The following is a 287615-nucleotide window of genomic DNA, read 5'->3' on the forward strand; positions in this document are numbered from 1 at the left end:
AGGATCCTCAAGCACCTGGTAGCGCCACGTGAGTCTCCATGAGGTCTCCCTCTTTTGGCTCCTGTCCTCGTCCTCAACACAAACACTTTTTCTTTTTCTTTTTCTTTTTTTAAATTAATGTGGAAGGATACAGATTAAATGTAGAAAAGGTTTTCTTTGGTTCAAGGACAGTGATACCAAATAATAACAACGCTAAGCTTGAGAGCAAGGGTTCTGAGATAAACAACACAGTACAGTTTGATTCATTTTCAAAATGCGTTCTGATTAATACACATTTTCTGCAAAGAAACAAATGCTTCCCAACCAGTTTTCATTTTTGTACTGCAAGGTTACTCTTCTCATGAGAGTAGACTTGCTAACCATGCATGTGCTCAGAAAGCCAAAGGTCCTTGGCTTTTACCCAAAGGCACAGGCTGATGTTACCCTCAGCCTATTTGTTTTGTGCAGTGGTCATTTCTGTAATAAAGTGGATTTTTATTGGTTTTCAGGTTGCATTGAGCTGTATTATCAACTAGGAGATGTCAGCAGTACCAATACTCATACCAGAATAATGCAGATCTTTCTCCCAATGCATGGTTATTCAAAGAATAAATGCAGATATTCCACAAATACTTATATTTTCACAAATTATATTTTGTCTGTATAACACTATAGTTATTTACATGCTTTTGCTACAATTCCATTCAAAGAGAATGCATTTCAAAGCTCCTCCTTCAACCAGACAAGACAGAAAGAGTGGAGGCGGCCAGAATCTGAAAGAGCTATGTATACAATTACATATGGCAGAAGATGAATTAGTCCCAGAACTTGTTCTGACAGACTGACTGGAAATATGACCAGCAATGCAAAATCTGTCACAATTTAATGAGATCCTAAATGCTAAACAAACAAAACAATATATTTTTTTTCCTGAGATCAAGTTTAAAATTTCTTATTTTCATTGCACTGATTAACACTGAAAGTACTTCTGTGCAACAGCTTCTTTACTCAAAGATCACCTGCAAAGGTTCATGCAGAAAATTAACATGCAAAACACTGAATACTGAAACACTGAAGTTCAGAATGCTTTGAGTGGGCAAAAAGACAAGTCCAATGGAAAAAGTTTGCCTTTGTATAAAAATAAAATTGCTTAAGCATTTCTTTTATGAAATACCGAATTTCACAAAAAACACTCCAGGTAGAAAGTGTACTTTTTAGATTGAGAAGGCATATGTAAGGTCCTTCTGCAGGACCTGATCCATTGGATGGGTTGCTCAGCTAAAATGTGTTTCTTCTGGTCATTATCAACTTTATCCATAATGGAACAACAGGGTGAACACCATCAGCCATCCTTTACTGTGATCCACATTATTTAGCTGTCAAATTCAGTCCCAAGTAGATCAGAGACATTAAGCACTGAAGCAGCAGCTTTTAAAAATCAGTCATTTTATCCACATTTTTCAGCTTAAGATTTTTGCTTTCTGTCAAAGCTCCCCTTGATTTTATTACAGAACATAAATTGAAAAGTACTATGATCTTGAGATAATCAGCTGTATTTTTTTTAAAATGCAGTAGATATTGCATTAACCAGTATGACTATTAACCAGTTCCTCTGAACTACTTCATCACCAGCAGTCACTCAAGGGTCCTCAGGAGGTCCTGCCACCACCCACCGCAAAGCATTATGCCAAAATTAAATTCCAGTCCTTCACCTCGCCATGGATAGTTGGACATTTCTGGCTGGTAGGAGTTCTGTTGATTTTCTTGAAATCAAAACGATACATTCTTGTTCTTTTAGATTCTCATCATACTTGCTGCCTCTGAATTTAAGGTAGTCATTTGCATCCATTATTTTGCTGAGCTGTCAAATACTACATTGTATTGTAAAGGTTGCAATTTTATTTAATAACAAGAGAAATAAACAAAAACAATAATAACTTATAGCTTAAATTGAGAGAACTGGTGGTGACTTTTCCCTGTGGCAGGAAGCATGAAATGCAACTCAGGTTAAGAATTTTCAGAAGTCCATCCTAAACATGTGTCACATTTCTAATTTTCTTTGGGTTGATTGGATAATCGGTATCTCTTTGAGGTCGTCCCTAGAGCAGAATAAAAAGCAGTTAGAGAACTAAAAGTCTTAGAAAAGCAGTCACTCAAGGGTCCTCAGGAGGTTACCTGCCACCACCCACCGCAAAGCATTATGCCAAAATTAAATCCATCATCAGCAACCCACTCAAAATCTAATTACAAAGAACAGAAGGAACAGCCTAATATGCAATGCACTATTGGCATTACTGGGAATTTGTTAATTGGTCTTATGCTATCTGAGAAGTTCTTGTGTATTCTGCATTCTGTATTCTTTTAAGCAGAAGATGGTGTTTTCTTAAAGAAAATACCCCATAAGTTGTAATAAATGCTTAACTTCTGATATTGTTTTCCTAGTACACTGGAAATTGCACCAAGAAGCATGCTAGTCGTTCACGTGTCAGAAATGCCATTCTCAACATCTTCATGTTTATTCCAGGTTGGCCTTTTTTTTAAGTTCCCATGACTGGCACAATTCCACTCCCACTGACACCAGCGTGTTTCCAAACTGACCCCAGTGGGATCAGAGCAAGGCAAGCGCTTGGCAGATTTGAAAACCTTGTCATCATTTGAAACTGGTGCTGTGGATTTGCAGTCCTAATTACTTATGTACTTTTATGAATATCCTTGCAGAGGAAAATAATAAAATTTATTCTTAAATGCATTCAAGAAATGTGTGCTATGAATATTTAAATGTGGTAGTGCGATCTCACACAGGCAATTATAAAGTACTTCTAAGGAGTGAAAATGACTTACAAAGTTGTTAATCTTTATCTTTAGATACCTTCCCAAAAGAAGCAATACAATTAAATGATTTGCTGGGCCTAGCTCCGGTGTTGGTTTCGTTTTCCTCCAAGAAGATGCAATCTAATGGCTACTGTTCCTTGCAATGTCCCCAGCTGGTGCAGGCATTAATGGAAATTCCACTGTTCTTCTCAATGAAAATTTTTATGAACCCTAAGCTTTTTCCAGCTATTGACTGAATTTCGTATACTTTTTTCTCAAACACTAATCAGGCACAGCTTGTATTGCTTTGGTTTTCTTCCAGTACTAAGTATCTTGAATAATGAATTTGGTACCTATATATTATTAAACAAGCCACAGAAGAAAATGTTAGATAACAAATGTGGACAGTGTTTTTCTGATATTTAATGAGACCAAGTACCTCAAGGAAAACCATGGGATAAATATAACTACCCTAGAAACATTTCATAGGACAGCTGCCTTCTGTTTGAAACACAACACTATTCACCCCCTTTCTCTCCTCTTTATCTGTTGCTAGAGCATACTGCTATTTCCCAAATTTACCCTTTTTTGCTTTGTTTATTTCAGAAGTGAGTAGTGGTGCTCTGGGAACTATCTGCCAGGATTCTCATATTCTTCACATCCCTTAAGCTGTTGGTGAGAACTGGGGTGCAAACTGCTCACCACTGTAAGGGTGGAGCAAGTCCAAGACTGACTCATGAGACTGGTAAGTTTATGGCACCAGATGACATGCATCCCATGGTCCTGAAGGAACTGGCTGATGTGGTTGCCTAGCTGCTCTCCATCACATTTGAAAAGTCTTGACTGCTGGGAGAAGTCCTCAGTGATGGAAAAAAGGGAAACCACTGCCATTTGTATGAAAGGGAGGAAGGAGAAGCCGAGGCACTACTGGCCGGTGAGCCTCATCTCTGCTGCCTGGAAAGATCATGGAACAGATCCTTCTGGAAGACACGCTAAAGCAGTGAGGGATGAGCAGGTGATCCAAGACAGCCAGCATTACTTCACTGAGGGAAGATGGTGCCTGACCAATTTGGAGGCCTACTAAGATGCAGTGATGGCATCGGTGGACAAGGGGAAAGCAACTAATATCATCTACCTGGACTTCTGCAAGGCCCTTGACATGATCATTCACTACATCCTTGTCTCTAAATTGGAGAGAGACAGATTTGAAGGGTGGACTATTCGCTGGATAAGGAACTGTTGAAAGGTCATAGCCAGAGGGTTGAGGTCAGTGGCTCTATGTCCATAAGGAGGCAGGTGAGGAGTGGTGTTCCCCAGAGGTCTGTCTTGGAGCCAGTACTCTTTAACATCTTTATCAACGATATAGATGATGAGATTGAGTACATCCTTAGCAAGTTTGTGATGACACCAAGCTAAGTGATGCAGTGGAAGAAAGGGATGTCATCCAGAGGGACCTTTATAAACTCAATAGGTGTAGCCATGTGAACATAATGGAGTTCAAAAAAGCAAAGTGCAAGGTTTTGTACTTCAGTTGAGGTAATCCAAGATATGTATACAGACTGGGAGAAGAACTCCTTGAGAACAGTCCTGCTGAGGAGGACTTAGGGGTCATGGTAGATGAAAAACTTAACATGAGCCAGTAGTGTGTGTTTGCAGCCTGCAAGGTCAACGGTATCCTGGGCTGCATCACAAGAGAAGTAGCCAACAGGATGAGGGAGGTGATTGTCTCCTTCTACATGCCCTTGTTAGGCCTCATATGGAGTACTGCATCCAGGCCTGTGGCTCCCTTCATAGAAAAGATGTGTAGTTTTTTGGAGAGGGTCTAGAGGTGGGAACAAAAATGATCCAAGAGCTGAAGCATCTCTCCTAGGAAGATAGGCTGAAGGAACTGGGCTTGTTTAGCCTGGAAAAGAGAAGGCAGCAGGGAGACCTCATTGCAGCCTCCAAATATTTATAGGGAGATTATAAACAGGAAGGAAATGAACTTTATACTTGGGTAGATCATGATAGGACAAAAGGGAGTGGTTTTAAACTAAGAGAGGGAAGATTTAGATTAGATGTCAGGGGAAGTTTTTCACTAAGAGTCATGCCCCATTCCTGGAGTTGTGTAAGGCCAGGTTGGATGGGGCCCTGAACACCATGATCTAGTATTTGATCTAGCAATTGGCAACTTTGCCTGCAACAGGGGGATTGGAACTTGATGATCCTTGAGGTCTCTTCCAACCCAAGTCATTCTCCGATCCATGCGTCTATGAAGTAAAAGCACTGCCTGTCTCTACCGCTATTAATTTCTTGCAGATCTGCAATAGCCCAAAGACCTTGGTGGAGTTCAACACAGACATTGTTCATTCATTTCCAGAGCACATAAGAAGTTTCTTCTGGACTGTGCTGCCCAGGAGATTAATATGTGATGAAATTTGCTCCATTTGTGGCTGAACACTTATTTAGTAAAAATAAAATAAAACATGGTGGTAATGGGCTGATGGTTGGACTAGATGATCTTAGTGTTTTTTCTAACTGTTATGTTTCTATGATTAATCAGAAAGCTCACTAGGTAATGCTACCAAAAGAAGCAATATTCATGGCCATACTATGGAAGATCTTGGTTTGCATCTGCTTTTGAACAGGAAGGAGCCAGAGGACTCACGCCAGCTGGATCTAAACTGCACTATTCTTCCCTAACACCACTGGGGAAAATGTAGCCCCTGCATGCCTCTTTTGCCCTAAAAATTTTACCTGCAAGAATGTGTCACACAACCCCTGCCTCATAATGCTATTTCTCCTCTCTAGCAAAGTAGAAACCAAGGACTAAGTTTACTTCTGGAGTGGGTACTGTGGCCATGATTGACCAGGTCCCCCTCTGCCCTTCTGCATCTTTCATAGCTTTTTGCTTTACAGCAAATTCCCTGAGTATCCTACATTTTATTCTCACTATGCTCTGATATCAATTAAGAATAATTTTCTGAATTTCAATAAATTCATGCTGTGTACTGGCCCATTTTCTATGAAGCCTTCTCTGAAGCAGCATTGCCTCATGGAGGTTGCAGTAAGCTGTATATAACTTCAGTGACACTGAGGCTGCTGGTTCACTGACCTGAACTTCATTTTCTGATGATGCAGAAGGTCTCAAATGCAACACATTACAAATACAAAATGCAGAGACTAGTATCACAATAGCCATTTCATATTTAAACTCTGATATGCTACAGTTGCTAGAGCATCTACTTGATTTTGATTTCAAAGTTGTTTCTTCTTCAGACTAATCCAGTGCTCTACTAGTCCCATCAGCACTAATCCAAAAAAAAAAAAAAAAAAGCTTTATTATTAATTACATCCTACTTGTTCAAGAAAAAAACATCGTTTTAGTGGTATGCTGCACAGCCCCATGTTACAGGAGCAAGTTTCTAACACTGATTCTCAGTCAGAACAGAACATCATCAGCATTTCCTTTATATAGTTTGGAGACTATACTCTCAGCTGGGTGTCTAGCTAATGATGGACATTTGACAGTCACACATTTCAAAACCTGTATGCTGACTGCCTATCTGCCTTGGATACATTTTTACAGGGATTACTGTAAAGGCAGTATTATACTGGGAAAAGGGTTGCATAGCTTGTTGGTTTGACTGAGGAAACAGATTCCCAGATCTTTTCACCTCTTTCAGCTCCTCAACCAAACAAAAAGAGCCAGCAATAGGCAGATGAATCAGAAGGCAACATGAGTGTGTGTACCAGCTGATTTCAGGATTGAATCTTTGAGTGGTGTTTTGGATAACAATGCTCAGTTAATGAAAGAAGGACTTCTGCTATTGCAAGCATGTTGTAGTCAGTTCTGCAGCCCATATGACATCAGTGATATGAATGATGAACTCACATCTGGCATTATGAAACAGAGGCTCCGATCTCTAAATTGATTTGACAGAAGGCAGCTCCTCCGATACTGACACTGTAGAACTGCGTGACAAGCTGAAGGCTTTGCCTGCTATTAGCTAGCCAAAAAAATCCAAGTCAAACTGCATTAGAACAAATTGCTGAAATTAGTGTAGTAGGAGTACTTCCAAATGTATCTGCATGCATCACACGTTCTGCTGCTAGAACAAAAAACCATGGAGGCATAGTTCTCTGTTTCTCGAGGTTATTTCTCCCCCTTCCCTCAGTTTTTAATTCTCTTTCCAAACTCACTTCATTTACAGGAAAACACCCACCCAAAAACTATGGATACCCTCACAACATTTCAGATAAAGCATTGCTTCAAATAGCAAAGCAGTTCCATCTTGTCAACTTTTAGTACACTCAGCACAGTTCCCTGTCCATCAACAGACACACAAACTGGCAATTCCTTCTTATTTCTTTTTGTATTAATCCCACCCACGTAACTTCACTCCTTTCCTTCTTTCACAGACACTTGGAAAAAATATACTTTAATCTATAAGCTGCACCTGCCTTTCTGCATCTGTATCATCAATATTTATCAGTCTCTTAATCAAGACATGCTGCCCAATGAATATTATAACATGGCATACTCTATAGTATGTTTCATCAGTAAGGGAAAAATTATTTGCTGTCATTCATTTATATTTCTACTTTATTGGCCTTTTAATTTGATTTTGATAGTTTAATTTTTCTTCTGAAACAATCCACAGAGTCAGAGTGGTTATATACAGAGCAATAAATGTAGCTACAATCCATCACTCATTTCCTCTCTGGTATAAAACCACAACCACAACCAAATAATATTTCCAGTTTATAAAGTATCATTTGGAGTAGCTACGGAGAAAAATAGATCTGTCTCCATTAACAGTGGTGACTCACTCTGGACTGGAGAGGAAGAGTGTGGCTGTGGTGGTAAATCCAAGCCTTGCATGGCTCTGCTGAAGTTAGCTGAATTATACCAGGGATGAATCTGTCTCACTATAAATGAGCGCTCCTTTTTACAAGATGGTCTTCTGATTTATCATAGAGACATTTATGCCATATTAAATGGACTAATTATGAAGCTTGTATAGGAGGTTCTCTGGTCCTGCAAGATGGTCCTTAGATTTCTTTTTCTAGCAGTAGGATTCGCAAAAATGTAGTTCCTCAGAAATGGCCCTATGCCCTTGCTAAAGCACAAGTGTCCATGGTATCACTGCAAAATATGCTAGAGCCAGGTTAAGGGATCTCCCTCACTGAACCTGGGTTTCAGAAGGAGCTCTGCATAATGAGTCGGGGCACGTGAAACAGCTCTCTGGGCACTTGGTCTGCAGATCAGCCCTCTTGGGACTAGGAGCAAGGATTGCTCTCCTGCCATTGCTGACGGTGACAAAATAGGCAATTAAACAGAAGCCTGTAACTCTACTCTCCATTTGACCTTTTCCTGGCTAATGTAATCAGAATGGAGACCTTCCAGCACCTCTTGACTTATACTCCTGGCCTTCTCTTCCAGTAGCTGGTAATTTTTTCTTCAGCTCAATAATTTAGTTCAATATTCATCATTTTTTAAATGTCTTGCACATCTTTTTTTCCTTCCCTTCTTCTTCGCTATTATTTTTCCGTAGGGTGACTTGCCAGAACTTTTGTTCATGTTGCAAATTTATCAGTGCAATTACTGGACAACATTTATCTTCCATGAACATTTTGCTTTAGTATCTGATTCAGTGAGTTTGAACAGAGAATAGCTGATCTAAGTGAATTTTTCTTGCCACCTTTTACTGTGACACCCAGCATATTTCAAGCTCTGTACGAGGTTGGGCCAATGGGCAAGGACTTCTGAGGCATTTCTGATAGAAGTGCTCCCTTAATATCTCAATCATTTAAAATAGTACCTTTTTACATATGGAACAGAAGGTACCAAATTCGAAGCTGATGCCCTCAGAGACCCAGGAAGACTTCCTAATGCCTCCAGCCCACGGAGGCATTAGGTGAAGCTTATATAATCAAAGTTTCCATCTTGTTTTCTCCTGGCAGTGAGGGAAATGCGCCATGCAGCAGGTATGTTCACCTTTGCCCATTCAAAATACTAGGTTGAATAACCTTCATTCACTATGATTGCTCTGCTTTCTATTTTGTCAACACATCCATGAGCTTCTTTCTAATTTTAAAACTCTCCATTCATAATTTTCCCGTTTGGTCTTATTTTCTGACCTTATTACTGGGGTTAATCTTGATCACATAAGGTGTCAAGGAAGACAGCCACAAAAATCTTAAATTTTTTTTTATTTCATAAAGAGGGAGAGATGAGGCCTTAGGTTCTCAGTCTCCACGACTCCTTTCATCAACAGCTGGTTCCTGTGTTTTCTCCCCACCTTGCTCTGGAAAAGAACCTGGTTTCTTTACCACCACATACATGTTTGCTCCTTTTTCCTATTACCTAGAGAGTGAGGCGACTTGCAGAGTCCATCTCTTTATGATCTCCTTGACTGTGGAAAAAATTTTCTGGATAACTACTTTTCCTTCTATTGCTCCCTGGCTCTATTTCTCATTCAAAAATAAAGAAAAACATAAAGATGAAAAGAAGAAAAACCTTTGGGAATGTTCCAGAATCCATATAGGGAACTGAAAAACGCAGCTAATCAGCAGTTAAATGGCTTGCCATCTGGTTTCTTCCACTTGACAAGGATTGTATTATAAGGAAAGAGCACCACAGCATTTATTATGCAACACATTGGCTACAGTGGTGATTGAACTTTGTTAATGCATCCAGTAACTCAACTCTGTCAGAAAATGTCTACTTTGCAGTTAACAGGGAAGGTTATGTATGTAAAAGAAGAAAAAAAGAAAACTTTATTTTGTCTAGGAAATGTTTCACTATGTTTGTATATAGTCACATAAACCTAAATCATGGACTGCAAATCCACAATTTAAGGTAAACTTTCATCAAGCGATATTTGCTTTATCAACTCCTGTATACACAAGATGGTGCCACCACTATATACTGAGAAGCTCTGTTCAAGCTGAGAAGCAATTTGTCTTCACAAGCCAGTTTCAGACTGCTAAACATTCCTCCAACATATTAAAAAATATATTTTCATAATATAATTTTCATCTGTAGATTCTCTCGATATTTTTCAAAGTATACATGCAATTACTGATGCAAGTAGAAGCCACCTTAGCAGACTTATACCATGTACTGTCCAGGTACAAGTGGTTAAACAAAAACTGTATGCTAAGTCCCTCTGATGGATTTTGATGTTTTCCTAACCACTGAGCTGCAAAGGATCTCCAAGACTATCTAATCTAGCATCTGACATGGAGGCCTGTATCTATGTTTGTATTTCAGTTTTGTGTTTCAATTCTCAGCTGTTTTGTACGTGCTTTTCAGCTTTGCATTAATAGTATTTTGTTTAACAAGTAATTAATGTCAAACATGATAGCTACCAGCCACAGACACATCATTATCATTCCTATTTTTACCGTTATTATTTTGATCATTGTTTTAATCATGGCTTGAGTACTTCCTAAATTTCATTGTGTGTTGCAAGAACTAAACATATTCTGCTATGATTTATATACAGTGTCATCTCAAGACAGATTTCTGCATTGCACATGTTGAAACATATCTTCAAAAATAAATAAGTTATCACTGTGTTGAATCGTGAACTTGGTATCACATCACTGCTACATTCACAAGAGAACACTGGCAAAAAAATATCACAAAGATGTAAAATCTTTTACAAATCTAGAGCACAAATTGTGATTCGTGTTGCTGAGAGCCCAACACTATGCTTCACAATAGTGGCAGCTGAGAACTGAAGTGAAGGAAACACTAAACTCTCTTTTATTTATGCTTTTAGCAATGTGGAAAGGGGACTACACATGAGAGTGGACCAAATGTTAGTTCTTTGCTTCCCCTTCCAGCATTCACTGCTGAGATACCAAAGGCATCTAAAATGGTTGCAAAGCTCTTGACTGAAGAAACTTCTGCAGTATGGAAATGCAATTGGAAAATCAACCATGAAATTATCTAGAGAAAAAGCACCAGTGTTATCACAGAATTGTTTGGGTTCGAAGGGACCTCAAAGATCATCTAGTTCCAACATCCCTGCCACAGACAGGGAGGATTGCCAGCCACTAAATCAGGCTGCTCAGGGCCCATCCTTGAACCTCTCTAAGGAATGGGCATCCACAACTTCTCTGGGCAGTCGGTTCCAGTGCCTCACTGCCCTCTCAGTGAAAAATCTGCACTGGATTTTGTTTACAAAGGAACATCAAGCCTCACATTCATCTGTGCCTCCATCTCATATCCACACTTCCTCAGGTCTGGCACCTGGGAAAAAAAAAACTGCAGGCGTCTACTTTTGTGACAGCACATGTCTAGCAACTGTGCAGCATCTTCATACATCCAGAAATAGAAAACATCTTTGCATTATAATGGGTTAACATACTGTATATGTAGAGGTTAATTCTGAAGAGCTGAGCCAGAGCTTTTCTGCCTGGCACATCTGAAAGATTTAATTAGTGGTATAAACGGGATGTTGAGAGAGGAAACGACCATTTGATCTTGGGAGTGATGAGAAGACAATTATCTTTTCCTGTGGCAAGTTCACCCTACTCAGGGTTACCCACTGTGCTGGGAGAAAGGCCTTGCTGGTGTTTGGAGGAAGAAAAATATGAGAAGCAAAGCAAAGCAAAAAGCAGACATCTGAGGAGGAGCAGACTGCAACTCTAACTCTAGCATGGGAGGTGGGAAGAAAACCATGGCAGGGATCTGAACTGAAAAGATGGCAACTAAAGCTTTTAATTTTTTATTAGAAATTTCTTTCAAATATCAGGGGTGTCTGTTTCTTCCCGACCTCCCAATCCCCAGTAAATCTATCTAAATGCAAGACTAACACCAGAGGCATGTGTGGTTATAAGCAAGAGTCATGAATGTTTACGGGATCATTCTACTTATCTAATTAAAATTTTAATTGACTTTTAAACATCTACTTCCACCCCAAATCCATGTTTGCATACAGTACAATACCCACTGTATGAAAAAAATAAAATATAAAAAAAAATCAAGATACCAGCACAACAATTACCTTTGGTGCAGAGCTGGTACTTAAATCTGGACGAGGGACAGTGAACTTTGTAGACATTGGAGGAAGAGAAACAACTGCTGTAATAAAAATATACAAGATTACTGTTATCAACATCCATCATGGTACAAACCACAAACAGCAGAATCAATTTGACTAGTTTTGATTTAATTTTCCTTGTATTTACTTATCTTGTAACTTCTGCATTTAACAATACCATGTGCTCTTGAAATCTTTCCACTGTACTTATTTCTTCATAATGTATTTGTTAGAGAGACAAAGGTGTATGCCTGGATTATAGATTCTACATGGTAATTTTGTCATTAAATGTCTGATTAAATGTTTTGATAATTATGTGGTTCTAAATGCAAATGCTGGGTAAAGATTTGGTGGAGTTTTATTTTTGATTTTGAAAAGACTTTGTGCTTAAGGACCAGAATTTACAATGCCTCAGTCATCTACCAGTAGAATCATAATTCACTAGCATATTTTTACTAACGAAGTCAGCAATGTGAGGAAAAGGACGGTAAAGGATGGTTGCTCAACCATGCTTTCTTATGGAAAATACGGAGTTTAAAAACTGGACTTTTTCCAACCTCTGTTCCTGTAGCTGTTGTTGTTCTACCCTGTCGCTGCTCTGCAATCACTGTGCAGTAACCATTTCAAAGAGGCCACACACTAATAAAATTTGTAAGAGCCATCGCTGTGAAACGTAACTCTAAGTCTGCTTTCTTAGGGACATGAATAAGATTATAAGAATAAGTTCATGTTCACGGTGACTGTGCATCTGCACCCATGTCAGTAACTCAGTAGCATTTGAACTTATTGGGTGGTCTCAAGACGTTTGTCATGTTCAAGGGCTTTCATGTCAACAGGTGAGACTGGAAGTCAGGCTTCATTGTCTCTCTTTTTCATGGAATTACTTGGGATGAAGACTCCTTAGGAAAAGACTGGGAGGAAAGATGAACGTAAAGACCTCCATTCTCTATCACATGGAAAACCTGCAGGAGACAGCCTGTAAGGATACTCAAAAACTAATGGATACATTTTCTCTCATCCATGGCTGTATAATCCCCCAAATGTGAACACTGAGAGCATATTGAGGATATTGGTATGCTATCCTGAAATATCATTACCAAAGGGAATATTTTTAACTACAATGTTACATAAATTGGTATTGCAATAATTTATTGAATGAATAAAAATATGGCCATTGTTCAGCTACATAGATAACAAAAAAGATATGGACAAAAAACCTTAAAAAACAAAAACAAAAACCCCAAACCTATAGATGAATTAAAACCTTCAAAGGATCAGATTTACTTAGAAATGCAGCACAAGTCCTAGAAGTAACTGAAGAAAAAGAACATCAAAACTATGTCATGTCTGCTGTGTTCCCTGTGAATTTTTTTTTTATTTCTCTCGTCTTTATTTTGTTTTTATTCTGTGTTTTGTTTTTCTTTCAAATGTGCAAAGTGTTGTTTACATTGATTATTACATAATCACACAATTACAGAATCACAGGGGTTAGAAGGGACCTCTGGAGATCACCTAGTCCAACCCCACTGCTCAAGTAGGTTCCCTAGGTTAGTGTCCATGCAGGTACAGGATATCTCCAGAGCAGGAGACTCCACAACCTTTCTGGGCAGCCTTTTCCTGTGCTCTGTCACTCTCAAAGTAAACAAGTTTTTCCTCATGTTTGTGTGGAACTTTCTATGTTGCAGTTTGTGCCTGTTGCCCCTTGTGTGGTTGGATGCCACTGAAAAGTGCCTGCCCCCATCAACTTGATTCCTGCACTTCAGATATTTATAAGCAACGATAAGATCCTCTCTCAGCCTTCTCTTCTCCAAACTGAACAGCCCAGCATCTCCTCATGCAGGAGACACTCCAGATCTCTCATCATCTCTGTCACTCTCCGCTAGACTCTCTAGGAAATCTCTCACTCACTTGAACTGTGGAACCAGGAACTGGACACAGTACTCCAGATGTGGCCTCCCTAGGGCAGAGTAGAGAGGGAGGACCACCACCCTCAACCTGCTGGCCATTTTTTTAATGCACCCCAGAATTCAATTATCCTTCTTGGCCGTTGCACACTGCTGGCTCATGGCCAACCTGTTGCCCACTAGGACACTCAGGTTCTTCTCCTCATAGCTCATTCCCCCTGATCTGTTCCTGATGCATGTGGTGTATGACTTCCCAGGCGCAGGCCCCTATACTTGCTCATGTTGAAGTTCATCAGGTTCCTCTCTGTCCAACTCTCCAGTCTGTCTTGGTCTTGCTGAATGGCAGTACAGCCTTCCAGCATACCAACCACTCCTTCCTGCTCTGTATCATCAGCAAACTCGCTGAGGGTGACCTCAACCCCTTTGTCCACATCACTGATGATGATATCAAACAAGACCAGACTTAGTACCAACCCCTGGGAAGCACTGCTAGTTACAGGCCTCCATTAGACTCTGTGCCTGTAATCACAACACTCTAGCTCTGCCACTCAGCTAGTTCTCAGTCCCCCTCAATAACCACTCATGTGTCTCACAAATCCTTAATGAGGTGCTGTGAAATCTTATAATTTAATTGCATGACTTGTTGCCCAAAATGCCTTTGTTGAGAGGCATAAGCAATTCACTCACTTGGGATTTGTCTTGTGTAACGTGGTTCCTCTGGAATGTATCCCTGATTTTCACTACCGCTCCTTTGTCTGTTTCCCAAATGGTCATCTGTTTTCTTCTTAATTGAAATTTTCCTAGGGAAAAAACAAACAAACAAACAAGAACATCACTGGAACTTCATTATAAGAACTCTTGGATAGAAGGCAGAGAAAATATTTTATGCTCTACTTCTGAAAACTATATTTGCAAAATATAGCTGGGGCTTCCAGTTATTCAACTATTGCAAATCTCATCCTATGTAAATATTACCTGTGAAGTTCTGTTTAAAGCAAGAACAAAAATAAGCTGAGTGATCTTCATAGGCAGTGAAGACTCTTACACCACAGGAAATTAATTTTGATCTCTAATCTGGAATTACAGAGTAGTCAGTGGCACAATAAGGGAATACCAGCTGGATCACCTATAGCAACTGACCATTTTTTGATTGAACTATTGAACTATTGCAAAAAGAAAGCATGTTAGTTCACATCAATGCAGTTAGTTCCCAAGTGATTCATCTGTACACTACAAAGCTAATTTACTGTGTGCATGCACAGAGTCACAGTGAAGATGATAGAACTTCCTTTGTTAAAGTTACACAGCTGTGAACTTGCAGAATGATGATCTGCATGGCAACGTGGCGAGGAAGAAGAGAATTTCTACTCAAAGCTTACAGGTCTATCTTTGTTTTTGGCATGACAGGCATAAATTGGTAATGGGACTATAATAATCCAGGGATTTGTATAGAAAAGGGGAAATACTCTCAACAGTATTTGTGGAAACTGCTCCCTCTAGTTTTTTTTATGTTCAATTAGGATAAATAACTTCACAGATCCGTAGAGCTTCAGATGAATGTTACTGAGGTACACCTGATGAGCCAGCTATGACTACATGGTTTTTTCACGGGATAAACCTGTTAAGTGCGTCTAAGAAGCTTGCCACGGTTGCTAGGGAGGAGCAATTGTTTAGTAATACCACTTTCATATGTTACATGATAGTCTTCATCTGATCTCTTATCTGATCTCTTTGTCTCAACAGATTGTGCTGTAGCCAAGTGAAAGAAATTACAGATGTGTGGGAGATACTGAAAGGTAAACAGCCAAGTTAAAAATAAACACTGGGGGAAGTGAAACAGCACATCTCTGCTCTGACTCCTTCTTTGTTAATACCCCAACATAGCTGCCAACATCTGGACAACTGTCGTTCTTTTTACTGCACATAGGCTCCCCTCTAAGAAAAAAAAAATCTGAAAGAGATTCTAAGAGGTTTGTATGAATTCAGTGGCACTGCTCGCACATACCAAAATTTTGCAGAACTGTCAGCACTGACTTTTCCTAACTAAGCTGATGAGCCTGGATTCATCCCAGTGCTTAAGCATTTAACTAAGCTTTTGCTTAACTTTCAGACTGTCGGCAACTTTTAGGGACCTGGAATGACAACCCATGCTTAAAGTTAATTGCAAAACTGGAGTTTTACTATACTAAGATTATTTCATGAAGACATAACCCCACTTGCACCAGATCAGATGCAAAGAAATAGGGAAAATTGAACACTAAACCTCATTCTGCATCTGCTCAGGAAGGCAGCATGCAGACCCTTCGAGGGCACTGCCAGCAAGGTGGGGTTCTGGGAAGGACATTCACATGGCTGTACCATCCCCACACTAAGCAGAAACCTCTCTGAATATATAATCAATTTTGTTGCAGCAGTGCTGATCCCTGCAAAGGGCTTTTGGCAGAATCAAGTCAGAATCCAAGCAAAAATGTTTTCTAGTGTTTTATTCATACCAGGACTGTTATGCAGGTTGTGCTTCCTTTAGACCTCCTGTTCCCTACTGATGTAGTCCTGCACTATTTATATAGGTAGACTTGGTAAAAATGATTAATTCAGTATCATAAACAAAGAAATCTCAAGGAAGTTTACCAGTACGGCATAATTAGCATCATTTCCTCAAGAGAGAAAACAGTGCTGTTTTTTGCTTTTAATTTCTCCATTTCTTCCCCCTAAAAAAATTTAAAAATGCCGACAGACCTTCACAAAAGATCAAGTGTTGATACTCAGCTATTTGTGTTTTTTTAGTTTTTTCTTTATTTTACTTTATATATAGTTTGGCACTAAGGAACCTCGACAGAGCCACGATTCGCTCCCCGCGGAGCCACGGGCTCGCAGTGACCTCCTGTGGAAGCGCTTGCAAACACCCAGCACCCGAAGGTTTCTCCTGTAAGTGAGCGTTTGATTTGCACCCTCCCCCTGCAGTGGGGCACCGAAACTGGCACATCCCTATGACCACACTGCAGAAGCCTGAAAGAGCCCTGTAAAAAGGAAAAAAATTATCCCGACGTGTTCATCTTACCTCACTTCATTTTCATATGTGGATCCTGAGGGGGGTAAAAAAAAAACCATTAAAATGCTGGGAAATAAAGTATGACCTGTAGAGAGCTGCCCTTAGGAGAATCTCTTCTCCTTATGTGCAGAACTGCAATATCCCTGCAGAGTGGCTCACACCATAAGAAAACTAGGAACTGCCAATATGCTTCAGCAAATAACCTCATTGTAGGAACTACGCACCACTGAAGGTTAATATACTCCTGAAATGCCCTTCTGGGTAATGTGAAGGTTAATGTGTGTCACTGATGATACAGGTCACTCCAAAAGTAATGCCTCCTAGTTATTTCCGTGGAAACTACAATAGATACAGAGTGTCAAGAGCATGCAAACACTCTTTGGTAGAGCAAATTCTCAGCTACAAAACACTATTTGTCAACACAGCCACCACCATTAGCTCTGCTTTTGCCAGCAATGAACAAGAATCTGCATGCATGCTTGTAAACATCTGCATCAGCAGTGGGGAGGTACTGCCACTGAAATGCACCCCCTACTGCCTCACTGTGCTCACAGCCACTGTTTGGTCTCCATTAACGTTCAACAAGCATTGAGGAATGTCAGTAGGTGTCATTTTTTCCACACAGATAAACTCAGTGACGCACCTTTGCTTCACACACACTTCTGTGCCAGATGCCATTGTGTCAGACTGCCCCTCTGCTGCTGTCTCCAGCAACAAAATCGAATGGAATACTGATAGGAACACTCAACCACTACTGCCATCCCACCAACATCAACCTCTGATGTTGTGGGCCAACATAATGAAACAGGAGGCATTGCTTTTGGAGCAGCCCTCATAGTTTGGAACAAGTTATAGGAGAAACAAGGGGAAGGTAAGGATCATCTTAACCAGGTCATGGTTAAGAGCGTGATCACTCTGCTCACCCATCTGCTTACACATCTCTGCACTCCATAAGTAGTTTATATCTAGTTTGTTTTGTTTTTTGTTTTTCTGTTTTTTAATGTATAGGCCAATTATGAAGTTCCACTTACCTTTCTTTAGGCAGCAACAGCGCACGACAACCCAAATAAGAATTATCAGAAGAATAAAACCAACAATTGAAAACACAACTGCTAGTGCAATAACCCACGTGCTTGTGCTGTCTTCACTGTAATTGCCGTCTGTTAAATTAAATGGATAAATTGTATTATCAGAGACTCAAAACATTGTTTTCATAATATTGACTTTTTCTGCGAGAAACTATTAACTGCTTATCGATTAGAATCATAAGCTCATAGAATCATTATGGTTGGAAAGACCACTAAGATCATCCAGTCCAACCATCAGCCCACCCCACCTTGCCCACTGCCCACGTCCCTCAGTGCCACATCCACATGGCTCTTGAACACTTCCAGGGAGGTGGTGACTCCACCACCTCCCTGGGCAGCCTGTGCCTCACCAAGGTACTATCTAGCAAGGAAGCTGTGTTATCCAAGCCATGATCTCTGTATTTATGGGTTGTCTCCAAGAATTTAGAATGGTTCCAAAAGAAAATTCTTTATCACATTTGTAATTTTTCCAACAGCTATTCCTCTTTCTGAAATATACACATCTCTAATATTCCAAACAAAACTTTATTCTGTAGTTACGTTGAGTCCCCCATCATCCTTTGAAGATATTTGGGGTTAGGAGAAGGTATAAATATTCAATTCTGACAGGTATTAAACACCTTACCTAGCTGCACTTGTCAGTGTAGAGAAACGAGCTATTTTAGGCTACAACACATCTGGCCAAATGTGTATGTATCCCTCCGGATAAAATGATCTGTTCTGAAGAAGCTTCCATTTCTCACCACTGACCACAGTGACAGTTTTAGGTTTCTAGCACTGATGGAGATCTCCAGCCTGTAGATGAGATTTTACAATAAATCCCATCTTGGGATTTCTCCCACTAATTTCAGCAGGTGTTTAAATTTTCAACATACTTTGTAGCTCATCATTTATCCACTTAAAGTGCACTGAACACTTAAAAAGGTAAAGAGAAGGACAATTCAGAACACTGAAGCTACCAAACCATCTTTACTACTGGCATTTTCATAACAATAAATTATTCCTTTTTTTCATTTTTTTCTTTCCTTTTTTCTCTCTCTCTCTTTTTTTTTATTCACTGTAATGCACAGTGATAGATGGGGTGATATCAGGATAATTCAATGTCTTAGGAAATGCATTCACAGCAACCAGTTCTACCAACAAAACTCCTACATCACAATATGTTAAGAATACCTCACATTCCTCACACAGCTGGATGCACAAGGAAGCTGTCAGGTCTGACTGTCACATCACTGTACCATTTGGTTTTGACCAAACATGCTAGAAGCACCCCTAATTTGTGTACCCTTTGAAAAGCAGCCACCAAATTGCTTTGACAGTTGTTTAGAAACAAGCTTTTGATCCAAATGACACATGAGAAATATATCCAAACTTGACAGTGCCCCAGCAGATGGGGTTTACAATTGTCACTCCTCATTAGAAGTCCCAGTTAATAATCATATGGCCGTATGTAGCTGATGGCATCTGGGAAAGATACCACAGCAATGCAGACTGCAGGCAACCATACAGTGTAATAGAGTTTCCCCAGATGCGTGACCCAAAGTACGTGCTGCTTTACTTATGGCAAGAATAAAGAAGCAAATGAATTCTATCTACAAATTTGCCTGGAGCACCTGGGTTGTTTTTTTTTTTTTTTTTTTTGGCTTCAGATTGCAGAGACACAGGACCAGAGTCTCCTACAAAGCTTGGGCCTTTGTTAGTCTGAATTCTCAAAATTTTGGGCCATTTTGATTAGGATCGTAGAAGTCTGGAACAAATAGCTTGATGCACAATCAGCATGTTTTGAAATTCATCTGACAATTAGAGAAAACAAACATTGAGCAACCTGCAGACTAGTAGTTAAATCTGCAGACTGTAATCAATTGTGAATACAATTGGTGAGGAACTTGTTCACAATATTTCTGTCCAGAAATACTGCAAAAAATGTATGCATTGTGCTCTGTTTTGTTTCATAAAGCAAGCCACAGGGATTTCACTATGACTAAAATATGAAAGACATAACTACTTAGCTATAGAGGCAAGAAACTGGAACTGAGACCAGCAGATATGAACACAAGGGCTGCCAGTACAGTATGAAAGTAGGACTAAATCCACATCAAATTACATTAGGTGTACAGTGTGAAGAAAGCCACTTCCTCATTCTACAGGGCCCCATCCAAACTGGCCGCAAGCATCTCCAAGGATGGGACACCACAGCTTCTTTGGGCAGCTGTGCCAACACCTCGCCACCCTCTGAGGAAAGAATTTCTTCCTAACATCTAAGCTTAAATCTCCCCCCCCTTGTCATTTAAAGCCATTCTGCCATGTCCTATTGCTGTTAGTCAGTCCCCCTTCTTACTTATAAGCTCCCTTCAAGTACTCTTCTTAAAGCAGCCTTGTGTAAAGTACTTTAAGAAAAGGAATTTTCTCTGGCACATGCTGATGCCAAGGGAGAAACTAGAGACTGAACAAAGCTGGACATCACTTCTTGAACACGTCGGAATTTTCTGGCTAAGAAAAAACAAAGGAAGATCAGGCACCTGGCATATCCCCACTCTCCATTTCTGCAGTCCAAAGACCACGTGGAGTCAACACTGAGGCCACAAAGAACTTGGGACCAGCTAAGGGACTTTGCCAAGAGCCTCATTTTCAAGAACAGCTTTGTGAATACACCTGTTGCAATAACTTCCTAGAAATTCCCAAATCTGGAACTCAGCCAAATTTTGCTGGGAGTGAGGTACCTATCAGGATGAGTAACTGATGGCGTCAATTTGTTAGCCATATGAAGAGTTTTGAGATGAGGAGTGATCTAGACGTGTAGGAAGAATACTGGTGAGGTGATGGCTGGCTGAAGGGGGCTCAGAGGGCTTTGGGATGCCGTTTCATGAATGAACAAGTACTGCTCATCAAGAACTTGGAGGAATTAGATTCCTCAAGCTTTTAAGTGAAGGCTGAACTGTATAATCCAAGAGCTTCATACACCTTAAGTCTTCTTATTCCTGACAATGTCTTATTCCTGACAAATAGCCAAGGTTGAGTCTGTTTATGAAAAACCAAACAAGGTTTGAAATTTCATGTGTGATGTACGTTACATATCGTCCTCTGTCATAAATGTCAGGTCTATTTCATTCTAATAATCTGTAGACCTCATATGCTCAAATGCTGACAGATGTTGAGTGCCTGATGCTGCAAAATAATTTTTCCAAAAAGCAATGAAAGATGGCCCTATACAATCACTAATTATACACTAATTGTGCTTCATGACATCTGTTTTTCTCGTCTTCTGATTTACAATGAGTAGCTATGGAAACCGAGGGTGTATACCTCAGTACTTCACAAACAAGTAGGCAAAGGAATTTATTGATTTCCTCAGGGTAGTTCTATTTTGCTTAGTCATTAGGAACAATCTGACTACAAAATAATCACATTAATAATGTTGAAATGAACTTTTTCAATTGCATTACAGAGCAAGTAATGATTCATACATTAAAGGCAAAATTACTCAACCTTTTCAGTTGTTTATATGTAAAAACTTCTATATTATACCCTTCATCAAAACTCTATGAGAATGTTTTGGGTATGGTATATTCACCTAGAATAATCAGTTCATCAAGAGAAGCTGTCAATGTGATCATAGAAGTTCATAGTGCTCACCACATCATGAAGAGAAACGCAGATTTGAGGCCCTACTCTACACACAGAAGGCAGATGGGGTTACATAGATTCACTGTGAAGAAGAAAATACTCCAAATAACCCATGCATTTCCCATGGACTAAGACTAATAAAAGGGATGTCATTGTGTGGTGGATTGTGTCACTATCTCAGCAGTGTAGCTATACTGAATAACCCTGACTACCTGCCATGCTATTAGCTCCTCAGACTCAGCTTGTCTTGAGAGTCCTCTGCTTTATAGTTGAGATGCTTGCCCAGTCCCTATACAGAAATGCTCCCAAGGACGATCTGCGATTGTCTCCCCATCTGCATTAAACTATTGCTAAATTGTAAAGAGATGCTGTGTCTTAGTTGTTCTTGCTGTGTTATGGAAAAGCATTTTACATAGGATTCCTCAAAACCATGAATTTAGATCTTCAATGGGAATGTAACACTAACTTTGTTTCACATTGTCAGGGCAAATCAGACAAAACTTTTTTTTACGAACGTCCTAATATTATGAGCATGTAAAATTCTGGAATACATTTTCAAGGGTCATCAATGAGGTCAAAGATGAACAGCATTACCAAAAAAATGCTGACAACATTAGCAACAATATTTAGGGTTATCAAATGTTCGCTAGTAGTTCTTGAAAGATTTGCTCAACACTCTTGCTTAGTTTAATATGCAACCTTGAATTTCCCTAAAGAAAAGTCAACTAAAAGCAACTGATGCACTGTTCCAAGAGTTTTACATATGTTGTTGTAGTGGAATTTTCATGTTCCTCTAAAACATGAAAGAGACCATAATAGGAGAAGGGTTACAGGCCCAATGACTCTTTGATCTAAGTGTACATTGTGGTTCATTAGACTTGTACCAGTTCTTTCACAAAAGTGATGTTTCCTGTACTTACGTATCAGATGTAACTATCAAGTCCTTAATTCTATCACCTTTGCATATCTAACAGTATTTTAGTTACAAATGAAAGCCTTTTCAAAGCAATACAAAATGTAAAGCACAGTTCTGAGAAAATAGAACAAAGTACAAAAAAGCATTCACTTACCTAGAGTAGAGTTGCCAACAATAACAGCTATGGTTGCATTCTGAGGGCTTGGGAGTGCTTCTATATCAGCTAAACATGTCAAAATCTCAGTATTCACTGGAGTCAAAGTCAGGACGCTCAGGGCGTTGTGGAGGCTGTTAGATCCTTGACTTTGGTGGGTAACATACCTCGACTTATCAACGAGAGAGTCATTTGTCATCCAGGTAATTTCTGGAGCTGGAGCCCATCCTATGGCTTCACAAACAACTTCAACTGTTGTGTTCTCTTTAACTATTAAGGTGCTGTTTTTCATGAGTAAAGATCCATTAACTGTAGGAGGGAAAAGAAGTTTTGTTCTTTCACAATATTTAGCCACATTGCCTTCTACCCAGTAGTTTTTAATCTTATTTTGTCAACCCAAATTAGCTATACGTTGAGACATGAATTTTAAAACAGATGATTAACACTGACATAAGATGTTCATTATATAAAGAACCAGATGTTGCATCTAAATTGGCACATTGTTCAGTATGCTTAAAGCACTACTCTTAACTTTCAATATCTTTTGATTAAAAAACAGGAAATTACACTTTTTAGGCATTATTTTTCTAGCTGAAGGACAACACAATCAAATAAGAGAGTTTCTCCATAATCTTTAAGTATGGCTTTGGAAACCTTACCAAGAAACGTTTACAGGTGAGATATTCCCATCACATGAAGCAACTCTGAAATGGACAGTGTCTGATCATTAGATACTGCTTTATTGGCCGCATTCTGTAACTACTGATGCTTTGAAGAGAACAAAAAAATCTCATACTCAGGGACTTGATAATGCAGGAGCATTTTCTTCTTTGGAAATGGTAGTTTGTGACAGCCATCACTTTAAAAGTATCACCTTGTGTCTCAAAGACTTTACTTCTGCACATCATTAAATCAAACTCAAAAAGTGGGCTACAGATTGATTCCTAAATCAGACAGCAGGAGAGAAATCTGTCCTAAAGATAGCAGAAGGCCCAGGTACAAAGAAAGAGAGGAGTAAAGGTAATCCATAATGTTTCTAGGCAAAAGATCCATTTTGACTGACAGACTTCTGGCACTTAATGTAGTCCAATGAAGAATAAGAGATATAACAGGAAAAACAAGGGCAGTTCAAGTCTTTTTGATGGCACTTTGTGACTGAAACCTACTTTGACTAAAATTAACACAAGGTCCTCCGTGGAGACAAATTATAGTAAATGAGAGCACATATTCCTTCACAGGGTAATTTGCACAATCAATCAGAGGATTTCTTTAAACGTGAGATAATAAAATAGCTTTCTACTGGTGGCTATACACACCTTGCACAGAAAGAAAGGCAAAGCTGCTATCACCAGGCTTCTGGATGCTGCACTCAATTTTTCCAGAGTCATTTAGCTGGGTGTTGTGGACGATCAGCTCTGAGGTGAAACTTTGACTGTTGTTATAGCTACGAGAGGTGAAGCGATCTGATGTTTCAATAGGTCCGTGAGAATTTATGACAGTGAGGACAGGATTTGCATTCAACAACCAAATGAGAATTGCCCATCCACTTGCCACTGTGCAATTAAACCGGGCTTCTGAACCAGCAAGGACTGTAGCATTAGTAGGGCCATCCAGAATAGAATAACAAAAGCTAAGACCTGGAAGGAAAAAGAAAACAACCTGTAAATATGAAAGTATTTCACAGTGAGAGTGGTAAGGCACTGGAACAGGTTGTCCAGAGTTGTGGTGGAAGTCTCATTCCTGAAATATTCAAGATCAGGCTAGTCTATGCTCTGAGCAACCTGATCTAGCTATGGATATCCTGTTCATTACAGGGGAGTTGGACTAGATGGTCTTTAAAGGCCCCTTCCAACTCTAAGGATTCTATGATTTTATAATTATCACCAACAAAGACATCTGACTTGAAGTCAGCATTTGAAAGCTGAAAAACCACAGTCCTGGCTTACAAGGAGCACTAGGGTATTAAGCATTTTTGGGAAAAGCTGGTGACAATTCTGAGCTGGCATTTCCCTCCTCTCTGACAGCCAATAGTACCTGATGCTTTCAGAAGTATTCTTACCTTGTTTTCTATAGTGTCTAGCAGTAGTAGACAACTTTTCCTTTGCAGAAGGAAAAGTTTCCTTTTAGATAGGAAAATACACGAGATATCTCAATTTTAAATGAATAAAGGACTGTGTATAGTTTTCTTTCCATAACTGAGATTGCCACTGATTTTTTGTATCTTTCCATATACCTTCCCCTATTCACCTACCTCTTCTCTTATTCCTCTTGCAAGCACCCCATACATTACCCACCATTTCAGGTTTTCTACTAACCAGAACTTGACTTCATGAGTTTTTCTCCTTAGAAGTACCATAAGGCTTAGCTACTATTCTACAGAACCAAAAGCTCACTTCTAATTGTGGCATTTTGTTTTCTTGTCTTTGTCTACAGGCTGAGAATCTCATATTGCCCTCAGAGGAATCTGCCTGCAGCTGTTGCCTAGGCAGGTGGTAGATCTTCTGTGCAAGAGAAGGCAGAAGCACTTGCTTCTCCTAAGTAGAAAGTGAAGGACAAAGATAGAGAGCCTCTTTTCAATGCAGCAGCTGTGACTTTCATCCCAGAAATATTCAGTGGAAACAGACAAATCTTAAAATATTAATCAGGGGGAGAATATTGTATTTCCTGAGGGACAAATCTTCAAACATTAAGATACTCAGGAAATAATCTGGGTTGTTCTTAGGGAACAGGACTCAGTAGAATACTTCTGTGTAAAACTGGGAACCTGCTTCTCTGGGTCTTTGTTCTTGTGTGAATCCCTATGGGTTTTGGCGAGGTTCTGTTGTGATAGGTGGACAGTTGGACTGGATGATCTGCAGGTCTTTTCCAACTGTGATGATTCTATGATTCTCCAGAACATGCTATGTTCATGTGCAGTAGAAAAAAGGCTACTACCCATGGCTTTCAAGGAGTAGATGACAAAATAGTCATCCAGTAATTCAGGTTGAAAGGGACCTCTGACTTCAGTCCAACCTCTGTCTCAAAGCAGGGTCATCTCCAAGGTTAGAATATGTTGCTCACAGATTTATCCAGTCAGGTCTGGAGAAAAACCTCTAAAGATGACAGAGACCACACAGTTTTTCCAAGCAAACTGCTCCACTGCATGCAGGCTACTCTAAGTTCCCCCACAGCTCTCTCTTCCCCAAGCTAAACAGGCCTTGCTCTGTCAGCTGCTTCTCAAAGGGCAAGTGCTCCATCCAGCCCATGACCACTTTAATGACCTCCTACTGAACTCACTCAGGTTTAATTAATATCTTTCTTGTAGAGCAGAACCCAAAATGTATACTGTCATTAGTTTTACTAAGGCACTGTCACTGCTTCAATAAGTTATTGACACCCACAGCCATGCTGTTTGCAGGTAAAGGGAAGAGGGGAAGGAAGACTCACATTGCAGGCTCCTCTATCACTAGGCATCACTTTTAAGGACTGAGATTCTACAAGCTTTCTGCAGTCCAGCCAGTGAGACATTCCTCAGTGCCAAGTTTTATCACTTTCTGCCAAACATTCATCCTGAGAAAGCAGCAGTATTGCCAGTGTTATCCTAATGATTCAAGCTGTAGCTCTGCATAATTACAGCATTTAGATGCTATGGTCCATAGCAGTGTAATTAAAACTCCATGTCTGCAAATTCAGCCTGAGTATAAGTGTACAATTATTTTCCAGGAGACAGAAAATATGAAATGACTGCTACTCCAGTGCTAACTGTATTCAGGACAATGATGTAATTTTTACAGGTTTTGTTCAACTCAGGTTTGGTTCATTTTATGTAGTTTAATTATTAATGGATTCATTTACAAATTACTGAAAAATTCATTTTTCATTTGGTCATTAGCTGGCATGAGAAGGGAAGTATATGCTGTATTGTTTCACATGAAAGGGAGGTTTAGTACTTGCATGAACCTTACAGGAGCCCTATCTCAGTTACAACTTCACAAGCAGAACCTCTGAGCAGGCTCTCCTGGCACATGGCCTGTAATCCCATTGTCCCTACATCAACACCATTTTTTAATTCCCAGCTCCCACTTAATCCCAGGTAGTTTATATCTACGCAGTTTTGTGCCAAGAATTGTTCTTTAATATAAATAGCTCCTCTCTTTCTTCAAACACACGCAGTGGGTGGACAGAGTACTTTCAGCCTTTGTTCTGCAGGTTTTTAACAACCTAGCTGGATCTTTGTGTGCTTGACACTGAGTTCTCTCATGTTTATAAAAAAACTTTACAGATATTTTCCACCTTCCTTATGTTACCTCTACCATTTTTCAGAGCATATCTGTGTATGAGCAAGAAAACATTAAATAAAAAGGGTCACTTCTACTGATAGCTAATAAAGCCAGATAAGATACGATAAAGCATATTTTTGTTCAACTTAGTAGAACAATTTTTCCAGTAACATTTCCTCAAAGTTTCAGTCTTGTAAAGGTGAACTGAAATGTTTTAAAACAAGAAACACCTTGAAGACCAACTCAGCAATCCAATCTAAAGGCATGCCTTAATACATTACTTTATAAATCATAGACTGGCCTGGGTTGAAAAAGACCTCAAAGATCATCTAGTTTCAACCCCCCTACTGTGTGTAGGGTCGCCAACCATCAGATCAGGCTGCCCAGAGCCACATCCAGCCTGGCCTTGAATGCCTCTCAGGGATGGGGCATCCACAACTTGTTCCAGTGCGTCACCACCCTCAGAGGGAAAAACTTCCTCCTAATATCTAACCTAAACCTCCCATCTCAGTTTAATACCATTCCCCCTTGTCTTATCACTATCCACCCATATAACATTTAACACAATAAAGTGACTAAAAGCTCTCGTCTCTCCTCTCTTTGTCACTTTCTGAATGTAAGAGATTGTCCATGTGTCTGTGGATGGTATTATTTACAGAGCTACAAGATTTCTAATGAACACGTACTGATGAAGTGCATTCCAGTGAGACCATTTGCCATATAGTATGTTCCTTTTCCCTGGTACTCAGCATCCAAGTGCTGTGACTCCTGTTCAAACAGATATTGCTGACCTTGAAGACGCTGTCCTGAGCCCAAACACGTTTGAATTATTTTTTTCCCCTCATACTGTAACCAGCCTTGACAATACTAGTCCTTTTACAGCTATAGTCTATAACACATGGATGTGTTGAGATTTCTGATTTTCACTGTGTGTGCATTTTTCCTAGTTGGCTTAGGCAGACAAAAACTTCTACCATGATGATGGACTCAGCTGACTGCAAACTTCCTCAGAGTTAACACTAAAATTCATTAAGTTGCTCATGAAGGAGTGCAGTACTTATTCATACTGTTCCTCTTAATGCTAACTCTCATCTGTGCATTTGTGTTTTATTTCTTAGCCTGTGCAAACACTTCTCTCTCTTAAGGAGCATAGTGGTTTGCCGCAGCTCTGAATAAATGATGTGACTTCCAGTACACTGATATGAGATCACGTCTGTGAGTATCACAACAGGCTTGAAATCTATTGCCAAACATGAAAAATTGGTGATCATTTGCTCTAACAGTACAGGGTTAATATTGTTTTCATCTCATCGGGAGAATATAGTAGGTGTATATGGTAGGTATGTGTTATCCTTTGATTTATCTAACATAATCGTGTTTTATTTGTCCACAGATATGGTGGAATCTACATCTTCTTCCACCAGCCAGGATCTGCTGTGTAATAGATGCTCTTTTACTGATTTTTGAGATCTAGAAAAGAGGCCCAGAAGACTTGGATGGGGATTTTATGGTTGGCAGGAGAATCAAGGAATGGGAAATTGCTCGACCTTGCCTCCATTTGGACCTAAGGAGTTTTATAAGCCTTCTATCAGTTGCCAAAATATTTTTGGTGATTATAAACTCACCTCTTTATCTTTTTGCCTATTCCTTTTTTAATCTTGCAGTAGCACACAGGGTCCCAAATCAACAATTGGTTCCACTGTTCGACCCATACACAAACACTGATAAAGTCACTTCTGTAAGGTCAAAGAGGACGTTCACAACAGAAACGGGAACAAAACTGAATTACCAGTGCTTTAAGCTGGTGTTCTTCATTCTTTTACTGGGCTTTGTTTCTTACACTAGTAAGAAAAAACCTGCTGGTTTCATTTACATAGTGCTTAAAAAATAACTTGCAGATGGTTGCTTTCAGCCAAATTAAAGCTTCAGGCGGGACTGCCATCACACTTTACAGGAAATATGTGTTCAGTGCTTAACAGCTGGTTTAACTTCTGCTTCCTCATATACAACCAGTAAGAAATCCAGACAGACAAACGGCCTCACCGATAACTTCCCTCACCGAGGGAAGTGTCAGACTGCCTTCATGATGCTGCATTACCACTTGAGCTTTGAAGAGCAGAGCTGAGCTGGGACACCTCCTCTGGGTCACATTATTATATGTTTATAAAGAAGTCACCAGTGGTGAAAGTCTCCTTTATATGATAACTGTTCACAATATTTCAGTTGCTGTCCTTCCCAGCAGCACACAAATGCACATCAACACCCTCAGGAACTCCTTATTCACTCCCCTGTCACACAGTTTCGTTGTCACATCACCATGAGTTTTGAAGACACAGAATTGCCTCTTCAGTTCTCAGGGCCATAGCTGAAACCTAGCAACTTCATTTTCCAAGGAACCACCTTTGCTTTTGTCCCTGGTATTTTTCCTTTCCCACCTGAAGTAACTCTATAGAATTGCTTTGTCATTCTGAAGGTTTCAGCAGCATTTCAGGGCATTAAGACATGGTTACCTTTCTTCTTTCCCTCCCCTCCTCTACTGACTTGCTTTTTCCTCCTCGTGTAAATGATCTATTTAGACACAACACAACTAAAGACAGGATGGATTCATCCTTTTGCCGTAACTCTTTTTTTCCCCCCATCATCACTATGATATTTCAAAAATATTCTCCTCCTCAGTGCTGTTACCAACCTCCCAAAACTCTGTATTTTATCCTTCAGTTTTTGTGCCATCTGTGTCCTTTCCTACTTTGCTATTTATTTTTCTACTCTTCTCCTTCCAGTTTGTTTAAAATTCCTTTTTCTTTCCTTCTTTAGTCCTGTGCTCATTGCACCTTGTTTTCTGCCTCCCTTACCTCACAGCTTTGCCTAGCTCTGCAATAAATGGTTTTGGATTTAGTAGGTTTTTCTTCAGAGCATCTCAACTTTATTTCACAAACCAGCAGCCATGAATCTGAGCTTTTTGAAAACCAAATTAAGTTAGAGCTTCTTAAAGCCTGCAGAGAAGGACAAGCTTATTTTCTGATTTAATAATACTCTAAAATGCTTATATATGACATTTCAGTCAAGCAACGCCAGTCTACAGGTACTCAGTGACATTTTTGCCACAAAGTCCTGCACATCCCCCAGTTGCATTTTCTCATATTTTGTCTGCCAAAAGGTGCACAGTGCCCACCCAGGGCAATACTCAAATTGCCATGCAGCTGTCTTGGTAGCCCATGTGCAGTGACACTTCTTCCAAGAATAGTACTTTTTTCTCTCCACAATACACTTTTTCTGCCCACTGTGGGCTGTGGCCCTTTGGCTGCATAACACAGTGTGAGCAATGCCTGCTGCCCCAGCACAGCTTGAAGCTGGGGCAGTAAAACATCGCAATTGTGCTTGAATAAAAGCATCAGTGAAATAGACACCCACTAAAACTCACAAAACTCCTGTTCTGAATGTGAGAAGACAATACAAGAAAGAAAACAAGTAAAATTGAGGCTTCCTTACTATAACATCTCAGTGTGTCAAAATATGACACTTGAGGAGTGCCTGAACCAACAGTTGCACGTGCACCTGTATTATGTCTGCATATAGCTTTTTTTCCAGTCTATTTATAATTTGGTATCCCCCATGTGCAGTGGCCATGAGTTTTACTACTTGATGACATCCTGTCAAGAAAAGCACACACTTCGGTTTGATTTACATCCACTTTCTAATAGAACTAGTGGCCACAAGTAAAACTTACTAAAACTCCAAATAGCCATTCCACTCTTCACCTCCATATAAATACTCTAAAATGTCTTTACTATTTTTTTTCCTACAGGCAGAAAAAAAAATGCCAGAATCTTCTTCTCATTCCTCATATCACCTCTGCCACAATTAATAACTCAGACATTGTTTGTCCTCTTTGAAATGGAAGGGATAGCTCAACATTCAGTATTTGAGACATAAGCCTTGTGTGGATTTATATAATGCCATCACATTTCCCCAGTTGAAGACACTAAGTGCTGAAATTCCCTCTCTTTCTCAGCAACTTATTCTCTTCCCAAAGATATCTACTCTTCATCTTCAGTTAAATGATGCTTAGCACTGAATATTTTCTGCTTTTTATTACTGATTCACTTGGCATCGTGACATTTTCTGGCAAACCTTCATAGTCTTTTCATGCCTTTGGCTATCCTAAGTAATTCCACACCACCTGCACAGTCTGCCACCTGACAGCTCACACTGCTCTTCATGAGTTGTTTAGCAGTTTGTTGAACACCACATATCCCTGTATAACTCTACTGGGAACAGCACTCTGCTCAATAAACTCACTGTGTTTTGCTGTACTGTGTTTCCTTTTATTGGTTATTAAGCCAATATACCTTCCTTCTCATCCCACTGCAGATCATCCTTTCAGTGCCTCTTAGAACCCCAACTAAATGACAATAAACAAATCAGCATCATTTCTGATACCCAACTAGTCACCTCATTGTCATTTTCGTTAAGGTTCTGCATTCTATTTGTATTCACTTTGAGAATCAGGCATGCAAAATGTAAATTGAAGGCAAACTAAAAAAGTCATAATTTATACATATTTCTGGAAGCAAAATAAGCTGTTACTGAGCTCTTTGTGGCTACACCCTCAAGAGCACACCTGAATAGATGGGGGTAAGGATTAGGGTAAGGAGTAGATGCAGTGAAATGGGGAAATCCCTGCTCAGTGGCAGTGAGAGGGCAGCCTCCTCCCCACCCCTCAACTGCTCATCCTCCACACTGAAGATCACTCTAAGCTATTAGATCATTCAGATTTGAAATGAAAACTTATCCATTTTAAACACTTTGAATAATTCCCTTGCTGGATTTACTCTTCAGCCTGATATTGCTGGTAACTGCCATTTACATAACTTTAAAATTAACTCACACATTTTGTCCACAGTGGCTCATCGCCTAGTTTATGAACATGTCCTACCTGGGAGCGAGGCAGCTAAGATGAAAGGAAGTAAAACAAACTTCTGGAACCTCTCCATTGGAGCATGCTCTCCTGGTCCCTAAGGCAGGAAGCCACAGCAGCCACTGAATGCTTGAGAAGAAGCTGAAGGACAGAACTTACGGAGAAACTTGGTAATGAGTTGCTGCTTTGCGTCCTGTGATTAAGCGTAACCTTATGTAACCTGTAACGCAAACAAAGAGTGATGATTAAATCAGGCAAGGGTTGAAGGAAAAGCAGTACCCAGTCTTAGAACCACTGTCTGAAAAGAAGTAGCTGAGCTTTCAGTACACAGACTTTTCTTCACCAGAGAAAACTTCCCCTCCAGACCTTGCAGCCCTCAGTCCGTCTTGTCTATTGTAACACTACTGCTTTAGGATCTATTGGGTCAGGGAAGCCCTATCTGCACTATTAATCATGAGTGGCTGGGAAAAACAATTCTTTTAGCTGCCTGTAATCACATGCATATGGAGGGTGCCCTGCCTGTGCCACTAGCAGTGTCCTGGCCGAGTAATGAGTACTGTGCTCCACCACTTGCTTGTCAGACAAAGCCTCACGTGAGGCCCTAACTGGTCTTTGGGGCTGCAGAGGTGATTGGTATGTCAGGAACTGTTTTCCTCCAAGAAACAGATAAGGACAGCCTTCAGGAGGGAAAATGGGAACACACCCCAGTGCATTGTTACATCCCCAAAAATGTTTCATTGTTTTTCCATGTATGTTAGCCCCAAATTGGGATTCCTATTCATAAATTCATGGGTGCAGCCTAGCACCAGCATCACCACTGCAATCCTGCCCACCCCTAGCCACCTCATCCAGAGCCAGTCCGGGGAAATACCAAACCTCCTCCCAGGTACCAGCTGAGCACTATTTCTCTAAATCTAAGAGATCCTCTTATGCTCTAAAATAAACCATAGAATCACAGAATTATTGATGTTGGAAAAGACATCTGAGATGACCCAGTCCAACCACCAGCCCATCTTCACCATGCCCACTGCAAACGTCCCTCAGTGCCACATCCACATGGCTCTTGAACACCTGCAGAGATGGTGACTCCACCACCTCCCTGGGCAGCCTCTGCCATTGCCACTGCCTCACCGCTTTTGCTGAGAAGAAATGTTTCTAAATATCCTAGCCCCTCCTTTCAGATCGTTGTAGATAGTGGTAAGGCTTTCGCTGAGCCTCCTGTTCTCCAGACTAAACAATCACATTCCCCATCAGCATGATCACCTTTCCACAGAGGTGGAAAGAGATAGGGTACAGAACTTGGGGTCAAAGCCATCACCTTAATTCTACATTTTCTGTTTTTCCAGCTTTTGTGATTCACTTGTGTGAGATGATCTAGCAATTGGCAACCTTGCCTGCTGCAGAGCGGTTGGAACTTGATGATCTTTGACATCTCTTCCAACCCCAGCCATTCTATGATTGCTCTCGTCCCTCTCAAAACACATGGGAGCTGCACTGCTCGGTTTACAAACTTCTCATCTGGGAAATTTGAGTTTTTCTTCACGAGAGGGATGCAGCCCAGACGCTGTGGTCTTGTGGCGAGCCCTTATTTCTCGTCAGGAAATTACTTTTGGTTTCAGAAGTGTTCTTTGTGGCCCTGCATAAATATTAGTATCACCATACAAATACCCTGAGTTTCCTGTGAGAAGCGTACTTTTTAGTCACACTCTTGCTTAAACCAAAACTGCACCAAGGGCCAAACCTCAGGAGTCCTGGCCCAGCTGTTTTGCTAGACTCGAGCAAGCATCTGATTTCACCATTCTACACGACAACCCTGCCTTAATTTTCAGCAGTACTTTTGTAAAAGCAGACACGGAAGGACAGCAAAGGGAGATCTGCAGCAGCACTTGGAGCAGGGAGGATTCTCACAGGAGATGCTGGCATGCAGCCATGGCCTCCACATCTCCAACAAAACCCTTCTTGTTCTCTAGCCAGGTGTGCTTGATTGTGGTGCCAAGCTATTATCCTGCAGCTCCACTCACCAATCAGTGCCTTGAACAGGAGGGATCTTGTGGAGCTGAGCGCAGCAGCTGTGATGAGATCAGCTGGCAGTTTGCTCTGCTTTTCCCCATTTTGCAAGCTTTCAATTTGCTTGACAAACTGAAAAGGGCAGCCCTGTCAATTAATCAACGTTTTAAGCTGAGTCTATGTGACGATTTCTCCAACCGTGTGTTGGGAGGGGGGTAGTTTGTAGGTTGATTTGGGCACGCCTGAGGTATTCTGAAAGATTTGTGTTTCCTTGACTACGTGCTCACTCGAAGGCTGGCGCAGGTAGCTGAGGGGAGGGCTGAAGAGCCTTCTCCCTTCCCTCTCTGCTTCAGCCTGTAGCACGCACATACACACCTGGTAGCTGTCAGCATTAGCTTTATATGTGGCCTTAACTGAAACTGAACATAGCACCAGGAAGCAAACACAGATGTCAGTAATGTGTCCTTTTCCAGGAAGTTAACATCCCGGGAGGGATCTGCAGGTACAGAGAGCACCCCAGGACCCAGCACGTCCCTAAAGCAAGCAGACGTGGTTGTAATCTCACTCATAAACAAACAGTTGGCATTGCTGGCTGTGTGGGGCAGCTGCAGGCTCTGCTCCCAGCCCCTGCTCTTGACCCAAGTCCAATTCTGTCTGCACCCACACCTGATGAAGAGGACAATATCGCCATAAATGCACGACAGCCAATGGCCTCCCAGCTGAAGCAGGAGCCAGGGAGAGGAGGAAACACAGGGAGCTGTGTTTCTCCCAGCACTTCCTCTGCCAGGCAACGTAGCTCTGCAGGATAGCAAGGATCGCCTCCCCTGGGTGCCTAAATGCGTTTTTCCACCCACTCTCTGTCACACACAAGCAGCACTCGGTGAGCCTCACCTTCCCTCCTGGAAGAAGCTTTCCCCAGGCCCAGCTGCCGCCTCTCCCTGCTCCGTGCAGTGGGGTGAGTGCCCGTGTGATCCCGTGATTGCGTTGCTGGGCTTTGGTGTGACATTGTCCCCACGGTAGATAAGGTGAGGGCTGCGTCTTCCCTCATGCCCGCCCCGATATGCATATTGTGGTGTTAATATTTAACCAGTCCTGCAGGAGGAAGCACGTAATGCTGATGACGGGCCGGCGGCAGTGAGTTACGTGCTGTCCTGACCTGAAAAGCTGGATTGGCAACGACACCTGATGTCCCAGCAGAGGGCTGCTGCCGTGCCATCTGTGCAGGTTGTAACAACATTTATTTATCATATTCTGTAGCCATGAGATTGTGTGTTAGCATCGGAGCACACTCGTCTGTCGCAGCACTGCAGGCAACACAGTGGGGAGCAGAAGCGACCCAATAGAACTCCCATGGGCCTGGGAGAGCTGAGGTGCCCCACAGCAGCTGTGCTCTTGTTCATGTTCCCCAGAGCCAGGGGCAGAAAGGCCATCACAGCTCCTGAAGAACCAGTGTGAATCCAGGGGTTCTGGTCTGGGAGATGGGGCTGGTGGTATGGCAGATGACAGTGCCACGACATGGTGCCAAGAGGACTGGTGCAGAGGTTAGGCAAGGGACACTTATGAGACAGCCTGCAGCATTGCTAGGGTAGGGAATGATGGTCCCAGAAGCTGAGATGGGCATTTGGGCCATGAGGGGAATCCAGGCAGTTGCTGAAGGAGGGTCAGGCCTGGTGCTACCCTCAGCACTGACAAAATGGGCCCCGTGCAAGTTTCATAGAACCACAGAATATCCTGAGTTGGAAGGCACCCATAAGGATCTCTGATTCTGAATTTTGTTTTTCTTTGCAGGATTAAATCACACTTTTTTCTGGCATATCCATTCTGAAATATTTTGTTTTCTTTGTGGGGTTATGTCAAACCTTTTTCTGAAACATCTATAGTCACTTATGGTCACCAAAGCTGCAGTGCAGTCTTATGAGAGATGCTCTTGCTATTACTACAGCTTTCTTTCCTCTGAGACCTTGACTGCATCCTCCAGGCCAGTAAGTTGAGCTGCTGTGACACATCAGGAAGTATTGCTAATGAGTCAATCTGCCAGGAAGCCTAAATCATAAAGAAGAGACATATGATTTTCATGAACTATATATCCCACTAATCACAGTAACATTTCTAGTCAGTAAAAAATAATGCCAAACTGACAGAAGATTCAAATCAGCAAAGGGAAAGGAAACATTCTGTTTGGTGAGTTTTGATTGATTTCCGAAACTGCATTTCAGAAACTTTACTAAAAGTAATATCACCCTGACTAGTTAAAACAACAGCAAAACAATCAGACTTCCTATAATTTCCTAAGCAATTATATTTTTTCATTTTATTTCTTTGCTTTTCCATGTATCTCTTTTTTAAAAATCTGAAATGTCACACTTGTGTTCAGATGAGTGTCTGAACACTTTCATCCCCACTTTCAAAACTGTACTTTTAGATAACTTCTATGAATACTTTGATTTCCATCCAAATAAAAATAGAGGAAGAAAAGAGAAAGCATCTAACAAGTGGATTCCATCCCAGGTCACCCAAGTGGAAAAAGTGGTTAAAATGGATTGACTGGTTTTTGGTTTGGATTAATAAAGACAATTCTTGATAAAAAGCTTCAGAAAGAATAATAGCTGCATTTAGAACTTGTACAAAACCACCATTTGGCACTACAGAGAAGAGATAGGCTTTGTCATCTTTGTAATTGCTCTTTGGGTAGATTTAAGCTGCTAATAGATCACCCATTAGCCTCTTCTGTACCAGACTAAAGCCTGCTCTCTTAGCATATCCTCACAAGTGCTGTACTCTAGAGCCTTGGCCACTTGATCTCCTGCCCCTGGACCCTGTGTAGGTTCTCCCAACCTACCTGAACTGAGGGGCACAAAACCACACAGAGGTTTTCAGATGTGCATAGTAGAGGAGCATAACAGTTTCTTTGAACGTGCTGGAAACTCATCTCTGAACGTGATCTAGTACATGGTTTGCCATATTTGCAATGAGAGGGTATTGTTGGCTTGTATTCACCCTGGTATTCAGTTCCCTCAGGTCTCCAGCAAGTTTCCTACCCACTGTCACTTAGGTGATATAACTGCAGCCTATACTTCAGGGTTGTTGCAGATTTTGGTGCTTCATCCCTTTAGATTTCAAGATGTTTTTGTCTTGGCTCAATCCTCAAGCTTATTAAGGTCCCTCAGATGGCATGTTGCTACATCTGTGCTGCAACTTTTGCTGCAACATTTAATCACAGGCTGATCAGCTGTCTCATTACCACACTGCAATCTGTGATATTCTGTAGATTGGCCATATCCTTAAGCATGTACATATATAAAGATGCATACAACACCCATTATGATTTTCACAAACTAGTAAAAACATTGAAAGAGGTAGAAATTTGGCAAATAAGTGATTTCAAAAACCCAAGTGGTCCTGAGGTCTATAAATGGCAATACATACTCGTCACTACATTAGCTATATCCAACATAGGGTCCTTAGAGTTTTCTTAATTGGAGAGTTTCTAACTGATTTGGCCTCGGAAAACAGATCAAAAGGAGCAAATTGTGTTTTGCTGCACTCTGGCTCATTTTTGACAGGAGATGAACATTGACTCCCAGTTTATGAATGCTTTAAATGTTCGTATCTACCAGACGATGTGTCTGAGCACCTAAAGTTGCGCAGTTACACTGGCACCAAGCAGATGCTTGAGCATACATCTCCATTGAGGTCTATCATTCTCAAACCAGGCAGACTGTTGGAGGCAACACATATAAATCTGTATTCTTACACAGAATCTGAGTTGATCTGAACTTATATGAGCATCAGTGCTACTAGGACCCACACAGAGGAGGTGGCAGTCATTTTGGAAGAGATGGAGTACAGGGAGTGAGAGAAACAGCCTTTGAAGGTCTTGGAGCACTGCAAGGTTTCTCAAAACGGTCAGCTGCCACATGCTGGGTACACTGCTGGTTTGGGAGGAGGTTTTTGCATCCAAAGGCCCAGCTGATGCTCCTCCTTGGTGAGGAGCTCACCTGGAAGGTTGGGATTCTGAGTCTGAAGTTTCTCAGGTTAAAGTGGTCTTAAAATTCACATTTCCCACCTTATGAGAAACTAACCTGACTACAACTGCCCAGAATAGACTAGCAGAACACTCGAGGCAAGCAGCATCCCAGGTTCACAGTTTCACTGGGTCACCTCTACCTATACAAGAGATAAGGCTCCTTATAACTCACTGCAAGAAAGATATTGAGGCCCTGGAACGTGTTCAAAGGAGGGCAACAAAGCTGGTGAGGGGTCTGGAACACAGGCCGTATGAGGAGAGGCTGAAGGAGCTGGGAATGTTCACCCTGGAGAAGAGGAGGCTCAGGGGAGACCTCATTGCTCTCTATAACTTCCTGAAGGGAGGTTGTAGTGAGCTGGGGGTCCGCCTCTTCTCTCATGTCATTAGTGATAGGAGCAGAGGGAATGGTTTCAAGCTACGGCAGGGGAGATTCAGGCTGGACATTAGGAAGTATTGCTTTTCAGAAAGGGTGGTCAGGCACTGGAATGGATGCCCAGGGAGGTGGTGGAGTCACCGACCCTGGGGGTGTTCAAGGAAAGGCTGGATGTTGTGTTGAGGGACATGGTTTAGTGGGAGCTATTTGGAATAGGTGAATGGTTGGACTGGGTGATCTTTTAGGTCTTTTCCAACCTTGGTGATTCTATGATTCTATGATTCTATAAAGTATTCCGCTCAGTACATTACTGCTTTTACCGTTTCCTCATGTAGCATGCTGGCCCCAATTGCAGGCATTTCTTCCCTGCCTCCTCAGTGCAAACAATACTTGTTGAAGCCCACAGTAGTGGCCTGAAGCATCCACAATGTGCATGTCTCATTCTGGATCGGACACAAGTGGGAGTTGTCAGGGAAGCACCTGTCACCTCTACCCACACACTGCTGGCTTGGACTTATCAACTGCAATCCTCTTGGGTGCATCTGCTGCACAGTGACTGGATTCAAATGTCCTTTGTTTTCCCCAGGGCTGCTTAGGCAACCAACACATGTATTAATATTTTATTATTTATTTCTCACTGACCTTGTTAGTTCTTTTTTCACTTTGATTTTTCTAATGAACCACAGAATCGTGATGCAGTCACTGGCATTGGTTAGGATGTGTGTGGGATAAGACATAACACAGCATGGTAAAAGGTACAAAACCCCAGCCACCGAGAACAGTGTGCATGTACAAGACTACCCATGCTCATGAATATTTGAAGGATCACGTCCTAAGTTTGCTAGCCTGTTGCAAATGGAAAATCATTTTGTGAATCATCAGCCTGTGTACCATGCAGATTCCTACCTCCCACTCTAGTTTCTCTAGACACTTCTTTCCAATTCTCCCTTTGAGTGGGAGGATTTTTGCCCATTTTCTTCCAACTCTTCCAAAGTCATTTTGTACACCATGTCATTTCTTCTGCAGCTACTCAAACATGTAAGCTGCTGGAGCAATCCTCCAAAATTTTTTGTTCTCAGTTGCATTAGTCTGAAACATATGTCTACACAACCTGCTGTGCCAACCCACACTTTGAGCAAAATGGACTTTTAAAGTGTTGCTTACTGAAGGCTTCTGTCATTGTCACCGTGGCCATAAACACTTTTTTTATTCCTCACAGGAGAATTGAACAAATTGCAATGATGGAAACTGAAAAGCATTTAGCCACCTTCATTTGTGAGAACTTTTAACAAACAAGAATGCTGCAGAAGAAATCACCAGTCCATGCACTTCCAGGCTGTACTTTAGCTTACTTAGTTGAGTCAAAGAAAGTATGATCAGAAGCATTGAAATAAGGAAGAAGCACTTAGAGATACAACACCAAAGCTAATTTGAGATCAGTGCTAGAAACTAAAATTTTTCATTTTCCCACGAAAATTGGCTTGAAAAGTGTTTTGAACATTAGAAAGATTCTTAGAAATAGCTGCACATTAAAAAACAAATGTTCTTTCCTCAAACGGAGAATAGTTTAAGAGCTGAAACCTTTAGAAAAGGCTGAGGTAGGAGACAAGCTGACCTACAGACTGAATTAGCTGCCTCTTACCTACATGAGTATGTGACCCTTCTCTTTAGTAGCATATCAGGCCAAGGAGATGCTAAGCTTGGCTGTTTTAAATCTGCCTCATTTTTGTTTCTTTCTCTACACTCTTATTCCTTTTCTCTACTGTTTTTCAAAATACTTTTTGAAAAAATACAAGTATTTTTTTCAAAATACTTGACCATCTGCCATTGAAAGGCATGCTTCTCATTCACAACAGTTTTACATCAGCGTTAGCTATAGTGACCAAATTAGGCTTTGATTCACTATTTTCCTTAATTGGAACCCAAATGCACTAGAGGAAAAGCTCCAGAAGCAACAGGACCACATCGTTTCCTCTACGTATTACTTATATGACTGTTGTTCTCCAGCACTTTCCTGCCAGGTCTCCTGAACTACTCCTTGCTTCCACTTCAGCAGGTGCATTCCTTCTCTCCAGTATTGAAATCTGTGGTGAGTTGCAGTTGGTAAAATGAAAATGTCTTAATTCAGGAAATGTTGAAACAGTTGAAAACATTCAGCATGGAATCCAGGCAACAATAAGTAAGTAAGTTATTCACAGAATGAAAGAAGATGCAGCTTTAGTTCTGATAGGAGGAGTGTAAATCTGAGAAGGACATTTTTAGTGCACTCTAATAGATCAGTTCTCCTAGCAACATTTACTTCAGCTTTAGAAATGCCTTGTCTCTGATCCAAATTGTTAGCTTAATTGCCCTGATTATCATTCAGCCTGTTCTAAGGAACTTTGTAACGCATGATAGCATGCCAAGAAAATGTAAGCATCATTTTGTACACTTACAATACTCACTGTTACATTTTTCATTATTGCTTTTCATTATTGCTTAGGGTCATGATTTCAGAATGCCTCCCTATGGAAAATCAGAGTCTTCAAGGAGATTAGGTAAAGTGCAGCTCTATCCAGAGCTGCCTTCAATCAGTGACATGAAGCTTGAATGGTGCACAAACTTCTTCTGCAATACACATGAACAAGTGCTTAGCCCAAGGCTACAAATCCCACGAGACATCCAGGAAAACTGCCAGGGGAGTATGAAGTTATACCCTTTCTCTTTCTTTTCTGATAATTTTACAAGGTTGCCAGTTATAAGAAGCGTTAACACTTACACTTCTGAAAATAGAATATTAATGAATATTCCCTAAGTGACCTACAGGCGTGATCCAAACTGACACTGTAATGATGAGAGAGTAGATTATCACCATAAAAGTCAGCACTACGCTGGAAGAGCTGTGTCTTGTTTGCATTTTCATGAAATACAGCCTTATGACTGACATCAAACTGCTCCCTTTAGGCAATCAGTTAAGATCACAAAGCAAAAAGGATGGACATTTTATTTTCTTTGAAATCATGTCTCTTATGTGCTGTATTTGTGATACAACATCTGACTGAAAGCTGTTCTTTTGCAGTAAGAGAACATAAATCCCTGGCAGAGATAGTTCCATACATTCAGCTTCTCTTTATGTTTGTGTTCACTGCTATCTTTTGGATTTCTCTTACCTACAGTAAAATTTATTATGACATCAAACACTAATTCATATGCAAAATAAGACCTCCCAGAAGGTCAAGAAACCTGTGAGTGCTGAAAAACTTTAAGAATATTGAGAAGATTTACATATTTTTAGGCTGAAATTTCCAATCTCTCTTCTCCCATACCCCATATACAATTTTCTTCAGCAAAGCTGAAGAAGGCAATACCACTCTGTTACAGTGGTCCCTGGCAGCAAACATCCTCCCCCTCAAGCTGTAGCTTGTCGTGGTTTCATGGTTTTTCATTTGTATTCCAAATCAGTGTTCCATTCCATGACATACCTGCAAAGCATGCAGGCCTTAGCCTAAGAATAAGAGGACAAGACCTTCAAAATCACAGAGTCATTTGAGTTGGAAGGGACCCTTAAATGCCATCTGGTCCAACTCCCCTGCAGTGAACAGGGACACCTACAGGTACATCAGGCTCAGAGCCCATCCAGCCTTGAGTGTCTCCAGGGATGGGGCTTCCATCACCTCTCCAGGCAGCCTGTGCCAGTGTTTAACTATTGAGAGACCAGGAGAGCACAGCCTTTGGTGCCTTCACACATCCTCACCCCAGCACTAAGCTCTCCCCACCAGCACCAAGTACTACTGGCTGTCTCCTCGCCCCAGCAGGAGCGAGCTCACTGCTCACACACACAGCAGCTCACTCCTACTCTTGCCTCCAGGCTCTGTTCTCTCTTTAATTCCCTCATTGCACCTTCGTTAACAGAAGCACATGTAAAGCCTTCAGGTCCCTTTATGCACCAGAGTCAAACATTTACTTACAATCACTGTTGCAGCAATAACGATTTAATTAAACATGAAGGGAATGTAGCTGCCTGGAAGATCTACAAGCTGGAGGTGTAAATCACACCACATAACTAATTTATGACATTCTGCGCCTACAGCTGTACACCAACATTTTGTAAGTGTAATGGTGGCTCTGATTCCTAAGTGCTTTTGGCAACAGAAGAATAGGAAGCTGATTACACGTGCCTCTCACCCTGCACCCAGAGCCATATGTTAAACAAGGTCAGGATGGATCAGTGGCCAGATGCAAGGGATATCAGAAAATGGTTCAGTTGCAGAGATCCAGAGATGGGACTTGGATTTTTTTCTACATAAATAATGGACTTTTGAGTTTGTGAAACGTGAGGCAAAAAGATCTCTCAACCAAAGAAACTGTCTAATTATATTTTCCAGAGAAAATATACTTGAACAAACTTTTTTAAAGGATAGCCTTGCACTCCTATCACAATTTGAAAAAAAAAAAAAAATGTTTTCTCAGCCAGAATCTGTGCAAAATACAGGCCTGTTTTCTGGGGCTGGATGTCCTATGCCTTGCATATACGTGGCCTTGCATATACATGTCTTTGCTATGGTTTTAATAATCGTGCACTTGACACTCTTGTCATTTTGAAAACAAAAATCCATTTTCAAATCATTGCTGGCTTATAAGGTTTTGTTTGCAGATGACTTAGAGGTGCACCCTGTGCAGATCATTAATGACAAGACAGTTGTGTGGCATGACTGCATGCTTAATTCTTGGGAAAGTACTCCCATTCTCAGTCACTTTGTCGTTCGTGGGAGTTTTGTGCTTGCCTTAGGAAGAAGAACCAACAACTCCTACTTTAGGAAGTACAAAATAAGTATTTTAGGGGAGAAAATCCTTTATGACTGAAAAAAAGAACAAGCCTCCTAACTTAATTACTTACCAAAATGATAATACATTCACAAAAAAAAAGTTAACACACAGATTTCTGGTAACAAAATAGTTTACTAAAATACCATACATTGGTTAGATCAACATTCTTAGGTTCTATGCAAATAATGCAAACATTATCACATGGTATTTTCTTAACATTACCCAGTATCCTGGACACATCCAAGAAAGATAATGTCCTTGCCAGATCCATGATAGACAGTTAGCCCTTGTATCCCATTCAGCTTTTACTAAGGCAAATGTTTGATTGCAAAAGTCTTTCTCAAATTCTCAAAAAAAAGAAGGGCAAATGCCTCCTCAGTAGTGCTGAATCAGGTATGTTTCATGGACACATTGGAAAATCCTAACCTAAGTTGAGATCAGGTTAACTGATGCTTAGAATTGCAAAAAAATGTACTTATTTTTCTGTGTTCCAAAACTCATCTCGTGTTGGAAATATACTGTATGTACACCGAAACACATTTAACCTCTCTAAGACATTGACAGCTCTGTTGATTCCTGCAGTCCTTGTTACTCAGTGAGAAGTGCTGGAGTAACTTTTCAGAGTAACTTTCTAAATCTATTCATAAAAAAAGTTAATGACCTTCCTTCCCAAGAAACATAAAAATTCTAGATTTGTGCAGATAAACTGCTAACAATTTATCTCAGTTCTTGTATTAACCTATAAAAACCTAAAAAGAGATAAGTAGATGTACAATGCAGTATTTTGTTTGCTTAGTTATATTTCCAATCTTTCTCTGGTGGCCTTTCATTGGAAAATACACATAATTTGGCAAAAGGCTACTAAAGAGTTTTGCTTGTATTAAAAGCCATGATCCATGGCCTAAGCAGCAAAAGCTAGTTTCATTTATCTGATACATATAAACTGACAAGCTCAGTGGCTGCATTTGAATAAACAGATAAATTTGCCTTACGTGCAACCGGTTAGTTTTCTTAAATCATCTTTTACAGCAGAATCATACTGTACAATTATTTATTTATTTATTACATTCTTATTCAAAGCAACATACTGAATGGGAAGGATTATGAAATCAATTTCTAATTTATGTGAGCTAACAGAAAATCATATGTTGAGAAAATTAATGTGCAGCAACCTGAAGTGTCCACTTCGGAAACTAATTTGCAATGAGAATGGGAACAAGCTACCTAAATCCATCACATTTCATTCTATACTGATTTTCTCCTTATTGCAGACTTAGTAGTGGCAAGGGAAATGTTTCAGTTAGGCCATTAAATGTGTAACAACATATATTTGGAGGGGACAAAATATTACAAATGCAGTAATTTGTAGGCATCCTGCAGAGGTTTCATAGAAATTTCAAATATGCTCCCTGGAAACAACATCCAGAAAGGAGTGTTTTGTTTAAACACACCTGAGGACCTAACAACAAATGGCACAGTAAGGATGAATTTAGCCCTGAAAATATAGGGATAGCTTCTGCAAATGTGATTAACACAGAGTAGCATCATCTTCCCTAATTAGTTAGCAACATTCCTGAACTAAAATAAAACCTGTAGACAAGAAAGCTAGCAGAGCCTGCCGTCATAGGTAACATTTCTGCAATGATACAAGGCCACAGTTTGTTCAAGTAAGATGTATTTTAATGCTGCTCAACAGCAGACATCCCACAAAGCGGTCTCCTAATAGGAGACTTTATCCTTTGGCCACAAGCTCAGCATGACAGAAGACCAGCAGCAGCACCATCCCAGGAGCCATGTGCCTCTTGAATCACAACACCAAGTGGAAGATAATAAGCCAACTCATCTGCCTAGCCAAAGGCTCTGTGGGATAGTTTGGTTGGACTGGTCCTGACAGCTGGTGCCAAGCACAGAGGTGGAAGTGAAGCACATGCTGCAGTGAACAGAAGGGATGAGAGATGCACAAGGAGCTCTAGGAGTATTTCTCTTGAGTACCAGAAGAGGCCAGGGTAAACATTAAGCTGCACTGTCTACTCTACAAGCCTGGGAACTGAGAGAGACATGAAAGCATTCATTTGTACTCAATACTTTTCCTTAAATTTGCTTTAGAATAACAGAATCATTAAGGTTGGAAAAGACCTCTAAGATCATCTAGTCCAACTATCTACCACTAGTATTGCCCACTAAACCATGTCCCTCAGTGCCACATCTTTACATTTCTTGAACACCTCCAGGGACAGTGACTTCACTACCTCCCTGGGCAGCTTGTTCCAATGCCTCACCACTCCTCTTTTTTCCTAATAACCAATCTGCACCTCCCCTGGCACAAGTTGAGGCCATTCACTCACCTCTAGGGATGGGACATCCACAGCTTCTCTAGACAGCCTGTTCCAGTGCCTCATCACCCTCTCAGCAAGTAATTTCTTCCTTAAACCTATTATAAATCTCCCCTCTTTCGCATTAAAACTGTTATACCTTGTCCTATCACTACACTCCCTAATAGAGCGTCTATCCTCAGCTGCAGACCATGTAGGCCCCCTTTAGGTACTGGAACACCACTATAAGGTTTCTCTGGAGCCTTCTCTTCTCCAGTTTGAACAAGCCCAGCTCCATCAACCTTACTTCAGAGGAGAGGAACATCCTTGTGCCTGTGCCCTGGACCACACTGCACAGCTCCATGTCCTTCTTATGCTGGGAGCCTCAGAACTGAATGCAGTAATTCCAGTAGCACAATAGCAAGCTTGCACCTTGGGTACAATAATGACAAACAATGAACAGCAAAGAAAAATGACATTTCTACAATTTACATGGAAATAATAATGACTTAAATGCTGCTGTTAGGCTTGTTCAGTCTAAGCCTTTGCACCTACTGAGGGCTGGAACAAAAGCAAACATGCCATAACAGGGTTTTGAGTCCAAGAGTAGATATACCTCCAAGCTGGAAGTGCTATTGGTTCAGCCTGGATGTATGTGCTAGGGGAAGGCAAACATCTCCTTTGCTACCTACCCAACCACCTGGTTAGCCATGTCCCTGCTGATCACAGAATCACAGAATTGTAGGGGTTGGAAGGGACCTCCAGAGATCATCGAGTCCAACCCCCCTGCCAAAGCAGGTTCCCTACAGCAGGTCGCACAGGTAGGCATCCAGGCAGGTCTTGAACATCTCCAGAGAAGGAGACTCCACCACCTCTCTGGGCAGCCTGTTCCAGCGCTCCGTCACCTCACTGCAAAGAAGTTCTTGCGCACATTTGTGCAGAACTTCCTATGCTGCAGTTTCCGGCCGTTTCCCCTTGTCCTGTCTCCACACACTGCTGAGAAGAGTCCGGCCGCACCACTCTGCCCCCCACACCTTAGATATTTATAGACCTGGATCAGGTCCCCTCTTAGTCTTCTTTTCTCAAGGCTGAACAGACCCAGCTCACTCAGCCTTTCCTCATAGCAGAGATGCTCCAGGCCCTTCACCATCTTTGTGGCCCTCCGCTGGACTCTTTCCAAGAGATCCTTGTCTTTTTTGTACTGGGGAGCCCAGAACTGGATGCAGTACTCCAGAGTACTTGCCATACCATACATGTAGCTATTTTCTGAATGAGCAACTTAAAACAGAGTAGGTTATTCTTCTAAAAAAAAATTTTTTTTGCTGCCAAAAAACAGTGCATGACTTTCATTTACTTTATGTCAGAAGAAAATGCACTCTCAACATCTATCAGGATGGGGCTTGTTCCTGCTGAAAATATTCATCCTGCTCTTCAGGCACAGGGAAGTGAAAAAGGACACTTACACAGTTGTCACTAAGATAAATAAAAAGAACAGAAATAAGAAAAATAAACAAAACCAAACTAACAGATTGTTGTATCACAATAATCCTAATTCAGAAATTCTATTAGAAAATATGTCATGGAAACCCTGAAAGACCAAAACATCTAATCACTCCTTGCTATTTTTGTTGCTGGATCTTTCCATATGATTTCCTCAAAAAGTCTCAGGAAGGCTTTTTCACCCATCCTAATTACGCATTAGTCCCCTAACTTTATTTGAGCCAGTGTCTCACCTCTCTTTCTGAGCATTAGTTTTCCATAATATTTAACCTGAACACCCTCCCATGCAACTTGAGGCTATTCTCTCTCATCCTATCACTGTTACTAACTAGGAAAAGAGGCCAATCTCTCCACAGCCTCCTTCCAGGTTGTCGTAGGGAGTGATAAAGTGTCCCCTGAGCCTTTTCTTCTCACTACTGAATAATCTCAGTTCCCTCAGTTGCTCCTCATAAGACTTGCATTCCAACTTCACATTTTTATTACTTCTTTGATGGTAAAACTGATCTTTGTGTGCAATTCAATGAAATAGGAGTACTGCATAAGGCATGATTTTATGAACTCCTATTCCCTTCCCAGAACCCAAATATATTTTCCACCATATCTGCTGTAAGGGTTCAACTCCTTATTTATGAAACCTTAAAATATCCTAAAGATGTTCTGAGTTTTTCTTGCTAATCATGCATGGCTGTTTATCTCCCTACAGTAAGGGATATTCTACGATGTATAGGTGACAGAGCACTGGCACAGGTTGCCCAGAGAGGCTGTGGAGTCTCCTTTTTGGAGATCTTCAGAAGCTGCCTAGCACCTGTATAATTAATGAATATTTGAATGTTATAACTATGAAATAAACAAAGAGAGCTTAGCAAAAGCAGATTATGATAACAAAAGGAGAATAAATAGAAAGCTTACCCCTATCCTAGGCTCACTTACAAAACTTCAGCAGAGCAGATCTCCAGAAGAGATCCTTCCCCACTGGTAACCAGCTCTTAAATAGGTCTAGGAGAGGTGCAGCCAGCTCCACCCCTTCTGGCAGCACAGGTGAAGGCAATTCACCTGTGCTCCTCCGGCTGACTCATTGCTCGTCTCAGGTGATCAATGAGATGTTCAGGCCGTGACTCAGTAGTTCCCATACAGCACCCAACCCTGAAAGTCCCTGCTGAAGCTAGGGTTGGGCCAGACGACCTCCAAAGTTCACTGCCAGCCTCAAACAGTCTGTGGTTGATCCTGTGATATAGATCCAGCTCTATCACACAATCATTTCCATTGAGAGGCACGCATAAGGAAATAGCGCAGTAGTCTTACACATTAATAAAGTGACTTCCTACACCTAAAGTTGTCCCGAAAGATCTTCATGGGCAAATTCTTCCACTTCAGAAAGAAAATCTGTGTAGGCTGAATAGGATATCTCTGCCACTACACAGTTCTGCAAGTGCATGGCTACAGTTCCCTAAGCCAGGAGGGGAACATCTTGACAGCTACAAGCAACTTTTCTTAAATGCCTGTCCAGATGGAAACACATGCAGTAATCTCTTAAGAGAGATCAGAAAGAGGGTGCAATTATTTTCTCTAAATGAAAGTACCTTGTTGTTTTTTGTTTGTTTTTGCACCGCAGAAATATTCCCTGTCCAGTAGCAGCATGATTTTGAGAGCTAGTCCATGGAGAAGGCACCTTTGTGGCCCCCTGTCTTCCAGAAAAAGGAAAAAAAAAAACCAAACAAACAGAAGTTGCTTATGTAGAGAAGGGATGGCAAGAGGTAGAAATGAATGGGAGAGAAAGATGTTACAATGCTCTGAGGCAGAAATGGGGACTAAAACCGTAAGACATGTCTTCAACGTAATGGATCTAGAATTAATTGTGAGTTTTGGTGGGGCCCTGTAAATTCAAAGCATTTCAGTTTGTTAATTCAATCAGGGAAGGTGCTAGAGCACTCTCGCATGTTCTTCTGTCACTAAGTGATTCCAGTAGCTCTGCTGTTCGGATAAGCTTACTTCATGGCAAGTCACGATTTTCTTAAAACGAGAAACAGAGAACGGAATCTTTTCTGGAAAAAATGTCTGTTCTGAATGAAGCTCCTCAGGCCGAATTTTTAATTTGTCAAGGCACAGTCCTACGAACACATCCTCCAGTTTGATGAATGAAATGCTCCCCGAAACATGATAGATCTGACTAGCAACATCGGTGGATAAAACATAGCCAGTCCCTGAACAAAATGGTGGGTAGGTGTTACCCGAGTATTCTTCTATCCTCACACTCCACTTGCTCTTTTTTTTCCTTATGGGTTTCTCATGCAGTTTCAGAAAGCCTGTGTAAAGCCCTGTTTTCCTCTTTTTCTTTAGAAGCAGCTCAGTGAGGTAAAAAACATTGACAAACACATCTGTGTCAGTTTTCATCACAAAGCTGGACTGGTTACAAAACAGGTGAACCCATTCAATTCCCATCATGGTCTTTAAAGTCAAATTGTAGTATGTGTCCATAAAATCCTTTTGAATAATGTCTTTGTATTTTTGGCTTTCAGCACTGATGTCAGCCTGCTGCCTAAGATTCACAGGGGTTCCCAAGAGGAAATATGTCACTAGATGCTTGCCAGCCACCGTTCTCTCCTTCCCCCAGGTTTGCCGGATGACCATCCTGGCATTGATGTCTTGACATGAGGATGCCACAAGTAGTACAAGGAAAGGTGGGTCCTTACGGCAATCTATATCTGGGAGCTGCAAGAAGTTTTCTTCAATTTTCCTAAATGTTTGTAGTGTACTATTTTGTTTTTTGCCATAGAATACAGACAGTCCGGTCAAATTCATGTAAAAATAATATAAGCTGCCACAGCTGAGCCCCACAAGGCAAACAAGCACCTTGATTTTTCTGAAATCCATCTGAAATAAACAAGAAAGAATGGCATATTTTAAATATTTTATTTCCTTTCAGTGCTGCATACAAAATTCACTGCGTAGGGTTTTAAAGCTAGGTCATCCCTTTTGAAAGCTACCTGTCTCAGGGCATTTGCCCAAACACATTTTTCTGAGGATAGTTCCTACAAGATATGCTGCTGGCAGCCAAATTCTCACTTGTTCTTCCTTGAGTCTGCCCCCAAGACAGTATATCCTCAATTATTCACACAAGAGGGCTCACTGATACCAGGTCACCCTGGCTGATGCTTCACACTTCCTTATTACTTTCAGCGTAGAATCATGGGATCACCAAGATTGGAGAAGACCTCCAATATCATCTACTCCAACCACCCACCAACCATCAGCATTTCCCCACTAAGCATGTTACCAGCATGCCTTTGACCCATCAGCAGTGACACTCATGCCAGGTGAGAGAAAATAACAGTAATACAAGTTTTAAATACCATATTTCTCCATTTATTTGAAAAATGTCTGGGTCCTGAAGACAGCAAGCCTTGACCAATTAGCAGGCATAACCAACCATGTTCCTCCAGTCTTCATCTCTTCATCGTGTTGGTCTCTTGCACAGATCCAGAAGTCGCTCCTGATCTTGCTGCTGGAGGGGCTATGAGTGGTATGTTTGACACTGGGCCAGCTGCTTGGAAAAAGAAGACAAAGCAGTGGGTCAGGTTACTGGGACATTTCTCTTTTTGCAGACTGTAAGTGACTCACTAAGGCATGTTGACATGAAAAGGGAGTGGTCTGCACTTCTCTGTCTTTTAGAGGAAGGAAACCCAAAGAATAACAGCTCATTCATCTTTGTAACATATCAATGTGCTGCATACATGGTTGCAAGCCTAGTACAAATTGTAAGAGAGAGAAAAATAATGAAAGTTACATGCCTCCATAAATGAACTGAGAAAATTCCAATGGTTGAGTAACTAAGTACATGACCAAATGGCTCACCAGCTCCTCTTTCTGAGAACTAGAGTGAGAGAATTTTTACTGGGAGGAAAGCATTCCATTCCTCTTCTCCCACTTTATAACAGCAAATTTTATTTGGTTTCCCATAAACAAACAAACAAACAAACAACAACAAAAACAACAACCAACAAAACAAAACAAATCAAATGGAGCTGGGAAGCCTCAGAGTTGTAGATTTCATGAAAATCTGATCTCTGTCTTCTGACCAGGAATGTTCTGCCTGGACTCTCCAATCCACACCAGTGCTTTCCTCTCAAATGCAGACAGAGGCCTCCAACTTCTTTCCTTTTTACTCAATGAATAGGTTATGTGTTAAAGACTTAAATGCATTTTAACATTCAGTCAGTAAGTTCAACTCTACTTATCAACAGGAATGATCCCAGTAATTTTGATAAGTACCCACAAAAACAAGATGAGTAGAATTGGAGTCCTAATTTGCTGAAATTCCTTCCACAGTGAAATGTATGTTTTTTTAAAGATTCAATAAGCATTTTTGAAAATACCTACCAAATTCATGTTTCCTCTGATATTTGCATTTAAATTATCTTTACATTGAATACTTCTCAGATCTGTATTTTTTCAACTATGCATAGCATACAGTAGTCTTACGATCATCTCAGTAACTGTTTTAAATGAATATACATGTAAACTTGCGTGAGAGTTTAGCTATAATAAAAAACATGCACATATAAACACATTTCTACATATGATGTTCTAAGAACAAGGAAACAGCCTCAGAATGGGTTAGCTCCTGTTACCAGCTTTCATGATGCTGCTCAAGGATCTGCCATTGCTCTGTAGCAAGACTCCCAGCATATGTACATCCAGAAACCCTTCACACAAGCCATTCCCTTAATGGACGCCCATTGAAATTTCTTCAGAAATACTCCAACCCCTCTGCTAAAGCAGGTTCCCGACAGCAAGTCACTCAGGAAAGCATCCAGATGCTTCCTGAACACTTCCAGAGAAGGAGAATCCCCAACTTCTCTGAGCATGTTCTTCCAGTGCTCTGTCACCCTCACAGTAAAGAAGTTCTTCCTTGTGTATGTATGAAAAACTTCCTGTGTTGCAGTTTTTCCCACTGTCCCTGTCCTGCACATCACCAAATTCATAGAATGGCTTAGGTTGGAAGGAACCTCAAAGCTCACCCAGCCCCAAGCCCTGCTATGAGCAGGGCTTTCCCCCACCAGCTCAGGCTGACCAGGGCCCCATCCAACGTAGGGTGGATGGGATGCTCTTCCTCCTGTATTTACTAGGAAGATTGCTATTCTATAAAGAAGGGTTGGCGAACAACTGCTTCTGTCATGTTTAACTAGCAAAACATGTCCATGACTGCATTTTGCAGAACCATCACCATCCAGTCTAAAGCATCTTGTTCTACAGCACAGGTTAGGTGTGACAAGGGCTACAGTTTCTAAATTATCTGATTTTCCCTGTATTTTTTCTCCTTGGTCTGCATCTAACAAATAGTACAGCCTACGATTCAAGATTTCCAGCTTCTACATACTTATCTTCATGGAAGAGTCCTGGAGATGTTACAGTCTACAGAAGGTGGTCCAGAAAACAGTGTAGACTTAATAGTAATCAACCTCTTTTCTCTTGATTATTTTGAAGAGCACCCACTATTTTAGCATCAAAATCTCTTAATGTTTTATAGAAAATCCTTTGGCAGAACGCTTGCCCTGGTTTTGTCTGAGTTAATATTCTTCCCCTAGTAGGGGCTGGCTAGGTATCTGTCAGCAGGTGGTGAGCAACTGCATTATACATCACTTTATTTTGTTTGCTTTCATATTTTTTATTATTACTATTTTCCCATCCTTTTTTGTCCTATTAAACTGTCTTTATCTCAACCCATGATTTCTACCTGACTCATGGATAGTGACAGATGCCCTCTGGGGGTGGTAACAGCAATGGAAGCAAAAGAACTGGCAGCACAGAGGCAAACCGGTTTAGGCCACTGCAGTGTGGAAAGACATTGCTGTCTGGGTAGAGAATGTAGTTGTAAAAGTAAATCCCATGGATGCCCATGTACCACAAAGCTGAGCCACTGAGGAAAATCAAAACAAACAGCAGGTGGATTGGGCCACTAGGATTAAAGGTAAATCTGGACTGGCAACATAATAATTTCCAGTTCAGTGGGCCCATGAAACCTCAGGCCATCAAGAAAGGCCATCAACATATAGATGGGCTCAGAACTGAGGGATGGACTTGACTGTAGACACTATTGCACAGGCTATCCAAGAATGTAAAATATGTGCCGTGATTAATCAAGCCAAGAAGATAAAGTCTCTTTGGCTCAGAGGACAGCAGCTGAAATACAAATATGGGGAAACCTAGCAGGTGGGTTACACCACACTCCCACAAATTCACCACGGCAAGCACAATGTGCTTGCAATGGTGAAAGCCACCAAACAGTTGGAAACAGATCCCATGCCCCCCTGCCACTGCCCGAATACTATCCTGGGCCTTGAAAAGCAAGGCCTGTGGTGGCATGGCACCCTAGAAAGAACTGAGTCAAACAGTGAGATCATTTCCAAAACAACCTCATAAAAACCTGGGTAAGACTGTTTAAGACTACACTAAGAGCAATGGGTGCTGGGACATTCAAGCACTGGGGTATACATTTACCAAAAAAACTATCTGGTTAGATAACACTTAGGGATCTGTCAGTAGAGCTGGCTGTGCCCAATTAAAATATCTACATACTGCAGAAGAGAAAAAATCCCAGTGGTACATGTGGAAGACGTTCTGGGCAAGACAGTCTGGATTACTCCTGCCTCAGGCAAAGGCAAACCCATTTGTGAGATTGCTTTTTCTCAAGGACATAGGTGTATTTGATGAGTAATGCAAAAGGATGGTGAAGTCCAGTGTGTACCTCAAAGAAATTTGATGATGGGTGAAAACAGCCAATAATCTGAATTACATAATGTCAACTGCTATACAGTACTGTATATCATCACTTCTGTGCTTGTTATATGCCTCATCAACAAGAATCACCCAAATTAATGAAAAAACAATTTTTATGTAACCAATCAAAGAACTGTGGTAATGGGAACGAGAACTGGCTTCAGCATGCAACAATTCAACATCACACACCTCATCTCCTGCCCAGAAGGACCATGGTAATGGAGGGAGCTCAAATTTATAGACTAAATAAACTCTATGGACATTTTAGAGAGATAGCCCATAGACTAAGAGAATGATAATGGGAGAGTATGAGATCTGATCATGACATAGATGGCATGGATACTGAAATGGTCTTGGCTGGGAGAGTTAATTTTCTTTCTAGTAGCAGTCCGATGCTGTGTTTTGGATTTAGGATGAGAACAAAGGTGATAACCCACCACTGTTGTAGTTGTTGCTGAGCAGCACCTACACAGAGCCAAGGACATTTCAACTCCTCACGCTGACCTACCAACAAGGAGCTGAGGGTGCACAGGGAGCTGGAATGGGACAGAACAAGGACAACTGACCTAAACTGGCAGAAGGGATGTCATGCTAAACAATAAAAGTGGGGGTTAGGTGTGGGGAGGAGGTACTGCCTGGGGACTGGCTGGGCACCTGTCAGTAGGTAGCGAGCAATTGCACTGTGCATCACTCACCTTTAATATTCTTCTATCATCATCATCATCATTATTATTTTCCTTCTCAGTCCTATTAAACTGTCATTATCTCAACTACAAATTTTATGTTTTTGCTGATTCTCTCCTCTATCCTACTGTGAGTGGAGTGAGCAAATGGCTGTGTGGTGCTGAGCTGCCTGCCGGGTTAAATCACAACACAGGTCTGAGTTTTCTCTTTGATTTGAGTCATAAATTGTGGTTTACAATTATCTCAAAGCTTTTTCTATTTCCTGTCACTTCAACTGCCAAGTATTTAATGTAGGGCATTGCAGAAAAATTACCTGTTTCATATTCTAGAGAGTGGTTTGTTTAACCTGCCCAGCAGAGTGTGTTAATGCTCTGTGTAGATCCAACGAAGTTTGTACTAAAGCCTGAGACCAGAGCAATGGGAGTCACAGCAGCCTGCAGTTGCACTGTCTCTTGACACATGCCTAAAATGAACAAGGAAGAAAAGAAGAAGATAACTGTAATGGAACTGTTGGGTCACAGTCTGAACCTCTGACTGACCACCTGAGGCAAGCACTGAGTCAGCTGCAGGAGCACAGGTGAAGGCAATTCAACTGTGTGATCGGAAGGGCTGGAGCCTGGCTCTACCTCTCCTAGATCCCATTTAAGGGCTGACAGCCACTAAGGAAGGATCTCTCTCTAGAGATTCCTCCTTGGGGAGTTGTTTGCAAGCCGTGTGAGTACTTTCCACTTATCTTTGATTATCTTTTCCAACATGATAATCTTACTAAGCCTAATTGCTCTGCATACTTACTGATCATCAAATACTTTACAACGTCTGTGTACTTATTGATCTTACAATAACATAGGTCTGTATCACGTTAGACAAACCACAGTCCTCATAGGCTGAAGGATCAGCCCTTTGTTGGAGCACCAGAAGCTGCTTCTTGTCAGAGTGATCTAGAAAGTAGCAAAAGGAAACCTTCAAGCTTGCCAGAACTCACCAAGACAACCTCCTTAAGTTTCATTCCTTTCAGAAAACAAGGAGAATGAGAAAATTTATTTGCCATCTTTGCTGTGCCAGGAGGCCTCCCAAGCACCATGACAGTTTGCCATGGTGGGCAAATTTGCTAGAGACTCTGCTTACAACACTGACCTTTGTTAAACTTCTTTATGTTGCACTGTGAATGGGTCACGTTAACTCATCTGACTGAGCCTAGTTATTCCATCAAAGTTAATAACACCTTCTTTAGATCTGTTAATGAGTATAATTATTTAAACAGTACCAAGAGATCAAGGTTACACAGCATAGGGATCAGGAAAAGCTTCAGGAAAGCGTATTGTCTTGCAGCAGAGAAGGTAAGTAGGTCTAGAGTCCCCATGAGAAAAAGATTAAAAACAAAAATTTAAAGAAATAAAGTTTGCTTAATTTTTCTGGGTCGAAGTTACAGTCACACTGCTGAGTTTGGTGAATGATGAAGTGTTAGATTCTCGTTCATGTCGCACATGTTGAACAGCGAAGGAACCAAAGCACAACATGTCCAAAGCACATCTGGCTATCAGCAGGAGTTGCCACTTTGTACAAGAGAGAGGCAAGCAGTTACTATCACCACTTGCACACCCAAAAGCACGGGTGTGATTTAAACATGCAAAGGGGAGTAGAAGCCTCAGGCACCGCATAGCTAAAGACAGCAGAGGTATTTCAAACTGCCTTTCTTAAGAGCCAAAAGTAGTATGTGCCCTGGCGTAACCACTACTAATCCTTGTTAATTTTTTATTTCCCTTGGAACAAAGCCTTTAAACTGCATTCACAGAAGCTTGGCAGGACACAGAGAGGGACTGAATATACTTAGATAATTTAACATATCAGAAAATAATGTTCCTAAGCACAAGCATTTTAGGAGAGCAGGGATCACCTTCAATCTCTCAAAGGTGAAAACTGCAAAAACAGAGGGCTCAGCAGTAGCTGGGTCAATACTGCTAGGGAAGGAAAAATTGTCCCCCTGCTGGGCAGCCAGGTTTCTCTCTTTGATCATTGTCATCCAGCCCAACTGACTTCTGTTCAAAATAAAACATTGTCCTCGGACACCTGGCCCTACCGTGCTCCCTTGAAGTGCTGGCTGAGTCCTGCCTCTTTGCTTGGTGCCCACATACACAGGGCCACCTATGATAGGTGAGTCAGGCCACGACGCCATCTCAACCACAGGAACTCAGCGTGGATAGCAGCACTTCATCTTCGCAGCACTTTAGAATGTCTCTTTTCAATTCAGAGGATACCATGCACAGCAGCACGTATTAACAACGTCCTCATCCAAAGTGAATGTCAAGACTGGAAGGCAAGGAGGATGGGAAACTGGATAAAGAACAGGGAGAAAGTGTTGTTTTCTGGTCTTTCTGTTGGATCGTATGAAAGCTTTTCCTCCCTGATACCTCTCACCAATGTCAGGATTCTCTCCTTTTGTCAGTTGATTAGCAAGTCTAAGCAAGATATTGTTCTACTGCTTCATACGTGCCAGTTTCTGTCAAGGAAGTATTGACTTGCTAGGCACTTTATTTAATACTGAGGATGTTGGTTAGTTGAATGGGTGCGTTTTTTTATTTGTTTTCACATGCAGCAATATTTTACTCCCATTATTCTGGGATTGTCACCAGGACAAGATACAGGCCACGTGAACAAGACTTGTGGACTCTGTCCCACCCCTCCAAGGAATGCTTTTCTCTATTATTTTTAAACGGAAAAACATTTAAAGAAAATATTGGCTTTTCCATGCGGGGCAGATGGCACTGCAGGTTAAACAGCTTGAGGGACAAGGAAGCAGATAGCTGTGTACTTCGTGTTTCAAAAGCACATCAACCTCAGGGCTGCTCCCCAGCAGACCCTGGGCCTCCATTTTGGGTCATATATGGGGAGAGGGGCCTGAGAAGGGAAGATGTTAATGTTTAAGATAAACCTCAGGACCTCCAGAAAGACAAAAGCAATTTATGAACAAGGAAATGGTACTGGGCAGTGATTAGTGAATTCACTAGCAGCCACAGAAAAGACCTGCTGCACAACCAGGAGGAGAGCCCAGGCCTCCTGAGCTGCTGCGGTGAGGTTTCAGCTGGGCATCCTTCCTGAAAAAGGACCCGGGGTGGGAAGCTGTGCTGCCAAGGCCCTCGGAGAGTCACCAACGTCCCCAACCTTGCCCATCCAAAACATCCCCCTGTTCTGTAAATTATCAGCTACACTACACTATGGCTGACTCTAAGCTGAGTGGTTAAGTTGATAGGACACAAGGACCCAGACAATTTTGAAAAGCGGGCCCACGTGAACCTAATGAAGTTCAACAAGTCCGAGTGCAAGGCACCACATTTGGATTGAGGCAATCCCAGATACGTGTACAGACTGAGAGAAGATCTTGAGAGCAGCCCTGTAGAGAAGGACTCGAGGCTTCTGCGGGTGAAAAGCTGGATGGGTGCTTTTGCAGCTCAGAAGGCCAACTGTACCCTGGGCTGCATCACAGGAGGGGTGGGCAGTAGGGAGAGGGAAGGGATTGTCTCCCTCTGCTCTGCCCTTGTGAGGCTCAACCCGGAGTACTGCATCCAGGCCTGGGGCCATCAGTGCAAGGAGTGGAGATGTTGGAGTGGGTCCGCAGAAAGACAAGAGCATGTTCAGAGGGCTGGAGCGCCTTTCCTGTGTAAAAAGGTCAAGTGGTCTGGGCTTGTTTATCTTGCAGAAGGCTCCTGGGGGACCCCGTTGTGTCCCTCCAGTACTTAAGAAGAGTGTATAGATAGGAAGACCAACTTTTTACACAGTCTGATAGTGATGGCGTAAGGGGAAATGTTTTTAAACTAAAAGAGAAGATAGATAAATGTTAGGAGGAAATTCTTTACAGAGAGTGGTGAGGTGCTGGAATCAGCTGTCCAGAGAGGATAGCACTGGTTTTATTTATTTCTTTGGATTTTAATAATAAACACCTCTTTTTTTTTTTCTTTAAAACTGAACAGAAGAAACTAGTCCAGCTTTGAAGAATTTAATAGTTCTTGACAAAAAAAATAGATTTGAAAGTTACGTTAAATTCTAGATTAATGCTCATACTGAGGAAATCCTAGACATATGGAATCTGCATTCAGATATGTGCATACAATTGTATCTTTAAGCAGCACAATCAACACAGCCTCAACACTTATTACAGTTGTAATATGCAGTAATAAGCAGAGAAAATTTTCTTGTAAAAATCAAAGAAAATCCATGACCAAAGTTCAATAATGGAGGAATATCTCTGAAAAATTACACTAGCTTGCTCTAGATCTCCTATGGTTGTGCTGCAGCACAGGCAGTTTTAGAATAGGCATCTGCAGTCCTTTATCTCTTCCTATCTTTCAAAGAACAGTTCACACCACTTCCTTCTCTGAATGATGGTTTTAGTACCATATAAGGCAACATAACAGAGCTTAATTATCCCTTTCTCCCCTCTAACCCCAGCTTTTATTGCTGAGCATGACAAGCCATGGCACAAGACATCCCTTTGGCCAGTCAGGGTCAGCTGTCCTGGTTCTGTCCCCTCCCAGCTCCTGGTGTGCCCTCAGCTCCTCCCTGGCAAGTAGTGTGAGGAGCTGAAATATCCTTGGCTCTGCATAGGCACTGCGCAGCAACAACTACAACAGTGATCAGTGTATGATCATAACTATTTTCATCAAAAATCCCAAACATGGCATCATACGAGCCTCTAGGAAGAAAATTAACCCAATCTGTCACCTGAGGCCAGTGCTTTTCCCCTTCAGGAGGATATTGGGACAGCCTTATTAAATGTGCAGTCCTAGCAAGCACCTAGCCAAGGTCCTGCCTCATGACAGGGGCAGATGGTGGCTCCTTCGTTCTGCTGCCTCCTTGCCCTCACACAACCTTCACTTTTCTTAGCAGTCCTTTTTTCCAACTATCAGTCTAAAAACCTTTGCTTTCTGTCTCTGTGCTCCCTTCACCTCCCTTATACCAAATGTTGCTTTCTGGAATTCTCTTCAATACCAGTGGACTCTCTTCCTACAATCCCCCAATCTTCAGTTTACCTCTGATGCTAATGAGCGTTTTTAATTTTATTTTTTTCCCAACACCTCATGAATTGGTGAGCATAATGCAATTACTGTTTTCTTTGCTGATCATACCAAAGGTATGTTCACTATTGGATGCACCCATTGTGCGGCCTCTCCCAGTACAATCCAATGTCATTCAGGGTCCTGAACAGTAAAACCAAACTCAGAGCCACCCTCTTACCCTCACAGCAAAATAAAGCAACGAGGACAATTCTTCCTTCTTCCTTCAGCTCTTACTGTTACTGCTATGGCTCCAAAAGCCCTGTTTACTTATCTGCAGGAGCACTGTGCTTCAAAAATTATGCAGATGAGTTTGTGCCACCCCCAAAGAAATTACTTAGAGTCATAGAATCACAGAACATCCTGAGTTGGAAGGCACCCATAAGGGCCACTGAGTCCTTCTCCTGGCTCCACATAGCTCCACCCAAAATCAAATTCTGTGTCTCAGAGTGTTGTTCAGATGTTTTTTTCACCTTTCTTGCACCCTTATTTATAAGCAGTCCTACAGCTGGGTTTTTCATCACAATGAAAAAGCAAAATAAAACTGAAAATGATATTTGAGGCAGGACAAAGCTTGCTCTTCTCCCTCAGAAGCAATCTCAAGATACAGGGAGAAGGAAGGAGAAGAGCAATGTGGAGAAGAGGTAATTATGCAGACTGTAAAAAAAATGTCCAAACCAAGAAAAATTACCAACAAAGGCATTCCAGTGTCACTGAAATTTTTCACAGAGTGCTTCGCCGCCCAGCCACTGCCACTGTGGGATGAGGACTTGTCAGGACATTGCACTTGAGATGTGGGTTTCTTTCTCCTATTTTTACTAGAAGCAGCACTTGCACAAAGTAGGTGAGCCTAGTGCTTGTGCCTTTCTCTGCCCATTCCTTTCATGCTCCTTCTTGGCATCATTGTTAGTTTAGTGTTTGGAGCTTCATTTTTCCCTTATCAGCATAACATTTGCATTTACATGTCTACCAAAAAGGCAAGCCAGTATTTTGGAAGTTAACAATTTAGGGCAACATATAGTTCCCCCCAACAGTTCCCATCACCCTGTAGCTCTCACCACACTACGGTTCCTGCCCAAGGCATAAGCAGCTCAGGAGCAGCAGCTCATGCCCTCTCCTTGCTCCAGCAGTCTCCAAAAACCAACCCAGGGGTTCAGCACCCAGCTCCCCCTTTTGGCTGGTGGGATGAAAGCACAGAGCAGAGGGACTAAACCCTGCCGCGAGGTGTTCATGGCAGGAAATCCTCCGTAAATAAATATTTGGCTTTCAACTGCTGACCGTACGTATTTGCGGCATCACGCCCAGTGGCTGCTTCCTTTAATTATTTGTCTCTACCTCGTGGATCCCCTTATTTTTAAGAATTTTCTCCCAGCTCTCAACAAAAGCATGGGACAGCCAAACCTTGCTCCCCGTCCTCCCAAACTCAACTCAAGCTCTGCAGCTGGGGGCAGGTTCACGGGCAGCCAGAATGTGCTAAAATGTACTAAACCACAGCCTAAATGGCCCGGTATGTGAGATCTCTTACAGCTGTCCCACCAGCCCAGGTACCCCTTGTGCCAGGGCGCACCTCCTGCTCGTTTTACTGCAGGATGGATGCTTCAATCTCGAGCCTTCAGATGAACTCGCCGTCAGCTGGGGACATCACAGGTAGCTCGTTTTGCACTTTGACTCGACGCTTCAAAGCCATCAGGTCCGTGCCCACCGCCCTTTTTTCTGTTGTTCTCCCAACCAAAAGCCCACCAGGTTCGGGGATCCCCATCTTCAGTGCACAAACGAGATCCCCGGACATGGCCGTACCTGCACCGAGTGAGCCGCGCTCCTTCCCTCACACGCTCGTGGCACATCCTCGGGCTCGTAGGGCCGTGCTGCGGTGAATGCGGGGGACGGCGCTGCCTGCGGTGTCCCGGCCCTTCCCCGAGCAGTTCCACTATCCCATCGTACGTGGCCGCCTCCGGCACCGCGTGGGCTGCGGGCGAGCCCGGGGACGGCACTGATGCGGCTGCGGTAACTCGAGCTCTCTGCCTGTCTCATTCCCTCCCTCTTCTCCTCCTCCTCCTCCTCCCTCTCTCCGTCCGTCCCTCCTATCCGTAACAGCCTCTTGTTGGCACTGCAGTGGGAGCCGGTGGGGAAAGGAAAGTTAGGAACTGTCCTAGCAGAGGGCTTTACGTTGCTTCTGAGGAGGAGACGACATTCCTTCAGCCCTGCTAACGGAGCTGCTCATCCTGCAGAGCGGAGCCGAACCTTTGCGGTGCTGGGAAGTTAGGCTCTGCGCACTCGGTTAAAGGCGATGCTGCTTGGTGAACGCTCCGCTGTGTGAGTTTCTCTCTACGAGGAGGAACAACCTCTGTGCAAGGAGCAAGGGGCACACCGCATCTGTCCCAGCTCCCCTTCCCCATCACTGTCCTCTGTGCTCCATCTCACCCCACTCCTCGTGCCCCTGGTGAGTGGGAGAGATGGGGACTGCCAGCTCTGTATGGGCACACACCCCCAGGCGGTGGTAGTCCATAACTGGAAGTTTCACATGACAGCAGTAATTGAAGCAAATGTAAATAGTTTTCACTCCTAAGGGCTGCAAGCTCTTAGGAACATGTACTTCCAGAAGGGTGTTATAGATAAAGCACCCCAGTTAATAGCTGTGCTCCTGTTAACAGCTCAGGGAGTTTGGACTTCCAGCACAAATACCCCCCTTTGATTTGTCGGTGTCATTTATGAAGCAGGTTGCCTCAGTGAAGCACAAAAACAAGGGAGAAATCAATCACAGTATGCTGCTGGCAGATCTCCTCCTCCTCCCCCTCCACTCCAATGGTACAGATACAGAAACATAACAGAGGAGATGCACAAAAAGCTCTCCGCTTCTTCTCCTTTGCAGGGAAACACAGGTGAGAGATGAGGAATCGCTTTCAAATTTGCTTCAAAAGCATAGGACACTGCCCTAAAACAAAACAAAACAAAACAAAACAAAACACAACAAAAACCACCAAATCCAGGTATCCTCAATTTCCTTTACTTCTCATTTTGTTCTCAGAAAACTCTCCTTGACTTTTGGCACTTTCCACAGCGTGACCCACCAGCTTCCAAAAGGGAACCACAAAAGCTTCAGCACAGCCTGTCTGTGCTCACAGTGGGCAGGGGCAGGGTGGGCACCTCAGGGCCGTGCTGCTAGGGTGCACACTGCAGGTCTCTGTCAAACTTCTTCCCTGCTCAGTGCTGTAAAGAAGAGCAGGGAGACACAGTCCGACGCAGGGCTGCACGCTGGAGGGCTGGTGTCCATGAATCACAGAATCACTGAACAGCTTGGGTTGGAAGGGACCTCACAGCCCACGCTGCCCCAGCTCCTGCCTTGGGCAGGGCTGCCCCCCACCAGCTCAGGCTGCCCAGGGTCCCCATCCAACCTGGCCTTGAGTGCCTCCAGGGATGGGGCACCACAGCTTCTCTGGGCAGCTGTGCCAGCACCTCACCACCCTCTGTGTAAAGAAATTATGAGTTATGGTGCCAATATTTGTCACTGGGGGAGTGGAGGAAATGATAATTCTATGAACCATAACTTTTGTGCTAGGAAAAAAAAAAAAAGAGAAAGAAAAAAAAAAAAAAGAGGAAAAGAATGTACAGCTCTGTGCTTCTGGCTCAGTATTGCACTTGATGTGCAGGTCCACCCCTATACCAGCGGAGCATTTAAGCAGATAAACATGTGCTTATATTTCACTAGCAGGAAATTTAAGTCAACGTCTATCTCCATAAAGTCAGTCCTCAAAGAATCAGGGACCATAGCGGCATTGTAATTGAACTAAAATAATCCTAAGCTTCCTCTAAAAGCACATAGCTTTAACCTGTCACATCAAATGAGAATTATGCACATAAACTATAATCTTTCTGTTCCCTTAGTCATCAGAGCGTAGATAAAGTGAAAAAGAAAAAAAGCACAGATACAGCTCAGCTGCAAAGGAGGAAGTGGGGCACACAGGGAGGGACACTGTGTTTGAAAATGGAGCATTTCTGCTGCCAAATCAGATTCACCTGTGTGCAGCTCATAGCTGGACACTGGGGCTCAAAGAACTTGGCTTGATATTATCACCTCCTCCAACAGGTGCTGTGGATTGGAAGTGGCCCTCATAAGTGACAACATATATAATCACATGGGAAATCACTGAGTTGTAAGGCAGGCAGAGAGGAGGCTGAGCTGCAGTCATTCACCAAAAATGCTGTTGTTTGGAGTGGGGTTAGGTTCACTGTGCTTTCCTGTGGTGCTGGGTTCTTTTAACGTTACCAATAATGTGAATAGGAGCTACATCCCTGGGCTATGCTGATAAAACGGGTGAAGGTGGAAGAGCTATGTCCTTGAGCTGTGCTGAAAAGAGCTGCAGGTGGGGGATCTGCAGGCTGCACACCTGGGTAGGTGCTGGGCATCACAGTGGTGTTACCACCTGGTTGCACTGGGAGTGTCAAGGCTGTCCACTTCACAGGAAGTTGTATCCACCTGTCTTGTAGAAGCTTCCAGCATTTCATTACATTGAATCTACATGCAGATTTATTTCAGTTAGGAGGAGGAATTTTGTTGCGATTTCGGGGGCAACATTTATGTTATAGACATTAAAAGCTGTCATGTCATGTGAGGAAGGGTAGTACCAAAAGAGCCTATTTGTATAGTGTTAAAATGCTTTTTAGGTCTAGTTTCCACTTCTGCAGCTTACCAGGCTGCTCCTATGGTGGCACAGAATGAAGGTAAGGACAGTGATGGAGTCAGAGAGAGACGCAACTGTGTGCTCCCTTGGCAGGGCTGGGGTCAACACTGCAGATTCTGTGCTATTCATCCACTGGAGACCAATGAAAACAAACATTTTTTTCATAGAATCCACGGAACTCTCTGGGCAGCTGTGCCAGCGCATCACTACCCTCTGAGTAAGGAATTTCCTCCTGAGATCTAACCTAATTTTCCCCCTTTTACTTTAAAGCCATTCCCCCTTGTCTTATCACAATCAGACCATGGAAAAAGTCAGTTTCCCTCCTGTTTATACACTCCCTTCAAGCAATGGGAAGGCCACGATGAAATCTCCCTGCATCCTTCTCTTCTCCAGACTAAACAAACCCAGCTGCCTTAGCCTGTCTTCTCAGCAGAGTGAGCTCCAGCCTCCTGAGCATCTCTGTGCCCTCCTCTGGACCCTCTCCAACAGCTCTACTTCTTCTTGTGCTGAGGGCCCAGGCCTGGACGCCACGTGGGGCCTCATGAGGGCAGAGCAGAGACAAGCAATCCCCTCCCTCTCCCTGCTGCCCACCCTTCTTGTTGATGCAGCCCAGAACACAGTTGGACTTCTGAGCTGCAAGTGCACACTGCTGGCTCGTGTCCAGCTTCTCACCCACCAGAACCCCCCAAGTCCTTCTCTGCAGAGCTGCTGTCAAGGAGTTCTCCCAGTCTGTGAAGTGCGTATTAAAGGGAGTTTGCAGAAAGAAAGACTCCCGTTCAAAAAACAGATGCACACCATTAGTATGACCCAGAAGGTTATACTTATTCAGTTGCTTCCTTTGTTTTACACAGCTGATTGGGCCAGAGAACCTCAGCTGCAGCACACCACGGCACAAGAAGAAGCTACTTAACAAACAGCCAAGAGACAAAACAATCAGACATGAAACTCTCTGACAAGCGTGTTCTCATAAAAATTTCCTTTGGAGGGAAAAATCTGAAGTTGCTGATAGCCATTCACGCTCTACATTCTGTAGTAAATGTAAGCTGTGAGAGGAGAAAAAACTATTTACTGTGAAAAGGCAAAAAATTGAACTGCTTCAGTAAGCCAGTAGCCCCTTTGAAAGCTGCTTTAATTTATCTTCACAATGGATATATTGTTCTTAATATTTGTTTTGCTTATGCATGCCTCATACTAGCATCCACACACTATGTGTAAGAAAGCAAGCTATGTGAACAGAGACATATTCAGAGGTACAAAGGTTAAAGGTTCTAATTTCTCTTAATACTTATTGCTAACAATTTTTGCTAGCTAAGCAAAACTATTGCTGTCTAATAATTTCAGTATGTCATGATGTCTCATAGCTTCTTGCAAAGAACTTTTGAGAGTCAAAATCTAACTCCAATGCCTTCTAGACTTGGCCTTTTACATGTGCAGCAGTCCTTGTTCAGAGGCAGTGCAGATGTATGGACTTGAACCTTTACTTTCACTCTGTATGAGATCTCCCATTTAATCTACCATCACCCCTTTCTTTGTTCTGTCTGCTCCACGACCAACTGCTGACAGAACCCAAAGCAGCTCACCAGCTGAGGACAATCAAAGCTGTGCCTTTTGCTCATGTGTCCTTGGGTGGAATCTGACCATGGACATCACTCACAGCTGGTGCCTGCACTCAGCTTGTGCCTCATTCAGAGATACAGCCCTGACAAGAATTCCAGCATGATTTAAAGTCTCACTAACACAAAGACCTTTTCCTCCTACTGATAAGCAGCTATCCATCCAAAGCTTTTTTTGCCCTGTTTCTTGCTATGTTTTGTTGGCTGAGGACTTCATCCTGCTTTTTATCTCTCAGTAAGCAGATATAGGCTGCAATTAAGATGCCTCTTGATTTTCTTTTGAATAAGCTGCCCAATTTTTTTTTTTTTTTCTCTGCTGTCTTCATTTATAGTAGACAAGGACTGTATCTGGTGAGCATACAGCAGAACAGGAGGCTGCAAGGTCCTGGATGTGGTACAGAGAATCAGCTTCTTCGTGACAGAACAAGAAGTAACAAATCTAAACTAAAAGGGGAGATTTAGATTAGATATTAGGAAAAAGAATATTTCCTAGGAGGGCGGTGAGGCGCTGGCACAGCTGCCCAGAGAAGCTGTGGTGCCCCATCCCTGGAGGTGCTCAAGGCCAGCTTGCATGGGGCCCTGGGCAGCCTGAGCTGGTGGGGGGCAGCCCTGCCCACGGCAGGGTTTGGTGCAGTGTGAATTTTGAGGTCCCTTCCAACCCAAATCTTTCTATGGTTCTGTGATTCTATGGCTTATTAGCCATAAGGTCCTGGGCTGTGTTTTTCTTCCCTTCTGGGCTTTTCCAGAGACACATCCAGGGGTGCCACACAGCTCCAGGAGCCTGCAATCCTCTGAGTCCCCTGATGAACCCTTTTCCAGAGCTGGCTCACAGCAGGCTGAGCACCAGTTTACAACAGGGATGATAAACAAACCCCATGTTCCTGGTCTTTGGCTCCAGGTCAGGAATAAGGGAATCATTTTTTTCACCACTCCTCACTTCATGATTGATGGGAAGTACATGGAGTAGTATGTACTTTGCTCATATGCCTTGATTTTCCTGTGGGAAGGAATTTCTGTTCACAGGCACATCACCTGACCTGGGGCACATGTAAGGGGTTTGCTTTTGTTCTGCACCAGAAGTTATGGCTCAGTCACAATATGGATTTCTGTGCGCCCACCACCTGCCTTTGGTCTCATCCTTGGCAGGGAGGTATTCCCTTTTGTCACAGCCTTGCAGACATCCAGGAGGTCAACCGAATGCAGATCCCTGCAGGATATGTGCCCCTTGAGCAGCATTATCAGGAAGCAGGCGTAGGCATATTGACAGTGCACAGGAAGCACAGGCTGAATGGCACAGTGGGGCTCCTGGCCTTGAAGAGGTGCTGGCAGACACCTTCCATGCAGCAGCCCAGCAGTTACAGAGCAGCCTCAGAAACAGAAACCAAAATGCCACGTCTCTGGGACCAGTTGCATCTCACATATGACGCAGTCACTGTCAAAAGGTATCAGAGAGGACAAAGCAAAGGAGTGCAGTCCTGTGAGGAGGAACACAGCATGCTTGCACAAGAAAACAGTTTTTCAAAAGGCACACCCACCCTAAGGAAAAATGCATATCTCTAGGCAGGTATGTACATGGGCTTGATCTAACTTCAGTCTTTCTCCTTCTCCCCTTATGACACCTTGTTAATTGTGCACTTGCCAGCAGGCCAGGCAAAGATGTGATCTCGGAAACAACGATTGAAAAGCAGGTTTAGCATCACCACTGCTCCCCCCCACCAACCCATCCACCTGCAAGCATTTGCTCTTCACTGATTGATCTGAGCACCGTTACACAGCTCGAGATGAAGGGTTTGGTAGAACTTAACTGCAGTGCCAGAAAACCAGCCCTTCATCTGTGGTTCTGACTAATGGGTCCCTCTGCGCTACTGAGTGTAATGTGCTTTTTGGTTTATTTATTATCAGCATCTTCCTGTGCTGGGCTGGCAAGGGAGCAAGTGGCAACGGGAAGGATTCCAAATAACATATTTTTGATCTGGCTGAGGGCTGTCAACAAAATGGTTCATTTGGATTAAAACCAAGAACACCAAAGCTTTCAAATTTAAGGAAGGGAGGAAGGGAGGAATGGGGGGGGAAGAAGGGAGGAAGGGGGGAGGAGGAGGAGGGGAGGAAGGGAGGAGAGGAGAAGAGAAGAAAGGGGAGGAAGGAACTATATTCTTTTCTTTGTCTCTCTTCTGCTTTTTAAAGAAACAAGAACAGCTTGGGAACTGAGTATTGCTTAGAGCCAGCCATAGTATGTGGTGTTGTTCAATGAGCTTGAAGCTCGCCCATAGATCAGGTGTTTTGTTAGAGGCTGTTTTAATTCAAGACCAGGGCTGCTTTGGAAAAAGCAGTGGGGCACTGCAGTGTCAGCAGAAATAGCTCCTACAGCATATACCTGGAACAAAGAGCTCCAAATTCAGTTGAAGGCAACAACTTAACGTGCTGTCAGACCTGGCAATGGTATAAAATGGGATGCAATGGAAATCTGGTACAATATTACCTTCAAAGAGATTGAAATCCGGACACAAGTTCTCCTAAATTCTCAACACGAACAAAGTCATTTTTGACATCATCCCACTTCGAAATGTTCACATGTAGTTTAAAGCAGGATTTTGAGAAGTGAAAGATGTTTACCTCCAAAGGAAAAAAGGCCATTCGGTGAATGTTTATTTCTTTCAAATCCTGGACTGGGTGTACAAAGCACTGCCACATTACCAACTGAAATCAAATTCTAACTTTCACCTACTTTTTTTTCAGGGAACCCTTGTTAATCAGCACTGCTCTCATCCAACCATCTGCAGGTCTGCTCTGCTGCACTCTGACCCTTTCTGTTACCCAGGAGAGGTATTATTCACAGAGATTTAGATATTTCTACCTAAAAAAATTAGGTAAAAAAACCATTTTTTTACGTTGTTTTTATTTTCCAGATGAATGAAGACAACTATTGCTAGATCGATAGGTATCCATCTTCCCTATGATTCCCAATAATCCAACAGAAAGGAGAGGACAAATGACCTCAAATTGCACCAGGAGAGGTTCTGGTTGGATGTTAGGAAAAACTTCTCAGCAAGAGCAGTGAGGCAGGGCACAGGCTGCCCAGGGAGATGGTGGAGTCACCGTCCCTGGAGGTGTTCAAGAGCCGTGTGGATGTGGCACTGAGGGACGTGGTCTATAGCAGTCACAGGCACGGGCTGATGTTGGACTTGATAATCTTCTTGGTCTTTCCAACCTTTATGAATCTATGAACTCACACCTTAAGCTTCCTACATCAACAGCTTGTAACTTTTCCTCTTTTTTGCTAGATAGTCTCTTACAGAACATGAAGAAGACAATGGGTGCACTGTGTCTGTCCTTTACAAGGCAGTGGAGTGCTCCTTCCTCCTCTTGAGGTGTGGCAGATACTTCTGTCATTTTTATGTGCTGGGTTGTCAATTAAGAGCACCTGCTTCTGATGAGAAGAATGTCACAGATGAAAATGACTCACTTGGGAGAGGAAAGCAGCAGGACTGTTCACTGGCATTGTGATTGAAAAGAGGTTTTGCAATGTAACAGAATTTGATGACATGAATTGTTGTTTACTGCATGAAGTTTGGGGTAAGTCAGGTGACTTGGGAAGACCTCCTGTTGGGTCCTGTGGATCAGAAGGAATCCCTTGCTTCCTAAACTCCTGCTTAGAGGAGCCCGAGTGCAGCTGGACCCAATCCTAGTCTCAGACTTTGTCAACAGTCTGTATCTAAAACAACAGATGGATTAGGTGTGGACTCAGCCTTGGTGAGGGCACACTTTAAGTACTGTGTTCAGTTTTGGGCCTCTCATTAAAAGAAGGGCACGGAGGCCCTGAAGCGTTTCCGAGGAAGGGCTATGAAGGGGTCTGAAGCACAAGTCTGATGGGGAGGGAACTGAGCTGTGGGAACTGGGATTGTTCAGTCAGGAAAAGAAGAGCTGTCAGCCTGTAGCACAGTGTCATGAAACACAGAGCAGCAGTAAATGGACCTGGCTTTGTGTTCTCGTGCCCACTTAATCCACTCTCTGCTCTTTCTCCTTGATTCAGGAAATGGAATTGTAATTAAGAAGGAAAAAAGCTCTTCATCTGGAAGCAGTCCTCTTGTTAACAACTGTGAAACAGAGCCCCTTAACATCTCGCTCCATCCATTAACACACAGGTGCTGGCTCCCAGCTCTGCCTGCCAAGGGCATTCATCCACCCACAGCTCCCAAAGACATAAGCTCCTTCTGGTAAGGATATTTCAAATATTCAGGGTAATTCAGCATGTCTAACTCGCATTTTCCCACTCCCCATGTGCCAGTTCTTGTATTGCCCGCTTAACTAGAGCCTTCTGCAGCACAAAACAGCTCCTGCCCAGAGGAAGGTTGTCAGTGTGAGGCTGCTCAGATGGAGAAACTTCATAATTCTGGCTGTGGGACCACTGAGAGAAACAAAAATCTTAAGCAGCAGTATGGGGCTTGCAGTATCAAACCACAAGATCAGAGACAGTGGTATCTTAAGGTTTCCACTCAAAGCACTGCACTGGAATGCTTTTATTTCCATCCAACCCCAAAGCAATACGTGCATGGTGTTGCATTTGTACTTCTGGAGGCAACTGTGAAGCCATGCTACTGGATACTGTAGGAAAAGACACTTGCGGTTAAAGAATTGAAAGTAAAAAACTAATACACATTCATAGATGTCTAAGAAGACTTTTAATGGATGAATACTTAAATGTAGATAGCTCAGCAACTTTAAATAGTGATACACTGCACTTTTCTGCTATCTTTTGAATGTTAAGCCATACCCTCTGCAATGCTCTTAGTACATTAACATGCAATTACTTTCTTAACGTCACCTGCCACTTTTCACCCCACTTTGCAAGGCAGTTGTTACACCCTCCATTGCTACTCTGAACAAAGCAACAAACATCCCTCCACCGTCTACTTCCTTATTTCCTTTGGCACCAACAAAATATCCCCACATGAGTCAATAAGCTTTCACAACACCACCATAAACCACAAAATAAGACAAGCAAAACAAGGGCTCCAGGCAGCCCCAAGTACTCACAGATTCTGGATACAGCAACAGTGAGCAGACCATTGGCTTTGGAGGTAAGAAATTGATCTCTAAGTGATGGTGCAAGAACAAATGCTCTGCTTCTCTTACATCAGGCGTTGGAATCACAACATGCAGCCTGAGGTGTGTCTTTTAAGAGCTGCTGATCTTCACCTTGAGCATGGGTGTTAGACACCTTGCAGACACAAGGCAGGCCCCTCTGTACCCTAACCGGGCTCCAGCACCTTGCCTAGTGTTATTATTATGCATGTTTCTGAAGCCCACTCACTGACACTGATGGAGATCAAGTGTCTGCCAGGCCCTCGAGCTGTTTGAACACTAATGACAAGGCTCTGAAGCATGCCTTCAGGGTACTGTGCACCAAGGTATCTGTGGTTTTAGCATGAGTCTCTTGGGAGAAGATGTTGATGCTGACATTGAGAAAGCGACAGTCAGACTGAGAGCACTAAAAGGGAGCAAACTTATTGCCAGCAGTGGTGGAGCAGAGCACACTGCTGAGGACGCTCAGTTTGGTTAAACTCGCATTCTCAAGCACCTGTAGTACAAAGGCAGCACTACTGACAGGTAGCAGATTGCCACTCATGAAATCCATGTGCTCAAAGGGAGCTCCCTGCTACCTTGCAATGTTCGGCCGAGCATTGGCTCTCCCACTACAGGAAAAAGCTATACAGCAGCATAAAGGAGACATCCCATTGCTCATGCTTGTGTCTCACTAGCTGCTTCTTCCTTTCATAGAAACATCGAATCACAGAATCAGTAAGGTTGGAAAAGACCTCTAAGATCACCTAGTCCAACTGTCAGCCATCCCCCACCATACCCACTGACTATGTGCAACATCCACTTGGTTCTTGAACATCATCAGGGATGGTGACTTCACCACGTCCCTGGGCAGCCTGTGCTACTGCATCACTGCTCTTTCTGAGAAAAAACATTTCCTAATATCCAACTCCCCCTCATGCAACATGCCATTCCCTCTCATCCTATCACTGCTACCTGGGAGAAGAGGCCAACCCCCACATCACCACAGCCTCCTTTCAGGAGCTTGTAGAGAGTGATAAGGCCTCCCCTGAGCCTCCTCTTCTCCAGACTGAAGAACCCCAGCTCACTCAGCTGCTCCCCATCAGACTTGTGCTTCAGGCCCCTCACAGCTTTGATGCTCTTCCCTGGACACGCTCCAGGTCCTCAGTGTCTTTCTTGTAGTGAGGGACTTTCAGGTGAGGGGTATTTCCAAGTTCTGGAAATATTCATGCTGTTTTTCATCACCTTAGGCAGTCTGTCCTTGTGTGTTCAGTACACATAGCCATAAGCCAATCATACCACTCCTTGCTTTATTTCTCATGCAGTTCCTTGTGGTACGTAATTATGGTACGCATATTATATGCATATGGTACGCATTACATATGGTAATTGTGGTACGCATTATGCTCCATTTACATGTCTGATCATCTGTATTTTCCCTTTCCCGTGCATTAAATTTCTTCGCCAGACCCATCCTTTATTCCTGGCCCAAAACAACTCTGAACGTCCACCATGTTGCTGGACTGAACCACCACTCCATCATCATGTAAACTGGGCAATGCAAGCCCCAGGTATCTGGAGGAGCTTTCCCCTGATCTTTCAGTGTGATTTCATCCTTTTGGGCCAGGGGCTCGGCCACCACTCAGTACCCAAATGAAATCCTGCTGCAGCCTCATTCAACATTACTTGGTATGCACTGCACTTCTGAAAATAGCTCCTGAACACATTCTCTCATCACATGTCTCCTTGCTACTGCTGCATCGTGTTACAGCTCCTCAGGCTTCACAACGAACCCATGCACACAGGCTCATACAAGTGTCCCAGGAGGACAGACTCAAGTAGAAACTCCTGTTTGTCTTCAAAGCATGTGATGTTGGTTCTTTACACCGTCAAATTTCTGCTCACTTGCATCCTTCCAGGGCCATTTCCTGGCCCATTGTCCTGTTTTCTGCACAGGCAGCACTCCCAGCTCCTTGCCCATGCTGAGCTTCATCAGCCTGTGCCAGGCATCCGATAGGCACAGTTCCCAAAACTGATCCCTGCAGAGTGCTGCCACCTCAGCCTCTTCTTGTCCACCCCCTCTGCTCCTGGGCAGCAGATTTTGGCTGCCTGGGACCCCCACTCTTGTTGGAGCCATTTCCTGCAGCTGATGCAGGCATCTGCAACAGAACACACTGGTGCTTCACTGAAACCAGTTCCAGGCTGGCCAAAGGCTGGGCATCATTTTTCATCACTGCCTCTAGCTTTCATCATAATCCAATTAGGAGCACATGGACGCCAGTACCAGACCCACTTAAGTTGTCTGTACTTAACATTAATGCAGTGTACTGCATCATTAAAATCCAGCAATCTTGCAACTCTTATGGAAAAGTACTACAGCACACAAAAAGCCAAGAATCTTCTAACACCCTGTGCTCCATTTCTGACTGCTGGCATCACTCATGTAGAATGGCCAGCAGTTGCTTCTCAGCTAGGTCTAGAGTAGGATGCTGGAAGAGGCAAGTCTGCTTTGTTTGTTTGGAGCTTGTTGTGTAGGTAATTCACAATGAAAAAAAAAATCCCTGTAGTGGAGGGGAGGGAAATACAGACCCAGCAACAAGTAAGAAGGCCACTCATATGCTTGGTGTGTGCCTTGGGGCTGCTAACTTTAACAAGGTGGTGGCTCTGAAGGCTAAAGCCAGAAACAGCAGGCATTCTCATGGCACCAGTGCTGCTCTGCTCAGTCCTACCAAGGGCTTGCAGGTGCTGGGGGGTTACTGCTGCAATATTGTAAAGCTTCAAGGTAAAAAAAGAAATAAAATGCTTCCCCAGTAAGCTGAGAATTGGATTTAACAGGAAAAAGGCATTTGTCCTGATGAAGTCCTCCTAGTCCAAGGAGAACAGGCCTTAAGATCTCAGCCTGGGCCATTTCTCCCTCCCTGCTGGCCATCCCTCTTGCGATGCAGCCCACACACTGCTGGCTCATGTCCAGCTTTTTGTCCACCAGGATCCCCAAGTCCTTCTCTGCATAGTTGTTCTCAAGAATTTCTTCTCCTTGTACGTATACTTGGGATTGCCCCAATCCCAGTGCAATTCCTCACACTTGGCTTTGTTGAACCTCACTAGGTTCACATGGGTCCACCTTTTGAGTTTATCAAGGTCCCTCTGGATGCCCTTCCTTCTGCTGTATTCACCTGCACCACTCAGCTTGGTGTCAGCAGCAAACTTGATCCGATTATATATGTCATTGATAAAGATGTTTGAGAGTACTGGTCCCAAGCTGGACCCTGGGGGACACTGCTTGTTACCAGCCTCCATCTGCACCAATATAAAACCACTGACCACAGCCCTCTGGCTGTGGCCATCCAACCAATTCCTCATCCATCAGATTGTCCAGCCTTCAAGTCCATATCTCTCCAGTTGAGAAATAAGGATGTGGTGCAGGACCATGTCAAAGGCCATGCCACAAGTCCAGGTAGATGATGTCAGTTTCCTTTCCTTTGTCCACCAATGTCATTGCTCCATTATATAATATGGATTTAATTATATAATATATAATATTATATATTATAAAATGGAAGCTATACTTCCATTTTCTGATCAATGTACTGATGCTTTCATTTTATTCTCATAAATTTTCTACAAGATTATTCTTTTTCTTTTTCTTATCTTTCATGGAGAAAGCAAAGCACAAGGAACTTAACTGAATAGGCTGTGGTCAAAAATGAGTTTGGACAGGCTGATATAAAAATTCAACTTCTCATACACCTGTTTACACAACAACTGTATTCTTTGCAAAGCGTCCTTATTAGAGGATGAAACCTTTCCTCAGTGAATTTGTGGCAACCATAGAGCAGGTGCAAGGGACCTGTAGTCCTCTGAGTTAACAACCCCAAGGCTCTCTCCATTTTCTAATGACAGATGTCCAAACTGCATGCAAAATCATGGATGCTGTGTTCTGAAGCAGTGGGATACATCCCACGTAATCCACACCTGATTCAGAATCGATTATCCTCGACCTGTGGGCATTAAACACTTCATGCAGCCTCTGCACCTTATTTCCTCATGAGCAAAATGGAGACAGCAGCTCACTAAGGCTGAGAGTCTCAGCTGAGCATTGCTGTTTCTGTGTGCATGACAATGACTTTGCAACTGCAGGAACAGCCCACATTCTTCAAGATATTTGACATCAAACCGTATATTTTCAATCTGTCTTCTGAAGAAATTAATATGTCGAATTTTCATCTTCCCAGATTGTTTGTCAAGATTATCTCTGGCCTCCTGAGGTTGTCAAAGAATGCAGAAAAGTAGGCTTACCTCCTTTTGCACTGATGATCTCGCAGTACACAGGAAATGATTAGCAAGTCTTATTAGCTGGAAGGCAGGTGAACAGACACGGTGGCTAAAAAGATCACCAAAAACAAATGCCAAGGGCTAGTGCCATATTGGCAAAACTGCTGAATAATTTCAGTTCTCTCCAATGAACTGCCTACTGGACCTGATACCTACCCCTCTCCATTTCTAGCAACAGGTTGTAGCCCTAATACTTATTTTCCTGGAAAACTGCCATTGACTCACTCTATCGACTTAGGTATTTTGCCATGTCCCTCTTTTACATTTCAGCAGCCTGTTAAATTTGACCATCTTTTTTTTTAAGTGCAACCAGCCACCACCCTCAGACATATATGGATCTGTAGGAAAACACAATGTGAAGCCTTCCTAATTTTAGTTTGTTTTGGCACATTAGGAGTTTCTAACATCAGTCATCAAGAAAAATACTTTACATACCAAAGTGCCACCAAAAGCAGCTTGCTCCTTTATTTTACTAAGGCTTTAACTAAGCCTTGTGGTGAACAAGAAATGATTTTTCATCCACAGTGAAACGCAGTGCACCTGCAGTCTCAGTTAGCCAACTCTGGTTGTTTTCTCTCAGTGAAAAATCAACGATATAATAATACAGACAGTATGCTTTCAAATGCATCTAATTAATTAGCTGACGTATTTGTGCTACTGCTTTTCATCCTGCCGGAGTTAGAAAAGCTTATTTATTTTCCTAGTAGCAATGAATTACTGCGGAAAGTGTTAAGCTTTTGCAAGCAGAATTAGTGTTATGGTTGAAAACACAGGGCATTCCTATGGAGCAGCAGCTGGCTTTCAGCTAGTTTGTCCTTTGCATACTCACGGCCTCCTTTAGTCTGGAAGAAAAGGTGATCAGTAGACGCCAACAAGTATTATCCCAAAGAAAGCACCAAACGTCCGTTCACTGAGTGCAACTGTATGCTGTCCCATTGGCTTTGTCACCAGGCACTGAGAGTCCTGTGCCACCAGCTGAGGGCAGGTCAGTGCGTCACTCCTGCATGTGAGGCTTAGCATTCCTCACATTCCCTGACCAGCTTGTCAGATTATTCTCTCCTCAAGGAGATGGTTGCCATATTTCTGCCTTAACAAGTAATTCCTGAATACGTGAGATTTGGTGGGTTTGTTTCAAGTCTGAAGCCTTGGGGCCCGCCTGGTGCACTGAGATGCCTGGGCAGAGGAAAACTGGAGCGCATGGGCCATCAACTGCATGAAGCTCAGGCAACCTGGAGATACACTGAGGCCTACCAGAAATGGTCAACACAGTCTCACTGCACGTTCCCCAAAGTATGGTGTCCTTTCACTCAAAACTACTGCAGCAATTCCCAGCACCTCAATTTGGCTGCCAGTGAGATGGGGAGCATTATCCCAGGGAGGAGTTTTCACCTACAGGCAAATAAGAACTGGATCAGGTCAATAGCTCACCTAACCCAGTAATTAGTCTTTGGAAATGGAAATAGGCAATGCTAATTAGGAGCAGCATGTGAATCCATCCACTGTATGCCACTTTTTCTGCTTATAATCCTCAGCAGCTAAAATTCACTGGATTGGAGATATCAGTGGACACATTTCAGGTGGTCATATCTGCTTATGAGCTTCCTTTTTCCTGAAGTTGCCTATTGACCTATTGTTCAGCTGTTGCTCATGCACCCACTCACAGTACAGGAGATTTCCATTCAAAAAGCCAGCTCCTTGATCAGAGTTCATCACAAAGTTACAGCTCCTTTTGTTGTGTAGCTATGGACTACTTTGGCAATAAGTATTTTTTATCTTCTCTTCTATAAACAGTTATTATAACTCTCCTAGCAAGTAATTGCACAAGGGGATGAAATTTAAGCTTCATCCTTCTCAGTAAACATCTCACAGAGCACAAATATGAATTAATTTTCTCTGCCTCCACATGCCAGAGAATACAGATTTATCCATGAAAATCAACATAGTCTCTGTTGAAGGGGCCAGGACATCTCTTTCCTTCAAAGAAGAGCACTTAACCTTGTGGTTGGAGTCTCCTGCAGGCAGGCTGCCAATGGTAGAGGCAGGTGGGTATGCAATTAACAACATCATTATTCTTATCCTACATAATAGTGTTAACCACGGTACTACTTGTTAAGAGGGGAAGAAGAATACCTCATTTTCTCTTTGTTGTTCGGTATCTGATCACGTCTGATCTGCTTCTGCCTCTCATGAGAAAGGAATATGCTCATGTATCTTGTACATCCCTTGGGACACAGGTGAATGTATACACAGCACCAGAAACATTAGCAGGAGGCAAGGGGGAAACCTTTACATAAATTATAACCATCATGATGAAGAAAACTTACTTTTACAGATGCTAGTGCTGCTAGCTAGGGTTAATTAATACTTTTACAGACAAAGAATGGATGTGACAGAAAATGCATTTATTTAAACTGCTGTACAATGGAAATCTCAATCGCTTTCAAAAGCCAGCTGAGGGAGAAGTGACTCACATAAGTTGCATACAGGAAGCCTTTTTGTAGTTTTCAGCTGTGAATTTCTTTTTCTCCGAATACAACTCCACTTGTGTGAGTGCAGTTATCTGATGAGTGGTAGCAGTGTGCTTGACAGTACATAAACATGGAGAAAGACATGGTTCCTGCTCTGGGGAACTTGCAATCTAAGATATGACTGGACAATACTATTCCAACACATAACAATCAACTGAAATATCAGCAATCAGGTATAAGAAGATCCACTTTAACATGCAATTGTAATACCAAATATATATACAAAGGCTACAAGTAGGATACAGTGGTATCTTTGTTGCTCTGTATTTATACGATCACATGTACACAGGCATGAAAGGTAGTGACGGTTTGCTTAAGAGGGAGGCTTTTCCTTTGGCAGGGCTGCTCCAGCTTGTGCTTCCTGAACAAAAATAAGGAAAAATAGGGCAGAGTTTAGTACTCCTTCCGTGACTTTACATCTGAACACTGAACAACACAAGCTGAATTAAATTCCATGAAGCAGAGAAACTCAGATTTGGGAGAGCTAGTGTTGAAGGGCTGATAGCTTTTCTGTCCCGTTGAGGCACCAGGTTTCAGTACATATGCTGAAACCTATGGCAGTGATCTCAGAAGTAGAATTAGCTGAGAATCCTATCAGTGTTAGAAAGAACACACAATATTCTGCATCTGCTGTTGGGAGAGAATCCCATCATCCGAGGGAAAATCTTTTGGAAATTCCAGCCTGTTGCAGACAAATAGTTTCTTCCTAGTAAGTGACTGCTCAATCTTTATTTCTGTGCACAAGAGATGGGACAGTAGGAGGAAGAAGGAAAACTAAAAATTAAATTTAAAAACGCGTTCTGACAAAACTTGACCAGTGCTTCATGCTCTTAATTCTGCCTCTGGGACGATCACTGTTTTGAGTTTCAAAAATCACTTTTGTCCAAGTTTCTAAGCAATCAGAGTAATAGACTGTAGTGTATTATACTTCTGGTCAGGCCCTCCATCCTTCCCCTTTGTTTTGAACACGTTGACCAATTTGAGACATGAAGCCCTTAAAATTTTCAGTGAGATCAGAAAGGTAGAAGAGAAGCTGCAGTGAGTCTAACAGTTAAATGTACATTTGGCCCATCAGTTGGGCAAATAGAGCATATGTATGGGTTTGATTAGTTCTTTCCATTCTTGTTTTGAAGGCATTGCATATAACAACATGCACAAAAATTTCAAGTCAATGCTTCTTTAGGAACATTTAGAAACTATGCTGGGTATCTTATACTTACCTGAAAACCTTTCAAGAGAGAATGTGTCATAAGGAAGTGTACTAAGACTCTTCTTGTTCCTCTACCTCTTCCTTTTCTTCTCCCTCTTCTTGCTTTCCTTCTTCTTCCTTTTCTTCTCCCTCTTCATGTTTTTCTTCTTCTTCCTTTTCTTCTCCCTCTTCATGTTTTTCTTCTTCCTTTTTATAGAAAACATTTGTAGTTTAGAATATAATAGGTGAAGGAAAAATAAAGAGTCTTGAAATGCTTTTGTAACTGCAAAAGTAACCTTACCAAAGCTTTAGAAGAATGGAAGAGTGATATACAGATTTTTTATTCCTAATAGTCCATGGCTCTAAGCTTTGTGGCGTTAATGGGCAAGGATAGGAATATGAGAATTATTTTCTGAGATAGGTTAGAGCATAGTCCACAGATAAGATGTAAATAGCCATTCTGAATCAAAATGAGAAGATAGAGTACATTTAAACATGGCAAAATTTAATATTTTGAATTGGAAGTTTTCTTCAAGTAAACAAGCGAGTATTCATGGCAGAGGAAAAAGACTCACAAATAATAATAGAAAAAAAATCATTTGGAGTCAGATAAAAAAGGCTTTATTTCTTTTCCTAAATTTTTTCTCTTTTTTCATTTCCTTTTTTTTTTTTTTTTTTTCACAAAGGAGAAAATGCACAATTTACAGGCAATAGTTCTTTCCTCCAGTCAACCAAATAAACTGCTATTTGAAAGGTAGCATTTATGTAACACAGATAGCAATCTGTGTTTATTGTCTTTTAAGAGCTAGTAAATGAAGCGTAGAAGTATAACCGTGCTCTTAAAAACAACCAGAAATAGCACTGTAGGCTTCTCTACTCCTTCTCTTCCAGTAAACTCAGGCTCAGAGCAACCTCACCTTCAAAGTAACCAAGTTTTATCTCAAAAAATGTCATATTTTACACAATATCTGAACTACAAAACTTAAAGGAATTTCATCCTGGAGCTATAAGCAAATTAGAGATTTCAAAATTAGTTTTCAGGCAGGACTGCTGGTAAGGATGTTCCATATAAGGATGGAAGTTTGCTTTTTCTCTCACAGTCCATATAGGAATCATATCCAAGTAACTGAGTCAACCTATTTAAAATGGGCTTCTGCTTTCTTCTGAGAAATAGAACTTCTGCGGTCAGATTTCTGTTAGTGGATAGTTGTTTTTAGATGAAATTATTGCACTAAGGGATCATCCTTACAAAAAATGGGAATATAAAATAAGTCAGCTGAAGCTCTCCTTCCAACAAAATATTTTATCTCTCAGATTCTTTCTGTAGAAGAAGTGTCCTTGGTTATCACTCTTTTTGAAACTTGGTAGAGTGAGGACTTTGAATAATGCAAGCAGCAGTATCTGGAAGAACCATATGCATTACATTAAAGACAAGGAAGGAGAATGAAGTCAAACTGAAGACTGCTGGGCCCTATCAAGACAAACTAGAGAAATCTCATTTAAAAAGGAAGCAAACACCTAACTGAGTGTGCTCCTGAAGACTGAGGACAAAAGCTTAGGAGCAATGAAGACTATCAGCCTTCCTTCCCCAACCCTCAGATTACCACTGAAAAGACCCCCAAGGGTGACTGCGTGTGCTCTAAGGGGGAGAGTCTTGTGTTAATCAGTTCTAAAAACAACATTAATGAGTTTGAGAAAATATGTAGCATGTGCATGAAATTCTGGAGCAAAATGTGAGTATGTATGAGCACAACCAATAAATATAATCTACACGTGAGCCAAGGCACATATATTGGACCATCCCCTATGTGCCCAGCACTGCAAATATCTGTTAATATCTGGAACATCTGCTAGACACAACTCTTTGGCATGTCAGGTTATTCTTCTCGGTACCAAACTGAGCCAGGAAAGCCCTCAGACAACCAACGTTGTTTAGGTAGAGTCATAGAATGGCTTGAGTTGGAAGGGACCTCAAAGCTCACGCAGTTCCACTCCCCAGTTCAGGCTGCTAAGGGTCCCATCTAACACTGTCTTGAATGCCTCCAGGAATAGGGCACCACAGCTTCTCTGGGCAACCTGTGCCAGCACCTCACTAGCATCTCAGTGAAAAATTTCCCTGATGTCTAATCTAAATCTTCCCCCCTTCAGTTTAAAACCATTTTCCTTTGTCCTATCACTACCAGACTGTGTAAAAAGTTGATTTCCGTCCTGCTCACTTGTAAACAATGAGTCACCTTATAAACAAAGGTCACAATGACATCTTCCCAGAGATGTCCCTCTCTTCTCCAAGCTAAACAAGCCCAGCTCCCTCAGCCTGTCTTCATAGGAGAGATGCTCCAGCCCTCAATCATCTTCATGGTCCTTCTCTAGATCCATTCCAACAACTTCAGTGTCAAATTTAAGTCAATTACAGTTTACAAAAGATATATATTTTTTTATTGCTTGTAGTAAGAGCTAATAGTGTCAGAACACTCTAGCAAGCCTTCACAGCCCTCACAAGCCTCACCAGAAGCACCAGAAGCACCAATACTCTGCCCATGGGCTTAGGAATTCCATTTTAGCTTTCATACCAACAACCCTGGCAGCAGGCATGTGTGTATGTACCCATGTATATATATATGCTTGTATTGCAGTTCGGAAGTGGGAAGATTAGATGTGCCCCCCAATTAATTGCAGGTTTGCAGTGGAAAATAGCCTAAAGTAATAATTAATTTCACTGAGTACAGTGAAGAAATATTGAAGGCATAAACTTGCAATGCTGTGTAAAGCAGAGAAGCATGTAAGAATTTGCACCTGGGCCTTACAAACCCTAGAAGGAAGCAAGGAAAATATACCCTTTGTAGGCTGAACTGCCTAAATCATCAGCATGACTGTAATCAGCATAGCGTCAGTCACAGATTTTCAAAGACCTATCTCTTGGCAAATTTTATTGAAGAATCCAGGAAAGTGTATCTTTCATTGACAGCTTTTAACAATTAACTACCTATTTATGCTCTCCAAAAACATGACTATGATGTGATCAACAATTTCCTCTAGCAGAATTTAATACTGCTATATTCTGTTTCATGAACAAGAATTTGCTATCTTTTGAGTGTTAGAGAGACCAAAAAGGAATTAAATGCACACAAATGAAAGATGAAAGCAAAATGTCTAAAGAATATACTATACCCCTGCCGCTGCATCTCCTTCCTTGTTTTCCTGTATGAAAGACACACACACAAAAAAAAAATTTAAAAAATGATCAAAAAAAGAACATCAGAGGTCATATAGAGAAAGCTCAGCAGAAATTAAGCACTGAATGCAGGGAAATTATGTGGAATTCAGTGGATTTACTTCAGGATAATGTCCTCCAGCTCACAAAGCACATTTGAGCTAAGCATTTATTGTGAAAAGGAAATATAAAAGCATAAAACACAGCTCTCTTTTTCTCAGTTACTTCCAATCAAATCTGCTTCATTTGCAAACAAATCATTAGAGCTTAGGTTTTGTTTGCTTTTGCCTTAGTGGGGGAGGGGTGGTAGTTAGCTGGTCTTCAATATCAAAGTTAAATCAGAATTATGCAGTGTTCTATATGTGTTATATATCATCACTCAGAATTTGATTTGAAGTTCTACTAACTGTTGTAGGCTGGAACAGATGCCTTGGCTCAACATTACCGGGGAATACGAAATACTACAAACTGGCTTTAGACTGTAGATTGAGCCAAAGTGATGAAGAGAAGAGGAATAAAAGAGAGAAAATAAGAAGAGAAAAAACAGTGAATAGAATTTAATGTCAGATACCAAGCCAATTGTTGGAGAGAAAGCCAAACTTTACACAAAAAATCAAAGAGGAAAGGCCAATTCAGCAGTAGCACACAGAAGGCATGAGCAGCTATGACATTACGTAGAATGAGTTGAGATAAGGAAGTGATCTGGAGTGCCAGGGTTTATATGTGGCCTGGGGAACTGCAGAGACAGGATACAGACTTGCATTTTAATATGATTTTTGAACATGTTGCTAAAATAATTCTGCCCTGAAGTGAGCCTGATCTGTACTGCAAACTGATTTAACTGGGACTCTTAAAATGATTCAACTTCCCCAAGCTAAAATCTAAAGTTAATATCAGACAGTAAAAATAAAGAAAAATAAGTGCATAGGAGGTCACAGTCCTTTCTTCCAAAAACTCAAAAAGAAAGGGACAGACCAAGCAAGGGTAAGGGACGCCATATCCAAGCAAAATGGTTCCTCAAACATCTCTATCACTGTGAGGATTAGGAAAGAAAAGAAGTTTAGGAGTAGGTCCTAATTATTAGGAAAAATAAATTAACAAAGTGATCGGGGAAGGAAAGAACGTGTGAAAGAAGTGACTGGGGAAGGAAGGAAAGGTTTAAAGTGAAAACGAAACTATAATCAAGAGGAATGGAAGTGTACCTGTCCTTTGGCAACACAGACTGAGAGCTGCTCCTGTTACTGCAGAATCTGTGTAAGGGACTTTCTATTCCAGAATCTGCTCTGGGCTCTCTTGGATCCATGTCTGAATGAGGAGCCAGAGCTGCTGAACCCAGGCAGTCTGAAAACCTGCACACAGGTCTGACATGAGATGAGTGAAGAACAATCTGTTGCACTGTGCACTTATCTCTGCTGCTTCTAGGAGGGAGCTGCTGACCTAAGAAATTTATTTTTCAGAGGACTGGGGTCTCTCACTGGCTTTCTCAGGGTCCTACCAGCCTGAGACAAAAAGATGGAGCTTCTGGGTTCTTATATCCCCCAGCAAGAGCAGCAGAAGCAGCATGGAACACATGCAGCCTCTACATGTACCCATGCTGGCTACTGGTTACCATTCCTGCTGCTGGGCTGGAAGAGCATGCTGAAAACACGTATTCACTGTGGTCAAGCAGTTGAACAAGGTGTGCTGGGCTGCAGAATGAGTGGAAGAGATGGAAATACTGAAAATATCAATATAACAAAATATAAACATTTAAGGCCTAACAGACAGCAGAGGTATTCCAATAGCAGTCTCATAAACATTAAACTTGTTTAAATTCATAAAACCCTGACTGGGTAAGAAAATGCTATTCTCTTTGTAGAGTAAAACAATGAGCTACAGACATGAAAAAAAAAAAATTCTGAGGCAATATGATTGTCTCAAAGTTATCCTTCTCATCTAAACTAGTCCCCTGCATGCTCACTGTAGTGAATGAAAACATCAGAATTTCAAAAGAATGATTAATGCCATCCATACAGCAGTGATAATTACAACGATCTGTGGAAAGGCAGACAGATGCCACGTCATTGATGTGATCTGTCCTACGTGACAGAGGGAGTGAGTGGGAGGCCAGGATGAAAAATGGGTTTTGTTCATCCCTGGCAGGAGCTACCTTGCTGCCTGCAGTCATGAGAACCCTCTGTAACAAGGAGTGGGACAGAAACAGGAACACTGCTGTTTCCTTCCCCTAGGAGCTGGCATACATCTGACATGATGAAGGTGGGTATCAGAGCTGCATAATTTCTGGAAGACTTTTCTCCCCACTTATGATATACCACATAAGAACATTTCAACACAGCCAAGATTGTGCAGTTGAAAGAGTAAGATTTGGAAAACTAAACATGTTTTGTGCCCTCATAACCAAGAGGGATCTGATCAAATGCACCATCTTGCCTGGTGTTCACACCCTATTCCACCTCCCTCCCTGTAAAATGAGAGGACAAACATACTTTCCACTTACAGCTCCGATCTATTCTGTAAGAAATTGAGCAAGGTGCTTGTAGCAGCATTGCACTATGTCATTACAAAACCTCTCATACACAGCTGCTTGACACATTTGCAAACATGTTCCAGCATTCTGTTCTCATTTGAAAAACATTACAGTAGACAATCAGCCAGAACGGCAGGTAACCTAATCCAGCCAGGGTATGCACTGCAGCATTGTGCTGGGTTTCTCTTAAGAGCTGGCATTTCTCTAAAGAGAAAAGGGTATTGATGGCATTTATGTGCTGGCTGAATTCATAGAGACATGAAAAGCACTTGAATACAGTTTAAAGAGAAATTTCAGTTCCCTCTGGAGACTCTTCCCCTCCTCTGCCATGCAGGCAAAATTTTAAATGGGACTTCCAGTGCCTGAGACTTGGATGATGTTGTGCAAAAGGGTGCACCATTCCAGCCTAATGGTTTTGTCACTGTTGAAAATGGGAATGGAGAAAGTACAAACAGAGACGCTTCTTCAGGATAAGCACTGCACAACACAAAACAAAACCAAACCACACAGAACAAAACACAAAACAAAACAAAAGAACATTTGTTTCATTTTTTAGTGAAAGGAATGAAACATTTCTTACAATTCAGCAGTATGCTGGACTTTCTGAGAAGAGACTCACCTGATAGTACAGCACCAGAACAAACCTGTTCTTAAATGCCATACTGGCAGAGTAGCAGCAAAAGCATCTGCATCTCTACCTCCAGACACCAGACCCATTTCTGCTTAGTCTCTATTGGTTCTAGACATTGCCGAGTAATATAAACATTTCACTGAGGAGGAAATGTGCACACAGTAGAATCACTGCTTTTCACTGGATTCATCTGTGCTTTCAACCACAACTTTACTGATATCAGCTATCTGCAGGAGAACGTGAGTATCATGATTTGCAGCAATTTTGCTAGAGAACTGAAGGAAACAGATGTTTTCTTTCATGAACCTTTCCCATTGCAGTTTGAGATGTGCCCATGTGACTTTGATATCTTGCCATGAGGCAGGTAGAAAAGATAACAACTCTCTGCATTTCTGCTCTGCCCAGGGGTTCCTGCATGGCCTGGAGAAGACGCTGTCAGATATGACTGGCTGTGGCAGCAGTCAGTGCTGGTACATGACTACAAACATTAACAAACAGATTTACGAGCGCTGCAGATGTTGGCCATCGATAGCAGCAAATTTTTCCACACGGATGGTACTCAGATGTCCAGCTCTAAATTATCCTCCATAAAGAGAGTCGGGCTCCAAATGAGCATTAAGAAAAAAAAAAAGCACACGGTCACTAGTGGCAAATGTAAAATATTAAATAACAACAACTTATTTTATTCATGTAGAGCTGTGTTCCCTGGAGTATTATCTAGGTTTCATATCACCATGATGAAGAAAATGCATCCAAAAGACAAGCAGGGCCATTCTGCAATCAGTCTTCCCTACTCTCAGGCATAGCAGGAGGGCCATGGTGTGTTTTTTCATGTGCTCAGCACAGGTAAAACCCTCAAATCACAAAGGGAAAAAGGAAAAATTACCTGCTGATCTTCTGATGGTGGCTGAGCCTCTTCATGGCCTCCTTCATCTGCACTGTGTTCTGTGTGTGCCTCAGTTTCTCCAGTAGTATCAGACTTTTCAGTCTCCTGGAAGCAAAGAGGTCATTGTTAGTCTCAGGACACACAACCAATAACTCATTTCTATACTCCTTTGATTTGATGAGAGGTTTTTCTAATTTTTCTTTAGCACTCAAATCAGAATTTACCCCTTTGGACATTTTTCTTTGAAAGGAGCACATTGCTCTGTTGGTAAATGCAGGAAAACATGAATTCAAGTACCTCTTGCCAGATTTCCTAATTCTCTGTTGAGAGTTTAATAGAAATAGATGCTCACAGTGATGGCACATTCTGGCTTCAGGATAAGAAGCTTTTTTTCCCCAGCATGCATGCCAACTAAACTTCACTAGGAAGATACAGAAAAACAAATACAACAAAGGATTTTGTACACAGTGTCTTGACTGTGTTGAACAACACAGACTATGTTGTTCAAAATCATCAGGTAACTATTTGCAAAGTAATCTATCTAATCTATTTATTCCACTGTGAGCACTGTGACCAAGCAGCTCATAGAAGGCTCTTCATTTGAAGTCCTGCCCAGGTTAGGTAGATGTGAAAAGTCCCACTGGATCACAACCTGTGTCAGATAAAAGGAAACTACTATGGTTTTGAATGGAATAATAGAAATAGGTTGAACAGCAATAGCATAAAGGGCAAAGTCACACTATGTGGGACAGGTAGTTCTGGGACAGATTCTAGAAACAGATGTTTCCACTGTACTTTGGGAGCTTGTTAGCTGATGATCATCAAATGAGAAAAAGGTGGATATATTTAAATAACCAGAGAATAACCGAGCAAAGAACACGACGCAACAGCAAAAGTGCTAATAAGCACAGTCCTCAGATGTATGAGGTGAAGCTGAAGGCAAATATTAATATCATTGTGTGAAGCAAAGGAGAAACCTCCTCTGGATCACTCTCTGCCATTCCAATCATCCAGGCTCAAGAAAGAGAAATTCAGCCTGGAACAGGTGCAGAGGTGGTTAGAGGAATGTTTGAGGGAATGGAGAGCCTGTCTTATGACAAAAAAAGCTACGCTACTTTCATCTATTGAATGTAATGCAGTGAGGGGACATGATGGTGCTCTAAAAATAGGTCAGAGTAAATATCAGAGAGGGATAGGATAAGGAAGAGCACTGAAGTGTATGCAAAATGAGTACGAACCACCTGTAAATAAAAACTCTAACCATCGGCCGAGTGAAATTCTGGAGGAGTTTTCTAGTAGATAAGTGGAGGCAACGGACCTGACTCACTGAAGGGAATTCAACCAATTGTGAGAAGTGTTAACCTGGACTGGTTGCCTCAGCAATAGGGAGTTGGGCTCAGAAGTCATGTCCTGTGCCATAAGAAGTCCTACACACCATGGGCAGAGCAGCACATCCCTGAATGTGAGAGGAAGTCTTCTCCATTCCTGTGACCAAGCCTTTACAACTCATCCACCTGAATGATTGCTCACTCCTTTACACAGCTACATGAATGCTTTTACCATTGTGTGGAGGATGGCTGGGGACAGCAAGGAGCAGCAGGCAGTAAGCAGAAGGGGGATGGAGGACGGAGGAAGGACCAAAGGCTCTTTTTTTCTGGCAACACTGTCTCATTTGAAAACTACATAAAACTTTGGGCTTGCTGTATGGTGATGCTGAAGGCATTGTTATTAAAAACAGATCCACAGAGACACTTTCTTGGCTTAACTTATCTTTCACTTTTTCTCACAAGGTAACAAAATATTTGAAGATTAAAGTGTGTAGCAATACAGAAACATATTGGTACTCTCTTGTGCAACATTGTGTTTGTATGTTATTTCCTTAAGCAAATGAGTAACATACTTTCTTTGTAGCAAAATGGAAAGGTTAGTAGCATTCATGAGATACAAATGGATGAGAAATGTGTTTTCAGCATCTCCCCTAACATTTCATTTTGAAATCCCTGCAGTCAGTACTTCTTGGCAGATACACGAAACACATAAAGCATGAAGATGGCATTCTAATTAAAATGCATCTACTGTGTATAACTATCTCAGATGAATCATATACTTCCTTAGAATGTAATGTAAGTAGAAGTGCTGTCTGAAAGATGTGAACTCCAGAATCAATCAGCTAGCACACACCTGAACACACACAGAGTTCTCATGAATTGTGTGGAGAACTGTGGTATTTGGGATACCATCATCACACTAGCTCTACAGAGCAACATCAAATTCATTTTTTAATTATTTTAAAATGAGGTCCCTCTCATGAAGATTGACTGACCAGTTACGTACCTTTAAATAAAATACATGTTCCATAAATTTGTAGTTCAAAGCTGTCTTCGTATAAGGTTTTTTTTCAACAAAAAGACTAAAGCCCAAATAGCTGTGGGTTTGCGGATACCAAGATAATGACATTAAGATCAGGAATACTAAGATTAAGGATTTAAGTATACACAAGATTTGAAACAAGACCCTCAGCCTAAGCAGTTTCTCTGAGTTCAAAGAACAATTGCAAACACAGGTAATCTTGCTGCAAGCTACCTGATCTCTGGAGTTAAGAGAGATGGAAGCAGTATTCCACTTTGGTTAATAAAGCTGTCAAAAAAAAAAAAAAAAAAAAAAAAGTGCTTGTCCCTGAAAATATAAAGCAATTAATTGCCTGCATTTGGACTTGCTAAGATGCTCAAAGTTGTGGTAATACTGCACCCTATTCATTATCTTAGTTTAAGTAATAGTAGGCATCTCATTGACAAAACAATTCACTTGTATCACTTTAGGAAAAAAAAACAAAAACCAAACCAAACAAAAAAACTCTGTAGCCACAGCTTTTAATGGGCTTCTCACAAAATAAGATAAGTATTTCAGAGCATTTTTGACCACATTTTGAGAACAGTCTCAGGCTAAGCTTAAAAGTGAGGATGCTTTGAAAAGAAATGTATTCAGATTTAGGGGCAGCTGCGAATGACACAGCATGACTCTAGACACACAAAGTACACTGATTACAAGTTTACATCTGTACATCATTCTGTTCATGTCACTATCCAAGATTAACTAAGACCTTTCAGAATTCTATCAGTAATTAGAGCGATCTTTTGGTCAGGCACAAATGCCAGCCTGTCATGAAAGACGTTAGGAATTTGGAATAGAAGTATTTAAGTCCATGTATTCCTTCAAGTGAGAAGGTATTTCATATCAACAGACTAAAAAAATTACTAACACAAACATCCTGCCTGCTTTTCTCATCAGCATAGGGTGCTCAGACACAGAAACAGGTTCCTTGGGGCAGTGGTCACAGCACCAAATCTGCTGGAGTTCAAGGAGTGTCTAGGCAACAGTTCTCAAACATAGGGTTTGGTTTTGGGTAGTCCTGTGTGGAGCCAGAAACTGGACTTGATAATCCTTATGGGTCCCTTCCAACTCAGGATCATCTATATTTCTGTGATTCTGTGACATCAAATGCATTGCTCATCACCGTTAATTGATGCTTTAGAAAATATGATAACCGGTGTGATGATGAGGCAGAAAAAAGAGGATTGTTTGAACTAAGTCACTCTTTTGGAAGTACCAAAAATATGTACTGGTCTTTGATAGGACCACATCACATCCTTTATAATAATGACAATAATGTATTTAGTATATAGTAAAACAAAAGTGATCTTTTCCTGACTCTCACAATGGCCTAAGCAAATACTCAGCATTTAAAGCAGCCTTTGCAAGATGTGCAGAAGTTTTCATATGCCATTCATGCATCAGAGTACTTCACTGTATTGGAACTGGGAACACAGTGGTCAATAGTAACTTGTTATTTGTACAGCAATGCCTTACCAAGACACTTCAGCATTGATCAGAACATTTTTGGCTGCAGGCAGAAGTAGGTGCCTATTTAAGCAGCTGCCCCCCAAATTGTTTTCTGGATTCCCTAGTTAATTTTGATGCTGATTTTCTATTTTCTACTGAAACAATTGAAGATTTTTTTTTTTTTAGAGGATTCTTAAAAAGTGCACAATGACCAACTTACACCTGTGCTGCAGATCTAAGGGTCTTCTTTACATATCTATGCATTCAGAACTTCTTTTGCATTTACCTTATAGTCAATCTGGCCTTGGAGACAACTTTGATATTATTTGGACACATCAGACTCACCCTATAAGCCTCCACATTAGGCTCTGCCACCATCTGATCTCCAATACCTAGCAGTAACAGCTCAGTATAAACACTGGATAAGTGTCTGGTAATGAGTTATAACCACCTAATGCAGAGACATATCAAGACTATAAGAAAGAGAATTTGCAAACTTGAAACAGATGTTGCACTCAGCAGGATGATACGACAATGAATTTAACTTCAACTTGTTAGGAAATTTGATTTTGTTGCAAAAGTCCCTCTGCTTGCCCTAGAAAACAGGTTCAAAACAGCCTTGGGTCAAGATGCTAGTGGGCTGTACTGTGAAACAACCACAGTCATTAAGGAGCTTTTCTACTCTTGGTGCAATAAGAGTTAAAAAATGGAAAAGGAAAGAGAACCTTCTGAGGCAACAATAGTCAATAAAGAAAATGTATCAGCTTTATATTAAACTTTATAGTGATTCCATGAGGTAGTAACACCCATAAAGCAAATGATAAGGCTGTTTTATGATGTTTAGACACCCCACAGCTTACTTATCATAGAATCATAGAATCATAGAATCACCAAGGTTGGAAAAGGCCTAAAAGATCACCCAGTCCAACCGTTCACCTATTCCCAATAGCTCCCACTAAACCATGTCCCTCAACACAACATCCAGCCTTTCCTTGAACACCCCCAGGGTCGGTGACTCCACCACCTCCCTGGGCAGTGCCTTCCAGAATACTTATTTTGCAAATTTTACAGTATTCCAGGAACTGATGAAGAGGAGGGAAAGGGGAGGGGAGAAGTTTAGTTCGGATGAAGGGATTAGTATGAAACTATCTTTCTCTTGTCGTCATCAACAGCTCTTCCACACCTGTCTTGTTATCCCAGATTCATGCTGCTGAAAACCATTGTCACAAATCACCCATTGTACTTTATGTTAAGGTTGAACTGACAGTCAAATGAAAGGACAGCAGAAGCAGTGCACAAGGTTATTTATATAACAGAATGTGGACAAACTGTCATGCAGTGAAGATGCTAAGAAAGACTTCTAAAACAAATGCTAAAACACTCATATATGTATTTCTCAAATTCAGAAACAGATTACGAAGGCATGTAAATAAATGTCTACCCTTTACAAAGATTTTTTAAATCAACTCTCACTTATTTCTGCTTTCTGGACTGAAACAACCCCCTTAACAACCAACGAAACCATTAATCAGCATAAATCACACTTGTTCTCTACCAATAGCACTAATAGTTATCTGCCCAGCTGAATGCACTTAACTGTTATTTTCAACATTTAAAGCTGTCATGAAACAGAAAATGTAAGAGACTTAGCTGACATCTGGGAATGAATGAATTCTAAAGAAATGCTACTTGGCTTTACAGATCCTGTATCTAACAGAACCTTGCATGAAGGAGAGGACAATATAAGAATCGGGAAGATAGAAAAATGCAATTTTCTTTATCTTGTTGATCCACCACATATCTTTTATAATGATTATTGTAAGTAATACCTGCAGTCCTTTACGCCTCGCATGGCTCTCTGAATGTTAATTCAATGAAATCTCAAAAAAACCTTGAGAGGTTGGCAAGTAACATTTTTTTCTCTTGGTGGAAGATGGGACAAGTTTAAATCACTTGTTACTTATCACACAGGGTCTCAAAGACAACATTTATAGCAGCTGTGGTTCTCCCCTGGATTTCTCTTCATCTGTAGTTCTCAAAACACTTAGTGAAACTTGCTTTTCTCTCTGCTTTTACAGCAGAGGATGAACAGAGACATCTACAATGCTGTTTTTCTCAGAGTTGCTAGACAGTTGGCAGCTTAGATGAGAAAGCAGATCTCATGCTCCAGGGCAGCTCTTCATCCAGGTCATGACAATACAGGAGAGTTCTATGCCGTCACTGACTCATCGCTCCTTTGATTCAATTTGTTTGTTGACTCACCCATGTTAAAGGCAGCAACATTTGATTATGATCAAATGTGGTTGTGAGATAAGAGAGTTGTAATATGCTGTAATGTAGCCAGTCATAGACATTTTACCTATAAAAAACTCTGTTAAAGAAAGAAAGAACACATTGTAAAAGGAAGAAAAATGAGTAGACTTGCCAAAGGGAGTTTGTGAAGTCAGAGTAAGACCTTAATTTATGTTAAGGCAGAGGGACTGAATCTCACAGTGCCAATCTGTGTGTACCCTTTCAGAATGGAATGGGTCCAGCATCCCAGCCTCCCTGCTGGAGGCCAGCACAGACCTCATTTGCTCAAGGTTTGATGCAGTCAGGGTGAAATGAATGTTCCTTGTGATTGACACAAGCTATAAATTTATTTGGGAAGTTCTGCACCATTTAAAAAGCTGAACATGATAAAACCTGACTGGTTTGTGTCAAAAAAAAAAAAAAAAAAAAAAAAAAAAAAAGAAAGAAAGAAAGAGGAGGCATGGTAACAAGCCTGCTCTGAAAGAAGAGAAGACAGAAGTGTTTTTTAATACTACATCAGCCATATTATTTTTCCTTAAGAACATTTTGCTACACTGGCATCTAATGTAACGCTTGTCACTATCCTTCATCTGACATGCTGAGTCACTGCTTATCTTTGTCTCTTATTAAAATCAAATATATTACCCCCACGGAAGGACAGCAGAGCATACCTTTGTGCCTGGAGGAGGAGCAAGACCCAGGAATGAATAAATAATATTTTCTTCTTTAGCAGAGAAAAAGGATTCAAAGTCCTAAAAATGAAACAGACAAAAACAAAACAAAAATCAGAGAAAAAAGACAGGAGGAAGAGACTAGCCCAGGCAAATCTTTCTTACACTGATAAGAATGACTAAATTTGTACGAGTACCTGCATTATCTCAGGCTCAGGAAGAATAGTTGGATAAAGAGAACTTCATCCTGGCTGGCAAAATGAACAATTGGGCAAATCCCTCCAGAAGCTTACACTTTAACTGTATCTACATCAGAATCAGATGAAATTAAGCATCTCATTTTAACATGCCTCAGCTATACATACAAAAGCAAAGCTATTCCCATTCAAATATTAAGATAAACCATGCTGTGAGTAAGCATACAAAATAGGCCCTCAAAATCCTGGGCAGCTTTGTAGAAATGAAAAGAGAACACTCAATATAATAGCACAAGTTATATGATAATAAGGGAATTGTTATAAAGAAAGGCATCTAACCAGAAAATGGAGAATCTTTTCAGAGAAACTTAGCAAAAGGTTGTGTTGTTCCCTCCCATGTATATGTACAATCCCAAATGTCTTGTCCAAATGTGAACTGAACATATAAATCAGCAACATAAATGGTCATTTTCTCTTAAGAGCCAGAAACTGAAAAGTAACTGAAAAAATGGGATGTATGGCTCCTATTCTATCAACTAGAACTCACATGGTCTTTATGTTCATGCATACAACCTTTCTATTGAGTAAGAAAAATCTGCTATCACTGAATTGCTTCTGAGGAAGTCATGATTCACATCTTACACAGCAAAAAAGTTAATATGAATCTAAAAAGTCAACCACTCTGCTTATACATACTGGCCCACAATCACTCAGCAGCTCTGAAAAAGATAGGGGTCTAAACACAGGTCTGCTGAGTCCTAGATTACTGCTGTGACCACTTCATTATCCTTCCTCTCACCCCAAATAACTCCAAAAATAGAAGCCTGTAAATAAGAAGGTGCTGACTCATTCCTGAGATTTGTTTGTAAAGCTACATTAGGACCTGAGTTGTTTTTTTGGGCTGCTTTAGTATTTTCATAAATGTCTGCCAAATGGTATTCTAGGGGAAAGGCTGCAGCAAGCCATTTAGAAGCTACCCTAATATCAGCAACGCTGGAATGAATGACATTTCAGTCCAGTTTGGAGAGGCAATGTAGCTTAACAGCCAGGCCAGATGACAGCCCATTTCACTGATTTATCTAAAGGACAGATTGGTTTTCATTGGAGACCCAGCAATAGGAACTGCTCAACCTGGGAGAAGCCCCAGAAAACATTTCACCCTGAACAGACAGAATACCTGCTGATGTTACAGATTATTCATTCCTCAAGCCATCCCTCTGCTTTTGTTTCTGTGGGGTGTCCCTTCTTATCTAACCCACGTTTGCCGTGTTTAACAAAGCCACTGTTTCAAAACAGATATACTACAGTAGCTCATTCTCTTGATTTCTGTTTAAAGACAAACCTATTGATTTCAGCTTACAGATACAAGCAGTTCATTTTTCATTTCCTTCCTAGTTTTCTAGGCATTTGGGTGCATTTTTTTCTTAAGCAAAAGTGAAGGCAAGAGCTACAGAGTGCTCAATATATTTAGAAAGTGACATAGACACAGACATCTGTCTAGACATGAGCAAAGAAAGAGATTAAGAAAAAGATCAAATAAGAACATAATTGCCAACACTGATGGATTAGGATGGAAATTTGAAACTGGTGCAATAGCCAAGCATAGAAAACAAATCAATTTCTAATCTGCTTTCTCAAATGCCAACTAGATAGCACTACATATATATTTTTTTTGCTGATACCTGATTAAAACTTCATTTGCTGTGTGTTGGGTTTTGTTGTTTTTTTTTTGTACATGTCATCTCATCTCTCTCCAGTGGTTATGGAGCAGAACATGTTTTACAAAGTCCTAGAAACACAGAACAGCTCAGGTGGGAAGAGACCTCAGGAGACCATCTAGTCCAACCTCCTACTTGAAGCAGAATCACTACTTAATTCAGACCAATAATGAATTCCTCTGTGTTTGGTGCAGCTGCAGCCTTTAAAATAGTTGGAGGTTGTCATGTTTCTACTCAAATCCCTCTTTCTTAAGGCAAGGAAGAAAATCTTTATTTTCATTTTCCAATCCCCTGCGTGCAGGATACTGCTTATGTATATGCAAGTAGATGCATGACTGGGAACAAAACATACAGGACCATCAATGGTAAGGGAAGTGAATGAGGAATGAGGAAAGAAAAAAGAAGATAGGAAGGAGAAAAAAAAAGCCTTACAAAACAAGCAAATAAGCAAAAAAAACCCAAACCAACCAACTCAGTGTTTTTTTAGCCCAGAGAAAAAGAACATCAAGAGGATACAACCTCTAGTTACAAATACACTGGATGAGAACTGTTTAAGCTAAAGGGCAATTCTGACATACAAGGAAATGAGTATAAACTGGCTGCGTATATATAGACTACAAACACTAGGCTTCCAGATGTCATGAAGCTGAGACCCTTCAAGACTCTTATAACAAGAACAGCATATTTTAAAGGGACTTTCATGACTTCAGAACACTGGAACTTCACTATCCTCCACTCCATTTTTCCTCTGTGCAAAGACAAAGGAAGTGGGACTGGGGAAGAGTTAAGGTATATATATTATGTAAACTTCAAACACGGCAAAGCAGTCCTGGATTTCAGAGTGTCTGTTGTGCCTGCAAAGGTTATGCAGGGAAGTAGAACACAAATCCCCAGCTCTGTATTGTAGATATACTGTAGAAGACATCAGGTCCATCTGAGGAATTTTGCAGCAGCCTGCCAGCTGCTGGCCATGCTCTCAACCATCCCATGCCATCTCACTTCATCTCCCTCTGCAGCTCCTCTAAGGTACCTTCTGCCACGGAGAAGGGTAAGAACCATGTATTGATATTTTTACCTTATTTATTTGGAAAGTATGCTGAGATGTCATTCAAAAAATGACTCGTTGTTATGCAACCACTGGGGACATTATATATTAGCTTTGAAAGCTGGACACGTAAGAACTCTGGAGACATTTAATCTAATTACAAGTTTGATTTAGTTTTTAAATCAGTAGCTACAATTAATTTCTGAACTCTTTTCCAAACTGAGATGTTTTTGAAAGGACTTCTCTTTAACATAAATTTACTTTCAGATGCAGATTATTTGGCTTCCTGAAACGGCTTCACACGTGGAGTAAAAATGGTATATTTATCATTTACTGACAAGGCTGACTGGTTGCAGTGCTTTGCAAGGCAATTACTCTTCAGTTCACTAGATAACCTCTCTAGGGAATCTCAGAAATATTTATGGCAACAGTGGCTGCCACAAAATCCAGGGTAAGATATATCGAGTGATACTTTATATTGGTACAGATTAGATGTTTAAATGCCCATGAAATCTAACCTACCAAGTTACCTTTCAAGATACCTGTGAGAAAATGAGGAAACAATTGTACTCATTACTCAAACTACCAACTTTTTTTTTCTCAGAGTACTTCATTTAATTCTGAAAACATTACGACATGCAAATCCCTTCTCTCCCAAAGCAACCTTTACAGTAGTTCACACTGGATTTGTTGAGTAATATAAAACTGGACACACTATGTGAGCTGCGTTTCAAAGTACTTTGCAAGTTCACTTCAGAGATCGTATCAGAGTACTTTACAGCTTGTATTTCCATACATACTCTAAGCAAAAAAACTGTCTCTGGTTTCTCCTTTGAATCTCAATCCTAATATTTATGTTATAAAAGTATTGTATCACCAGTTTGAACTTTCTCAAAAGAAATAACCTGTTACAAACACATGTGAAGATGTGTTACCATTTCTGTTATGAAGAGTTGGATTTATTGAATAAGTGATTTAATTTCAATAACTCAAATCACACATAAGAACCATTCCAGTTAAATATATTTCCTGTAACACAGTGGAAAAGAAAGATGCCTGTTCACAGCCCCGGTATCCCAGACATCTGCTTGACTTCCTAGCAGTGCAGGGAACCAACATACAATGCACAAAATTAACTGAAAGTTCAAGAATTGAAGTGCCAAACAGCTACCAAGTAGGTCAATATTGTTAAACCACATCACTGCGCACTCACTACTCCGAGAGCAGTTGAGCTGTTTTCATAGTCTGCATTTGGTTATCCCGTGATATTGTGTGAAGAAGCCATAGTATCACCTAGCCAGTACTGATTTTGGTCTTCAGGAGCTGAAGAATTTAGGCAGTGAGCCAACAGCAGGCTAAAGTGTGAGTGAGCTACACAGCAGGAGGTAGGAAAATGTGAAAGGAAAAACATGGAGCTCCTCACAGGCGGCAAACTCCATGCATAGGCATAGGTCTGCAGGGGGTAATCAATTTAGCCTGATAAGTAGAGTTTCTCTAATCACTTTTCCAACTGTTTTTTTTTTCTCTTAAAAAAAAAAAAAAATCTTATATTTAATTTTCTTTCTGTGCCTAAAAGCTTTTTCTATGAAAAAGGTCCTTGAAAGTGAATCTCTAATTGTCTTAAGGAGTTTGTTTGGGGACACTCCTTACTAATGAAAAAGTGTCATTTTCTGTAAAAGAAGACTGTCCAAAGGCACATTAGATTTTCAAATAACTTCTTACCCCACAGTACCGCTCCTCATTGAAGATCTGTGGAGGAAGAGGAATTCCATTTTGAGGCTTTTTTTCTCCAGGAACATTCTCTCTCATCCATTTCCTGTTGTCCTCATCACCTGCTATGTCCATTTGCTGAAAGTCAATCTTGTTGGCCTCTAAAAAGCCCACTACCTCTTGCTGTTTCTTTTTGATCTGGTTAGGAAAGAGGAAAAACAAAAATGCTTTTTAAAATTGAAATTTGTTTACAGAAAGCAATTACTATTACAAGTAGAGCTGATGCAAGTATGTCAAGTTGGATCCACTGCTCCTGTGCCCCCACCAAACCTTCTGAAGATGAGATTCAACACTTCTCAGCACCCAGTCCACTACTGTTACTTTTCTCTCCCCCAGCTTCCTTTTCCCCTCCACCTTAGAAAAGAAAGCTCCTACTCTGTTTCCAGATCCGTGAATGCTATGTGCAAACAGCTAAACTAATCCTACCTACGTATGTAGATATGTACACATTCTCCTCAGTATATAAGACCTTCCCTTTTTCTGCTCTTTACATATGACATTTTGATTTCACAGCTGTATGTTTTTCAGTTTCTGTTCTTAAATTCTATGCATGATTAAAGTAAGTGAAAATCAAGTACAGTTTAATTCTTATGCTTGAATATTTCCCACATGATAAACAACGTTTCAGCACGGCCATAGAAAACATGACATACAAATAAAGCATGTTATACAAATCTTAGAATTCAACTGTGGCCCTTATTCCTTTGAATATAGTATTGTAGTACTGTATAGACCTAGGATCAAGACATCAAGCCTATAGCTTATCCTTTTAGCTTAAAGATTCAATAATAATCATTATACTTCTCTACTAAAGGGCTGCTGCTCCTAAGCAACATTTAAACAATGTCCCAGTTTTGCCTATTTCTAACATTTTCAGACTTGTAAGGCCAAATTTTTTTGTCCTGCAAGAACTACAGTATTTGAAGCAAGTGCTGTTTGGACTGATGTGTACAAATCCCCTCATGCTGCTCCTTGGTCACACACAACTATATTACTGCCTAGCACAATCCTGCTCCAGAGATGACTCTCCTTCCAGTTCTGTTCCTCCATGAAGCAACTCAGTGTGCCATAAAGATGACAGTAGCTAGAATGACTTAGCCAAGTAAGTTTTACATATAAGTCATCATATGATTTGAAACCAGATCTTCCACAAATCAGAAATCTGAGCACTTGAATTTAAAGTGACACCAACCTAGTGTAAATCAATTTGCGACAGGCAATAAGATGAGAAATACCCATGGGTTATGTATTTCTATAATCGAATAAACCTGAAAAGATGAAGTAGTCTGCAAGCCTATTCTATTGGTGGAGTGAATTCTTATTACTAAGCATACAATTCATTTTTCTTAAGTAAGGATATATTCTACCTATACAGTTACATTTTGCTTATAAGAAATAATGATATATAGCATTTTATGCATGTTAATCTAGCAGCAGAGGTTTATGGTGAGCTAGCAAAAGCAAATAACTTTGAATGCAAACACTGCTCTAACGTGTTCACAAGCCACAAGGCTGACAGTTCTCAACGGTGCTCATTTACATTCTTATTTTCAATTGTTAATTAGAGGTTATTTTCTTAATGGCCATTTAGCTGCATGGTTATTTGCTAAGCACACCCAGATGGTACAAAAGATTGCCCAAGGTACACATGCACACTTCATTGGAGAAGGTGGCATTATTATGTTTGTATAAAGGGTTAATAACATCTGCATGAGCCAGTACTAAGAGTTCTACCACTTGCTCTAAAAGTCAGTGCATTCAAGTGCTGTCAGCTGCAATTTCAGCATCAGTTTGTCCCTCGGAGCACTGAAGGAGATACGGCTCCTGGAATAGCAAGAGCCAGATAAATAATGCCACTAAGGAGATAAAGAGAACAGAAGTACTGAGTCTGTTCTACCCTGCATATGGCTGCAGCTATAACTTTTAGAAAAAAACACTGGATAAACAATTTTTTCTTCAGTTTGAAGTTCATAATACACAGGAGGATCAGACAGTGCCAGAAAAAAAATGCTGAGGATAAATAAAGCTATATGTAATTATGCCTGGATAAGGATAAAGCAAGATGTTTTTCATGATGACAATAATAATAAACTATGCAGGAGGCGATACTTGAGACTTAGAATGACCAGGACTTAGGCAGATCAGATTTGATGCCTGAGACATACATGAAGCATGAAACCATAAAGCGAGCCTCAGCCACGGTCAGCACCAGTAGCTGGGCAACCGTAAGAATGTCTCTAGCAAACAGCACTCGGGGAAATCTTCCAGTTCATAACAACACAGAGGACACACAAAGGTTTTCCCAGAATGGATGAGATTGCAGGAACTTGTTGTGCTCTCACTTGTGTCTGATGGCATGGGAAGAATTCAGATTACTCAGCCATAGATTCCCTGGAAGTGGTGGTGAGCAAGATATCATTTCATCAATGCCATTTTCCCTTTCAACAAAGCTTAAGTTCCACTGTGCCTTGCTGACAGTCCCTCAAATTAAGAAAGAACACTTTTATAAATATCATCTAGCTAGAGTGTAAGAGCTACAGATCACAGTAGATTCACCTGATGCACAACTGAATGCTATCTATATTCTTGAAATCCAAAGCATTTCCAGCTGCCTGTGGTAGAAGCAAATGGTGTCTAGTCAACAACTTACTGCAGTGGGAACATCACCATCAGCAGGCAAGGCTGCTGCAGCTCTCTGTTCTAACTGAGACACAATCTGTTGATCGATATTTATTACATTCTAACTCACTATCAAGTTATTCTATCAAGTATTAGTCTTATTAGTCTACATCTTGCTTGGTCTTTCTGATGTGATTGAGTTACTTTACAACTGAGACCTGCAGATTTGAAAGCGAGTAAGCTAAAAGAAACAGAAACACTGGAAAAAAGTGGTTTCAGAAGTGCCCTAACCATAAGCAGTAGGAAGCAAGACTTTAGAAGACCTCTGTGTAAGACTTCATGATACACTTAGATTTTGCAGGAATTTACCCACTTCTAGACACTTCTGTGGCGAGAAACAAAATTATTTTAGCACTGAATGCTTCTTACAAGCCAATCATTTAGTACTTTTTTAATGCTGTGTCTCCACTTCTGCTTGCCTTCATGCATAGTTCAGCATCAGCTATGTTTGGCACAGAAAGATCATTAAGCTAAAGTTATTTAAAATAAATTTCTGAATTACTGAGGGGAAAAATACAAACCAATCTGCCCTAGAGCTACACTGAATTATATTACTCAAGTATCTGATCCAGAGCACCAGAATGCTGCTGGGTTCATTGCGTTCACTTTTAAAAAGTACTTCTTTACACAAGAACAAGTTGCAATTAGCAATGTAAATTAGCAATGTAATTGTGTAGCACATAAAATAGGAATTATTTTAATTCTTCACTAATGATACTCTGCTGACCTACAACAGGACTGGTTAGGACCATCATATTTTGAAATTTAGAATGAACAACATGCATGATGGAGACCAGACACACTGAAGATAGATCATCAGAGCTACTAGGGCAATTTAGACTTCCAATTTAAAAATGAATTTAGGGATGAAATTCATTCTTCCAACAGATACTCTGGTTTCTCTTCAGATCATATAAATCTTTTGCCTTTTACTAAAAATTTCCATGGAGAGGAATAGCAGAAGTTGTACAAGGCTGATAGAAAATTCATAATATAATACTATACTGGAGTTTATGTTAGCTCCTTGAATGAGTGAGTTTTACTTAATATATATATCAAAACTTATCAAAAGTTCACTGAAAAAATACCTTCTATCTATTTTAATCAGTAAACGTGGAAAACTTCTCCAGCTGAACATTGTGTTTACTTGGAATTAAAGTTATGTACCAGTAATCCAAACACATGCTGCTTTCTGAGATTGCTACAGCTATTCATACAACCCACACACTAGCAAAAAGGAAATACAGAGGCATATTGCCTGGCAGAGATGCCATACTCTTCCTTTCAATATGTCTGGGATCTCACTGACAGCTTTTGAAGGCTGCTACCATATAGTGGAGAATGGCATTAATAAGTTTAAAGCCAACTGCAGTTCACTGGCATCAGTTGTCTTTCTCAGAAGAAAAAACTGACAGCAGCAATGCTTAACAGTACAAAACGGTGGGATAAAGTTTTCATGTTGCCCTGTGTTCAGTGTAGCATACGCATACACCTCTTCATTGCAGTCCAACAGGAAAGGAGGTAGTTATTGCTGAAAGCTGGGAGAGAGATGCAATAAATGTGTATAGTAAAGGAAAGATTTGGGTTCAGATAGAACTAAGTATATGATATGTTTAGTCTTAATTGCTTAAGCGACCTTCTGAATGTCAACATTTGATTCAAATACTCCATTGCTAAACTACAACCCCAAACCTGTAGCTGGAAAGGCAACAATCCATGCCAGAGTCGCACATTTATCTCAAAGGAGGACCAAGGTAATGGCCACAGCACACACAGAGGATGTCTGCAGTGGGATTTTGGTCATGGTCACACCTTTTCTGCAGAACAGATGACTGGTAAAGTGGGCAGGTAAGGCTCTTATTAGGTCAATCAAAGCAGACCAAAACAGGAGATCAAACAGGAGTGAAAAGACTGCCAATGCACACTTCATGGCAATTTACAACACTGTTTAAGCAGTCACTGTTAGATTACAAATTAACAAACCTGCAGTTACCAACCTCCTCCTCTTTCTCTGTCTTGCATATAAGGTTTCTTATTTAGAAAGGAATACTAAAGTGTCAAAAGTAAATTCAGAGAGTCAAGCTTACAGATAGGCGGGGGGGGGGGGGGGAAAGCTGATGAGAAAGCTGCAAAATTTCCTTTTGGAAGTTTGAATTCTAGCAAATATCTCCTGTTCATTTTCTAGAGATGATGGCTATATGATTGGGGCATTTTTTAAAGCTTTTAAACTCTGGAAGCTTCTTAAAGACATGAGGCTAGTGTCAGGGTGACAGAGATGTAGTTACAGATATGTGCTAGCACCAGCCAAATTGTTTAGCCATGTCACTGGGAGTGAGTGACTGCCAAAGGAAAGCTGCAATCTGAGATGATATGGGAACTGGATATAAAAGGAAACAGTCCTTTCCCGGTTCCCACCTCCCACAGTCTTCCAACCTCTCTACTATTCACATGCCCTTTCCTTCAGCTAATACATTATGCTGACAGCTACAGCAGTAGATCTCAATTCTAAGAATCAACAGTACCCCATTTTAAGAGGTACTTAAAAACAACAACAACAAATTAAATTAAAAAAAAAAAAAAAAAGAGAGAGGATGGAGAAAACATTCTTTCTGCAAAACTTTATTCAGCTCACTTTGACTCCAGGCTCTTTATCAGACACAGATCCCACTCAGCAGGAGCAGCGTCCTGAAGTTTCCTTTAAAATTAAATACATTAATTTCTACTATAAACAATCTACCTTAGTATTTGTGCAAATACAATATCCACTTTTTCCTTCTTCAATTAAGATATTTTGCATACACTTCTTCAAACAGAAATAAATCTACTAACAGACAGATAATTTATATGGAAATGTTATTTCTATAGTAAAGTCTAACATGCGAACAAGTTTGCATTAACATCCATTTTCTACGTCTTGAGTTGCTTTCAAAAATAAAGCGGTCAATACAGATGAGAACAAAATCAGTGTTTTCCTCTTGCATGCAAACTCAGGCTGTTCTGGGATCTTCCAGGCTGATTTACCAGCTTCATCCCAGCAGAAAGAGGCGTATGTTAAATGAGACACCTACCGCTGTAGACCCCGAAGATGTGGCTACAAAGACTTTGATCACCATTTTGATAGTGATGACAATGAATCAGCAGAGCAAGCCTGCTATCCACAAGTCAACAAAGTCCCGAGAGGAATCCCAGCCTTCAGCAGGACCTGGATCAAAAACGGGTGCTCCTCACAGCAATCCACCCGCTTTAGCTCCCTCTTTCTTCAGGGTCCCGGGTTTTCCCACTCCATTGGCTCCTAGGTATTTTGGGATGAGAGGCCAGTGTGAGGATTGGGTAGTAAGCGGAGCCACAGCAAGGGGTTTGCACCTGCCCCTGGCCTTATCGAATTAGATTGACAGGATGGCAGTCCATAAAAGGCAAAGGAGAGTCCTGCACCAATGAGTCAGGGCTGGAGAAATGCTCAGGAGAGGGGGAAGGGACAAGGGACAGGGATCAGGCCACACAGTGCAGGGGAAGATCACAGAGCTGTAGGGTAATGTTTAAAGTTGTGTTGGTGCGGTCTCAGTCATCTCAAGTATAAAAGGCTTGTACTCTATCCCTGATCATAATAAGGACATTTTTTCACATTATAAAAGGGAGGGGCAACATAAGTTCAAAAGTAATTATAGCAGAGATCAGAGATTTCTCACCGAAACAAGGCTCTGTTACAAATACTTGCAGCAGAAAAAAACTCAGATCATGATCCAAACTGTAGGGCTAAGGTACTTCTCTGAAACGACTGTGTCAGTCCATTTCCTGATACTAGGAGGATGATTGGACCAATTGCATGCGTGCAAACCCCATTATTGGATTCTCTTCCTCCTCTCTGCATCACTGGTGAATTTTTCCAATGCACAGGTTATAAGAGGAGGTCCAGAATTCTCAGTAAAAAAAGTTCTGTTCTACTGTGTTATCCAGGATGCACTTTTTTCCATCTGGCTGTTTTCTTTTATTGCAAAGACAGTCACAATTCAGTGACTGCCTGCATATATTTGCTCAAGAAGGTCTCTGAGCACAAAAGGTATTTAAAGAATGTTAAATATTGACAGATTACTTTTAGAATCTAAGGACCAGGCTCATTTCTGCTCTAAGCTTGCAACGTGATACTGAGTTCAGCAAGCTGACCTGCAGACAGAGATAAAACTGAGCTTATGTACATACTAAAAATTATGATTGAACATGACAGTGTCCAATCCTAAAACTACTTACAGTAGAATATAATCCTCCTTACCAGGATTGATTAGATAGAACTTAGAGCACAAGAAAAATGCTGCTTTAGAAACTAAGTTTTTTGCACATTCAAACTGCTAATGAAGCTGGAAATGCAGCATTTCATGTATTGAACAGGAATCCTGAAAAAACTCAGTGAAAACTAAAAATAACAGTATGGATATTTTGCACTGTTTACTGTGGCTTGCCATCTGTCAGTTTTTCTTCTTTTGAGAAGCAATGGGAGGTTTGGGGGAAAAAAAAAAAGCCATTTGGAATTAGGTATTTTCACGGAGTATTTCCCTGCAAAACATGATAACTTAGTACAAAACAATACATTTTTGATCGAGGTTATTATATATCAGAGCTTTTGAAGATCCAGAGGAGGGCCACAAAAGTGCTTAAAGGGCTGGAGCACCTCTCCTATGAAGACAAGCTGAGGGAGCTGGACTTGTTCAGCGTAAGATTAGTCTGCAGATAGACCTCAGTGTGGCCTTCCAGTGCTAGAAGGGAGCTTATGAACAGGAGGAGGACTGACTTTTTGCAGGATCTGATAGAGATAGGGTGAGGGGAAATGTCTTTAAACTAAAAGATGGGATATTTTGGTTAGATATTGGGGGAAATTCCTTACTCAGAAGGCGGTGAGGTGCTGGCACAGCTGCCCAAAGAAGCTGTGGTGCCCCATCCCTGGAGGCTCCAGGCCAGGTTGGATGGGGCCCTGGGCAGCTGAGCTGGTGGGCTGGTGGGCCCCATGGCAGGGTTGGGGTGGGTGGGCTGTGAGGTCCCTTCCAACCCAAACCATTCTGTGATTCTCTGATTCTATGCCCATTTCTCTAGAAAAACTGCATGTAAATAAAAACTTTCCTAATAAATGGAATGAAAATGTCTGACAGGTTGAAACATGCTGTTCACAAATGAGATGATCTGGACACAAGTGCCCTAAAGAACTACAAAGGTTGCTGTGGTCGAGTGCTCCAAAGCATACTGATAGCTGTCGCACATAGAGCAATAATAAATTCTTAGTGCATTAAGAGGCAAATATTTTCTCTGCGCTGTTTAGCATCCAAATCCCCTCCTGAACAGCACGGGGAGAGAACAAACTCAAAGCCAGCAGACAAAGAAACCATTACAGGTAAAGATTTTAGAGCATAAAAAGCTTTATGTGGACAAAAATACAAATAGCGTGTGCGGGGATGAAGCGTGGACATACACAAACGGGCGGCAGCGAGGTAAGATGGCGAGGCCGCGACTACGACTCCCAGCGTGCCCTGCGTCCGCTGCCCGTCCTCACGGCAACGGCGGCACCCAACGGCCGGTAATGGCGGCGAGAGAGAGCCCGGGGCGGTGTGATGGAGGGTCAGGGCGGTGAGGTGTGGAGGCGGCTCTTGGGGCGTCGGGCCGACTGCTAAACAGCCAGGGCTTCTCGTTTTGCCTTGGGCTGGCAGCAGGAGCCTCCGCCGGGGAGGTGGGGGAGGTTGCTGGGGTGTTTGGAGGAGCCCGGGGCGCTCCTGCTGAACAGACGCTCTCGCTGTGCTCATGCGTTTCGTTTCCTACTCAAGTACTGTTTTGGTTTTTTTTTTTTTTTTTTTTTTTTTTCTTCCTATTTCCCCGTTACTTGTCCTTAACTTTCTGTGCTTTCTCCTCTTGGCTTTTTCTGTGCCGTTTAATTTACTTCTCAATGTCTGCTTTTGAAAATGCATGGTGAGGTTCAGCCCACGCATCTCATCAACACAAAGCAGCAGTTCTAAGTTGAATTGAGGCTCATTTGATTTAAACCCAGTTTGGCCAGAAAGTGTTGACAGTACTAAATGAAATTTGAACAGCAGTACAAACCTGTGTACCGAGCTGGCCTTTGCCTCATCATCATGTTACGATACAAGTTCCCATCTCCTGGCTGTGATTAGAGCGGCTCAGATTCAACAGGACGCTGGGCACTCCTCCATCTTCCATAATGAAAAGTAATTTGTACCAGGGAATGAAGAGTAAGGAAACTTCTGGGTTGACCTGCAACGTTTTGTGCAATCCTGAAGTGCACATTTTGGTGGGGAGGGGGAGTTAAGTGATTCCCCTCTTCCGTTTAAGAAATTTAATTTAAAGTAAAATTTCACCAGAAAGCAAAAATGGCAACAAAGTAGGAAGAATATTTGATAAATATCTTCTCTTCCCCCCCCCCCCCCCCACCCCCCCCCCCTTTTTTTTTTTTTTTTTTTAGCTAAGGCTGCTTCTTACATTTTACGTGAACTATCATTTTAATGCCCCTTTAATTTCCTTTACATACTTGCTACTCTCTCCTAAGTCCCCTCAGATATACAATTTATTCTACTAATGAGTAGAATTCTGCATCTGTAAAACTATGGGCTGAGTCATCTTCAGGTCATATTGAGAAAGACTCAGCTGTATCCCGAGAAATCCTTTTTACTGAAACTGCACTGTTTAAATGATATTGCCCTGAGTGTACGCTACTGAAGTCAATCTGTTCTACTTTCCAGTAAACAAAAATACTTAGGTATAACATACTTACAAATATGTATCACATGTCAGCATTTTATATTTTATGCTAGATATATTCTATTTCAACAATTAAATAATTAGGAGAATTCATTTTGCTTGCAAATGAGACTACTGAAAAAGGTAATTCCAAATAAATCCAGTCAAAAAAAGTAAGATCACTGCATCAGGGAATCACGTCTCTGACAACAGTGCATTACAGCTGATAATTCCAGTTATAAGTGCCTTGACACGTAGAGCAATGTCTTATAGCACTTTAAAAAGGAAACAAATGTGTTAAGTGTGGTTAGGCTGCGAAACAATTGTCCATATTTAAAAAAAAAAAAAAGTATTTATTTTCCTAATGTTTCTTCTGAAATTGTGCAGACGTACTTTTGTTATATTGTTAATCTATTTATTTATTTATTTTGTTTTGTTTCTATTTGAAAATAAGTAAAATAAAGCAACGTCCCAAAAGTTTAAGATTTTTATTTCAGTGTCAAAATCAGAGACTGTGTTGTACAGCTTTAGGTGCTGCTACATCTCCTGCCTATGATGTTAATATGTCAGTTAAAATAACTTCATTTTGTGATCTAATTTGTGATCTAAGTATTGAAAAATATGACTAAATGATTCGTTAGTGACATGGACATCAAAAAATAACAAAAGAATGCAATTAGCAATAACATCATCTTAATTTTAGAGAATTATTATGTAATACTACAAAGCACTTTTTAGCTATAGAGCATAAACACAATTGCACTTCTTTTAAATATACTTATCCTGGATAAAATGGGTATGTTACTGGAAACAATCCATGGTATCTGTTTACATTTAAGCATCAGTATCTTATAAATAGTCTTCAAAAAACACATGCCAGTATTACAGTAAATTCTGAGTTAAATGATTATATTTCGGATTTGCAGTTATTTCTGCAAATAAAGTTACTGCTTACTACACACAATTATTTTACTGGATTAGTATTCCTTAGCATTGCTTAATATAGATGCAGACTGTTTAATACTATTTACGTTAATAATAAATAACTCACTAACATTTTAGTTCCTGATAGCTCATGGAGGTCAATTTTTAAGCCTTCTATACCACAGCAGTGATTAATTCAAATGAATATTTCCTTCATATTTTAGTGCAGGAGGATAGCAAGTCCTAGTAAGTATGTGACACAGACGATTCCCCAAAGCACAGAAGTATTAGAAGCAGCAGCTGAAGCAGAGGTAATGATTGCAAGCAATGCAGTGGAGAATGCAGAAGTAAAAATCATCAAACTAACTATTCTGAGGGCTTTGTCAGTGACTTGCTCTGAAACAGCTAGAAGCAGCCGTTGTTTAGAACTACCCGAAACTGAAGAGAAGAAAATGCAGAAAAATGAAAGAAAGAAGAAAAAAGAACAACAGATCTTTTCCCAAAACAATAAAGGTAATTTGTTTTCTGGTAGTATTCAAATGTGGCTGTCTTCAGATGCACAGCTGTTCCCTTTCTATGGTGTCTTTTTTTTTTTTTTTTGTAATGAGGAGGGCAGGGAAAACACTTTTTTCACTGAAGAATAATAAATTATGTTTTGAACACCGGAATGAGGAGAAAGAGGTGGAGACCCCTTACTATGTTATGCCATAATATTCATTGATCCAAGAGGCAGGATAATCACTTGACATGTGGGAACACCTTTGCAGTCTTCATTCCTTGATGTTGAATGGCTTTCCTGCAGATACTGTGATTTCTATATTTCTGTGGTTTGGACTATGCATAAGCTGATGAGTCTGAAAAGAACCTTTCTTAAGGAAAGTTAATGAAAGCTGTATGTCTGCACAAACATGTCAACTCTTACACAAAAACCTATGTTTTGGCCATCTTAGTCATAGTGTATTATGTAGAATTTATGCTTCAGTGCAATGACCATATAGCACAAATACAGTTCCTCCTTGTAAATGTTAGCAGTGAAGAATCTCTACTGCATATTTTCATATCTGTGTTTCCTCAAATCCAACCAGGTGCTGCAAGGAAGAGCCTTTTCCACAGCAGAAGCCACTCTCCCACTTAACTCTGTCTTCCTAAGTAACACTCTTGCTGTAGCTTTCTGTTATTCTAGCTTTGTTCATGGAAGAAGTGAAGCTGAGGCTGATGCCTGGCTTTGCTGCCTGAGGCGGTGTCCTGATTTACCTTGTCCTGACATGACTTTGTTGTTGCCTCCTGTCTGCTACAGGATGTTGTAATTAGGGCCTGCTCCTGTAAATATTGTGTATGTGGAATACTCATTGAATTATACTGAAGTTCTTAAAAAGATCTGATGTTTTCTTTATTCTTTTTTGAGTTAGGACCTTGTGTATTCTGTACTTAAAATATTTTCTATTGATAAATTATTATTATAAACTTCTAGCAAAATGCTGTCTGAAATGACCTGAAAGCTAGAATGAGACTGAATACGTGTCTGAAAGGGGGGAGCACACACTGATATAATTTTGACTATTTTCAAATTCTACTTACATTTCAGGAAAGGAAAATTAGTATCATTCACTTAGAATATTGGCCATACAGAAAGGCAAAATGACAGTAATACACTTAGAATGCTAGCCATTAAAATATGTATATATTTAATTACCACTTAGAAACAGCGTACATGACTACATAACTGTTCTATGCTTACAAGCATATAAGGGTTAAAAACTTAACTCAGAGCTGCCTCAGAAGTTACAGAAAGCTGGTCAGAAGTCATAACTTCACAGATACGTAACCATGTCCAATTTTGATCACCTTGAGTTTTGAGTTCTTGCAGACCTTTAGGTTATTGTTATCTTTCTTCTGTCATGCCCCTATTCAAGGTGTAGGTCCTCCTCTTGAAGCCTGTAGAAATCCTTCCAGGTGGGATGAATTGGCTCCAACAGCCCCCAGATACATTAGTAAACTAAACATATACAAAAAGGAAAAATCTGTTTCCACTGATAGTGGAATACTGTATGCTTTATAAGTGTGCTTCACTGAGTTATTCACAAAACATCCCTGGTGTTTGCCACAGAAGACAAACATATACTTTGTTATCCTTATTAAGGGAAGTTGAGCAGGATGGCTATTTCAAATAAAAATGGCTTCAGAAAGTGAAAGGAGGCAACCTTGTGCCATTACAGACCTGTAGCTTCCTATGTAGCTGTGGTCCACATAAATCCATTATGGATTGCTTTATCTGTGTGTGTATGGATTTGAACATTGATTTCTTATTGCAGATCTTGGACCTTTGGTCATAGTGCATTTAAGTACCCTGGATGAGTAATGTAGGAGCTTGTGTGAGCAGGTGGAGACATAGCAGTGATTTTGCTGTCTTGATTGATGGCTGTATATCAATGTCAATTTACTTTGATCTGAATGCAGGGGGAAAGAAGTTGCCAGCTAAGAAGATACCGCATCAAAATTCTTCATTTTTAAGCCTGCAGAATAATATGATTTCCCAGAAAAGAAATAAAGTGGCTCAGAGAATATTATCAGCAAGACTTCATAAAATTAAAGAGCTGAAGAATGAAATATTTGATTTGCAGCGCAAGTTAGAAGCATCAAACTTAGAAAACCAGGTTTTGAAACGGCTTTGGTATCGGCACTCAAAAGCAATAGGTGGATATGAAAATTCAGAAAGTGTCTTGCCTGATCTGTTAACAAGGCATTACAGTGAGGTGAGTACTTTGAGGAAACACCTGAGGATGTCTCAGGAGGAAGAAAGACGTGCATCCAGAAGGCTTAGGAAAGTTGAAGTGGAGCTGCTAAAAGCTAAAGATGATTTGCAAGCCTTGTATAAGCTTTCAGAAGACAAGACTCTTGCTGAGAAAGAGGAACTTTATCACAGATTATCAGTCCTTGCAGAAAAAATGGAAGTGAATAATAAGAGAATACAGGTAATATATACCTATCGTTTTATTTGTGTAAGAATAATAGGAGAGGTTCTGTGCAAAAGTAGTGGATGTTGGCTTTTTTAGTTGCTTCTTGTCAAACTGATGATTGTAATACAGTCCTCTAGCACTGAGTGTTCTTTTTAAGCTAGACATTAAGGTATAAATAATGGCAGTACTCCTTCCAGTATTTTAAAATTTGTCAGTAATGACTGAGTGAATTGAATCCAGCAATAAAGCTTTCTAAGAATTAAAGTCCTGTTTTAACCCTATTAGGTCAGAAGCACAGCACATAGCTGGAGGGCAATCCTCAATAGAAGTAGTCTGCTCTACTTTCTGCCAGCAGCATGGAGTTACCCAGCCTTTCTTGGGCAGTCCAGCTGCAGTGGTGTGGAACTCCCTGAGCCCTGATTTGCCCTGATAAAACAGAGGGTTAGTCATACATGGAGACCACCTGGCTGCTGCTGGTCTGCTTCCTTGGACAAGAGAAGCTGGCTCAGTTGGAAACAAGCACTCTTCCTTCCACGTGGTGCTGGTCCATGGGTGTAGCTACATCTCCTGCTCACTAATTACTGTTACTCGCTGCAGTCCACTTTTAGAGTTGGCTCTATGGCTGATTTATTATTCAGGAGTAGTAAAAGTCTGCTGGGAGTTCAATAAGAGATGATCAAATTATCTTTTTTATCTTCTACATAAAGCTTTACCCTCATTGAACCTTTCATGAGGAAACAGGAATACAGGCCTTATTACAAAACCAGAAGAGTGAAATGTCTATTGTCCTCCAGGAATTAATTTCTGTTTTCTATGGAGTACATTATTCACATGATTAAATAAAGAGCCAGGTAATCTTAGAGGCATTTCACTATCTGAGAAGCTGGGTTTGAAATATTTTATTACCTGTAAGAAAATGAAAACGTAAATAGCTGAATTTAGACTCTTGAAACTTTCTATTTACAGGAGTCACAGTGAGAAGCAATAAAAAGCTTGCAGGATTGGGTTCTCACCCTACAATTTTATTAACTATCACTTCAGTGCGTAGCACTGGGTTGTGATGATAAAGTACTTGGTAAAGTACCTACTCTTCATTTACACTAAGCCTCTTTATGCTGCCATAGTAAATCGATGTTGATGTGAAATGAAGCGTATGAGAATGTCTTGAAGATGATTGTTTTCATTAATTATCAGAACAATAATGTACAGGCAAATTTTTCATGTTGAAATGCCAGACGCTTTATTTTCTGATCAGTATAATTGGGTTTTAAGCCTCTTTTTGCTCATTTCTAAAGTACTTCTAGAGATAATCATTTCATGCGTTGTTTACAATAAATAGAAGGTTACTTTTCATTATATCAGCATGCTTATTTTTTAGATCTGGTAAGAATAGAAAACTTTTTAACAGTCACGCTAAGTACATTTATATTGTAAAACGTGTAATTTTTTTAAGAGCCTAGAAAAGCAGATGAAGTTGAACAATAGCACCTTTAGTCGCCAGCTGGCAAATGAGAATAAAAAAGCTGTTGAAGCTGGGATAATTACAAAGAACTTGCAAATGGAAATTAACTCTCTTCACCAAAAAATTAAGGTACTCAAGATTCTAAACAGGTTTCTGCTCCTACAGGAAGATTCGAGTCATTAATTTTATCTTTTCGTTTGCTTCTTTCATTATTTACTAATAGAGTTTTTATTCATATTTGAGTCTGTAGTCTAACAAAAAAAAAGTCAAAATATAAAATTGTGAAATTGTTGTAGGGTCTGTTTGTCAAAAGTTAAAGGACTTCAGTAACTAACTGGAACAGATTAATGTATCATAATTTGAACTAATAGTACCCACCAAACTGTTACTGTTTTGTTAGATCTAGCTCAATATATCCACCCAATATGAGCTTCCTTACAGGAACACTTTCAAATCAAAATGAGCCAAATATTACAATCTGAAAAACAACAAAAAAGACTTACAAAAATGATTCAAGAGTTTGTTTCAAGTTTCAGCTTGTTTTCTACAAAAATATTTTTGGGACATCTGTGTCAACTTTAACACAGTAACACTTTACACTGAATGTACGGAAGAACATAAATGTGGCACTGAGTAGACAGAAAACAAAATAAAGTTATGTGATGTGAATAGTGCTTAAGAAGAACATACATATCAAGAAAACATGGAAATCTTTGTGGTCTTTTTAATCTAAACTGTGTTTGTAGCATGGTTAAAATATGCTATTTATTTCTGTGACTGATGCATCTGTTGATTCCACAAGGAAACTTTCTCCAAAATGGAATCAGATGCCTGATTGTTCCTCTTGACGATGTATATGTATCTATGTGTGCAAATCTGGGAGATGGAAATAGTCACAGCCCTAGCAACATTCATGGAAAGCTGTTCTAGAATGCAAATTATTTTAAAGTGCAGTTCCCACATAAAGACTTCTCTAAATATTTCTTCATGTGTTTTCTTAATGCTGTTTAGATTCACAAAACCTTACATTGTTTTACCAGGAGGAGCAGACATGCTTATTAATCGTATTTCTGTGCCAGAACAGTTCATTCGTACACATTTACAGTTCTGCACATGTGGCTTATTCAGACCATTCAGGGTATACAGATGTAATTCTCATTCAGATCAACCTCTGTGCCCAAATTAAATGTAACTCCTTTTCAGACCAGGAATTGATTAGCAAGAATGTTACTGAAATTTTAGTATGAAAACATGATTCTTATGACAGTGAAAGTGTTCCTCAGAAGTTTATGTCATGTTACAGAAGGCCTCATTTTCTGAACATTGTTATAAAGGTGTAAAAATGTGATTTTTAGCCTTTAAAGGAAACAATTTTGGTTTGGCTCATGAAAGAAAACGGCTGATTCATGCTTAAGTGGATGACAGAGTCACCAAATGGTGTAGAACAAAGCAGTATTGCTGGCAGTTTTTTTCCCAGCATAAGAAAATCAAATAGGTAAAGACTCATTCTAAACGCACTCAAGGAACTTAATAGCATTTATTCCTTCTTAGGAAAAGGATCGGCAACTTTACATAAAGAATATCTACGCAAATCGTTTGCTTAGAATGCCAAAGGACAAAGATGATTCAGTACCTCATAACAAAAGTAAAGGTATATTTGTTTTCCCTCGTTATCTCATTATGTGAATCTTATATTGTCTTGTAATTGGGACGTATATTCCTAAGTGAAAGCAGAGACAGATACTTTTATATAAGCAAAAAATATTCTGACATGTATGCTTTAGGGGTTCTTTTATGCTTGTGTATTCTATGACTATTAACGTATGACCTGTGGTTAATACTCCACCCATTTTTTCATTTGAATAGTCTTTAGCATACGTACAGTTTTAGTACTGTAATAGAGACAATGAAATAGTGTTGCTATTGTAAGTGTCTATTTGCATCAAGAGCTGTTTGTCTATTTTAATAAGAGCATGAAGCAATCGCTCCACTTCTGCAGTCTGATTTTTGTTCAGGCTTGTTCGTTTTGATTTGGCCATGAGACGTGGTCATCCCACAGCTACAGTTCCAACATCACATCTCACTGAACCAAAGCACCTCACAAACTAACCTCATGCAGCAAGTTCCTAGTGTTAGTACAGACTTTCAAAGTGCTTTCAGATCAGTCAAAATAATGAATTTAGCTGGGTCTGGGTCTTTAGATGCTGTTTTTATCTTTTTTTCTTCATATTTTTTTTTTCATTCTTAAAATCTCTAGCTTATTAGAAGCAGAGATGTTTCAGTGCCTATTATTGAAGCTTCTGCAGCTTGCATTTTGTTGTGCAGCAAGGAAGGGAGTGGATTTGAGGTACAAGGTTTACAAAGTTTAAAGGCTATTCTGATGATCATACTGTCAGTTTATCTGAGAGAAAAAGTCCACATCTTTAGCACTCTTTTGGTTTTATTCATAATAAGTAAATTTAAATAGGCAGTCAGACCTTGTAGTAAACCCATTATTGGATATCTTCTCAGTTATTTCCATCAGCAAAATTGATGCTATAGTAGAAAGACATAGCAAAATAATAGAAAGTTAATTCTATCAACAGGAAGAAATAACTCTTTAGTAAACTATTTCTTTTTTATGGATTTAGATGGGTAGCAGAGAGAAATTTATCATAGCCAAGTTTGTCTGTCAACCATTCCAGAAGCAGTTGTCTTGTGTGGGATTCAGTTGCCTAATAATAGGCATCATCTGGTGGCATTTGAGATGTTGTAGCACATTTGCCTGGCTCTGCAGTTGTTCCAGAAGGACACAGGTATCCCATCACTCCTGGGTAATGCTGGCCAGCCTCACGCAGATTCCTTGAATGCTACAGGCTGTGTCTCACATAGCATTAAGCATCTATGTTTGCTGACCTCTTGACCTGGAGGGAACAACTGCTAAAAACAATTATAAATCATACAAGTTCAGAACTGCTTTGTTGCTCACATGCATGCTATCAAGGACAATAACGTTGAAGCAAGCATTTTTCTTGAAGCATTTATAAATTGCTAATTTATATATGCTTTGGATTAGTATCTTGAATTTACTAACAGATGTGTTCTATGTGGAAGAAGTACATGAAAGATATTGAAGTAACATTGGCTTGCTACTCAAGATCAGAAACATTTTGCCACTATTCCATAGGAGAGCTTTTTGCACAGCAGTCTTATACTCTCTGGTTTTGGATAATGATTGGAACATTGAATTTCCTGGCTTACTCAACTATTTAAAATATGCTTAAATATTCCCGCTTCTAAACTAAAGGAGGAAGTGGAACTTCCTTTGCAAATCCATTACTCTGCATTAGTGACGTGTGAAATACAGAGATAAAGTTGGTAATTAAAATTTTAAGATGTAGAAAGAAATTGCTACTTCTTATTCCAAGTCAGACAAACTTTGTTTATTTATGAAGCACTGAATTCTAACTTTTGTTGTATCGTATCACCATCTGGGTTTGTTTTTTTTTTTTTAAAACTTTACTGACGTGGACTTGTAGATTATTTAAATTTATTTAAATTGTAATATTAAACACTGATTACTACTTAAGTTCTTAGCTTAAATGAGACTTGCTATTTTATGAATAGATTCCCAACAACATTGTCTGTTCTTCTGGTATCCTTGCCCAATAAGGATTTCATTTTGTGCCATTAATGGAAAAGGATGATTTAGAAGCCTACAACTGGTAATAGCTGAAATTGTTTTTCCTTTTCACTGCTGGCTTGAATTTTCCTATAATAAATTTGGAAAGAGCTACTTTTTCAAGGAGTTGTTTCCTTTGTGTATTTGTAAAAACTTTTATACAGCAGGAAAGCAAGCAATGTGTGGGTGCTTTTTTTTTTTTTTTTTTAATGTTCTTGATAAGCAAGTGAAGATAGGTTTAGGGTATAAGAAAGCTCCCTACATATAAGTAAAATAAAACTGAATTATTGAGTGAATCTGTTAAAGTTAGCTGTGAGAGCAAGCTTTGCTCAGTTGTTGGAAGGTCACACTAGTTCATCTAGAGGTACAGCTCCCCCTAGTTCTGAATCTGAAGAATGTTCTAGTGATTTTTGTTACTTTTAAGTAACTACTTGGGTTCAGAAAACTATTTCCCTCCACATCATAAGTGCCATTTCTTCAGAGGTAATTTTCAAATTAGTTCTCAACATCCTTATCATCACCAAAAGGCAAGTTGAAAAATCACCCTTTTTGTGGATAGTCTTCCTCTGATTTCGGATATCAAAGCTAGGAATAAGGCTGAATGGTGATGTAGGTAAGATTACAGTTTTGTTCCTGTATTCATGTCAAAGCTGTTCCAAACATAGAATAAAAGAACAATACACAGGCCTTGCCCTGTCATCTCATCCTATTCAGGTACTTCTTTGAAGGGACTATTCAACTGCTCCCTTGGAACCTCCTTTCAAGTATCGGGGATATTTCACATAGTGTGAACTATTTCTCCTTAAGAGTCTGGTTCTGCAAAGCCTTATATAATTGCTTAACTTTGAACAAGTCAGAAGGCATAAAAACAAGCACATTTGTTCTGTAGGATCTGAATTTTCCTGATCTGAATGTGTATGTTTGGTGGCCCTGCTAGGCAGGGGGGTTGGAACTACATGATCCTTGAGGTCCCTTCCAACCCGGGTGATTCTGTGATCTGAATTTAGGAGCTTGAAAATTGAGGTACCCCTCCCAGACCTCTTAAAGTTTACATTAAAACGTTACCATACAAACTGACCCAACGCAGGCTCTATGGTATTGACACATTTCTATGACATCACGTCCTGTTTCAACAGGATCTCTTTGTAGACTAAGGAAAAAGTATATGTACAGCATACTAATGTACTGATGAAAGTGCTCAGGCCTCTGGGTAGCTAAACTCAGAACCTCTAATTAAAAAAAACAGTAGCGCTCAGATGAGATTTTATTGTATCTTTGGAAAGACACAACACATTGGTGCCTCAAGCTCAGCTAACAGTGCTTTAGCTATGTTAGTTACTCCTCCATTTTCATTCCTACCTGAAGCATGCTTTAATTGCAATAGAGATATACACACATTCAGAATGTGGGATGTATTCTGGAACTTGAATTTACTAACATACACTTAAACTGCAAACCTCTTTAAAACAAGGCTTTAACCAACAAAACTTGAGTCTTAGAACGTTTGGGTCCCAGTTGAATACCACTGTCATCAAATGTATCTTTGCTTAAACCAACAATGTAATTCCAGAAACAACTACTGCTAATGACAGTCCTTTTGCAACAGGTCTCAGTATAAACACATCAGTGCAAGTACATAAACAGCATTTTACATCACTGCTATCTCAGTACCAACCCCAGGAAAAAGAAGAAAGTACAGTTCTGCTACATGAGGTATGAAAGATTTGGATCCAACTCCTTTGCTTACATTACCTCTGAAGTTGTATGTTTTTTCTCCGTTTTAGTAATATACTTGATTGGCCTGACCAGTCATCTTAAGTTCCTGTGCATTTTGTGTAAATATTACTATATAATAGAAAATATGTTGAACAAAAGTTGTAATACAAGGAACTCAAAAGAAAATACTCATTTTTTGTAAGTATTGTACTGATTGGAATCTTTAGAAAGTACCTGAACAAGTATTTCCCTGTATTTTTACCTTTAATTGTCAATTATAGGAGGAAAAGGCATCAGAAGATAAGAATCAAAAAGCTAAAGCAAGCAAAGCATACACTGATGCCAAATGTGAAACAGAAAAGCAGCCATCCAAGAAAATACCAAAGCCAGAAAATTTTGGTCGAACTCATGGAGGTATGTTTTAGTATCTAAGAAATGCATCTGATCTTTTCAAAAGTTGAATGAACTGATCATAATGGTAATTTACCTGAGCTGGCATATGACTGACAGTAACTACAAGTCACTGAAAGCAAGTTCTGGAGGTGCTACACTGACAGCAGATCAGCTCCACAGCTTAAGGCATCTTCATACTGCTGGACTTCTAAAAGCAGCTCATGGTTGTGTTGGTAAAATTTCTGAGCTTAATCTATAAAAGTATACTTTACTTAATGGCCGCTTTGTTAAATCCATGCTGATCAAATACTGATCCCAAACTGTTGGTTGTGAATCTGCATCATAGTAGATGTCAACAGATTTTTCTGGCTTGGGATCTATTGCTAAGAAAGGAAAAGGAGTTCTTCAAGGGCTGAGAGTATCTCCTCATTACAGTGACCACTGCAAACAGATTTTATGCAAATCTTAATCATTGATTGTGATCTCACAAAGGCCATATGCAAGGAACTCATCTATAAACAACTTAATTATGAAGAGGTTCTGTGTAACAGATGAAAGAGCAAGCAAATGTATCCTTTCAGCTGAATATTTTAGAAAAAAAAACCCCTCATTTTCTTTAAATTGAGGCAGGTAGATAAAACTGAGATCTGAAATGCTGTCAAGCTAGATACTTCACAAATGGTAGGAGACATGATGTGAGCTGAATTTCACACATTTACAAAGGTGTGACAGGTTGCTGAGGTCACCTACTGGATCAGTAACAGAGCTAGCGATAAGAAATGTTTTAACTCCTGCAGTTTATACTCCATCTTTTCAGCTTGAAACCTTTCCAGAGCCCATTCGTGAACCAATTCAGTCCTGTGTTGAAAAACTGCAGTATATTCTGCTCCATGCAACAAGCATGTTGCCAGTTAAAGGGGAAAAAAAAAACATTCCTATATTTAAGCTCGATGTAATAGCAATAGAATGACAATTAGGAGTTCAGAACTCATGTGATTTCCCTGATACTTTATATGCAACTTCTCTAGCACTATGTTTAGCCTGTGAAATGCTTAATACAGATTATACTTGTATGCTAATTAATTGAAGCAAGTATGTCAGTGACATAATGATCTTAACAAAACCTTGCCCCATCCTGTTATTAGTAAATAGCACTGTCCTAACCATCAGCAACAACTTAAGAAATAATGCAGTAAAATTTGCTCTCATTAATGCTGCATGACTGTTTGTGATCCTATATAATTTAAGAACATTCCTAAATCCCTTAATATTCATTTTAGAATATTTAAAGGAAAACAAACCGCAGACAGCACACACTTGTCTGGAATTTGTAAAACAAGAAAGAAAGAGAGACTTCCTTAAACAGAAGAAAGCTGAAGAAACTCTGCTAAATGACAGTGTAAAAGAGAACAGTCAAGAGGAAGATGCAGTGGAAGAGAAAGAAAAGAAGTCAGGAGAACAACTAAGAAGAGGGAAGGCAGGGAGTAATTTTTTAATTCCAAGAAACAAAATGCTCTCTAAGCTGAAAAAACAATACGTATTCTCAGAAACCACTGAAAATTTGTATCACGGGCTTCCTACATCAGGTACAAAATCCACAAAAAGCAGTCTTTGTAACAACAGACACTCAGGTCAGGACCACTGCAAAGAAGAATCAAAAGTAAAGAAACTGTCTGGGCTACACGAACCATCCTTCAGTAAAGTTACCAACATAAGGCAGAAAGACAGTTTGACTGAAGCAGAAGGCTGTGCTCATACAATATTCAGGGAAAGGAAGAAGAGTCTTATGAAAGAACTCTTTGGACAAGGCAATGTTTGCAAAGACAGCCATTCATGTTCTAACACGAGAGGAATGGAGAGAAAGCTGTGAGGGGATGCATGATTACACAAGCGAAATGTTAACCCTCCAATGATTTATGAAATAGTGTCTATCATCAATGAGTCATTATGAATAACCTTATAAGAATACACTAAATTGGTATCTATGAAGTATATTCAGCTTACCTTTCCATTTCAATTACACACTGTTTTTAGCTTCATAAAATGTATATAAAATCTTAGAATTTTTGAGAATTTCTGTCAATGACTTTCAAAATGAGAGGCAGATCAGCTGCCACAGAACATTTTTATTATTGATGCACATGTATACATTTTTGGGTGCCTCAACAATTTTGTCATTTTACTCGTTATAGTGAGGTATCCAAGTTAGTCCTTTTTGGTTAATTTTTTGCATTCTCTCTGCAGTTTGAATCTTAAGTTATTTGTTAACTAGCTGCAGTGAGCAGTCTGCTTTCAAAAGATTCTTCACTGAATTGCTACCTAAAATGTACTGAAAGAAAATAATTTTCTTTTCACTCCTGACATAGCTTCCAGAATTCACACAATAATTTGCTATTACATTGTTTTCATTAGCATTATAAAGCTCTAAAGCTCCATTCTTTTCTGCTGTTAAAACTTACCAAAGCAGTTTGCCTGGTAACTACCACAGCTGACATCCAGAATTGAATGTGCAAGACTAAAGCATTGTTCTGGACAAGTCAGGCATATCTAGTTCTCAAAAAGCCTTTAAAAATCTTGCATTTAAGGTTATGTAAGTAAGGGTAGGAAGATTATGTCTTGTTTCTGGTGGAAATTCATGAAAGGCTGCTAGAATGTAAGCTAGGAAAAAGGTATTCTACTAAATTTTAAAAAGCAGTAGCAAAAAAACCAAAAAACAAAAACCACAACACCTGTACTATGAAAACTTCTAAAGGCAATTAAGATATTTTGAACCTACTTGTAAGCATACTTATCTTCAAGTTAAGTTCTTTAAGTAGTACTTGAGCTGTGAAGCAGACAGATTTTTCAAGAATGATTTAATGCAGTCAAAAGAGTACTTCTCCTCTATGTACTATTAATACTTCTACAATCCCTTTCCTGCTGTCTCCAAAGTTAAGAGCAAACAAGCAGACATAATCCAGCATCCCTGGTTGTACTAAATCACCAAAAGCCTCTCTGCCCCATTCGTTTAGATGTCCGACCAGAGCTGCCAACAAACTGTATTTCATTATCTCATACTAACTGTGGATAAATAGCAAATGCCTTTGTCAATATTCTAAATGATACTGCTTTTCTTGTCTTCACTGTGTTCAACTCTGTAACAAGCTAAGTGGCAACATCATTATTTTTCTCTTTATAGTCAGAAATACATCAACTGCATAGTTAAAAAGTCTGTAGACTCCAACACTATGAAGAACACAGGTGGGTTTTATTTTGTTTAGGAAAACTGTAATTAACATTAATAATGTGGATTAGAAAACCTGAGGTGGACTGAAAAACTTTATTTTACAAATAAAAACACAATTACATGTAACAGATTCAATCTTGACTTTTTTTTCTTGTCGATATTTAATGCTTTCACTTCACTGTTGGCTAAATGCAATCCCTAATATAAAAACAAATTAGTTTTTAAATAACATTTAAGAAAAAAAAACATTTAATGAATACATACACTCAGACATGCAGAAAATGTGTCATCATTCTCTGAATTAATTCTAAAGGCAGTTCTAAATATATGGATGTACTCCAGCCACTTCCTGCAGCCAGGCAAAGGACCTGAAATAATACAACACTGTATGGACCACGAGCTAAGCCAAAATCTGCAAAAGCTTTGTTCAACCTTATGTCCAAGGAGGTATTATAGAGCTTTTTAAAGCCACTGCTTTGTCTGCTGGAACAGACTGGGTTGCAGATAGCACAGAAGTTAACACAGCTTTTCTGTTGTGTAACTGCACTACTGGGAAGAATTACTATCATTAATGTATGCTGAAGCTCTAGGGATGTAGTTTTCTGCAGAATCAACTGCTTTCTACTTTTCCTAACATGGAGCTTGGAAAGTTTGGTGGACCCTTTTTCTGAAAGCATGGAAAGAAATACTGTTAGCAATATTTGCTCCATTTGGGAAGTAGAAAATGAGGCAAGGAAGGAAAGGTCAGTTATCAGTAAAGGTAGTGGGGAAAGAAATAAAAAAATAAAATAAAAAAAAACAAAAACAAAAAAACAAAAACAAAAACAAAAAAACACACCTAGTGTTGAATAATTCCACAAGGAATTTTAAAAATTTTTATTCCATGAGGAATTTAAAAGAAGTGTTGAAGTGACCGGCTGACCTGCATTTGGCAATTGAGAAATTAATCTAAAATATAAGAAGTTGATTCTGCATATATATCACTAATATTTTCTCAGATAGTCTGAGAATAACCCAATCTAGAGATAAAAAAAAAAAAAAAAAAAAAAAGGAAATTCTGTTTTATTCTAAAACAACCATACTACCTATTTTGATTAAATACCACTTGTCACCAAATGGAATCACATCTTTGGGTGAAAATGCTGTACTATACAGTAAAGAAAGAACAAAAGAGCAAAGCTCCAAAAAATACTAATGCCAGTGCATTTCCAACTTAACAGCTGGAAAAAAGAGAACGCTAAGACCTTTGTGAATACATTATGACAAAGCCTTAAGGTTCTGCCACCAATCAATGTTTATCTGCGTCAAAATGAGGTTTTATAAATATCAATGCAGCTCTTTGAAAACTGCTGATCATAAAACCAAAAAAACAAATAAATGAAAGAAAGTAAAACCAATACTGCCCAACATCCAACTAAAGTAACAAGAAGTGTCTCCAATCTGGTCCATCATAACAAATGTTTTTTTGTACTGTGGTAAAGTAGTTTAGACTCCATATACTACAGGGATTTCTTCAGCTGAAAGGGTGAAGCATGATAGCTACAACTTTATTACAAACCACAAGCCAACATGTAATTCCAACACCACCTGAAAGAGATATAAAATTTGACTGAAGTTATTGCATCTTTAGCACACAGCAGATTAAACAACTTGGAAACAAAAAATGAAACAGTGAGGAGGTTGATGGGAACAAAATATCTTTCTGTCTAGATGCAAATGATTTTCATAAAGGGATGCCAGTTAACTGCATGCTAGTTTTGAGAAAACCGAAGGCTGTCTGGGGAAAGAGCAGCAAATAAAAATATGAGCCAAAAATATGACCCATGATTTCTAAAAATATTCACTATGTCCCTATCCAAGAGGCCTAGGTTGCTGAAATTAAAGGTGTGGTAAATAAAAGAGTACTTTGGAATCCAAAATCAGAGTCTAGGGAGAGGAAAGAAGTAAATTTCCCAATAAATTCAAATCAGCCTTCTTAAAGAGTATTAAATCTGTACTTCTGTCCTTTCTCCTAATCCCCATAGAACTGAATAAAAAAATCCAAATGAGACTTTCAGTACTGAACCAGACCTCTTTCACTTGTGTTTTAAAGAGTCTTGTCATTCAAACTAACAGTGTGGAAATTTGTACTGGACTGATAGCATAGAGAGTGTACCCTAACTGTAGTACATAGCATATCTGTATCACAGCCTGCATAGAACCATACGACATAGTATCACTGAATACACAGCTATTTATTATGTGTACTGGAAGAAACTACCTTCTGGTGATTTTTTAAATACTTCTGTGTTATTAACTTTATCACCTAGAATTCAGAAGTAATCTCTTCACTTTGGTTATAAACCAAGGTTAAACAAAAAGAGAACCTGAAGGCAGGTAAGGATATGAACCTTATAAAATTCCTTAAAATACTATTTAAATAACTATCTTCCAAGGACTCATCCCTGGCCCTAAACAGAAGGGTCTACTTGTCCAGTAAACACGCTGGATACAAAGCATTCTCTCAACAGCTATTAAAAGATGGTAAGACAACATCATAATTTGGAATTCACTCTAAGGCAGCTGAAGCTTAAAAAGCCTACTGTGAAGATTCACCAGCAGCATTTTATCTTCATGGTACATTTCCACACTGCACTGTCCTGTCATCCTGCTTATTTTTTTTAATTAGAATAGAGGCAGCACATATTTCACTCAGGTATGCATAATCTGTCACATCCTTCTTACCATTAATTCATCGACCAAGAGAAAAGGGTTTGAGTAGGTAAAGAAGTGCAATGAGGGGAAAAAAGGTGGGAACACCAACCAGAAGAGAATGCACCTCAATCATCCCAGAGCTATAAACTAGTAAAGTTTCATAGTAGTGTAAGAAGCATGTGTAGGTAATACAGACCCATAAGTATCTGCACATTTTTGAACTCAATTCTACTATTTCAAACTAAATAATTTCAAATTAAAACAAAAATATTTCTGATTTGAAACCTTCCCAAGGGTGTATTCCATACTAAAATAAAACTGCTCTGTTTGAGAAGATTTAATAAAGACAAATATCCCCTTTCGTTGCGAGTTCATTAAACACGAGCTAATCACGTATGATAATGTCTGAAGCTCCCCATTTTGCTATTAAGAAATATACAGAAGCAGTGCTTTTAATCCACACGTACTCTTTATCATTACATTCTTAGCAACCGCACAGACTTGGAAAATGCATTTTCTCTACCACACAGCTCTTACCTGCCACACCTGTAGGAAAGGCTACCAAGCGCTCCAATGGTGCCAGCCATTTGCTTGGAAGAACCATAACTGGTTCAGAATAATATTTCCAAATGAGAGAAATCATCAGGGCAGCCTAGAAAGAAAGTTTTTGTTAGCTTGAATAACAAACATCGAAGTATATTTCCACCAATGTTTTGAAGCAGTACATCTCACAGTCTAAATTAAAGAAAATAGCATTCTTATTATTTTACATTGTTCGGAAACAAATACAAAAGAATTTTAGGCTTGAAATGACCTTAACTTTACACACAACAAGATTTAAATCATAGAATCATAGAATCATAGAATCATAGAATCACCAAGGTTGGAAAAGACCTAAAAGATCATCCAGTCCAACCGTTCACCTATTCCCAATAGCTCCTACTAAACCATGTCCCTCAATACAACATCCAGTCTTTCCTTGAACACCCCCAGGGTCGGTGACTCCACCACCTCCCTGGGCAGTCCGTTCCAGTGCCTGACCACCCTTTCTGAAAAGTAATACTTCCTCATTTAGCAATAAGTAGCTGAAAATTACCGCTTTATTTTGAGGCTGGTTCAAATCTAGCATAAATAAAAGTGGTAATAATACAAACTGTTACATTCTGATGACTGTTTTTAACCACAGTCCTTGTCTGCTAAGAATCCAACTAGCTTTCACATTACCCAAAACATCGTCTTAGGTTAAGCACTCTTCTTATGGGCAAAAAAAGTTGTTTGGCATCAAGCCTGAGCAACAATGTGGTACAGGAGGCACTGTGTGGAGACACGTGGCAGCTCTATATGGAAATCTGCATCCACAGCAGAAGAACATTTTATGTTTTCAGAAACACAAGCAAAATATATATATTACGTATCCAAACTTTCCTGGGTCCACTGCCACGTATAGATGAAAAACGAACCAAAAAGAAACAGTAATGAAGGAGGTAAGACAAACTCCTACCTTGTCATCTCAATACCAGAAAAACAAAGCTGACATGAAATTCAAAACTCATTTCATTCACAATAACCAGACCCTATCAGCTGCATCTCTCTACAACTAAGAAATTGTTCTGGTTCGGTGTGCATTATGTCACTGGGCTGCCAAATACCTGTGCAACTAATCATTAGTCAATAAACACAAAAGAGATTCATCACCCTGCTAAGGATTTAGTCCTCAAATTTGTATCCCTAATAGAAGATTTACTTACTTGCAAGATGTAGAATACAATATTTATAACCCACTTTATTTTGGCTAATTGGGCAGTTCGTGCTTTCACTGTTAAGAGAAAAATAATATTACTCTGCATTATTTATAACAGTCAGAAAAGTAGTGATCCATTAATACTATTAGTCTTCAAATCAGGGCACTAAATAACATACACCTGTCTAAAAATATCTCTTCAAGATAACTTATTGTGAAAGCAATGAAGAGCTAGGTTCTGGAGTTTTACATTAATGGTACTGTGGAAAGTTGCAAAACTCTGATATCCTAGACAGAAAAGTCACAAGTAATCAAGAATGTTGGTTCTGAAATGAGAACAGTCAATGCAGTTGCTAACTTAAGAATCTGTTTTAGATGAAGCATAACATATTGTTTCCCCTTTCACAAATACGGAAAAGGATGGTTTCAGCAGTTGCACTTTTTGCCTTATTTCACTCAGAACAGGTTAAGTCTATTCACAGCCAAGACCGATCACTCATTGAATGTTCCTGGTCAGGTTCAATATTCAAAACTCTCATGCTTATTTTCCTCCAGCAGTACCCCCAGCCCAACACAGAACAGCTCAGAGATGACAGGAAGCACATCTTCAAACACAGTAGCGGCCTACAGTTTTCTGAAGCAATATTGTTGTCTAGTTTAATTGAAATTAACTAATTAAGAATAATGCTAATGAGAACAATTCAAAACTGACAGTTGTTTAGAGAAATGACAGTCTTTACAAGTGCAGAAAAGTCTAATCATTCTGCACAGAGAAGGCACACAAAGCAGGTATTCTCCTGTCTTGTTAGGTTCAGTGAGTGAGTTTGGACAGACGAGCAAAAGACTAGTGCCAAATGTTTATGTGCGCTCTCTACCAGGAGATGATGCATGTTCCTGACAGAGACAAAGCAGTAGTTTTATCATAAAACCCGCTGCATATGGTCAAATGGGATTGCAAAAAGACAGTAAGGATCTCATCTAGTTACCTTCCACATTAACACTTCCCCACTAGCATCTTCTAGCACAACAACCAAATAGCTCCAATCCAGCAATTCATCCTTTCCCAATTAAGATATGCAGTCTTACTATATTACTTCTCTTGTTAAAGACAGAGAAGTTCGTGAAGTTATTAAAGACTGGATTCAGTAATAACCATCACTAAGAAAGAGTAAGTATATCATACAGAGGAAATAAATATTATACCCTACCATGAGTCTTAAGCTTGTCAGTCATTTTGTTAATCTTTCTTTCCAGACGGGCGTATCTAGCAAACTCATCCATCATACTAATGGTTGAGAGCTCTTGCTTCATATTCTGAATTTCAGCTCTCATTTGGGATTCCTGCTCCGCATCCTTTTGTAACAACCTGGATATCTAAAAAATAAAGAAATAATATAGAAATAATAAGAAAAAAATAATATAGAATAAAAAATTAAAGAAAAAGAAGTAATTTCCTCAGAATTTAGCTGATTTTAGCACACATAAAGCAGCCTCCTGTGTACACACTCAAAGGCTCCCATTGCCAGGACACCATCCCCTTTCACCAAGGCATGAGGAAATCTTCATATTAACGAGATGTTCCAGAAGTGAAAAGATGCCATGTTCTCTTCACTAAGAAATAAACTTTCCTTATTTTTCTCCTCATCATGAACTGTGTGGATCACACATATCTGATACATGCAGTAAGGACAGGGACACAGTCCTTCTCATCGCTGTTCCCTCCATCATCTTCAGCTCCTGGAGGCACACCAGACGCGGCAAGCTTTATTTACTTGAGCCCAGCTTCGCAACTCACCAACAAGACGTAGCTCGGAAACCGAGCATCACTCCTCTCTGTTACAGACTACCTACTCTGAGCTCATAGAAACACAGCAAGCGCCGCACTGACCTCGAGCCCCGTTCCTTCCAGCACGGCATCTTACCCATGTCTCAAAAGCATTAAGATAACAGAGACGCGTTACCCCCGAGCAGCCCGGAGCCCTCCCCTCAGCTCCTGCCCGGCCGCGCGCTACGAACGGCCGTGAGGAGGAACGGGACGCGGCACTGACGTCACTCACGATAGAGGAGCAGGAGGGCAGCACGATCTTGAGCGCGTTGCAGAGGAACACGGCGCTCAGCACCAACAGCCAGGCGCCGCTCTCCGCCATGCTTCACGCACGCGCAGACAAGCGCGCGGAGGGAAAACGGAGACAGGTGCTGCCACATGACGACGGCCGGCCAATCCGGAGCCGTTCTCCACGGGGCGGGGCCTCGCACCTAACCACCGCCCGCGCTTAGGTGCGAGGCCCCGCCCCGCCGCGAGGGGAGGCACGGCGCCGTCCCCGCCCCGCCGCTGCCCCGCGGGAGGCGGCGCTGCCGGCCTCCGCCGAGCGCGGGGCGCGTCGCCCCCTGCCCCGCCTCTCCCCCGCCAATCCGGCTGGATCCTGTTGCGGCGCCGCTGGCGCTGCTGGGATGGGGGGGGGCGGTCTCCCTGCGCAGCGCGGCGGGCGGGAGGGCGGCCGCAGCGCCTGGCGGTGAGGCACTCAGCGCGCAGCAGAAGCCGGGCGGGAGCCGCCGCGCGCTTCGCCATGCCGAAGAGAAAGGTGAAGCGCGGGGGAAACAGCGGAGACGGGGGACGCTGGGTGTGGGGGACGAGGAGAAAAGGGGAACGAGGGGAACTGCCGTCGCCGCCCGGCTGAAGTCGCCGGCAGGGCAGCGCGCCGAAGAGGGCCGGCGCCGAGCACCGCCGCTCTCTTCAGCGGCGTCGTCTGGAAGGTTCGGCGGCGCGCGACGGGCGCCCGGCCGAGGCTCGCGATCCGAAAGCGGCGGCGGAGAGAAGGGGCGGGCCGAGCGGCGCATCACGTGCTTCCAGCCGGCCCGCCTTTGCGCGCCGCGCACGCGCAGTCTGACGCGCGCCGTTTGCGTTGGCAGGTGGCCGCCAGTGGCGCGGAGGCTGCTGAGGAGGCACCGAAGAGGAGATCGGCGCGGCTGTCCGCCGTGAGTACCGGCCGGCACCGGCGGGGCGGGGGATGGTGTGTCTGCAGCTGAACCGAGCTCTGCTTCTGCTTTCTCTTCAGAAGCCTGTGCCTGACAAAGCGGAGCCCAAAGCCAAGGCGTTGGCGGCGAAGGTGAGAGCCTGGGGGCGATGGGGGAGAGGGGAGCAGGGGCTGTGTGGGCAGCATTGTTGTTTTGTTTTTTTTTTTAAAGAAATGAGGGTTTATATGTGGTGGCAGGTCAGTGCGCAGTGTATGTGTTTTTGTCTTCTGTGTGGTTTCAAGCATTTGGGTCTTGTCTCTTTTTTTCTTCAAGCATATGGCTTAGGATCATTTCAAAGATGGCAAGATAAGATGCTTTGCAGTTTTTGATATTTTCACTTTAATAATTCCTTAGCAGTGCTACACTCGCCTTCATTCCAGTGCTTTGAACATGAACGTACTCTCATTCTCTGAGTTTTAAGCCTAAGAACTTTGGTGAAGCTTTCTAATTTTATTTCAGCTCCAGTTCTCTGTTTTTTCCCCCGTGTCTGCATGGTGCATCTCATTGACTAATATTTAAAAAATACCAGAAGTCTACGTGCTGTGAAGTTGCTTGTCATCTGGATTAGTGATACTGAGTACTAACATTCAGAACTTTTTTTGTGATTTTTCTTTCATCAAGTACAGTCTATTTTATCTCAGTGCACTGGGGAGGGGAGGGTTAAAAATAAAAGATATTTTCTAAACATGGGAGAAAAGCATTTCTGATGTTTTGTGCACAGTGAAAATGTAGGTGATGTTTCAGCATTTTTTCCCTTGTTTATTTTTCACACTGCACCCTCTACGTGTCGTATTCCTTACTGCACGTTTGCATGTAGTGATGTAAAACACTTAGAACTTCTGCTTAGTGTTGCAGAATTTCACAGAATTCTATTATTGTGAAGATAATAATTTGCATGTGCATTCATATACAATAGGTAATGTATTTAAATGTGTATTAAAAAGTTGCTTGTGTATGGTAGCACAGTAACATGATGGTGGTTTTTGGTGGTGGTGGTTTCTTGTTTGTTTTTGTGAGGATGAACACTTGGAGTGAAAATGAAGTATGGATACATGTGGCATGATGGTTTCTCGTAATAATCAGAAGTGCACGTTTCTACTATACATAGAATAAACAAAAATGATTTTTTCTTCCTCGGTAGATTTTAGTTCAGAGACAGTAAATTAGGATATACAGGATATATAGTAGGATATACACTGACAAACAGATGTGGAATGCACACTATTTTTAATGAGATCAGATACATCTTAAGGTAGGTCTTTATAGTAGTTGTCTGCTTAGAAGTATAAATGGATTACATTTTTGGCACAGATTGTATCTGCCAGAGGTGTCGTAGTTTGTCTTTTATTGAAAACTTTTGTTAGGATCTGTAAATACCGGTGCTAATTTTGTCAAAAACTACTTCGACATCAATTAAGATTGACCCAGGTGTTTTATAAGCATCTGGATCAGCTGGATCTCTGTAGTACTTGGTTGCTGTGTGGAATGTTTGGGAAGATATGTTAAATTTTTATGGTAAGATTGCTCTTAAGCGAATACTTTTCTACAACCCATTTAACAACAGAGATGCCAGGTGCAGAAGACATGACTGAGATACTTGTAAAGGAGTGCTGAAAATGATACCTTCAATTGTTCATCTATTTAGGATAAGTTACTGAAATTCTCACCTGTCAATACAAAAGAAAAAACGAGACTGAAGTACTTGGTGTATACAAAGTGGAATGAGTTCACCGATGGATTTTGTACTTTATGTTAACGATTTTTAATATGTCACAAGAGATTAAAACACGTATGACAAATTGCTCTGACTCTCCACTGGAATTAGTTACTATTGTTTTTTGTCTCTGATAGGTTTTTCAGATGGGTTTGCACCACTCTAAGCAGTGCTTTTAGTTACTGTATAAAAGAGTATAGTGTATAAACGTATTCATAATATGTGCTATTCAGGGAAGTATATATGTATTAACTCCTTAATAGTAGCTCTTGGTGTTTGCCAAGTCCATCTTGTTTTTGTTTAATTACTTTCAAAATTTATGGTATAGGTTATATGAATTCATTTCATTTAATTGTAGGATAAATCTGAGAACAAGAAAGCTCAATCAAAGGGGAAAAAAGGGCCTAAAGGAAAACAGACTGAAGAGACAAACCAAGAGCAGATAAAGGACAACTTGCCTGCAGAAAATGGAGAAACTAAAAGTGAGGAGGTAAAGTTGTATTCTTTGGTCTAAAACAGCTGGATAACTTACTGTAACTAGTATAAGCATACAACTGTTAGAGAAGCAGGTAGTACTTAAACTAGAATCTATTTCTGTGCAAAGAAAACTGATGGTTATTGAAACATTAGTAGATAAACCAGGGAAATTCTGGTTGCACTCAAAAGAGTTGCAGTGATGTGGTGACAGTCCTTGACATGAAAACAAATGGTGAAAATCTTACCCAAATCCCAGTACAGGATAACATCCTTTAGCAAGGAGCTGTTTTGCCTGCTGGTAAGGCTCATAGAGGGAGGAGGGGAAAAGAAGTACAAGGATGACTAATAGTTGTTGAGAAATGGGCCAAATCAGTCTTGGTTGTAATACTCTGCTAAAATGACTCTATTGCTGAAGTTTTTTTGTACTAAATAAAAATATCCTTCACCTTGCTTTTTTTTCTGGATGGTGAGCATCACTTTAGGACAAGATCTGTTGAGGGAGGCAATGCCTCCTGTTTGATGAGCTGTTAACAATTGCATAAATCCAGCTTTCGTGTAGTAACATGCTTAGAATTACTCTCAAATTACTGCATTATTGGCTGCCTAGTTCATTTCAGCTAATCAGTTGAGTTTGGTCATGTAATCAGAGGATTTATTAATCTAAATATGATTTATTCTTCCTGCTTCCTTTTTTAAATAAAAAAATATATATTTTTTTCATGTGCAAATTTATCTTCAACGAGAGAAAAGAGTATTTGGCCTTCAGGTAGACAGTGGTTTTCTTGGGTAAGGAAGGTACAGAGTAATACTTGAGTGGGCAAGACAACTTTGGATTAACATTCTTTATTTGCAAACTTTATGCTTTTTGTGTCTAGGTTGTGCTGTAAATATGAGTTCTTTGGTAGGCTTAAGTGTGGCTCTGTCAATGTATTAGCATTGCACAGTTTGGTTTTTCCATTTGTGTACGTGATATTTTGGTAATGCCAGAGAAGGCTAAATTTGGCAATATTTTTCACCTGTAGTTTATTTAATATACCAGTTAAAGGAGATGTAAATCTAAGGAATGGATGATTATTTGGGGAACACATCTTCAGGTTGGTCACACCAGTCAAAATTGCTGAATTAATATAATGCTTCAGTATCTCATGAAAGGGCAGTGAATTCTTATGTTAAGAAGAGCATAATGTCTCGGGGGTGGGGGGGAAGCTTCTGTACTTCATCCTTCAAAAAGCTTCTCCTAGGTGGCAGTAAGGACAGTTAGCAGGGGTTAGGGTTTCTGATTTGGTACTGCTACAATTAACCAGAATATTCTGCTGGTACTTCTGTAAACCTTTAGGATAATGAAATTAAATGTTTACATTGAATTCCTCTTTTTAAACTATACTGCAAGAGGAAACAATTCTCTAGTCCAGATGGACTCACAGCTCTAATCAGTTAAGTTTGTATGAACCTGTCCTGAAGTTGAGGTGCAACATATAGAGGCCTGATATAAAAACAGTCTGGTTGTGCTACATTCAGTATTTTTTCAATGATGTAATTTTACTGTGGTACTGAGTGCCTATATATTACTTGCATTAAAATATAGGGAGATTTGAAAATGTTAACAGTGCTGCATTTAAATACATGAAGTACATCCATAATGTTTGTTTTAATCACAATATATGCAAGGATTTCAGCTTGTTAGGTAATTTTTTTTATTTCAGCAAGGCAGTAATTATGGAAACATTTTTTTTTCTTAAAAAATGTTTCAAGTGTAGATTGAGTGGTACTGCATCAACATTCTGAAATCCACAGTGCTGCACCCGAGCTGATAGAAGCCCTTTAGGGAAAACTTGAGTTTAGTAGAGCGTTATCCAAGAGAAATAAGCACACCTAGTTCCAATTCATTAAGACTACAAAGCATGCTGTATAGAAGCAAGTCATGGTTGTTCTGTACGTCAGGTTGCCTAATGTGTGTGTTAAAAATACTGTGAACTAAAAGTTTGCGTTACTTTGAAACTTTTTGCATTGAAATGTTTGTTTTTTTTCCCCCTCTTCTTTTTCAGACCCCAACGTCTGATGCAGCAGTAGAGAAAGAAGAAGTGAAGTCTGAATAACATCTGGTACCAAGTCTTTAATTGGTGATCCTTATACTTTTCTTCTTGTACAATTCAGAGGAATATTTTTATCAACTATTTTGTAAATGCAAGTTTTTTGGTAGTTCTAAAAAACACGTTTTTAAAAGGAGAGAATCCCAACTCAATCCATTTTTTTACATATTTAGATATCTAAGTGTAAATGATTTTTTTAAGAGGTAAAATCACGTACTGGTTGTCTGTTTTCTATGAAACCAGAAATGAACGGGATGTTACAAAATGGAGAGGTTTTTGAAGTCTTAATGTGGCTTCTCGTTCCATAGACTGGGAGGAAGAGTTTGTCTGTCCTAAACGAAGCGCACACACAGACATAGGAACTTGTAATATGTTGAGAACGTCTGAACGTTTTAGTTATTTATCTATGGTTGTACCATCAGTAGAGTTGCTTATCTCATGAACTGCCCCCTAGTGTTGGATTTCTTGACCAGTAATGTATATCTGTGACAAAGTTATTTTTGGTAGGTGTAGGTTTATTTTTTCCAACAACTTTGTAACTGCTACGTAAAAGACTGGAAACTTTTATCTTTAAATACTGAATAGGTAATAGTTTCTGATTGATAGACTGAATGTCAGCTGGTACTTCACATCTAGTTTTAAAGGAGGGCTTGTCTACAAAGTCCAAATGAAAAATATTTGAAATAGGCTTAGAAAAAATAAAATTATAGTTTTTATATTAAAAAGAAACTATGTGAATAAGAACAATTGTAAAATTGTAGTGTCTGTGATCACCAAACAAAAGCCAAATAAATCTTGATTAAGAAAGAATGTTTCTAGAGCTCTTGCATTGACTACAACAACTCAGAGTATAAGGGGGTGCAGTCATTGAACTTGTGCTTCTGTTGGAAAGCAATGAATAAATACCCTACTGGCTTTGATTCTGAACTGTATTTTTTATATTGTTAAAAACTGTGCTACTTACAGGTAGTAATGCAGGGGTGAGCAGCAAGTAGAAAACTGTAATTGTAGTCTTATGTGAACTTCTTGATTGAGAGCTGGTAACGTACTGTTGCTTCTGGTACCTTTTTAAAAAAAAAACAAACTTCATAAGCACCAGATATTTTTCTCTGTTCAGCATTTATGTGCGTAAGTAATGCACAAAATAAAATGAGCCTGGATTGTGAACTTCTCCAGCAGTCAGCAGTTTATGTAATGGAACCCACAAAAGATAAGGAGTGTAAGAATTTGGCCAAGAGCTGTGAGGGAAGAAGAAGAAAACTTTCTTTCTTGTGCAGATGAGCTGCTACGTGAGCGTAGCCTGCTGTAAGCAGCTGCGCCTGCTATATAGATCTGCAAGTTGACAGAGCATGGATTCAAATAAAAGTAAAACATAACCATGCTGAGAGGTCATTCATGTAACACAAAACTGGCCTGATTCTCTTAGAAGAAAACAATCGATTTTGTTAAGATTTAACAGCCTTTCATGAGAAGGAGACATACTAAATATATGTTACTTAAAGTAAAAAATGAGACCTAGTACTGTATCATTTCAGTTCTCCCAGAGTGCACTCGATTTCCCCACCCTGTACTTTATTTTGCCGTATTGCAGCATGTGCACAGCTTTATCTGATCAGTCTGTTTGATGCCAGTCGGATAACTGTCAGCCTTGGCTTGGGAGGAGTCAAGATCAAAAAGCAAGTTTCTTCTTTTTCCTCTTGAATGAGAACTTTTTATGCTCATATACAAAACCTGCAAGTACAGCAGCTGCTTCCTCTTCACTTTGGTGCCAACTTACCAGTTTCTTCTGAAGACACCAAAGTTTCACCTCTAACTTACTTTCTCAAAGAATGCTTTCATTGAAGCACTTCCTCAAATGCTTTCATATGATACAGCATTTTACCATTTTTCCATCTTACATACTTAAGGAATGTTTAGGTTTTCCTTAACTTATAATAGAGGATGTCTTTCAACACTGACTCACAATGTGCTTCTGGTCCTGTCCCACCACAGCTGTGTTCTGAGCAGAACGCACCTGGCTTTGACTTCAAATTCTGTGATATTTTTAAAGACTTGAACTAAATTTGTCACTTTTTCTATACCTTTTCCTCCCCCAATTACCTTATTTGACTGCTTATTTTTGTAGCAGGGAGACACAGCTGCTTATGTGCTCTGTTTCTTTTGTGTGTGTGTGTTTTTTTAGCAAATCAGAAATATCAGTTCAATGACTAATAATGTTGCCAGTAAGAATCCCCAAATAACCTCGTACCTGTACTGAATGCCTGCTTCTCACATGTTTTGAGTCTCCAATGTTGAGATGCTGTTGACTTCAACACCTCATCTCTAAGACTGTTATGTAATTCCTAAGTAATTTACTCTTGGAGACAAAAAGCCTCCCTCATTTTATTCTGCAAGTGAAAGGACTTATGGATAAATCAGCAACACCTTTCACAGGGTGGAAATGCTCACTGAAAAAAACAAAGGGAGATGCTTGCGTCAGGAGCGTGGAAGCCCTCGTTTGTTTTGAGCAGTACAAGCTGGTGTTGATGCAGTAAGGAACGAAATGTGTTTCTGTAGGAAGTGGAGGTGATTCAACTATGACTTCTCATTCTGCAATAGACAGGAAGACCTTTCACATCTGTCAGTGCTTATTTCATCAGAGCTGAATCGTGACAACTGGCATGAAAGGGTTCTCTTAGCTTTTACTGTAAAGATAACTGGTGGTGGGGCATATTATGAAGAAGGAAGAAAAAGAGCGAAGCACTGTTTAGTCATTATAAGCAGTCCAGTTAAGGAAGTCTAATTTCAGGCTTAGCAGTTGAATTCTGTAAAGAGTACAGTTATGGCAATGAAAGTATAGAAGAAATAATAGTATATTTCTCCACAGAGCTTGAAATGACAACAAGTAAAGGGGGGGAAAAAGAAAAGAAAAAACCCACAGCGCTTCAGCTACAAGGAAGATGAGGAAGGGTGTGTATGAGCACCAGGTGCCAGTCATGCAGGTGGAGAATGGGAGTGGAATTTACGTGCGAGTCTCATGGGTTTCTTTTATAACATGAGGGACCTTTGGTCGGTGTGATGAAGGAATGGAGTGACCGTTAAACTTCAGAATTACGTATAGCACATAAGGAGAACCATCCTTTTCAAAACACATTTCTGTGAGGTGGTCTAATCACACAGATGTGCTTGAAAGTCTGGAGCACAAGTCTGATCGGGAGCAGCTGAGGGAACTGGGGTTGTTCAGCCTGGAGGAGGCTCGGGGTGATCTCGTTACTCTCTACAGCTGCCTGAGAGGAATCATAGAATCATAAGGTTGGAAATGACCTGCAAGATCATTTAATCCAACTGTCCTTCTATTACCACTGCTACCACAAGCACTAAACCACATCTCATAGCTCCTCATCCAGACGCCTCTTGAACACTGCCAGGGACAGTGACTCCACCACCTCCCTGGGCAGCCATTCCAGTGCCTGAACCGCTCTCTGAGAGAAGAAGTTCTTCCTTATATCTAATCTAAACCTGCTCTGACACAACTTGCGGCCATTTTCTTGGGTCCTGTTTGTTGCCTGGGAGAAGAGGTCAAACCCCCTCTTCACAACCTCCCTTCAGGAAGTCGTAGAGTGCAATGAGTTTGTGCAAGGAGTTTGTGGTGAGGTGGCGGTCAATCTTCTCTCTCACGTAACAGTAATGGGATAAGAGGAAACGGCCTCAAGTTGCACCAGAGAAGTTCAGACTGGATATTCGGAAAAAAATTCTCAGCAAGAGCAGTGATGCAGTGGCACAGGCTGCCCAGGGAGGTGTTCAAGAGCAGTAGGGCTGTGGCACTGAGGGACGCGGGCAATGAGCGTGGTGCTTGGACTTAGCGATCCTAAGGTCTTTTCCAACCTCTGCCATCCACGCGCTGGTTGGGAGGGGGCTGCTCTACACCAGTCTACGCGGCAGTACTCCCACAAGTGGCCGAGCGGGCTGTATAGCAGGCGCAGTGCCTGTTTATCGTGCTGTGCCCGTGGCGCTGGCCCAGCCCGGTCAACCCCCTGCCCTCGGCGAACCTCAGCGAAGCGGCCCGGACGCCCTCCACTCTGCCCGTGACACCGCCCGGCGTACGGGGCGGCCCCGCCCACACTCGTTCCGTCACCGCTGGTCTCCTCGCGTAATCCTTCCGCGCCCGAAATCTCCGTCCGCCGCCGGCCCTCTCCCCGCTTCCCTCTCGCCGCCCCGCCGCCCCTCACTGCACGTTGTACCGCGGCTCCTCGCTCTCCGCTCCCTCTCCCCGCCGAGCTCTCCCCGCGGGACTCCCGGATCCGGGGAACTACTTTTTTCCCCCGCCCTCTGGGAACGCGCAGGGCGCAGGTGGCGGCAGCGGCGCCGTGGCAGTTGGAGAGGCGGCGATGGCGGCGGAGGCGCTGAGGCTGCGCTGAGCGGCGGCGCAGGGGGAGGGGAGAGCCGGAGCGCGAGAAGGCGTCCGACGGGGGGCGGCGCGCACGGATGCGAGAGAGAGAGCGCGAGAGAGAGAGAGAGAGAGCGCGGGGGGGCGCGGGGGAGGGGCGCGCTGACAGGGCTATGCCGGGCCGGGCCCTGCCCGCCTCAGACGCCGCCGAGTCCTGAGCGCGGCAGCCGCCATGGCCGAGTCCTCGGCTTCCTCCGGTTTCGGCGCGTCGCCGCCGCTCATTGAGTCAGGTAACGGCGGGCCGCGGGCCGCTGCTCCCTGCCGCCATCTTCTCGAGGGCGGCGATGGATTACAGCCGCCCCCGTGGCCCCCGCCTCGCTCACTCCCGTCTATCTCCCTCCGTCTCTCCCGCAGAGCTCTACTTCCTCATCGCCCGCTTTCTCAGCACCGGGCCGTGCCGCGGGACGCTGCGGGTGAGTGCGTGGGGCGGGCGGGAGGAAGGGAAGGGAGCCCGGGGCTGTGCGCGCCAACGGCCGCGCTGACCGCGCTGTGTGTCCCCGCAGGTGCTGGTGCAGGAGCTGGAGCAGCACCAGGTGCGTGAGCCGCCCCCAGAGCCCCGCCTGAGCGTTGCGTGGTGCCCGGACCTCCCTTCAGCGCGCCTCGTGCTGATGAAATCCTGCCTTTTCCCCTTTAATTTTTTTTCCCTCTTTTTCTCGGTTTAGCTGCTTCCTAAAAGGTTGGATTGGGAAGGCAACGAGCATTATAGAAGTTACGAAGAACTGGTGAGACTTTCTCGTTTTAAAAACTTTTGGCTCGGACGGTAACGTTGGCGCCGGGCACGTTCCCTGTAAGGAGGGCCCGGCTCTTCGTTTCCCCAGTCTCGCTCCGTTGGGGTTGGCTCTGTTGGGGTTCCCCCCGCTGCCCGTACCCCGGCCGTGCCGTGCCGTACGTTGGGATATTGTTTACATAGCAGAGGTGGAGCCCGGCGCGGTGCGGCGGTGCACGCCGCCGTCTGCGTGCGGGCAGCAGCCAACCCGCAGCCGGCTTTCATTGCGGAGTTCCGCCGGCGAGATTGTTAGGAGCATTGTGATTGGACGGTAATGATTTTCTGGTCGGCTTCCTTCATCGCTCCCCCTGCAGCGGATTAGGAAATGAAATCGCCGCTCCGAGATCGGTGGTTGTGGTTCTTGTGAGTGCTCTCTGTGGCTGCGCGCTGTTCTAAACGGCAATAAGACAGCTGTGGCCACCGTACGGCATGTACTCCATTAAAGCAATCTGCCACCGATGTATTGCCACCTCATAAAATTGGGGCATGTAGGGTTAACGGGCTGCTCCCTTACCTGTCAGTCTGCATGCTGTAGTTGTACCCCTCGTACCTCCTGTGTCACATCTAAACGTCTCAAGGTTGTATCTGTGTAGAGGGAGAGTGACATTTTTTAAAAAACACTGTCTTAATTTAAGCACTGCTTCAGATGGTAAACTGTGTTCCATTTCTTTCAGTTGTCAGTGTGGTTGGGAGAGCAAATGAGGCCTTAACTGAATTATTTAAGTCACCAGAAGGCCAGGTCTTGCTAAACAGGAATGCTGTCAAGCTTTGACTTGAATTTAGCAAATGTGAAAGTAGGATTGAGTTTGAAAGGTTTTTATTTATTTTCATTATTATTCTTCTTTGAGCTCAGTTCTTCTGGTAAAAAGTTATGGTACTTGTAGAAGGGTGGGCTTCTCTAACCTCAGTGCAGGTTTCCGTGTGCGTTTCAGGTTGTCAGATGAATTCTTCAGCATGTGTCATCTCTCTCTCTTTTTCCTGTCCAATTTAAAAGAGGTATCTGTAAAGGGCAGTAGTATTTCAGAATATTCAGAATCTGTCTTCTGATTTTTGAGGGGCTTTGGGAACTTCTTGTTCAGCTGGTATCACTGAATTTGCAGTGATGCAAACAACAGCAGTTGTAGTGCAGTTGTTTCTGTCTATTGTTGAATTGGAGAAACAGTTTAACTGTTCCTTTTGAAAGATGAGTGAACCTACTTTTAAAAAGATGCTTGATTTGGTCACTGTGCTTCAGTCAGTGGTTGCATTTAGAATATAAGCTTCCTGATGGTGGTGTGCAAGCAGAATGGCTTATAAGACCTGACACAGGTTATGCTGAATTTTCTGCCCTGAATACCTTGTCTGTTACTATTCTGTGCCAGCTGAAGAGGCAGGATTTAGAAAGAAAGAATAAAAAAGTGCCTCCTTTTTTCTACCAAGTAATTTCTCATAATTGAACATAAGTGTCTTTGGAGCTGATGTGCTGAAATACCTTTGACTGTGTAGGGATGTTATTTCTTTTACTGATACTTCCAGCTGTTCTGCTTCTATCAGGATTACAGCCTGTATCCCCTAAAACTTTGTACATTACTTGGATTGTTATTAGAACTTGTTAGACCATTGCTTAAATCATATTGTTCTCATTACTTAGTTTACATTTGGGCAACTTTAACAGCTCTTACATGGCAGAGTACAGTATTTTTATTCCCACTTTTCTGGTGATGAGATCAGCAGCATTGAGACTTCTCTCACTGAAGTTCAGTCACTAGGCTGAGGGAATGGCATCATAAGCATGAGCTAGTTCTGCCTGAGTTTTGAGCACTGTGGGCAGGAGGCCGCATACCTCTGTTGTTGTGGGCCTGCTTGCTTTTCTTGGGTGTGTTGGCTGGAAATGGCCTCAGTGCTGAAGCAGCAGTACAACTTTTGGGTCCGACTGGTTCTTTCGTGGCTGGATCAGAGAGTCGAGTTGGCGTGGGTCCATTTGTACCTGCTGATTTGCACCTCCCTGGAGTGTAAATTTATGATACCAATGCTTTATTTTACTCAAGTCTGTGCAAACTTTGTTTAGTTTCCGTGGTGTTGTGATTAACTTCATTGTTTGATTAGGATTTTTTGTTTACTCATCTCCTGGGAAAGAGGAATAAAAAAAAAGTCCTAAACTGTAGAGCTGCACAGTTACTCTTGACTGAGACATCTACGTGGTTGTGGAAGTGTGCTTATTTTAGAATATTAGATGTAGATGGCATGGGATCTTCCTGAATGGACAAGTGATTGTTTTGATCCCCTTGGTGTAAGGAGTTAAGGATGTCTGGTGTTGTGTAGCAGGCGTTGTTCCAAGGGCCTATTTGTATGTTAGATGACGGTCACCTAACAAGTAATGTGCAACTGAAATTGTAATTGCATAAATTCTTAGGCTTGATAACAACAAAGTTTTCCACGATCTTGAGTTCTGCAGACCTGCTTTTGATCAATTAAAAATAATCGGATGTGTTAGGTGGAGATGCCCATTGTAGGGTGCTGCACAAACAGATACCACAGGTGTGAATACTGTGGACTTTCTGTGGTTAAAATGATGGTGTGAGGTAGGCAATTGTACTTTCTTATTTTTTCTACTACAGCTCTCCCATTCTTGGAGAGCACTTCTGAATTCCCTAGACGAGAGCTCTACAGGGTAGGTTTTTTGTTTTGTAATTTGAATTTACACATATTAGACATTGTCCAAATACTTCTATAAATATTCACGCTTTTAGATTCATCTTTTCAGGATGTGCCATGCATGTGTTTAAGACTGTAATATTCTGTCAGGTGCTATCCAACAAGCATGTGGCTCCAGACCATTTATTACAAATTTGCAAGCGTATTGGCCCAATACTGGATAAGGAGATACCACCCAGCATTTCGAGAGTGAATTCCTTACTTGGTGCAGGAAGGCAATCATTGCTCCGTACAGCGAAAGGTATGGTTTGTTTATTATTTGAAATGGATATGATACATTTTCTTAAGTATCTGCTTAGTGCTTTTGGAGTGTTTTGAAGGGAGTGGGCTTTCTCCGTGTGTACTGTGTTTAATGAACCAAGGCACCATCAATCTGCGTATTAATAGCATAGTAGTGTCTGATTGTATGAGAAGTGTTAAGCTGCATCTCAAGAATTATAGAATTTCTCAGGTTGGAAAAGACCTTCGAGATCATCGAGTCCAACCACGACCTAACCATCCTACCCTAACTCTAACAGCCCTCCACTAAATCATGTCCCTGAGCACCACATCCAAATGGTTTCTAAACACATCCAGTGATGGTGACTCAACCACCTCCCTGGGGAGCCTATTCCAGTGCTTTACAACCCTTTCTGTAAAGAAGTTTTTCCTGATATCCAAACTAAACTTCCCCTGGCACAACCTAAGGCCATTTCCTCTCATCCTGTTACCAATGAGAAGAGACCAACCCTGCTCTCACTGCAATCACCTTTCAGATACTGGAAAAAAGCAATAAGGTCACCCCTCAGCCTCCTTTTCCCCAGACTAAACAGCCCCAGTTCCTTCAGTCACCATTATTCTGAGTGCTAAGGCTGCTGAATCTTGCCTGTTTTCATATTATTGCAATAAAATGAACCGTCAGGAGACGAGTGCTGCTTCTTCAACATCCACAGCATTCTGAATAGTATATTGATTGGCCCGTGTGGATTTCAATTGTGGTAGCTGTTGTGCTGTATTCAGTGCCAACCTGAGACAGTAACACCATTTATTTTGATAGTTTTCCTGGTTAATGCAAACGCCTTCAAAATTAGTGCATTGTACATTTGTAGAAAGAAAGTCATTTTCTGTTACTTAAAGTGGGTGGTTGGCAGTACAAGACACACGGGTTATTTGATTTTCACAAAATAGGTTTTGGCTTTAGATTTCCCTCTTTGAACGTTTCAGGAGAGAGGTGTTTGTTCATGCATTTGTGCAGTTTTGGGTAATTAGATACTATGGTGTGGGACTGATTTATTGGATGCACTTGTTTTTTGGTTATCTGTCTTAGATTTTAAAGGGTAAGCTATGAATAATTCAATGACTGTTTTGTACTTAAAATTGGGATTGCAATTATTTTAGCATGAGTGTGTCCAGATGACTCTGTGTGAGAAGTAGAAGAGTCACCAAGTTGAAAGGGACCTCTTGAGATTGTCTTGTCCAATAATTTGATAAATATAAAAACAATAAAAACAATATTTATTGATATTTCTTAATCGTAAACACTTTATTTTGAAAGTGAGTACAAGAATTCCAGGTGAGAATTTAGTTTTGTGTTCTGTGTCACCAGTCAAAAGCTTGGCTTTGGTTTCTTGGTGTTCTTGGTTTTGTGTTGGCTTTGTTTTTTACTGTTTTTTCTCCACTGTTACTATAGAAAATAATTTTTTTATCATTTTCTTTTATGCTATGTTGTTCATGATACATTTGGGGACTTCTGGTCTTACAGTTTTTGTAGTTATTCCACCACTGACTGTTATGCTCATTGCTGTGCTTTGAAACTGCAGCTGGCCTTGCGTTTTTAACCTGTATTTATGACAGGCTTCTACTTGATTTTTCAAGATTGCAGGAACACTGTTTGGAAAGGCTCTGCATTTGCTGCTCTTCACAGAGGAAGACCTCCTGAATTTCCTGTCAACTATGGCACACCACCAAATCTGGGTATGTGCTTACTGAAGTTCAGCACTACTGATACAAGCGTGTGATGTGCCTCTTAAACTGGTCTCACTACGACTGAAAGTTGTGCCTCAGAACTGGATCTGGAGGCTTATCTGGAGAACTTCATATGACTTAAGTGGAGTTATTTATACATGGTACAGAGGCCTGCCTACAGTTCTTGTGTGATAGTAGTCTCTAGATGAGATCTTTCTCTTTTATAAAGCCCATATATTAAGTAGGTAAACCTACAGATTAGCATTTATGAATAATTTGCTTTTGGAGAGGTCTCCTGTGTGATTTAATGCATAGAAAGCCATGAGGAAAAAAAAGATAACATCTGGCTCTCCATATTTGGATACAGAAGTTTGGATTTGAGCAAGTGTAAAGTGCTGACTTGCTTGCTATACACATTTAAAAAAAAAATCAGCTTCAGAAAAAGGTATCTGATTTCATAAAGTATGAAAGTCACTTTCTAGGATATCCTCAAGTAGTACCTTAACAGGTGATAAACAAAATGATGTTTTAGAAAAAAACCTTGTTCTACATATTAATGTTAATTCTCTGATCTCTTTGTGTTCTAGTGGAAGTATATCGAGCGAGACAGCTAAGTGGATATGCAAAGTTCAGTACTTCATTTCCAGGAAGTATGTATCAGCACGTGAAGATGCACAGGCGGATTCTTGGTCATCTTTCTTCTGTGTACTGTGTTGCATTCGATAGGACTGGACATAGAATATTCACTGTGAGTTGAAATTAATCCGGGTAAATTTAGTCCATACTTTCTGCTTTACCTGGTATAGACTTGTGATGATTGCAGTGTAATCTTGAACCGTAACTGAATGTTTTGTTTCTTGTAACTTCATTTTTGTCAAGTGGCATGTATGGTTTTAAATAGATGTTGTATGGGGACTTCTGAGTCATGGCCTGAACCTCTGATTGATCACCTGAGGTGAGCAATGAGTCAGCCCTGGGAGCACAGGTGAAGGCAATTCAGCTGTGTTGCCGGAAGGGGTGGAGCCTGGCTCCCCCTCTCCTAGACCCATTTAAGAGCTGGCTACCAGTGGGGAAGGATCTCTTCTGGAGATTCCTCTGCTGGAGTATTGCAGTGAGCCCAGGACATGGGTAAGCTTTCTGTCTATTCTCTTTTTGTTATTATAATCTGCTTTGCCAAACTCTTTTGCTTATTTCATTATTACAATATCTTTATATTCATTGATTATACAGATGTATAAATGTATCAAACTCTGAATGAACAAAAGTTCTTCAAGTGAAACTGAAAAACTTACCCTGAATGTCTTTTAAACACTTTACTAATCTAAACGTTTCCTTCTAGGGTTCAGATGACTGCCTGGTAAAGATTTGGTCAACTCATAATGGCCGGTTATTTGCCACGTTACGCGGGCATTCAGCTGAAATTTCTGATATGGCTGTCAATTATGAAAACACTATGATTGCAGCTGGTAGCTGTGATAAGATGATCAGAGTGTGGTGCCTGAGAACTTGTGCACCAGTTGCTGTCCTCCATGGGCACACGGGATCCATTACCTCATTGCAGGTATGTTTTGGATTAATACTTGTGTTCTGTGTCATTAATAGATACTTTGTATAGTATTAGAGGTTGTGTTAAACAGATAACTGTAGTAATATGTAAGACTTTGGACATGAGAAATAAGGATTTGTGAATAAAACTGCAGGCATTTAAAGCAACTTGACCTAGTATCATAGAATGGCCTGGTTTGAAAAGGACCACAATGATCATCTAGTGTCAACCCCCCCTGCTGTGTGCAGGGTCACCAACCACCAGACCAGGCTGCCCAGAGCCACATCCAGCTTGGCCTTGAGCCCCTCCAGGGATGGGGCATCCACAGCCTCCTCAGGCAACCTGTTCCAGTGCTTCACCACCATCTGAGTGAAAAAATTCCTCCTGATCTCTAACCTAAGCTTCACCTGTCTTAATTTAAAACCATTCCCCCTTGTCCTACCACTACCTACCCTCGCAAATGGACATACCCCCTCCTGTTCATAGGTTCTCTTCAAGTATTAGAAGGCCATAATGAGGTCTCCCTGGAGCCTTCTCTTCTCCAAATTAAACAAGCCCAGTTCCCTCAACCCTTCCTCATAAGAGAGGTGCTCCAACTCTCTGAGCATCTTAGTGGCCTGATACTGGACAAGAAAGAGCTCTGCATCTTTCTTGTGCTGGGAGCCCCAGGCCTGGATACAGTACTACAGATGGGGCCTCACAAGAGCTGAGTAGAGGGGGACCATCACCTCCCTCTCCCTGCTGGCCACCCCTTTTTTAGTGCAGCCCAGAACACAGTTAGCTTTCTGGGCTGCAAGTGCACACTGCTAGCTCGTGTCCAGCTTCTCATCCATCAGGACCCCTAGGTCCTTCTCCTCAAGGCTGTTCTCAAGGAGATCTTTGCCCAGTCCGTATTAACACCTGGGATTACCCTGTCCCAAATGCAACACCTTACACTTGGCCTTGCTGAACCTCATTAGGTTCACATGGTCAACTTCTCCAGCCTATCCAGGACCCTCTGGATGCCTTCCCTCCGATGTATCTAAGTACTAACTTTATTTGTTAGTAAGTAATTTCTGTTAGTAAGTACTGCAAATTCTCTAAGTTAAAATCAGTTCTTGCATAAAGGTTAATGAGTGGTAAATATAAATATAAGTAAGTGGAAAGAGGGGTCCCTAAGTACGATATAGAATTTTTGTTCTAGTGGTACAGAATGTGAAGTTTCTAGCTCTGGTTTAATGTAATCCCTGGATGTTTCAGAGTCTTTTTCCTCCTATCTTACACATGCTTGGCACTTCTACACAGCATCAGCATGCCAGGATATGACAAGGACAGCCAGACCACTGAGCGATGGCAGAGCTTTTAGAAAACTCTTGTGTGTGGCTTAAGTCACACAAAGTCCTCTTGGCCTTGAGAACTGTATATGTAACCTATTTATGTCTGCTTCAGTGTGTAGAAATGCTTTGATTGTAAAAGGATTATGAGAACCGTGCAGACCATGAGTCTCAAAGATAAATTTCACTTATGTGGAAGATTTGGAAGTATTTAAATTGTAGAGAATGTGAGGCAAGTGTGGGGGAAAGAAAGAAAGCTTTTTATACGTGAGTTGAGAGTCACCTTTAGTAGTAGAACTGAAGTTGCTGGGCTGCCTGCAGGTTAGCTAGCTATCATATTGATAGAGAAAGAGCCATGTTCCTTGGTTGCTTACTGAAACTGGGAAACGCGCTTGTGTGGAAGCTCTGTATGAATATGGCTGTCTGATTTTGTCTTGAGAAGGAATACTTGTGCCTCACATTCTGTTAATTCTCTAGTTGCTCTTGCTAGGTTAAGAAGTAGTATAACAAGTGTTCATCTTGCTTTTTCATGTCCAAATGTTGCAAGGCAGCTGATGTTCTGGTTCTCGTGAGAGATGGCATGTGAATGGAAAATGAATTTCACTGTGTCTTTTGCATAACTACAGCTATTTTTGTGTGATTGTATGCATGTTGAAATTTGAACATTTAAATATAGATGTCAAAAATTAGTCAGAAGAAACTTGTTTATTAAAAAGAGGTTTTTTGCCTCCCCGGAGTTCCTGATTCACTGACTACCAATCTTCTTCACATAATGAATGAAATAAATAATTTTAAAAAAGTACCAAATTTAACCTTTATGACTCATAAAAATTGCACTGATGTTAAAAAAAAAAAAAAAAAAAAAAAAAAAAAAGTAAAAGCAATGTATTGAAGTATTTTTCTTGAGAAAGCTGTTTCTGGGCAACTGCCAGGCACACTACCTGTAATGTTTGACTTGCTGGAACTGGAGAGGATTTCTGGGTGATGCTGTGCCTTCCTCTTGTCTGTTACTGTGGGAGGTGGGGTGTGTGGGCTTATGTGTGTGGCTATTCTGATGCAGTATGTGATTCTTACAGCTTCTGTGATATGGGTATCTTTCTTAATCTTAAAACTGTGCTATCTTAAATGTTTGAAGGTGCTTAGTATAAGATGTTAGAAAACACTTTAAAACAGGTGTTACAAGGAAAAAGGGAACTGAGGCTGTTCTATGTGGAGAAGAGGAGGTGGAGGGGAGAGCTCATTGCTCTCTGCAAACACCTGGCAGGAGGTTGTAATGAGGAGAGCGCTGGGCTGTTGTGAGAAGTGATAGGATGCTGCCTTCAACTGTAGACTTAATATATGCAATTTCTTTGGTATTTATTTACTTTCTGGCAAGAAATATTCCAGGTGCTACCTGTAGTATGCTGGATCTTCTTGCTTAATAGTTCTTAAAAAGCTTACATTTCAATTATCCTTACTATGGCTGATTCCAGTGCTGATGGTAGTAGTAATTGATTCATGATTTTATCAACTTGTCATCTGTATTTTTTTTGAGAGGTAATCTCTGTGTGTAGCAAGAAAAACTGTCCTAAAGAAGCATATATGAGGACTTCCTATAAAGTTGTATGTGATGTTGGTTTACATGTACTCTGTCTTTTAACATGTACTCTTTTAAGTATAGAATTGCTAATCTAGTGAAAATTCATTTCATTTTTTTTTTTTTTTTAGTGCTCTGTCTGCTAGTTCCTTCATTCACTGACAAAATTTTTAATGGGTACCAAAGCAAAGCAGTGAATGGCTTGTAATACAATGCAATAATTGAAACCTACAACACAGTCTTATCTTAGAATACAGGAGGTGTTACTTTTGAAGCATTTTCAGCAGCCACTTTAGCAGTTTTGCTTTAAATCTTGTATTAGTTTTTTACATGAGCATTTTTACAAGTTCATAAATTTTTAAATATCTTTATTAGTATGTTTCTGACCTTATTTCCCCCCCCTCCCCCCTTGTAGTTTAGTCCAATGGTGAAAGGCTCCATGCGATACATGGTCTCTACTGGTGCAGATGGAAACGTTTGCTTTTGGCAGTGGGATACAGATTCCATGAAGTTCAGGTATGTAACTGGGGATGCTGATGGACTCTTGCTATGCTGTGTTCTGCTTGGTCAAAATACAGTGACGGCGTTGGCAAGCACATATTGGCTTAATTATCTAAAAACTTTGTATAAATATTTAAAAGCACTAATTATGCTCTTTCCAAATTTGTTCTTCTGTTGTCCTGGGAAATTAATCCAGTTTTCTGTATTTTCTCCTTAATGTGGCTCTTAATAGCTACTTTGTTTAAAATTTTGGCCATATTAACTGGAGGAGTGTGTTCGTGACTTGCAGAACAGGGAACCAATCACTTTGTGTACAATTGCACAACTTGTGTCTACTTCTGTAAAAATTTCATGAACTTACATTCTGCAGTAATGATATCTGATGGGCCTTCTGTCATGTACCACTAGTCATTTCTAGTTTGTGAACACGAATTCAGTACTTTGTGGATGCCATGTGGAGTGGATGCACGCTCCTTGGCTTGTTGTGCTTAAGATTTTGCTGAAACTTGTGAATTACTGGTTGTGTGGGGTTCAAATACTATTTTAGTGCATGTACATACAGTAATCTGGAGAAGTAAACCATATTGTTTATCCTCCTGCATGAGATGTGCAGATGTTACTGTATGCATGTAAGTACCTACTACGTAGGTGTTCAAAGAAACATATGCTTATGTTTTGAAGTGATGGTAAAAGCTGAAGTTTTTTTCGTGACGTGTCCTGTTTCAAGCAATTTTTCTTTTTAAGCAATCGGCCAGTGAAATTTACAGAGAAACCTAGACCAGGAGTTCAGATGCTTTGTTCTTCATTCAGTGTAGGTAAGGCATGTATAGATTGAATTTAGCACTGTGATTTCTTTCTGCATGACCGTATTTGTAGTTCTTTTGTTGTGACAGCTTTAAAAATAAAACAGCCACTGTATAGTAAGTAACTCCCATTTATCTGCAGTAGTTTGCCAATGGAAAAATCACCTGATGCTCCTTTAGTTTTTGTCTTGATCAAATTTTGTGTACTCGTTTAACCCCTTACATACTGCCATGGTTTTGGAAAGTTATTGCTGTCTAAGATACCACAGGTAACAGCAGGGCTTACTGCCAATAATAGGTGCTTCTCATTCTGTGCCAGTCGTATGCAGAAATTGTCAGAAAAATCCCTTCTTACTTAAGAATCCATAAATTTATCTACAAACGTGCTTGTCTTGACTCATAGTCATCCTCTATTCTAATCATGCGGGTGAATTTTGTGGGAAAGCTTGCTGGTACCAGACAGCATAAACATCAGAAGAAAGTTGGGAACAAATAAAGTACATCTCAAAGTCTAGTATATTAGTTCCTGCTTTTTTGTTTGTTTGTTTTTTAAATAAACTTCAGGCCACATTTCCTGGAGCCAAGAAGCAGATCATTATATTGCCATAATCACTGCTAAGCACTGCTCTGTTATGCTGATCTATCCATACTGGCACCTGGTTATGAAATGATACTGATGGCAGATGGGGCACATGCTACAGTATAAGTCACCTAGATGATTCTGACTATGGTTAGCCAGATTTCCTGTATGAGTGGACACCTGTGTGCACAAGCAGTAGTGTTTGGTGCTAAGCATTTTCTTAGTTACATATTTTAAAACGTTTGTAACATCGAATATGACTTGCCTGTTTTTACCATGGTTGAGAAGGCTTTCTGAGGTAAGGTAGGGAATTCCCTTCCACACACACATCAGTGGGAATTCTTAGTTTTTTAAACTAAACGTCTGAGAAGTGTGATGTTTTAATTAATCTACTGTGTAAGAAAGTAGTGCTTGATTTTTTATTTTTATTTTTAATTATTTGTATTTTTTTGCAGGCGGTATGTTTTTAGCCACTGGCAGTACTGACCACGTTATAAGGATGTATTATTTTGGCTCTGAAACTCCTGAGAGAATAGCTGAATTGGAGAGTCATGCTGTAAGATTTTTAAATCTACTAATTAGTTGTTTAAAGCACTGTTGAGGTTGCAAGTTAATGCTGTGAGTGGATTTGTGGCAATGTTTGCACTGAATACATTTGTAGAATTTATACAGAATTTCAACCAGCCATCTTATGTGAATGAACTGTTCTAAGGGGTGGCAGGTATCTCTAGTTTTAAAGCATGTGGTTTACTCAATTGCTTCCCTTTACAATGCAAGTTTGCATAGCCACATATTATATGTTGCATTCAGGAAGTCGTATTGCTGAGAACATTGATTTAATTACCCAGGTAGCTGTGATTTGACATGTTCTGTGTTAAATCTTTAAACGGGGACTGAGTTCCCAGGGTTTTCCAGAACCCTCATGTCTTTGATTTTTGCAGCATGGTCCAGTGGAATCTGCCTTATAAAGAGTCTAAGGGAAACTTGGCTTACGTTCACATGATGATGTTTAAGGGATTTTTTTCTGTTTGTTCTTTTTTGTTGTCTGTTGTCAGTGCTTCATACTCAAATCTTTAATGAGCAATTTCAATGTATCATTTTATGAATTCAGTATGGTGAATCTTCCTATGAATACGACTTGAGCCCTTGCATTTAACACTTGTTTTTTTTTTTTTCCATAACTTGGAGGCTTTGTTTCTTACAACTATCCCTCTTCATATATTTTAATCTTGTTCCACTTCAATGATTTTTGTCACCAAACACCTGGTTTGGTGTTCCAGCTCTTTGCCCACTATATTCAAAAGCATTGAAGAACTTAAGGAAGGCAGTATATTCTTCCTGAACATTAGATGCTATACAATCTTTCCTTGAGAGGTACTATGGAGTACCCAGATACTGTAGGTGTTGGCTAGGAAAGGTCACAAGTATAGGATACAGAAATCTTTTATACCAGTAAGGAAGATGTGAGGTATGTATGTAATAGTGTTAGTTTTTCTGTTTGTTAAAAGAGTTATTACTAAGATCAGAGTTTAACAGATGCCTTTAAAAACAGTGAATCTCACTGTGTGTCTTCTGTGGAGTAGACAAACAGCAAGAACTTAAGCATATTTTGAACTGTAAATTTAGAATTCCCCTATTAAACCTCTTCCAAAATTTCACACCAAACAGTGATGTTGGTATTTCCAAATGAAAAATCAAAGCATGTAGGATTTTTAGGTTGCAGGATAGCATAATTTACACTTATTTGGATGGTTCTGCTCATAGGCCAGTATAGCTTGGTAAGATGATTCTGTGTTGTATATGAGAAGGCAGCTTTTCTGCCAGGTATATTTTTAATCCAAGTTTTTAAAGTACTTAACCGTTAATGTTATAGTGATGAGACTTGATGAATGTGTATTCTGTCAGTGGAGAAGACTTTCAGCTATGTAAGATAAACTAAGTTGAGTGTAGTATCTGCTTTTTCTGTTGCTTTTATTCTAGTAAAGAAATACAATATTAGACTATAGTTTTCAAGGAATGTGTGAGTGGGAGAAACAGAATTCTCTGGATTGTGATTGGCTTATGATACTGGGGTATGTATTCAAGTTCATTGGCTGCCAAGTTATTAATGGACGGTTATTTCATTTGTCTGTGCTTCACGTTGAAGTGAAACGTTTTTGTAAAGCTTGTGTTTTAGATGTAGCATTAGTGCTTACTGAGTTCTGGTAATTCTCTATCAGACTTGGGTGTCTGCAGAGTTATAAAATATACTTTCTTTTTCATTGTTTCAGATTTTCATAGTCTCAGATCTGTCAAAACTGTATTTCATTTTTTTAAAATATAATTTCTGACAATTTTTGTTTTTTCTTGCAGGACAAAGTTGACAGCATTCAGTTTTCCAACAGTGGTGATAGGTATGTTGAAAGGTTCTCAGATGTAACCAACCAGTACGTTACTTTGGAGCTAGGAATGTATTTTCTGCATGCAGGTTTCTAGTGAGATCTTAGTACCTTAAACTGAAAGGTCTAATGGGCTAACCTAGGAGAGAATAGCTAAGTTGCAGCTGTGTGCCTCAAACTTCTATCAGACTTTGGACTAGCTGAATTTGTATTTACTTGGAGGAATTTCACCCTTTTAAAAATGTATTTAATAAGTGTTTATGGCTTCTTCCTTTTCTTTCTCTCACATTTTAAGCAAATATTTGATCAAAGTGGGAAACAGAAAAATGTGCGGATGGTCTAAAAAAGAAGTTTTAGTCCTACTCATTTTTTTCTAATCTACTGTTATTTTTAAAAGAAATTGATTTAATATTTTACAGCTGATTTTGGGAGTAGAAAATGTTGCTTAAATTCCATTTATAAAATGTAAACCAAACTTCAAATACAGTGTGGCACCTAAATTAATTTCTCATCCTTTTCCCATCAGAAATCATAGAATGATTTGGGTTGGAAAGGACCTTTAAGATCATCTAGTTCCAGCCCCCTGCTATAGTTAGGGACACCTCCTTCTAGCCCAGGTTGCTCAAAGCCTCATCCAGCCTGGCCTTGAGTGCTTTCAGGGAGGGGACACCCACAACCTCACTGGGCAACCTGTTCCAGTGTCTCACCACCATCGCAGTAAAAAATTTCTTCTTAAGAAAATGAGAATTTCTATTGAAATGAAAATATGGATTTTAACTTTCAAGGCAGGCTTCAATATGCAACCATAACTTAGTGCTGAATTTTTGTTGGTCCTTTCTCTGTTAGTAAGACAGGGGACTATGAATGAGGACCCTAGTAGTTAGCTTAGAACTTGTAATTGTCTTCCTTTTGTGTGTATTTTTCTGTAATTGTACACATCTTTGGCACTTACTGTTTTGCACTAGTCCATCACACTTCAAGCTTGTATGGGTTACCTTTGTAGGCACTGTTTAAAGAAAGAAAAGCCAGAAGTCCCATAAGTAAAACAAATCTAAAAAAGCAAACAATCTCACTAGTGCTCTTTTGCTTGATGACACTTTCTTTGGAACATGTCTAGAATTCATAATTATTACTAATGTGAATCATTTCTAATTAGAGTATATACATGATATACCCAGTACACAAGTTTTTCTGTGGGAGTTGTGTCAGCTGTCTTCATCAGTGTTGTGATTCATGGACTAGAGAGATTGTTTAAAATGTCTCATTGCTTTTTAGTTCCTCTCTTCAGGAATTACTGTTCTCTATTAACAGCACAGTTGTTTGTGAAGTGTAAGCCTGAACTGCTGTGGTTTATACCTCAGTATCTCAAACGAAACTACTAGCAGTGTTTTCCTTTGTGCACAGTTGTGGGTGGTTTTGCTATGCTGATCTGTCCTTGCTTCTGTGTCAGTATCTGATACTTCGCAGTTTCAGAATACGTTACTTAAAATAGATATTTATAGAACTGTAATGGAGAAGGAGTTGAGGATAAAGTTGTGGATTTAACTTGGAAATTGATACTGTTCTGCATGTTCTGACAACTTTGTTCAGCTCTGGTTTGGAAATACTCTTTTCTTCTTCTGGAAAGAGAACTAATAACAGTTAACTGAAAAAACTCTTGTAAATTGACAATAACATTTTTATCAGTATTTCATGGTGGTAGTCTGAGTTGTGGTGTTTTTTCCCTCTGAAAATACTTTAAAACAAATTCTTCTGATCATCCTTTAAAACTTCTTTAAGGTTCATAAGTGGCAGCAGAGATGGGACAGCACGAATCTGGCGCTTTGAAGACGCTGAATGGAGGAGTATTCTGTTGGATATGTCCGATCGATTACCAGGGTAGGTGAAGTATTCCCTTTTTTCATCTGTTCCATGAAATCAGAAAGTGCCAGGAGCTCATCAAGTGCTGTTTTTCTTAACAATGTTATGATCAGATGGTGTGTTGTTGTTTGAAGGGTGCTGAGTCCTCCAGTGATGTAACAACTTGTTAAATTACTGTCTTTCAAAAATAGGTAAATACATAAATTCAGATGCATAGCTTTCAAATGTATTCTTTATCAAATTAATTGCAGGTCTATTTTTATTAAGTTAACAGAAAATCAGTAGACTTCTATAGCCGGTCTGAGTCCTGACGTGGTGTTACAGGAAGAACTCCTTATATTAGTGAAAATAAGATGGATAATAAGCTTTTTCCACAAGAGATGATGAAAGACAGTAGACGAAGTTCATCAAGTTCTGATTTTGCTGGCTGTTTCCATTGACTGTCTTCACTTTTAAAAAAGTATATTAATGAAGTATGTTTATTGCACAAAGTTTAAATTGCATTATTACAGATGATAATCAGGATATTGCACTGTACTGAATAAACCTGATGAGTAGATGATTTACAGTACTACAAAATGCTTAAATACCTGTGTAAAGACTAATTTGAAGGCAGTTAGATAGGAGAAAATGAAAAGAACCCAAACTCATGTTAAGTATACTAGGTAATGGCAAGTTCTCTGTGATGCAAAAAAAAAAAAAAAAAAGTGTTTTTTTGGTAGAAGTAATGACTAATGCTTGAAATATGACTGTAACATCTATCTTTCTGGGATAACAGACATAATTATATTTATGTATGATTGAGGGAGTCTTTAGACTAGCTGATGCAGATTATAAATAATACCATGTTAATGTTTGAAAGAAAGCCCATGCCGTTAGTTAATGAAGGATACTGAGAGGGATCTTCTAGAGTCTTAGAAATGCAGTTTGACAGAAGAGAACCAAGGGGAAAAAATGGTCGATCTGAGCATCAAGCTGTTTGTTTTAGGATTAGTTCTAAGAATTTCATTCTTAATTGAATCTTGTTCTTTTCCTCTGAGTTACTCTTCTTCAAATGCATCTGTGTGCATTTGTAGAAATACAAATCATTCAAACCCATGAATGGTCAGATTTGCTTTATACTTTATCGTTTTAAAAAGATCACAATCACAGAATTGTAGGGGTTGGAAGGGACCTGCAGAGATCGAGTCCAACCCCCCTGCCAAAGCAGGTTCCCTACACCAGGTCACACAGGTAAAAGATAAAAAAAAGCTTATGGACAAAAGTGTCAATACAAAATTAATTACTAATGTTCCTTCTGTTATCTAAGTATTAACACTGGAAAACTAGTTAAAAATAACTTCTACCTTTATAACTTTGAATAGTGACATGTGTTCAGAAGAAGACAAATTTATGAGGCCTAAAGTAACGATGATCGCTTGGAACCAAAATGACAACTATGTTGTTACGGCTGTAAATAATCACCTGCTCAAAGTTTGGAATTCATCTACAGGGCAATTGCTTCATGATTTGGTGGTACGTAGTTGTTCTTCCATGCTTTTTTGACGTAGATCTTCAGTAAGTCTTTCTATGTTTAGAGTGGCATGTACATCCTGAGTCCATCGTTAGGTCTGATTGTCTTCAATGTTCTGCATTAATCACAAGTGTAGCATTTCTTGGATTATTTTTTTTTTTAACCAAAACTGCTCCCTGCTGCTTTTGAACCAACTTGTCTGTTTAATAGTTCTTAATAGCTCACGTTAATTTGCCAGAAGCTCCATATTTCCTGAGTTCTTGTTTGCATCTAGGAAATGATTAAATTTCAAATGTTTCTGCATCGCAGGCATTTTTGCTCTACTTCCTCTACCTCCACTCTAGTTGCGGAGATAGCAATCCAGATACATGTGCTGTGGAAGTTCTAAAAGTTGATGTGCTTTTGGATGCAACTTGTAGAGATTTCATTTTAAAAAGTTGTTGTATGGGGAGAAGAGAGTGGTGCAGTGCTTTAAGGTCTACTGTAGATATCCTGTTGATTTGGATTTTATCCTTCTGTTTGCATGTGACTTGCAATTCTGAATTTTAGGGGCATGCGGATGAAGTATTTGTCTTGGAGACCCATCCTTTTGATTCCAGGATAATGCTGTCTGCTGGTCATGATGGCAACATCTTCATATGGGACATTACAAAGGGCACAAAAACAAAGCATTATTTCAACATGGTAAGAGTTTTTTGTTTTTTTTTTAATTCCACTTTTTCTCATCACACAGTAGTATGTTCAGGTACTATCTTAAAGAACCATCATCAACATTCTACGTGTATACCTGCTGCCATTTCTTTTTTTTTTTTTTTTCTTTTAAGGCTGAAATTGAGTTCAGTTTGTTTCTAGAACTCTTACCTTTGAATTTCTTGGTCACTGTAAGTATGGGTGCAGTGTAACTAATAGTGAGGTTATGGTTTTATGTGTCAGAACAAGGAGCAGGGTAACTCCTTTCTTGCTTCCAGCTGTCCAACCACTTCCTTGAATCAGGTGTCTCTCAGTGGACCCTTTACTAAGCATAATCAGGTCACCAACCTTCTAGAAGAGCATTAGCTGCTTCCTTGCACTAGCACAGTTCTCCAGAGCTTTTGAGTTGATTTAGGTCAGGGTGTATTATGAGACAAGGAGGATGAATTGTGAGAATTTGTAGTCACGTGTGAGAAATGGGGGAGCAAAGCAAGATGTCACTTTCATCATAATTAAGGTCTGATCTCTTTTTGGCTTGACTTGTTTATTGGTACTTCTCAATCTGAGAGTGCTTCAAATAGTTAACAGCAGGGCTCTTCCATTCTTTGTTCCAAGGGACCTTTTTTCACCTCATTCTTAGGATCAGTTGTTAATTTAGATGAAGTAGGCTCTGCTGAAAAGTCTGAAAGATCTATCACTTCAGGAATCACATAGACAAGTATTTCTATTCTCAGCTGTACTGACATTCTCCTTTGACATTTGCTGTTGGCCAGTTTACAATTAACTCTTCCAGATAGGTTATTGTCTCTGAGGCTTCAACATGATATAGTGTTTTGTTTTTTTTCTTTTTAATTTATTTGTGTTACAGTCAATAGAGAAGGGATTTTTTACTTTAGGTTTAAAGTTTCATGGCTTTCTAGAAGTGGCTTAACAATAAGTATTTAGTAGCTAGAATTTAACTTTCAGCAATATATTGATAGCTAAAAAGCCTCAGTTTTTTGTTCCTTGTTTTTTTGATTGGTTGGTTTTTTATTCGAGTATGTTTCCATATTCTTTATTGTGCCTTTTGAAATGATATGATTTAGGAGTTAAGATAAAATGTCAAGGGAAATGATACAAACTGAAGTGACTGGGGATTGTTCATTGCTTTATTGGAGGTATTTAAAGAGGTGCAGGACTGCTCTTGACAGAATAATTGATTTTTGCTCTAAAAGTTTGATAAAATACTCCTGAGTTTCTTTCCCTTCATGTAGATTGAAGGCCAAGGACACGGTGCTGTTTTTGACTGCAAATTTTCACCAGATGGGCAGCATTTTGCATGTACAGATTCTCATGGGCATCTGTTGATATTTGGTTTTGGCTGTAGCAAGCCTTATGAAAAGGTGAGTTTTTTATTGGAACTGTTTAGTTAAGCTTCTAACTAAAATTAGATTAGATATGCCAATTCCTGAAATATAGAAAGTAACAAGAGTTTTGTATGTGTAAGGGATGTAACTATAATGTGTTTCTTGATGTCTGTGAGTTCTCTTACGTACAGTCCTGGCATGGCAGAAACAGCCAGCATCATAACTTCCCCTCTGGGAAGTAGCTAGTGGTACTTTTCTGAAACAAGTGTCTTCCAGCCACTTCATTTACATGTTAATTGTTTGAGCCCATATTACTTTTTATTTCTAAATTCTCAATATAGGTTAATATTTGAAGGTTGGAATCTATCACCAAGTTTATTGTGCTACTACCAAATGAACAAAAAGTTGAATGTTCATGTTAAGGATAATTTGCTGGTTTATTTTCATTATCAGAACTTGTGATTCTTTAGACCTTGAGTTATTCAAATCCAACTTCAGTATAGTAGATTGTTTAAAATAAGCACAAGTAAATGAGCAGCCAACGCTGCTGTGAAATGTTAGAAAAAGCGTGTATAGGATTCAGTGTTCCAAATTTTTAATGCATCAGCCAATCCCTTTTTTGTTTTGATAAATACATGTGTTTCTGTTTTCTTGAAACAGCTCTTAAAAAATGCTTTTCTTCAGTTCTCCCTCAATTTTTGTAAAACTTGCAATGGTAATTCCATGTTTGTCACTTCAGACGTTTTGTGTTTTTTTTTTTCTCCTGCTGTACATTCTTAACTGGAATTGAAACTTAATTCTGTTCATCTTGCTTATCATTGCTGGGAACAAAGATTCTGACTATTACACAATTACCTGTCTATTTGTTACTTCAGCTGTGTGGACTTAAAGGACTGTTCAAGTTATAGAAAACTTTTCAGGTGGATACTGCATGATTAAGGAAGAACTTCTCTTTGAGAACTAAGGTTGAATTTGGGACAATGATTTCCTTGCATGGAAACCAAGGAAACTTTTCTTAGCTGTGTGGGGAAAAAAAAATGGGATGGAAACATTTTGAATGTTAAGTGTAGAACAACATTATTTTCTATATTTGTTTTTGTTGCTTGGAAAAATGATCTTAAAAATGGAAGTACTGCAACATGTACTGGTTATAGTAGTTGTACATAACTCTTCTCATTGGGAACTTGCTTTTTCCTTCACCTTTTAAGGTGGTTTTGGAATATTTCAATTAGTATTGCTTGTTCTTTTGTGTTTTCTGGCAGATTTCCATGTTTGTTTTCCTTCAAAATTTACAACAAAACTTTCATTTGCTTCTAGATTCCTGATCAGATGTTCTTCCACACTGACTACCGACCCCTTATTCGAGACTCCAACAATTATGTCCTGGATGAGCAGACTCAGCAGGCTCCTCATCTCATGCCGCCTCCCTTCTTAGTAGATGTGGATGGAAACCCTCATCCAACAAAATATCAAAGATTGGTTCCAGGAAGAGAGAATTCTGCAGATGAGCACTTGATTCCTCAACTTGGATATGTAGCAACAAGTAAGAATGGTCTTGCTAAAAATCTGTATCCAGAATTTATCTGTGCTGTAGTAATTCTGATTTGAGACAGAGTAGATATGATATAGGTGATATAAAATTGATATGGTTTTCTTGCATGCTAGCAACTATCATGTGTATTTGTGTTCTTCAAGGATGCTGAAGTGTCCCACAGTGAATACTACTTCAAAAAAAAAAAAAAAGCAAATTTGGTGACTCAAGTGGATGTCTGTCTTTTTTTTTTTGTATGCATCTGACATACGTTAACTGTGCTTCAGTTTCAGACTCCATAAATGTCTCGCTTGGAGTAGGTAACTTGAATAATTTCCAGTGTTGTTCTGCAACTGACTACAACAACAGCATGTCTTTCTGTGATGTAAACAAAGAGATTAAATCATTTGCTATATTAAGTTAATAATCCCATTCATGTTTGTCATTCTTTCACACTTGCAAGGTGATGGAGAAGTGGTTGAACAAGTTATAGGCCAGCAGACAGTTGATCAGGATGAACAAGGTATGGAGCCCAGCATTCTTGATGGTATGATTAGACAATTACAACTACAGCAAGATCAAAGAAATGCAGCAGCAGATCAAGAACCTGCTTCAAGTGGTCTACAGAATGGAGAAGGAACACCTAGAAGAGGTTAGTATTTAGAGACTGAGGATGCAGCCTCACTGTATCTCTGTGAAGTGTGGAAGTGGAGAGGGAGGTGGAAGGCTCTTTGGGGTCACTGCTGTAAGGATGCACATTCAAACAAACAGAGCTTGATTGGGGTAGGAGGGGGGAGAGGTTCACAGGGAGCAACAGGAAAAATTTCTTTACTGTGAAGGTGATCAAACACAGGGATGGGCTTCCTACCAAGGTAGTTGATGACTCACGCCTGTGAATGTTCAAGAATCATTTGGATGATGCCCTCAGTTGCATACTTCAACTTTTGGTTTCTCCTGAAGAGTCAGGCAGTTGAACTTGATCTTTAATGATCCCTTCCAGTTGGATATTGTTTTGGGGCTAAACTTCCCTTTGTGTAATTCTGCCTGGTTAAGGTTTTCTTCACTAAAGCATTGTTGTTCCTGTGACTAAATCACAAAACAAAGCCTTTCACCACTGTTCAAGAGCGTTAACTGTATTTATTGTAGAGTGCTGTGTTTTCAGCAATATATGATATTTACAGGGTCTACACTAATTCTCCTGTAAGGTTTTCAGGATGACCATTTTACCACATTGGAATCCCTTCTTCCATCTTTGTAGATTTAAACTGGGCTCTCTTACAATACATGCCTGTAGTTTCAATTATATGCAGTCAGTTTCAGGGAAACTGCTTTTCAGAACCTCAGAACTGCCTGAAGTTGTTCAGAAAAAACATCTGTTAACGTTATACTTGTTTTCACTGTATTGAAGTAATAGTATAAATGACCATTTAAAAAGCATGTGTTTTATCACTGTATTTTCTACCAGACAAATTCCTGAAAATGATTCCTAGATTTCTACATAATGATCATGGAGATAAAAAAAAAATAATAATAAAAAATAGGGAAAGTGTTAAGATTTTTCTTATCTCTAGTGAGGAAAACCAAGATTTTAATTCTCTGTAGTCCAAAATAAATGCTTTTATTTGTATATTTTAGTATTTAGAAGACCGAGTTTAGACATCCAGTCTCCTCCCAATATCGGTCTGCGCCGTAGTGGGCAAGTTGAAGGTGTGCGGCAAATGCACCAGAACGCACCGCGAAGTCAGATGGCTACAGAGCGAGACCTTCAGGCCTGGAGACGAAGAGTTGTTGTCCCAGAAATACCACCAAGCTTACTCAGGTCTGGAAACAGCTGACTTGGCTGCAGATGAAACTAGAGAGAATGCATCATTCTCTTCTAAATGGAGTACTGCTATCTAAAATAGGTTGTGGTATGAATTGAAATAATTGAATGGACAGCTGTGCTTCAGGCTTTTAATTGTAAACTCCATTCAATGAGATGAATGGAAAATAGTTTAATAAGAATGATTCTCCCGTATTTTATTTCAGTACTTTGAGTTCTCTTAAAAGACAAATATCTAAGATTTTTGCTTTTTCCAAAAAAGGGAGGTGCAGGTAAAGTTTGCATATGTGAAAGAGTTTGGAGAAATTATGCTTTCGTGAGACTATGGGAGGGCAGTGTGTTAAGACAAGAAGCAAACAGAACTCTTGATACATTCACAGCAAGATTTGTACTGTAAACTTCAGAACAACAGAAATTGTTCACTGCAGAAGTAATTGGCTTGCGATGAAGAGTGCTATCTGTGAAAAGGAGAAATAATATATGTAAATATATTTTTTTATGATACAGCCATATGTACTGCCACGTTTCTGAAGAAGTTCTTGAAAGACTTTCAGCCTTGAATACTTGGATGTAGAATGATTGCGAAGGAGAGAACGTTAAATTAAAAATAGAGTTGAAGCAGTTTGTTACATTCTGATATTTTTTTGAGGAAGTCTTGTGATATCCAACTTTTTTTACTTTTTCTGAAGGTCAGAGGACTTCTGTTGTAGGCATTTGAACAATAATACAGGTCTGGAATTAATGAAATAGAAGTAGATGCTAGGGATTTTTACATAGTTTTTTTTTTTAAGAGAATAGATTGTTTGATTCAGTATCGTTGAAAGAGATGAAGCATTATGCTTTCATGACTTCCTTGTAGGAAGCAGGAAAAATACCGAATTGCGAAAGGGGAAGAAGAGAGAGATCTTTACCAGTCAGAGAAGAGAAGGAAGTCATTCCAGTCATCAGAAAAGGTATGCAGCAACTTCTAGGAAAACTGGTGTTCTGCATAGTTTTGGGAGAAGTCATGCTGTAAGCAAAGAAAGCAGACATTTCTGCAGGTTTGGTATTCAAAGGTTCCCGGTGATTGAGCTTCCACTTATTGCAGGACAAAGTTTGTTCCACTTTTGTCAACACCTAGATTTCATTTTTTTAATTTCAGTTTTGCCTCTTTTCATCAAGGGTATTTAGTAGAATTTATAAAGACAGGGTTGTGTTCAGGCCATTTTGGTTTTACCGCAGTTAAGAGCTGAAAGGCAGTTGTGCAGGTCGATGATAAAGCATTGAGGAGGTGTGTGTGAAAGTGTTCAAGATCTATAATTCTTCAAATTTAAGGCTATGTTGTGATTCTGTGCTTTTTTTACTTTAGATAACAATGTTTTGTGTTTGATAAGCTTTCACAGTTGCTCTACTTTGAATACTTTTTTCATTGTCAGTTTTTTGGAAGTGGTCAGTAAGAAGGAAAGATAGCTATTGGGCTAGTTTTGTGAGGTTGTGGCCTAATTCACTGTGTTTTATAGTACAGAACAGCTTGATGAGCAACTTGAGGCAAGAACTATACTGCACAATTCCCATAATTGGGTGGAGGCAAGGATTTCAGTTCTTGATTCTGTAAATTTGTGTAAGCCATCTCAAGTGTTGCGTTAGTCAGTACTTTTAGATGCCCTGTTGAGCCTCATAAAAATGTTTGCCATGACATATTCCTGTGTAATGACTCTTTGTTCTGCCTAAATAACTCAGAGTGACTCTGAGTCTTCGATAATACAGTCTAAACGTAGACTGCATAGACGGAAATACCCGAATTACCGAACACGGAACAACATTGAACAGCTTGATTCTTCTGATGAGGAGAGAGATGACTGCTTTAGTTTGATAGAGCAGGTAAGTTCTCTTGACTTCAGTATTTTGAATTTAAGTTGCTTAAGTGTAGTTTCATAGCATTGTAACTTCTTTCTTAAAACAAAACCCCTCTTCTACCAGGGACAGCATTTATGGTAACAACAGTAATGCTTACAGAAACTGTAGTTCTTCTCAGACATCATTATTTGTTGCCTTAATGATGATAATCTGTCCTGTCAGTTTAGACATTTCTAAACTATGTTTGTTGAGAATCTTCTTAATCAAACCCACAGACAGGCAAAACCCTGATATATTGCTGAGATCGACTTAAACTGAGATTTGGATTTGTGATGGTTTTCTTTAACTGTTCCTCTGCAAAAACCTTTGAAATCTGTGTGTACACCAGAAGTTGATTTGCTTTGCACACAAGGAAATAGTTTCAAAAGGGGAAAGGAGCTGACAAAGTCAAACTTGTTGGACTGGTTTCCTGTTCTGCTAATGGAGAATGGTGAATGGAGATGTTCAGGAGCTAAGATAATGCTCCTGTACAATGATTTTTCTCTGAAAAAGGGCTCTTGTCTTGCTAGAAGAATAATAAACAGTTCAATAAAAAGTTAAAGTTTTTCTTACTTAGGTAGTAGAGTAGAAAGGGAGCTGACAGGAGGTGTCTGCCACCTGACAAATTTCAAGCACTCAGGCAGCAATAAGTGAGTTATGTGCTAATGTCTCGTAAATGCTACACAAACTTAAATATTTTTGAAGTGAAACTTCTGATATCCAGCTTTTTGTTTCCCAGTTTGCAACTTTATTAGGCAAATTACTTATGGCAGAATGACGTAATTATGGCAGAAATCAATTTTTGGAATCTCTTATTATGGAAGTATAACAGAAAAAACAACTAATATGAAAATACGTTTTGATGTTAAATGTGAAAATAGGTTGTGGGTGTTGTTTGTTTAGTTCAAATACTCATCTGTGTATGTGAAAAGTATTGGCCTTAATGGGGAAACTTGCTCTGAAGGACTGACAAACGTTATCAGTTGGACTAATTCAGGCAGTATTAAACTTGAGAGTGCAAGTCAAACCTTTTTTGGTTGTTTGATAGTATACAGCTGGGGACGTATCAATGCATTGTATTTAGTCACTGCAGTTATGGAAAACAATTCTTCACATGAAGTTAATGTAGATGTTTAACAGCGGGAAATTACTTGTAATATATTTTGATATACCTGGATTTCTTAGTTCTGCATTTAAATATATACCTAATTAGTACTGTGTAATCGCTTCGTACTAAAATCAGAAAAATCACCTGATTCTAACTTGCAAATAATAGTAATAAAAGAAAAATATTACAGAAATGCTACTCCTGTAACTGAATATACCTATGTTGTGTGTGGATGAAAGACCTGATAGCTTTCCTTGACTTATTCCTTTTGCAATCATTGAATTCTTCCTTTCTGTTCTAGCTGGGCAGACTTTATTCTAAGTGCTACATGCTCTAATTACAGCATCATCAGTCTGAAATTCAGCACAATGGAAATCAGCCAGCTAATTCTGATAAGCAATGTGAACTTAAATTAGTTAAAAAAAAAAAAAAAAAAGACAACAGTGTTGCCATGTGGTAGGAGGATGTGTTGCTTTGTGCAGACTGGTTACAGCTGGTAGAGCCACGCTTGGCTAATAAAATAGGAGTGAACATCTAGGAGTTAGTGATTAATAGTGCAGTCCTGAGGTTAATGTGCTTAGTTGAAGTAAAGGAAGTGACAGGAAATTACTTCTTTAAATTCCATTCTACCAGATTTCTTCCTAACCATCCAGGTTAGATTGTGAGTGGAGAATGTTTTATGTTTAGGACCAATAAAAAGTGTTGTGAGGATGTTTTGGTTTGACTCTTGTCTATTTTTCCATTCAGGAAGCTGAAGAAAGTGAGGGCTCTGGCTCATCTGAAGAGGAGGAAGAGTGGAGAAGTGATAGGAAAAGCAACACTTTTAGCTCTAGGTAAAAGCAAACAACTCCCAGCCTTTACTTTTGAGTTTCAGTGTGGTTTTGGCAGGTTAAAGTTGTGTGAAAATTCTAGTGTGATTCATATGTAATAATGGTTTGTTGGTGACTGTATGGCAGTGTTGTGTTGCATCGTTATTTACTGTCATCAAATGTTTTTCTCTCTTAATGTAGTTTCTAATACTTTAGCTTGTTGGGTTTTTTTTTCTGCTAGCTGGTTTTTAAAAAAAAAAAAAAAATTAAATCAGATTTTATTCATTTTTTGAGAACCTAGCAACTGTCAGTTGCTTGCTCTTAAGATTGATTGGTTGAAAACAACAAAATCTTAATTTTGATGAGTAACTTCATAATTTTATTTAGAACAGAAGTTATAGATTTTTTTTTTTTAACTGATCTTACTATGACTTTCAGAATATTCTTTCTAGAACTCTCTAGTAGCAGAAGTGAAAAGTATGAGTATCCAAAAGCAAGTTGAACCTGTGATATTTGTAGAACTGTTTTTAAAGAATTCAGTTTTCTGAATTCTATTTCTAACTGTTTTGTTAGGGATGGCTTTTATTCAAAAAAGTTGTGAACTTCAGAATTCACCAGACAACTTTTCTTTGGAAAGCACAATTTAAATTACTGTCTTTCCAGAAAATTACATACGATATCAAATAATTATTGGGGGGAAAAAAAAGATAGCTTTAGTTCTTATGATACTGCTTTCCATGATAATCTATATCAGGAGGTGTTTGTCTAAGAATAGACTACTCTTAAAATACTGACAACTCAATTCTGTATTTGTATTCCCTGTGACACCCTCGTCGTGGTCAGTGATTCTTCAAGCAGGTACTCTGACTGGATTGCTGATGCAGGGATTAACCTGCAGCCTCCTGTCCGGACCTCTCGGCGGAAAGCTGTCAGGTACTGCAGTACCTCAGAAGATGAAGTGTCAGCTGGGAAATCATCTCCTCCAAAGCGAAGGAGGAGAAAAAGGAGAAAAAAGCCCAGACCAAAAAAGCAGGAGGGGGTATGCAATTTCTTTATTCACTTTCTACTAGATTGCTCACTTTAGGTTTTAGGCCTCTTCGCTGGAAAATCCTGAAGTAGTGGCTATTACGGTTGGACACTGATGTTATTAGCCCTACGTAAAGGCTTCCTTTAAAAATTTGAGAACATTTCGTGTCCAAGATATGTTGGATTCATCTGCACTCCAAATGAAATCCTTTTTTCATTTAAAACAAAAAGTGTTCAGAAAAATGGTCAAAGAGGGGGAAACATTGATTATTAAATAATTGTATAGAATAATAGACAAAAACCCTGTAATGGAGTCTGGTTTTAATTAGTATATTGTTTGAGAAACTCGGGAGACATAGTTACTGTATTTATGGGGACTATTTCTACTTGTGTTTAAATAATTATCTTTTATATACTTAAGTTTTTAAGTTATTTTTTGAGTTACCAGAATTTTTGTGGCCATTTTCTTTCTATGCTCTCTTGATTCCAAAAATTTATCTAAATCGTTTTAAACTCTTTCAATATGTATATTTATTGAACAAGTAGTTGATTTATTTAATTATGCAGCCACTTCTGATATTAGAGTTTTGTTTTATCTCTCTTTTATGATAAGCTTGATGAGCAGGGTTAACTTAATCTGTCTTCAGAATGGAATTAATTGAGGATGTTTGTTGACGAGTATATAAATTGAGATTATACATAACCATGATCTATTTGGGGGAAGAAAGCCAAAGCTTTAAATAACTCTCTAATCACTCTCATAACTTTCCATCTTCAGAGGATTTCTTGCATCTTTGTAAGATTTTTATTGGGCACTGAGGATTCCATCTGAACTATAAGGCTTTGATTCTCTTGAGAGTTGTAAAATAGTTATGCTGCTCACTCAGGCCTTCAAGTAGGAATAAAATGATTAGCATGAGTACTGCAGATACAACTTGAGGAAAGCCTTGAAGGAATTCGGCTAGCAGGTTTTGGAAATGTACGTTAGTCTTTCGTAACCTAAGCTTTTGTCTGCCAGATTGTTGTTTTGATGTCATGTCAGCAATATGTCTGTCATGTCTACTTTTGACGTCTGTTAAATTTACAGGCTAATACACCAACGCAGTCAGTAAATTCAGAACTGTCATATGATTGGCATCCTCCTGTTTGGATAACAGACACAGCTCTTCGAAGATCTCCCTTTGTTCCTCAGATGGGTGATGAGGTAAGAATATTTGTTAAAATCTCCTTCAAATGCTAGTTCTGCTTACATATTTCTATAACACTTTTTGTTTTATTTTTACTTTTTTAAGGTAATATATTTTCGACAAGGACATGAAGCTTACATTGAAGCAGTTAGAAGAAATAACATTTATGAACTGAATCCACACAAGGAGCCTTGGAGAAAAGTAGTGCTTAGGGTAGGTCTGCATTGAACATGGTCTGGGTTTCAACGCTGTGAATATGGGTTGTGCTGCATTAGTTTTAAAATATTAATTTTTGAGGTTATGCCATTTATCGTAATGTTTTAGTATGAAAACAAGAGGGGAAAACTGTGTTCTCTTACCAAAATAGTTTTGAAGTTTCCTGTGGGAATCCTGAACGCGAATAGCTGTTTTCATATTGCTAAGTCTAACAGGCTGTCTTCCACGGAAATCTCAAATATGGTTTCATTATTGTTGTCATTTTGTATGTGGATATAATATTTACTTAATACAATATTCAGTTAACTGTTAAACTAATAGTTCTGTGCACAGTCCAGTTGGGAATACTTTCTGAAACTGTTTGTTCTTCCCTGTAGGATCAGGAGTTGGTAAAAATTGTCGGAATTAGGTATGAGGTTGGTCCTCCCACATTGTGTTGCCTCAAGCTTGCCTTTATAGATCATGCCACCGGAAAACATACTGACAAATCATTTTCCATCAAGTATGTGCATCTATATTTTCTTGAAAAGTTCTGAAAAATGTATTTCTTTAAGCTTCTTCCTAAAGCCCTAAGGTACACACCTGAAAGGGTATTTTTCTTAATCTAGATACCATGATATGCCAGATGTTATTGACTTCCTTATATTACGTCAGTTCTATGATGAAGCACGGCAAAGGAACTGGCAAGCTTGTAAGTGTATTTTCTACATTTTTGATAGAATACTTTTGAAATAAGAAATGTATCATTACTGGAGGCTTTAGGTGCTGTTTGCTTGTAATTTCAAAGGGCTCTCTGTTAGATAAGGTTGGTCTGCCTGTTTGAAATTTGAAACCACTAGTAGCATTAGTAAGCATTTTGGAGGGTCTACCATAGCTCAAAGATAAGTATTCAAAACACAAAATCAGATTCTAGTGTTGTCTTTTCTTGCTTTATATTTAAGTAGCAAAGAGATTTAGCACTTCTTGGCATAATCTATTGTTTCATCTTTTATCCGAGTGTCAGTATTTTTAGATCTGTAAGCTGAAATCCACTGATCAGAAATGTGTTATGACATACAGAAGAAGCATAGTTAAATAACTCTTGTTAGTAAAATACGCGAGCAGAATTTTTTTTCCTCTAGCTGACAGGTTCCGATCCATTATTGATGATGCATGGTGGTTTGGAACAGTGTTGGGTCAAGAACCATATCAGCCTCAATATCCAGATAGTCACTTTCAGTGTTACAGTGTTAAGTAAGTATAAAAGGATTTTACACTTCTAATGGTAGTAGTGTGAATTGCCTTTTACTTAGCTAGCCTCTTGGTATAAGAACGTGTAAGTTGTTGAAATGATTTTATTGGCCATGTTACCACTTCTGAATGGTATCTAATCTAGCACAGTGTGAATATGTAATTTTAAGCAACTTTTTAATGAAGGATAACATGATAAAATAAGTTCTTGACTTCTTTGACTGTGTCAACTTCTCTAACTGCTGCTTAATCTCTTCCATGAAGCAAACAATGCAATTTCCCATGTATATAAATTATTAATCTTCAGTCATAATTGGTTTTGGATGGGGCGTGCTGAATCTTTTTTGTTCAGGTCGTAATTCTTACGCTTAAATTTCTCACGCTTCTGTCTTTTCACATTACTATCCATGAGAGCAAATACGAGTATAATGTGATTGTATGCAATCACTTGAGCCTTGTGTCAATTATGTCAGTTTCTAAGCGTAGCTGTATGCTTGCTGTGTGGGTGTGAAGATAGAACAAGTCTGTTGCCTACTAGTATTTAGTTATGTTTGCTACTATGTAGGTTCTGCTTGCAGTTTGTCCTGCATTACATCTTTGGGTTATATTTAGCAAGATAGCTGCAGATAACGTAATTAACCCTATGCTACCTCAGACAGACAAATCCCTTTGACCAGCATGCTTGTCAGGAGATAATACTGCATTGGTGAAGGCATATATTGTCAAGTTTGTTCTTCAGAACATGGCAAGGTTGAGCAAATCCAAGGGTAATACTGCAAGGGGAAAAGGCCTGCTTAAATAGAAAAGGCAGAAACTTCAGTATCAAACATAAAGCTTAGTAGTTGGACTACTTCCTGGGAACTGCAAACCTGCTAGTGGTCTTCAGTTCTGTGTCCATTCTGAACTCACTTCCATCACATATGACAGAAAATACTTCTCGTTAAAACATCATTCTTCCAAAGGAGATGCTTCCTGTGGAAGTAAGTAGTAAGGTTTCCATTCTGTAGAGGAATTTCTGCTTCATGTTGACTTGAGTCAGATGCTTATCTTGGGCTGGTAAGAAGCTTAGGGAGGTGTTGACCTTCTAAAGAACAGCTTTTGCATCACTGTTGTGGTTCAGGGTGCCTGCTCCTATTTCTATTTTTAGAGATGGCATCTTGCATCAAGCAGAAAACGCTGGAAAAGTTTTGGTTGTTTGCTAGATCTGTGAGCTCCCTAACCTGTACCTTTACCAGGAAGCAGTCAGTACTAAGAAGGTTCAGAAAGTCTTGCTGACAAGTCACCCTGAACTTCTGCAAAGATAAAGCTTTCTTTACAGTGTTGAGCTGTTAATGGGATGTTTTTTCATGGTCCTTAGAAATGAAGTCACGCTAGCAATACATGAGATGTCAGTGAATGATTCAAGGCTTCCTGTACTGAGCTTGATTTTATCCCAGGTTTCTGTAAGATGCATTCCTAGTCTGACAGCCAAATGTTCTTTTTTTTTTTTTCCTCAGTCCCTGGTTCTGAGGTTTGTGGTGTTTATGGGAAGGGACTGTGATGATTAGTTTACTTTGATCTTGCTGGGCAGTTTTATTATGAAGTTCTGCCATATTCAGCATGGAAACCAGGCATTTGAGGAACTCTAATTTGAAACTTCTGGTGAAGTTGCAACCTGTGGTACAGTTGGATGGTTCGGAGGGAAATTGGTGAGCTGCAGTCTGATGTACTTGACTGCAGTTCCTGTTTTTTAAAAGAAGCCCTTGAAATGATCTCTCTTCAAAAGATGTTAACTAAGATAACGCTGCACTGGAACAAATACTTCTTTGTGTTGAAAATTAGCTGAAGTATAGGGAGCAAAAGAGAGATTGAGGTTCTGACAGAACCAGGCAGTATTAGCAGACTATGAATGTTAAATGAAAACAGATGCTGAAGGAAATAATCTGGGATGTATTCACTGAATGCCCAGAGGAATTTAGTTATCATGAATGTTGAACGAGTAGAATGGTTTTGTACCAGGATTATATGGCCTCCTACTGAGAGTTTCAAATAGAGAAATTACTGGTCTAGAGGGACCAGTAGGGGTATTAGGCTGAATCCAGAAGTACACTTCTTATATTTGAAATACTAAAATCTGTTGGTAGTTTTGCTGTTAATAAAAGCATATGAGAATGTTCCTATCAGATAGTAAAATATCAGTGAATGTGCAGGTAATCTGTTAATATCAGCTCTGTTTGCTTTTGCTTCCTGTTACTTTAGTTTCTACATTTTAGTCTTCTCTTTGTCTTAATGTGGTAAGCCTTAATTAATGAGAAGTTAATATGCCATATAACTCAGTTTTTATTCTTCCTTTCTCTGGGTCATTCTATTGTTGTGGCTGGGGGTTGTTTCTCCTTGTTTTTCTGGTAGCTTCCCTTTGATTATGTTACCTTGTTTTTCCAAGTGTCTGGCTTATTTTTTTTAATCAGCTTTTTGATCTGATCATTATAATATTGATTTTTATATTGGGTAAGTTGCATATGGCCGAGAGGACATGCTCAATTTTAATTTGGAATTCTTCTTAAATCGTGTTTCCTTTTCTGCAGTGTTGACAGTTGATTCCTAACCAATAATTTTGTTTAAAATATACTGTGGTTACATATATATATATATATATATGTGTATATATATATACACTAAGGTCAAAAATAGCAATGATGGAGAATTTCTTTAAATATGCTTGGAAGAAATGCTTTCAACTTAAGGTTAACGTTAACTTGTGTGTTTCTATTTTCTTTTTAACTTGGTGAATCAGATGGGACAATGGTGAGGTTGAGAAGCTTAGTCCATGGGACATGGAACCAATATCTGATAATGGTAAGTAGAAACTCTCTGAACAGAGCAGTTAATGTGCTTCTCCCTCTTCATGGATCCTTTGCTACATGCAGGTAGTGCACCTGAAGTGATTCTTGTAGGACAGTCTCACTTCAGTGTTAGTAAAATGTCTTTGATATATCTAGATTTTACTTCTTCACCCTGAAACTTTCCATCTTCTAAAATAGTTTCGAAGGAAGTACTTGAAATACGGATCTCTCTGGCATATACAATAAAACCTGCTACTGCTGGAAGTCAAGTTTTGACTTCCAGCAACTTGACATCGCAACTTTAAAAAACAAAAACAAAAACAACTAGTTTGCATTATGGTATGTATAAGAATTAGAATGAATATAAATTTTATAGTCAGTAAATCTTTATTGTTTATACTTTAAAAAGGCTGCTTGTATAGGTTTTGTGGTAAAACTCAAATTAATTGTAAATGAAGTAACTGTATTCCTGATTTGTCATCTTCAATTCAGTTTTCCAATGCTTGTTGATACCAGCAGCAGGATGGGAGGACAAAGTAGTTACTGAATAACTTGTTTAAAGGATATTAATTTTCTTTATTGCCTTTCATAGAAAATAAGCTATTTCCTAAATGGCAGAAAAGTTAATGCTGTGTGTGTGTGTGTGTGTGTGTGTGTGTAGCCTATTGTGTACATAGTGTTTTGTCCTCTAAATACCATTATGTTGCACACACATGGATGTTTTCAATATTAAACTGACTTTCTAATCTTCCAAGTGTGGTCTGGCTGCTTCAGTCATATCTTGTGATAACAAATGCTGCAAAACTGTCTGAAATGGAAACATGAAATCACCTGTTTTGTGCAAACTAAAATGTATAAAGATTTCAGTCAGCAAGATTGTTTTAGTTTTTTTTCCTCCTAGGTTTGATTGAAATACTATTTTCTTATTTGCCAAAATCTGCTTCCTTCAAACACACAGCACATTTTCTTCTAATTCCTTGGGATCTGGTGAATGCATTCCGTAAATAGCACTGTAAATGCAGTAGTGAATAAAGATTTGGGGCCATCGTTACCTGTTTGGCCGAAGGAAAAAAATTAGTGCTTTTTGTAAACTTTGAAGACCCATACTAAACTCATTCAATTGCTTTGCTTTTATTTTTTGTCTCTGCAACAGCTGCAGCTGAAATGTGTTTTAGAATTGTCTGTGGCATATCTGTGGATTACAGTCATCGGCATGCTAGCAATGACCTTATCTTTCTTGTTTTTATTTTTAACTGAGAGACTCTCAGATGCTAATGGAAGCTCCTATTTCTGGTTTCTAGCTATAAGCCTATATGCTTCATATTGCTGAATTTTATCTGCTGTTCCAGTTGTCCTGTTCAACACAAAGATGGACTGAAGATCACTGTGTGATCAGGAGCCTTCATGATCTTGTTCCTTTTCAAGTGCTCAAACTAAATGAGGATGTTAGCTTCTAAAAAAAGAAATCCAGAAACAGACTGAAAATTACTAGAAACAATCTGTAGAGTTGAGGGGAAGGATACACAGAGGTGTAATGTGTTCTGTTTACTCTGTGTTAGCTGGATTGCATTAAGCTTTGTAAATGTGACTCCACGGAGCCATCCATCACAGTTTTATGTCTGCTGCTACTTATTGTTTTGAAATTAATTTAATCTGCCATGTTCAAAAGAAATACTGAAAAAAAAAACCACTGTTAAGGTTACAGTTAGTGTACCAGGAAGGACATCACAAAATATATTGCCTGTCTTACATGTGTTTAATGGTTGAAGTAATAAACTCAGTAAACTAAGTTAGGATCCTATGAAGTCTGAACCGCACATTTAAAATGAAAGTGTGCAAGTAACTCTTCTGAGTGAGGTCGTCTTTTTAGACTGGTGCTTAAATCAAGAGAATAAATGAAGACCTGGAAATTCAGAATTGCAGAAAAGGGGAATAAAGGACACCTTTTGGCTGTTTTATGTATTTTCCCCATGCTTTTAGTATCAAACTCAAGGCAAAGTATGTTTTTCTCAGATACGCTTACTAAATACTCGTATGGTTTTAAATATTTAACAATTTCTCTTTTGTGTTCTCACTACTCACACTTTCCTTTTTGTTATCACTCTTCAGTTGATCAGCCTGAAGAATTAGGAGCTAGTGTTTCTGTGACTTTTGAAGAAATGGAGAAGCTACTGTACAAGCCCGAGGAAGGGGAGTGGGGGATGCGATCCCGCGATGAAGCTTGTGAGCGGATTATCTGCGGTATCGACCAACTTCTGACTCTTGGTGAGAATGTCCTCTCACTTTTAGGTAGTTTGCTCCTGGAGTTAGATTTACAGGCAGTTCTCCCACTGTATTTGTGCTCGACTATTTATGTTTTGGTACATCATTGGTTTTATCGAGGGTGGTTTTACAAACCAATTAAATGGCTGGTTCAGTTTTCACACACAAACGTCTGTAAATAGTGCCGTTAACTTTGCTGTTTCTTAACAGACATTTCAGCAGCTTTTGCTGGTCCAGTTGACCTGTGTACATATCCCAAGTACTGTACCGTCATTGCTTACCCAACAGACCTGAACACTATTCGAACAAGACTGGCCAATCGATTTTACAGGTTAGTACCAGCAGCAGAAACAAGATGGAGCACGGCCTTACGTTTGTACACTGTGAGAAGATCTAAACGTTTTTTTGGTTCTTTTTTAATAAACATTTTGAAAACCAGCAGTCTAGTACCCAAATTAGTTATGTGTTTTGTAGCAATGTTAATTTTTAACGTTCTTTTTAGTTCTTTTAGTTCTTAAGGAAATTGATTTCAGCCTATATTGATACAGTTTCCAGAGTGAATGCTGACATACTCAAGTGTGGGGTTGATAAGTTCTGATGTGCAGCATATCCATACTAACAGAAATTTAAGGATGTTGATCATCTGGCTTTGTGCTCAGCATGTCTGTAAATAAAATGAAGAGATGTCAGTACTTGTTTTCTTCCTCAGTGAGACTGAAATGATGGCTTGGGGAATGGTTTGAAATTCTGAGATGAGGAACTGAAAACCTGGAGTATGGCTTTCATATTCTATAGTTCATTATAAACTTAATCACAAAAAGCTGTGTAATTGTGTTAGCTCACTTCTGTAATGTTAGTTTGTAGCGGTTTCTACAAATCTCTTCTTTACAGAGAGAGGGGATGTATGACTGGTGAGTTGGTCTCAGAGCAAGGTATTTTGCAGACATCATGGCTGAGGTACACTTAAAAATGTGTTTAGACCAGACTTCTTGTCTTTTTTTTTTTTCCTGTTGCTTGTGTCTTGTTTTTATTCTTGTTTTTATTTAATAATATAGTACGCAATTTACACCATTTGACAGGAGTTTTCCACAGAGGTGGTCAAGATAGCCTTTTAAAAATGCATGGATTTTTAAAGAATCCTTGGAATTTGTGATCCTCAGTTCCATTAGTTCAATGGAATTTCATAATTCAGTGGTATTAAATGCTGGCATTTAATAGGCTAGTTGAATTAATTTTAAAAAAGAAACCAAACCTTTACAGAACTTTGCAAACTTGCTGCGAATTTCTTGTCAATAACAAATAGGAAAATGACTTAACAAAGATGTGCACTGTTGATTTTGCTTCCTTGAATTACTTCTGTGAATTGCTTCTGTGTGGTATATGTGAACACGCTTTGAGTGAAAACCTGAAGACAGGTGTCATGAATATTAGAGTAAGAGATGTTTATCCACATTAGGACAGATAATTAATGAGAAAGTATTTGTAGTTTTTCAGCTTATTATTAAAGGTGCAATGTTGTTTAATTTTAAGGAGAATCTCTGCATTGGTTTGGGAAGTAAGGTACATTGAAAGCAATGCCAGGACCTTCAATGAACCTGGGAGTGCTATTGCTAGAGCTGCAAAGAAGATCACTACGCAGCTCTTGAAGTTTATCAAGTGAGTGGTATTTTACCTTACATAGTGCTTGAATGCTTGTGCTCTAAAATTGTGGGGGAATGTAAACACCTTTAAGATACCTTTATTAAGAATTTAGTTCTTTTGATTTATTAATCTTTTTCAGTGCACTGCAGGACAGATATGTAATTCTTCACGAGTGTTTTATTACCTGGAAAATACTGGAATGTATGTTGATATAGAGATTTGATTTTTTTACTGGTGTGTACAGTACGAAGATGTCACTTGACTTGAAAGTAGATCAGTCAGTAATGTAAGCCCATGCAGAAATTCTTGTTGCAGTGTGCCTGACTTGAGTTCAGTTGGGAGGTTTATTTTGAAGTTGGTGTAGGCAGTCTAATTTCAGTAGATCAAATTCCTAATGCTAATTTCACCCTACTTGGCTCACTAGTTCTAAAATGCAGCAGATTTCCATATTTAACATTACTTTAGTGATTAAAAAAAAAACACCTTATGGTGTTTATTATTTCAGATTGTTGTTACTTGCTTCCAGTTTTGTAGCTTTTGGTTGTGCCCGGGTTTGTCTTTCTAGGAAGTGGTAGCTGTGTTTGATATTATAGTAACAAGAGATTTAATTGCATTACAGCGATCAAGACTGTACAAACATTTTTGACCTGTGTAGCACAACAGATGATGAACAAGATTGTCTTGATGCTGATGATCTGGTAAGCTTTTTCATACGAGTAATTGCAGTAATGCATCTGCAGTGGTAAGAAAATAGCACTCCCCTTCAAGTATTCATGGCAAAATTGCTTGGTGTTTTTTTTTCTTTTTTTTTTTAAATAGAGATCCTTGTATGTGTATCTTGTATATGTACATTTGCACAGCTGAGAGATGACTGAATATATCAGGGAAGTGAGGGATGATGTGGGGATATGCTTTAATTGAGAACATGAATTGTTTGTACTTGTTCAGAAGTATAACAAGAAACTTTGTGCTAGGACTGTGGCCATTAAATAGAACAATTCTGTGTTTTTGTGATGTTTTTAAAGCATGTTAATATGTAGTAATGTAATATAAATATTTCAAGAGTGTATGAATAGCTGTCTTTCCTTGTATTTTTAATTATCTGTATCCTTGGTTATTTCTAAAGCTAAAACTGTCACTTAGGCAGTAGTAAATGCTGAAGGTTGGTAAACACTGAATTCCTGTGCACGCAACTATGAATCATACATTAGCATTATGTGCTTCTATGAAGATTCAATGAAACGTATTTACCTTAAAACTACAGCTAGCATTCAATGCAGAACAGTTCTTGTGTTCAGTGTTGCATGTTTACTGACAGCATACCCCAAACAGCCCAATCTGATCTTTTTTGCATTTTAATTTCTAATTCAGCAAGGCTTCAAAAAGTTGCAGAGTGACTCCTTTCTCTTGGAGGTTAATATTGTAGGAAAGGCATTACATTGAGCTGTCTGGCTACTTCAGTGTCATCTTAGTGCTTTCGCGTTATAAAGCTTTTCTTTTTACCAGGCGTAACTTGATCAGAAAGATTTCTTTGCCACAAATTCAGGACAAGCAAAATGCAGGAAGTTGTAATGTTTGTCAGTTGATTTACTGTTTGATATTCTGTCATTGAAGTTCTCAAAGTTGGTGGGTATCTTCCAGTTGCAATTTCTATTTGGTGTTTTTCCTGTATACTATGGACAGGAGTTCAAGTAGGAGCCTCCAGTGGTGGGATGTCAATAGAATCTTACTTTCCATAACACACTGTGCTGTGTTCTTGATATGCTCATTTCTTGTCCAACTGAAGAAAAGTAAGATTAAAAGTCTATTTCAACCATGATATAAGGTCTAATAATAATTTGAGCACAGAATTACATAATTATTTATGGAAAAAAATAAATAACCTTTATTTTTGTGTAGGATGATGAAAAATGCCGTCCAAGAACATCATATAGAAGAAGAAAAGTGAGTTGGCTAACCTTTCCCATATATACCCAATTAAAGTTTGCTGGGAAAAATTGTTTAACAGGCTGTATTGAAATACTGTGGGACTGATACTTTGTTTTGTAACAAACATATTATTTTTTTCCCTGACAGTAAAAAGAAATAAATGCTTTTCATAAATAGTTCATTGCTGTTTTAACACACCTATACTTGTTCCACATAATAGTCAAAGAGAATCTTTCTCATAATTTTGATATCAATGCTGTTCAGTATGACAGCTTTCAATTATCTGGCTGATACTGAAGTGAAAATATTCATCAGCTGAGATGCTCAGAAAAAAAAAACCCAAAGCATTTTAACAGCAGATATTATTCAGATTTCTTCCTTTGGAAGATTGATAAGGAGATATTTTTGTGTACTTTTTGGTACTAAAAAAAAAACCCACCTCAAGACAACAACTTGAAAGGCAAAAAAAAAATATGATTTGTCAGTTTATTAATAAACATTAGGGAAAGAAAGCTGCTAGTTGGTTTGTTAACAATACAATACCTGGAAGTGCATTTTTGCATGTGGTTTAGAAGCGCGTTTTTGTGATGCAGTGTGCCTTTGTGGCCTGGAAGGCCAATGGTATCCTGGGGCATGTTTTAAAAACAAGAGCATGGCCAGCAGATGAGGGGAGGTGATCCTCCCTCTCTGCTCTGCCCTGGTTGAGGCCGGGTGTGGAGTGCTGTGTCCTGTTCTGGGATTCCCAGACAGGGATATCCTAGAGGAAGTCCAGTGGAGGGCCACAAAGATAATTAGGAGCAGTTCCTTGTGAGGGGGATGCTCCAGGCTGAGACCTGGGACTCTTCAGCCTACAGAAGAGAAGATTGAGATAGGAACTTATCAATGCTTACAACTATCTATAATATGGTAGTTAAGTTGATGGGGGCAAACTCTTTTCAGTGGTGTGCAGCAGTAGAGCAAGGAGCAACATGCAGAAACAGGAATACAGGAAATGCCATACTAACACGAGGAAGAACTTCTTTACTGTAAGGATGACAGAGCACTGGAACAGGCTGGCCAGAGAGGTGGTGGAATATCTATCCTTCTCTGAAGATATTTCAAACCCACCTGGTTGCTTTCCTGTGCAACCTACTGCAGGGAACCTGCTTTAGCAGGGGGTTGAACTAGGTGATCTCCAGAGATTTCTTCCAACCTCTGTGATTCTGTGATTGATGCTGTGATTCTGAAATAATTCCAGTTAGAAGTTTTCTGTGCAGTTTTTCAGGCAGCTTTTCAATAATGTTTTTTCCTGGCTTTTTTTCAAGGGACGGGGGAAAAGAGGAAAAAGCATGAAAAATGGCTATGATGAAAACTGCTGGAAAAAACAGTGCATGGAGCTTGTGAATTTAATTTTCCAGTGTGAAGATTCTGAACCTTTTAGGCAGCCAGTTGATTTGGACCAGTATCCTGTAAGTTGTTCTGTTAACCTTATAAGATAAAATTGTTTCTTTCTTTTAGCGTTTGGTACAATAAAACCTCCACGTTTCTCTTGGACTTGTTCTTTTTTTGGTTTCAATTCTCAACCATTGATGCTTATCTTCATCGAGATGAGATATACCAAAATATAAACACAGCACAGAACAATTGTGGAGCAGTGGCGCTGTGTCTACGAACACCTTGATACTTTAAATGAGTTTCCTGTTTTGCATGTAATGTTAACATGAAGGATGAAACTAAAATAGGCAAACAGATCAGTCAGTGTGAACTCCTTACTTGTTGCATTGTTTTCTTGCTACCCCGTTGTCTCTGTTGGCAATATTGCCTTTGCTGTCATCTGCATGTTTTGGGAATCCGTCTTCTCTTTGTTCTGTCTAGACTGGAAGCATCATAGGTCTTGGTTCACGTGTGCATCTGAAGTATGGATTCTATCCAATCTGTTTTGTATTTTCTGCTGATGTGTCTTAGAGCATCTTAATGCTCTAGTGGTCCCTCTTCCACATCAGTAAATTATTTTGTTGCTGAAAACCTTATGTAGCAGTATTGGTTTCGAGATCTTTATTTGGTTTTTAGGAAAAAAGAGAACAAGCTCCTATGGGGGGAAAAGACATATAAATGTTTTAACAATTATGCAACTTTTTTTCGTACCATCTTCACATCTTAAGTTTGGGTCTCATTTCAGGTATTGAAAATATTTTGGAAGTCTTTAAAACTCCTCATTTAGAAGAGAAAAAGACAATTGTGGAGTTCAGTTTCTTGTTTTAAATTTAAACAAGATCAGTTTCTCATTGTAAAGGGCATTAGTGAAAGGATTACAGGCAGATATATTACAGTCTTTTTTTTCTCATTTTGATTAGCAGTAATACAGTTGCCTGACATGTTATTGTTACAAAATAGATGCTATTGAGGTAAATTGGGAGAAAAGAAACTGAAGAAATGTATGTGCAAGTATGTGGTGTTGTATCACATCACGATATTTAACAAATTCTGAAGATTATCTTGAAAATATACGTTATAAGACGTAACGAAGTGGAGGCTTTAAATCAAGTAGTTTCAGCAGAAGCTCAGCTTTCTGCTGTGGTAAGTACTTGTTTCTTGAGCCAGTGGTTAAGATGATCTTAGTTCCTGTTGAATTCTATAGATAAAATTCAAGATGATTGTTTTTTCCTCTAACAACTTCTTGAACTGCTTTTTTTTATGCTTTATCTAGGACTACAGACATATTATAGACACTCCAATGGACTTTGGTACAGTGAAAGAAACTCTGGAAGCTGGAAATTATGACACTCCAATGGAACTGTGCAAAGATATAAGACTAATATTTAGTAATGCAAAGTCTTATACTCCAAACAAAAAATCAAAGGTAGATGTTACTGTTGGGAGTTTTACACTTCTCATAATCCAGTTTGGTGTTATCTTGGAGAAATTTTTATTTTTCAATATTTCAGTAAAATTTCTGGTTAATGATGGTGGTAAGTGGTAATGGTGAGAAGTGCAACAAAACATTTGTATCTCTGCTGATGTCTTACATAGCACTATAGTACATCGTACAAAACATTTCTTTTTTTTTCCTGTATGATTTCTGATTTTAGAGATGTTAGTCTTGGGTGAAAGGTTCTGTTACTAACATAAACTTCTTCCTCAGATTTATAGTATGACCTTGAGATTGTCAGCACTATTTGAAGAGAAAATAAGGAGAATTGTTTCAGATTTCAAAAATGGTCAGAAGCAGAATGAAAAGATACGAAGAAACCAGAGATACGCTAGAAGAATTCAGAGTCAAAGCTCAGTGCAGCATCCTACCAAAACGCCCAGGTAACAAATTATGAACTGACTGCATTCACTGTCATATTTAGTCAGAACAGAACAATTGTTTTATGAAGTGGCTAGCTAGCTAACTCTAGTAATAATTGTTGGAATTACTTCTCTTGCAGAGTAAGATAAACGTGCTTAAAGGGAGTTCTGTGGTAGTGTAAAGTTGCCTGTGGAATGGGGAAGGGATTGAAGTATAGAACAGGGATTTTTTTTTTTGTTTATGCTTAATTCTAAATAATTCAGTGAGAAAATGAACTTTTAATCTGACTAGATAATCTGACTAGAATAATAAAACATGTTCTTGCTGCATATATATTATCTTACTATATGCACAAGCAATTTAATCCTATGGAACTTAGATGTTTTTTTTTTAATTGCTGTAGCAATCTGCTCTTTTCCGGTTGATATGATTTACTCTTGTATTGTTAATCAGCATATGGGATTAAGTGAAACATAATACAAAATACAAAAACAAATGTGTAGATTGTTGGAATTGAGCATATGGTTTTCTCCCACTCTCTCTGGCCTTACTTATCTGATAGTGAAGGGGACAGTAATACAGTTTTAAGAATAAAATTAGAAGAATACCCTTCTGACATAGTTGTCTTTATTCTTCTGTGCATAAATGTTGGATTACACTGTAAGCATATCTGAGGATGAACTTGAAGTTTTGCTTGGCATTTTTCTTGAGCTCTCAGTGTTTTCTAGCAAAACAGTTTAATAATGTTACAAATACACAGCAGTAGGCAGGAATCTTCCTTTGAAACACCACTGTTTTTCCTCTCTGAAGAGCCTGTATGTGACTTGTTTACAGTTCAGTGGTGCTTTGCAAGACTGAATCTTTGGGAATTCTTGGAGAGTGTTTGTTGTTAAACTATTATGCAGGAGAGCATATGTGTCTCATAGGTCTCTAAAATATCTGAAAACTTTGGGTTGTAAGCAACAAACTGACAAAAGAGTAGTTCTGAATGTAAAAATAAGCTATATTCTTTTGCCTGGTAGCCTCTGCATTGCTTATGTGTAATGTGTGCCCTTTCCCATCTAGAACATTGTGAATTTACTGTGATCAAATAGGACTGAGTGTAGCACTCTAGAATGCATTTTAAGGAAGAATGTAATTGGTGAGCTGCTCTCCAAACATGCATTTTAGACAATAAACTCTTGAAAGATGCTGTTTCATCACGTTCCTGGAACTCAATTTATAATGGAATAATAGTATGCATATCATGTACTTTGGGGATTTATGTGCAGCTAACAAGAGACTGAGTTCAGCAGAGGTTGAGGCTGTTGTTTACCAACAGATTGCAACAATAGGATGACATAGGTATAGAAGGTATTTAGTGTTACTTTTTTTTTTTTTTAGAGATAATGTCTTTTCTTGTTTAACTTCATTAGGAGCATAGGCTGTTATATTAATAAACACAGTTAATACTTCATCAAAATTAAAACTGTCCCAAACCATATTAGATTACAAAACTAGCCTTCTGTAAATATAAAATCACATGGTTTATGGTTAATTAAGCTTTCAGAGAAAATTACTTTTAAAATACTTAACTGTCTGTGGCTTTTTTTAGTAGTTTTACAAGCTATGTTGCTTCTACTCCTTTCCCTTTTCAGTAGAAATATCAAGCAGAAACCATTAAAGTCTCAGGCAAAAATTGAATCTGAACAGGAAGATTCTTTTAGTCAACCTACCTCAAGCAGAGCAGCCTGTGTTGCAAGCCATAAGACAAATGCTAGCAATTACAACCGTAGTTCATCTGGAGAGTCCTCTGATTCTGCATGCCTGACATCCTTTGAAAGGAATGGAAAAGCTAGATCTACAACACTAACAAACCGTTCAACGTTGTCATCAGGTAATCAATGAAATCTGTTCCAAATGAGGGTTTTCATCTTTGTCTTATCTACACATTGCCTACTAATGTTTCTTTTCCCTTTATAATTGCTCTATTTGCCAACTGTATTCTGAATTAAAAATGTAAACTTGAACAATGCAAAAACTTCAGACAACTTTCTTATGCACTTTGCATTTCGGGCAGTACAGATTTCTGTGTATTTTTACTTACTAATAAAAAGTTCTGTGTACTGAAGAATATTCTGCTGTAAAATCTCATAGAATGCAGTTGATTAATTTCATTAATGAAAAAAATGTATTCCTAAGAAGGAATCTATTGCTCCCATAGTTTACTTTGATACAGAGCTGCCTTGGCTGCATTATGTATCTATTTTGCAGTCAAACAGACAGTACTTTACTACAGCTTTGTATGGAGATTGAAAGCAAAGCTGAGTGAGTAGGACTGGTAAGTTGACATACAAACCTTTATGACTTGATGCTCTTAAATCAAATACTGTACTAGAATTCTTCATTTCAAGCTGCTGTTATAGAAAAGTGGTTGTGGTGTATGAATGCCTCTTCAGAAGAAAACGTGGTGCATTTGATATAAAATAAAGGTTATACACCTATGTATATTAGATTAAGTTTCCAGAGTCATAAAATCTTTCCTCTTTTTTTTTTTTTTTTTCCTCCCTAAACTTTACATTGGTGAAACTTCAGTTTCTTTCAGAGAGCAAGGATACTAATCCTGGTAAAAGAGATTTGGCAAATATTTCAATTTTAAGGTGCTTCTCTCAGATAGAGAGAGAATATTCTTTTCAGATAACATAGTTGCTATTTTATTTGAAACTTAAACATGTCCACTTAAACTGATTACCAGACACCTCATGAATGTGGAACTGTATATTTTGTGGAACTACCATTTCCTATGTGCTAGAGATTAAGACATGAGAGAAAGCGTATTGTTAGATAAAATTGTGAGGAAATAAGATTTCCTGCATGAGCAAAACGCACTTCCTAAGTTAAAACTAACTGTTCAATATTCTAATCAAGGATTTGTTTTTTTAGCAGAAAGTGAAGTAGAAGGTTCTTTAGCTTCATCTACATCCTCTTCATCCTCTACAGAAGAGAGCTCAGAAGAGAGCAAAGAAAGCTCTGTGGCTCTTGTGTCACCTCCACTACACAATGGTGTATGTAGAAGAAAGAACATCAGTTGTAGGGTAACCAGAAATCAAGCTGCTCAAAGAAAACAAATAGGTAAGATTGGAGTAATTGTCTTCTGGACGGCCCATGAGCCAGGTGTGTGTGTGTGTGTGTGTGTGTGTGTGTATATATATACATGTACATCCATAGAAAACTAATTGTAATTAGTATTTTTTAACTGTTGTGTGTTGTAATATAATTTGTTCGATTGCTAGTAGATCTTTTGCTCTCAAAATGCTGCTTTCTGAATATTTCCCTTTTTTTTTTTTCCAGTACTTAGGGTAGGGAGGGCTGAAGCCAAGAGTTTACTGAGAGAGCTTCTCTTGAAGTGCTTTGTTTCTTAAAGTAGAAGCACTAAAACTATAAAGCAGTTTTCAGAAAACTGGAGTGAATCCAAAATTCATGATATAAAGGTTGGACATGGCTCTGGGCATCCTGGTCTTAGAGGTTGGTGACTGCCCATGGCAGGGGGGTTGAAACTAGTTGGTCTTTAAGGTCCTTTTCAACCCAGGCCATTATGTGATTCTGCGATTCTTTTTCTTGCCAGATAACAAAATCATCTACCTACTAGTAGGGGGATGTGCTCTGTTTGTCATGTCTGTGGATTGAACCTGTTCCAGATTTGAAAGCTGAAAAAGCGACTACTCTTGAACATAAGACTTTAATCCCTCTTCTGCTTCACAGGTACACTTCCCCAGGAGAATGGGAATACAAGAAAAGCTGTCAGGAAAAGGTTGTATGAAAGTGATTTTGAAAATACTTCAGTGATGACATCCGAGACTCTGAGTAATAGTACAGGGAGACATAGGAAAATCCCACGCAGAAGTGCTACTGTGGCTGCTACTAAGTTAAGACTAATGAGTGATGTAGAGGAAGAGGTTTCAAGCTCAGAAAGTATTGGTATTGGATGCAAAAATAGAAAACTGCCTCACCGAAATGCCTCAGCTGCAGCCAGGCGAATGTTACTGGAGGGGTCTGAGGATGAGGCAGGTTTGAAGTCTGAAAGTGAAAAAGAACCGGAAGAGCAGCTCAGCAAGAGGAAAGTTCCTTCTCTACCTACTTCATCTGCTGTACGAAGAAAATTCGTTAGTGAATCTGAAAATGAAAGTTCAGATTCTGAGACAGATACGCAGATGAAACAGAAAACCTGGCAAAGCAATGGCCATAGGCAGTTACGAGGGACAGCTCTTTCTGCGTCTCCTGAAACGAGGAGTCCTACACAAGGCTTTTCAGAGGACGACTCCAAAAGCCATAATTCGGAGGATGGGAGCAATCAGAAAGCTGAGCAGTCAGTGCCTGCAAATAAGTTTGTTGTGAGCAACTCCGAGGATGAAGCGTGTTCTGAATCAGATAGGTGGAATGCCAGAAAATTGTTTGGTCTGCACCTTGTTGCACCTATAAAAAAAGCAAAAGTCTTAAGTGATTTGGAGGACACAGGAGAATCTGAAACAGAGGACAGACAGGATGGAAGAAGTGTTGTTTCAGAAACCTTGGTGCCATGTAGAATTACAGCGAGCCCTAATTCTGGACCTGGTGCTGATTTCAATGACTCTTCTGATACAGAATCTGAAACAAATTCTAATCACAGTAATTATTTTGACGCTTCTTCAAAAACAAAAAAGAGGAAGAGAAAAGGAAAAACAAAGATCTTTAGAAAAGGTAAAAAAAAAAAAATTATTTTTAATTTTGAGTTAATGCATCTTAACCTCATGTACTGACTAGGTAGATTTTAGTATGGGTAATGAATGGAGAGATTTGGACTCTATGAAGTGTATAGTGTTCCCTGTTCTAAAACAAGAACTAGAAATCAGCAGGTGAACTGGAAGACGTGGTGATGCTGACTGTGGAACTGGGAGGTCACCAAAACAGCACTGAGGAAATTATTTGTTTCGCAGTGGCAGTTTTTCAGTATTTAGAATTAGTGATGAATGCTGGAAGTTTTTGAGCAATTCAGGGTTTACATTTGTCTATGAAAAAGTCATTAAGTTACTACTGTTTCATATTTAATCAGCACTTCCTTCTCTATGCATATATATTAGGGAATATATATGAATGGTCTTGTGTGAAGTTCAAGGTATCTCAAAAGGAGGAATTTGTTCACTTTGGTCAGTCTGCTCCTTGTTTTAAGAATTTCAATAATGATAATCTATGAGTTTCTGTATGAAGTGATAGTTCTTTCTTTTGATTATTGCCTTTTTGTGTTCAGAATTTCTGTGCTAAAGCAGATTTATTTTCAAGTAATTTTGTAGTCTTTCAAAATGAATTTGATAACGTCTGAATTATTTTTATTTCCATGGCATATACTGGAATCTTTAACTTGATTTGTCTTTTGGATTTTCTTTAGTTCGTTACAGAGGGAGTGGTGAGGTGCTGGCACAGGCTGCCAGAGAGGTTGTGGATGCCCTGTCCCTGTAGGTGTTCAAGGCCAGGCTGGATGGGGCCCTGGGCAGCCTGGTTTAGTATTAAATGGGGAGGCTGGTTGCCCTGCATGTGGCAGGGGGGCTGGAGAGTCATGATTCTTGAGGTCCCTTCCAACCCAGGCCATTCTGTGCTTTTATTGTCAGTGATACGTAGCATGCTTTTCAAAGTAGAGATGCATTTTGATGCTGTGATGATAATGTTCTAAAGCTTAGACTGGCTTTTCCCAGATTTTTGGATTACCAATGTTTCAGGTTTGGATGTGATTTTGGAGAGCATGTTTTAAAAATCAAGAGAAAGACCTGATATATACAGAGCCAAGGCAGTTAAAGATGTAGGACTGAATTGGAGACCTGCTTTTATGTGAATGAGGAGTATATCATTGTCCTGTGCAATGCTCTTGATAATAAGTAGCTTTTGGGTATTCAGTTTTCTTTACTTGTGGAGTTAGTGGTTCCCATGTGGTTCTGTTGAACTGTTAGTTGTCTATTAATCAATATGAATTGATTAATAGAACTGATTAATAGCTGTGAACATTTACACTAAAACATGTATTTGATACTTCAGTTTTTCTACTCTCTAATTTGGCATACCACCACAGGTAGTCACATAGCTATTTTCTATGTTGGCAGATGTTCTCTAGCTCATTTTGCTCCTCAGCTGTTAAGGGGTGTAGCAGGCATGTTATTAGCACAGCCTAGTTTACTGTGGTTTACCAACAGGCACATGTATTACTCTCTCTTGAAGAGGCTGTTACTTGTAAATAAGAAACTTAGCAGGTTTGTACTTGTAGAAGCTGTTATTTGTATACTGTTGGAGTACACACATGCTTTTATTTAAATACTTTAGTATTTATAGAACATAAATTCATTTGGATATTTGGCTGTGCATAAGAGACTGTGTGTGTGATATTCCTATCCAGTATTGCTGCCTGGACTCCCACTTTTAAAGTTTGATAGCATGTACTACAGGACTGCTTGTCACAACAGTAAACTGGATGGATGAGATCTTTATATCTTGGTGTCTGTCTTGTAAATGTTTTCTTGTAGATCTTAATTTGTGGCTAATGGAGCTCTTTATTTGATCCTCCCTGTCTGTACAATCTGTACCTTTGCAGCATTTAATGCATGATACTCTAATGTAGTTGCAGTAAACTTGTGTCTTTTATTACTGTGATGTATGGGAATGTTGCAGTTACTCCAGAGTGGATTTTAATTCTAGTAAGATGCTTTAAGTAAAATAAAATAAAGCTTTATGCAAATTTACTGCCAATTTGAGATTGTGTACAAAGTACAGGTTGTACAAGTTTAATAGTCTGGTAGTGTGTTACATAAAGTCTATCTTGTGCAAAATGTGATGTTACTGTCCTTCAGTCTTTCATTCAGTCTCATGAATTAGCTGCTGAAACGTTTAAAAAAACATAAACAATTTGTCATGGTAGAGCTGTTTTTTGTCTAGTCTCTTAGAGTACATCTTCATGGCATTTTTTTCTTTACAGAGTTGAGGAAAAATGTTGTCCTATCTTAACTTCACAGGTGGTATACTGAGGAAGGAGCCTGAATGATTTGTAACAATGCTGAACACAGTAGTCTGGCCAGAAGGAGCCAGGCACTGAACCTCACTGGAGTTTGTCTCAGGCAGTCTCTGAATAGCTGTCATTCTCGAAAGATGCTAGGCCTTTAGACTCAGTAGTTGAAATAGCATTAGCAAGACAAGCTTTCTTCATCCCTCCATTTAAAAAAAAAAAAAAAAAAAAAAAAAAAAAAAAAAATCACTTTAAACCTCCTTGTCTTTAAATGTTAACTTGAAAAATATTTAGTGGCCTACCTTTCTGTGAAGTAAGATAAGAAAAGCTGCCATGATTTTTCAATCTGTCTGCAGGGAGTACAGGTAGAGAATCATCAAGGCACTGGGCTCAAGCTGTGGCAAAATTGATTGTTATTTCTATTACCAAGAGGTAATAGGCCAATACAATATAACACTTCCCTGGTGTAAACTAGTGATATTCACCCTGGACTTCTGGCTGTATAATCTATAATATTTTTGTAAGAATAAAGTCTAAAATTTATGATTCATTTTGAATGATCAAGTAAAAGCAGTAATAGAAGTTATAGCTTTAATGATGGAAGTAGGAGTACAAGAAAGGCTGTTGGCTAAGTTGGTAATTTGTAAGGCAGTTTTTACAGGGAGATGCTACAGGTTACTGTACAACCTTTCATCATATGAAAGCAGAAGACTAATCCTGAGAGTTAAAAACATGCTCAGAAATGAGTGGCTGTATCCTTAGTAAAATGTTAGGGTAGATTGCTCATAATGGTTTAAATAAAAACATGCATTTGTATATTTCATTAAATGTGGTAGTGTTAATGTTTAATAAATCAGCTGTTTATTAAAGGAAATTTTAAATATTTTGTTTTGTAGAATCTACATCTGAGGAGCCTGGACAAAGTGGGAAAGTGCTCAGGAGCAGGACGTTTATCATTAACTACAGGAAACACATAAAGGTATCTAATGTGACAAAAAAGAAAAATCCACGCAGATGTGCCACTCTAGCAGCTAATAAGATTAAGATAATGAGTGATACAAAGGAAGAGCTGTCGAGCTCAGAGAGTGTTTGCACAGTGAAGAAGAACAGAAGGCAGCTTCATGGCAGTGCATCTGCGGCATCCAAGAAAAAACTGATCAGCAGCTCAGATATAGATGTTAGTGTGATGTCTGAAAATGAGAAAGAACAGGATTCTGATGGAAAAAATGATTTTTGTTCTGGGTCATCTGCTCCGAAGAGAAAATACATTAGTGAGTCTGAAGATGAAAAAACGGAATCTGAGGTGGAGATAGAAGTGACTAAAAAGGAGAATGATGATAATGACGATCAGACAAAGAGAACTGAAAGTGATTCAGGTCTTAAGAATACATTTGACTCTTCAGAGGAGAATTCCACAAACCACAAGGTAGAAAATGGGAGAAAGTGGAGAACTTCTGGTCAGTCAACTTCAGCCTACAACCATCACATGAGCAACTCTGAAGAGGAGGTGGGCTCTGAGTTAGCTAAACGTGAAACTAAAACTATCAGAAGAGCACGGAAGAAAAAATCCAGAGCTCCTTTGAAAAGATTGAAATTATCAAATGACTTAAACGAAGCATCAGAATCTGCAGCAGGGAAGAAGGTAGAGGAAAAAAGCTCAGTATCAAAGAATGTGGAAACACGTGGAGCTGCAGGGAGCTCAAAAGCCAATCTCAACTGTTCTTCCGATTCAGACTCCGGAACTGATAACAGTATATACAGTAATGCCACAGAAACAAAAAAGAGAAAAACAGGCATCGTTAGAAAAAAAATTTCAAATTTACCTAAGCGTTCCAGAAGACCCCAGCGAAGGAAACGTCGGAAACCTAAGCAAGAAAATGACTCTGAAGATTTGGAATATACCAAATATAGAAGAGCTAACCGGCGTACTACGATAAGAACTCGAAACAGGGGTAGGCGGACTGTTAGATACGACGATTGCGACGACGACGACGATGACAGAGGTGTAGGTGATGCAGCTTGTGAAACGTAACCTTAAAAGGAAAAGCCAGCCCACTTTTTTTTTTTTTTTTAATGGTAATAGCACTAGAACTCATGTTGGATGCTGGCTCTTCCTTGTCCTACATTTCAGGGAATATATTTATATTTTTCTATGAAAAAGTTATGAATGTGATTAGATCATGACTTTCTCCTTTTCATATTTTGACTTGCACTTGCCTGCCCATGTAGCAGCATTTAGCACAGATGCCAAAATGTGCCTCATTATAGGGGCAATTTTTTTGTCTTTACTGGTATTTTATTACATATAACAAGAGTTTAAAAAAAAAAAAAGTTAAAACACTGCGTAACAGGTTAATAGCAGTATGTTGAGTATTATTGTTATGGGTGCTGCAATGGAATACTACCTAGGTCATTCAACATTCGAGAACAAATTTCAAACATCTCTAATGCTGTAAGAAATCATATACGATATTAACAGGCTTATAAATAATAGTGTACGCTATAAAAATTCAGCGGATGCTAGTATTGCATCAAACGAGTAATGAACAGTCACTGAGTTAACAGCATTACAGCTTCTGTTAGTACAGATGTTAAATGTTCTGTACGTTCATTAATGAAAACATACAACTAGAACCAGTTACCAGTTGAGAAAAGCGTATTTGCCACTTAAAAAAGCATATTGGTGCTGGTGAAGAGAGGGTTTATACTGACAGGTAGTACTATCATTAATGTGACTTCTATACTGTAAACTTAAGAATATGAAATGCAGGTGAACTCTTGGGCCTAAGGGTTTTTGTGTGTTTTCTTTATAAAATAGAAAAACCAACAAAACACTTGTTCTGTTTGTTGTTTCTTTTTTATGCGTGAGAAGTTGGAGGTGCAGGGTTCTTACATTCCAGACCATTTTTGCTAAATCTCTGTTGGTCTTCCACATTTAAACTTTTAAGTGCTTCAATGTTAGATTTTTGCACTGATTAAACGTATCGGTTTTGATTGCTGCCATTTATCTGCCAATTTTTGAAATGTTTGAGGTGGCTGTTGTCAAAAAATAATTATTACATAGAAGATGAATTGTCCGGGGGGAAAAAAAAAAAAGTATATACATTTTTGGTTGGTTATGCATCAAACAGGAGAATGCATATAGCACCTCTAAATTCTTTTCCCTGGAGCTGGTTAGGCCCCCTGCCAAATCACTGTCTTCAATCCAACACAAGGTGCTCTACTCCTTTCTCACTCTATGCTGTGGCTTTCCTGCCTCTCTGCTGGTTCAGTTTCTCAGGTTTCTCTGGTTCAGTAGGAGATAAGTCAAAGCAGTTAGCTGTGACTCAGCTGAAACTGAAACAGCAAGCTCATGAGTTAGTTTTCTAGCAGACTGGACAGGTAATAGCATCTTGAAAGGCTTTGGGGGAAAAAAGCCCAGATTCATAATCACATTTAGTAACATAGTAAGTGCTTTTACAACTGGCAGTGAAGTAATGAAAGTGCTGGCAGCAGTTACTGAGAAGCACTTCTCCAGTGTTGTTGCTGACATTTTGCCAAAAGGTGCACTGGCTATCACATTTTGGTATCTAGAATGTTATCTCAGTATAGAAAAGTAGAAAACTTCTGTATGAAGTCCAAGAATAAGCTAGTTTGTCACTTGCCTCAGGAGTTTTATTTATTTAGACTATAATTCTTAAATATAATGTTAGAATTTAATAAGCTCAAGATGTTTATTTGATTCCTTTAAGTTGGTACACGAAATAGGAACATGGTTGTGTTCAGTGAGGAGACCTGGCTCTTCTGAGCAGCTTTGTTAAAGACAGTAAGTGGTTATTTGTTACCCCTATGTGGATTGAACTGTTCAGCAGCTGCTCACGGTCACTGTTCTGTGAAATACAACCCTCAGTAGTTGGGTTCAATCTGTTACAAGGACTCCTTTTTAAATTTCTATTTTATTAAACAGTCAAATCTCAGTTTGGTAGGTTTGTATTTCTGATTCAGACTCAAAAAGATGTTTTTCTTTCTTGCCGTTCAGCCGCCCTGTCACACTGTGCTCACACACCATGGGTTTGTGATGGCCCTGAAGGCTGGGAGCAGCCTCTGGCCTCAGCTTTCCCATACCTGGGAGGGAACTGCTAGTTTAAGGAGCAGAACGCTTTATTTTATAGGCAAAGCAAATGCTGTTGTGTATCTCCTTGTTTTATAGACAGACCGGAGGAGAGGTAATTAAAGAGTTTTTGTTTCATTTGTTTTTCCTATCACCCGTATAAGAATGTATTTATTTTACTCTTCACTGACTGAACGCGTTCTCTCTTGGAACAGCAGTTCCTTCTATTGACTTGGCGTGGCTCTAGTCAGACCAAACGGGGCGATAAGGGGGGGCTGGGGACACACGCTCGGGCTGGAGCTGCCGGTCCTCCCGCCGTGCCCGCTCTCTATGGTCGGCGCGGTTAGAGCGTCGTGGCGCTGAGAGAAACTCTATGGTACCGGCGCAGCGGAGCGGCTCGGCGCGCTTGCGCGGTGCCCTCCCGCGGGGGAGAGGAAGGCGGGAGGCGGTGACGGCGAGGTGATGGCGACGTTCTTCGGAGAGGTGGTGATCGCTCCTTCCCGGGCCGGCGTGGACGATGAGGAGGAGACCGAGGAGACGGCTGAGGATAGGGAGATCCGCAGGGAGCTGCAGCAGAAAAGGTAGTGGTGTGGGATGCGAGCGCTGCGCAGCGCCGTGCTTCCCGGAGGGAGTTGCGAGCCCGGCCTCTCTCGGCAGGGAGATCACCGCGTTCTGGACGCCGGGAGCCGCCGGGAGCCCTGCCGAGGAACCCCTGCCGTGCTCCAGGTTCGTCGTCGCCGTAGGACACAACGCTGTCGGTAGGTGGGAAACCGAGCGCGTGGGGATGGAATGGCCAAAGCACGGTCCTTGTGCCAGCAGCACGTTGGGTTGGGTCGCGGCGCGATAATAGGAACGTGCTTTGTCTGCGGGTTTAACTGGGTTTAACCTCGTGCGTCATGCTCTTACCTGGATTGTTGGTTAATTTGCAAAACCTGCTTTTTGATAACGGCACGAAGCTCGGTGTGGTGCTTGTAAATAAAGCCGTGCAGTCATAAAGCTGTGCGTAAGTCATCTATGGCTCTTCTGCTTGTATTTCAGAATGTCTGAAATATCCCTGCTGTGCCCAGATGGCTTTTTACTACTGAACCAGATATGTGGGTTACACTTGTTAATATTACAAGTGTTATTTCACTCATCCTTTTTCTTTCTAAAGTTCTGGGATGTCAGTCATCTCTTCCTGCCTGAGTATGGGAAGCTTCTCTGAAACTTAACTGTTCTGATTTTGGAAATTTTCCAGGTCCTAATCATCCCCCTTCCCATTTAGTTTAACATTCTTGGCAAAATATGGATTACATACAGAAATTTCTGACTTTGAGTCCTCCTCACATTTTTTTAATTACCAGTGAGCAAGGATTTTTTTTGGTATAACTTCTTTCTTGTTCGGTCGCCTTCTTACACTTTGGTCCTATACTCGTTCGTAGTGCTCTGAGATGGTTACACATTGAAGTCTTGAGACAGCCTTTCCCCTTCCCATACATGCATACCATGGCCTTGAGCTTCTAAACAGCTGTTTCCCTTTGGATATGGAGTCATCTTAAGTCTTTTCTACATCTAGGTCATCTTTATCCTAGTTAACTTCCTCAACTTGTTTTTTTCTTTCTTGAGGATTTTCCTTTAAAAGTAGTTAAATATGCATTTTAGGTCTGCTCTTTTATAGGAACTACTTTGATTTATAGTAATTTGATTTAGCAGCTCTTTTGCCACTAAGTTGCATGCTCATGTGTCTGCTTCCTGGAGCCAAAGTTCTGCCTTGCTGACTTCTGTTATTTTTTCCTTAGAAATCTGTTGAATCTCATATGTCAAGAGCTACTAGAGACAAAATATTTAGTTGCACTTGTTATTAGTATATTCTGAAGGAATCCTAATTGGCTGTAGTGATGCAGTTCTTAATATGTGTTGTTAATGATAGAGATCTCTACCTATATGTAGGACAGTTCTTTATGTCTTGATTCAGCAAAATTACTCACAGTCTTCTCTGGATTTGGTTGAATGTCTGTCAATAAAAATGTTTTTACTGTACATTTTAATTTGAGGATATTGAAAAGAAATATTTCACTCCAACTGTTTATTTGTAGAATAGAGATTTTGTTCATTATAAATTAACATTAGCATTCTTTGCAGCTTTTCTGTCGTCTTTTATTCTGGATTCCTTATGTTGGAAAGTAGTTGGAGCTGTGAAACTGTGGAATGAGTGGTGCCAGACAACCAATGCAACAAGTGTCCTCCCAACAGATTCTTTCTGCTTGTTCTATCAATTAATATCAGATCCAACAGTAAGTGACTTATGTGTGGATTTCTGTGTATTTTAGTATTCTGAAAAAGGGAGCAAGCTCCTTTCATCCCCACCTTGCCCAGCACAAACAGGATAAAACATTACAGCTATGGCATTTTGGATTATTCTCACAAGAAGATATGAAGGGTTTTTATGGTCACTAAAACCACTTTGAGTTCTGGCTTGTGGAGTTTAAAGCAAAGATGGTATTACAGAATTACAGAATGGCCCAGGTTGGAAGGGACCTCAAGAATCATGAATCTCCAGCCCCCCTGCCACATGCAGGGCCACCAACCTCCACATTTAATACTAGAAAGGCTGCCCAGGGCCCCATTCAACCTGGCCTTGAACACCTCCAGGGACGGGGCATCCACAGCCTCTCTGGGCAGCCTGTGCCAGCACCTCACCACTCTCATAGTGAAGAACTTCCGCCTGACATCCAACCTAGATCTTCCCTTCCTCAACTTAAAACCATTTCCCCTTGTGCTGCTGTTCTCTACTCTTTTGAAGAGTTGATTCCCCTCCTGTTTATAGGCTCCCTTTAGTACTGAAAGGCTGCAATGAGGTCCCCCCTACATGGTGAAATGTTTCATGTGAGGCTGCGAATGAAAAACTTGTGCTAAAACAGAGATGAAGAATCCCAGGAGTACCAAACAAGTTGTTGACTGTAGTCATACCACCTTTACATGTGATTGTAAGCTACTATTGTGTTCTATAAACAAATTAAACAAAATTTTTTTTTTTCTTTTCCTTTGTCAGATTTTGTTGTGCCAGTGTAGTTGCTATGTTGCTGAAGATCAGCAGTTCCAGTGGCTTGAAAAGGTATAACTGCAAGACAGCATATTGAGCAATGAAATCTTAGGACCTTCAAGTTAGTGCATCTGCCTCTTCTCTCTACTCTTCTATACCTGACAGTACTGTAAATAGCTTTTTTTTTTCTTTTTTTTTTTTTTTTTGCTGTGACTTAAGTACTCAACAAATGTAGAATTAGTGAATTCTGTGAAATTCTTTTCTAGATGTTGCCAGTTATGTTTACCATAACTCACTGTGCAGTTACTTTTTTGGAGAGTTTCAATTTTGGTCCTTTCCTGTTTTACAAACTTTTTCCTGTTCATCTTCTCAGTGACTTGTTTCAACTGGTATTTCAGCTCTGGGAGAATCCTTCTGTAATGAAGTTATAACATAATTTGTACAGCTGCCAGATAAGCATTGTAAAAATTCAGGGTAGATGATGTCTTCACAAATGGGTGTGATCTGTTTCTTTCACAAGGTGGAAGTCTAGAAGAAGCTGCTTCCGAAGTATTATCTGTCCTGTTTGTCAATCTACTCAGATTGCTGTATGGGCAGCCTTATTGTGATTCAAGGATGCAAGTACTGCTAGTCATTCAGATTCTCACCCCTCCCCAAATAATATCCTTTTGATTTTAGTAAAGTAACTCCAGGGGGAATTTTCAGGCTGTTGATTTTTGGATATGCGTCCCAGTCCCATCCTAGCCTCAAGGGAGGTGTGGTTTATTTGGTTGTTGTGGTTTAATCCTGTGGGCAGCTCAGCACCACACTGCTCGCTCCCCCTGCTCTCGGTGAGATGTGGAGAGAACTGGGGGCAAAAAAGGAGAGCTTACAGGTAGAGATAAAAACAAAAAACAAAACTGTTCACTAAAAAAAGGAAGAGAGAAATAATACTATATATGATCACCATCGTTACTATATGTGTGTGTACACACACAGAACAAGTGGAGCACAAAGCAGCTGCTCACTACTGCTGACTGATGCCCAGCCAGTCCCCAAGCAGCTTTGTCTCCTCTGCCAGCTGTCTAAGCCAGCACGTAAGGAGGATTATGTGGGTGCAGGGGAAAATTGTACAAGAGAACCACAACAGTTGTGGGAAGGCAAAGGAGATGAAATTCTGGGGTAACTTTGTTGAGTGTTACAGGGATTTCAGACCCGCATTTGTGGAAAACTGGTTTTCTTGTCATTCCATGGCTGGTTGATAAGTTTATTTGACCTGGTGAGGCATTAGTGGTTGATTTGAAATTTTAGAAACCTTGGAATCTTAAGCGTTGTGGTTTTTCTGTATTCCACGCTTTCTTGCACTTCGTTTAAATTGGGAAAAGAAAGATTTTTGTGGTTTGCACTGTCTTTTCCATTTCTGTTTTTCCAGCTGCTTGTGTATGTATTATTTCAAATGTGAGTGGTTTTGAACAGTAGAAGTGTACAGTTTTAACTGAGTCAGTGTTACTGAGTATTTAGAATTTACAGCTAAGTTGTTATGCTTTTGCTTTTAGCTTGAGTTATAGGTCTGTTCTGTATTCTTTGTATATCTCACTAACTGGAAATTCTCACAGTTTCCACGAGCCAGACTTTTTCATTTGTGCTCTCAGTAAATGATCACTGACAAAATAAAGATGTGAACTTTTGCAGAACTTCTCTTGATACCAGCAGTGTTCCCAGGCAGAGTGAACAGTTGTCATTTCACCTGGCAGGCAGATAAACACCACACTGGCATTAGCTCATCCCTACCCTGCCATGGGATGAGGGACAAAATTGAAAAGCACAGAGAACTGTGGGTAAGAGATAAAGGCAATTTAATAAAAATGGGACTGGGAAGAGGAAAGAAAGGAGTAAAACAAACTGTAGCAACAAAGCCAGTCAAAACAAGTGGTGCACAATGCAGTGTAGTAGCTCACCACCAGCCAGTATTGGAGCAGTGGCAGTCCCCCTGGCCAGCTCCCCCAGTTTTGTTGTTCAGCATAACACCACATGTTATGGGACGTCCACGTAGGCCAGAGTCAGCTGTCCTGGTTCTGTCCCCTCCCAGCTCCCTGTGCCCCCTCAGCTCCTTGCTGGCTGGGCAGTGCGAGGAGCTGAAATGTCCTTGGCTCTGTGTAAGCACTGCTCAGCAACAACTACAACAACAGTGTGCTATCAACGTTATTTTCATCCTAAATCCAAACACAGCACCATACCAGCCACCATGAAGAAAATTAACTCTATCCCAAACAAAACCAGGACAGTAAACATCCCATTAATTTAAAAATAAGTGCTTCTGAAAAGTTACATCAGTTTTGTATTACAGTGGTAGCACACTGATGTAAAGGAGTCATCAGGTCCACTTCTGTGATTGGTGCTAGGTACAGAAATAGGCAAGCTTCTATAATGTTTACCAAATGCCTTATTTCCTTTCTGATCATAAATCTGGAGGAGAGGGTTGAGAGGGAAAGTGCACATTTCTCATACTTCCCATTTTGACATAGATTCTTTCAAAACAGTGAAGGGCTGTGCAGTATGTTTTGTGATGGTGTGCAGTAGATCCAAATACATGTTTTGCGTGATATTATTTTAGGCTTGTTTGACTTTGAGGGAAGCTGCAGGAAAAAAATATTTTCTCAATTCTCTGTTCAACTTGAGCGTAATTAAATAAAATCTGAGTATTTGAAAATGAGTCATCATAAATTTAAGAACAGCGTAAATCAGAAACAACATCTGGGGAGCACAATTTCAATTTGTAATGTCTCTGAACCCACTGAGCTACCTTGCTGTTACAAGCAACCTGGTTTTTATTTGGAGTTGTTTTTTCTTCTGCTGTCACCCTTAGTAAAAATAGTAAGCCTTAATATATTTGCAGGTGAAAGGATAGTGCTGAAAATCTGAAGCTTCTCAAGAAGACTAGTACACTTGGTAAATATGTTAGCTCTTTGTTCTCTTCATTTTTTAACTTCTGTCGTGAAAGGAACCCACATGGAATTTCCATTCAAGGGATTGTGAATCAAATTTTAGTTAGCCTTCCAAGCAAAGACTGCTCTTTGCTGCCTGCACTCAAATTGAAATTCATGTCTGTGTTTTTAACATTGTTAATGTGAGAAGAAAAACGTTCCTTTATCGGCACAATTTTCCTTACAGGTTTTTGGCCATATAAGGAAGGAAGGCTTACAAGTAACCATTCTTTCAACATGCCCTGTCGCTGAGTATAAAACTCAGGAATCCACTCTGACCCTTCCATCTCCATTTCTGAAAGCCTTGAAGACGAAAGAATTCAAAGAGGAGGTCTGCTGTCCACTGCTGGAGCAACCAAACATTGTGCGAGATCTTCCTGCTGCTGGTATTTTTTCAGTCTCACAGTGGCAATATAAAATTTGCTTTGAAGAAAATCCGTTTGTAATTCTAACTTTTTACTTGATGATGTGAATTGTCGACCGGATCGGCTTTTTTGGAAATTAATTCCTAACAATTCACCATCTTAGATGTTGCCTTGTAAAATATGAACACGTCCAGTTTGAGGTTCATAAGCTCTTTCTGCTTGTTAGAGGTAACAGGTTTCATGATGCTGCTGATCGGCCTCGTGTAAAGGTTAAATTTGGTTTTATCATGTGCTGTAATGAAACCTCTGTAAGGCTTTTCTGTATAGAGTACCAAATTAATGTTAGCATCCATGAGGAAAACCTCATCTGGAAAGAGCTAAAAGTTGGATGATTTTTCTAAAAAAAATATCTGTAGTTTGCATTTTTGTTTCATTCCAATAAAAGCTCACATTGCCTTAGTTTGTTAATTAAACATTGCTCTTGAAGATATTTACCAGCAAAAAAGATGGAACTGTGCATTACTGCTTTTTGATAGTTTATTTTCTCATGTGCCTGTTCGCTGCTGAACGTAACACGTTTTGTTTTCATTTGTATCTAGTTCTGAGTTACTGTCAAGTATGGCAGATTCCTGCAGTACTGTACCAGTGCTACACTGATATCATCAAACTGGACACGGTTACAATTGAGGCATTCAAACCTCTGCTTTCTTCTAAGTCCCTGAAGAATTTAGTCAAGGTAAAATTCCATATTTAAAAATTAATGAGAGATTTGGTCTGTCTTTCTATTTCACCAGAATTTAGGTGGTGATATGACCCACCTAACCTGTAAAGCCTAACTGATTTATGCCGTATCTGAAAGCTTCTTAAATGTTGGAGCTACTAACTCAGTTATAAAGATGATACAATGTTTTTGCGCTAACCCAGAAAATCAAGGTATTCTGGGATGCTGAGGTGAATGTTTTGCTGCTTTCTGAAACACTTTAATCAAAGTATAGTCGGTTCACATTGCACAACGCCCTCCTCAGTTTTGCCAGTTGGACTTCCATTTCAGTGATAGAAGGCATTTGCGTGTATTGAAGTACTTACTTCAGCTTGAAGTATGGAAATTATCAGTTAGCTTTCTTAAATGTTTAAACTTAAAACAGGTTTACACTGGAACAGGTTGCCCAAGGAGGCTGTGGATGCCCCATCCCTGGAGGCATTCAAGGCCCGGCTGGATGTGGCTCTGGGCAGCCTGGTCTGCTGCTTGGAGACCCTGCACATAGCAGGGAGGTTGAAACTCGATGATCTTTGTGGTCCTTTTCAACCTAGGCCATTCTATGGTAATGTACTCATTTACATCTATGGAAGGAAAAAAACAGTGAAAATGCAGGCTCTTCCTCCACTGTAAAAGAGGAAAAAGCCAAATTGATAAAATCCATTGCATTGTTAAACTGCAAGTTCCTTTTGGTGCCTTTGAGAGTTTTCTAGCTACTTTCATTGAGGTGATATTTGTTTACAATTAACATGTTTACCAGACAGATACTCATAATATTGAAAACAGGAACGGGTGATAGCGAGGGTTGGTGGGTTTTGGTTTGTTTCTATTTTGTTAACAGGGATGTAGCTAATGCTGATTGTCATTTCCTTTTCCTAGGATGTATCCGAAAGCACAAAGATTTTGAAGAAGTTGCTGACAACTGGTGAAACTCACAATAATATCTATATCTAAAGAGGACACTTGCAACACGGATGACACTTGTTTTAAATTCCAGTTTCTTCCAGAGATGGCACTTTGAAATTGTAGTTATTTCTTTAAAAGTGGAATAAATTCTACTTGATTTTTACTTCTGAATTCATTTTGGTTGCTTTCTAGTTCATCACAATAAACACACTTTTTTTTTCTGTAGGGATGGAAGACTTTCTCCAGGAGCAGCTTTGTGAGGAAAGATATCTTAGATATGAAAAGCGATTTCTTCTTCCTGAAGGAATTGTCATATCCAAATTGACTCCTCACATATACGAAAGAGTAAATATGGTCAATGTATTCTTGTCTATTTTCTACTTCAGCTTATATTACCTAACTTAAAGATTCCTGCCGTGAAGAAAATATTATGTGCATCTTTTTATGTATGTATATGTATGTACATGTGTATATACATATTTTTTAATAGTGATACCTTTTAAGGAATTGCTAATGGAAAATAAGCTTGCTTTACAAAGAGGCAGGAATGCAGGTCTTGTTTGAACTCATGGGAGAGCTGTGAATTGGATTCACTGAGTAAAGGATCACAGCAATTCAGAATGGCACTGCCTGCAGATCAGGCAGGAAGAGGTACGTGCCCAAATTCAGTTCCCATTTGCAGTACCTCATCAAGGACTTGTGTTTCTTTGCAGCTTCAGTCGGAGTTATTGAAGTGCAGGAGCTGGCTTTCTGTCAGATTTTGGACAGAGGCAGGAACCATCATGGCAGTAGGCTTGTAAGGTGCTTCAGCAGGGTTCGCCAGGACAAACCTTGACATTTATTTCACAAAGTCTTTTATGCTGAATGCATAAAATGCTGAATGGAAGAAGGTAGGCATTCAAATTCTAAAGCACTTGAAAAAACTCTGAAACACTGACAATTTCACAGTGTATTTAAAGTACTTGTTAGAGTTGGCATGCAGTTTTGACTTGCTGAACTAAACTGCATATACACGTTTTACTTAAGAACATGGTGATTAAGAAAATATGCTTTGCTGGTGTTGTTGGTGAACAGAGATCTTTAAATTGCACACAGCTTATCCTTTGGTGTAAAAAGAATATAGCAGTTTTGGAGTTCTCTGCTTCCTTTGACTTACACTGGGTGTTCAGTGAAACTTTCTGAACATATTTCTTTCATGAATCTGCCATCCCTTCTGGTTGGAAAATTGTTGGCTGAGTCAGTGTCTGCTGAAGTAATTCCAGGCTTCAGCAAGCCCACTGTAACTTCTGTTAGTTTGAGGTTTTATTTGATGTTTTAAACTGCTCACTGTATCGTGGTTGCCACTGTAGTAGGACATTCTTGATGTGGGTTTAAAGTTGACTTACTCAAGACATTGTTTTCAACTTCAGTTAATAGAGTTAGAGTTAAGCAAGTAACTGTTACTTGAAAGGGTTCTCTGTTTTCAAATAGACTTGTGAAGTGCAGGATATGGTTCCTCCCATGTTGGTTTTTTTTTTTTACTTAATTTTTTTTTTTTACTTTTAATTAAAACCCATTTGTGCAACTGCTCTGAGTTGGGAATTCTGTTGCTCTGGAAGATTTGTTTGTTGGCTGCACCAGTTTCTTACTTGCACACTGTATGTGTTTGGTTAACAATAAAGTATATAACAAGAAAAATATTTCATAAAAATAGGCAGGCTCTTACAGGAACTGTAAATATACTTCTAGTACTGCTTTTATTACCTATGCAGTGTTTAAAAGTGTTATCCCTTGAGCTGTAATTCAGTTTTTACCAGTTGAACTTATGCTGAGATGTGAGAACGCTCTTAAACACCTTGAATCATAAAACCATAGAATGGCCTGGGTTGAAAAGGACCACAATGATCATCCAGTTTCAACCCCCCTTGCTATGTGCAGGGTCACCAACCAGCAGACCAGGCTGCCCAGAGCCACATCCAGCCTGGCCTTGAATGCCTTGAATGGGGCATCCACAGCCTCCTTGGAAAAACAAGCAGGAGCTTTTTTTTTGTTTTCAGTTTTGTTGTTGTTGTGTTTTTTAATAATAGTGATAAAACTCAAGCAGTTTGGCAATTAAAAGACTGAAAACTCTTGCATAGTTGTAAGTTTATTTATTAACCTTTGGAGCATTCTGTCAGAGGTTGCGATTGGTCTCCATAGACTGGAAACATCTACCTGGGATGTGATGATTTGGTTAGATATCATTTGGCTGGTTTTACTCCCCTGCATCCAGGTGTTTCCTTCCAGCTGTGATCCACCCTGCAGGTGAGGTCAAGCTTTGTGCTATACTAGTTCCCACTGGTGTGAATCTGTCAGTCTGGACATGTGCATACTGTTACTGTGCAGTAAGCCAGGCTTGTTTTGGAGTCACAGATGCACTGTGTTGGAAGGGACCTTAAAGATCTTCCATTCGTGCTTTTGTTACAGATTTAGGCACTTCTCCTCCCTTCCCCCTCCCTTAAGCCAGCCCTCCTTGATGCTCCATCACAACAATGTGGAAGTCTCCCCCACTGACTCCTTTTCCTCTCGGAGGGTGTGAACAAGGCCCAAGAAGGAGGAATTTTTCTGCTTCCACAGTGTAGATGTCAAATGTAGAAAAAAGGTGAAAATTAAATGATAGTTTCTAAAGGTTTGCAGTTCTTAAATGTAGACATTTTCCTGAATAGATTGTGGCTTCTTTCCCTACGTTTTCATCAGAGGACTGTGGAGTGCTTTCTTAATGGTAAACACACTGTATTTCATATGCTTCGGATTGATATTTTAATTCTTCTGTTGGGTCAGATTCAGACTTTTGATCCTTTTTTCATGGTTTACTGAAACAGACTTATTTTTTCCACTGGCTCTTTAAAGCAAATGTACTGCCTCATAGGGAATTAATGACCCAGGGAAGGAAGGTAGAAGGGTCCCCACGGTGATTCAGGGGCAGCACTGTCGTGGCACAACAGATGTGGCAGAGACACAGTCTTCCTTCAGAAAAAATTCCATGAGTAGGAAGGCTGCAAATAGAAGATCTGTAGCTGCACTAATATAGAAGAAGCCGTATGGGAAAGGAGACAGTAGAAAAAAAAACAAACAACAACAACACTGATTTGCTGATCATCCTATGAAACTGGGGTTTGAGGTGGTTCTTGAAAAGTAGGAGAGGTGTTCAAGGTGTGCTAGGTGTCTCCTGCTGGCTCCCACAGGTGACAGAGGACACCTCTATGCTGCTCAGTTTAATTTGTCTCTGAACTAGATTGAGATGTGTATTTTCAATGCTGAACAAGCACAGAGGTCACCTGCAAAATACTGTGCCAGACCATTTCTCTAAACCCTGGAAAGTACTTGCAACAAACCCTGTGGATAGTTAGGAACAGGCAGTTCCTTTGTGCGTTCCTTGGGAAGTGCTGGTACAGAGCACCAGGAGCAGTTGGTATGAGCCCCCAGTGGGACTCTACCCATTTGCTTTGTGCAGAGTGACAGGAAATGAGCACTCCTGAGATGGTCTTACAGTACCACACGTGCTGCTGTGCAAAGTGGATTCGTAGGAAAGTGGCTCAGCGATTTCTCTCACTGCTTTTAGTTCTGTATGTTCTTCCACTTTGCTACAAGTTGGATAAGGGCATGTGTGAGGAACCTCTTCATATGTAGGAGTGATAGGACAAGAGGGAATGGCCTCAAGTTGCACCAGGAGAGGTTCATGTTGAATATTATGAAACGTTTCTTCTGAGCAAGAGCAGTGAGGCAGTGGCACAGGCTGCCCAGGGAGGTGGTGCAGTCACCGTCCTTGGAGGTGTTCAGGAGCCGTGTGGATGTGGCACTGAGGGACGTGGGCATGGTGGGGGTGGGCTGATGGTTGAACTGGGTGATCTTGGAGATCTTTTCCAACCTCTAAGGTTCTATGTTCATTCACTTTAATGGAGCACGTCAATGTGGAGGTGATGACACAGGTCAGAAATAAAAACTGCAGGCTGTTTAGGTCAGTGGCACCCACGACTGATGACACAGCTTTCTAAAGCACATGTAAATGTTGGTTTTCAATGAACTTAGTAATTGCATTTAAAAGAAAACAAAAATGTTTTTCCAAGTCAGCGCTGTAGATCAGATTTTGTATTGGTTTATTCTTGAGATGTTGTATGGTTTGGTTCTGATTTGGGCTCAGCTACATCTGATGCCATTCTCCACCAGGCAGCAGGTTCTCATCCTCAATGTGGTGACTCCATCAGGGCAAGGTAGAGGACTCAGGGCCCTCCATAATGGTCAGTTGTCTGGGAGGTAAGCCAACCATGCCTTCTTAGCTTCAACATGTGGCTTCCAGACATCAGCATCCCGTGCGTGTTATGAAAATTCATGAGTATTGAATTGAACCCATATTTTAATGATTTGGCCACCTGTATCATATCCTAATAATCTTAAAATAGAGGACTCGAGGTCCTCTGGATAATTATTTGTAGCAGATGTTAAATCTTTGGTGTATTTGACACACTTACACACTGGGGGAATGATATTAAACATCATGCTAACCAAAATAACCCAAAACATATTTATTTCAAAGAATTAGAATGGTTCATAGCAGGAAGTGGATGCGGGAAGCTGTGTCCGTTGTTGTGGTTTGTTTTAAAGGTGTGCTTAAAACAAGATGAAAAGGGCTTTGGTCATTGCTGCACTTGGACAGTGTTATTCATGTGTTTCAAAGGCAAAAAGTGTTTTTTGTCTTTTGTTCCAGCGACTTACCCAGCTGTTATTTTCTGGCCCACTTTCTTTTTTTATTGTTGTTATTATTTTTGATACACTTAAGCATTCTGACCTTAAAAGTGTAATTATGGGGTGAGAAATCTAAAGTGTCAAACCCATTTTGTGATGACTGAAAAAAGATCCCTTTGGTCAGGCCTTGAGAGTCAGAAACTCACTGACCATGCATCACCCAGCTGTGCAGGAAAGGTGCAGCAATCCCAAGTTGTTCAGAAACAGGCTTGAAGTAGCATTTATGTGTGCTGTACTTCTGGTATTTGGTAAGATAGGTTGAGGGAGATGGTTCAGCCTGGAGAAGAGAAGGCTGCAGGGAAACCTCACTGCTGACTTTATAAAGGAACTTCCAAACAGGAGGAGGACTGACTTCTAACATAGGTAGATTGCGATAGGTCAAGGAGGAATGGTTTCAAGCTATGAGAGGGGATATTTAAGTTAGATGACAGGGGGAAATACCTTACTCAGAGGGCGGTGAGGCGCTGGCACAGCTGCCCAGAGAAGCTGTGGTGCCCCATCCCTGGAGGTGTTAAAGGCCAGGTTGGATGGGGCCCTGGGCAGCCCTCCCCACAGCGGGGGTTGGGTGGAATTTGAGGTCATCTTCAGGATTGGTTTTAAAAATCTTGGAATAGTATTTTGGGTAATTCTGGGGAGGAATCTACCTCTGAGAATCTTCCAAAGACAGAGAAAGGATGTTGGAGGGTAGATGAAACTGTAATGGAATCTGTTGTTTTCCTGCAAGGGTTTTGCTCAGTCGCTGTAAATGCTGCTGATTTCTGTAAGGTTTGGACCACTTTTCTCCTGTGTAAATCGCATATAAATTTAACCAACAAATAAAATTACTGTTGAAATCCTGCTGTTGTTGAAGGCATGAAAGAAATATGTAGAAATATCCAGAACAAGCAAAACAGTTTCTGAACTGTCACCTGTGAAAATGAAAGCTATAAATCTTGAGAAGTGATGTGGAAAAGGAATACCTTTTCTACAGAGTAAGTTTTTTTACTTTTTTTTTAAATCAATTGCACGTATCTTTAAAATTATAACATTAAGAAAATGAAAAAACAGAACTTTGTGGGCAGTATGAACAGTAAAAGACAACAGTAGTGTAACCTATATACTGTCCTGCAAATATTTCAGCAACTCATCACCAGCACTAAACGGGACCTTGGTGGCTTTCAGGTTACCAGATTGTTTGTGTTTCTGTGTGTTCAATGAATTCTTTTTTTGCCCTTTGATTTAAAACTGTGTGAACATTTTCTTCTCTTGGGTGGTACTGTGTGGAGCCGGGAGTTGGACTCGATCCTTGTGGGCTCCTTCCAGCTTGGGATATCCGCTATTGCTTCTTTATTTCTTGAGTGACTGAACCAAAATAACTTGGAAACGTGAGGATGTAGGGGTCTATTTAAAAAAAAAAAAAAAAAAGAAAAAAAGAAAAAAAGACAAACTTCAGCTATTTTGACTAACAGAAAAGAAAACAGAATTCAAAAGGGCTTGTTATTGACTGAAACGTTTTGAGGTTAAGTAGTCATTTCTAGTGTTTGTTTAATTCCAGTTGTACCTTTTATATGTGTGTGTATATATATATTGTGTATATAAATACTTAATATGCATATGTACAAATATTTATAGGGTGTGTGTGCTATATATATATGCACACACGTATCTGTACTTTGCTCCGAAACTAATACCGCCTATTTATTTCCACGGAAACTACGACAGCTACAAAGAGCACAGTAACGCTATTTGACAGAGCAGATTTTCAGCCGTGATACATGCAATTAATATAAAGGATGCATCATATACACGTGCACAGCGGTGCCGCGGGAGGGCGATGTAGCCCAGCTCACGGCTACAGCCGGGAGCCTGTCGGTATGGCTGGGAGCGGGGAGGCGCTGGGCTGCTGCCCGGGCCGGGGCATTCCCCTTCCTTCTTTCTGCCTCTTCTCTCCCTCTGTCCCTCGCGGGGACGCGTATCGCCCATATGTCTCCTTCTCGCAGTTCCCCTCGTGCTCCCCTCCTGGCTGCAAGGCTTCCCCCCAACCCCGGGGTAAATATTTGCACTTTCAGTTGTTATTATGCAGCTGCTCTCAGGAGACAAAATGACTGCTGCTACCTTTAATAAGGTCACAGCATCCCGTTATGATTTTTTTTTTTTCCTCCCTTTTCCAGGTTTTTGAAGGCCCTCGTGCTTGTGAGTGGAAGCAAGAGACTGCTGGAAATACAGCCACTCGTGATGCCAGCTATCACACTCTTACCTTTTCAAGTGCCCCCAGTGCCTGCATTTTCTTTCTCTGGCCTTTAGAGTGCTGTATCTGAGACCTGCCAGTATGTTAACTATTTCAGCTATTTATCAGCACTATCCATCAGCAATTTGCTGTTGTGATTGGCACCGATTTTACAGCGCTCCACTCTTTCCTCTTGCCACGATCCATACGTTGTGCCATGTTTTCAGAGCCTGGCTGATTTCCCCATATGGTTTCCATATGGGAACATGTTGCTCTTGTTAGCCACCTTCGACGCAGCCTGTCAGCCAGGTCCCTGCTCAGAAACAAATAAATTGTCTCGTGTCTACTGTATTTCCTTTCAGGCCGCACTCTCCACTTTAAACTTGGCAGTGTTTCAGGGCAATCAAAATCCAATCAGTGGCCGTGCTAACTCCATATGTTTTATTTCCAGGCTGCGAGGGTGGAGGAAGCCATGACTATTTTTGGAGCAGAGTGAGTTGTGTGCGGGGTGATGTGCTGCCATTGCAATGTGCCTTTCCCTCCAGCTGTGCCCCGTATGGAGGAGAATTACAGAAAGCTGTGGTCGGTCAAGTATTGCAGGTAAAATTTGCTATTCTGGAATGTAGAGTGTTGATAACACAGAGTGAAAGAAACATCAACTGCAATTAGTTCATAGAATTAAGATTGGAAAAGACCTCTAAGATCACCCAGTCTAACCATCAGCCCACGTCCCTCAGTGCCACATCCAGATGGCTTCTGAACACCCCCAGGGATGGTGACTCCACCACCTCCCTGTGCAGCCTGTGCCACTGCCTCACCGCTCTTGCTGAGAAGTAATGTTTCCCAATACTCAGCCCGAACCTCCTTTGGTGCTACTTGAGGCTAATCCCTCTCATTCCTCCCCACAAGACCTGTGCTGCAGACCCCTCACAGCTATGTTGTCCTTCTCTGGATGTGCTTCAGGGCCTTAATGCTTTTCAACATGTTAGAAGTGCTCTGGGGCCAGGCCTTGTAAACTCATCAAATAATTTTTCTTTAAATGATGTTTGGAGGCTGTTGGTGGTCTTTTGGCCTCTTCTCCTAAGTGCAGTGCTGGAGCCCAGCTACCAGCTGCTTTTGCCTCCACGCATGGCACAGCCATTTAAAAGCTTCGTCTCCTTCTCACAGTTCTGTTGTGTTGCCTCCTCTCTGGTTGCAGACTGAAGGCCTGGCACAGTGGAAGGAAGACCACCTTTTTGGGATTTTTTCCTACAACAAGTCATAGGCTGCACGGCGAGCTTGTGACAAACTAGGGAGAACATGCTGCCAAAGAGTAGGAAGCAGCAGAAGAGTTGCTGGATGTTAATATAATATTTAATGTGCCGCCGATTGCCAGTAGTTAGAAAACCATTCTTATGGTTTGATGACTGTATACAATTTTCTGTGGCTGCTTTACATCTGGCTTCAAGAGTGGTGGATGTGAGATTACTATAAGACTATGATGTCTTCTTTGAGCACTATAAGGCCTTGGAAGAGGCAACAAACCAAAATTTGTCATTATCAGGGGGCTGGCATGGAGGATGCTTTGAAAAAGCCCTCAACATGACCTCCTGCCTGCGGAGCAAAGCTGGGCCTGCAGGCATCAAAGCAGTGCCATGTGTCAGGGAAGGCTGCCAGGCACAGGAAACCTGGAAGGCACAGGTCAGCATGAGGCCATTGTGCAGAGCTGTGCTGACCAAGTGAATGCTAGCACTCTGATAAAAATGGCTGCCAAGGCCTTTGGCTGCAGTGGCCCTGGGCAAGATAAAATATTGGTAAGTGTGTTCTGGAAAGCAGCATGCCCAAACCCTAGAATTCACCTTGTCCTCTTGTGCAGGGATCCTTTCCTGTCATTCCTCAAGTGCTACCACTGCCAACCAACCACAGGGCCATGGAATGAACTCAAGGACCATAAGGACCTTGAGGCAACCAAGTATGGGAGACTGATACCTACATCTGTTTTTTCTACCATGTTTTTTGACTTTGGAAGGAGGGACATCCTTCCTGAGGCATTCAGAGTGGACATTCGTGTGACAACTGAGGAGAGTGAAAGGTCAGCTATGGGTCTGGGGCAATCCGGGACAAATACCAGGGGCTTTGTTCTGTCACCAGCAGTTCCCATGGGTCTGATCTCCAGAAACATGGAAACAGATTTTTTTTTTCAGGTGTAAATCTCCTTTTCCTCATTTTACTATTCAATCTTGTTCAGCTCATGAGCTCAATGCACCTTTTAAAGACTTTTCCTTCACCTTTTGTGTTTTTCCAGTCCTTTCTAAATCCCAACCTGCATTCCCTCATTGAGAAGCTTTTTCTGTTCTTCCCACATTAGTGCTATTATTCAGTTTTCACAATTACCTCGAAAGCTTCTCCTTCCTTATCTCCAGTTTCCTTGTTTTATTTACACATCCTGGCTGCTTTTGTTAATGGAAGAATAAAAGACATGGAAGTTCCCATGACTTATTACAAAGTAACAAATGCAGTGTCCATCCTTCTTTTCCTTTCCTTCTTCATCGTAAGCTTACATTGACAAAGTAGCCCCACTGATCAGCTCAGGCTTCAGTGCTCTCCTGGAGCAGGGTGAGTGGACATTTCTGGCTTTAGGAGCTGTGCTGGAGCTCCATGGCACCCTCCTGGACTTTAACTGCAAACAGAGAGCAGGACTCATCTTTTTCTTTTCCTATTCCCATCAACAAGGTGTTTGTTTCGTTGGCCAGCAGAAGACACTAATTTCTATGGGATCGGTTAAGAATAATATGTCATGGGGATTAATATTTTTTATATTGCAGGGGAGAGCTTGGCAAGGGATAATGTTTTGTGTTCCTCTCAGCCATCAGACCCTGGAGTGTATCCAGAGAAGGGCAACAAAGCTGTGAGGGGTTTGGAGCACAAGTCTGATTGGGAGTAGCTGAGGGAACTGGATTATTCAGTCTGGAGAAAAGGAGGCTCAGGGGACATCTCACTGTTCTCTACAACCACCTGGATGAAAGGAGGTTGTGGCTTCAGGTTGAGTAATGAGAAATGTTTTTTCACAGCAAGAGCGGTGAGGTGGTGCAGTCGCCGTCCCTGGAGGTGTTCAGGAGCCATGTGGATGTGGCACTGAGGGATGTGGGCAGTATTGGTGGTGGGGGTGGGCTGGTGGTTGGACTGCATGATTTTATAGGTCTTTTCGTAATGGTTCTATGATTCTCTGCTCCCCAAAACATTGCATACAGAATGAGCAGGATTAATCTAATTTGGTCCAGGAGTCTACTCTCTCTGTGCTTTTGGCCCTTTTCTTTGTATTTAACATAAGAAAAATAAAAGAATAAACCATTTTCAGTTGTAAGGTGAGCTAATTACCATTTTGTAATTGTTAATTCAGTTCTTAAATGTTGATTTATAAAGCTTGAAGCTGAACCAAGAAACCAGTGAATTCTGAAATAGTTCTTCTAGCTGGGTGTAACTATTAAAATGAACATTTGAGACTTTTTTTTTTTCTATAGTGAGATGTGTATTTGCTGCACAAACAAGGAGATTTGAGCAAACTGAAGGAGACACGCAGTCAGCCCCTTAGCACTTTCAGAGTAGAAAAAGCTTCCTGGGACATCTCTTGAAATGCTGACTGTGAGAAAAGAGCATGAGTCACTAGGAAGCAGGATGGCAGTGTTGCCACGTTAAATGAGTTTCAGTGCTCTAATACATGCTGCTTGCTTTAAACCCCTGTGTCCCTCTTAGTAGTGGTGTTTCATGAGACAGAGCACTGTGGTCTGCAAACCCCCTGGTCTTTTTCACTTCTCTAAGCTTGGCTTTGTGTTTCTGCTCATTAATTTATTTTTTTTTAATGGAAATAGCCTCAGTGTATAGGAAAGCAGGCTCATGATTTTCAATGCATGTTTGCCAGTCCAAGTTTTTTCTTTCTGGGTTCCTTTGTTCAAGAAAAAGAGGGAACTACTAGAGAGGGCCCAGGGATACAAAGAAGACTGGGGGCTGGGAGCAGCTCCTGTATGAGGAATGGCTGAGAGACCTGGGACTGTTGAGCCTGGAGAAGATTAAGAGGAGATCTCATCACTGTTTATAAATATCTAAAGTGCGGGAATCAAGTGGATGGGATCATGCTCTGCTCAGTGGTGTGCTGTCAAAGCACAAGGGACAGTGGGCAAAAACAACACAGGAAGTTCCATACAAATGCAAGGAAGAACTTCTTTATTGTGAGGGTGACAGAATACTGGAAAAGGTTGCCCAGGGAGGTTGTGGAGTCTTCCTTTCTGGAGATATTCAAGACCCTCCTGGTTGCTTTCCTGTGTGACCTGCTGTAGGAAACCTGTTTCAGCAGAGCATTGCACTAGGTGATCTCTAGAGGTTCCTTCCGAGCCCTACAATTCATTGGTTTTTATAATAATTTAGTGCTTTCCACATATTTATGGTGCAGACTGAGAAGAAACAGAAACCAAATCAACCAATCCCTTGGGGTACATCCCATGGTAGGATGTGTCTTGATGTCCAAGGACATAGCTGCTGTCATCACTGTGCAGATGAGGCCGGTGTGCAACTGCAGAGTGAGTTTTCTGGTGAATGTCAAGAAAAAGCTGCAAGTTGGTGGCGAAAGGAGATTTTCAGTGCCAGTTTCTGTCCCCATGGAGTGCCATCTGGAAACTGCCTCTATGGATTTGGCAGCAGTGTTTGCAACTTCACTGCTTGCCTGTGTTTAGGGACCTCTGGTTGTTGCTTTCTCAGGTATAACGTGTGCTCTGGAGTGGTAGAGTGAGCCTGGCACCCAGACTCTGTTAGCAAAGACTACTGGAGGCTAAGGCAGAATTTAGCTCTCAGGGTATTCACAAAATTTGTATTCAGGATATACAGAGAGGGCAAAAGTCCATAAAAATGACAGTGACAGAGAGCAGGCAGACTGAAGAGGCAGGGAGAGGCAGTCATATCAGCTGAGCTTTGTGGCCTGGACACTCAGAGAATCATAGAATCTTTAAGTTTGAAAGAGACCTCTAAGAGCATCTAGTCTAATGATCCATCTACCATCAATATTGCCCACTAAGCCATGTCCCTGTGAACTACATCTACTATTTCCTTAAACACCTTCAGTGTTGGTGACTCCAACTCTTCCCTGGGTAGCCTGAGCAAGTGCCTCACCATTCTTTCTGAGAATGTTTCCTAATATCCAACCTGAACCTCCCTTAGTGCAACTTGAGGCCATTCCCTCTCATCCTATTAGTGTTACCTGAGAGAAGTGGCCAACCCCCACCTTGTCACATCTTCCTTTCAGGTGGTTGTGAAGAGCGATGAGATCTCTCCTGAGCCTCCTCTTCTCCAGGCTGAACAATCTCAGTTCCCTCAGCTCCTCCCATAAGTACTGTGCTCCAGACCTCTTTTGGTTTCATTGCCTTTGTCTGGATGTGCTTCAGGGCCTCAGTGTTTTTCTTGTAGTGTGGGGCACAAAACTGTACACAGCACTTGAGGTGCGGCCTCACTGGAGCTGAGTACAGGAAGATGATCACCTTACTACTCCTGCTGGCTGCACTATTTCTGACACAAGCCTGGAAGTCATTGGCCTTCTTGGCTGAGTGCACTGCTGGCCCATGTTCAGCTAAGAGTTGACCAGCACCCCCAGATCCTTTTCCTCTGCAGGCCTTTAGCCACTTTGCTCTAAGCCTGTAGCAATGCTTGGGATTGTTGTGACCAAAGTGCAGGACTGGACACTGGGTCTTGTTGAACTTCATACCTTTGACCTCAGCCATTGATCCAGTCTGTCCAAGTCTTTCTGCAGGGCCTTCCCTCAGGCAGTTTGGCACTCCCAGCTGGATGTCATCTGCAAACTTAAACTGAGGGTGCACTCAATCCCCCTCATCCAGGTCCTTAATGAAGATATGAGACAGTGTTTGCCCCAGCACCGACCACTGGGGAAAACCACTCATGACCAGTCGCCAGGTAGATTTAACTCCATTCACCACCACTCTCTGTTCCTGGCCCTCCAGCCAGTTCTTTACTCAGCAAAGAGTATACCTGTCCAAGCATGGACTATCAGCTTCTCCAGTAGAATATATGTCCAGGAGATGCATCAAAGGCTTTGTTGAAGTCTAAGTAGACTGCATCAACAGCCTTTCCATCATCCACCAGGTGAGCAGGTAAGGTTGGTTAAGCAGGACGTACCTTTCATAAACATGCTGGCTGGGCCTGATCCCTAAGTTGTACCACACCTGCTGTGTGCACTTCAAGTCAGATGGTGGTCTAATGGGAAGGGCAGAGTCAAGAGCTGAGCTTCAGCCTTTATCCAGTGGGTATCTGTGCTATATGCACTGCATTTGACTTCACATCCTGGGACAAGATGGTTTATCTTGATTTTCCTCTTACTGTGTCCCTCTGCTTTTAACTGATCTGTGGTTCCTTGCTCCCATAGGGTCTCTCCTCCTGCTGACCACTATTTGATACAAGCACAGTCTGAATGCTTTGCTAATTGGGACCTTGCTGTGGTGGAGCTTAAGGTTTACCATAGGGAATTGAAGGAGTCATCTCACGATGAAGGCACTGGTTTAAAGTACGATAGGTAACACAGCTCTTTGTGTTTGTGCAGCTGTTGCTTAGCCAAAGGGCTGGAGTACAGCACAATTCTGGGTGTCTCTTTTCCGTGAGAGCCTAGCCAACATGAGCAAGGACAATGGAAGGAAAGTGATTCAGGGGTCCTGTGACCTCTTTGGTTATGAGGATGGAGCAGTTACTGTTAGTGAACCAAAACTGTAAGAAATGGATGAGTCAGTGTCCTACATTTTCAGGGGAGTTAAAATTTTTGGGAAACTATTGAGACGAGGGAGGACTTACTCCAGTTTACTCCAGTGTTTCAAACACCTACTGGAAGCATCTAAGGGGAGTGGCACCTCTGGTCAAGGTAAACCTGATGCTGTAAGTGCATTCATTGCACCTCTTTGGGTGACTGCATTTGCAGGGTTCTCAGAAAACAGAAGGAAGATGACTGCGATGTTTCAATGAAGATGATGTGTTTGGTAGCCCATCCTGATGGGAAGGAAGAGCTGAACCCACTCACACTGGACTCAGCTTCCATTACTTCTCCTTGTCTCAGAGGCAGAAAAGTGGTTCTGAGCCTATTCTTTCAAACTTTTTTGTTCCTGTTTGCCTGTCTCAGTATTCTGCTCACAACAGCGCTCCTGACCATGATTTTTCCCACCCGTTTCCTTGGTGGCTTGATAGCTGCTCCCTCTCCCTCTTTTCTCCACTGCTGCTGCCATGCTTGGGACATGGGTATGCTTGTTCCTTCTTGGCCTCCCTGGGCAGCAATACATATATAGCCTGCCTGGAAGTTTGTCCATATTTTTTTGTCTCCTATTCTGTGGGAGCAGCCCTGGGCCCAGGGGCTATAAAAAATATTTAATGGAAAGAATGTACTGTATGCTGCTGATTATTGTTATTTTTTTAGTGCCTAACATACACTATTCTTAATAGCAACGATATTTTTGAAAGCATGTGTAAAGTGGGGCAGGCAGGCACCTCATTTTAGTGCTGTAAACTTTCTGTACTGGGGTATGAGCAAACAGTGAAGCCCTTCACTGGTTTAAATCAGTGTAACCTCTTGACATCTGTGTCAGCTCCTCCTTCACCAGCACTCGTACTTTAACCGAAGGAATAAACACAGCAGTGGAGAAGAGGTGTAGCAGCAAGCCTGTTTGGCACTGACAGCACCAGGGTTAACCCAGCAGTTTTGTTTGCCTTCCCCCCCTCACCATGCGCTGTTTGGGGGCTTTCAGCATTGCAACCAAAGACAAATGTCTGCTGTACTTCTCTTTTTGCTGCATTGCAATATAACCTGCAAAAGGCCTGATGTTCACCAACTTGTGCAGCTGTGGTGTAGGCATCCCAGCTGGAGATGCTACCCATGGCTGAGGGGCTGTTGCCGTTATACCTGATGGATGAATGACGAGTGGCAGCTCCAGGGGAGAGTAAGCTGCCTGCCCGAGCCCCAGTGCAGATATGGCAGCCAAATATGGTGAGACCAAGGACTTGTTCCTGGGGCTGGTGGTAAGATTGGCTGGGGCTACCACCACAACAGGTTCCTGAAGATGAGGCCCGGACACGCATTAGGGAAGTCAGGAGACCAGAAGCTTCTGAGGGACCCCACACAGGGATTTAGCTATTTCTTTTTGTAACTGCATCTGTTCTCACTCAGTTACATGGCTGTTTATTGTGTACTGTTAAAATTCTTGTGCTCATACCCAATTTCTCTAAGGTCTGAGTTTATCTTTGCAGTCACAGAATCGCAGGGGTTGGAAGGGACCTCAAGAGATCATTGAGTTCATCTCCCATGATAAAGCAAGTACCTACCCTACAGCAGGTTGCACAGATAGGCATCCAGGCTGGTCTTGAGTATCTCTATAGAAGGAGTCTTCACAACCTGTTTGGGTAGCCTCTTCCACATGTTTGTGTAGAACTTCCTATGTTCAAGTTTTAGGCCACTGCTTCTTATCCTCTCACTACGCACCACTGTGAAGAGCCTCATCCATTTGCATCCCACTTCCCTTTAAATATTTATAAACATCTATCAGTTTCCCCCAGCAGTCACCTTCTCCTGAGGATGAACAGACTCAGGTGGCTCAGCTTTCTTTTCTCATAGGGGAGATGCTCCAGACCTTTTACCATCTTTGTGGCCCCCCGCTTCCTTCTGGAAGATCCTTGTCTTTTTTGAACTGGGGAGCACAGAACTGGACACAAGTATACAGAACTGGAAGCAGCATGCAGTTGTTTCTGGATTTTGTCACAAGCAATCTCCAAATGGGATTCTGTGCCTATGTAAGAATAGGTGGTAGATCATCATCCTCTGCTGCCTTTTAAGTGTGAATGGGTTAGTTTTTCAGAGATTATTTTAGAGGACAGTATTTGGGCACATGGTGAGAGAATAGAAGTTTCAACACAAGCATAAATGCTCAGGAAGAGGAATAAAGTGGTATGGACAGGTTATTGTTCATATAATCAACCTGCATTTTGAGAATTGCCTGAAAGAAAAGTGCCTGTAAATAGTTTCCATACAGAAAAGTGCAAACCCCCACCAGTGCAAGGCCAGTGGGAACAACTAGCTCATGCTCAACGTATATGGAAGGGAAACATCAAGAATAGCCTTCAGTTTCTCTAACTGCTGTTTTTCTTGGACTGCAAGGTGCGCTAAATGCTGCTGAGAAAATGTGAACTTTCTCCAACACGCTGAAGATTTCGGATTCGGGTCTTTCATTGTCACTCTATGAGTGCACTTATTTACTCATAGGGCATTTTTAATACAGTGTGACGGAGACATTAAGCTCAAGTCTGGTCTAGTACTCTGAAAATAACTCACCATTTGGGAGGAGAATAAAGAGTGTTAATCTCGGTTCCTTGGCTGAAATTCCTAGTAAAGTTTTTACTTCTCCATTCCCAAGAATAGGTGCAGTGTTTCTCAAGAAATAATTCATATGCAGAGTGTTACTCTGTATATAAAATTTCAGTACACCAGCGCACAACTAATCCTTGGAAGGAACGGTTGCCCTCAAATATCTAGCCAGCTCTGCAATACTTAATGTATATGGACTTGAAAGATAGACAAAATGTTGAAAGAATTAAGCTGAATGTATTTCAGGAGGAAAAAAACATTAAGAAAACTCTGGGGTAAATCTTTTACAGATGGCAGACAGCTTAATTGCTGTGGTAAACTTGTCTGACATTTCTGGAAAAATTTGGGTGCTACAGTAATCCATGGAGCCCAGTGGGCCCAGTCTTAAATGACTCGTGCACGTCTTAATTGCAGCTTGGTTGCTGAAGTTTCACCCAGGGTATTGGGGGTGAGTATTTTTCTTCATTTTTTTCCTGTTCAACTCCTTTTAACCAATTTAAAAGTTGTACATCTATTATTTGGATGGGAAAGCACTAAAGGCCTCAAATGAAGTGAATGAGGCTACAGTACTCCTCTGTACCAAATGTCGTCCTGGAAAGCCTTATGCTGTACATAGCTGGACAAACTTTAGAAAAAAAAACCCATATATGTAGTGATGTGGATCATGGTTCAGGGCACAATGATAATAGCAGGAGCGCAGCCTCTGGCTCTTCATTGCAGTGCATTTGTACTTCACTTTGCTCCTGCATATATCAATGTGCAACAAAGGCAGGTAACACAATTCTTCAGCAAGTCATGGAGGGGAGAAGCCTCTCACTGCTTTGTCATAGGCTGTCACTGTGTGTCTGAACGGACGTGGCTGCTTTGAGCTAGACTGTAAAACTATACTCGTAGAAAATAGAATCGTAGGATCACCAATGTTGGAGAAGACCTCCAGATCATCTAATTCAATTGTCTGTCTACCACTAATATTTCCCCACTAATCCATTCTCCCTTAGTACAACAGCTAAGTGTTTCTTTAACACCTCCAGGGATGGTGACTCCAACACTCCCCTGGGCAGCCTCATCAATGCCTCATCACTCTTTCTGAGAAGAAATTGTTTCTAATATTCAGCCTGAACCTCCCCTGGCACATCTTGAGGCTGTTCTCTCTCATCCTATTGTTAGTTTTATGGGAAAAGAGGCTGACCACCACCATACCACATCTTCCTTTCAGGTGGCTGTAGAGTGATAAGGCCTCCCCTGAGCCTGCTCTTCCCCAGACTGAACAATCCCAGTTCCCACAGCTGTTCCCCCATCAGACTTGTTCTCCAGATCCCTCACAGCTCTGTTGCCCTTCTCTGGACAAACTCTGGGGCCTCAATGTCTTTCTTGTAGTGAGGGTCCCAAAACTGAACACAGCACTTGAGGTGCGGCCTCACCAGTGCCGGTACAGAGGGACGATCACCTCCCTGCTCCTGCTGGTGTGGGGCTGACTGAACCTTACACATGATGGAGTGTGATCTTGGCTCCCATATGGGGCTCTGTCAGTAGCTGAGGGTCTGTCCTGAGCCCCACTCCATTTGGTTCACCATATCGTGGCTTGGTCTTAGAGCTTTCTTTAATAACTTTCTTCTACAGAGGAGATATTTGTTGTAATAACAAGTAATGGAAAACAATTTCTGCCTTTCCCAAAAGAATACAGCTGTTGTGCAACTCAGAAGCTTGTCTGTCAGCGGGTACATTGTTAGGATGCTCTGTGATGGGATGTTCTGTATTACAAATGCATACTTAAGAGTATGATATCTAACAGCATTCTTGTTTTCCACTGGATCATTAACACATGCAATACATGGCACTTGCTGGAAAATTCCTAAGAGAAATTTGTCATAAATCACGTTACTGGTGTGCAAGCTTTTGTGGGTTTAGAGTTCTAGTCTGTGTTCTGTTGTTTAGTCATTTTTGATGCCGAGGAATCACACTAGCCAGGCTGATGTCATTGTTCCTCAATTCATCCAGCTCTTAAAAAAGATTTTTAGTTTTGTTTGTCTCCAGCAGTGATTGCTTCTAACGGCTGAACAGTGCTGACTATGCTCTTCCTTTAAGGGTGAATGTGGATCTGGTCTCTCTCGCTTCAGTTTCTCTCCTCTGTGGGCGGTCTTCTGTGGAGTAAGAGATACCCCAAAGGGTAACACAACTTCAGGCTGAATATAAACCCACTAGAGAGCAGGGACAGGGTTACATACTAGCGCCCTTCCTCAAAAACCACAGCGTTTTAGAAAAACAAGTGAATATTTCAATCGTGTCCCAGTTTGACCTCTTAAAATATCCTATTTTCAGGGTTTTTCCTCTGCCAGCTGAGCGGCTGGCACTGTTCAGTGCAGGTGTGTGCCTTCAGGAGGAGGGCACCTTCCTCATGGACCCTGAACCATGGCAGTTTTTAGCCCAGAAGGCAGCTTGGGAGGCACAGTGTTAGCAGAGTGCCAGGTCTTGGGCTGCAGGAGCAGAGCTGATTTTTTTCTCAAGGAACAACTTCAAATAATCAGCACCTTTCTGGATGTGTTTTTTAAACATCTGAGCAGCCTGATGTTACATCTGCTAATGTGTTCACAACTGCTCTTTGCAAAGCTGTCTGTACATGCTATTGAGCTACAGCTTCCTTGAGGGGGAACAGACTAGGGAGTTTGTGGTCCTGTGCAGAACAGGTGTTTGAGCATGCTGCTTTGTGCTTTTATTCCCTGAATGCAAGTCATAACCTTTTGCAGAGCAGCTGGCAAAGCCATCACAGCTCTGGCAACTGAAATATCCAGTCTGCAGCCTTGCTCCTAATGGGATTTTCCCATTGCCTTCACCAGATGGAGATGTCTGGAAGCGATTCCTGCACAGATCTTGTGATAACTACGGCACTACTCCTCTGTGACTGAAAATGCAGTGAGTGCAGAGTGTGTGAATGGAGCATTTCTTGCACTTCACTTGCTTTTCTCCCAGTGACAGTTCTACTGATGGGTGGAGAAACTCTTCCAGTTGGCCTTTCCTTCTATCTTATGAATGTGAAAAGATAGCATGACTGCTGATCTGGTGTATGGTGTGACCACCATGCAGCTCGCCTACAAAGGAAGGCTGGAGAGAGTGAGATGAGAAGTGCCTACTGTAGCCATAAAAGGATGAGGAAACTGCCTCTTTGGCCACCAGGCTGCTAGGAAATCTCTTGATGAGCAGTGTTTTGACTCAGCTGGAGCCCTACATGAGTTCCTGCAACCCCTCTGTTCGGACCAGCTGTGACATAAAACCACAGCTTCTCTCAAAATACTGGGTAAAACACTGTACCCATTGCAGTAAAGGGATGCTTTGGTAATATTTTGGATAGTCACTGATTTCAAGGAGGTTTGATTAAGCTTCTACAATTTGTTTACCCCACCCACTGAGGGTAATCTAGATTGGAGAGAGGCTCTGCCATCAAGGTCTCTGGCTTACCATGAGATGAGATGGATCCGTTACTTTATCCCACAAGCATGAGACCAGAAAGTTCTCATTCTAAGAGACAGTCATTTTTCTGTTTTATGATGATATTGTGATTTGTGCAGTGGGACACATCATGGAAAGATTATAGTCCCTCTGAAGGAATCTGGTCCCATGTTTGTGGAATAAGAAACAAAATCTAAACTACTGGTTTTCTCCATCATTCTCTCTGCAAATACAGACGGCGAGTATCTCCAGAAGGGTGCATTTGGGTTTAAAATGGGTAATGAGTCTGTTGTAAGAACATGGGAAGTGTGGATGCCTTCATGTGTATCTTTTCTGTAGGGAGACAGAGAATGCTAAAAAGTTAAGAGGAATAAGCAAGTCACTACCTGGTTATATAAGGGTGTTTTGAGACCTAATTGACAAAAAGGCAGCATCTCCACTTTTTCTGCCTCATGCACCATGGAAGAAAATTGATCCAAGTGCTTGATATGTGCTATCTGACAGTTAAGACAAGATGTCACAGCCCTTCAGCATCACTGCATTCAGGTTGGATATTAGGAGAAATTTCTTCTCAGTAAGAATGGTGAGGCAGTGGCAGAGGCTGTCCAGGGAGGTGGTAGAGTCCCCAACCCTGGAGGTGTTCAAGAAAAGAGCAGATGTCACACTGAAGGACATAGTTTAATGCTAAGATTGCAATGGGATGACATTTGCAGTAGATGATCTTAGAGGTCTTTCCAACCTTAATGATTCTGTAATTCTATTTCATTCAGAGAAAGATGGAGGACCCAGAGGAGGAAGCCAGGTTTTCTTCTTGCAGAACCTCTCCTGCCTTCCTCTTTTCCACTATCAGGGCGCATTACTCCAGTGTTCCAGTGTGCATAGAGCTGGTGAGTGCAGAACTCAGAGTTCCCACAATGTTTGTCTGTAAAAGATGGCAGGAACCTGATATCGTTGCAGCTACTTTCAGCAGTGTGGTGCGGCTCCTGACAGAGGCTGGCTGCTCAATGATGGGGTGAGCAAAGCTGAGGTGCAAAAGGTGTTTAGGAGGCAATGGAGTAGCAGGCTTAGCTTGGGAACTGGGACTCCTGAACCCTAATGCTTTGGTCTTGATGTGGTGACAGCCCTGAGGACAGCCAGAGACAGATTTTTGCTTTAAAAATCATGAAAGATGTAAACAACTGATCAGTAAATAAATTTTATCATCTAGTGTTATAGATTGATAACAAAATTGATTAACTATTCTGCTAGTTTAATCTGCAGAATTTCCTCTGCTATTGGTTTGATCTGTACAGCAACACAGCATACGACATTTCTGCTCCCTGAACATGTTATAAAATCAGATTTGATTGAATCTGTAAAACACAGCATTTCAAACCTGACTGCTGAGCAGCTGTTTCTCTCCGAGTCCGGAGACCTGCAGTTTTTCCCAGAGGAAACCCACGCTATTCTCCCTCTGCCCAGGCAGGCAGTGTGGGCACAAGGCAGGCTGTGTGCTGGCACTGAGCCCTGTTCAGATCATCCCTTGGAACCAGCATCTCCAGCTTCACTTTGCGTTGTGACAGATAATCGTGTCATCATAACAGTGCCAGAAGCACGGTGTGGAGAAGTAATGCCAGTCATTAAAAAGAGAGATAATAGGAGTAAAGCCTAGAAGCCTTCAGGCATGAACTCCTTTCCCCTGGCTTACAGCCTGCCTTGTGTCTCTCCTTTCCCATGGCGTTCATGCTTGAAGCCTTTTGCAGTCTGTTGCTACGATATCTGTGGTTATGAAGTACCTAGAAATCCCAGAAAGAGACAAAGCAAAGGGAGGGTGATGGCTGCTGAAAGGAGGTGCTTTGAGGAGTACTTCAAAAGGAGTCTGTCTGCCAAACAGTGAAGAAACAATGAGATTAGCTGTGCTAAAACCCAAACCAATTTACCTACATTTAACACGTAGGAGAGATTTGGTTCTTTACTTTTGCAGATATTATGTGAGTTTGATTTAATATGGAGCAGATTACAGACAGGTAGAAACCAACATCTGATCCACTGTAATTTCCATGTGAATATAGGAGTTGCATTGTGCTTAATTTATGAAGAGTGGTCAAAATAACATGTTTGTCAGTGTATTTCTGGTGCAAGGTCACTTTAGAAAAACAGTCAGACCAAAATAATGGCAGAAGATTTAAGTCCTGTTTTGTGTTCATTAAGGTCTTTGGTCCAACTCTCTCTGCTCTACTGGAAAGTTGCAAATAATTGCCTTTCATCCTGCTGTTTGCCTGTCTAGAAAAAGTTCTTTTCTTTTTGTGCGTGCACTTCCTGAGCATATTTGACTGCTGGAGTGAATAGGAACTCTGTAAATGAAAGCACAGTATGATTCAGCTCTCAAAGGTGTAGAAATTTCTTCTTTAGATACTCTGAGGAGTAAGTTCTGAGTTGTTTCTTCCTGTATGTCCCCAAAATGCATTTAGCTGACAGCCAGAGTTTCTAGCCAGATAATGACTGTATTTTTCAGAAATTGTACACAGAGGATTTCTTATGGGATTTCTTCAATCCCTTACTATTTTTAGAGTTACATGCAGTTCTCTCTCAATTATAATAAGACAGCAGGTGCTCAGTGAAACTCAATGATTTTCAAATGTCCTACGCTTCCTCTGTTTAGGTAAGATTGAGAGGCATTTTTCTAGTGCTGATTAAGCCTAATAAATAAATAACTAAACAGTAATTTCAGCACAATGGAAGGTCTCTGTGAATCAAGGCCAAATGTTAACTGATTCAATAGGAAAAAAAAAAATATGTTGTTTTCATGGAATAGCAAAGAAATTTGACTGTGAAGGGACCTCCATCCATGTCCTCAGATTTGTGCATGATTAACTGCGAAGCCAGATCTAATTGCTTAAGGTCTTCCTCAGTTGAGTTTTGAAACTTCTCTTTGGAACTGGAAGGCAGAGGTTGAAGAGATTCACAGATTCATACAGGTTGGAAAATGTAAGTAATTTAGTCCTATCATCAGCCCACCCTCACCACTGCCCACGTCCCTCAGTGCCACATCCACACGGCTCCTGAACACCTCCAGGGACGGTGTCTGCACCACCTCCCTGGGCAGCCTGTGCCACTGCAGCACCACTCCTGAGAAGAAATTTCTACTAATGTCCAACCTGCGCTTCTCCTAGCGCAACTTCAGGTCATTACCTCTAACCCTAAACACCTAGAGGTGTTTGCCGTAGCCACCTGCAATGGTCTGGAGATTGGCTGCTCTTTCTGGACGGGCAGTTGGGTTCTTCAGGTGGTACAGAGCCATCTTGTCCATACAGTGAATAAGAAGGTCTGGTGAACAGCTTGTTATCTCTCTTGAAGTGGGGGTTTCATCAGCCATTTCCTTAACAAACTTGGGCTTTTTTGACTTCCAAAGGACAGACTTTGTTGTGTGTTCAAACCCAAACTTTAATAACCTATCAAATTATTAAAATGCTAAGAAAACACATGCTTCTTCTTTTTATACTCTGTGTACAATAGAAATGGCTTTCAAGCAGAATTTCAACAATCTTCTTGCTTTGACATTGAAAAATTCTTGTGCTATCTATTCTTGTGTAATCACTCAAGAACTGCTGTAATAAACCATTCCATTTATAGAAATGCAAACAATATTTACAATAGTGCTTTGGACAAAATCTATGCATAGGCCTACGTTTAAAAGGAAGAACATGACAAATGGAGAAAGAACAATATGATGACTAAAGCTTTGACTGTCACGATGGCCTCAATGAATCTACATACCAATGTTAAGTGATCTTTTGTTTGAGACTCTAGAAAATATACTAATTTTCAGGAACATCTAATTACCTCTTCACTTTTTTTAGCATAATTTTGTTACAGCACCTTATGCTGATCACCTCAAAACCTAAGACTTTAAAAAACGGGCCTTATCTACCACTTTTCTCCACAAATGTTTTGTTGTTTCAGTATCCAATAGCTACCCTTGTAAAATGATTGATCAATTTACAGCTATTAGTTTTTTGCAAAGGCTGCAGTGTTTTGTGATATCTTTATCACAGAAAGAATTCTCTTTTTCTCCCCTCTTTTTTCTACCTATCACATTTTAACTTTATGTTCTTCCCCATCTCAATTTCATTATCTTGTTTTGTGGAGAACATGTGCTGTAGAAAAAAATGCTCTCTTCAGTGGAAAAATAGAGTTTTACTTACGGAGAAAGTGATATTTATTATTTTCTTCCTAATGAAGTGGTTGACATTTTAAGAAATATGTTATAGAGAAAAGTCCAGTGCAGTAAGTGTAAGTGTAGTAATCGGAGGACGAAATTTCTATTCATACCCATATTTTCCCATCCGTTCCTAGCTCTGCCCAAATTAGTTCTTTGAAGGAAACTGCTCCATGGTCTCTCTTGGCAAAAGTGAAATTCTATTCTGTGAAGTTTGGACAGAGCAAACACAGCTTATCCTTTCAGTTGGAAGAAGACTTGATGATAAATCCTATGTATGGGTATCACTTAGAAACAAGCAGCAATATAGCTCCTGGCATATTTTGTGATGACTGTCAAACATGCAATCCAGCTAGACGATCAATTCAGAACAGAATGAAAGCTTTGAATGTGCAGATGTGAAAGATTGTTTGGTCTTTCTCAAGGCTGCATTTGTCCTACTGACTGACACCATGTACGAGGAATCACAGTGCAAGGTAAAAAAAAATAATTGCTGAGTATGTATGTCCTTGCATTCAGTAGGTTAGGCTGATTTGATGATCTACTCAGAGGGAGCTGGGGTCAGAGCCAGGGGAAAGACAGCTCCTGTGGTGTTGTGGTCACCAGGGCGGATATTTAAAAAGAAGCCTGTGGTTTGGCTGAAGTGGAGTGAGAAGAAACAACCTGTTCCTTAGTGTTTCCTGAAGAGCCTAAAGAAGTAGCTAGATTGGAAGAACAGATAGCTTCACACTACAGATGAAAGCAGAAAGCCATGGTGTGAAATGGAGACCCAAAATAACTAAGAGGAAGAAGGGGAGCTCTGACAGTAGTTGAAAGATGAATGCCCTGTCAGTTATGAAGAAACAAGAGAAACCTTAGGAAGAGGAAATGCATACTCAAGTTAATTGCAACTTCAGCAAGTGATTGAGGATGCAAGCCAGTGAAGTAAAGTGTTATGCATTTAGAGGGGTGCCAGTGGATCTTCCACAGTCCCACTTTGTGCACAGATAGGAGCTGTACCTATCCATGTTAAATGGCCTAAAGACCAAGCCTGCATTAGCAAGAAGAGGAGAATGGAAATCAGGAGTGCCTGTGTTCATTTGAAAATGTGATTTTTTGGTCTGACCCCTTCTTCCTGTAAGTTAAGATCTTATCTGAAGAGGAAACTTGACTTCATCTCTAATATTTCTAGATGCCAGAAATCACAAAGGGCTAGTAGTCAGAAGTCTTTCTAAGGACACCTGTGTACCAAATAATATTGTAGTGGTTTTTGGTGAAAAAAAAAATCAGGTCTTTCAATTCTCTGCAGTGATCCCCACTCATATGGTCCAGGTCATCTTTTTGAATAAAACTGTATGGTCTCTTAGCAGAAGAGTCTGAGAAGCCACAAAAGAAAAGCATTGAAAATGCAAAGGTGAAAAGCCCTGTTTTAGCATTTGCAGTTGTTTTTGAGATCCATGTGTCTGTAAAAAAGATCCTTGTCTCTATAACACCTCATGGTGGAGAGCAGGAGCTGATTTGTACCTGTGTATAAACCATGGACTTTATGATCATGCGTTTGAAACGAGAGAGAGGAGAAGCTGCTTTCTAGCAGGTATGAAGATCTCTATGCACCCATTACAAAAGAGTGCAGAGTCCTGTGGGCAGGTGAGTACTGAACTGCAGCAACAGTGGTGGATCTGATGTGGTCTCCTGATCTCAGTAGGAGAAATCTGAGATGCTGAGCCTTTTTTTTTTTTTCTGTGACTGGAAAACTTATGATGCATGGTTAAGGTTACATCTTCTTTACCCCAGTAATGTTTCAAACATCTTGTTCATGGCCTGAGAGCACTTAGTCTTGTAACATGACAGGACAAGGTGAAGAGGGAGGACCAATCTCATGTTTGAAGTTGCTGGATAACAGTTGTGTAAGAGGATTTGTTGTTGAGTGATTAAGTAGTTTGAAATACAGCCCATAGGAACTGTTGTTGAATTTGAATACCTCAGCAGTTGATTATTTCAGGCTTCTGAGAACTGGTAAAGGTGAAATGAGACATCCATTGTCCATTAGGTAGAAACAGGAATTTTTTGATTTATTTTGCAGTTAGTTCCTTTTGCATTCTGGCAGTAAAAGAATTATTTCTTATTCCACTTGGCATGCTTTGATGCATGAAAATATTCAGAATGATGGAGAGAAACATGGACAGTCAATTATAACTGCTACAAAATCATGGAGAAAATAAGGCACTGTTTTTCTGGAAACCTAATGTGTACTGTGTGTTGATTTGAATTTCTTTTTGGGATTGTGACAAAAGTTTAAAAATCACTGTTTCTGGATATTAATATTTATATTACAGAAAAATATCCTGGTTTGTAATGAATGTAATGCTGACTTGGCATAGTGGCAGCCTTTTTCCACAAGTTGCTTGGGTTCCCAGGTTAGATCGGATGTCAAAGAGCAATGCGTTTTGCAGTCTTACCTCCAACTCACTCACCTGCTGTGTAGGAGAGGAACCTCCAGACAGAGCTGAGAGGTTGGTGCAAACAGAAAGATGTTTGCTGGCTTCAGGGGATTCACATTCTAATGCCTAAAGGGAGAATATGGCACGAGACCAAACTGGGACCTGCTGGATCTACGCTTCATAGATTGACTTAAGGGTGGCCCTGAGTGCAACAGTGCTGCCAGGTTCACAAGCATCATGGAGAGTGCCTAACAAGCCTATGCAAGAGATATCCACAGTAGGAACCAGGTCTTGTAAGGATTAGCTGAGGGAACTGGGATTGCTCAATCTTGGGAAGAGGAAGCTTAGGGGAGATCTGATCTCTCTTTACAACCACCTGGAAGGAGGTGGGGACGAGGTGGGGGTTGGCCTCTTCTCCCAGGTTACAGCAATAGAACAAGAGGGCATTGCCTCAAGTTGTGCTAAGGGAGGTTCAGGCTAAATATTAGAAAAAAATTATTCTCAAAAGGAGTGTTGATGCATTGGAAGAGGCTGCCTGGGGAGATGGTGGAGTCACCAACCCTGGAAGTGTTCAAGAACTGTGTGAATGAGGCACTAAGGGATGTGGTTTAGCATTATGGGTGGTAGGTGGACAGTTGGACTAGGTGATCTTAGTGGTCTTTTCCAACCTTAATGTTTCTTTGAGTCTTTGAAAGAACTGGGCTTGGACACCTCTGAGATGCTTTTGAGTGCTGGCAGTAAGTAAAACGTGGTGAATACAGCTTTTGCAGCCTGTAGAGGGAGAGGAGTTTGCTCCAGCCTTTGTTCTGACCTGGTACATAGCAACACCATCAAAATTCACCCAGAATATGGTCTGGAGGCTCTAAATATTTCCCTGAATACAATCTTTTTTTTTCCTACTTCTTCCCTCCTGACTGAGCAATCTATCACTATTCATCATCAGCTCTAATGTACACCGAATTGGAGAAGAAGATGACGTGCCACAGAGGTAGAGGAGATTTTTATTTATTAAACCTTTTTAGCGCTTAGCCTCCTTCTCCCTTGTGAGCTGACACAAGAGGAGAGCATGAACAAAGAGCTGAAGGTCATTCAGGCTTGTGTGGGTATCGGATGACCTCCCTGTTGGTGTTTGCTGAGTTGGAAGCACTGGATGGTGTTGAAGCACTGACTCTTTCTGTGAGTGAGCTCTGGGAAAACGTAATAGTAGGTACTGTATGCTAACTTGAAACCTAATGTGTTATTACTGGCTTTTATATACCTGGTTACCCATGGATAAAGCTATATGATATTTATTATAGCAGGGCAGGATGGCTTTGTAATCTGAATATGCTGCATTCACACTAGTGACTTGAACAAAGTGTTTCTTCATTTCTCCAGCCATTAACGGTTTTCTCATAAGAAACCATGAAGTCAGTTTTGTTGTGTTTGTCAGCTGGGTTTGGACTGTGTGTATTCTGTATTCTGTTCCACAAAGGAGTTATTCAAAACCTCCCCTTCAGTCTTAATTAATAGCAGACCCTGTGGAAGGCGAGCCCTGTGGGGCTGGAGAAGTTCCCGTCTGGTTTCCATTTAGCCTGTGGCTGTGAGTGGAGGCACGGCTGGCTCCCAGCACAGGTACCTGGGCTGCTCGGCATGCTCTCACCAGTCTGGAGAGCACCAATGATGAAAGCAATACTCATTGGCCAGCCTCCAGCCCTGGCTTTTCCTCTGGGGTACCTGAGGGCAGAAAATAAGTTTATGCTAGCAGAAGAGGGCAAAAACCCCAGATGGCCCTCCATTGCTACCACCTCTAATGATACTGCCTTCGGATAAAGACCCATGAGTGTCTTTTGGGGACAAACTTCCTATCTACAGCGTTTAAATCTTCCAGATAGATTTTAGCTGCGCTGCTAGCTGTGCTTTCATTCAGCTCTCAGTCCTGATCCAGGATTTCCCCTCTGCCATCTGAATTCCAAGGTCTTGTACCAGGGAGCCAGTCAACACAGAGGGTTGTCATGGTGTTCCTACCATCTTCACATGCAACTATATATTTTACTGGAACTGCAAAAGTCAGACATGAAGAAGTAATGTTTTCCATAAAAATAAAAACAAAATGCCCTATCCCTAGTAGATGTACATAGTGTGCCAGATCCCTGGCTGGCTTAAACTCTTCAGAATTTCTACCTACCCTTCTAATTTATGCATTTGATCTGTCTGCTGTAAGCAGACATAAAGTCCAAAGAATGTCTCTGTTTCCAGAGAATAATATTTTTCTTTTGAGTTTGGCTGTGGAGGGCTCACTTCTGCATATAAGTTACAAATAGCAGGCTAATAAGAGCAAGCAGCTCCGCCAAACATCGCACAGCATCATGCCAGCATGAAAGATGGTCTCACATTCACACTGTCCTCTAAAAAACTGCATCTCAAAGCATCAAAAAGTAAAAAGTAATAAAGCTCCCAAGAAGAGCTTTATGCAAATACCTTCTCTCTCAAGGAGACAGTCTCCTTTGAATGAAGGCTTGCATGAGTGAATGGCTTGCATGAATGAAGACTTGAATGAGGCTAGCATCGACCCATTAGTTTCTGTCCTAGGGGGAGCTCATTTCTGCTCTAGCTGGAGTGGGGCCACAAAGGACAGAGAGAAGATGCAGAGCTGAAAAACATACCAGGACACTCAGGCCAAGCTAACAGAGCTGCAGCCAACTCTGGGGCCTCTTCTACTGTGGGGCATGGAAAGCCGGATGCAAAACCAGGAGGTGAGAGCTCCTGTGTTCTGCATGGCCATCATACAAAAGCTCATATTGTGTTTGGTGCTGGGGTGAGAAGTAAGAGGGAGTGTACTTTCTGCTTCAAACAACTTTTGATATAGTAGATTCAAATTCATCTATAAAAATGCCTCAGGATATGCTGATGGCATGGTGTTAGCACAGAATGTAGCTCCAGTCATCTGTTATTTGGCATTTTAGTATCTTCTGAATATACAGAGGAGAATTTCTGAGCTTTGTAGGAAAAATGGTTGCCGTAAGAGGATAAAACTACAAAAAGGGCACGTGGAGAACAGAGGCAGCACAAGGCAGTGGCAAGTGTTGGGAAGAGGATGCTCAACCATGAGGACAACCTTTTCCTCCACCCTGTATACTGAGTGGCTTCCCCAGCAGCGTATTGCAGTCTTTGGAATTTTATACGTTTATGAAAAGCTGAGGGTCATCTTTGGCAGGCACCCATCCATCAGTGCTTGTAAATTTGGACCAATTTATTGAGAAATACAGAAAATGGCAGCAACAGAACCCAAGGAGTAAAGCCACTAGGAAGGCGTACATTGAGTCTCTTTGCCTGCAAAAAGAATCTTTGGAGAAAAAAGAATTTTGGCAGGTGGATAAGTATTGAAAATCTTTCCCAGTGAATGTCACCTGAAAAACCCGAAGCAGAAGGCTGCTCAGACACACTGACATTCTTCTTATCAAAAAACTTCAGACACCACATGTCCTCGCTGGTGCAGTGATACAGTGAATTGCCATCTCTCCCAGATCAAGGAAAGTATGCACAGGCTCACCACTTCTTCCAGTCAGGCTGTTTGCTCTTGGTCTGAGAGTGTTTTGAGGGCAAAGTCCTTTGGGTCTTATGGACATCTCTCACCATCATCCTAGCTGCACTAAATGAGCTACTAAAGGAAATTGGGCCCCATTACATTGATGCACCATGGCTAACTGCTCACTGATCTCTTGACTGCTGAAGTTAAAAGAGTTTCTAAAGTAACTACCTTATATCTAATTATTTGAATTGCTAGGCTGATCTAATTAATTATTAAGCAGCCAGTTCTGTTGTATCAAAAGCTGATGAGAAGTGAAAGAAAAGACAGTGGGTTTAGATTAGACATCAGGAGGAAATTCTTTACTCAGGATGCTAAGGCAAATTACCCAGGAAGAGAGAAGCTGTGGATGTCTCATAACTGGAAGTGTTCATGGACAGGTTAGATGGGCCCCTGGGCAGCCTTATCTAGCAGAAGGTATCCCTGGAATATAGAAGGTTGGAATCAGAAGGTCTTTAAGGAGCCTTCCAACCCAAACCATTCTGTTATTATACAATTCTGAGAAAGAATCGTATAAAGAATTTTCAACTGAAATTATTCTAAAATCAAATAAGGAACACTTACTACAAAAGGAGAGTGAACTCCTAGAAATCATGGTACAAACAAGGTGTAGTGAAAAAGTATGCAGCAGCCTCTCCTTTTAAAGACTCACAGAGAGTGTTTGACACTTGGAATAAGACCTGAAGGCTCTTCATTTCAGAAAAAAAGAAACTTGCTTCTTTTCACCTCCACCCTTCCAATAAAAGAGGAAAAAATCAAGAAGGAAAATTACAGTTTTCAGCAAAGAAGTGCTACTTTTCTTAATGAATGCTGCAGAAAAAAATTTGAGTGCCCACTTGAAATCAATAAATTCAGAGTTGAGAAGCAGCCTCCATTCTTGACCAGTTTCTGATGCACCCACTCAATTCAGACACACAAAGCTCTGTTGCCTCTACCAAGTAATTATGGTGGCTAAGCATTTTGGACAATGTTTAGATGTAAAAGTTCTGCCTGAATAACTGCACCATCCAACCCTCTTCATGCAGGCAGTGCACACTGGCAAAAATGCTTTGCCAATATATATTGCAGGCATGGTGAGTGATATAACATGTACAAAAGAAAATCTTTTGTATGCTTGAAGGGTTGATTCTATATTAAGGTTTTTTGCTGTCATTACAATGTTGCAAGAACAACAACAACCATTTAGCATGTCTTACAGCATCAGCTTCAGTTTGGGGGATGTGTTTTCGAAGGAGTAGTGGCAGGTGAGTTGCAAGTCAGCAGAGCTGGGGCATTTGAGGTGAGAAACGTTAAGAAAAAGGAAGGCTGAAACATGTTGGTAGCAGAGACTTTATAGTCAAACTAAATCCCACTGTTGCAAAGCTTTAGGAGTAACTAATGAAGCAGTACCTTTTTTTTTTTTTTTTTTTTTTTTTTAAGGTGTCATTCCATCTGCAACAAAATGGATTTTGTAGTGAAGCAGAAGACAGGAATTGATGAGATGACTCTGGCTCTGCTGAGCTGGAGTTCTTGGGGCATAACAACATCTTATGAAACTGATCTTCCAATCAGCTTTTCTCCTTGTCAACAACATCCTTGAATAGTTGCTGATGTTCAACAATAGAAGAAGAAACATCTATCTGAAAAGCAGGCACCGCTCTAAGCAATTCTGTTTGAGCAGTGTTGGTAGAGAATATGAGGAACCCGATAGCTTGTAAATGCTTTTAAAAATCAGATGAAGTATCTCCCGAGCAGGACTAACAAGTGATGTAAGCTGCCAGTAGGCTGTCGGTGGATAACAAAAATGATTCCAGGATTACTATAGAACACAACTAAAGGTGTTTCAAAATAGAAGACAAACTGTTAATATTTCAAAATGCTTCTCCGTTCCATTGCAGTCCTACTAACTTCCACTAGGTTTCAACCAAACTTTTGCTGCAGCACCCAGCAGACAGCTCTGAAGAACTCTTACTAGCAAGAAGAAAGGTCATGAATGTCAGAGAAGGAAAAAGTCTGACTAGAAAACTGATAGAGCAAAAAATTCTGTAAAGACAAATCCCAGAATAACAAGAAAAGCAATTTAAATGAACTTCTGTAATCATGATTATAAATCATTTGCCAGAGCTAATAAAATAGCAGAATTCTCTCTTCAGATCTGTATGTTAGGCTGCAGTGTCTCTGCTAGCACTCATCTGGAAGAAGAATGAAATGATGGAGCTGGGCTGCTGAAGAGAAACCCCAGCCCCACCCATCAGGGCAAATAATTGCTGTGGGATTTGGCCTTCTCTAATGCCTGAGAAGTGTTGGCACCAGCTGAACCCAAAGCTTGAGTGATGTTATTTTTGCCAGCCTTGTTAATGTCTCTTTCAAGTTTAATCACAATTCTCACAAGTTTAATCACATTCTCAGCAACAGTCGTGCAGAGAAAGCACTGAAAGCCTGGGGGAGATTTCTGGAGCAAGCTATCCTTGAACTGGGGCTGTCCTTGAGGTACAGCACCAGGACTTTCTCAGGGTCTGATGAGACATGGAAAGCCCTCATCTGCTCACCCAGAGAGCTCCACAAATACAGAGCCCCACTGCAGTCAGTGCTCCTCTTAGGAATTTCCCATCCATTGCCAATTTACTGAAAGAATGTTTGTGTGCTTGGCTCATTATGCTGTGATCAGCCCTCTCCTGTGGCCCACTGGCCCCGCCATTCCTCCCATAACTGGATAGCTGGGCTGAGGCCAATGGGATGAAGTTCAACAAGACCCAGTATTGGGTCCTGCTCTTTGGTCACAGCAACCCCATGCATCACTACAGGCTTGAGGCAGAGTGGCTGGAAAGCTGTGCAGAGGAAAAGAATCTGGGAGTGTCAGCTGACAGCTGGCTGAACACAAGCCAGCAGTGTGTCCAGGTGGCCAAGAAGGCCAATGGCATCCTGGCTTGTATTGGAAATAGTGCAACCAGAAGCAGTGGGAAAGCGATCGTCTCTCTGTACTCAGCAATAGTGAGGCTGCACCTCGAGTGCTGTGTTCAGTTTTGGGCCTCTCACCACAGGAAAGTCATTGAGACTCTGGAGTGTGTCCAGAGAAAGACAATGAAGCTGTGAAGGGTCTGGAGAACAAGTCTGATGGGGAATAGCTGAGAGAAATCTGGGAGAGAAATCTGGTGGGAAAAGAGAAATTTTGTTTCCATGCAAGTGTTTGGGAAGAAAAGACGATGGATAAAAAAAAAATGTCAGCAGGATGTTAGGAAAATATAGATTTCCAATTTTGCCAGTGTGTGGCAGTGGTCCTTCAGCAATTGCAGTCACATGAAACAAAGCGCTGTTAAGTTTCACATTTTGCTGTGGTGGCCAACTTGGAAGAGGACCCAGAGCCACTCGCTGGGTGTACATAGGATTCAAAATAATCTTTGAGAAACCAATTAAACGCAAACATGTTCTTAAAAAATCCACTGCAAGATCCACAGTAGCTTGACCTGAGATGTGACAGAAATAAATTGCAAATAAAACCTGACAAGGAGGGGCAGTTTAAAGGATGCCTTTAACGCTTTTCACAATAAAATAGTTTTCACAAGCAGCTCGTATATCTCCCAGCCTCCCTGGGATGTGTTGCTGCTGGGTGATTCTGGAGTCATTAATGGATTGCAAACTCCCTGCCCTGCTCCACTCCCTGCAACCATCTTCAGATAGTTGTAACAACTCAGCACCTTTCCAGGACGATAGCCTTCTTTGAAACGTGCTTTGAAATGGGCCACATTTGAGTAATGGGCAGAGCTGAAAGTTGCTGAGTGTTGGACATCTCACTGCTGTCTGGACCTCTGGGAAAATCTGCCTTGGTTACAACTCCAGCTCTCAGTTGGAGGGTACTCCTTTGGCTGGCACCTATAATACAGAGAGCTGAGCATAATGATGAGGCTGGATCCATTAAGGATGAAATTTGAAGCTTTTTGTCTTGCGAACATCCAAAGCAGCTTCTGTTTTCTTGGAGCACCTGGAGCTCACCCTACTTGGGGCCAGAGGGATGGAGCAGAGCCCCCGCATGGGAGCCACCACAGATTCTGTCCACATGTAGTCTAGGGATTATATTGCTCAATGGACCCAAATGCTCCCCTATGCTACATCCAGAGGCTATTGCTTGCAAAGCACAGACATTGCTAAGATCTGTGAGAGGATTTGCATGACCCACTGCAGCCTATGTGGCTGTCCGAACCAACGGGGCAAAGAGGAAGAAGCAGGAGTGAGATCGAACAACTCTCCTGAAAAAGCACTTGCAAAAGTACCTGGGAATCAAGGATCTGCAATAGGAATGAGAGAGGAAAGTTCACTGTTCTTCTTGGAGGAGAGAGGGAAGGCTGACTGCTTCTGTTTGCCCTATCAGCTCTTCTAAGAGATGCCTGTTTTGGACCAGCTGGTGAATAGCTGCTCTGAAATAGTGAGCAAACCAAAGCACATTTGTTCTACACTTTGTTCTCCTTTATTTTTGTCACCATGCACCATGTTGTCACTGTTGGGTGATAGGGAGGGGCCGTGGCTTTTGTGGTTGTAAACAAGAGCTCCATGCACAGCCCTAGGAGGTGCTGGCGCTGTGTGAGTGGGTGTGTGTGCCCTCCTTTGGGACAGGTGCACGGGAGAGCAATGAGGGAAGAACAACGGGAGCAAAGCAAAAAATTGCTGAATTGAGAGCCAGGTTTGCACTCGGTCTGCTCATATGAAAGTAAAATGGTAGCTAGTTGCATGGGCAGGGTTTACAAGTGCTTCTGGGTACGTACAGAACCCTTGGTTTGCCTCAAAGAGCTTTATTGCTGAGTGCTGAGGTTAGCTTGGTGGTGGTGTGGTGTGTGCCCATCAGAGACCCTGCGCACGTTTAGAAAGAGGTAGTGACAGCTACCATGATCTGAGCCATCTGTCTTTAGGGTGAAAATCCAGAGGAAAGATTTCATAAGAAGAGAATATCCAAAATGCTCATTCTGAAACTCTTTTCCTCCCAGATCATCCTGGAGGAAGGACATTATCCTTCCCTCTGCTGATGGCAATGATTCCATTATCTCCAACATGGCTTTACTGCAGTGATAATCGGTTCAGAAGGGAGGAGAGGGGGCAATAAGGACGAGGACTTCTAACATAGGGATTCCTGGTGGTGCAACCCTGGCATTTCAGGAATTGGAGCATGAAACCACAGTACTTTAAAAAGCAAGTGCTGAAAAGGGAAGTAGTTTGGGGGGGGGGATTAAAAAAAAAATTAAAAAAAAAGGACTGTCTGTTGTTCTTGAGGAATGAGGAGATGATTCTTCTGCCTACTGCAGCTGGAAAACTCTCAGCCTTCTTTGCTCTGTTCTGTTTATCCCTTGAAGACAGACAAGCATGGAGCCTCTTGGACCTTCCCTGGTTTTGATCCTGGCAACTAAAAGAACATCACAGGGTCAATGGGGAACTTGCAAGTTTGCCAACCCAAATGAGAACGCAGCTGAAATACTAGGATGCTGCCATAAAACCTGCCTCAGTCCGCAGAGCTCTCGTTGCTGCAAGCCGGTGGCTGGGACCCAGTACTTTGCTGAGAAGGTACCTCACTGCCCGTTCGAATCTCTCACTGCCCATCTCAGTGACTAAGCGTAGTAACACTGAGCTTGCCCAAACATAGGTGGCGCAACAGTTTAACTAATCATTAAACTGTTAATTGTAAGACTGTAGCTCCATAGCTCTCCTTCAACCAAGTGTCTGCATAGGCGCAGCTATGCTGATTTAGGAAGAGTGATGAAGAGCTGGGGTGTAAGGTCACCTCTAAACCCATGGCAGCTCCAATGAAAACAGCATCCAACTGCCCCAAAATGGGTGGTTCTGCTTGGCCAAGATCCTGTTTGAGCTGTACTTGCGGATGCAGAGTGAAATCAGTCTTACAGCCCTGCCAGAGCCCTCAAAACCTCTCATCCTTACAGCAATTAAGGGATTTTACTCTCATAATCACCCTCTGATAGGGAAAGCATGTGTTCTCGTGTTACCAACTGTAAACAGATCTACAGGATTAATTAAGTGACTAGATTAAGGTCATGCAGGAAGCTGTGGTTGAACTGGAAATTTCAGCGCAGGCTTGCAAACCCTTGCCTGGCTCCCCATTCATTGACCAGCTGCCTGCCTGCAGGATCACAAGGCAGATTTGCATTTTCTGAAGTGCCCAGGCTGTTCCTGATGTTGGGGGAATTGCATTACTGTCTCAAGTTCCTGATTTCTATTATTTGGTCTATTACATATCTCTGTGTGTTGCATTTGCCACTGTAAGAGACCATAAAAGATATTAAGAGATAATATTGTATCCCCAGACACTACGTGATGTGATTGTGGCAGCGGGAATACGAAAACTGTACTTAAAGCAGACTCATTTTAACACATTTGCCTTGCCAGTGTGACAGAGCCCTGGCACAGGCTGCCCAGAGGATGTAGTCTCCTCCTTGGAGACCTTCAAAACCCAACTGGATGTGGGCCTGGGCACCCTGCTCTTGGTGTCCCTGCTGGAGCTGGGGTTGAGCCAGGTGGACCCAGAGAACCCTTTCAGCCTCAGCCATTGTGTGAGTCTGCAAGGAGTTTCACTCCTAAGTGAATTGCTAGAAAATTGGGTAGGAGCATGGCTGAAGGAACAGGGAGATAACCACTGTTGTGTACCTTAGATTTTATTTCATTTCCTTTTGCAGATGTGTATTCTCATACCTGTGTGTCAGTGTTGAGTATTTTGCAATGCAGTTTTTTCCCGGTGTGTGTGCAGATCCTTCTGCTTTGATGGAGCGGCACCAGAGGCGTGTTTGCCTCACAGAGTTTATTTTGAGAGCGTCGCACCTGAACGAAGATGGGCACACCACAAGCTCCCACTTGTTGCTTGGGCAGAAGGTGGAATCCTGGGGTGGGGCATGCCAGGAAAGTACGTGAAGCCTGATCACAGCTCACGAAGCTGACGTTTATCTGAAGGGCATTCATTCTGCAAACCCCACCTCTTCCCCTAAGAAAAAAGAGACATTTCCTTCAGAGTAATGCTCCATTCTTAAAATCACCCTCCGCATTTGGGAAAAGGATGAAATGGTCATAGGTGTGGACACATCAAATAAGCAGCTCCTAGTCACTGAAGGCTCAGTACTACTGCTTCTGCTGGGCTGAGGGAGGGTGATGAGCCCATTGTGCAGGCAGCCAGGAGCTCCTGAGTCCTTTTTGCCTTGCCCCAGTCTGTGCAGGAGGAGCGTGGATGGACCAACAGGTTTGCTGTTGTTCTGTTAGTAGCAGTTGGCATTCCTGTCAGCCTATGGTTTTATTAATGTGGTGGCTGTTCTGTTTTTGGGAGAATTTTTAACTGAGGCATTTCACCAGGTGTTAAAATGATTCAGTAAAAAGCATGCAAAATGAATCCCAAGGGAAAAAACAAGTCCTATTTAAAACAAACTTTGCCAAAGTGAAAATGGTATTTCATGTAATAGCAGAGTGCATAATAGAGAAAATTTGCTTAAAGGGTTGCCAAGGTTAAATTGTTTCTTGGAGCAGAGAAAGACTCACTAAGTAGAGGGGTGGACAGAGAAGATTTATGGGTAAGAGCAGAAAGACCAATGGCTGTGAAATGAAGCTGTACAAAGAAAAGAAGGAGTAGGAAAGGAACTCAGATATAAGAAAGCAGGCTAACAGTAATGATGGAGAATAATATTACCATAAATATCTGCTATTATCATAGAATCAAGGAATCATAGAATATCCCAAGTTGGAAGGAACCTATAAGGATCATCTAGTCCAACTCCTGGCTCCATGCAGGAGCACCCAAAATATCTCTGCATGTAGTTAAGGAAATTTGCTGAACCATTCTTGCCTTCCGTTTGCTTGTGCCCATCACGCCCATTAAGTCAGCTGGAGTGAATTATCATAGTGGCACAGAGTGATTAGTTCAAAGCTCCAGGTACAAGTACTTGCAGCAGCAAATGGCAAATCACACAGTGTTAATATTAGCACTGAACTTATTTGCCTTGTCTGCCAGTCAGGAAATGGAAACAATGGCATGCAGTTTTATGCAACCAACACAGCTTAATTGCCAATAACAAGTACTCACAGTGAACTGCTTAAGAACAATTGATGGATGCTGACTGGAAAACTGCATCACTTCAAGGCATGAAAACGTGCTTGGAAGTAGATACAGGCTTGTTTTTTCCAAAGATAGGAAATCGAGGTGGCACTGGGTAAGCTGTTAGATACAAACATCTTCAACTAGCAGGAAGCAAGCATAAGAGAGGGGGGGAGGAATCAGGCACCAGAATCTGCAACACAGTCTGAAGAGAAATGGTTGATAAAGGGGGAAAGAAGAGAATTAGGAAAACTGATAAGAAAACCGGCAGCAGAGTTTCGGTTGTGCTCTGTAACTTCAGAAATGCTCAGGAATTGAACAGCTTGTTGTTTGCCAGTATTAATGTTAGGCTGCAGCGTGCCCCTTCCTCCCTGATGGATGAACCTTCTGTGATGTTTACTTTTCTTTTCTAGCTCTGCCGCATCGCTGCATCATTTTCTCTGCCTCCGCAGACGATGGATAACCAAAGATAGTAACGCTTTCTTACGCAGTTCCTTGACAGCTGGTGGTAAATGACCTGTGTCCCTGCAGATGTATTTATGGTTCAGTTACTCTGTCATTTGTGTTTCACTGATCCCAACTCTTATTATCTCTCAGATGCATTTGTCTCCCAGGACTCCTGCGCTTGTCACCTGTGTAGCAACTGTAGCTGCTCAGGGCTTCCCTCGTCCCTATAATTCACCATGACCTGAATTCGCACAGAGATCTTGTGCCTCTGTCTCTACCCTCACTTCATTTCTTTCACTTCTGTGTATTTGGGGATTTCTAAGGCCTTTTAAATGGTCCTCTTTTGTGATCTGCCTTGCAGCCCTCTTTGGCAGCCCTGCTTTGTAAGCAGTGAAGAGCAGTGCTGTTCCTGGGCTGATTTTTGGGTTGGTTCTGCACAAAACATACCAACACCTGGGAAGCGCAGACAAAGTGGTGCTGCTTGTTGGCGATGAGTGCATACCAGCAAGGCATGTGTGATACCTCCAGCTGGTGGCAGAAAAAAGGAGAACCGCTTTGATGAAGTATTAAAAGATTTTGCAGATTCCGCAGAAAATTCAATACAGCCAAAATGAAAATACCTCTCTGGTATACAATGGCAGCATTGATGCTGTTTTACTTTAGGAGTGTATCGTAGGCACTTTGGATCACACCCCCGCCTTTCTTGGTCTTGTTCTTGACTATATAGGGAATTTGGTCAGCTAACTTTGGTCCTGAATCACAACCACAGCAGATGACTAACACTGCCCTAAACAGAACTCTTCAGAGTAAACCCTCATCATTTCCCCCGGGCGCTCTGCGGCTGGCAGGCGTGCTGCCCACAGGCATGGTGTGGGTGACCTCGGCCATGCAGGTGGCTCTGACCCATCCCCCCCTGCTGCAGGAGATGTCTGGGAGAGGAAGGCTCAAGGAAAGCAGATTACTGCTGCCTGAAGGTGATCTGTGGGCATCCCCTCCACCCAGGAGCACCCCGGAGATCCTTCTCTAAGTGCACATCCTGAACAAGAACCAGGGGCTGCTGCACGGGCAGTGTGCTCAGTGTGATCAGCTTGGCTGCTGCTGGTACTCAGGAGGAGAAATTTGGAGAGGTACACCTGCTGGGAGCAGGCACAAAGCGAGATGCCTGCCTAACATGAGAATCTTTCCACCATGGGCGTCTCTGACCTGCTTCTGTGCCAGAGCTTTCCAGCAGCATGGTCACACCTTCCCATCTGCCTTTCACCTGGCTTTCCAGCTCTTTTGTGGCAAGGATGTAATTATTTAAATTGCTCTCTGTAGTTACTAGCAGGCTGTAAAACTAATAACTTGAAGCGGTGCCCTGGCCTAGATAATGTCCTGGATTCTGAAACAGTGAACTCCAACGAAGGTAAAATTGTAGCTGGTGTAGATGTGCTGCCAAATTTCTGCTGAACGACCAAAATGCCAGAAACGCTCTTAAAAGCTTCCTGACACTTGAGTCCATCCTCGTCTTTCTCCTCCTCTTTGTTTAGCGGCTGTGGCAATGCTGCAGCAATGTGGCTGGGCTGTGGGTGCTGTAGGGTGAAGGAGGACAGGCACAGGAGCGTAGCTCGTAGAGAACTTCAAAAAGCCCCGTGCCTTGAACGTACAAACAGAGCAAGCTGTTGAACTGAAAATGAGCTCTGTGTAAGTTTGTTGAGAAAAGAACCCAAAAACTAGAAAGTCACAGGAGGGGCGGCCTGTTGAGGCTTTCCAGCTGCAGACTTCTGGGCGCTCAGCCCAGCTCCTCCCACCAGTTCTGTGCTCCAGGCTCTGGCTTGGAGATCCTAGGGTACAGAAATATGCAGGGCGGCCACGGCGACTTTCTTCTCCATTCCTGGAGTCATGTGGCAGCCAATTCTTACATAAATAAGAATTAAAGATTCAAACGGGCGGGCAGCTTAACCCCACCTATTCCATATAGCAGCAGACCACTGTTGTCTTACATTTTGGACCCGATCCATCTGGTGCTCTGAGCTGAAGGAGCACAGCACTGGGAGCTGGTAGATTGCAACCCTCTCCTGCTGCCGTGCTCCACTTGCTGTCTGTGTGGCAGCACAGCCATCGAAAAGCTCTGCAAAGCACTTGCATGTTTTTCATGCATGCTCTTTTCAGCCCCACACTCCAGCGCTGCAGGTGGGCGGGCTCCCAGGAGCCAAGTGTTTCCATGCCATGCTTCATGGATGTGAAAAAGCAGCCCCAAGTCAAGTCTCTGGCAGGAAATGTTTCTTACTCATGCTACATACTCAATATGCCCTGTCCTGGAGGCCATACTCACAAAGATCAAACACCTCTGCCAATGCAGAGACGGGCTTCACACATGTGCAAGGCTGCAGCTGAGTGCTTCTGCAGTGCTCCTATGGTGTCTGCAGGGCTTTGTGTGCTTGGGCAAACCCCCTTGTTCTATGTCTGCGTTCTCCCATGTGGGAAAAGGGAATAATATTTGCTTGCCAACCTTGCTGGGGTGTTGGGAGAGCGCAATGAATGTCTGCACAGTGCTGCAGACATAGGAGGTGTTATACGAATGTGAGGCATTGAGGAGGTTAGTAGTGTGCTTGAAAGAGGCAGAACAGGGAAATACAGCCTTCAGACAGCTGTGGGTCCAGCAAGGCAGGTTTATTACAGACAGGAATGTTTAAACTCACAAATAAAGGGGGTGCCAAAATGCATTTATTAGGAGATGATGGACTGCAGGCACTCCACGAAGCACGGCACCAACTCAGGAAGGTGAGCAGTTCTGCAGGCTGCCACATCCACACCCTAGCCAGCATAGGGATCCCGGGCACTGAATGCCTGGGGGATGAATGAGGGCACGAAGCAGGCTGGTGTTCCCTGCAAGCAGCATAAGAATAGACAGACGGTGATAAAAGCGAGCACTGAAAGCTCCTGCCTGCCAGTACTTGTCAGCACTGCTCTCAGGAATACGCCAGAGGCGTTTGTTTTCCTGCAGAGCAGTGAGCACTGATAGTACAACCATGTCACTGCTTGGCAGACCCCGAGCCCCCAGGCAGCCAGGCTGTGGACGTGGAAGGTTTCTAAGCCCCCAAATCTCAGTGCTGGCATGTTCTACAGGGAACAGAAAGAAGAACTTGGCCTGTGTGGTTTTGCCAAGTCGTGGGCATGGCCTTCTCCAAAAATAATTTGTAAGGAGGAGCAATGCGTTGATGCTTCATTGTATGTGTGCACGTTAAGAGTTAGGTGTTCAAAGCATGATTAATGGTTGTAGAGAGCCGTTAGTCCCCATAAGTCCGTGACCCAGACACCTCTCCTGTGATGCAGGGCTTGGCAGAATGGTTCCCCATGGCAACCCAGAGAAACAAACTGAAGGTCTGCACAGAAGGGATGACTTGAAGGGAAAGGGGCAGGGAACAGTCAAACTATTTTTATATTTTCGAACTATGCAGCAGTTATTTTTCACTTTTAAGTGCTAAATTCCCTTTGTGGTGTGTTTACTTACTGGGTGATACATACTTTTTCTGGTTTTCTCCTAGCTGCAATCCCACCTATCTATCCAAAGAGCTTCACGCTTTTTGAGTGAGCACATGCCTCTCTGAACTCATGATTTCCCTGCTGTGTGTGTTAATTACTGCTGTCAGTGTGTATGCTATCCAGCCCCTCACTCCAGCACCTGCCAGGTCTCTCTGGGCAGAGCTGGGGCATACAGCAGGTGAGCATGGAACCACCCTGGGGTTACCACGTCCCTGTGACAGCTGGAATCTATCACTGGCAGCAACTGGAAGACTCCAAGCTCAGCTGGAGGTTCCCATGCCACCAGGTGCCACCTGAGACATGTCTGGTCCTGCTGCCCCTCGGAGGCCTCTCCATGGCGTAGCACGGCAGCAAGACACAAGGTCTACAACCTCTACAACCATGAGGATGGTTGTGGTGGGAGGCCATTGCCTGCCCTCCTCTGAGCCACAGAGGGTGTCCATCCAGCATTTGTGCTGGCTTATCTAGGTACAAAGGTCACTGTTAAGCACAATGGTGGTTGTGATAACAGTGAGGTACAATAGCTATGCCCAGTGATGGCAACAGCTGAGAAGACCAGGCCTGTGGATTCAGGTGAGGGTACTGTGGCTGGTTTGTAGAGGTGAAGCTGTGTGCTAGCAGTCATGAGCACATGCATCTCAAATCCCAGTGGTGAGATGGAAGCTCCAGGGCCCCAGCACCTGGTGCCACCAGGCAGGCATTGGAAAACACCTTGGGCAACCTTTGCGGCCAAATGAGTCTTCCCCAGCAATGAAGGGTGTTGGTGACCTGAATTATACGCAAAAAGAGCCAGGTAGGAAAAATTGCCTCCCCACATAACTCCTGGAGGTGGCAGAAACGCTCTCTTTGAGAAGTGAAGGCTCTTTGCCCGATTTTTATGATCCATGAGAAGGGATCGGTCTCCTTCTCACTCCCATCTCGGTGACATTGAGCCATGCTGAGAGATCCGACATGGGGTGAGATTTGACTCATGCACCTTTATCTGCCTGCGCCATGGCTGTCTGAACCAACACCTCACCCAGCGCTCCCTTTACCGTCCATGGGAGATATGGGTGTGTTTGGGGTATGAGTCAGCTGGTCTGTTTTTGCTTTCTGTCTTAAGGTAAAGTGAACTGCCCTAGATTTTCCTCATTAACCAAAGGAAACGTAAGGTAATTTCACTTAGCATTACACATAATGTAAGAAAGTATGTAAGGACCCCTGAATTCTTTATGATTTTGTTGTGAAGAGAGAAGGGACTTCAGTGTCTCAGAAAACAAAGGCCAGCTGTGATGAGAACAATGCTGTCATGCTTTCTCCAATTAATCTGATTTAGCCTTTAAAAGATTCTTCATATATTGTGGACGAAGGAGTTTAATAGTAAATCATAAAAGCACAAGGGAAAGGGAAGGAATTTACTTAAGAGGTAGCCCTCTCTTTTCTGATTTCACTTGCATTTACTTCTCTGCTGGCTTTAAGCATCAAACTGAAAGCCATAGATACGGAATAAAGCAGTGAGCTCGGTTTCCATGCTTACTTTGCTGCAGCCACAGTTTCCAAACCGGTAAGCCTGACTTAGGACACCACAGTGTCCAGCAGCATGCAGATGGTTACTACCCTGCCCCATGACAAAAGCAGTTGCTGGTGGTCATCATATGTCTCATATTTTCCTCCAGTGATTCTTCGAGGTTCAGCAGCTTTCCTCAGCAGGCAGCTAGTGGGACCAGGAGCGCAGTCCTGACATGAGAAGGTGCATTTTCAGGGTGGTAATTTATAGGCATCCATTGCTGGAACACGTGGCAGACGTCATACTGGTTCCTGCTGCAGTCATCATGCAGAAATATTTCTTCTTAGTGGAAAATAATCATTTACAGAGATGCTAATCAAACCAATACTTCTCTCTGGGCTTACAATGCACTTGGAGGCCAAGTTTCAGCACGCAGTATGTTACATGTTAACTAGGTAACTGAACAAATGAATCAACTGAGAAATTAACGAGATTTCAAAGGTGCAGACAAGTTAGAGCCGCTCCTTTCCACCTCTATGCAAATGCAGCTTCAGAAATCCCTGAGACACTTTCCAGGTTGCTGCTGCCTGCTCAAAGTTTGGTGCAGCCCTGTGCCTTGCTGCCTGCTGTGGATCTCGGATCAGCTATGGTGTGGCACTGCTTCGAGGGAGGGCTCAGGTCTGCTGGGTGGTTATTTGCAGCAGATAAAGAACAGTAACTCCATTGTTTGAATGGCTGATCCATCGGACCTTTGTTCTTTCCCCTTGATGTGCTGGAGGAAAGTCACTGCAAGTGCCATTGTTTACCCAGAGTGTTTTCGAGGGCTTTCTTTCCTCCGCTTCATTCAATGGGTTTATTTGTTTTCCGAATATTTCAGATAGGAGAAGGCTAAGATACTAATTCTGTTTTGCCTCCTGGGTTAGAAACTGCCTTTGAAAAACTTTCTAGGCTCGTTTGTTTGTGTAGTAAAACATGTCTGAAAATGATTCATTGATGATTTTAACCTAGCAAGGCTGGTTGGAGATTGATGCGGTCAGAGGGGAATAGGCATCCCTTTCCGTCCATCAGCCTTTGCTCTGCAGGCCAAGCTGTGGCTGCCTGCCCTCCCTCTCTCGCTTTGGCACAGTCTAACGACCCTCACCATTCCAACAGGCTGTAATTAAGCCATTCCTAATTTCAACAGAAGAGTGCACTGGGAATGAAAAGGGAAGCCCTGCTGGATAGCTCACATTCACACTAATACTGTTGAATTCAATCTTTATTGCCGTGTGTGTGTGCTGTACCTCTGTTACACATCCTAGAGCAATTATAGGAGAAAGAACCCATAAAAAGGACCTGAAAAATATGCCTGAAACCTCATGTGTGTTTTCCAGCTATGTTAGGAAACCTAAGAAAAGCCATTTCCTCTTTTCACAAACCACCTTTCTTTGAAGAAACCTGTGTGTAGAATAAACAGTGTTTTTAGATGCCACTGTGTGGTGTTAAGGGAAAGTATTTGTAAGATGTGCCTCCTTCACAACCCAGCTGAGGAACCATTCAAGAAAAGCCTGCCCATTTCCCTTCCAATACTGTTGTATTTTAGAAAAGGTGGAGGTGTTGTCTCACTGGCACAGAATCCATGTGCGCAGAGGATCACAAAGGATGAGACAGCTTTGCACCTCCAGCAGTACTCCTGTTGGCACTGTCACTACCACACATTCTTGCTTCCACAGCTAGACTCACCTAAGGCAAATTTCTTTTCACTTTGGCGTCAGAAAGACAGAGACTTGTTTCAAAGGGGGAAAATCAACGAGAACATAGCTACTGTTTTGTGGAGCATTTAAATGTGTACAAAAAACTGATTTAAAATCTGGAAAGTGATGGATCCTTCTCTCTCTCTACGCACACAAGCCCTGGCTTTAAGCCTGTTTTACATGTAAAATCATCAGGACCAGCAAAGCAGTGGTTGCATGCAGTGTGGATGGGTCACAGCAAAATAAAAGCAAAAAACAAACAGATAGCTGAATTAAATCTTTTGGGAAAGTGTTGGTTTGAGCTCGGAACTGTGTCACAAACATGTGCAAGCATGCTGGAATGTGATGCAAGGCACTAAGTGAAAAAACACCCAAGGTATTCCCCGGCAGTTTGTTAATTGTTTCTTGTTCTCAGCTCTGATCTCAAGCAACAAGATTGGTGGAGATAAAGAACTTCCAAGAGAGTGAAGAGCATGAATAAGAATGTGTTTCAAGAACTTACTGACATATCCATTCAAAGGCTGCAGGTATTGGAGTGCCGAAATGTTGGCACACTGCTCTCCTTAAGAGCCTGTGTGAGAAACTGGGCCCGGAGGCTGTGGTAGGGGTGTAGGAGAGGCTGCTGGTATGACGTGTGAGAGCTGGCTATGGACAGCCTGGGGTGAAGGAGAGCATGTCTTGAGGGAGTGAAAGAAACATGAGAAATATGACTAGGGATGACTGGAAAGTGAGATAGCTTGCATGGCTACAGTACAGAAGTAATGAGTGGAATGTTTACAGAGTAGGTCTGTGAATGGGACTCTGGTGTATATAAAAGTCATGTGGATGAACTGGATGAACCTATCATGTAGAAGCAGCCCTTGGCCAGGATCAATGCAAAACCCACCATCTGACCTTCCCAGGCTCCAGATGCAAGACACACAGTAATGTTAATGCTTTGGGAGGCTAAACCACATGCAGGAAATGCAATAGTAAAGAGGAGCTCATAGGGTAGACTGTGTTCAGGTGGAGGTGCTCTTCCAACTCCAGCCTTCCTAGGAAAGTTGGAAAATGTGGTGAGGGAGGCATCAGTGATGTCCTTTCTGATACTAGTCCCAAGACTCTGTTACTTGAAAATTCACTAATAGAAGGATGGGAGATAATTTATAAATAAGGAGTTTTTAGGGCAGAAAGTCCCTTTGGTAAAAATAATTCATGAAATTTGTGGTTATTTGCTTTAAACAGAACCCTATGAATGAAAGATGTGGTGTCTCACGGAGTGGAGCAATTCCCTCATGTTGGGTGGCATCAAACTCTGAATGCTGCACAGGGAGGAATCTTCCTTCCCAAGCCTGCCAGCTCAGGAACCTAAAATTTTGTGAGTTCAGATGGGGAAAAATATCTTAAATAGGGTATATGTTTACTGTCACCACTTTACACCTGTGGAACCTCTGCAGAACTGCAGGCAGACGGGAAACATGAAGAGCATATGAGCTTCTCACAGGGAAACAGGAAATAGGACAAAGCTGCTGTGCTCAAAATTTGCTGTGAAAGAAGACATGGAAGTGCAGGCAAGATAGTTTCCATTCTTTCTAAGGAGTTTTCTAAAGTCTTCAATGTAGTTAGATTCTTTTGCTTCAGAATGCATGGTTTGCACATATCTTTGAAATCTTGTTTTTGTATTCTGTGTACTGCTTTATACTTACAAATTTAAGTCCACATTCTCTAACCAGAATCCTTTGAAAGCAAAGCACAGACAGTGGGCTTGTAAATCCTTCAAAAATCTTTTGTAATTTGAAAAACTGCTGACGCTCCAAATCTACCCATGCACCTCTATATTATACCACTTATGATTGTGATGGGTAGGACTTAGGAAACATGGTAAAATGGGACAAGTGATTAGAAAGTAATTCTTGAGTCACCCAGTCCAGGTAACCTTGTCATATGCTCCCTTTTGTAACTCAGACTCCGCACTAGGAGGAGGTGGCTAATTTGACTACATGGTCCCAAGGGAGTCTTTTCCAGGTTACACCGGTGATTTAGACATTTCTTCTAAATTAAAGTCTAAATATGTTGGTGGCTGATGTGCATCCATCTGATGTTACGATGAAGCTGTCCCTTTGTAAGTGCCTTTCTCCAGAGTTTCTGTTTTGCTAGCATAAGCTATTAGCATATATATTCTTGTAACGCAGACTTTGTTTTTCTTGTGATAATCCTGGTAACTTTTCTCCATCTGCACTCTGTGTCCCCTGGGAATTCATGCCACTTGAGAATGGGGAACCTACCATTGTACCTGCTATTGCAAATGAGAGCTAACCAAAACTTGTACACAGTATTACTATTTCCCTTTGTGACGTACTGGTAGCAGAGATACTTTAAAAACATTTTAAAGCTGAAGTTCTCTCTTTACAGCTGCACCACGTTATTGTTAATAACTGGCCTTAGCGCCTGGGGAAAAGCTCAGTTGTTGCTAGCTGATGAGTTCTTTGCTTATAGTAAAAATGAAGTCATTCCCAAGTGTATGAGCGTGTTTTTGTGCTACTGAGTTTCCTCCTTTTTCTGTTTCTTTGATTCACAAAGTCCTTGTGGAACACACTCTAATCCTCTGAATAATGTCTCTTCCCAGTTTTGTGTCATCAGCAAATTTTGTTAGTACATGCTGACCAACGCCATGAGAAAAAATACTAAGTAAGATCAGTTTTGGAAACAGTCCTGAGGAAGTACCTCTGTCACTCTGACTGTTCTCCATTTACCTCTGCTTTGGTCCTTGTGCCCTCAGCCAGAGCTTCACCCATTTCAAAATTCGTGCATCAACCTCTGCTGTTTCCAGGTACATTCACATGCTACCCTGAAGCCTTTTTGGAACTCCAAAGGAAAGATTTACTGCAAAGCTCATATCAAAAAAACAGGCTGCCAGATTTTACAAAAGTGATCCACCGGTGTTGAGCTAGTCTTGTACTTTACTGCACTCATCTCTCTGCCTTCAGCTGCACCTGTGGTTTTCTTCTTTCAAACACTGGCTTCTGAAGATCTGGCCTGAAATGCTGAGAACCAGAGTTTAAGCAATGCTTGTATGAAGCTATACTATCCTGTTGCCTGTGATCATAAAATCGCAAAATCATTAAGGTTGGAAAAGACTACTTAGGTCATCTAGTCCAACCATGAACCTAAACCATACATGGTTTGCTGTTTTCCAAGCAGTCGGCATTTTCTCCATGCTCAGTTGTGGGAGCACTGGACAGCAAACGTCAGGACACAGCTGTGTCCCCATTCTTCAGCTATAGGCCTACACCTGTCCAGCACAGGGAACCGTAAGCATTACAGTGCTTATGTAAATGGACCATGAATGTCAACAATCATATTTTTGGAGAGGCAGAAAATAAACAGTCTGTTCCTGTTACTTCTAATCTCCTGATTTTCCAAAACCAGTCATAAATAAAAACATTTAGTTCATGCAAAGTCTTTTTGTTACTGCTACAGACAGTCTACATAAAGTCACATTTACCTCATGTTGTGATGATGGAGTACCTTTTCCAAAAGAATACATCTGTGTTCAAACTTAGCCTCTCCCTCTCCTAATGTCTCTACTACCATGTTATTGATCAGTATGTGGTGTACTGATAGGTACCAGTTAGGTATGTGTTCCAGTAGCTTAAAGGAATGAGAACAGCTTTATTTAATGGTAATTAAATGTGAGTCTCTGCGGAGAAAGACTTTCCCTGATCACCACTGCTTATTTTTAAAGATGCAACTACGAAAGGTTCAGTGAGGTGAGGGAGCAGAACCTACAGTCACCAGCTATTGTGTGCTGAGGTGTACGTTGAAACCAGAAGAGCAAGAATGGAAACCACAGTCACGCCGAAACCCAGGTTAATCTATAGTGACAGTAAAGACCACCAGCTCCAGTGGTGGCGGAGATAAACCCAGTGCTAGGGATGAGGGATACAAATTTACCAAACTGTTGAGACGTTGGCCGTGTGACTACTCCAAATCCTTGGGTGCTGATGGTGTGAGTGATACGTTGACCAGCAACACTGCTCACAAAAGGCTCCTGGAAGTAACAGGCCTTGAAATTGTGCATGCCTCTTTATCCCGTCCTGCCATAGGATTGTTAGCCAAGTCAGCATCAAAGGAAGTTTATGGCTATTCATATGCAGCATGGGAAAGCTGTTGGGCTTTGATTGTGCACTGAGGAGCTTGTAATAAGACAGATGTGCAATATCCACAGGAACTGCTTTTAAAAGCTGTTCACTTCTTTTCTGATGAAAGGAAAATCTACAGTAACATCTTAAATACAAGGAAAGGGAGAAGTTCCTATAAAATAAATGATGAGACTTACAACAGCCTTGAAAAGCATCCTTTATCTAATGATGTTTCTGGGTAAAAGGTATAAATCAAAGAGTGAAGTGCAAGTATGCTCCTAAAAAATTATCTGCCATGGTATAGGAGAGTGCATGAATGCTTAATGTGGTTGTCATGCACATAAGTAGTGTACACTTCAGTCAGCGCTTCAGTTAAGCATTGAGAAAACATCATAAAGGAAGTAAGACAGCAGTAACACTAGGATGCTTACCAGTCAAAGGTTCTATAGCAAAATTGGAAGACTAAATTAAACTCTTATTGATGGATTACAGGTGTTACTGTTCCAGTCTCACACGAGAGGGGTTTATGGAAGTTTGTCTTTTGGGGAAGTTAAATCAGAGCTAGTGTTTCTGAAATGTTTGTGTCCATTGTGCATGTAAATACTTTTTCACTGAAGGGGAGGAGAATGTAGCTCAGTTCTGACCCATTACAGATTTGTTGGTTTTATAGTTTCCTTTTCTCAAGTATGAGCACAGGCTTGTTCACTGAGTCCACTCAATGGGTGCTTGTTGAATAGCACTGCTCCTCTTGCATCTCTGAGAAACAAATGGTTTGCTTTGTTGTTTGATTCTGCGGTATTTTCCTTGCCTTGCTACTAAAGAAAACCAATAGACAAATTCTTCTTTGGAAAATTGTCATGTATTTATATGCTTGATAGCTGGAAATAATAAATTGGGCATATCTGTTAGTTTTCATAGCTGGATAGTTGTCCAGCTGTGAAGCAGTGACCTTAGTTATCTGGCTGAGAAGTCATTAAAAAAAAAAACACAAAAAACCCTGCAGAAAACAAGTCTGACTTGAACATCTGGAAAACGAGGAGTGGAAAACAAATGAAAGGGCCTGATGTATTCTGTGCCAGTAGGATTTGCAATCCAGAAAGAGATGCAAATGACTAAGGCTGAGTGATCTACTTTCTGTAAGCAATCAGCGTGACAGACTTAACCCCTTTTTTTGTTTGCAAATTATCCTGAATTAAGTGCTGCTGCTTACAGATGTGTTTGCTATTTGCATACACTTTGTGAATAAACTTCTGCCTGTGTGTTAGTCATGCACTGTTCAGCATGACTATTGCTTGAGTGTTTGTTGTTTATAGGGTGTGATTCACCAGACCTGCAAAGAGCTCTAAGGAGGGCTGCAATGAGCATTACTAGAAATATGTGTATGAATGAATATTCACAAATTGTGAGCATGTTTGTGATGCGTTTCATCTCCTTGCAAAACAACCATACTTTGGAAGAAAACCTTACTTGTACAGAAAAAGTACCCTGTAATTAGGAACCTTCAGAATGGGAATGGTTGTGGAAAACTTCTTGAAGCCATTTACATCTGCCTGAGTTTCTCTAACAATGTCTTCTATCAAGGCAACTATCAAGTGGCCAATCAAGGGCCCTCAGAGTTGCTGCAGCAGTGTTTGCTCCTGTTGTGGGGGCAAAGGCTGTGGCATTGCTGGGGTTACAGACTGGCAGGGTGAGTGGCGTTGGTGCATGCTGCAAGAGGGAAATTTGGGGCTGTGTGATATCAGGCCTGGTTACATGACCCGTAGGTCCTTCCACATGAGTTCGATGAATATCCTACTTGCTTTAGGTCAAGTTCTTCTTTGGTTGCACTGGGAAATGCCCAGTGTCCACATATAGTGCCCACAAAAAGATTCTTGCCTCATTAAAAAAATAACGAGCTGCCACTTGGCTGTCCCATACTGGCAAAATGACTCAAGTCAAGTTACTGGTAAGTAAAGAGTTGAAATGTTTGCTATTTCAATGCAAAATATTAACAAAAATTTCACTGTGTTTCCCCTCTCTTAGACCACCCAAAAGGAAGACCCCTTTCTCCTCTCAGAGGACTCTGGTCTGGTCCCTGCTATATCTCGCAAGGATGGAGGCAATTCCTGGACCCTGGCATGTTCAGCCTTACTGAAAACATGACACAGCCAGAAAGTAAAACTGGGGTTATGAAAGAAAAGCTGAGTGTGAGGAAATGGCAGGAGCAGACTAATATTGGAGAAGCTGCATGGACACATTGGCTTGCTCTGTAGAGCTCAGGGCTCCCAGGCCACGTGAGAGTTTAATGACTGCTTCAAAAAACATGTTTTATATCAAATATAAACAGTCTGTGCTCTTGAGATGCCTCCCTCCCTTGTATTAATTTTCATTAGGAAAACACAATCAATTCTGCTTTAAGATGTTGTTTTTTAGGGGGGAAGGGAGAGAGAAGGGAGGGAAATAGAAGCTGAGGAAGCTCCTTTCTTTGTTAGCTTTAAATCATGAAAAGGCCAGAAAACAAAACACATGGTAGAGGATTTGTTGTAGCCGCGGCAGTCCTTATCTTTCTTTTTCTGCTGACTTCCTGCTCCGAATGCTTTGGCAGCTTCGAGGGCAGCGTATAAACTTTGCAAACAAGAAGGAATTCAAATGGAACCCTAGACGTCATCACATTTTCCAAGTTGGACATAAATCACAGTTTGTTATGGTTACTCTCTTGAGAGGCAGAACATGTGCAAGGAGATAAGAGCATGGAGGAAGGAGAGGCATAGGGTATCTCAGAAGAAAAGAAAGGTCAGTAGGAAAGACCTAGTAAGAAATGTTTTGACAGTGTCAATTGAGCTGAACAGACATTGAGGAACTGGTGTGAGTTCTCATTGTTGCAGGGACATCGACCCACCTAATTTTAAGTAGGTTTGCTATGGAGCTGGCAGGGAACTCTCCCTTGTCATACAGATTTTGTGTCACTGAAAGTGGGATTTTCCTGGTGAGCCAGTATTTTCCAACCACAGTAGTGCATGATTCATTGTCCAGATCGTCAGGTGATATAAATAGACACAGCTTCTGCCAGCTTCAGTGGTCTTGCACTGACTTACATCAGCACAAGAAAGTTGGGATGGAAAGTTCCCATCAGTTTGCCCGCTCTCTCCCAGCCACTGCCAGCTACATTAGTCCAGGCCTGAGTTAGAAAGAGTTACAGAGGTGTCCCCAGCTAATGGGAAAACTTACTTTCTCTTTATGAGCTGAAGGCATAGGCCTTTTCTGATACTCATCCTGTGTTTTCCTGTGCCTAATCCTGCTTTGCTCTAAGTTTGAAGCCCTTTTTTCTCATTTTTAGGTGCTGTTTAGATGTATGGGGTGCAGGATGTTCTGCTTGCCCTCTGCAACAAAACTGGACACCCAGGGTTTTCTGCTTCAGTGCTTCTTCAGAGAGTTTGGCCGTGAATTTAGCTCTTTTAAATATTAATCTTTCAACTAGAGAGTTGACTGCTTATCTGGTGGGAGGTTAACCTCAGAAACTGCTCTAGAAAAGAAGGTATTTATAGCTTGGCTGCACTGTGTGGAATGCAAACAAGGGTTAAGTGGCTGTAATTACCTACGCAGTGTGCAACGTGTCTGTCCTATTCTACAACAGGAGCAAGGCCAGCTGAGCCTGGACCTGTTGCTTTGGCTGCCCGTGGGTTTCCAAGAAGCTTCCACCCTGCCACTTTTCTCTGCTTGACCAGCATATTTCATAAGAATAACATCTAATCACTGTGTTAAGTGGTGCTCAGAGGTGTTTTTATCTCCCCTGGTATGCTATTATTTGCTCCGTTATGATGCCACAGAATGAACAAGTTGAACGACAGGTTGTAAGACATTTGTTATTTTCAGACATATTCGATGAGGCGTTTTTTGCATCCCTATTATATTTGGCCTCCAAGGAAAGGAGGGATATGTATAATTTGGCTGAGCTTGTTTCTTTCACATGAGGAATGACGTCAATAATCTTCCTTAGTTCCAGAAATAAAATACAATGAGACTTGCTCTCTTTATGCTGGATTTGGCATAAAAAAAAAAACAAACATATGCACATATGTGTAAATATGTGACATATATGGAGATCACTAGATTGCTAGCATAGATTTGGATCTGGGCAGCCAATATTTACTGCAAGCATTATTTAACTTGCGATTGCAGTCCTACATGTTGACCCTTAATATTATCTTCCATCTTGAAGCTATACCAGTTGAGGGCAGTGGGTCTGTGCTGGCATTGCTGGGTAATGCAGATTCAAGGCTGTGGGTAAAAATGCGCTGCAGATGTTGCAGAGCCCCATTCAGCAACTGCCATAGGGCTTGTCTGCATTCCCAGGCCAACTTCGCCTGTCCAGAGCCTCAGCCAGGCATTGCTCCCTTCCCTGGTGATTTCTTCCTGGTATTTCCCTTTTGACTTTTTATAGCTTCCAGCAACACTGTATCTTGTCAACACCTCAGGCCTGGTTTCTCACTTTGTCGGAACTCAGGAGAATGTGGGACTGTGATGGGCAGGAACTCTTCAGCTCTGGCCCCAGCACAGGAATATGTGCAATGGATTTCCCTTCTGGAAAAGATGGGAAGGCCATCCCATGAGAGATGACTAGAAATTCACAAGACAGTTTCTCACAGGTGTCTGGTGAGATGTTGATCTTTGTGATGTGTGGGTTTCCCCTGCTTATCTATGTGCCATTCTGTCTCTACTTTTTTTCCTTTTATACTCTTTCTCTCCACTTTTTTTTCCATATAAAGAATGCAGCAGTTATATGACATGGAGCCTCATCAGTAGCTCATGTTCTTTCATGCTTAGAACCTGCCATGTAAATGCTCGCTGCCTGGGCCAGATGGGCTGATGGGCTACATCTTAATGTTGGGTTTTCCAGACTTAATAGAGAAGCCAGCACAAGAATGAAGCAGTTTGAAGGCTTGGTCATGCTAGCAGGCAATCTCAACAAAGACCCTCAAGAGAGATGCTCCAGAGCGTTTGTCTCTGCTGTCTCTCTTCTACACCAAGGTGGATTCTCCTATTGAGCTCCCTCCATTGAACATCTTCAGGTTGCCTCACAGCAGCCATCCAAGCTTTCCTCTACTGTTTTTTTCTCATTCATTTCAGAGGTAAGGTAAAAAGGAAGAAAGAATGGATACTAGGCAGAAGTCTGACCTCCAAATACCAGTAAGAACATGGACAAGTGAAGGTTTGTGAAGGGGCTCAGGAGAGGCTTTGCAAGTAGTGCCAGGGCTACGTGGCCAACTCCAGCATCATGTTAAGACTCACGGAGCAACTGATGCTGTTTTCAGGGAGCTGAGATAGGTGGCTGGCTGCACAGATGTCTCTTTTTGCAACACGACGTTTTCAGATCTTGTGTTCATGGGAAAAAGCCCAAATTGATGACCACAATATGCATGCAGAGTTAATAAACTGAATTAACAGAACAATATTAAGGTTTAGAAAGCTCAAGACTTGAGCTGTGGGTCACGATTTTTGTGCTATTGCTGTTTGTTTGGTTTTTTTTCCCATTCTTTCTTTGGGTCTGGCAGATTTGCAGGCATTAGTCCTCATCTTGATCCAGTTAGTCATATTGTTGCTTTCAAATGTTCTGGTTGCCTAAATCCCTGTTATTTCAGTTGGATTCTTATTTGGCTCTGCACTGCTGCAGAGGGTGACTGTGTTGCATAAAGGCTGTTGGGTCTGATTCTCATTTACATTCACAAGGCAGCAGGCGCCTTTCCACTCACTTGATGGTCCTTCTACTCTGCTGGAGTGCTTTGTCTCTGCAAAGGATAGATCCGGGAGGTAGCCTTTCCCATTGCATGGGGCTGCACGCTCTCTGGACCTCAACCAGCCTGCAAAGTGCCCTGTGATCTTGCTGGATGAAAAGCTGGGCACAAAATGCCAGCTGGGATTTATTTTTGCAGCTACAGATGCCTTGGTTCTAACGCCCGCTGCCATCTGCTGAGGGACTCCCACTGGTGTCACAGTGTTTGTGGGCACTGGCTGAGGATAGTTCCTGCCCTTAGGTTCACAGCAGCTTTCATACAGCTCAGTTCTGCATCTGTCCCAGTCCAAGGCACCACCAGAGACCCTTCCTGCAACTTCTTTCTCTTGTGTTAGATAGCTATCTAATAACATACTAAGGGGCTGTCCCTGCAAATTCTGAAGGAAAATTCAATCAATTAATCAAGTTGTGTTATGCACAATAGTAGCGTTACTGACGTTGGTCACGTGCCTGTGGTTCACGATGTGTGCCTGTATCCAGAGTAAAATTAGTAGGTGTGTCTTATAAACAAAAAATAATAATCCTATGAGTCACAGTTAGGAATTTTTCCTTCTGTATGAAGTACTTATTAATCTGGAATTTTAAATGAGGGGAAGGGTGGCCTGGAGAAGGTTTGTGCTCACTTGCTGCATCTTCCTGCGGCTGGCTGTGATGGGTGTTCATGGACATGTGTGTGCTGGAGCCACTGGCCAGGTTTCATGGCTCTTTTGGTGTCAGCTGCAAAGGGAGCTCCAATAGAGTCACTTGTGTTGTTACCAACAACAGCAATAAAAAACAACAACGATCATTTTTAGAGCTGCTGCTGACAATTTCACTTCCTGAATATGGGGCTTTTTTTTGGTTGCTTTTGCTCATCTTGGTTTTTAAACGGATCTGAAAAACCCATTATTTCACTGTAGAGGTGGTTGCCCAGAGCTGTTGTCATCAGATTCTGGCATAAGCCATGTGACAAGCTTCAACTACTTCTCTGGAAAATTCAACTACTCTTCTGGGAATGCTCTGCTCTAGAGCCCAGACTGACATAAGTATTTCACCCTCAGTCCTGTGACTGCCCTAAGGGAAGGCACTATGTCTTTATTAAACACAGGCAGATATCAACAACAGGTCAGAATGTAGGTCAGGGGAGCAGCTCATAATTTTGTAACACTGGAAAAGTGATGCTGTGCTATCTGTCCTCCAGAAAATGATCTGCCAGGTAAGATAGCAACAGCTTCCCTGTCAGTTTGGTCAGAAGATCTGCGAAGCCATTTGATAAAGCTCCTGTTGTGACTGACTTAAAATGTTGGAAACATCTCCGATTGCTTTCAGGCTTTTTGATCAGTCGGAAGCTTCTGCCAGATCTCCAGTGTGGCAAGGAGACTGCTTCTACTCTCTTCACACCTAGACCTCATTAAATTAACTTTGGTAATGGCAAAAGCAACTTTATCTTGCATCTCCATCGAAGAAATGAGCCCTCTGCATCTCCAAACGAAGACCAAACTGCGGAAGTCTATATTTCTCTCACCGTGCCCCATGACAAATCAACTGCATGCCTCTTGATCCGTTTAATGATGCTGCTTGAGGAGATTTTACAGAGGCAAAATATTGGGAAATAGTAGCACTGTTGCTTATTTATCTCACAGCAGACTTGGTGTATTAAATCACTGCCCCACTAAAAGCCTGTCTTTCTCCAAGACCCCTTTAAACGAGGTCAACTTCAGCAATTAAAATGGCTTCTAAATCTTTGGTTGTCATTACAGCATGTTTTTTTTTTAAAAAGAAATGCCAATGTTCATTTCAGTGCCATAAACATCTTGAGTAATTGAGTATTTTATCTAAACAGAATGAGAACTGTGGAAATTATTTTTAGAATTTGAGCTTTAAATAAACAAGACACTTTTAAACCTAACTCCATTTTGGGTATTGGGATGTTTTTGTGGACGTAATGGCTATTTTCAGTATGTTCTCTGAAAGCTCTTCTTTTTTAAATGGGATATTTTACATTTAAATTGGGACAGTATGGAATTTATGTGTACAGAATATATTGTGAGAGGTCAGCTCATCTTGAGAGTAAATATTTGTATCTATGTGGGTGTGTGTGATGTGTCACGCAAGAACATTGTGTAACTGTAGGAGTTAATTTGGTTTAATAATCAAGCTGTGAAATTCTAACAGATTGTTCAAACTCATATGTTGGTTTCCTGGTGTGAAAGGCATTACTTAAGTATATTTGCCTATCGCTATTAAATGTTCTTTACATAAATATATATATATATGTATGTACCTAAATAAACATTAGCTGTGTCCACCAAACTGCTCTTGTCCCACTTCTGAGCTGTGAAAAAAATTTGATGCTGTTCAAGGAAAGTATTATAACACATATAGACATTGGTGCTTTCATGCTGTCGTGTGGTGCTTTTAGCACTGCTGACTGTCTGCAGCAGCGGCAGGAGCAGCTCATTACAGCACTGAGCAGAAGCACGCTATGTGTTTGTGTAAGCAAGAGAGGGGAGAGGTAAGTCGGCTAGAAAGGGGTATGTAACATTTCTGTTTTCCATAGGCAAGGTACATTTTCAGCAGTGCATGCTTCTCTGCTGAATCATCCCTGACACACCTACACAGAGCTGTGATTTGCCTCAAATAAGTACTGATGCCTGAAATAGATCTGAGCAGACATGTGCAGCAGCAGTTGTCAAAAGAGAGAAACACATTTTATGTTTCATATTATATATTGCACGAATTGCCAAACTAGTCCACAGAGGAAAAGTTTCAGTTCTTGTTTTCCAAGAATTGTTTTTTTTCTTTTCTTGTCCTGTTCATCCCTGGTGAGCTATCTGCAGCATGTGCATGTGCATCTCGTGTCACTGCATGGAAGATCTGTCCTGCCTTGGACTGCAGATGTATGACAGCACTGTGCCTAGGCAGCAGATCCTTACTGGAGACAAGTGACCCAGTCCACTTCTCTGTATTAAATTAACTTCTATTATGTTAGGCTTTACCTCTTACATGCTGCAAGTGACCTTGCCCAGTTCTGACAGCTGGGTAAGTGAATTTTTGTTTTTGTAAAGGCCTGTTTCCTCCCTGCCCTCTTGCTAACCCACATATGGACAAAGCTTCCCACTTGGAAACCAGCCTGTCCCATTAAGCTTTTCAAGGAAGGTGATGATTTCAAATGGTAGAGTGTTTAGGAGCCACTCCCAGGTGGTTCCAATGCCTGCTGGTTAGGAGGACATCTCTATCAGGCTGTTGACACAGGCTCTGAGAAGATGGGGAGGAGAAGAAACAGCCTGAAAACAAGGAGGGCCAGAGCTGCCTGCTCTGGCCTCCTGGGGCTGTAGAAACATGGTTTTATTCCCAGTCGAATATCCTGATCTCCAGCATGGAGGAAAAGGTGACAGAAACAGAGGATGCTGCTTTTATTCCATACTTGGCACTGGTGGCAAGTTCTGTGGTTATCAACTTTGCTGTTCATGCTTACATGTTCAGGTCCAAGATGCTCATGTCTGTTATCTTCTGAGTTTTGGACAAGTAACTTCCTTGCACATGTTCTCAGTTGCAAACTCATCCCTCTAAGCACGCAAATGCCCTTCAGTCACTCTAAAGGCTCAGTAAATCCATGCCAAAAACCATGCCAAATATCCGCACAACTCAGGAGCCCTGCCTCTGATTGAAGTGGAGCAAGCTGGCCTGCTCCCTTTTGGTGGGCTTTCGCCATGACAGGATAAGTGGAGCTCTAGGCAATGGCACAGCTGGAGTGAAGGGAGAGCAATGCCAAAAGTACGAAGCATCTTTCAAGAGATTATTGATGAACAGTCACAGTATTTTTTCCCTTTCTTTTTCCTTGAAAACAAAACAGAAGGCAGAAGTGGATTGAATCCATTACATTACGTGTAGGTGTGCATATCTGATGTTTGTTTCTGCTGGTGTCTATGCGTATAAAATGAAAGAATTTAGGACATATTGAACATGACCAAGCACTTTTGGAACATGAGATAAACAGTAGCTGATTGTATGTTTAATGCATTTTCCTTGATAACATCACATAATTTACCACTAACGACAGGCTATGATAAAGAGGTCAATGAACTGTATTGCCCCACACTTGAACTGTGTGAACTGCACCCATGTTGTTCAGACTTTTTTGTTTGTATGCTGTTTCATTTGTGACAATTTGCTGCCTTTACTAAAAACAGATCCAATGGAAAATGCCCATGCGGAAAAATGGAGTGGAGTGTTCACATAAAAGCTGCATGGGGAAAGGGGGGGGAATGTGAGAATTCATGTAGTGTTTAGTTGAAGGATGTTCGCTGAATAGGCCCATCTGACAGAAATAAACCTAGAAGCAGGATTATCTCACCTGATCCCAGCTTTTGTTGTTGTTGTTTTACCAGGAACCAGAGGAAGAGTTCTAAACTTTCTGTTTCTTTCCCTTTCAGGACTGTATCTAGCCTATTTTCTGTCTGCTAGTTTTCTTCTCATTGCAGTCATCTCTTGCTTCATCTCCTTTGCTGTATTTTGGTAGCTCAGTGTTTCTTATGGTTTCATATCTTTCTCGATCCTAGTGCACAATAATCCAAAGCTTAACCATCAATCCAGACAGACCCTGCTTGCAGGAGCTCTTTGAGGGAGCAGAACTTGTCCTCCATAGTGAAAGACAGGATGGCTTCTTCAGCTGCCTTATGTTCCCCTTGAGGTCTGACCACACTCAGGATCTCTCCTTCATCTCAAATCACTAAAGGTGAGTTTCTGTGATACTTCTTCAGCTTTGTTTACTGTAGCTGAAGGCAAGACATTAGTACTGTCAGCTGGACCTGGCAGCAAATCACAAGCTTCATCTAAACTGCAGCGCGGTCTTCAGTTAGGTGTCAGTACACATCACTGTGTAGGTGCAGATGCATGACCTGGGTCAGTGGCTCCTTGGACGTGTGCTGCAGAGCTTGGTGAGATGAATGGATTGTCCTGCTCTGCTCTGTGCTGGTACAGCCTCATCTCAAGCACTGCGTGCAGGTTTGGGGGCCACAACATGAGGACAAAAAGCTGTCAGAGAGCATCTAAAGAAGGGTTAAAAAGATGGGGAAGCCTCTGAGGGCAAGGTGTGTGAGGAGCGGCTGAGACCCTCGCTGTGCTCAGCGCAGAGCAGAGGAGCTGAGGAGAGGCCTGATGGCGGCTGCAGCTCCTCGCAGGGAGCGGAGGGGCAGCGCTGAGCTCTGCTCTGTGTGACAGCGACAGGGCCCGAGGGAACGGCATGGAGCTGCGTCAGGGGAGGGCAGCTGGGGGTCAGGGAAAGGGGCTGCACCACAGGGCGCTGGGCGGGGAACGGGATGCACGGGGCTGTGGGCACGGCCGCCAGTGATGAAGTCCAAGGAGCATTTCAGACATACAGTCTGATTTTTGGGTGGTCATGTGTTGAGCCAGAGGTTGGACTCAATAATGCTTGTGGGTCCTTTTCAGCTCAGGAATTTCTATATTTCCATGATTCTCCTTTGAGTGCTTTTAACTTCTTTCCCTGTGGCTGTACTCCAAGCTGGAACCCCAGCAGCCCAGTTTTTGAAGAGCTTCCTCTTGATGAGCACCACATGAGCAAACCTGGCCTCCACAGCTGACTGGGGAAGGGAAAGGCAGCACTTGGGGGATGTTTGCTTACCACGTCTTCAGACAGAAAGGAGGACGGACAGAGTTTCCTTTGGAAACACATGATGTGGATAACGTGCACGTTGTCCAGTCTACTGCTCTGCTGCCCTCTGATTGCTTTGAGACAAAGTTTCTCTGGGCAGGCAGAAACTTGAGCTAGCTGAGAACTGCAATAGGCAAAATGGACCTTGCCCTGAAAAGAGAGGTCTTACAGGCTTTTAGGAACAGAAATCTCCCAAAAAATTCTGTTTTTGGAACATGGGGTAGACCAAGACACTTGAACAGACTGTTTCTAGTAAAGATAGGAGAGTGCTTTTTAAGAGCAAAGAGGCAAGGGTAACCAAACATTTCCTTTAAATGGGGTCAGTGAAGAACAACTTGCAAAGTGCCTCAGGAGCAGGTCAGACTTGCAAAATACCTATCCTCCTTGCTCATGAAGTACAAGAAAAATGATGTTTTGGATGTGTGTAGGGCTATTTTTGTATGTTTCTTTTGGTTTTGCTTGCTTTGATTTGCTTATTTCTCATCCCTGTGTCCTTGGAAAAGAATGCTTTCCTGTTTTGAGCTATCTCAGTAGAGAAAGCAGGACTTCCTAGGTCTCCTTAGCTGTCACAAATTCTGCCCATAGCAGCCTTCCCACTTTCCTGTTCAAAAGGCAGAGCCAGAAGCTTCTAGGTAGAGCAGACAGGCTAGCAAGCAAAGCCAGGTTTTATCCAGGCACCTCTCCATTTTGGGTGCACTGCCAGGCATGAGTCCAGCACAACAACCTTTTTCCACTCCTATAGGCATGCTGGGGGTCCTCCCATTGCTCACTGTTCCCTTTTGGTCAACCATCGCCATGCCTTGCAGCTGGAATCCTCGGTAGGCCTTGGCTGTAAAACAAACAGGTAATTTTATTGTACACAGCCTCATGCAAAGTTATGTTACCATCTGTTCGCAGAGACCATATGGGGAAGGGAGAATTTAAATGTCAGAGAATTATAAGAGGAGCAAGTTTATGTGTCTTTTAAAGGCAAGACCGCAGATAAAGAAAGGAAGGGCAGCAGAAGGCAGCAGAATATGATCAAGTCCATTGAGAAACATATGCAGGTGAGAGCACGAACAGGTCTGAGAACTTGCAATTTCTTCTCTTTTCTCATCTGAACAGAGGAAGATGGTTTTGGGTCACACCATGTCCTCAATCCATCTCACACTGTATTTCAGTGTGAGTATGCATTTCCTGAGTGGTATGTTTGAAACATGAAGGGCTCCATTCAGTCCAGCTGCTGTACTCCGAGTTGTTTGCTCCTTCACCAACAATTACTATTCCTGTAACAAAAAAGAGTGTGGGCTTATGACACATCCATTCAAGGTTATGGTCTGATGTATTAAATAGCATGCTAGATATTTGGCCTGTGGCAGCTGAGAGAAAGCACTTTGCCAGCTCTGCTATAGCAGTGCTAATTTGGTGGAGAGACCAACACATGCAGGTCAGAGCCCTGTGCTTGGAAGTTGGTTATCCCCAGTAACTGATGGACAAAGAATAAGGCTCATCTTCAACAGGGACAGTGAAAAGTAGTTTATCTTGTATTGTAAAATTGTTGTGTTAGCTTTAAAAAATAGTGGTCAGAAATTGGGAGCTCTGAAGTCAATTGAACATGTTCATATTTGTGCTGACCTGTGAGTCGTTCTGCAGATGAGAGAAAAAGAGAAATTCGTACTGGAAACCGGATGGGCAAAGTATCAGTTGCAGAGCAGATGTGGTGAGAATAGTCTTCACCATCCTGGTCTCTATTTAGTCAACTGATATTGAAGAGATCTGAGCTTGATGCTGAGGCCTGTTACAGTTTTTGTAGTCTTGAGTGATGACAACGTTTCTTATATTCATGGCCATGCAGGCATGTATGTTTTTAGCAGGTCTGTCTTTATCCACAGCACATTTGACTGTTTCACTATGGCTTACAATGTAAGGGTTTTTCAAAATGGCACTGCCAATTTTTTTATTTTTTTTTTTAATCTTTTACTGTAGTTTGAGTGTTTCCCATTGAAATGTTTCATGCAGTCAGCAGAGCAACAATAACCTTTGCTGCTGTGAAGTTACTGAAGGTTTAGGGTTAATTTGTATAGAAAATAAATTGCAAAATCAGCCAGGGCATAAATATAAAATACAGTAGTGCTTTTGCTTCATTCATGTACCACAGCATAAATGCCTGTGCCAGGGTAGCACTATATCCAAGCTGCAGACACATTAACTTTTAAGTAAATCTAAATTGTCAGTGAGGACAAAGCATCCTGAAATTTAACAGCCAAAGGGACTGAACTCAATATTATAATATGCATAATTTTTTTTTCTTGTTACTCAAATCCAAATAACCCCTGACTATCTGCACTATGAGCATGCCTTCATTCAAGCACTGAGACCTATGAAGTTCCGTTTTTGTTTGAAGTACATACTGGTAGGACTTGCTGCTGTGATATTGATATTAGACAGACAAGAAGAGGAGAAAAGTTAGTGTCACAGTGTTCTCATTCACCTCCCTCTCCATCCTTTGCAAATAAGAAAAAAGGTGCTACAACTGCTGTGTTTACACTTCATAACTTGTTGTCATGTCCTGTACTTCAGGCAAGTATTTATGACTGCCAGGTGCATGTGGCTCAGTTCTTTAGGGTGATGCCTTCTCACTTCATAAAATGACTTGGGTTGGAAGGGACCCCAGGAACCATTAGGTTCCAACCCCCCGCCACTTGAGTCTGAGACAGATGTTGGTTAAGGATGGTTCCTTGTATACACATCTGTGCTGTTGTATGTCAGTCATAAGATCTGCCAGGCTTGTGTAAGCATGTGGTGAGCTCTTCTGGCATTGGATTTTCTGTGTACAGATCATTGCCAAGTATTTCAGCAAGAATGAGGACTCTACACTTTGACAGACTGTTCCCCATTGCTCACACATACGGTTCCAAAATCATCTGCACAGATTGTTTTCCTCCTTTGACAAAGCCAAGTTTCATTATATCATGGTAGTGGTAAATTTTCAGCAGAAGATTGTTTTAAAAAGAAATCTCAATGCTCTTTATTCACCAGTCTGTTTTGAAGAGAATCTTAAACTTCTTCCTGAGTTTTTCTTGTTTGTTTCAGCTAGAATTTACTACATAGCACAACAGCAAAGAGCACAAGTGTTTTCATAAAAACCTTTTTATTAGTAAACTTTGTGATCCGCACTGGCAAAACTCCCATACCTAAATTCCACCCTATTACCCGACAGTAGGTGTGACCAGCCAGTGACGTTAGTTTTGCATTTTGAGGCTCAAAAAAAAAAACCCCAAACAAAACCAACGTTTAATAATTTGCAGATGTTGGCAGCCTGCAGTGATGCCTGAGTTGAAGCTCTCTTTGGGTGCCAAACCACAAATATATATCATTTTTTATAATCTACAATTCCTGGAACTGAAAGAGGCTTCAAAACAATCAATATGTAAACATGAATATAGAGTGCTACTTTCTGAGCATCACCAGTGCTGCTACTGCCACGAGCTGCCTGCTCAGTGCAGATGGTTTTTTCTCAGTAATGGTGTCTGTCTTCAAAACAAGTTTGCTTTTTACCCTCTGTTTAGAGGTACGGGCGTGCAGGGCTAGTACAACCCCTTCAAGAAGAAGAAAGGTATTTACAGTTTCAGAAATTAGTAAGGCATTAAGAAATGCAGAATGTTTAAACCAGAAGAAGGAATGATATACTGCTGCATTTCCCTGTATGCTATCTACTTGATATTACAACGTTCAGTAGCCTCGAAACCTGAAGTTTACTCTTTACACTTTGAACCGATGTGGCCCTTTAACCCCTTCGCTGTTGTTATATTCTAAACTGAAGGGACCACCTTTGAAAACAAGCTTTCCTTTCACTTCAAGGCTATGCAACAGTGGCCATGAAACTTGCTTTGAGATGTATTTTGGGTGCTTTTTTAACAAATTTGATCACTGGGAAATAACTGATATCATCACTTCGCTACACCAAGGAGCGACAAGTTGTGGTCAGATGCAAATGACTTGCATCGAGGTTGAGGTTCCAATATGAAGCAGGGGTGTTTGTTGTCAGACAGTGTCTAGGACACCAGTAACAAACTGGGAAACCACAACATGGGGTTCTATATGTACATCTTGAAGAGATGCATCTTTCCCCAAAAAAGTGTGATAGAAATGCAAGACAGAAGATGATGGGTGAAGATGATGAGTGATGATGGGTGAAGAGAAGAGATGAGGGTGGAATAAGGATGCAACAAAACTGTGCTAGCCAAAAGGATATTCAGTGTTCTCAACTCACCTAACATTAATTTTATATTCATTTCTGTACTTATTTTTGTTCCAGTAGGTAAGTTTTTAAGAAAAGCTTGATGGATAGTAAAGTTCCTGGGAGTCTCTTTGTAGTTGCAGAAAATGTGCCCTGAAGCTCAAGGGGAATTTTGAAGAAGTCCCTGAATTGTTTGTTCATAATGCAGCAAGCTGAAGATGCAAGAGACTTTGCTGTCCTAACATACTGTAGGCTGGAAGCCTGTGGAAAATGAGAGATGATGGTGACAAGCTGCTGATGGTTAGATTTGTCAGGGAACGTGGGAGGGACTCACCAGGTCTCAGTAAGCTAAGGGGGGCTGTGGTCCTACTGTTTAAATCCCAAATGATACGAACATGGTGGAGAAGCCAGATGAAAAACGGATGCTATTTCATCTGGCTTAGACAACAAGGTCTAATGGAAAGAATCATAGCTATGCCAGTGGATTAAAGGCAGGGAGGAGCTCAGAGTGAGCCCCAATAGAATACAAGTAGTCAGTGATGACAGGATGGAAACTGCAAAAATACATATGCGTAGTGACTGAGTGTGAAGACAAAGGTTAAAAGATTACACATAGAGAAACTGGAAAATCAATGGAAAGCAAGGGAAGAAAGAGCAAAGTGAAGTAAGCAGCCTTTCGGGTGAGTGGAAGAGTGAAGCTTGGCTGCAGATGTGATGCTAACGAGAGATGAAAGAGACTGAAGAAGGGAGGTAGACAGAGGGACAGGAATAGTGCATGAGAGAAGGACAAAGAAGTGAGGACATAGCCTCAGGAATGAAGGTGAAAGCTGGGCGAGACGGGAGCAGCAAGTGTGCAGAGCTGCGTACCTGCAGTGGTAATGAGGAGAGACTTGTGGATGATTGGGTTCTAGTAAGAAATGTGTCAGGTACAGTCCTGCAGAGCTTCCCATAGAAGCAGCTGCCTTCCTTCCAGTAGTGCCAGATGCTTGCTGGAGACTGCAAGACTCTTCACCTCTTGAATTGAAACTACAGATGTTTCTCCTCAGGGTAGAACTGGGGGCTTTCGTGTTTTAGGAAGAGAAACTAGAGCCAGCTATTTAAATTTTGTGCGTGTCTCAAGAGACCTGTATCTTTGTGTATTAACTTGAGATGAAACAGTGCATGTGTTTGAGCAAGAGGCCGTAAAGGTTTTCTGGGTAAATACTACATAGTTTAAGATCAGTTTCAATGGCAGCAGTGTTCTCCTCCAGCTGGTGAGTGAAGGCAGCCCTCTGTACCGGGTTCATTGCCTGGAATCTGCTGGCACCTGAAGCAACCTTTATTTGGCTGTACTCAAAAGCTGAGCAACATCCCCCAGAGTGGAGAGAGCTGGCTGGGACACCCAGAGGGTGACACTTCCTTGGCAGGTCTTCCACACAGCCTTTGCCACCAGGGCAGTGGGGAGCTGGAAGAACCATCAGCTCTTCTCTTCTGCCCCGCTGACAGGGAAGAGGGGTCACCTCATTTCTGTAGGGCCAGGAACTGCTTATCGACCAGGCATTGCTGGGCCATGCTTACCTTGGATGGCTTTGAAAGAACAAGTAACCCAAGTTTGAATCCATTTCATAGAATTGTAGAATCACAGAGTCAAATATTCGAGTTAGAAGGGGCCTTTGAAGGTCATCCATTCCAACTGCCTTGCAGTGAACAAAGACACCTACAGCTACATCAGGTTGCTCAGAGTCCCCTCCAGCCTGACCTTGAGTGTCTTCAGGGATGGGGCATCCACCACCTCTCCAGACAACCTGTTCATGTGCTTCACTACCGCTGTTGTAAAAAACTTCTTCCTTATACCCAATGTAAATCTCCTCTCTTTTAGTCTGAAACCATTTTTTCTTGTCCTATCACAACAGCCCCTGCTAAAGAGTCTGTCCCCTACTTTCTTTAGCTCCTCTTTAGCTACTGAAAGGCCACTATCAGGTCCCCGTGGAGTCTTTTCCTCTCCAGGCTGAACAGCTCTAGCTCATTCATCCTGTCCTAGTAGGGGAGGTGTTCCATTCCTTGGATCATGTTTTTGACTCTCCTCTGGACACATTCCAACAGGTCCATGGCTCTCTTCTTCTGAGGACTCCACAACTGGACTCAGTACTCCACGTAAGGAGTGCTATTCATATTCATTTATTCATTGCCCCCAGTGCAGAGCAGAGGAGCAGGATCACCTCCCTCACCCTGCTGGCCATGCTTGTTCTGATGCAGCTCAGGATGTGGTTGACTTTCTGGGCTGTGAGGGCACATTGCTGGTTCAAGTTCAGCTTGCCATCCACCAGTACCCCCAAGTCCTTTTAGTCAGGGCTGTGCTCAATATTTCATCCCCAGCTTTTATTGATAGTGGCAATTGCCATGACCCAGGTGCAAGACCTTGCATTCAGATTTGTTGAACCTCATGAGGTTTTCCTGGCCCACTGCTTGAGCCTAAGTCTCTCTGGATGGCATCCTGTCCCTCAGTGTGTTGACGACACCACACAGCTTGGTGTCATTTCTAAACTTGCACTCGATCCCACTGTTGATATAATTGATGAAGACATTAAACAGCAGTAGTTCCAGTACTAACCCCTGAGGAACACAATTTATCACTGATCTCCATCTGAACATTGAGCAATTCACCACCACTCTGTGGATACCATCTTGCAACCAGTTCCTCATCTATTGCACAGTCAACTCATCAAATCCATATATTTCCAATTTGAAGAGAAGATTGTTATGGGGGGCTGTGTCAAAGGCCTTAGTGAAGTCCAGTTAGATGACATCAGTGGCTCTTCCCTTGTCCATTGACACAATTATGCTATCAGAGGCTATTTGGTTGGTCAGGCAGGACTTACTGATTATCCCATATAACTTCTGTATCTTCCATATACCTTAGCATAGCTCCCAGGAGCATCTGCTCTGTAATCTTCCCTGGCACAGACGCGAGGCTGACAGATCGGCTGTTCCCTGGGTTGTCATTTCTACCCTTCTTAAAAATGGATGTGATACTTACTGTCTTTTTTTCCAGTCACGAGGGAATTCATTTGACCACCATGACTTCTCAAGTATCAACGAGAGTGGCTTGGTGACTACATCAGTCAGTTCCCTCGGGACTCTGGCATACATCTCATTGGGACCTATTTCTCGTGGCCTGTTTCTTAGAGAGTGCACAAACTTACCCTACAGTGGAATTGAAGTTCTTTGTAAAAAACAGACTAATTTCCTCTTTTGTGTTTATTGATTCATTTATTTTAACAGAACATTATCAGGACATTGCTTCTTCCTCAGGAATTCTATGGTATCAGATTAATGGTGTCTGAAACATGTCACGATGATGCATAATCTTACACAACGATCTCTTGTTCTGGGACTAAAAGCTGTTTGTTTACACAGTATAAGATGACCTTTTGAAAATACGGTTCTGGCTGAGTTTAATGACACTTTTGAATTTCGTAAGATCACGATGCAGGAGAGAAGTGATGTTGCGCAACCAAGAGCACAATTTCCCATGCCTGCTGTGACTCAGTTTGCTGCTGGTGTCTTAGAAGTCAAAATAGGAAAGCAAAGGATGAAATTCTTGCACTACAAAAGTCAGTTTGATGGTTTTTAAAAAATTATTATTATTTTCTTCCTCAACGGGAGCAGCAGCCTGCCCAGTTCTTACACAGAATGAGAGTGCTCTATTTTTCCAGCCAGCAACACCAGGAGGTTTATCAAGCAGGATTCCTGTGAGGTAGTCCCCCTTAATCCCTTTTACAGGAGAGAAACAAATGCAAATTACATGCAGTCCCCCTGTTCTGGAGTGTCTGCAAGATGCACTGCCATTAAATTCAATTACAGAGGGGAGCTGAAACCCAGCAGCATGCACTCCCAGCAAGACATCTGCTTTACAAATAGGACACAAAGCTCAACAACTGATTGCAGTTGTTGTCTGCTGGCTTCTTGGCTGTACTGAAGACTAAAATTTAAGGGGTGTTGACTCCTATTTCCAAAAATCTTTGTTGACCTAGATATCATCTGATTCCTCCCTGTGCCCTGAATCTGCAGATAGGAGTCTCTCCTGAGCCTTGTCTTCCTCATCTATGAACACAAGGGCTGTCTGAGGCTGGCTCTGGGGGGCTTCCTCCAAAACATTTCCCCCTCAGGTCTGCTCTGATACGAGGTGCAGGGAAACAGAGCTGAGGATAAAATTTGCTTTCTGGAAGAGAAATGATCACACATTTGTATCTGCACTGGCCTGCCAGGGAGAGATGTGATGCTTTTTGGCTAGCATGTTTTCAATACAAAATATGAATAGTTTGTCTTAAGCAATGCTTCTGAGTAATGAATTTTGGTTATACTGTAGTTTCAATGTCTAAATAACAACACAGAGTTCTTATGGAGTGAATTTAATGAGCTGTCATTAATCATAAGGACTCTATATTGTTAATAAGGCTGAATATTTAAAACGCTTTGTGTCACAAGTTGTCACAGGAAGAAAATACTTGTCAGAAGCCTAAGTGCTAAATAGGCAAAAGAGATATTATCACCATTTTAACAAAGCAAGCCTTTGAGATGTTGGTTACACCAAAAGTATGTGTCAGAGACAGGAGTCAAAAGAAACAACGCATCTCCAGGTATAGTGAAATTCACACCATTATGTTAATCTCAAACATGTCTTAGATGCCTAATAAATGAAAGTGTAATTTCCTCAAAAATACAGTTGGTTGATTCTCAGAGTGAGGATTAACATTTGGGTCCCAACTTCAAGCCTTTGCTTCGACTACTACAGACTACTGAAGTCTGGCGTCCATTTGTCAGACCTTCTCCTCAGTTCCATCCACAGCAGGCAAGCACTTATTTGTCGTGTTTCCATCCAAGAATTCTGATTGTGGATGTTCAGTCATTTGATTTTTTTTTCCTTTCTTTTCCTGAATAAGATTTTGTTTCACTAATAAAATTCATCACATATAATCACACCAAAGACCTTCACGTTGTTGAATCCAATAATATTGTAAATAATTAAAACAATTCTGTACCAGCCTTCTCAATGGGTTGGCATTGATATTTTAGAATACATTTCTCTTTCATTTCTTTCTTTAACAGATCATTTTTATGAAACCTTCTCTTACAGATATATGGAAGTCAGAACTCTATGTTAGAATTTCATCTAGATACTCTTTTCAAGTACATAGTTTGACTTTACAAAACAACCATGCTCCTTGGAGATTCTTTCTTGTAATTTTATAAAGCATTATTAACTGTGGGAAAAATCTTGATCTCTTGTTGATGAAAATCATTGTGGAATGGTGTCTTTTCCTTTCTTTTTTTTTCCCCTCCAGAGACAATTGATTTATGGGAGCTGTCTCCACCAGCTCTCCTAATTAACTGGCTGTTCTTTTATGCTTCAATAGGAAATAAAATCTGCATTTAAACATCTCCTGTGGATCTCCATCCATTGGTGCCCCCTGCACTGTGAATGTTTGCCTTGGAGCCCACTTTTATGTATTTATGCTGTCATGGCTTTTTTTTTTTTGTGCTTCTGAAGACATATTCCCAACTATTGGAAGGAGTCAAAATGCCATACTATCATTTTTTCTCACTTGCATTTTTCTTCCAGAGGTGATGAATTGGCTGTGGATAAAAATAACAAAAAGGGAAAAATGGGATATGAGACAAGTTAAAATGTTGGGCTGGGTCTGAGGAGTTTCGTTGCCTCTCTTGACAGTATGGTATTAATGCAGCTGTCTATATAATGATCTTGATACTACTGAATGTCAAAATATATGTTTAGGTAGATGAATCTGGAAAGAAAAATTAGGAAGAGGACTCCCAACTGCTAATGAGTGTACAGGTAGCTTCTGGGGCTCTTCTTTTCAGAGGAACTTTTTAGAAATTAGGCTCCATCTGCTTGTTGGAGGTGCAAAAAAAAAAAAAAAAAGAGAATATTGTAGTAATTATGGAATACCTGGAGACTCTGTATGACCGTGTCACATGCAGGATACCTGGTGTCCCTGGATACATTCAAGGTTTGTCTAGGTGGGGATCTGAGCAACCTGATCTAGTTGTAGATGTCCCTGTTCACTGCAGGAGATTTGGATTAGATGACTTTAAAAATTCCTTTCCAACTCAAACAATTCTATGATTGTGTGATACAAGGCCAAAGCTGATGTCACCACACTCAAGTACTGCAAGCTGTCAGAGCTTCATTTATGCCTGAACTTAGCTCCATGGGACAGACAGATATAAACTGTGATAGCTTTATCCAAAACTGCATGGATGCATGCAGATGCATAAGCTGAGATCTTGGTCCCTCACATCCCCTGGGAGATGTTGTGCAAAGGATGCCTGCAGCTAGTGGTGCGGTTTCAGAGTAAGACTCCAGCTGCAGAAGCTGACAACAGCTCAGCCAGGCTCTGCAATGTTGTTGGGGCAAGCTGAGTGCACTGCTTCTGGAAAACAAGACCAGCAGATCTGATTGGTGACATCTGCCACGTGCTTATGGCACAGCTTCTGCAGCACCATCCCAGACAAGCTGTTGCTATATGCCAAGAGCCACAGGCAATGTAGTTAGTTCTGACAGGTATCTGTGGTATGGGAAGTATATTTCGATGAGTGTCTTCACTCTTTCCCTGTCCTTGCCAATGTGGGGAGACTTGCACCAGAGGACACATCAATCTGAGTTTGGGTGAAAGACCAGTCCAAGATCACTCTTCTGATGGGAACAGCCCAGTTGTCCTCTGACTGGAGACACTAAGCACACAGATGAACTTGCGTGCACTGTGAATTTCATTAGCCCATCCCTTTATTTTTGGTACGTGCTTTGTTTCTATACTTAATGTGCTTATTAATCTCAATTATCAAATCAGCTGCTGAAAGCAGGACAGTCAGCTGGCTACATGCCTTGTACCACTTGCCAGTCTGGTCCCAGTTATCCTTCTGCTCTCATTGCCCAGTATTCACCAGGGCAATCCATCCTTGCAGGGCTGAGACCTCCCAGTTCTGATGTTTGAAACATGTTCTGTTTTTCTTTAGAAATGTAAACGCTCATTTCATTGCTTCCTTTCTTTCATATTTCCTAGGGATTTTCAAATTCTGTATTTCAAGAGCAGACAATGCCCATCAGGGACTAAATTCATACCTGTTTGTAATAATCTCCAAAATCTCTTACAGACATTTATATGATACTTCTGATGGATGATAGAATGAATCTCCACAGGTTCAAAATATATAAATACATGTGCTGCTTTAAAACACGCATTGGAAGTCTGGAAGGCCTGTGAGACTCAGCTTTTCATTTTTATAGAAGGTGCAGATGTTTGTGAAGACAGTGATTCAGAGTAAAATTCAAACCTCAGTCTAACTTTTCAGCTGTAACCACTGATGTCACAAGCTCCACTCCCACTTGTCCAAGCTCAGCACAGAAGACCTATTTTTTTCTAATGAAAAATGACAAACAAGCAGAGTTTCTGGTTCATGGGAAATCTTGTGAAAGTTTTAATTTCATTTTATTCCTATTTCCCAGAAACTGGGAATATACTTCTTAAAAATACTGAAACACGCTCTTTACTAATGAAATAAATAACAGCAGCTGGGGAGTCCAGGATGGTGCCAATTTCACAAGGAGCTGCCAGAATAACAGGGATCTGTGGCTCTGTAGCAGGCAGGGAGCCTGGGAGCAATCAAAGCCTTGGCTTTACCTTGAAAGCAAAGAATTTCCAGATTGCCAGCTAGAGGAGAAAAAACTCTAAACAGATCTGGCTCTTTGTGGAGGAGATCGGGGTTTGATGAAGCGTCTACTAGTTCTGGTCGTAGAATCACAGAATTATAGAATCATAGAACTATCAAGGTTGGAAATACCACTGAGAATCTAGACTAACCATTAGCCCATCGCCACCATTCCATAGAGAATCATTAAGGTGTCCCTAACTGCCCCAGGTCCCCTAAAGGCCAAGTCACACACCTGGTCTGAGCTCACCTTCCCTTGCTTTGATTACCACAGACTGCCAGGTCTGCATGTATGTAATGGGAAATATCCTTCTGGGACATGGCACTGGGTGTCCCTCATCTGTGCTTCTTCCAGTGAACATCTTTGGACTCTGTGCTCCAGGAGGATGTGCTACCCATGCTACCCATGAGGTTAGCTCTGTTCTAACCTCAGAGCAGGATACAGGAACATTTTTTTATCAACACTCAGTGTAGTGTAGCTTGTGACATTGTACAAATGCACCTAAGCAAAGCCTGTGGCAAATTTCCACCTCATTTTTCTCTCTCACCTCTCTTTCTCTTTAATTATAACACTTTGAGAGGGCAGGGGACATTTTCCCCCCTAATCAGTGCCTTGTTTCAGCTTTGGAAAAGGTTTTTGCTAACCAATTGTGTGAGTTAGTCTCTCTCCTTGAGGCCTTGGAGTAATCAAGAGCAAATCCCTCTTTATAAAAACTCTGAGCTAAAATCTCCTATTGTTTTATCAGAATTGTGTTACCCTCTGTAATCTAACACTGTAACAAGCTTTATTCACCCAAACTTGACCCACAGTTCTAGCTAAAGACATTTTTCTGCTTTGATTGGCTTATTATTTTAGCAGTCCATTTTGCATGTTAGTCAAAGTTTGCCTTTGCTTCTCTGATAGTTACTAATAAGAAGGCTAATAGGTATTTGCTGATAGACAAATAATAAATCCTTGTCATGCTCTGTTTCTCTGAAAAGTTGCAATTTGAATCACATTTTGTTATGACTTCTCTCCCTGTGTCTGATGGCCCAAGGTTTAGCAGCAGTAAGGCCAACCTGCTTTAAGTCTCGCTTCTCGCACTGGTTTCTTAGGCTGAATACTTGCTAATATTTAACATTAGAATATGCCAATTTCCCATACAAACGTATGCCAGGTAATTGGAAGTATCTCCTGTACTAATGCCAAGTATTAAAACTGGCTCTGCAGTATTTTTAAAAACTTTGAAGTTTTATAGCAACATCTTCTTCAAGATAGTAGGGGATTTTGCATTCATTTTGGATGGTTGAGAATGCAACATGCTTGGGGCCAGCCAACATAGACCAGACCTCCATCATTTACATGAATTTACATAGTATACAGACCAAGCATAATTTGATGTAATGATAAATAATTTAAAAGTAGATAAGCAAAAGCAAACCTGCAATTCAATTTGTGGCCACTACTGAGCAGATAGATAGAAACAAAATTTGCTTCTTTCAACCATTCCCTTCTCATCGTTCCCATAGCTTTCTTTAGCCTGTGCTGTGTTTCATATCTGTCCTTAATATCCAACACTTCTAAACAGATCCACTGCAGCACAGGGAACAGTGTTGCTCACAGCCCCCTTTTAATTATGTGAATGGGCGTTAGCATGTGTTGGTAAATTGTTGTGATATAGACATGGTGGCAATGCCTGACTTCTGTAGGGGGATGCAGCCCTGCTTTGCTCCTGTCCCACTCAGCCCGATTGCAGCACAGCTCACAGGTTAACACTCCAGGGGCCGCCTTGGGTGTGACATGATGGGTGTCTGGGAATGAGCTGTGTGGGGATGGATTCCGGGAGAGAAGATAAAAATAATTGGAAATGTTTCTCTTTGCCATGAAACATCGGACGTTTACATGAGTTATGAGCAGCCAATATGTCTTGTTCTCAAGAGAGGCAGGTAGGAAACGGGTTTATAGCTGGCAAGATAAGCCTTCTCCTAGAAGTTGTTGTTGACTAATACATCTAGAAATAGCCCTCGGTTTTCAAAGCCTTGGGGATTGACCAGTGAACCAGAAAAAAATTACATCAAAACAGAAAGCTGGCGCTTTTTCAATGCAGCCGGGTTGAAAAGTGAAGGGAATCAATCAGGAAGGACCAGTATAAAATACTGTCATTGGAATTAAATAGATGATAACTTGTGAGACGGGGGAGTTTCCCCAGATAGAGGTTGGCTACGTGCCTGCTCCAATTAAGTGCTTTCTGACGGTAAGGCGACAGCAGACAGAAACTGGGACTTTAAAGGAGGTTTATCTCCCCTTGTTCCAGTCTCATTCTCTAAGTGGTCTGGACTCTGAACCATTAAAAGAGTTGCCAGATGCTACTGGACTGAGAATATGAGTAACTGATGCAGTTAATGATCTTGAGTAGGCTTATTACAGGGGGGATGAATTCTTTATTTCATGGGGAATGTAAATGAACTTTGCCATAGGCATTAATTGCATTTAATTCCATGCTAGAGCCCATTCATCCACCAACATCTTGGATAAAAGCCCAAAAGTAAATGTGATTCTTTCTGAAAGTATTTCTTATGATCAAATACTTTAGATACAAAGAATTGAAAGTACTTTTGGAACATGGCTTTGAAAAATATTCTTTTTTTTTTCTTTTTTAAAGTTAAATTAAAATAATCTGACTCCATGAGTGTAGAAATTGGCAAGTAAAAACACGTAGGAGTACAGATGGGTGCAATATTTTTATTTTGTGCTTCAGATGATACCATATGCCGAGCCTTAGGAGGTGCTTTGTTGCCAGTAAAGTACAAATAGACATTTACAAAAGGTGAAACCAAAGGCTGTCTTCTTGCCATGTTTTCAAGCAGCATACTCTAGTGAAATATCAGGCTGTCCTGAGAGAAACAGCAACTTCTCATCTTAGAAATTCAAATTTCACTTTCTGTCAGTGTTTTCTCTTGAATTACTTTGTGTGTGATCCCTCAAGGTAACTATGAACAAGATGCTCTGCTCTAGCTGAGGAAGTAGGCAACACTTTTGAAGGTGGGCAATATCACTCTCTGCTGATGCTTGAGAACAGAGCAGAAGACTGAGGAATATTGATTAGCAATCATGCAATTAAGTATAATAAGATATTCACCTTTGATAGCGAGCCCTTAGGCAGCACATGCTGTGCTACATTTCAAAACAGTCTCTGATCTACTAGCATAGAAAGGCTGTTCAGAAAACAGGGTGGTTAGGAGGATCTCTGGGGCCAGCATGTTTATTCATCTTCGCCCTAAGAGAAGCTGCAGACAGCTGAGCTGTTTCCATAACACTTACCTTCATCTCACTAGTGTTTACATACCTTGTCATTTTATAAGGTTTATTTGCGGTATCTCTGTTGTTGCTAAGGTGGCAACGATGGCAGACATTGGGAAGGTGGGAGGTCTAGTTCAGTGCATCTTGACCGGCAGCACATGTTCCCTAAGGACAAAACCCAACTTGTGAGCTGCTTCAGCCTGAGCTGGAGCTCATCCCCTCACTCCCCACATGCTGTTCTGCACTGTGCCCACACACGGCACAGGAGGATGTAGGAGAATCATAGAATCACAGAACCATAGAATGGCTGAGTTTGGAAGGGATGTCAAAGATGATCTAATTCCAATCCTGTGCTGTACGGTCAGGACTGCCCATGAACCACTGAGCGCTTCTCCCTGCTGACCCACAGCTCAGCGTATGTGGGTCTCAATTTCTGCTCCTTCTTGCTTCAGGAATTTACTTCAGTGCTGAGCCCCTTTGCTGCCAGGAGGAGCTGCCAAGCCCTAAGCAGCACAGCTTCTGACACAGTACCCTATTTCTCCATGGATAAGACTGGCTGAGAGAGGCACTTCCGTTTTGGAATTGTGAGGCTTTAGTACTCGTTTCCACTCATTTTTTTATGAATTCCCAAAACTTCCACACCCTGTGTGACTACTTTAATTGTCGTTAACACAGAGCAGGAAACAAAACTGTAACTGGGTTGAGAAGTATTTTCTAATGGCAATATATTTTTTAGCCAGGGGGTTCTTTGCTTTTGAAATATACATGCTGTTTTTCTGGACTTGTTGATTTACTGCAGTTTGCTTTTTCATAGGCTTTATTAAAAAAAAAAAATAATAGTAAACCAATAAACAAATTCTAACTTCCAAGTTCTCATGTCAGTGAAAGGGCTGAAACGCCAAAGGTGTATGGCAAGGCTCATAGTGTTTATCAAACATGAAACAATCTCATCCTAGCCTCTGTTTCATAATATTGAACTTCTGTGTTTCTTCTTCAGATTGACAACTCCTATTTCTAACTAGCCTTGGGCTGCATTAAATCATCACTTAATCAGAGTAATTAATTTGTTTTTGTAGCAAACAGATTTTTTCCTTCATATTCAGTGTTTCTTCAGTTTGCTGGAATGTTAATATTGTGTGTCTTCTGTTTATTAACAGGTTATCCTTGGACAGACCTAGCATGGAAATAAAGTAGTTAGAATTGCAATTAAACATCTTTACCCTAAATTATCACAGAAAGCATTTAGAAGCTGAAGAGAAACAGTGCTATTTGCTGAAATGTGACTTATTAAAACCTGTAAAAATGCCAGGCCAACCAGATGATTAGAGGGACCTGAGCTGCCGTGATTTTCTTGGCAGTATCACAATTATTAATTAGGAAGGATATACTATTCACCGTGATATAACTCTGCAACTGGAGATAATATTTTCACAGTTCACCATCTGAATGCTGTGTCCAGGAAACCACGCTAGGTGGTTGGACTGGCACCAGCAGGACACAGCGATTCAGGCAGCCCAGTGCCAGAGACCAGAAGGAGCTGATGCTGAGTGCTCCCATATGTAGGTTGGTGGAGGGGCATAAATGTCAGGGTAGTCACGGCGAGCCAGAAGCCATGCTGAGCCTCACCAACAGGCCAAGTCTCTGCTCGCACAGCACCTGGGAGCCAGCAAGGTGGTAAGAGGAAGCTTGTTCTTGGCACACCTGTTTGTTCATGCCATGACACCGCAGAGTTTTGCTGAAGCTTGGTGCAGTGCCGAGCCCCCATGTTAGGTGGAGAAAAGGCAGATCTTGTGTGTGTTGCTTCATGATGCCTTGGTGCTATCAAACTGGAGTAAACTGATCTGCAGCAGTGTGGCTTTGCTGGTCTGTTTGTTTCCAGAGGAGATGGAAGAATAATTGTGGTCACCCACAGAGCCATTAAGTGGTACACTTAATGCTGCTACTGCTGCTGCTTGCTGTGTGTGTTTTCCTTGCTTGGCTCACCATCACGTCAGTTATTCATTCCAGACACTGAAATCTTGCCCAGATAGTAGGCATCCTGGCAGGACAAGCAGTCACTGCCTCTCCCATAGCCCTACTACAGGGGGTGACCAGGGAGCCCAGGGCATCTGGGGAGTGTTGGGGCTGATTAAAGGTGAAACAGCAGGAGAACACATTTCCCCCTGAAACCTGCGTCAGCACACAGCTGAAGCAGGTTATAGGCCACCAGCTAGCTGTGTAGCCCATCTGCCCTTAGTGAAGACACAACAGGGATGCTTCTCACTGCAGTGATGGGAGCAGGCAGGCATGGACATCTCAGGTCATTTTTGCAGTCACTGCAGTTTTATCAAAGAATTACCCAACCACAGAATGGTTGGAAGGTTGGAAGGGCCCTAAAGTTGCCAAGCTCCAACCCCTGCAATGGTCAGGGCTGCCCCCCACCAGGTCAGGCTACCCAGGGCCCCATGCAACCTGGCCTTGAGCACCTCCAGGGATGAGGCACCACAGCTTCTCTGGGCAATTTATGAATGCATGCTATCTGTTCTTTGAATATCAAGTGTTAAATTGTGTCAAAAGGCTTCCTGGCCTTTAGAAAATAAAAGAAAGAAAAAAGAAAAAAAAGGAAACAAGCAGTTTTCCTGCTTATAATGAGAGCACTGATCTTTTTGTGTAGCAGAACAAGAAGAAATCATAAGAACACCTGTAGGTGGTACCCAAATGAGTGTCACTGGGAGGTGCCCGGGCAGAACAGATGAGATCCGCAGTGAGACTGGAGCAGAGCTGAGCTGTCTCAGTGGTGCTTAGGGTTACATACACACAGCTACAAATAAAAACAGACTGGTGAGTGCTTTCCAGTGCTGAGGGCGTGCCTTGTGATTTCATGGTTTAGTTCCCTTCCCGGCACCCTTGACAAACAGGGCTGCCTGTCAGATATTCCCTTACGTTTAACTGTAAAAAGCTCCCAAAAAGAATTCTGTTGTCAGCACAATCACAGAATCATAGAACCATACAATCATAGAATATCCTGAGTTAGAAGGGACACACAAAGACCACGAAGTTCAGCTCCTGCCTCCACACAAGACCACCCAAATCAGACCACAGGTTTGAGAGGATTGTTCATACTCTCCTTGAGCTCCATCACTGGCGGCCGTGCCCACAGCCCCGTGCATCCCGTTCCCCGCCCACCGCCCTGTGGTGCAGCCCCTTTCCCTGACCCCCAGCTGCCCTCCCCTGCCACAGCTCCATGCCGTTCCCTCGGGCCCTGTCGCTGTCACACAGAGCAGAGCTCAGCGCTGCCCCTCGGCTCCCTGTGAGGAGCTGCAGCCGCCATCAGGCCTCCCCTCAGCTCCTCTGCTCTGCGCTGAGCACAGCGAGGGTCTCAGCCGCTCCTCACACACCTTGCCCTCAGAGGCTTCCCCATCTTTTTAACCCTCCTTTGGATGCTCTCTGACAGCTTTATGTTCTTTTTTTCTACTGTAGTGCTCCAAACTGCACACAATACCCAATGATGCACTCTTTTTTTCAGGCTCCATACTTCTCTTTGAGGGGGAAAAAAAAAAAAGAAAAAAGAAAAAGAAAAAAAGCCCACAGCATTTTGGGGCACAACAACATGTTGCGCAAAGAAATGTGCACCATGCATGTTTTCAGCCTGGCAAAAGTGACCTGCTTTTGTGAGGCAAGGGGTTAAGGAGTTAAGCCACGGCAAACATAACATGTGATGGATGGCCAGGGGATATTGTTAGCATGCGTCCCTGGCACAGAGGGAATCAAGCAATGAAATATCTGATTGGTCGTTTTCATCCTACATCAAACAAACTTTCCCTTACGTAAACAGAGATAATTAGTTAATCCACATATATTGTCGGACTCTGCGCTGCTACAAAATCAAACAGTGTCCTGCATTCGGGATATTTTTCCTGAGACAGGAGCAACAACAGAAGTGATATATTCAAGTCTGGTGAAATGGACTGTAACATTTGGTGATGCATGCAGGTCTTGGAATATGTGTTTCACCAGACTAAGCAGTGCTGAATATAATTCTTTCAGTTTCCCAATTCACACACATTCAGATAAAATAAACAGCGGAGTGTTTATTGAGCAACTATCTTTGCCCCTCGACTCAAAGGAGGCATCGTGCTGTCCACGTGCAGATCTTCTTAACTTTCCTCCTGTTTTCTCCTCTTTTGTAATGATGAAAGCTTTCCCATTTGAAAGGACAGAAAGGCTTTTCTTTTTTATATATATTTTTATTTATTTATTTATTTTTTAACAGCAAATTGTAGACATTAATATGTGAAATTTCCAGGCAGTATAGTTTTAGTTTTAAAAATTACGAGGAGCCTCCATTCTTTGCCAGAGTAACCTCCAAGAAGCTGAAAGAGGAAGATGCTCAGCACCTTTGCTCCACGGTGTCTAGTTCCTTTGTAAACAGAATCATAGAGTCATAAAATGGCTTAGGTTGGAAGGGACTCTAAAGATCATCTCGTCCCAACCCCTGCCATGGGCAGGGCTGCTCCCCACCAGCTCAGGCTGCCCTGGGTCCCATCCAACCTGGCCTTGAGCGCCTCCAGGGATGGGGCACCACAGCTTCTCTGGGCAGCTGTGCCAGCGACTCACCGCCCTCTGGGAAAGAATTCCCTCTTGAGATTTAACCTAAATCTCCCCTTTTTTAGTTTAAAGCCACCCCCCTTGTTCTATCACTATCAGACTGTAAAAAGTTAGTCCCCATGGACATCACACGAGAGACTTGTGTGCACCTCCTGCCATTGCAACGTGTTACTCAAGCACAACATTGCTATACATATGCTCATCAGGTCTGTGATACAGCAATGATGTATGGCACTCATATGGTCCTTGATGCTTTAGTAAACTATCTGGGGAATTACTCAGCTGTACTTTAGTAGCTGTGATGGTTTAATATAGCTCTTTCATTGAAACTCTCCCTCCTTGTGGCTGTGTTTCCAGTAGAACTAGTGACTGAGACGCTCAGAATTAGTCTGTTAAAGACATTTCTTGCAGAAAGGTAGGGTTTAAATGCTCTTGTGGCCATTCCCACTTGATTTTGCTTTACTTCTGGCTCCAAGGGAAGCTGAGCCTTTGCCACTGACTGTGGGTGGTAAATATGCTTAGCCAAGCAATTGCTGGGGTAATACAAAATCCAGTGACTCATGCAAAGCTGCTTCTTAAGAAGATCTGAAGTCTTTCAGGCTTCTCTGGCTCATTAAAATCCAAAGTGAATGGGAAGGACCCAGACCTAACTGCTGAATGAGTTGTATGAACTCTTACAGCATTTATTTTGATACCATAAAACCTATAACCAAAAAGTGATGCTAAATCTCAATTTAGAGCTATTTGTGCGTTTGTCCTAATTTCACCTTGTTCACCACAAAAAAAGAAGAAAAGAAAAGAAAGGAAAAGAAAAGAAAGGAAAAGAAAAGAAAGGAAAAGAAAAGAAAAGGAAAGAAAAGAAAAGAAAAAAAGAAAGAAAATGTTCTCCTACTGTAGTATAGCCTGCATGCTATTCTGGGCCAGCAGTCTGGATGCAAAGTACATACGTTAACTTCAGTTTTATCTACAGGACTGAAAAATCTGCTGCTCCCATTACTTCTTTTCCTTTTGTAGGTGTTAATGTTTCTGGATACACTTTAAAGGACACTTTGCACATATGTATGGATACTGCTCACCAGTACTGTATTGTAAACCAGGCATGCACTGCAAATTGCACAATACATCACTGCTATTACTAAGCCCCGATAAAATGACTTCTTCTGTGATAAATGCGCTCAAGCCCTTTCATATGTTACTTGAGTAAATGATAAAAGCTGCAGTTAAATTTTAATAGGATATGTTTACAAAGGCATTTTTAACTAATGCCAAAATATACAATCTGTAGTCTGTATTTTTATACGCCTCAAGGTGGAGTCTAGGTTATTTTTATGGTAAACATATGGAAACTTGTTTCACTTACTGTTTTTTTTTTTTTTTTTTTTTCCCCAAATATATATATATTTGGAAAAAAATATATATATATTTTTTTTCATTAGACTGGGCTTTTTTGTTGATATATTCAGGCTGTTGGAAGAACTAGGAATGGTGGAAGAATCATGATTGAATTTCTCCCCTTTTTAGGGGGAATAAAGGGTTGGCATGCATTCACAGCTTCATTTTGGTTAGAGACAAGTCCTTACAGAGCATATGTGAGCCTTTTGTTCCCTGCCTGTCCCTTAAACTCACTGCATGTGCAGACTATCATATTTGTAGCTGAGCGAGTTAGGCTGCAGGTGACACTATTAAGTCAGAAGAAAGCGTTGTCTATCCTAAACGCCTTCCAGTGTTGCACCTTGATCTTAGCTAATATTGCTGGTGATAGATGAATGTCAATACACAAGTACAGGCAGTGGGATTTATTTATATCTTGATCCCGTGCCTTGTGTGGGCGATGAGACTTGTGCACCAGTATGAGACTGGAAGACATCTGGCTGCTGGGCTTTACAACCTTTCCTTCCTCGTTGTGAGGGAAGGTCCCTGAGCCAGCCATGTACTGAGGCTTTGGAGAGATCCTATGTATTTTCCTGCTTTTCTTGCCTGTGACAACAGAGCCCAGTGTAGGACTTAGAAGACTGCCAGACACAGCTGCATTTGAAAGGAGTCTGACCAATGCCTTCCCTTTCTGTGGCCATGAAGCTCTGTGCTTGTGGGCACGTGCTTCCCTTCACACATGGGCATGGTCCCAATGCAGGTAACACTACAACTCATGCATACAATTAAGCAAGTATGTGCATGCTTATAGAGTTGAGGCCAAAAATCAGATCATACTGGCTTAGCAAGGGGCAAATCTGACCAGCGGTTTTACCAGCCCTATGACATCACATTTTCTTAACCTATCATGAGTAATATAATTACTGCCCAGGATGAGCAAGGTGTGAAAAATAGGACAGGACAGGAAAGAAATTACAAGGTAGTGACAAGACAGAGAAATTAGTGTTGGATGCAGGTCCAGCATGAGTGAAGTGCAGAGGTCTGGGGAGATGGTTGCAAGTGATGAGAGCTGAGGAGAGGAGGGCTAAGAGACCTGACCAGGTTTAATTTTCCTTCATGCCAGCAGTCTCCAAGTGAGCTGCCACATTAAGCTGACCTATCAAGTATGGGGAGAAATGGATAACGCTGGGGGCCTGGGCTTCCTGCCAGTCCTAGATGAGTGAGCTCATGCATACACTGTCATCCTTCGTGCCCCCATCCCTTCAACTAGTTTCATGCTCACAGGGGCTAGGATGGGGCTCTCCCAAGCTCCCTTTTGGGATGGGTATCAGGGATGGGAGTGGAATTACTGGACACAGAAACAAAAAGGCAAGCCCCAAAAGACAAGGGAAGCCTCTAGGCTGCTCTTCCCTGGCCCACCACTAGCCAATTGTATTAGCTTTATGTGTGGATGGGATGGACTTGGCCAGAGAGTATTTCTGCTGTTGTGAAAAAAAATAGGGAAAAAGATTTTTTAGGCATAAATCATTGTTATTATTGCATTTATAGAGTATGTGGTAGTATTTCAGAATATGCATTACACAGACAAAAAAGCATGGGTTTGTAATATACACTTGTGAGTGAACTTTTCTTTAATAAGAATGTAAGTATTGTTCTGGTAAACAAGGACTGAAGTTGTGAAACCCATAACTGAACCTACAGAAATGCTACATCTTCTGAGGATCGTATCCCTAGGACTGGCCACTTCGCTGTTCTTGACAACAGCATTATTAAGTCTTGGAAGAACTGAACTGAGGAGAGCTACCGGTCTGGTTCCTTGATGAACATAAAACAAAACAAGCTGTCCTAAAAGAGACTAAAAATCACAAGCTGAGAGTCACTGCGAGTGAGCTCAGTGTAACTCTGGGGTACCTCCCTTTGCAAAGATGATATCACACAAGTGGGATCCTTTGGTGCAACTCCCACTGGTTAGCTTCATTAGCAACGATTACACACCTGTTAAAAACATCTTATATTGCAGGATGTGGCCCTAAGTGTCACGAAACGAGGCAGGTTGCATGGACAGCCCTGCGTAGTAGAAGTTTTGCAAGCACGTGTTCCAGACAAATGTTGCAATCTCTGTCCACCCATCATATGAGACTTGCAGGCAGCATGGATGGGATGTCAAACGTGATGAAGCCATAGCACCACTTCATCTCTTGAAAGGGCTGTTGTGATGAGCAACACAGTCCTTCGTTTGCTATTTAAGTGTAAACATAGCTGGTAGAACTGGGAAGGGGGTTGTGGCCAAACCAAAGGCACATATGTGTAGCAGCAGGAAAATACTGACCATGAAAATAGAGAGTAATGTGGAATTCAAACAGTCAAAGGAATTCTCCCTTGCTGGCATTGTGTCAGCGTCAAGGGGCCCAAGTGAATGCTCAGAACATCCCTGTGCTAGTGGAAAAGACTTTTGTACCTGGTCGCTGGTACATGAACTCTGGCCAGAAAGGAAAGACTTGAAAGAACAGAATTTTTGCAAAGTATTCTGTACTTTTGTTTCTGAGTTAACAAATGGTATTTGCATTACCTTGAAGATTACTGTAGTGGCACTGAATGGTGAAGATCCATTGCTGTATTTTCTAAAATGTACCTGTGCACCTAATCACACTGTGCACCTAAACACTAGTTAAAAGCAAACTGTTAAAAATTGTGGAGAGGATCCTAGAATTTGCAGTCTCTATGTGGAGAGATTATACATGTAAACAATGCAGTGAAGACACCAGATCAAGCCACTGCTTTTCTGTATGGTACTTGCAGTGCTTGACATGACTATCTGCTGAAGCAGCAGTTCCAGGGACATGACCTTCTGAAATTACAGTGTGGCCAACTTAGTCAAGCTCAGGACTGAGCTTTGTGAATTCCTGCATTCTCATGAACTGTGATATATGTGTGGCAGCTCCAGTTAAAAACAGGTGTCAACCACTCATGTTTTTTGCTCTAAAATGTCTCAGGTTAGTCTTTGATAGGCTGGTTTCAATGCCAGGCACAACACAAACTTGTGTGAATTCTCTCGGATCTTGCAAAAGAGTATATTTCTGGGGTTTTTTTTGTGTGTTTATTTTTTTTTTCCTGTAGTGCTGGGATGCCAGTTAGTTACATGGAGAAATTTCATGGGTGTATGTGTCTGTGGGATTAAGTTTGGGCTGTATGTACACTAAATATTCTGGTCTTCAAGAGATCAGAATAAAATGGGAAGTGCACACATAGAAGTCCAAAAACACAGCGAGTAAATAAAAGGAACATTATATTAATATGAAAATTAAAAGATTCTTGAAAGAAAAAGAAGGTTTTGAATTCGGAACTTTCCAGTAGACTTTTTCTTCTTTTTGTAAGCTTACAATTTAATATGATAATGTAGTTATCTATTGTAAAATTAAGTGATATAAACCCCTTCTAATTGTTTTTCCTTCTGAGGGGCAAGAAGCAGTTTCCAGTAAACGAACAACAATCAACTGCTGAATCATCTCTGTTGAGCAGAGGTTTCAAAACCTGAGCCAGATAATAGTGTGAGAGCTGTTGGCACTGTGTTCCTCCTCTCTGACTGATGGAGCCAACCTTGGGCTCACCTTACTTGAGCGTGTGGTTTGTTTGGCTTCAGGATTGCTCTGGCAAGTGAAGATTGCCAGAGCCAGCCCCAGGAGGTGAGGAATGAGGGACCTGTGAGTATTTGTCAGTGTGTTCAGTAATGCAGTTTAGTAAATGTTCCCCCCACTTGGCAGCCTCTCTGTCCATATGGTGAAAATATTTACTCTAAGAAGAAGACAACTTCAGGCTGGGTTTTGTGCCTTCTGGCTGAGCAGTCAAATAAATAGACCTTAATTTCAGTCCTGTGTTCCCAAAATGTGCAAATATGTCTCGTTTAACAGGAAAATAATAATACATAATACAGAAGTGTGTGCATTCAAGCCTCTTCCTTTAGTCTGACCTATTTCTAGAAATGAGGGAGGATTCATCTGTCTTGACCTTAGACTTTTACACTGTGTCTCGAACACAGCTAATCACACATGCACCTTTATACACAATGTCCTTCCAGAGCAAGAATCACCCACTCCTACTGTGAGCGCTTGAAATGGACCATAAGATCTAACTGCACAGGGGTGTTATCCCCATGACTGTGGCATCTCAGTCCTGGTGAGAGGAATCCCATTCTCAGCTGTTGCGAAAGCACGTCAATGTGGAGGTACTTTTGCATTCACTTTGCCTGGGGGGTACGGCGGAAGCCAGAAGCTGGTGTGTGGTAACCCTGTGAAGACCAAAGCAGGGACAGCAGAGGTTCCTGAACTGTATTCAGAGCCCACGTTTCACCTTGCTTTGTCCCTGTCACCTGGGCACATGCTTGCTGTGGCCTGCTCTCTGACATCACCATCCCACTATGGAGACTGCTCTCTCGGAAAGTCCTCGGTCACAGCTGTGAGCTTTTCCAGTAGGTGTGAAATGGCCCTATGTCATCAACATGCTGTTTGTATCTGCCCACACAGAGCAGAGACTAAAGTTGTGTGCTCAGCAGTGATGGATGAAAACACCTGGGATCCCTTGTCAGTCTTGTCTGGGATAATGGTTTACTGAATCCAGAATCTAACTCTTTCTGTTGGAAGATAACTTTTCTCCAGCAACAGTAAAATGTGTTTTTATGCAGTCCCCTTTTTTCAGTGTCATCAATGTGAAAAACTGTACCTGAAGAAAGACCAGATTTCCTTGTTTCTGTCTTCGAGAGCTGCAGTGGGGAGATCAGAAATGTGGCTCAGAAAAGGAATTTTCCCTTAGAAAGCCTTCTCCAGTGGAATACTAAGGTATTTGTTTATTCATTATGATGACATGGTACCTTTACTCAATCTCATTTAAAAGTTAGTTTTTACAAGTTGTTGTCCACCCACAAGGCCGGGGCTGATTGGTTTAGATTCAAATTGTACTGTGCTGTACACACCTGTGACTAAACATCAGCAGGTTTTCATAACCAACTTGTCTGTGAGTGTCCTGCAGAAGATCAAATGAAAAGAAAGACAACTGATGAAAGTGTGATGGACACCTTGCCATTTCCAATGCGTTGGATTGCTTGAAGCTTGGGAAGACAGAAAAAGAGGGAAGCTGCAATAGCCCAAGTTCAAAATGGTGGAACAGGGATTTCCAGTTGTGATAGTAAGCAAGCAAAAAAGAGTAATAGTTCCAATATAGCACTATGGGCAGATGTAAAAAAGGTGAAAAGGTGACTTCAAAATATATGGCTTAAATATAAACACTGAGAAGTGCATACATTACAAAACAAATAAGCAAAGCTCAGTGAAATGAGGTTGGCTACAGGGCTATGGGTCAGCCTGCACATGAAGGTTGTGTAAGAAATGAAATGTTTAAGCGATGGCAGTGATATGAGAAACACATAAGTACCAACACTTGCTGCTGTGAGCACTGGAGGGAGGAGCTCAACAGAGCATGTCCTCTCATGTCAGAATTTGAGAGGTTGAAGATTTTTCCCTGGAAATTTTTTCACACTGTATATCAGAATGTTTTTCAAGCTCATCTGTTTGACATAGAAAAAGTGTGCAAACGTTATATCACCAAATTAGAAAACTTCCTCTGCTCTCCACTGCTACCTTTCTTGGAGGTGATGTGTAGGTTAATGAATTAAACGTAAGATGTACTAGAAAACAGACATAGACTTTTTACTGATGGGAGGAAGTTTGATTTCACTTAGTATACAAAGCAAATAACAACAACAAAAAACAGTGGTGGAGATTAGAATGTGTGAGAATCACAGCAGTAAAGGTGTTGCTGTCCTTCACACGTGGGAGGTGGTGGCATGAGGAAAGGGAGGTGAAGCTGTTGGACTACAGGAAGAAGAGGTGATGGTGATAAATAAGGATTTAAAACATGCAGTGGAGATGATCACTGATTTCAGTAATGACTCAGGAGCTGAACGTGTGTGTTTAGACATACGTGACACCACGACATCAGAAGGAAAAATACATATCTGTGAGGGGTGTTGTATGCAATTTCCATGAATTGCAGTAGCAGCCTTACTCATGAATATCATTGACAGAGGTGAATAAAATAAACTTAATGAGTGAAAAAGCCAGCGGGCAGTTCGCCGCACCCTTGGAAGCATGCAGCTGGCTTGCTTCATGGGGGAGGAGCATCCTGGGATTGCAGTTTCCATTTCAGTGGCATGGGATCTACACACAGTGGGAAATGGCTGTGGGTTTTGAATAAAGGAACACGTGCTAATATGGCAAGAAAGGCAGCAGAGTGTCTCAGGGAGGTGTGGATACCTCTTTCACTGTGGCGGAGGGATGATGAGTACAGGGATGCCTGACATGCAGAGGTGTGACTGTGTAGGCTTACGGGACCTGTAAGGTTTTCTGATTAATCCACTCCAGTGGTAGCTGGGTCCTGGGGGCCCTTGAAGTCAAATGATGCGTGGATTGAAGAAGAACTGGAGACAAACCTAAAATCCAGGTGGGGACCTTCTCAGTAGCACCTGTTGTAGGGTATGGGACATCCCTCCTGAGATTCTTGAGCTCTGGTTCCCAGCATGGCTGCCCTTTCCCTGCCACCACCACTGGCAGATCTGACACCAGAACCAACAGCTGAGTGCTTCACTCTGAGTGAGCCCAAGTCAGACTGTCTCAGCAGCCAACTGGAGAGGCAAATTTCTTCTTTTTTGAAACAAAAGTTTGTGCTTCACCATCTTTCAAGAACACAGACCTTTGTGGTACATATCAGCTACCTGAAAGGAGGTGGTGAGGTAGGGATCAGCCTCTTCTCCCAGGTAACAGTGTTACGATGAAACGTAATGGCCTCAAGTTGTGCCAGGGGAGGTTTGTGTTAGATATGAGGAAAAACTCAGCAAGAGCAGTGATGCAGTGGCACAGGCTGCCCAGGGAGGTGGTGCAGTCACCGTCCCTGAGGTGTTCAGGAGCCGTGTGGATGTGGCACTGAGGGAC

At 41.1% G+C, this 287615-nt stretch overlaps 8 protein-coding genes, 1 long non-coding RNA gene and 1 other non-coding gene across 28 annotated transcripts; 6 read left to right on the forward strand and 4 right to left on the reverse strand.

The window, feature by feature from the left end:
* Positions 1–211: 211 nt before the first annotated feature.
* IGSF5 (immunoglobulin superfamily member 5) lies at positions 212–47755 on the reverse strand. Of its 5 annotated transcripts, none has more exons than XM_052674361.1 (9): positions 34639–34777; positions 31759–31960; positions 23880–24200; positions 22564–22872; positions 17813–17941; positions 16791–16815; positions 14420–14532; positions 11793–11866; positions 212–2078 (listed from the first exon to the last, which is right to left on the reverse strand). In XM_052674361.1, the coding sequence occupies exons 2-9, from the start codon at positions 31814–31816 to the stop codon at positions 2010–2012; spliced, it is 1098 nt and encodes a 365-aa protein (XP_052530321.1). In that variant the 5' UTR covers positions 31817–31960; positions 34639–34777; the 3' UTR covers positions 212–2009. The 5 variants fall into 5 exon arrangements, with proteins under 5 accessions (XP_052530321.1, XP_052530317.1, XP_052530316.1 ...); XM_052674357.1 differs by having other exon boundaries at positions 11793–11869; XM_052674356.1 differs by lacking the exons at positions 212–2078; positions 34639–34777 and adding exons at positions 5069–11035; positions 47675–47755 and having other exon boundaries at positions 11793–11869.
* On the forward strand, positions 34846–50122 carry LOC128076567 (uncharacterized). 2 transcript variants are annotated; one of them, XR_008204445.1, is made up of 4 exons: positions 34846–34971; positions 39367–39422; positions 49282–49443; positions 49943–50122. It is a non-coding gene; the product is annotated as an uncharacterized LOC128076567 (long non-coding RNA). The 2 variants fall into 2 exon arrangements; XR_008204446.1 differs by lacking the exon at positions 39367–39422.
* Positions 48676–50208, reverse strand: B3GALT5 (beta-1,3-galactosyltransferase 5). The gene is made up of 2 exons (XM_052674362.1): positions 50116–50208; positions 48676–49636 (listed from the first exon to the last, which is right to left on the reverse strand). Exons 1-2 carry the CDS (start codon positions 50116–50118, stop codon positions 48686–48688), a joined length of 954 nt encoding a protein of 317 aa, XP_052530322.1. The 5' UTR covers positions 50119–50208; the 3' UTR covers positions 48676–48685.
* Positions 50209–77340: 27132 nt separating this feature from the next.
* SH3BGR (SH3 domain binding glutamate rich protein) lies at positions 77341–103469 on the reverse strand. 2 transcript variants are annotated; one of them, XM_052673839.1, is made up of 7 exons: positions 103212–103466; positions 97417–97602; positions 92735–92815; positions 85932–86036; positions 81845–81874; positions 78708–78883; positions 77341–77848 (listed from the first exon to the last, which is right to left on the reverse strand). In XM_052673839.1, the coding sequence occupies exons 1-6, from the start codon at positions 103254–103256 to the stop codon at positions 78749–78751; spliced, it is 582 nt and encodes a 193-aa protein (XP_052529799.1). In that variant the 5' UTR covers positions 103257–103466; the 3' UTR covers positions 77341–77848; positions 78708–78748. The 2 variants fall into 2 exon arrangements, with proteins under 2 accessions (XP_052529799.1, XP_052529800.1); XM_052673840.1 differs by lacking the exon at positions 81845–81874 and having other exon boundaries at positions 103212–103469.
* LOC128076580 (U5 spliceosomal RNA) lies at positions 101032–101157 on the forward strand. Its single transcript, XR_008204448.1, has one exon. It is a non-coding gene; the product is annotated as a U5 spliceosomal RNA (small nuclear RNA).
* A 2147-nt stretch (positions 103470–105616) lies between the features above and the next one.
* Positions 105617–120706, forward strand: LCA5L (lebercilin LCA5 like). Of its 8 annotated transcripts, none has more exons than XM_052673808.1 (8): positions 105617–105703; positions 108024–108312; positions 110257–110771; positions 112210–112347; positions 113770–113869; positions 117486–117592; positions 117877–118009; positions 119269–120706. In XM_052673808.1, the coding sequence occupies exons 1-8, from the start codon at positions 105623–105625 to the stop codon at positions 119856–119858; spliced, it is 1953 nt and encodes a 650-aa protein (XP_052529768.1). In that variant the 5' UTR covers positions 105617–105622; the 3' UTR covers positions 119859–120706. The 8 variants fall into 8 exon arrangements, with proteins under 8 accessions (XP_052529768.1, XP_052529775.1, XP_052529770.1 ...); XM_052673815.1 differs by having other exon boundaries at positions 110257–110552; XM_052673813.1 differs by having other exon boundaries at positions 105673–105703; positions 108029–108312.
* A 510-nt stretch (positions 120707–121216) lies between these two features.
* Positions 121217–127840, reverse strand: GET1 (guided entry of tail-anchored proteins factor 1). 2 transcript variants are annotated; one of them, XM_052673841.1, is made up of 5 exons: positions 127707–127840; positions 126858–127023; positions 125657–125724; positions 124446–124560; positions 121217–122801 (listed from the first exon to the last, which is right to left on the reverse strand). In XM_052673841.1, exons 1-5 carry the CDS (start codon positions 127794–127796, stop codon positions 122728–122730), a joined length of 513 nt encoding a protein of 170 aa, XP_052529801.1. In that variant the 5' UTR covers positions 127797–127840; the 3' UTR covers positions 121217–122727. The 2 variants fall into 2 exon arrangements, with proteins under 2 accessions (XP_052529801.1, XP_052529802.1); XM_052673842.1 differs by lacking the exon at positions 127707–127840 and adding an exon at positions 127611–127628.
* A 189-nt stretch (positions 127841–128029) lies between these two features.
* Positions 128030–133865, forward strand: HMGN1 (high mobility group nucleosome binding domain 1). Its single transcript, XM_052673846.1, has 5 exons — positions 128030–128231; positions 128560–128625; positions 128706–128756; positions 130737–130868; positions 132901–133865. Exons 1-5 carry the CDS (start codon positions 128217–128219, stop codon positions 132949–132951), a joined length of 315 nt encoding a protein of 104 aa, XP_052529806.1. The 5' UTR covers positions 128030–128216; the 3' UTR covers positions 132952–133865.
* A 3574-nt stretch (positions 133866–137439) lies between these two features.
* Positions 137440–189444, forward strand: BRWD1 (bromodomain and WD repeat domain containing 1). 4 transcript variants are annotated; one of them, XM_052673784.1, is made up of 41 exons: positions 137440–137601; positions 137726–137784; positions 137875–137904; positions 138034–138093; positions 140922–141072; positions 142686–142784; positions 143363–143523; positions 144115–144336; positions 147626–147726; positions 148456–148526; positions 149550–149650; positions 151447–151487; positions 153252–153350; positions 154697–154847; positions 155395–155529; positions 156789–156917; positions 158199–158424; positions 158876–159064; positions 160048–160231; positions 161094–161187; positions 161954–162094; positions 163965–164050; positions 164870–165065; positions 166140–166256; positions 166345–166452; positions 166833–166957; positions 167064–167146; positions 167577–167688; positions 170459–170520; positions 172617–172772; positions 172980–173100; positions 174300–174425; positions 175030–175108; positions 176310–176354; positions 177644–177787; positions 179026–179178; positions 179461–179630; positions 181248–181486; positions 182533–182721; positions 183352–184326; positions 187507–189444. In XM_052673784.1, the coding sequence occupies exons 1-41, from the start codon at positions 137544–137546 to the stop codon at positions 188640–188642; spliced, it is 6924 nt and encodes a 2307-aa protein (XP_052529744.1). In that variant the 5' UTR covers positions 137440–137543; the 3' UTR covers positions 188643–189444. The 4 variants fall into 4 exon arrangements, with proteins under 4 accessions (XP_052529744.1, XP_052529746.1, XP_052529747.1 ...); XM_052673786.1 differs by having other exon boundaries at positions 182536–182721; XM_052673787.1 differs by having other exon boundaries at positions 181251–181486.
* Positions 189445–191111: 1667 nt separating this feature from the next.
* PSMG1 (proteasome assembly chaperone 1) lies at positions 191112–198884 on the forward strand. 2 transcript variants are annotated; one of them, XM_052673837.1, is made up of 7 exons: positions 191112–191281; positions 191358–191458; positions 192822–192973; positions 193732–193794; positions 196873–197071; positions 197650–197786; positions 198687–198884. In XM_052673837.1, the coding sequence occupies exons 1-7, from the start codon at positions 191163–191165 to the stop codon at positions 198759–198761; spliced, it is 846 nt and encodes a 281-aa protein (XP_052529797.1). In that variant the 5' UTR covers positions 191112–191162; the 3' UTR covers positions 198762–198884. The 2 variants fall into 2 exon arrangements, with proteins under 2 accessions (XP_052529797.1, XP_052529798.1); XM_052673838.1 differs by having other exon boundaries at positions 191358–191426.
* Positions 198885–287615: the final 88731 nt, after the last annotated feature.

This window comes from Tympanuchus pallidicinctus, unplaced genomic scaffold, assembly GCF_026119805.1.
Source record: "Tympanuchus pallidicinctus isolate F22 unplaced genomic scaffold, pur_lepc_1.0 scaffold14, whole genome shotgun sequence".
In the NCBI taxonomy this organism is placed as follows: domain Eukaryota; kingdom Metazoa; phylum Chordata; class Aves; order Galliformes; family Phasianidae; genus Tympanuchus; species Tympanuchus pallidicinctus.

Excerpts from the sequence above, each read along its gene's own strand:
- LCA5L (XM_052673808.1), top strand. The coding sequence starts at position 105,623 with ATGGCGAGGCCGCGACTACGACTCCCAGCGTGCCCTGCGTCCGCTGCC. Across the intron at positions 108,313-110,256 it reads CTTTTCCCAAAACAATAAAG|GGGGAAAGAAGTTGCCAGCT; the intron begins GTAATTTGTTTT and ends ATCTGAATGCAG. Across the intron at positions 112,348-113,769 it reads CTCTTCACCAAAAAATTAAG|GAAAAGGATCGGCAACTTTA; the intron begins GTACTCAAGATT and ends ATTCCTTCTTAG.
- IGSF5 (XM_052674356.1), bottom strand. The coding sequence starts at position 31,816 with ATGGAGAGGTTCCAGAAGTTTGTTTTACTTCCTTTCATCTTAGCTGCC. Across the intron at positions 14,533-16,790 it reads ACATATGAAAATGAAGTGAG|GAAAATTTCAATTAAGAAGA; the intron begins GTAAGATGAACA and ends TTTTTTCCCTAG. Across the intron at positions 11,036-11,792 it reads GTACCAGCTCTGCACCAAAG|GTGCCAGACCTGAGGAAGTG; the intron begins GTAATTGTTGTG and ends TTTTTTTCCCAG.
- PSMG1 (XM_052673837.1), top strand. The coding sequence starts at position 191,163 with ATGGCGACGTTCTTCGGAGAGGTGGTGATCGCTCCTTCCCGGGCCGGC. Across the intron at positions 191,282-191,357 it reads AGGGAGCTGCAGCAGAAAAG|GGAGATCACCGCGTTCTGGA; the intron begins GTAGTGGTGTGG and ends CTCTCTCGGCAG. Across the intron at positions 193,795-196,872 it reads AGTTCCAGTGGCTTGAAAAG|GTTTTTGGCCATATAAGGAA; the intron begins GTATAACTGCAA and ends TTTTCCTTACAG.
- BRWD1 (XM_052673784.1), top strand. The coding sequence starts at position 137,544 with ATGGCCGAGTCCTCGGCTTCCTCCGGTTTCGGCGCGTCGCCGCCGCTC. Across the intron at positions 158,425-158,875 it reads ACTTGGATATGTAGCAACAA|GTGATGGAGAAGTGGTTGAA; the intron begins GTAAGAATGGTC and ends CACACTTGCAAG. Across the intron at positions 160,232-161,093 it reads ATACCACCAAGCTTACTCAG|GAAGCAGGAAAAATACCGAA; the intron begins GTCTGGAAACAG and ends ACTTCCTTGTAG.
- SH3BGR (XM_052673839.1), bottom strand. The coding sequence starts at position 103,256 with ATGGTGATCAAAGTCTTTGTAGCCACATCTTCGGGGTCTACAGCG. Across the intron at positions 81,875-85,931 it reads CACCATCAGAAGATCAGCAG|GAAAACAAGGAAGGAGATGC; the intron begins GTAATTTTTCCT and ends TCTTTCATACAG. Across the intron at positions 78,884-81,844 it reads AAGGAGATGCAGCGGCAGGG|GAAGAAGAAAAACATGAAGA; the intron begins GTATAGTATATT and ends TTCTATAAAAAG.
- HMGN1 (XM_052673846.1), top strand. Across the intron at positions 128,757-130,736 it reads CCAAGGCGTTGGCGGCGAAG|GATAAATCTGAGAACAAGAA; the intron begins GTGAGAGCCTGG and ends ATTTAATTGTAG. Across the intron at positions 130,869-132,900 it reads GAGAAACTAAAAGTGAGGAG|ACCCCAACGTCTGATGCAGC; the intron begins GTAAAGTTGTAT and ends CTTCTTTTTCAG.
- GET1 (XM_052673841.1), bottom strand. The coding sequence starts at position 127,796 with ATGGCGGAGAGCGGCGCCTGGCTGTTGGTGCTGAGCGCCGTGTTCCTC. Across the intron at positions 125,725-126,857 it reads TGACAAGCTTAAGACTCATG|TGAAAGCACGAACTGCCCAA; the intron begins GTAGGGTATAAT and ends TTCTCTTAACAG. Across the intron at positions 122,802-124,445 it reads CTTTCCTACAGGTGTGGCAG|GTGGTGTTGGAATTACATGT; the intron begins GTAAGAGCTGTG and ends TATCTCTTTCAG.